General features: G+C 47.6%; 5 protein-coding genes across 9 annotated transcripts; 3 read left to right on the forward strand and 2 right to left on the reverse strand.

Moving 5' to 3' along the window:
- The first annotated feature begins 7,633 nt into the window (after positions 1-7,633).
- On the forward strand, positions 7,634-19,098 carry ANP32E (acidic nuclear phosphoprotein 32 family member E). The gene is made up of 7 exons (XM_028709262.2): positions 7,634-7,949; positions 11,541-11,690; positions 12,610-12,732; positions 14,393-14,558; positions 15,225-15,397; positions 16,861-16,915; positions 18,431-19,098. Exons 1-7 carry the CDS (start codon positions 7,896-7,898, stop codon positions 18,496-18,498), a joined length of 789 nt encoding a protein of 262 aa, XP_028565095.2. The 5' UTR covers positions 7,634-7,895; the 3' UTR covers positions 18,499-19,098.
- Positions 19,099-24,560: 5,462 nt separating this feature from the next.
- Positions 24,561-31,476, forward strand: LOC114586899 (uncharacterized). Its single transcript, XM_077920684.1, has 6 exons — positions 24,561-24,645; positions 25,265-25,284; positions 26,606-26,677; positions 27,271-27,361; positions 30,406-30,527; positions 31,358-31,476. The coding sequence occupies exons 1-6, from the start codon at positions 24,579-24,581 to the stop codon at positions 31,421-31,423; spliced, it is 438 nt and encodes a 145-aa protein (XP_077776810.1). The 5' UTR covers positions 24,561-24,578; the 3' UTR covers positions 31,424-31,476.
- Positions 31,477-62,590: 31,114 nt separating this feature from the next.
- PLEKHO1 (pleckstrin homology domain containing O1) lies at positions 62,591-87,961 on the reverse strand. The gene is made up of 6 exons (XM_028709168.2): positions 87,570-87,961; positions 86,358-86,504; positions 71,126-71,266; positions 69,599-69,703; positions 65,132-65,233; positions 62,591-63,632 (listed from the first exon to the last, which is right to left on the reverse strand). The coding sequence occupies exons 1-6, from the start codon at positions 87,597-87,599 to the stop codon at positions 62,859-62,861; spliced, it is 1,299 nt and encodes a 432-aa protein (XP_028565001.2). The 5' UTR covers positions 87,600-87,961; the 3' UTR covers positions 62,591-62,858.
- An 8,988-nt stretch (positions 87,962-96,949) lies between these two features.
- VPS45 (vacuolar protein sorting 45 homolog) lies at positions 96,950-162,630 on the reverse strand. Of its 3 annotated transcripts, none has more exons than XM_077920192.1 (15): positions 162,533-162,630; positions 138,560-138,694; positions 137,607-137,667; positions 135,186-135,265; positions 133,480-133,548; positions 131,609-131,746; positions 129,953-130,063; positions 128,032-128,166; positions 126,694-126,807; positions 125,152-125,319; positions 119,773-119,931; positions 117,386-117,493; positions 117,161-117,282; positions 108,310-108,441; positions 96,950-97,465 (listed from the first exon to the last, which is right to left on the reverse strand). In XM_077920192.1, exons 1-15 carry the CDS (start codon positions 162,620-162,622, stop codon positions 97,372-97,374), a joined length of 1,716 nt encoding a protein of 571 aa, XP_077776318.1. In that variant the 5' UTR covers positions 162,623-162,630; the 3' UTR covers positions 96,950-97,371. The 3 variants fall into 3 exon arrangements, with proteins under 3 accessions (XP_077776318.1, XP_028565000.2, XP_077776319.1); XM_028709167.2 differs by lacking the exon at positions 162,533-162,630 and adding an exon at positions 141,235-141,467; XM_077920193.1 differs by lacking the exons at positions 131,609-131,746; positions 162,533-162,630 and adding an exon at positions 141,235-141,468.
- Positions 162,631-163,721: 1,091 nt separating this feature from the next.
- OTUD7B (OTU deubiquitinase 7B) lies at positions 163,722-215,743 on the forward strand. 3 transcript variants are annotated; one of them, XM_028709212.2, is made up of 12 exons: positions 163,722-164,082; positions 195,257-195,407; positions 196,660-196,830; positions 198,749-198,994; positions 202,584-202,685; positions 204,106-204,233; positions 205,682-205,794; positions 208,160-208,287; positions 209,030-209,179; positions 209,826-209,940; positions 210,362-210,446; positions 211,181-215,743. In XM_028709212.2, exons 2-12 carry the CDS (start codon positions 195,323-195,325, stop codon positions 212,513-212,515), a joined length of 2,658 nt encoding a protein of 885 aa, XP_028565045.2. In that variant the 5' UTR covers positions 163,722-164,082; positions 195,257-195,322; the 3' UTR covers positions 212,516-215,743. The 3 variants fall into 3 exon arrangements, with proteins under 3 accessions (XP_028565045.2, XP_028565044.2, XP_077776316.1); XM_028709211.2 differs by lacking the exon at positions 163,722-164,082 and adding an exon at positions 167,472-167,602; XM_077920190.1 differs by lacking the exon at positions 163,722-164,082 and adding an exon at positions 172,466-173,705.
- Positions 215,744-229,180: the final 13,437 nt, after the last annotated feature.

Consider the following 229,180-nt stretch of genomic DNA (forward strand, 5'->3'; position numbering starts at 1 on the left):
TGATACTCAAACTCTTTGGCTTGGACTCCTTTCATTCTAAGTGTTTCTGATATTGGTTGGTGGGTCTTGCGGGGCTCTGTTAAAAAGCAACAACAAAGTAAATCTTCCCAAATCTGAAGACTGACCACCCCTGAGCTGAACTCCTGCACCAGTGATGAACGCAGAGCTTGCCTTCAAATTAGATGACCAGCCAAATAATGGAATTGTAGAGTTGGACGGGACAGCTCTAGCCCAGCCAGCTGCAATGCAGGAATCAGTCTCAACCTCTGCTTAAAAATCTCTAATATAGGAGAGTCCCCCATCTTTCAAGGACTTCTGTTCTGATCAGTTTCTTTCTGGCCTGTCAGAGCGTCACTACATGACCCCCGCCCCCCGGCCAAGAATGGTTAATTGTTTCCCTCAACAGGGAATGACATTCAAAACCAGAGCTTAAACAGCCCCAGACAAGATTCGGGATACCCGCGCGGCAAACCCGGAAGTATTTTACACTATGCGCACATGTGCAAAAGCGATCCTCAGGTTGCGGAAACTTCAGGATCCAACTGGACCTCTGGAACGAATCCCGTCCGCCACCGGAGGTACCACTGTACTTCCTTCGATATCTCTAAAAGGACACCTGTATTGCAGATCAATTAATTAGTTCATTGATCAGTCAACAGGTTCTAAGGATTCTCTAATTGATTGGTTTAAGGTAAAGGTACCCCTGCCCGTACGGGCCAGTCTTGACAGACTCTAGGGTTGTGCGCTCATCTCACTCTAGAGGCCGGGAGCCAGCGCTGTCCGCAGACACTTCCGGGTCACGTGGCCAGCATGACAAAGCTGCTCTGGCAAGCCAGCGCAGCACACGGAACGCCGTTTACCTTCTCGCTAGTAAGCGGTCCCTATTTACCTACTTGCACCCGGGGGTGCTTTCGAACTGCTAGGTTGGCAGGAGCAGGGACCGAGCAATGGGAGCTCACCCCGTCGCGGGGATTCGAACCGCCGACCATGCGATCGGCAAGTCCTAGGCGCTGAGATTTAACCCACAGCGCCACCCGCGTCCCATTGATTGGCTTACAGGCCTGTTAAAAAACATTTAAGACTACGGCTGCATTCCTAAGCATATTTACTTGGGAGTAAGCCCCTACAGAACACGAGTGGGACTTTCTTCTGCACAAATAAGCATTATGCAATTGGGCTGTGATTCTCCAGTTCCCTGACACCATAAAGTCCTATTACAGTGTACTGTATTACAGTAAATGTTTTGAAGTCTTTTGGTATTGGTGGCTTTATCGTGCCACCTTGTGGCGATTTGCTAAAAAAGCAGCCCCCAAACCTTCCAAGATTCTTTACAGCATATAGTTACAAAAGTCGGGTGCCTGCCCCTCTCTCTGCCAAGTGGTGGCAAGAGCCCATGGGTTCCCCAGGCACCCACGCAGGGTGTGTGTCCTTTTTTAGAACTGAAGTTGTCACGGCTTTAAGAAATATGGTTTATTCACTTATTTACAGCTTCAGTCTGCATGAAGGGAGTCCAGATCTTATGGCATGGTCATTTCAAGAGGAAGCAGCACAAGCAGTCTGCAGCCGGTCCCCTCCAAAGATGGATCTCTCTTCTTCTTCTTCCCAATAACCCTTGCTCCAAAATACACCCCATCACCTTGCCAACCCGTCTATTTACACCTCAGGGCAACAGGGAAGAAGTTCTCCTGTATTGTTAATGGCCCTCTATTGTTCTCTTGGGACGCGGATGGCGCTGTGGGTTAAACCACAGAGCCTAGGACTTGTCGATCAGAAGGGCAGCGGTTCGAATCCCCGCAATGGGGTGAGCTCCCGTTGCTCAATCCCTGCTCCTGCCCACCTAGCAGTTCGAAAGCACGTCAAAGTGCAAGTAGATAAATAGGTGGGAAGGTAAATGGTGTTTCCGTGCACTGCTCTGGTTCGCCAGAAGCGGCTTAGTCATGCTGGCCACATGACCCGGAAGCTGTACGCCGGCTCCCTTGGCCAATAAAGCGAGATGAGCGCCGCAACCCCAGAGTCGGTCACGACTGGACCTAATGGTCAGGGGTCCCTTTACCTTTACCTTATTGTTCTCTTGATAGCCATAGCTCTGCCAGGTTGGTTTGCATAAACCTGCCCAGGATTTCCCTGTCTGGCACAGCTCTGCAGTTTGTGTTTTGATCCATATCCCAATTAATAAAAATCCTAGCATTTATCCATTCCTAGTGTTTAGGGGGAACTCCCCCATCTATAGCAATATATAAAAAAGTGTTTCTAAGATCCTGATTGAAATGCATAAGCTTAAAAATAATTCAAAGGTTTCTGGAACATACCTTCAAACCCTCCCTGCTTCCTCGGAAGTTAGTTACTAATAAAAGGAAAATGCTACATACATATCCAGTGGTGTAGTGGTTTACAGAGTCATGCAGAGGGGTTGAAACCTATTACTGTTTCTGCACCAGGATTGCTGTCTCCAGAAACACAGAGCTGCCCAATCAGCACGAAAGGGAAGCCAATTGGAGCTGATCTGAGTAAAAGGTGAGACAGCCATTGAGGATCGGCTCCCGGGGTCACTCTGGAGAAGGACACCGAAGCAGAATTGTCCTGCGTGCTTCAAAGCTAAGCATCTAAGAACACGGAAAGGCGAAGGGGCTTCAGGAGAACAGGGTCAAGTACTGTTAAGGACAAGTGGAATTTACATAACAACTCAAGTCACTCAGGAACAAGATCATAGGAGCAATCCAAATCATTTATCCTAGTAGATCTAACTGAAAGGCAATGCCAGGAGATCTTCATTGATCATTGCAAAACAGCCCCAATTATGATCATTACATAATCATAAGGCGATTGCGTAATCTTGGAAAATTATATTGTTATATAATTTGCCTTCCAAGAGAAGTTATAGACAGGCTCCCTCCTTGTTGTCTTTCTGCCAGCCATTTCTATTCCAACAGGTATAGGGAACTGACTGTTTCTAAGGAAAGGACTGTGCAGTGGTGAAGCTGCATGCTCTGCTACCGGGGGCGGAGAGCAGGTGGGGGTGTGGCTGGCACGCCCCGGGGGCATGGCATGCCGCCTGCAGGGGTGTGGCGTGCATCGGGGGGTGTGGTACACCGCCCGCGAGGGCATGGCACGCGTTCTGGCAGCATGACGTACTGTCTGTGGGGGCGTGGCGCCTGTTAGGGGGGGTGCGCAGCGCGTGTCCAGGGGGGCTGCTGCGATGGCACCCTACTGGAATAGTGGTGCCAGGGGCAGTCCGCTCCCTCCGCACTCCCATTCCTCTGCCAGTGGGACTGTGGTGTTTTAATTGCAACTATCTGTATGTTTTAATAGATCTTCTATACACTGTGTGTGTGTGTGTGTGTGTGTGTGTGTGTGTGTGTGTGTTATAATTCTAATTAGTGTTTCATAGAACCATAGAATTGTACAGCTGGAAAGGACTCGTCACCTAGTACAACTCCCTACAATTCAGGAATCACATTTCAAGGTTCCGACAGGTGGGCATCTAACCTCTGCTTTTAAAATCCCCAATGTGAGTGGATTTGGCTGTGACTATCATGAAGGGATACTGTACAGTGGTACCTCAGGTTACAGACGCTTCAGGTTACAGACTCTGCTAACCCAGAAATAGTACCTCGGGTTAAGAACTTTGCTTCAGGATGAGAACAGAAATCGCGTGGCGGTGGCAGCGGCAGTAGGAGGCACCATTGATGGAATCTTTCAAGGAGTTGAAGCTATTGCAATGTGCTGGAAAGAACATTACCAACATCTCCTTAACCGCAACTCCCCCGTAGCTGCTGAGGTCCTCTCACAAATTCCACAAAAACAAGTTAGAGATGAGCTTGCAGTATCTCCAAATCTGGGAGAGTTGTGTACAGCCCTAAGCCAAAAAGAGATACTGAGACAGGATGCCCTGAATGCGTCCCTGAGGATGTTGTTACCTGGCCTGGAAGGGCCAAATACAGAGGAGAAGCTCAGGAGGAGGAGGAGAAGCAGCAGCGCTATCACACCTGAGACAACCAGGTCTGCTTTGTAGTTTTGGCAGTCTGTGCTGGAACCTGAATGAGGGAGAGAGAGAGGCAGGCGAATCAGGGATTTCTCCCATAGGCAAGGAATCCAGGACTTCCATTGCTCTATTGGTTTATTGCAGTTGTTTTTTATATATTGCAGTCCACCACCTAGATATTTTATACAAGTGGGTGGTGTTTTCAATACAGTGGTACCTCAGGTTACATACGCTTCAGGTTACATACGCTTCAGGTTACAGACTCCGCTAACCCAGAAATAGTGCTACAGGTTAAGAACTTTGCTTCAGGATGAGAACAGAAATCGTGCTCCGGCGGTGTGGCAGCAGCAGGAGGCCCCATTAACTAAAGTGGTGCTTCAGGTTAAGAACAGTTTCAGGTTAAGAATGGACCTCCAGAACAAATTAAGTTCTTAACCCGAGGTACCACTGTACTTCTGAATTTGCCCCTACACTACTATATGGGTGTGTTTGTGTGTAGGTCAGAAAAAATATGATACAGCCTGGGCCTTCTCCAGGACCAGACATCTTGGCCCCTATGATTGGCAGGGGAGACCTGGCAGGTGGTGCCGCCTTCGGAGGAAGCCTGCTTGCTGCTGCCTCGCGATGGGGCCTTTTCAGTGGTGGTTCCCCGGTTGTGGAATTGCTCTCCCTAACAAGGCGTGCCTCTCTTCCATCATCAACTTTCAGCAGGAATTTGAAAACATTCCTGTTTACCCTGGCATTTGGCAGCTGAAGAATACTCTTCCAGGCAACCCGAAATCATGGGACGGAAGCTTTTCAACCACTTTTAGATGTTTTGATGTGTAATTTTGGGGGGAACATTTTACCTGTTTTTGTTTCAAAATTGAGAGTGTCTGCTGCCCTGGGCTCCTTGAGGAGAGGAAGCATGGAGTAAATTCAATAACTGATAAACCCAACACGTAAAATTCCTAGCACCCTTAAAAAAAACAGTTTCCGGGATTTTTGAGGCAGGGGAGACGCACTTTAAATGTGGTGCAGTGCTGAAGAGTGTAGAACTTAGACTTGAGAGACCAGGGTTCACATCCCCATTTGGCCATGAAACTCACAGGTGTGACTTGGGGGGGGGGGAGAGACAGTCATTGCCTCTCAGCCTAAGGTATCCCATGAAATTGTGGGGATCAATGATTGGGGGAGAACCATGTACACACCACCCTGAGCTCCTTGGAGCAAAAGGTGTGTGTGGGGGGATGCATATAAAAGCCCCCAATAAATTTGTTCTGTTTTCCAAGTCTTTCTCCTCCTGTTTGACAGGGACCAAAAATTGTCTCCACAGCAAATTGTCACTGGAGAGAACTGTACACAAACATAGGTAAAGGTAAAGGTAAAGGGACCCCAGACAATTAGGTCCAGTTGTGACCGACTCTGGGGTTGCGCCGCTCATCTCGCTTTATTGGCCGAGGGAGCCGGCGTACAGCTTCCGGGTCATGTGGCCAGCAGGACTAAGCCGCTTCTGGTGAACTAGAGCAGCGCACGGAAATGCCGTTTACCTTCCCGGAGGAGCAGTACCTATTTATCTACTTGCATTTTGACATGCTTTCGAACTGCTGGGTTGGCAGGAGCAGGGACCGAACAACAGGAGCTCAAACCGTAGCGGGGATTTGAACCACCGACCTTCTGATCGGCAAGTCCTAGGCTCTGTGCTTTAACCCACAGCACCACCCGTGTCCCGTACACAAACATCCAAACTGCTTAAAAAATGGATAATAAACATGGCACAGCCCAGAGCAACTTTGACAGCAGAAATACTGTTCTTTGCGTGTCAAAGGAAAAGACAAGGTATTAAATCAGCAGTTCCCAAAGTGGGTGGTATAACACCCCTCCGGGGGTGGGCACTGAGAGGCAGTGGGATGGCAGTGGGGCATTGGAGGTGTAAAATTAGCCTTTGAAAAGCTGGTATCCATGCATCAAGTTCACCCATTTTTTTGAATTAACTAAACTATATTTGGTTTTAACTAGATTTTGACTAAAGAAGCAATTAATTGTCCCTGTTTTGAATTTTACTGGGTTTTTATCTTCCTTAGTGGGTCCTGCAAACCACTATAGCATGGGTACGCAAACAAGGGCCCGGATCCGGCCCAATCACCTTCTAATTCCAGCCCGCAGACGGTCCAGGAATCAGCGTGTCTTTACATGAGTAGAATGTATCCTTTTATTTAAAATGCATCTCTGGGTTATTTGTGGGGCATAGGAATTTGTTCGTATTTTTTTTCAAAATACAGTCTGGCCCTCCACAAGGTCTGAGGGGCAGTGGACTGGCCCCCTGCTGAAAACGTTTGCTGACGCCTGCACTATAGGGTCGGATAGACGACAGTGGGGTGAATTTATGGAACCCAAGGGGGCGACCGCCTCAAAACATTTGGGAACCACTGGATTAGGTCCATAATCCTTAATATAATATGATATAATAATATAACATCTTAAAAAGCAGACATCACCTTGCCAACAAAGGTCTGTATAGTTAAAGCTATGGTTTTCCCAGTAGTGATGTATGGAAGTGAGAGCTGGACCATAAAGAAGGCTGATCCCCGAAGAATTGATGCTTTTGAATTCTGGTGCTGGAGGAGACTCTTGAGAGTCCCATGGATTGCAAGAAGATCAAACCTCTCCATTCTTAAGGAAATCAGCCCTGAGTGCTCACTGGAAGGACAGATCCTGAAGCTGAGGCTCCAATACTCTGGCCACCTCATGAGAAGAGAAGACTCCCTGGAAAAGACCCTGATGTTTGGAAAGATGGAGGGCTCAAGGAGAAGGGGACGACAGAGGACGAGATGGTGGGACAGTGTTCTCGAAGCTACCAGCATGAGTTTGAGCAAACTGCGGGAGGCAGTGGAAGACAGGAGTGCCTGGCATCTCTGGTCCAGGGGGTCACGAAGAGTCGGACACAACTAAACGACTAAACAACTAACTCTCTCTCTCTATCTATATGTATATAGTGTGTATGTATATATACAGTATATGTATGTGTATATATATATATATATATATATATGTATATGTATATATGTATAGTGTGTGTGTGTGTAAACACACACACACACACACACACACACACACACACTGTATGTACTTATACATAGAGTAAAGCTCATGGAAGGAAGAAGGGAGAGGTCCTTGGAAGCGAGCCAGAGGCCTTGCGTGCAAAAAACAGCCAGGGCGACCTCTTAGGCCACTACAAGGCAGCGTGCCAGCCCGACGTCCGCTCCCCGCGCAGCTCTTGCAATGGCCGCAGCCCAGCCTCGCCGAACCCTGGGACCCCTCCCCGGGCCGCGCGTTGCTTCCAGCGCGCCAAAGGCGCACACAAAAGAAAACACAGCGCGGCGGCCTCAGGGGCAGGAGGAGGAATCGGGAAGGTTTCGATGGGCGCCTCGCCCAGCCACTGGCGGCCGCTTTCTCTCCGCTCGCGGCCAATCGGCTTTGGGGGGAGGTGCGCCCCGGCCTCTCCTCCCGCTGAGCTTGGAGAGCGCGCGCGCGCAAGGGCGACTGGCCGGGCGGAGGCGGGGCGTCTGCCAGGGGGCCCCATGCGCCGTGTCATGGAGGCTCAGTGTGCGAGCGGCCATTGAAGGGAAAGGAGCTGCGTGTTTCGCAGGAGGAGGAGGAGGAGGGATCGGGGGTGGGGGGGCTCTGGGCTGGGAGAGGAGCCGCGGCAGCAGCCTTAGCACCTGGGAGTTCCCAACTTTCATTTGCACCGGCTCCTTTGGGTTGATTTAGAGGAGGACGGGGCTCCTTCCTTTTTTATACATTGCCACCCCGTTTTGGGGGGTCCCTTCCTTTGGGTAATATTTTTTGTTTTGCGCTCCTCCCTCCACTTTTTTTTCTTTTTTTGGAGAGGGGCTTTTCCGAAGCAGGGCCGGCGCGCAAAGGCGGGAGGGCGATGGAGATGAAGAAGCGCATCAACCTGGAGATGAGGAACCGGGCGCCCGAGAAGGTGAGAACAAACTCCAAAATGAAAATTAAAAAAAAAAAATCCCTTAACCCTCCCCCCGCGGAATATCCCAAGCGGCTCTCCGCCTCCCCTTAATCCCTTTCTCTCTTTAAATGGTGGGTTTTCCTCCTCCACGCTGCCTTCTTGGCGAGGCGAAATCTCCATTGCGCTAAAAGTGCGCGATGATGGGCGCATTTGGAGAGGGCGCGTTGGACTCGATCGCGCTTATGTTTTTCGCCATGCTGGACTTCCTCTCCTTAAAGCCCGTTCTGCAAAAGGACAACTTGGGCTAATTTATCTCCTTTGGGGGGGGGGCTGCGTATCCGATCCAATGCAAAGTCTCCCCAAAGGCGAGGTTTTATTTTTCAAATGATGGCATCTGCTTGCTTTCGTGCTGGCGCTGGTTCCTTTCCACCCTCCCGGCGCTGCGCCTGGAAACCAGACCCCCATCTCCACCCGGTTTCTCTCTCTCTCTCTCTCTCTCTGCCCCTCTAAAACGGGGGTTTGCGTGGCGAGCTTAAGTAAATTTGCCAACCGTGATTGAAAGAGGACATGGGGGGGTTAACTCTTCCGCTCCTGGCGCCGCCTTCTCCCCATGATGGGCGCAAAAGGAAAAAGAAATAGAAATCTGGGTCATGCTTCGGTGCCATCTCTCCCCGCCCCAAAAGCGGTTAATTAAATATATATCGATGTACGTAACCGCCAAGCTAGGAGAGCGTGAATTCTCCCCCCCCCCCGGGCAACGCGTAAGAAAAGAAAGTATTTCCGAATTAAAAGTTTTCCTCCCTCGCTTTCTTTGCATTAGTTAACTGCTCTTCCGTCAAATCTAGGTCACGCGTCCCCTTTCGCCGACGGTGGGGAAAAGGATCGGGCTTTGGCTGGGTTGTGGCATTTTTTGCAAAACAAAACTAGGGAGGGCCCCCTTTGTTCTGTTAACACCCCGAGGAAATATTCAGGAGAGCCCTTCTGGGAACCCCCCCTTTAAACTTTTTTTTTTTAAAAAAATCTGTTGTTAGAAAGGGGGTATTTATTTATGCGAGTTTAACTTGGCTGCGTAGACTGCTTGCTTGATAAACAAGTCGCTGGGCTTACGCCGAATCCATCTTAGTCCAGCTACGCAGATGCTTTTGGGCTTTCCTGTAGCCTTGCACAAAAAAGCGATGGGGGAGGATTTTGATTTTTAAAAAAATGCTACCCGCGCCCTTTTTAAACGAGGCATTTTTGACGCACTGAGAAATGAAGCCTCGTCTTTATTTTTAATTATTCGTGTCTTGCCCAACCCTTTCCTCGGGTGCCGTTCTGCCCTGCTCTCGGAGAGAGAGCACATGGCTGGCGTCATATGCCCCCCCCCCCCCCGGCTCGCTTCCCTGTGCAAGCTCGCTCCCCTAATGGTTCCAGAAGATAAGGCGATTGCGTTGTGGCTGAGTCCCTTTTGCTCCGCGCTGGGGGTGGGTGGGTGGGGATGAGACAAAAGCGCCCGCCTTCTTTCCCTCCGCCCTCTCTCTAAAAGCTAAGGTTCATGGCAGGAGTTCGCAGAGAATCAGCCTTGCCAGAGAGGGAGGGAGAGAGGGAAGCTGGTAACTTCCTCCGCCCCACAATGTCTCTTCCGTGGAAGTGCTGGTGTCAAAAGAGTATTACAGGTATCGCTGCATGGCCTGGTTTGCTCCAAAGCTCACTCCCAGCCACAGAGAAAGCAACAAAGAGAACGGGATGTGGTGGCTGCCCCAAGCCATACATGTGCCCAAACTGGTTGCAAATATTTCCCCTTTTGTGCCTTCCGGTTCATAATGGATGGGGGCAGTCCTGGGTGTTACAGCCTCCCAAAAAGCTTGGCACAGAAGTCTCAGGTGTCTTCTTTGCAAGCTGCCTTTGGTTGGATATGGGGCTGGGGGAAACCTCCTGGGTATAGAGGCTGGGGCTAGTTTTTTAGATTTTCTCCTAGCTGCTTCCCACAAAATGTGTGTGGACTTTCTGAAGGGTTGCAGCGTTTGGGGCTTTTCGGTTTAGAGAAGAGGCAAGTAAGAGGCGACATGGTGGAATTGTATAGAATTATGCATAATGTTGAGGAAGTGGATAGGGAAAAGTTTTCCTCCCTATCATGTGGATACCCTGTGAAGGCTCGGGACAGATAAAAGCATGCACGTTTTGTGAACTGCCCTGAGATCTTGCGATGAAGGGCTGTGCATATATCTAATAAATAATAAAGTAAAAAGGATGTAGTTAAACTGTGGAACTCACTCCCACGGGAGGCAGTAATGGCCACCAGCACGGATGGCTTCAAATGAGGATTGGCAAGTTTTGGGAGAAGGATCAGGCTATGGGTGGCTATTAGCCATGCACAATCGGAGGCGGGGATGCTTCTGGAAGCCGCAGGAGGGGGGCAAAAGAGTGTTGCTTTTCCCACAGGCATCCGGTTGGCCATTGTGAGAACAGACTAGATGGGCCCCTGGCCTGATCCAGCAGTCTCTTATGAAATATGTCAAATTCAGTTGTTGTGAACAAAGATCACAATTTGCTTTCTGCCGGGGCTGGGCAGCGGTGGCCTGGCTAAACTTCAGTTATAATTCCACTGCCATGTGTTGTTTCAAAGAGCAGAGTCAACCCCCTTGTGGCCTTTTCCAATTCCCTGCTGCTCAACTCACGACTCTCTGGCTTCAGCAGATGTTCCTGCATTTAGGTCAGGACAAACACTTGCTCTGTCTCGCCCCTTTTGCAGTTGATTGGCAGCAGGGAAAGTCTTCCTTCCCTTCCTCCCTGCTCCTTACAGGTTAAGCCTTGAAGAGCTAGCAGCTCCTGTGGCATTTAGTAATGCAAAGCAACTCTACATTGTTGAGAGTACTGTAAAGACAAAAAGTAACCCAGGTGTTTTAAACTTGACTAAATTGTGCATTTCTGGTTTCTTGAAGAGGGGTGGGTGGGAATGAATCGGGCTTGTTCCAAAAATGTTGTTGCCTCTTTTCAGTACAGTGGAACCTCGGGTTGCGAACGTGATCTGTGCGGGAGGCATGTTCGCAACTCACTGTCTTCGCAACCCGCAGCGCCGTATCTCCGCACGTGCGTGATGCGATTCGGCGCTTATGCGCAAGCACCAAAACCCAGAAGTAACCCGTTCTGGTACTTCCGGGTTTTGGTGTGTCCGTAACCTGCAAATGTGCAACCCGCAGCGATAGCAACCCAAGATATGACTGTACGTAGTTTGAGTAGCACTCGTTGCATTTACTTTGGCTAAGTTTTATCCTTGAGTGGACCCACTGAAATTAGTGAACTTGACTCTTCGTGGAGGAGAGGGTTGTCAGTGGCTGCTAGTCATGAAGGCTATGCTTTGCCTCCAGTCAGGCAGAAATGTTTCTGAATACCAGGAGGAGAGAGCACTCTTGTGGTCAGGTCCTGTTCGTGGGTGAGTGGGATGTTGGACTAGGATGTGCCATAGGCCTGATCCAGAAGGCTCTTCTTTTGTTCTTAATTTCTTAGTTCAACAACTAACTTTGTTCTTAAAAGTTAGTTGAGCAACACCCATAATATCTGTTCGAATGTGACAGGGAGCATAGGTCGTCTTTCTTCAGCTTGAAGTTGACTTGTGTCCTGTTTTTGTAGGTGGCTGAGCTGGTTTTGGACAACTGCCGGTCTAGCAATGGCGAAATCGAAGGTCTGAATGACACATTTAAAGAGCTAGAGTTTCTCAGCATGGCCAATGTGGAGCTGTCATCACTCGCCAAGCTCCCCACTTTGACTAAGCTTCGAAAGGTGAGTATTGACCAGAATGCAACGATGAGTTAGTTCTGTTTGGCCAGTGGGTTGCAAGCGCATAGGATTAGCTCCCTAAATCCTTGGGTATATTTAGCCCATTCCTGTTGAGCTCAGTTAGCGACACTGCTTGCATAGCAGGAGTGCGGGTCCTGTCGGCTCGCCTATGAATTTAGGTCTCTCCAGGCCTGTTCTTGACACTATCCTAGCCTCCTTCAGTATAGTGCTGCTGGCTGCGGCTGGTGGGAGTTGTGGTCCAGGACATTTTGAGGACACTTGTGTTGCTCTCAATTGCATGTCTGTATTTTTGGGTGTTTTTCCATGCAATATCCTTTTAAACATGTTTGCACATGACTTTATTTTTCATTTATTTCATAGTAAAAAAATATTACAGCGGTTTACAGAAATTATCAATAGAAAAAAATAACAATAATTTAATACTTTTGAAAAGTTAAGAGCAATAGACTAAGTGCATATTGAAACTCGCAGCAGAGGCAACTGCCTGATAGCAATGGGAAGAGAGTTCCAAGGTTTAAAGGGATTAAATTTACCTTTATTGTTTCTTATATTCGTGTCCATTCAAAAAAAGCCCTGTGGAGGTGGGTTAAGCAGAGGAGCAACAACTTGCCCACTCAAGCAAGCTTCATGGCTGAGCAGAGATTGTTACGGTTAAGCTTGCAGGGAAGTGATTGTATACTTGTAGGTTAGGTGCAAACTTGGATAATGATGCGAGGAAGATTATTAGAACTGCTATTCTTTTCTGGCTCTGAAGAAGTCAAAATGCAATCAACCATCCTTAGATAGCATCTAAAAAAAAGGTTTGTTTAGATTCCTAGAGCTGCATGGTTTTACTAAAATACAGACATGGGAAAAGTTGGAAAACATCTGCCTAATCATATGATACTTTTCTGCACCATAGCTGGAACTGAGTGATAATCTAATTTCCGGAGGCCTGGAAGTCCTGGCAGAGAGATGTCCGAATCTCACATACCTAAATCTGAGTGGTAATAAAATCAAAGATCTCAGCACTGTGGAAGCCCTTGTAAGTATAAAGCGGTATTTATACAAATTAGTCCCGATTTCGTAGTTAGTCAGAAATCAGTGTTGCTGTGTCCACTGGAGCATACTCAAAACTGGCAGCTTTGCGTAGGATTGCAGTGTTTAGAAGCCTGGAATAATTTCACCCCAGCATCACTGGACAGGGTAACTAGATGGCATGACTGTATAATAGGTGATGGTAAATGTTTCTCTGCTTGTAACCAGGTATATAAAGGCACAAATCTCATAAGCTGAGTTTAAAGTACAATGCTAAAGGAAGTCGGCATAATTTATAAAGGACAGTCTAGATGTCTTTAGAGGTTCATATTCTGGACTGGAGATGGACAGATCAGCGTTCAGAAGGGTAGCTGCGACTATTTTGCACAGTTTGCATGGAGTGGTTAAATCAGTTTTTCCTCCATCAGACTGGAGCCTGGAACTTGTAACTCCACCTTTGTAGCAGAGCTCTTTTGCCAACAACTGTCTCCCTGCATGAATAAATTATTAAGAGTGCTGAAGGTGGCTCCCCATTTGTGGAATGCTCTCCCCAGGAAGGCTCTCCTGGCACCTTTGTTGCATACCTTTAGATGCCAGGCAAAAACATTCCGCTTCTCCCAGACCTTTAGCTAAGTAATCAATCTATGGCCTTTAAGCTGTGTAGGGGGTTTAATTGTGTTTGTTTGTTACTATAGTATGTATTTTTGTGTTTTCATATTGCAAACTGCCCTGTGATCCTCTTACGAAGGGCGGTGTAGAAATTTAATAAATAATGATGGTAAATGTTGTAAAAGTGTTCAAAACAGAGTTATCTACCCAGAATCATGACTTAAATATGTAAGGAAGTCTCTATATCTCTATTAAGGGACACGGGTGGCGCTGTGGGTAATAGCCTCAGTGCCTAGGGCTTGCCGATCGAAAGGTCGGCGGTTCGAATCCCCGCGGCGGGGTGAGCTCCCATTGTTCGGTCCCAGCGCCTGCCAACCTAGCAGTTCGAAAGCACCCCCGGGTGCAAGTAGATAAATAGGGACCGCTTACCAGCGGGAAGGTAAACGGCGTTTCCATGTGCTGCGCTGGCTCGCCAGATGCAGCTTTGTCACGCTGGCCACGTGACCCGGAAGTGTCTCCGGACAGCGCTGGCCCCCAGCCTCTTGAGTGAGATGGGCGCACAACCCTAGAGTCTGGCAAGACTGGCCCGTACGGGCAGGGGTACCTTTACCTTTACCTTATATCTCTATTATTATCTTTCCTACTGGGTTGTGGAAACCACTATTCTGATAAATGCCTTTTATAGAGTAGAGGGCACTGGGGGTGAGTTTATAGGTCCAAGGGGGCAGTGGCCAATTTTTGGGGGGGAACCACTGCTCTAGCTCAGTGGTAGGGTTACAGTTAGAAAATTCACTGATGTTTGCCTGCTTATGCTTGTAAGTCATGTCAGTTTGTGGAGTTATGGGGGGAGGGTATATAAAACAAAGCACAATCCAACCCACGCTTACTTGGAAGTAAGTTAATTAGGGCTAATTCCTAGATTGCATGTGTAATGTTACAGACTGGGCTACCAACATTTGTGCAGAGTTGGCAGGCCTAATAATGAAGCATCTAAAGGAGTCGTTAAAAGGTGTTTTCTGTTGACGTGGAAATCTAATGTGTCGTTCTATTCTTTTCAGCAAAATCTTAAGAATTTGAAGAGTCTTGATTTATTTAACTGTGAGATCACAAACCTGGAGGATTACAGAGAAAGCGTGTTTGACTTGCTCCAGCAAATTACGTATCTAGACGGGTTTGATCAGGAGGATAACGAGGCCCCCGACTCAGAAGATGAAGAGGATGAAGGTAACTCTTTGTAAACGTGTCTGGTGATCAGTTATTATCACCCTTTCTAGGGTGGATATCAAGTCACAGGCTTGGAGCAAATGGCATGTCAATTGTGTGGTTTAACATTCACTGTTCACACTATACTTTTTTATATATGTGCCAAAAAGACTTACAGTGCACCTAGCAGCAAAACGTAAATGTCACGTAAAGAATACATTTTGTTGTTTTTTAAAAAAATTGTTTGCTATATATAACGTCGTACGAGCCACTCATATATTCGGTTTTGTTCCTAGAATCGCTGTTCTAACATCTGGAAAAGAGCTAACATTTGATTGGATGTTGAACTGATCTATACATTCCCAAAAAATTGTACGTGTTATAGTCCTCCTGGGAATGCAGGTGGAGAATCACGTTTTGAAAGGTTGCCCTCCCCCCCCAAAAAAAACCACACACACATAGGGATGAAGGCTAAACGAAAATCCTCCTTGACACGATAGCACAGGTGGGGACGTTCTTGAGCCTCCAAGCCTGCAAACAGCTGCGATGCATTCAGAAGTAGTCATGTCCCAGGAGGACTGTACCATGTGCTTGTTTTTTGGGTCTGTGGGTTTGAACCTGTAAATTCTGTGTCAGAACTTGGAAGCACGTGCCATGTGCATCTCATTAGCGTTAGCTTTCCTTCAGATGGGGATGAAGATGAGGATGAAGAAGAAGAGGACAAAGCTGGTCCCCCAGGAGAATATGAAGAGAATGAGGAGGAAGACGACGATGGCTCAGACTTGGGGGAGGGTGAAGGTGAAGACGAGGAGGATGAGGAAGAAGTGGGCCTCTCGTACTTAATGAAAGAAGAGATTCAGGTAAATGTTATGCTCTTCCTCCCCTCTCAAGTTCCAAAACATTCAACCTAGATAATGGTGCATGCTGTGCAGAAAAGAGTATATTTTGTCCACGCCATGCTCCCATGGACAGCACAGAAAGCATGGAAATTGTATAAATGTGCCGGCGTATATATTGTTGAAGCAAAAGCTGTGGTTTGAGATCTTGGACTCTAGCCTATTTTGCGAGAGAATGCTGCTGATGGGTCTGTTCAAAATAAATCAACCAAGCTGCGAATGACAGAAGAGTAAAAGTAATGTTGCTAGGATTAGATCAGGGAACCTTAGGAAACAGGTAAAGATTCATCAGAGGAAGATGGGAATAAGGGCACAATCCCATGGCTGAGAAATCATCATTATAGAACTCAGGGACTGTTGTTTTGCATTAAAAATGTACCCACATCTGAAGATGTACTTTATAGATCCCAACAGAACCAGTGATTTCTTTATTGGGGGCTCAGTGCCACAAATGGTGTAGATGTGTGAAGGGAATATGAATCCCAGTGGGAAATGAAATGGCTGAGGACAAGTTAGTGAGAAGTCCCAAGAGTACAAATTGAGAACAAGAAAAGCAAATGAGCAGTGAAACACGAAGGCAAGATACTTACCGTAACTTGGTTCCGGCTATATGCCGCTGAGGTGCATGTCAAGGCAGGTCGAAGACACTGGCTATATTCTCCCTGTACAGCGGAGAAATCCTGCAATTCAGTAGCAAACAGTTTGTCCATTGCATGTTATTTTTGTAATTGGCTTCTCTAAATTGTAAAAATTTAAGAACGTAAGACGAGCCGGCTGGATCAGGCCAATGGCCTATCTAGTCTCTTCTGTTGTGAAGACAGATGCAAAGAATTCATTCAGCTTCTAGACAGATTCCTTGTCCTCCTTTACAACTCCTTTCACTCCCTTGTCAGCCAAGGGTCCAACTACCTAACTAGAGGATTTCCTGCTACTACTATATTTTAAAAACTTATTGGTATTTTTAATGTTTTTAGCAATGTTTTCCATTTTTATCCCTTGCTGTCTGCTTGCACTTCTTTTTTTTTTGGCCAAAGTTTGTGTTCCTTTTTGTTCTCTTCATTTGGACAAGACTTTGGTTTTTTGAAGGAAGCCTTCTTGCCTCTAATAGCTTCTTTGACTGCTTGATGCAGGCGTCTTCTTGGCCCTTGTGGTACCTTTCCTGACTTGTGATATACACCTCAGCTGAGTTTCTAATAGTGTGTTCTTAAACAACTCCCAAGCATTTTGGAATGAGTTGACCCTCTTGACTTAGCCGTTTTTGACTTTTGCCTTAGTTGAGCACAGAGAAATTTCGCGTTGCTTTTTATAGAATGCAACAGTCTGGGAATGCCATGTCTTGCAGCCTTATTAGAACGCGATAAGAGTATTGGTTTCACTTTATAACTCATACTGAACTTCTGAGACTATCAACTTGTTTCCCACTTAAGGATGAAGAAGATGATGATGATTACGTAGAGGAGAAGGAGAATGAAGAAGAGGAAGGTAAGTTTCATATTCAGTTGCATGTGAATAAAGTTACATTTGAATTCTTAAAACATCTGAAACTTCCTAATTTGGATCCAAAAGGTTCCTTTCCTCAGGCTTGAAAGGGGCCATCTGAACCCAACATAAGTTTAATTTATACTTGGTTGATGTAAATCAGAGGAGGGGAGCCTGTGGCCCTTCAGAAGTTGTGAGGTTGCAACTCCCATCATCATCATCCCAGGCCATTGGCTATGCTAGCTGATGGGAGCTGAGAACATCTGAAGGACCATAGGTTTGCCATCTCTGCCTTAAATAGCTGATAATTTTTTTGCAACCTATATTTAGGTTTTAAAAAGTTGCTACAGCTGGACTATATTTTTCTAAAGAGGTTGAAAGTTGGTGCAATCAAATGGAAGTGTTAAATTAGTGTTTTCATTGCTGTAACATCCAGCTTTCATTCTATAATTTTTCCACAACAGAAGGGGATTTCTGGGAGAGATTTTTCTGTGGTCCACTAGAAATAGCCTCCTTTTATTACTGAAGTGCTTATCTTCCTGTACAGCAAAAGACAAGAGCTGAAGTAGACTTCAAGACATGACTCATTAGCCACATAAGACATTGCCCTGAAGACATCATAGATTCTCCCGTTGTCTATCCAGATGATGCTGGAAAAACAGGAGTTGTGGGGTTGTTTGGTACCTGACAGGTCACCATACAGCCAATGTCACCCTTTTGAGGTTGTTTAGTTTTGTCTTGGGGTGTATCTACACTATAAACCAAAGCACCCAGGTTATTAGCTCACAAAATTTGGGGAATTAACTTGGGTGAGGGTTTCTAATGAAGAATTCTCAGCGGCCCTTAACCTCTGTTCCATGGGCTGCTTGGCGGGGGAACGACTAATACTGTAATTGATTCATTGCCTTTAGGAAAACATCTGATCTGTATTTTTTTATATACTTAAAATAGAAAGGTAATATGCCAGTTGTTCTGATACATTGAACAGTTGATGGCTCAGACTACGCATAATTTCTTCTTTCTGTTTAGCCAATTTCATGTCAAGGTATTTGTTTTGTGTTTGATAAACGAGGTGTAAGTGTCCAGAAGAGGTAGAAAAAAGGCAGTGTGTGTGTGTGACATGTTGTAGTGTGTTTAAAGGTAAAGGGAACCCTGACCATTAGGTCCAGTTGCGGATGACTTTGGGGTTCTTGCGCTCATCTCGCTTTACTGGCCGAGGGAGCCGGCATTTGTCCGCAGCCAGCTTCTGACCAGAGCAGCGCACGGAAACACCGTTTACCTTCCCGCTGGAGCGGTACCTATTTATCTACTTGCATTTTGACGTGCTTTCAAACTGCTGGGTTGGCAGGAGCTGAGACTGAGCAACAGGAGCTCACCCCGTCACGGGGATTTGAACTGCCGACCTTCTGATCAGCAAGCCCTAGGCTCTGTGGTTTAGACCACAGCGCCACCCATGTCCCTGTAGTGTGCTTAGCCTTAGCTTTAACATAAGTGAACATGTTCTTTTCCTTTTTGCAGCAGAAGGCGTCAGAGGGGAGAAGAGAAAACGTGCAGCAGAAGATGAGGGAGACGATGACGACGATTAAGTTGTAGGAAAAAAAATAGGACCAGATACAGTTTTTGTTGCAGGATACGCAATAGCGATATGCAGACTTGTATGTCTCCATGTATCCTAGGTATCCCTACAGAAGATATTAATGTGTTAACTTTTTATAGGAAGTGTGTTTTTACTATTTTTGCCCTTTTTATCATTCCAACTAAGACATAATAGCCCACTCTGGATCATGTGCAGAGAGAACACTGTTTCATCCCTTTTTAATCACTGAACCAGTTGTCTCCCCCCCCCCCACCTCCCCTAGAAACATTTTTCTCCAGATTTCCCCCCTATTTTTATGTGAGCATGCTGTTAGTTCTAGTAACAGTTAAAGCAAAACATTTAACTAATTTAATCCAGACTTTTAAAGATTGTACACCGAATTAAGATCCACTGCAGTGCGATAATCCAGCTTTTCCTTAGAGAGGCTTATATATGAGGTGAACCAAAGGCTGCATGAAGTCAAGAATTTGGATAATAACAATTGGCTTATTTTAAAAGGGCATCTGAAGAATGCACAAACAGGTGAAGTCTTTGCTCTTCTGCTTTCTCATACACTTTATACACACACACACCTTTCCATTTTTTTTTTTTTTTAATATGTAACTATGGAAAGCATGGGATCAGCTTTCTTGAGTCTAACTTTTTCCATAAGAAAGTAAGAAGAGACCTACAGAATCAGGCCCAAGGCCCATCCTGTTCCCGCTGTTGAGAAAAGACTCCCACAGGAGGCAGTGATGGCCACCAACCTGGATGGCTTTCAAAGAGCGTTAGACAAATTCACAGAAGATATAAAGCTCTGTCCTACCTCCACTGTTGGAGACAGAAGGCCTCTGTATGCCAGCTGTTGGGAATCACAAATGGGGAGAATGCTGTTCTGCTTGTGGGCTTCCCGTAGGCATTTGGTTCTCCACTGAACTGGACTCTGCTTTGGCCCGATTGAGCAGAGCTCTTTGGAAAAGGCGAGACCCAAAACGCTTAAGAGAGAAAACAAAACCAACATTTCATTCACACCCACACCAGAAACCTGGAAATGCTTACTTTAAAGTTCTTTCAAGATTGCCATTTCCTTTGTGTTATCTTTCTGATCATTCTAAGATGGAAACAGGATCCGTATTTCTGACGCAAATTCTAGACGCCTCCCCCCTCCCTTCGTTTTTATTTTTAAACCCTGAAGCTTTTCAGGCTTTCATTAAAATATATACATAGGAGAGGCACATTTCTTTATATGTCACCTTTCAAGGGAATAGTTGGCAGATAGACTAAGCCACATGGCGAGGCCTAGAGCACAACATTTAGGGTGGGGAGGGTGGTCAAGCCGCTTACTTCTGGGAAAGGGTCATTGAAATGCCTTGCTGTTTCCCTGCCCTCGGTGAAGCTAGCAGTGAGGTTGGCTGTTGTCAAAAGGTGTCCTGAAAAGGGCTGTGGTGGATCAACCTTGCAATTGTCTGTATGCTAACCTTAAGCTCATGATAGGCCTGCAGTTGCTTCCCTTAGAAGTGCAGGTCGTGCTGTGGGAAAACATTTGGGCAAGAAACCTTCAGAAATTTGTTCACCGCACCCTGTCAGCAAAGCAAAGACAATGAGCCTTGTGCTGGCAACAAAACTGGTTTTTATGGATCTTCTTCGCAGATTGCTTTTTAACAACAAAAAAACAGCAAACGGCATACTGGGCTCTTGAGAACTCCTGCAGTTCTTACTTAAACGATAGACTAACTTGGATTGTTAAATATTTTACCCAAATAGGAACACACAGCTGTATTCCAGAGATACTATTTTTTTATTATCTGTCCTGCTTAGGAGAAGCTGTCGCTAATGTGGTTTTAGATAAAAAGGGGTATTTTTACATAGATGGATGGGAGTTGCCCCTCCCCTTACTACAGTTGCCTGTGAATATAAATAACACATTAGACACACGTTCTGACATGTTTAGTATGTGACATTGGACTCTTAGGTTTTGATGACACTGCATTTGAGAAGCTCTGCGAAACAGTATTTCTCTCCCCCTGCCCCCCAGAAATATTCACAGCTAACTCTAAAGAGGCATTTGAACAGAAGGAAATGCAAAAAGGCATTTTAATAGGAAGACTTGGATTTTTAAAAAATGACTTAGCTGAAAGGACTTGGTAAAGCTTTATTCCAATCCTGTTACATTTGTGTATGAATGAATCTTAGAAACTTTTAAAAAGCGTATACTGTTGTCCTGCTGGTTCTGTGTTTAAAAGCAGTTACTTTGTATTCATTCAGATTCCCCCTCACCTTTCCGTATACCCTTTTGTTTTTAATTTAGTTAGGCTCGGCAAATAATAAAACCCTTCCATTACAAAGAGAGTATTTAAATGTTGGGTCTGGCTTGTACTAATCCATTGCACATGTAAGGTTTTCTGGCTATAGTACTATCTGAGCTGTGATTGACACCACAGAACTACTGAGCAGCCATCTTAACCCAGTTCATCTCAATGGGAGTAGATTTCCTTATGCAAGAAATCTGCCTTCTGCTCCAGGTTCATATTTTAAAATTAGTGGTTGAGGGATCTCTCAAGTGTGCATCAAACTCCTGCACTGGTTCAAAAAAATGAATGGACGAATCAGTGATTTTTAGAAGATTCCCCCCCCCCCCGCAAGTTACCTTCAATGAATGACTACTAGTAGTCTGTATTTGACCATTTAAAAGGCTGAAAGGTGGTTTTGTGTGTTGTTGTTTTTTACAGAGGAGTAATATGAAACCAAGCACACCAGCATGGTTATACATAGTATGTTTTTCAATAGTTTTACATCTTCTCTAAGGATCTTTTATGTAGTAAATGTAACAACCAGCTAACTACATTGCCACAGTTTTGAGTTGTCAGCTTTAGTGTGTGAGCAAAATAGAACTTTTTCTTCTTTTTAAAACAGGGGTGGGGGGTGAGTATTACAGAGCCTCTGGATACCTTTTTTTTTTTGCTTGGTGGGTTCTTTAATGAAAATACGTAAGGGTGGGTTTTATATTTTGTAGCAATTTTGTCCTATTTGGATGCTCTTTATATGGCAGTATGTATATAGTGTGTTCGATTCCTTTTCAAATTCTAAAGAGAGAGAGAAAAGACTCAAACTTGGAGGTAATTGGTTTTTGTGCAACTGTGTTTTGGGAGGGGGAGAAAAAGCCATGACAGTGTTAAATAAAGCAAATACCTACAGCACACTTCTGACGGATTTTAGTTGTAACAGAATGTGAGTGTTCCTCCTGCCCTCCCCCCCCCCCCCAGTGTGATGTAAATTTTAAATTAAAGATTTTCAATCTGAAAACGTGATGATTTGTTATTGGGGGGGGGGGAGGTCTGAACTTCTTGGAAGTAAAATTACTGTTTTGAAAACTTGGAACAGAGGTGTGTATCAATCCTTATTTGAGAACTTTCGTATATACCCCAGAGGGCCCAGATCTGTTGGGGTTTACCATAGTTACTTAGCCTGCAAACCCCTATAAAAGTATTGTGATGCTCTCTACTCCAATCGCTGGCAACTCCAGGTAGGGCTGGGGAAAAGATTTGTTTCCGAGAACATGGAATATGCTGCCAGCTACTGCAGGCAATACTAGATGGACTCAGTGCAAGGCAGCTTCCTATAAATTTGGAGACCTGGAGTGCAAGAGATCCCACCACTGCTTTGGCTAGTTTGCCCTATTGCCAACATGCTATTGTAGTACAGTGGTACCTCGGGTTACATACGCTTCAGGTTACAGACTCCGCTAACCCAGAAATAGTGCTTCAGGTTAAGAACTTTGCTTCAGGATGAGTACAGAAATCGTGCTCCAGTGGCACGGCGGCAGCAGGAGGCCCCATTAGCTAAAGTGGTGCTTCAGGTTAACAGTTTCAGGTTAAGTACGGACCTCCGGAACGAATTAAGTACTTAACCCGAGGTACCACTGTAATCAAGATTCCTTATATTAAGCCAATATCTACCCACGCATATACTAAGCCCACTTGATTTTGCCCTCTTAATGTGGTGAGCACCGTTCTGGTCTTTGAAGAGCCCAGTCCTACTTACCTTCAGTCTAATACAGGGGTCAGCCAACTTCCAGCAGGGGGCCGGTCCACTGTCCCTCAGACCTTGTGGGGGGCCGGACTATATTTTTTTGGGGGAAATTACGAATGAATTCCTATGCCCCAGAAATAACCCAGACATGCATTTTAAAAGGACACATTCTACTCATGTAAAAACCCGTAAAAACCGTCCATGGGCTGGATTTAGAAGGCGATTGATTGGGCCAGATCTGGCCCCCGGGCCTTAGTTTGCCTAAGGTAAAGGGACCCCTGACCATTAGGTCCAGTCGTGACCGACTCTGGGGTTGCAGCGCTCATCTCGCTTTATTGGCTGAGGGAGCCAGCGTACAGCTTCCGGGTCATGTGGCCAGCAGGACTAAGCCGCTTCTGGCAAACCAGAGCAGCACACGCAAACGCCATTTACCTTCCCGCCGGAGCGGTACCTATTGATCTACTTGCACTTTGACGTGCTTTCGAACTGCTAGGTGGCAGGAGCAGGGACCGAGCAATGGGAGCTCACCCCGTCACGGGGATTCGAACCGCCAACCTTCTGATTGGCAAGCCCTAGGCTCTGTGGTTTAACCCACAGCGCCACCCGCGTCCCTTGCTTAGTTTGCCCACCCATGGTCTAATACATAGCCCAGTTCCTTCAACTTTTCCTCACAGGGCTGGCTTTCCAAACCCCTGAACCAGCAGCCCTAATTTGTCTATATACATACTCAGAAATGGCCACTGGGAAATAAATATAAAGGGTGTGGTAATGTATTGAGAAGACTATAGAAAATACCACACACAAGGATCACAGAAAAGCAGTCTACAAGAAAAAAATTGTGAGTGTAACTTGGCACTCCTGTCAAGATATCTAAAAAGGTTTGCAGATCACCTTGGCCAGTGCAGGTCATTTTGCAATGGCAAATACCCTAGTTTCTGGAATCCTTGTCAGCTCCCCTAATCATACACAACATGTGTTTATTTTGACTGAAGTGAAAAGAAATACTGGGAGAGATTTCCCCCAAGATATTTCCTTCTGCAGAGGAAATATTTGGCGCCATTAAGAGTCATTGCAGGGCTGTCGAAACCACTCTCATAGTGAACTACACTGCAAAGTTGTCTGCCATCCAAGCCCATCAAGCTGGAATGGAAAGATAATGGATTGCAATCTTATTTTTGTAATACTGCATTGAAAAACTCGCAATGCAAGAGAATTGCATACAAAACACGAGCAGAGTTTCATTTCCCCCACGCATTTCTACGGGCAGCCTCCACTTCCGCCCTGGGAATGGGGCATTTCAAAATGGCAGAGGGAAACCGGAAGCTCCGCGGTCAAGACTCCCTCAGAGAAGGCGGGAAGAAGACGGCGGCGGCGACGACCGACAGAACACAAACAAACGCCGCTTCTCGCTCGGGGTTTCCCTCGGAGCAACCGCAGGGGTCGCGCGTCGCCGGGGATTGGCTGGCGCTTGTCGCAGTCTCCCTTTCCCTCCCGCCCCCTGTCCAATCCGAGCCTCGAGCGGCGCAGCCGGCTGTTGGCGGGGGAGGGAAGAGGCGTTGGAGGCTTCGAAGTGGCGCGCGAGGGAGAGCTAGCTTTTCCCGCGCATTTCCAACCGTCGTTACCTCAGGTGCGCTCGGGTTTTGTGGTTTTTTTACCTCAGAATGGTCCCCTCGCCTGCCAGCCTCTTGAAGCAATTGCGGTTAACGGATGCCAGAAGGGGCGTTAGACACTTCTTTAAACAAGCAAAGCACCGCCTATTTATTACTACTGCGTGTTTTCCCCCCTAAGTACTGCTACATAAAAATGAGCTTTTAGCCCAGACCACTGAATAGGCGATCCTTCCATCCTGACTGAAAATAACTCCCTTTTTGATTGGGGCTTAAAACTAATCCTTACACACGTTTCAATTTTTGCTTTTTAAAAAAATAGATCAGTATAAGGAAACACACATTTCTAAGGAATTTGGATCCCTCATTAAAATGTTAACCTTTCATCTTTTCCCCTTGCCTTTTAAAGGTTCCTACTATACCTCTCTCATTCTTCTCACCTGTTTTGAGGATTATGGCCACTAGGGAGACATTCGTCTTTGTCTTTTTCATGTTAATTTCTCCTTTTTACCCCATTTCAGGTAAGGTTTTGCGCAGGCAAGTATCTTTCACCGAGGTAGAAGTAGTTCATTAAGGGGAATAAATAACCTGCCAAGTGATGCAATTTAGTCATGAGTCACCCAGCTGTGAATAAATCACTGTTTCTCACTGTGAAAGAGAAAATTATGTGTGCGGGTTGACTAACCAGCCAAAACAAAATTATTTCAAAAAAACCCCACATTCTCGATATATTTAAATTAAGCTTGGAACCCTAAACATGTTTGTGACTGAGTTAAGTTGAATTGACATTCTGAGTTATGTACATCGAATTGCTCTGCAATCTGTGCTAAACTTTGGATCATACCCCTAATTTGCAAAAAAATAATCTGTGAGAGTGCAGAATGAAAATAGCAAGATATATTCAAAGATTTGAAGACTAAATGGTACATTCTCAGAGCAACTGTTTAAAGTTGGCGTACCTGTAATAAAATCAAAATGTCAACTGTTCAGCTGTCATCTATTTCATGTCAACCCTTCTTAAAAGGATGATGATTCTGCTTTGATTCTTTAATCGATTCTATATGAAGAAGTGTGTAAAGTCATCTTTCTTGCCATTGCCTTGTTAAATCGTGCAACTCTCCCCGTTTTTCCTTTCCTTAGGTAACTCGGTAAGATATCAGGTAAAAACCTCTTTCCTGTTCCTAGAAAGCAACAAGTTAAAGGAGTTGTTTATTTTTTATGTGAGCGGGGGGTGAGATTGGAGAAATAAAAATTAGGAGCGCTCCATATTCCACTTGGAAGGGATCCAGAATGCCTGAGGAGCTAAGCTTAGACAAGATGTAATTTGTAGGATCTTTTGGAGACAAATCCACCCCAAAAAGCTAGGCTTTCCAACAAGCCTGGCATTAGAAATCCGAAAGGCTCTTGGGCCTCCATGATGCATTATTTCCAGGGCTGCTGGTTGGGGCCCAATTTCATCTTGGCATCCTGGACCGGCTACCTGGCTTGCTGAACTTCCCTCATCCTCAGAGATGGCATCATGTGCCATTTGGGCTGCCTTTGTTCATCCTCTTGTTTGAGGCCATTTCAGTCACTATCCTTCAGGGTGTTCAAGATGAGTCGTTTGGGAGTGGCTGCCAGGACCATATAACAGGCATGTCCAAAGTCTGTTTCAGGGGCCTAATCCAGCCCGCCGGTCAGTTTAATCCGGCCCCGGTGGCAGTTTATTTCCTGGGGTAAAACCCTAACAAAACCTCAACAACTCCAATCCTAAAAGAAGCTCCGCAACTCCGACCCTAAAAGAAGCTCAACAGCTCTAATCCTAAAATAAAGCTCAACAACTTTGGGGTAAAATCATTAAAAAAGCTCAATAACTTCAATCCAGGTCAACAACTTTGGTTGGCCCTTTGGTCGGCCCCCGTGGCCCTTCACTTCATCAAATCTGGCCCTCTTTGAAAAAAGTTTGGACACCACTGCCACATAACATCGGTCCTGGAAGACTTGCCTTGGCTCCCAGTACGTTTCCGAGCACAATTCAAAGTGTTGGTGCTGACCTTGAAAGCCCTAAAGGGCCTCGGTCCAGTATACCTGAAGGAGCGTCTCCACCCCCATCGTTCAGCCCAGACACGGAGGTCCAGCACCGAGGGCCTTCTGGCGGTTCCCTCCCTGCGAGGTTGCAGGGAACAAAACAGCGGGCCTTCTCGGTGGTGGCGCCCGCCCTGTGGAACGCCCTCCCATCAGATGTCAAGGGGATAAACAACTATCTGACTTTTGGAAGACACCGAAGTTTTTAATGCTTGACTTTTTATTATTTTTTTATACGTGCTGGGAGCCGCCCAGAGTGACCGGGAAAAAACAGCTAGATGGGCGGGGTATAAATAATAAATTAATGTTTGATGTTTTATCTTTTTTTAAGTGGTTGGGGAAACCCAGCCAGATGTGCAGGGAATGTTATTATTATTAGTAGTAGTAGTATTATCTTTTTGATTGCTGCTCCCTCAGAAGATCAAGGATTATCTAGTGTACCTCTGCCAGCTGTATGAGAAGATCTTGACACTTTGGTTATCAACTAAAGTTAAGATAATAGGCAACACCATCCTTAAAATGTCTTTATTTCTTTTTTTGTTAATTGGCTTTATGGATGGCATTTCTCTATGGTTATCAGCTGCTTTGAACTGTTAGGAAAGCGGAGAATACATCTCTGAAAATCATTTTCAGCAAATTAAACAGCTACAAGAGGTTGTAACACTCCTATTCCAATTGTTTGGAGCAGTGCCTCTGATGCCTGAGATCACATCTTTTACGAGATACTGGCCTAGCAACAAGTATTATGACCTTGCATTGGTGTACCTATTGGTTCATTCTGTCCTACATGTTATCACCCCACCAACCTTACAACTGGACCGTAAGTAAATATGTCCATGTTGAAATTTGCCAAGACATCATGGTGACCTGATGTTTTAAGTAATTATGAAGTTGCTTATGATAAAAAAATTGTGAATTTTATTTTGTATCAGCCTTGGTCAGTAATGTACACAGATCTCTGAATTTAAGAAAGCATTTAGCATTTATGAGCCAGCAAACATATACTGTCAAAAGTTTTTAGCAATGTAAACACAGTATTTTACAAGTCCCTTTTATTGTGGTGTTTTGTTTGCTTGTTTAAGGCTAGAGTTAAACAAATGGATAAGTTTACCAGCGAATCCATGAAGGCACAAGAAACTCAACCTGATATTATCATCATCCAAAAGGAATCAGGTATTATCACCACCACAGATGTGCTTATAAATTATTGGTCAGCATTTCCCAAATAACAGTAATATGCTGAATATATGTATGTAGACTTCCAGCTATATATTTATGCTGGATGTGGCTGAAAACATAACACACGTGAACAAGGTATTTGTTAGAAGCCTTGGGAATTTTTAAAAGGAACTTGCTAGTCCCTATGGTAATTGAGACATTGCTGAACCTAACATTGCTGAACCAGTGTCTTCACTAATACTTCCCAAATGTATTGACTGCAGGCATAGCTAAGAGATTACAGTGGTACCCCGCAAGACGAACGCCTCGCGAGACGAAAAACTCGCAAAACGAAAGGTTTTTTCGTTTTCGAGTTGCCTCGCAAGACGAATTTCCCTATGGGCTTGCTTCGCAAAACGAAGCTTGCCCCGGGGACAGCGGGTCTTCTCTTTTGAAGCAAGGGGCGGCGGGGAGATCGCTTCTCCCCACCGCCCCTTGCTTCAAAAGAGGTCCGGGGGCAGCGGGAAGCGCTTCCCGCTGCCCCCGGACCTCTTTTGAAGCAAGCGGCTGCGCTTCTCTACGCAGCCGCTTGCTTCAAAAGAGGTCCCGGACCTCTTTTGAAGCAAGCGGCTGCGGGGAGATCGCTTTTCTCCGCAGCCGCTTCCTTCAAAAGAGGTCCCGGACCCCTTTTGAAGCAAGCGGCTGCGGGGAGATCGCTTTTCTCCGCAGCCGCTTCCTTCAAAAGAGGTCCCGGACCCCTTTTGAAGCAAGCGGCTGCGGGGAGATCGCTTTTCTCCGCAGCCGCTTCTTTCAAAAGAGGTCCCGGACCCCTTTTGAAGCAAGCGGCTGCGGGGAGATCGCTTTTCTCCGCAGCCGCTTGCTTCAAAAGAGGTCCCGGACCCCTTTTGAAGCAAGCGGCTGCGGGGAGATCGCTTTTCTCCGCAACCGCTTCCTTCAAAAGAGGTCCCGGACCCCTTTTGAAGCAAGCGGCTGCGGGGAGATCGCTTTTCTCCGCAGCCGCTTGCTTCAAAAGAGGTCCCGGACCCCTTTTGAAGCAAGCGGCTGCGGGGAGATCGCTTTTCTCCGCAGCCGCTTCCTTCAAAAGAGGTCCCGGACCCCTTTTGAAGCAAGCGGCTGCGGGGAGATCGCTTCTCTACGCAGCCGCTTGCTTCAAAAGAGGTCCCGGACCTCTTTTGAAGCAAGCGGCTGCGGGGAGATCGCTTTTCTCCGCAGCCGCTTCCTTCAAAAGAGGTCCCGGACCCCTTTTGAAGCAAGCGGCTGCGGGGAGATCGCTTTTCTCCGCAACCGCTTCCTTCAAAAGAGGTCCCGGACCTCTTTTGAAGCAAGCGGCTGCGGGGAGATCGCTTCTCTCCGCAGCCGCTTCCTTCAAAAGAGGTCCCAGACCCCTTTTGAAGCAAGCGGCTGCGGGGAGATCGCTTCTCTCCGCAGCCGCTTGCTTCAAAAGAGGTCCAGGGAACACCTGCCCCAGCCGCCCTGCTTCGGAACGCTGCTCCGAAGCGGGGCTGTGGGGCGGGAACCTCTCCCCCCGACGCCGGGCATCGGAACGATGCCCCGATGCCAGGCGGTGGGGCGGGAACCTCGCACCCTGCCGCCGGGCATCGGAACGAGGTCCTGGACCTCTTCTGAAGGCAGGCGGTGGCAAAAGTCTTTGCTCCCCCCGCCTGCCTTCCCGGGACAGCGGAGACTTCTCCGCTGCCCCTGGCGATCTTAAAATGCTGGCGGGCGGGAGCGAAGCGTTTGCTGCCGACCCCCAGCATTTTAAAATCTCCCCGGGGCAGCGGAGACTTCGCTCCCGCCCGCCAGCATTTTAAAATCGCCCCGGGACAGCAGGGGCTTTTAAAATGCTGGCGGTCGGCAGCAAAGACCTCCTGTCCCCGGAGCTTGCAGGGCGGGAGGTGGGAAGAAGGGCTTTTCTTCCCACCGCCAGCCTTCAGAACAGCCTTCTGAAGGCTGGCAGTGGGAAAAAAGCCCTTGTCCCCCCCCCCCCCCAGCCTTCAGAAGAGGTCGGGGGACAGACTGTCCCCGGACCTGGTCTGAAGGCGGTTTCCCTAGGAACGCATTAATTGATTTTCAATGCATTCCTATGGGAAACCGTGCATCGCAAGACGAAAAACTCGCAAGACGAAGAGAATTGCGGAACGAATTAATTTCGTCTTGCGAGGCACCACTGTATATTTCTAGAGTATAGCTTTAGCATTGCAGTTGTATTCCTGCAGACACAGAAAACCTTTTTGTGTGATAACGAAGCAAAGTTGCAAGTGAAGAGAATCTCCACTGTCCCTAGTCCACATGAAATGTAGTGTTTCTGGAGCAGGTGTGATAGTGATGAGGTAGATTAGAAGAAGGTGGTACAACACCACCAGAGGAGGAATATCAGGAGAGGGGTACCTTAAATGACTTGTTTGGCAAGAAACTGGGCATATGTGGGTAGCAGGAACAGAGAATGAAGGTTTCGGAGGAAGAGCTGTGTTCCAAGAGGGATTATGGTACTCCAGGCTAGAACATTCATTGGCATGCAGCGTCCACACAAATAATATAAAGGTTACAAGGTTACAAAAGAGTAAGTAACCCCATTGAACTTTGTTGGACTTCTATTATATTAAAAGGTGCATGATAAACATCTCGTTATCATGGGAGAAGTTTGCTTTTACCAAAATGTTCCATTACACTTTTAACCCAGGGGTTCCAAAACGGGTCTGTGAGCTTCATTCAGGTAGTCTTCTGCTTGTATAATGAATATTAATACTGATTTTTAATTGTATATTTATTGTATATTTTGTTTCTTGTATTACAAAGCAATAAAAATACAATTAAAAATCATATAGCACTGAGCAAAACACAATACATTTCCTACAACAGGCAGAAAAATCATTAAGTGGTCCACCAGGACCCTCAGCAATTTTCAGATAGTCCGTGGAGAAAAGAGTTCAGGAACCACTGCTTTAAGCCATTGCTGCTTTCATTCAGTTGCTTTTAAAGTAGGATTCAGAGTAATATGTCCTTAGAAACAGGCTTTTGTTCACATTAATTTCTTTCAGTAGAGGCACCATTTGGATCATATACCCCCCAGGCTGTTCAAGAATCAAATGAAGTGGTGTCAAAAATTCTTAGCGATTTGCAGCCCAGCAAACCAGTGCTTTGGAAGCAGTTAATGTGGCAGGTAAATCATGATATAAAGAGCTTGTTCGCATTGGAGCTTACTACGTGTTTATAGCTGTTTTGTGTTCTCATTTAATTTGTGTAGTACACATGATGTTACCCTCAAACACCAGTCTCATCGCTGTCTCCTGTAAATTCGAGTTTACCCAATTCAGGCATAATACAATAAACTGCAGGAAATTGGGCTTCAAACTACTCCACTAGGGGCGGCAGACAGTTTTGGTGGGTGAGTGGGTCAGTCACTTTCTGCCACACCCGTTTCAACACCTGTGACTTCCTCGGTTCTTTTGTTTCTTTTTTGGCCGTGCTCGCCACTATTTGTGGTGTGCTTCTGGATAGAGAAGCATGGCCTTGCAACACACACACACACACACACACACACACACACACTTCTTTGGATCCCTCAGATTTGAACAAAACAAAAAAACTGCAGAAATGTGCATTGAGAATTTACCATTGCCTAACTGCTTTTGCACACTTACTGGGTGGGGAATTTTATTTTTAAGTTGTATGCCACCATCTGTGAACATGCCCTGTTAGTAGTTAATTGGCATAAGAGAATCGACCAATTAGAAGGCAAGGAGAAACACAAAAGGGAGGCCTGCTGGTATGAACTACTCCAGTCTAATAAAATACAGGGGTTGACAACTAAATAAAATCACATGTGGGCAGGCCAAAAATGAGGAGAAATGATCACATACAGAACTGGGATTGATTGGGCTCTTTTATATGCCATTTCCCCTGTTGAGCTTCAAGCTCTGCCCCTATGTGAGAAGGAGTACTAGAGACCCTAGAGCCTGACTTGAGGCTTTGTTCCATATTTTCCCACAGGGAGAAATAGGAGACAGGGGTCTCAGTTTCTATCTTTCCAGTGATCTAACAAGCATAGTGGCCTAGGAGGTGCAGAGTATGTGTCTGAGCTATTTTTAATACAATCTTTCAAACTTAAGCATTTATGGATGTTTTACTCAAGTCATGGTTGGCATTTTGCAGAGGAAGAAGCGTTGGACACATAACAAAAGGGGGGAAAAACCTTCCAATAAAAGAAGGGGAAGATTTAGAAAGCATTTGGAAAGAAGTCCAAAACCAAGGTTTGCAGACAGACAGGACTGGATTCCCAGAAGGTTCAAAAGGCAAGAATGTAGGATCAGAAACATACAGAATAGCGAAGACAAAATTCAGAAAGCCATGGAGCAGAAAGAAATTCTTAGATGTGTAAGAAGTACCTATGTTGTTGAGAAGGAATCTAAATCACAGGCAACTTCCACACATTCCAATGAACGTAAAAGAAGAAAAGCCAATGAAGTCATCACTTACAATGTCAAGGAAGGACAACTCTTAGGACTAAAGGGAAGAAGAACAAGAAGAAGAAGATCAACATACCCAGAGAAGCCACACTTGGTTTCTTCAAAACCCTTTGATAGCTATAGTTCTTCCTACAGTTTGTCTTCTTATTTTACCCCAAGTAGCTCTCAGAGTACATTATCAAGAAGAATGAAGAGAAACGTTTCCAGTTTTCATAAAAAAGAAGGTAGTTTTGAGGATACATTATTGATCAACTCAAAGGAACAGAAAATGAGAGAGAGAGAAATGGGAGCAGTTCCAAAGAAAAGAGAAGCCAGAGAAACACAGTCGGTCAGAAATGTAAGTCTTAAACTGAAAACCTTAAAATCTCAAGAGAAATTATCTAACATGGTAGACCGTCTGTCAGACCCATCCAATAACATGTCAAAAGATGAAAAACTCACCTACATGCATGAACTCCTAGATGAATTAAAGTTATTCATTAAGCTGTTGGAGCAGCAAATACTACTACAGTCACTAAATAACATTGTTTATTCAACCACAGTTTCTGGCTCGCAAAAGTAGAGAGCTCTAATATTGCTGAATTTAAAAACATGTTGCTATTTTGTTACATAAAAATCCTGATAATACGTTCAGTAATTTTATTTTGGCTTAATTAGTCTTTAAATCATAATGTTGGTTTATAGCTCATATGAGAAAAAGTTTTTGGATAAACGACTGAAAAAATACTAAAATAATTCCTAATAAATGACATTACTCTGGAAAATGCTCCTTGTAAGAAAGATGCACCATGACAGTAGTCATAGGAGAAGGAATAATAAATTTGTAGAGTTGGAAGATACCCAAGAGGTCATCTAGTACAAATCACTGCAATGCAGAAATCTCAACTAGATCATCCATGACAGATGGCCATCCAATCTCTGCTTAAAATCATCCAAGGAGTCCACAACCTCCTGAGGGATACTGTTCCACTGACAAACAGCTCTTACCCAGAAAGTTCTCCCTGATGTTTAGTTGGAATCTCCTTTATGTAACTTGGGTCCTACCCTTTAAAGTGGGAGAAAACAAGCTTACTCCATCTTCAGTGTGGTTAGCCCTTTAGATATTTGAAGATGGCTATCATATCTCCTCTCAGTCTCCTCTTTTCCAGGCTAAACGTACCCAGCTCCTTCAACCATTCCTCATAAGGCTTAGTTTACAGACTCTTGATCATCTTGCTCACCCTTCTCTGCACACATTCGAGCTTGTCAACATCCTTTTTAAATTGTGGTACCCAGAACTTGATCAGGACACTAGACTTTTGTTAATGCAGCCCAGAATTGCATAAGCATTGTTGTTGTTGTTTTGCTTCTGTATCACACTGTTGACTCATGTTCAGCTTGTAGTTTACTGAGATCCTTCTCACATGTACTACTGGCAAGCTATGTGTCCCCCACCTTTTATTTGTGCAGCTGGAATCATAACATTCCTGACTTCAAATGCACCAAATCACTTGGAACTCAGAGATACAACATGAAAGTGGGTGGGTGTAATCACCATTAATATGAAACAAGGCAAAATCCTTTAAGTCTCATTCCAGCTAGGCCAATTTCAGTTTCAGAGGAAACTCACAACAGTTGTTTTTTTTTAAAGGCTCTTACTTGTCCTTAAATACGCTTTCATAATTTCATACAGTACTTTTAAAAGTACTGCCTTTACATCTTATGGTGTCAACTATGGTTTGGGAATTTTTTTTGTCACACTTGTGTTTCTACATGAAACGGGTTTGGGGGAGGAAAATGAGCCTTCAGCCTGAATGATGAAAGAATAATTCCTCTTTCGTACGTTGCATGTTAACTCTTCAAAGTGCTTAAGGAGAAGTTGCATGTCTCTCTGATCTGCAGAACCCACTTTGACTCCTGAAGTGTTACTATAACATATTAAGTAAGAGATGATAAACATCTGAATGTTTATTCAAAGTTCTTTATCATCTGTATATATTTATTTAGCCACAGCTATTTACTTTATGGACTTCTTCATGGCAAACCCTTTTTAGAAATCTAGTATATGTTGAGGATAAATAAGTGGTTATAAAACAAGCAGTAGGGGGCAGTAAAAACACAGAAGTTACAGCACAGAGGAGTGTTTGAGATACGTTTCAGAAGGCAGATGGTCCAAATAGTGACCAGTTTTTATGGAAAGTGCATCTTAACAGAGATAGTAGCAGTTGTGGAAAAAGGCAGTAGAGTGTTCCTAGTGAAACTATTTTAATTAATGTCAAGGGCGGGCTCAAAGAGTAATGAAAGCAAATTCCCAACTGTCTCTGTCAGTAATGATATCTGAGGCTCAAAAGCCAAATGGCGGTCAGTTTCCACAGGATGCATTTCAGTTACATAGTTATACTACCATATGCCTTGCCCTGCGTGACGTTAGATTGTCCCTGGTTTTTTGCCTGATACGGACACCTTGTTAAAATATTATGAATGTGATTCGCTAGCACTGCCATGCTTCCTGTTTTCAGCTGCTTCTCCAGGGAAGTTCAAACAGTACTGAGGGCTCAGGGCTGGGGTGTCCTTGATCCCTTTACTTTTTATGATGCCTCCTGAGCTACTGTTTTAAAAGACTATAGTGGGGCAATATGATATAGTTGAAATGGTGGGAGGGGGGCAGGAAGCCCAAGGTAAAGCTTGTGGATTCTTCCTCTCCCCATAACACAAGTAAATGAACACAATATATGTTGGTCAGTGAATAGCCTTCAACAAGAAAGAGACTTGGGAAGGGATCCTTGGTATGAAAACCACGATGTCACAAGGATGTCCCTATTTCCATATGCGGAACATCAGGTTTTGCGTTTACAATACTATCGTGCTTAACGTAATTCTTCTAAAATTCCATTTTTATAAAAATATGAGAGCTGCCTTTCCTGGGGATAGAATAGTGGCTTCTATTGCCTATAGACTCTAGGTCCTAGAGCAGACATTGCCATGCTGCCTAGGGCTCATGGGAGTTGGAGGCCAGCAACATCTGAAGGGTGCCTTGGTAATATACTGCCCTGTACAAGGCCAGCATTTGACCCCCTCCTCAAGCCCTCTTGGCACTGGCTTAAGCCAGGTGAGAAGCGCCCTCCTCAGCTGCTCACCCAGTACTGTGACCTCGCTTAAATATAAAGGTAAAGGATCACTGACAGTTAAGTCCAGTCACAGACGACTCGGGGGTTGCGGCACTCATCTTGCTTTACAGGCCGAGGGAGCCAGTGTTTGCCCGCCCGCAGACAGTTTTTCTGGCTCATGTGGCCAGCATGACTAAGTCGCTTCTGGCGCAACGGAACACTGAAACCAGAGCAGCGCATGGAAATGTCATTTACCTTCCCACTGGAGCGGTAGCTATTTATCTACTTGCACGTTTTGGCGTGCTTTCGAACTGCTGGGACCGAGCAACGGGAGCTCACCCCGTCACGGGAATTCGAACCACCAACCTTCTGATTGGCAAGCCCAAGAGGCTCTGTGGTTTAGACCACAGCACCACCTGCATCCCTTGCGACATCGCTTAAAAGGTAAGGGTATTACGTTGCCCTAAATCAGCCTCTGGCACTTGGTTAGCAAAGGCTTATGAGGGAGTCCATAAGTTTTTCTAAATGTGTTTCTTGAATTCAGGAAGATGACATAACATGTCATAGAATGGGTTTCTCTTCCAACTGTGTCAAAGACCCCTCCACGCCACTGAGCGAGACAATGCACCTATTGGCCTCCACAGATCAGCCCATACAAGTGCCACAAAGATTAAGTGTAAAAGCCATTTACACTTAGGGCCCTCATATCTACGGGACCGCCTCTCCTGGTATGCCCCGCAGAGGACTTTAAAGTCCATGAATAACCATAGTTTAGAGGTCCCGGGTCCTAAGGAAGTCAGACTATCCTCCACCAGGGCCAGGGCCTTTTCCAGTGATGGCTCCGACCTGGTGGAATGCTCTGTCCTGTGATACTAGGGCCGTCCAGGATTTAACTTTCCGTCGGGCCTGTAAGAGCTATTTCGCCTGGCCTTTAATTTGAATTCAGCCTGATCTTTTATTTCCCTTCTCTTCCCTCCACCTCCCCTTTTATGAAGATCACCTGCTCTGAGACCCCACAGCTAATTCTCCCCTGGCCTCCTAGCTGGCCCAAGTAGGACCAATTCAGCCAGCTAGCCCTGGAGATTATCTAATTGATTTTTGATTTTTGAGTTTCATTGTTATTCATATTTTTATACTGTATTTTATGCTGCTTTTATAATTAAGTGTTTTAAAGTGTTTTAAATTTGTTGTTAGCTGCCCTGAGCCTGGTTTTTGAACCGGGAAGCGTGGGGTATAAATAAAAATTTATTATTATTTATTATTATGGAGCAACAGTGCAAGATGCACTAATCAACACTGGCCAAACCGCAAGCCACAAGTTCATCACCCCTGCCCTATTGTCTTTCCCTTGGCACAATAAATCAACAAAAGTTCATAGGCGCTGACTAGATGGTGTGTTGGTATTCCGGCTTCCAGTCAAAGAGGAAAGAGTTAGGAGCTTACAGTCCATACCTCCGTAAAGAGGCCAGCTTCAGAATGTCAGTGGCTGATAACAGAAGTTGCAGCACTGAGCAGCTGTGTCTGAAAGCCAGCCCGGAGCACTTCTCAATTCTTCAGTTAAGAACCGGTATAGTTCAGGAGTTGGAGCCAAGGATATGAGCTGCTGCTTAAGAGCTCTTTGGTGACAAAGCAAGGTCATAAGGCTACACTTATAGTCCAGTGGCACAGAGACCATTCACATGTGTAGTAGCATTTGAGCCAAGAAATCAGTATCATTTAAACTCTTCTGCCTTGAATGAATAGCATGTTTTCAATATTGTTAGATGTGCAGAATCAAAAATACTATTCAGCAAGGGACAGCTGTAAGAAATGCTTAAGGGTTTGTGTTGTTGGGGTTTTTTTTGGGGGGGGGGAGTTGCACATGGACTTGCTCCAACTTCCTCTCTTCTCACCAGCTGAGAGGTTAGTGGCTGTAAATCACTCCCTTAGAAAATAAGTGGGGCAGTGTCCAGTGGCTGAAAGCCATCACTTCACCCATCAGCCTGGAGGGCCTTTTGCCACTTTGTCTGGTATGTGATGGCCTTGTAAAAAAGAGTGTTTCAAAAATGTACATTCTCTCCAACAAAAAGATGCCTTTTCTGGCATGAAGCACTATGGTATCCTTAAGAGGCCTTGGCCTGGCTGTTTAATCTGATATGTCATTCAATCTCTACATTATGGTCGGTGCCTAGTATCCAGTCAAAAGGAGCTCAAGGCAGTTAACAAATCCAAACATCATGCCATTATTAAAATATGTAATGATCCCCATTCTGACATCGCGTCATAAAAGCAAAATATCAACGTAAAAAGCCACAACCTGAACAACAAACTCCAAAAGCTACCACCAGAACTAAATCATCAAAAAGAAACAAGAAAAGGGGAAATGACCAGCCAAATGACATTTTTGCACTGTTATGTTTTCACTACCTGCCTAAAACAGGACAACGATGAGGCTTGCTTGACACATTGACTGGCAAGGCATTCCAGGCAATGGGCACCACCCACTCATATAGAAAAGTCCCTAGTCTCTGAAAACATACCTACAACAGCTGATCAATCCATGTGACCAATTAACTGAGAAGACAGGACTGAGTTTTATACAGCATATTTATATAGAGGCTGTAAATATTTTTTTTTAAAAATGACACTCAAAACCCTGGAAGTCAGTTCCACCAATATGCCAACATGCAACCTGCAATTTTCCATTTCGTAGAAGAAGAGCTACAGTATTGTGCGTGTTTATGGCTCCAGTGTTAACATTGCTCATGTGAATGGCTCTTGTGCAAGCAGGGCTTTTTCTTTTAGTCAGCAAACCACATTTCTTTGGAAAGGAAACAATTGTGGAACATCCAGTGAAACTGAATTCATAGAAAATTGGCCTGCGATGGGGAGGTTCAGAGCTGACAGAAGAACTTCATGTAATTCACCAATTGCCTTCCCAGGTTGTGTGCTTGTGAAGCAGCTTAGAAACTAGCATATTCTTGACACATAATAGCGAACAAATCTATTTCCTGTACACCCCCTCACAATAATCTCTATAGTAAGAAACATTGCAACAAAGTTGGAGAATGTCAGAGAGCTATGCCCTTCACACCAAGAAGCCTCTTATTCCCCAATCCCAGTAAGGTACCAGCAGATTGTTGGTGCTCAGTGGTGCTTTGCATTATCTGGGGGCTAAACCAGCCCCACTTGAAATTATGCCCCAATAACATCTCTGAATCAGCGCAATCTATTTGCTGGTGTTACTAATAGAATTGAAACACACAGCTGCCATTTTAAGGGACCAAAATGCATTTAGTAACTCCTTTCATTTGTCCACATCTGCTGTTTTCTGTGGGAGTACAAAAAGGAGAAAAAATAGTTTCCCCAGTTTTTTTAAAATACATTTTTAATAGATTGTAGCGAGGAGGTCTGTCTGTGTGCGGTGTGTTCGTAATACCAACAAACTCTTATTGGATAAGAAGGGCCAGTCCAGTTTCCCACTCACTTAGCCTTAAGAGAGTAGCTGCAAGCGTAGGCTCAGGGTTAAAATTAGACATTGCATTAATACCTGCCTACTACTAGTTGGCCATTTGCTTGCACCATATGTCCTCCTCCCATTTCTAATTGTACTATACAATGCAAGTGGTGTGTGTGAGAGAGAAGCGGTGGGGGGAAGTGTGTGAGAGAGAGGACAGCTGAATACGATCAAAGCTAATCCAAATTGATCCAGCCCAGCTCCAATTATCTAACTGACCTTCATAAGAAGCTGCTTTTCTGTGCTACCAATACATCAGGTGCTGGAAATTATTCTGATTTCAAGATACCAGTGTACATATTTGATTTCATGTAAAAAAATTCACTTAAATTCAGCTGAAAATGTATGCAAACTTGAAATTTCTACTCAAGAATCCTGGGAACTGCAGTTTAGCAACTATTCCCTTAACAAACTACAACTCCCAGGGTTCTTGGTGGATGGATGTGCTTTAAGTGTATGGCATGTATGCAGCATTGGTATATATAAAACTAGCATGGGGGATACAGTATGCTTGATATGTATTTAATAAATGCATACCTCGCCTATTTCAATATAGAAGTCACAGCAATCTACAATAATAAAATAGCCAGACAATATATAAAACATAGATCAACACTACACAAAACAGTAAGCGTGGAAAAAAGCTGAGCCAATAAATCGAATATCAAAACCAGCAATTAGCACACACAAATGGAAAACAGCACTACTAACATTAGATGCAAAAAAGGGGATAGAAAATATTCACAGAATTGTAGAGTTGGAAGTAACCCAAATGGTCATCTAGTCCAACCCCCTGCAATGCAGGAATCACAGCTAAAGAATCCCTAACAGATGGTCATCCAACCTCTGCTTAAAAACCTCCAATGAAGAAGAGTCCACCACACAAAGTAGTCCGAACAGTGCTATTAACATCCCAATTGTAACCAAACATATGAAGATTGTATGTTGCATGCTACCTCAATGTGTGAGCAGTCTTTCTAACTATCAGACAGTTGAGGAAGGCCCACCCATTTGCCCTCTGGTTCCCTTAAGGACCCATACTTAGCAGGCCATTACCAAACTGGCCTGGCTATTCCAAGATTTAGATAGGGGGTGGCGGCCCAGGCATTAGAAGGGTCTCGGCCTACTGCTTCCGCCCCTCTCCACAAACTCAACAATATACAGAGCTTGCTTGGAAGGACTTTCCACAAGGTGGATCCCACCACTAAGAAGGCTGTTACCCAAATAAAAAAAAGCAATAACTGATCCGAGGGTGGATCTACACACGGGGAAAATGCTCTAAGTCAGAAATTAAATTGTTATAATGAAAGAGAAAAAAATCCTATGTAAAACCACATAGAAAAGTTTCCTGCTCTATAGCACCATCTGGTGCTGCATGTTATATAACACATTCAAAACACTGTTTTTTGACTAATGTAGTCAAAGCTGGACCATAAAGAAGACTGATAGCCAAAGAATTGATGCTTTTGAATTATGGTGCTGGATAAAACTCTTGAGAGTCCCATGGACTGCAAGAAGATCAAACCTATCCATTCTGAAGGAAATCAGCCCTGAGTGCTCACTGGAAGGACAGATCCTGAAGCTGAGGCTCCAATACTTTGGCCACCTCAGGAGAAGAGAAGACTCCCTGGAAAAGACCCTGATGTTGGGGAAGATGGAGGGCACAAGGAGAAGGGGATGACAGAGGACAAGATGGTTGGACAGTGTTCTCGAAGCTACCAACACGAGTTTGACCAAACCACGGGAGGCAGTGGAAGACAGGAGTGCCTGGCGTGCTCTGATCCATGGGGTCACGAAGAATCAGGCATGAATAAACGACTAAACAACAACAAAGTCAAAATGTAGCCGAGTTCCTGGAATCATTTGTAGGGCCAGGTCACAGAGATTCATTGGCCTATGTGTGAGGACAGAACTGAGCTGGCCCTGAAGAGGCTAAGCCTCTTAGTCCTTCACATGATAGTCTTGAGTAGCTCTGCTGCATCAGAGGTATGAGCATACAAACCACAGTTTCGTGGTTCAAGGCCCAAGTCCTGATGGATACCAAACGCCATATCATAAGCAAACATGTGCCATATAGGGTAGTTAGATGCAACAGAAGGCACTGGCAGGGTTCCTGCAAATTTAATATTAGCTACGTCTGTTGAAATTCCCTATTCAGCCCAACTGTTAAAGGTTCGGGAGCCCTATCTTGCATATTACAGCCCTCTCTCTCACACACAGATCTTGTTCCATTGCAAGCTCCAGCACCGAGTGAGAACATTATCTGGAGTTTACTATCTGCCTTCTGTTTGCTGAGATGTGCTTGAAAGCCCAGAAGACGCTACACTGCCTTTTCATGAAGCACAAACTTAACAGTCTCTTTTCTCCCCCAGTTCCAAGCAAGACTGATTCACGTCTTTGGATTTCATGAGAAAAAGCATCTCTTTATTTCTGTCTGTAGTGACCAAGCAGAATGAGTGCTTCTTGTTTTCCTAGAGACACTGCTGATACGCATTTGCCAGAGGCTATTTGTTTGCTGTTGGTGGTAGGTCATGCCTCCCCATGAAAACAAAGAAGCAATGTGTTTTCTACCCTGCACTTCAGTTGAGCTTGATAATAGGAATTATGGCGTGTAACAATAATTTGCCAGACAGCTGATTTCTCCTTGACATTCAAAACTTGGGAACAGTTGCATCATTCCCTGCGCAAGCCTGGCTGGAATGGAGAAAGAACAACTGTTGAACTAAAACCAATGGCAAGATCTTTGTGGGCTGCCTAGAAAATATAATCAACCTTGCAGATCCTTCTCATCCCTTGTCTTCTGGAATCTACCAGGTCAGAACAGCACCTTAATGAATGTACAATGTGGTTTTTTGTTCAAGAAACACACAGAAATTGATTTACAGTAGTAGTTAAAAAGCCTAGGGGGAAATGTGAACATCACAAACATGGCTAGAGAATAAGAGAATAAACTGTGTGCAGCCAATATATTTTGCAAGTGAGAACAACCCAAGATGAGACAGTCAAATCAGCCATGATAAAATGGGCACAAGATATTGGATACAACATTATAACTTGTTGCTTAAATGGAACACCCAAGATGAGACAGTCAAATCAGCCATGATAAAATGGGCACAAGATATTGGATACAACATTATGTTTGAAGACTGGGAAAGGTTATGGACCACCGGCATGAAATTTACGGCATGTAGTGCCTTAAAAGAAAATATTATGAAAATGATGTACAGGTGGTACATGACCCCAGTCAAACTTGCAAAGATATATCATTTGTCCGATAATAAATGTTGGAAATGTAAGGAGGCTGAAGGAACATTCTTTCACCTCTGGTGGACATGCCCGAGGGTGAAGGCTTTTTGGGAAATGATTTATAACGAGTTGAAAAAGGTATTTAAGTATACCTTTCATAAGAAACCAGAAGCCTTCCTCCTGGGCATTGTGGGCCAGAGAGTGCTAAAGAAAGATAGAACTTTCTTTTTATATGCAACTACAGCAGCAAGAATTCTTATAGCCAAATACTGGAAGGCACAGGAGTTACCCACACTGGAAGAATGGCATACGCAACTGATGGACTACATGGAATTGGCTGAAATGACCGGCAGAATCCGAGACCTGGGAGAAGAGGCAGTGGAAGAGGACTGGAAAAAATTTAAGGACTATTTACAAAAACATTTTAAGTTATATGAATGTTGAGAATTTGCTAAGCTTTGAGAAAAACATGCTTCAGTATTGAGATTCGGAAATGATTGAAACTAAGTTATGTCTGAGAAAAGTTCAACTTTTAGAGTAAATAATTAGATGAAAATACAAAAACACATGAAACAAGGTTTTAATTTGCTGTTGATTTTTATTGTAAAGAATGCAGGGATGGAGGATGTGGGGAAGTCCAGTTGATGTTGAAAAAAGGTTTGAAAAAGTGAATTTTCTTTTCTTGTTTTTTGACTTTGAAAAAAAAAAAAAGCTTTTGTTGTGTTATTGACGATGTATCGATGTTGTACTTTGACCCTGGAAAACAAAGCAATAAAAAATATTTAAAAAAAATAATAATTGAGGATCTTGCCCTTTTCCTTTCAGAGAAACCCAACTGCTGAAGGAAAATTCACATTTAGTTTCATGGGCTTAATTAACTAGTATGGTTGTGGGTTTTGGTGGGTTAGTCTGGATGAAGAATTTGAGTCACTTCAAATTCTTGGGATCCTGTATCTGTGTGGGATCTAAAGCAAGATCTGTTGAGATGTTAATTCTGTGAGCCCCTCCATCTTATGCTCTGGTTGTACATCTGTGTTTTTTAATTCTGGTGCTGGAGGAGACTCTTGAGAGTCCCATGGACTGCAAGAAGATCAAACCTATCCATTCTGAAGGAAATCAGCCCTGAGTGCTCACTGGAAGGACAGATCCTGAAGCTGAGGCTCCAATACTTTGGCCACCTCATGAGAAGAGAAGACTCCCTGGAAAAGACCCTGATGTTGGGAAAGATGGAGGGCGCAAGGAGAAGGGGACGACAGAGGACGAGATGGTGGGACAGTGTTCTCGAAGCTACCAGCATGAGTTTGACTAAACTGGGGGAGGCAGTGGAAGACAGGAGTGCCTGGCATGATCTGGACCATGGGGTCACGAAGAGTCGGACACGACTAAACAACAACAACATCTGTGTAAATAAAACCATATATCCTAAAGACACCAAGGTCTCCACTGACCTTCATTTCAAGGAAACCAAAGCTGGGTAAGTGCCTAGAACCCCTAGAATCTCTCACCACTCAGAGATTGGATTGGCGTGTAACAATAATTTGCCAGACAGCTGATTTCTCCTTGACATTCAAAACTTGGGAACAGTTGCATCATTCCCTGCGCAAGCCTGGCTGGAATGGAGAAAGAACAACTGTTGAACTAAAACCAATGGCAAGATCTTTGTGGGCTGCCTAGAAAATATAATCAACCTTGCAGATCCTTCTCATCCCTTGTCTTCTGGAATCTACCAGGTCAGAACAGCACCTTAATGAATGTACAATGTGGTTTTTTGTTCAAGAAACACACAGAAATTGATTTACAGTAGTAGTTAAAAAGCCTAGGGGGAAATGTGAACATCACAAACATGGCTAGAGAATAAGAGAATAAACTGTGTGCAGCCAATATATTTTGCAAGTGAGAACAACCCAATGACAAACCTTTCCAAAAGGCAAAATTATGCATCCCCTAGTTGGGGAAATCGCTGAATATTTATAGCTTAGGGAATCTCTGGTTTTGATTGAGATTTATTCATGTTCTTTACTCTCATGAGTATGTGGAGGAGTATAATGATATTAACAGATGAAAAGATGCTCTTATCTCTTTATTTTTAAAAAAACAAGCGGTGGGGGGAGTATAACACTCCTGGGGAAGTTAGCGGGATGTGGAAACTACGCTAGAGTAGCAACTATGCAAATACCAAAAAAAATTGCCCTAATTAAACGTATGAATTTTCAAAGCGATTCCAGGGGCATGCTCTCGATTTAATATCTCCAAATCCTTAACAGCAGAAATAACAAAAAACGTGGTGGTGGTTTGCCTTTTAAGTAAGTAAGTTGCAACCTGCAACCTGATTAGAAAGTGAGAAGTGCAAAGCTTTGACTCCCAAAAGAAAAGAAAAATAAACTTCAGAACTGCGAAGTTTAGACTTGTTCAAAGTACCATGGCCAGTTCCCACCACAGCAGTTTTAAGAAGGGTGCTAATAAATCAGAAGGGGCCCGGGGGGGTTGAAGGAAACCGGACAGTTGCACCACTGGTAATGCGAAACATGTAGCGGATTGTGACAAGCAGTCACAGAAACCCCAGTTCTGGTGCCCTCTGATTCACCTTCTTGATTATGATTCGGGATAGCAAATAACAGTAGCCTGCAGGGAGCTTGATTTGGCCAGGGACTGTCAGTTGCTGATCCCTCAAACATGAAATGGGAGGCGGAAACAGAATGGAGCCAGGGAGACAGACTAGAACAGAAGCAGGATACTGTTGTGGGTTTGGAGTGTGTGGGGGGGGGGTCAGTCTGGGTGATTGCCCTGAGCCCCTTTTAGTTCTTGGGGTCCTGCCCCCAGTGAGGGTTAGAATCTAATAGAGGTTTCTATCGCCGAACTAGTCAGACAAGTTTCTTTGTAAGACAGTGACCTTAGCTGGCTACTTAGCTGTATCTTTTGCAACCTACCTCATTCTTTTGGGATGCTGATGAGGATACTTAAATGGTGCTACCCTCTAGCCCTTTCTCCATTTCCACTCCCAACTAGCTTCTAGGTAGGAGAACAAAAGCCAGTGGGGCATGTGTGAACTGAGCTGGAAGCAGGCTGGAAGCCGGAGACACAGAGACATGCTTGATCTGTGCGGGATCCAAAGCTCTTACTAATGGAGCAGCAAGATTTGTTGGGGTGTTAATGCTGTGAGTCACTCTGTCTTGTTCTCAGGGTGTGGGTGTGTGTCTGGAGTCTCACATCACTCAGAGATATTGGTGGCATGTAATGGTACATTAGGGGGGCAGGGAAAAAAGACTAACAGTCATAACTGCATGAACTTGGAGAAGCAAATCAAACTTCCACCAACGGATTTATTAAATAAACATGATTCCTGCATGGCAGGGGGTTGGGCTAGATGACTCTTTGGGTCCCTTTAAACTCTACAGTTCTATGATTATATGAAAAATATTTATGTTTGAACTGACTCAGCAGCATAGATGCGACAGAGAGCCTGCCCTTTACTTGATACAGGCAATCTGGGTAGGAACACTCAAATTACCATATTCATAATCCGAACATGAAATAATAACATGTATTATCCTTCAAAGCTTCTTTATCCACTAACCCATTGACCCAGTTGTTAGTGAACTGGATTTTTCTGCGCGCACACACCATTCCCAGCTCCTCTCCCGCCTTCCTCCCTTCGCAACTCTGAACAGCTTCCTGTCTCTGCATCGCTACTGATTCATCTAAGCGAAATTATGGGCTGTTTTCATTTCACCACTGTTTTTGCCTTGCAAAACATCATCATTGTGTGTGTGCATTTTGAGTGTTCCTGCAACTTCCTCTTTCAGGCTGATGGGGGGGGGGGGGTCCACATGCTCTTCTACTCCTTGCTTGCTAGCTGCAGGTAACCAGCACTTTGTAACATCCTCTCTGCAAAGCTCACTTCAGCACCCAAACCTTAGTTTGATACCCAAGACTTGTTCCACTGCAGGCAGTTGGACAGTTCCATCTTACCTGGATCGCTGGATGAGAAGCCATCCTGCTCAGAAATCAGGACTGAGCCACCTACTCCACCCCACTCCCAGCTGATTCACTGTGGAGAGAGATTCATAGTGGCATTTGGAAATACATCTATCCTTGGCAGAATAAAGGGGTATTGATGGGATACCCCCCTCCCTTCACTCTCAGTGACATTCCATTTCCAGTAACAGCCAGAAATGTTTCCATGCTTTTATATTATCTCTCTGCACATACCAGGGACCGCAGAAAGTCTGTCCGGAGTGGTGCAGCAATAAAAATGCTAGCACATTTGCAAAGCTAAGCAGGGTCTGGTATGGGAGAACCACATGTTGAGATTCTTGCATTTCAGGGGGTAGGACTACAGTAGATGACCCTCGGGGTCCCTTTCAACTCTACGTATCTATGAGTCCTCTGAACTGGTGCAGGCAGAGGTTAGGAGGTTAGCATCAGCGACTACTATCTGTGATGACTATATTCTGCCTCCACCATTAGAGGTATCATGCCTCTGAATGCCTGTTGCTGGGAATTGCAGGAGTACAGAGTTCTGTGGTGCTGAGGTCCTGCTTGTGGGCTTCCCATTGTGGCACATTGTGGATCAGGCCAATGGCCCATCTAGTCCATCATCCTGTGGCCAGCCAAATGCCTATGAGAAACCCACAAGCTGGACCTGAGTGTAAGAGCGCTCTCATAAGAGCAGAGCGCATTTCGTTGGCCACTGAGAGAAAAAGATGCTGGACTAGATGGGACCATTGGCCTGATCCCACAGGCTCATCTTACATTCTCAAAGTCTTCTATCTGGGCCTGGGCCAACTTTGGCCTGCTTAAACTTCAAATAAGGAAAAAGCGTCAGGATGCTTATGTTGCTTATTTCAATTCTTTTACATCGCCTTGGAGTGAGCAATGAGGTTGGCTGTAGCTGGGACCCAGATTTCACAGCCAGATTCCGCGGACGGCTGTGCTCCACTTTCTCTTGGCTGCTGCACCGCGATGGAAGGCAAAGCACGTGCCCCGGCTGCTATCAGCGGGAAGCCGTGCAGCGCGATGGAGGAGCAGATGGGAAGGCCCGGCTGTCTCGCTGGGAGCAAGGAACAAGCAGCCGAGCAAAGCTGCGGAAACTCCTTGGTCGGAGGTTTAAAAGAAGAGGCAGGATAACAGGATCAAACGTTTGCCAGAGACAGTTTTAGGTCTAGCTAATCTCATGCTGAACTTTGTGATCCCTCCATAGCTCAAAGCGTGCTGCTTAAACCTAGCTGCAAAAAAGAAGACAGAAAGCATAGAATATTGCTAAATGAAGACAGTACGGATGTAGCTCTCCCTGGTCCCCTGTCTCTCCTGAATGCAGCAGGGTCAGTAGAGTTGCCAGGTCAGGAGCATCCCAGAGCCTGAGAGTTCAGGGCCCAAACCTGAGACATGGAGCGCCCTCTGGTGATGTCATGGGCTGACATCCAGTGATGCCGTGGGGGCAGGCCCTGGAGACGGAGGTTAATTGGGAGGAGCAGAGGAGGGCAGATCCCTCTCCAAAGTGTATTTGCTATAACTTGCAGGCAGCACCTGCTGGGCTGAATTTTGCAACCTGCATGCACAGTCTTCTTTTTTTATATATATTTATACATCCTCTCATTGCCTTGAAGCCCTTTTGAACAGTAGTGTGAGATAAGTGCAGTGGTGGTAGGGCAAGGCAAGTAAAAGAGCATTGGTGTTAGTTGCAAGACTGGCTGTGAAGGGACAGAAACACCCTCCCCCTATGCCCCCATCAGAAGCTGTCTCCAGAAGAAAGGATCTAGAGAGGGTAGGCACTCAGAGCCACTCTTCACCCGTTGCATTAAAGAAGTCCACAAGGTCTTTGACTTCTTAGCTAAATGGACAGAATCTGGAATGCCTAACGTGAGCCGCAGAAGATGTCACTGTTTTAAGCTTTATCCCAGGCATACTTTGAATGAGAATTGTCTGGTAGCAAGGAACATAAGGAAAGCCTGTTGGATTAGGCCAATGGCGTATCTAGCCCAGTATCCTGTTTGCACAGTGGCCAATCAGATGCCTATTGTGGGAATCCCCCAGCAAGATTTGAGCACAAATCTCCCCTCCTATGGCTTCATGTGGTATTTGGAAGCATTGCTACCTCCAACTATGGAGGCAGAGCAAAACCAGCATGGCTTGTAGCCACCAATAGCCCTGTCCTCCCTGAATTTGTCCAGTCCTCTTCTAAATCCACCAAGATTAGTGGCCGTCACTGTTTCCTGCAAGAGCGAGTTCCACCGTTTAACTCTGCTACAATGAAGTCCTTTCTTTTATCTGTCCCGAATCATCCAGCATTCAGCTTCAGCCCCGGCCTAAGCAGCGTTATTTCTTACAGAATTAAAGCCGGCCGTCTCGTTCGTTTTACTTTTTAAAAGAAGAACTATGGGAATTTAGGGGGAGAAAAGGTGGCCTTCGCAAATATGGAGCTAGCAAAAATGCAGAGAAGTACAGGTGTCTGCTCTGAGGAGGAGGAGGAAGCTGGATAAGGAGGATGGCAGAGCACATTTGAAGCCATCTGTCAGCTTCTAATTATCTAAATGGCAGGGCTTCCTGAGCCCCTTTTGCTGAAATCAAAGCTGAGGTCAGGGGGTTGCGGGGAGGCGGAGAGGCTGTGCACATTAGCAGCTTAAGATGCAGTGAGGTCGTTCCCCACCGCTGCTGCTGCATTTCAAATGGCATTTTCATGTTGGCGTATGCATCAGTTGTGTTGCGTGTGTTTCCTTGTTGCCCACCGTCTGTCCACGCACAAGTGGGCAGAGAGATCATAGGATCACAGCATCATAGAGTTGGGAGGGTCGTCTAGTCCAGCCCCCTGCAATGCAGGAGTCACAGCTAAAGAATCCCAGACAGGTGGCCTTCCAAGGTTAAAAACCTCCAAGGAAGGAGAGTCCACCGCCTTCCAAGGGAGTCCATCCTGTTGCCGAACATAAAGTTATTCCTAAAGTTTAGTCAGAATCTCCTTTTTTGTCATTTGGATCCATTCGTTTGGGTCCTACCCTCCGGAGCAGGGGAAAACAAGCTCGCTCCATCTTCTATGAGATATCTCTTTAGATGTCTAAGGTTTGTGTTCTCAAATCGGATTGAAGCTGGTTTGCAGGGGTGGGGGAGGGCACACACCAAAACACAGTGTGGATCGTGGGTAGGCAAACTAAGGCCCGGGAGCCAGATCCGGCCCAATCGCCTTCTAAATCCGGCCCGCGGATGGTCTGGGAATCAGTGGGTTTTACATGAGTAGAATGTGTCCTTTCATTTAAAATGCATCTCTGGGTTATTTGTGGGGCATAGGAATTCATTCTTTTTTCTCCCCCCCCCCCAAATATAGTCTGGCCCCCCACAAGGTCTGAGCAACAGTAGCCCCCTGCTGAAAAAGTTTGCTGACCCCTGGTGTGGATTGTGTCGTGTGAAAGCAGATTCAAATGGGAGAGTGCTGGAGGAGGGAGTAATGTGTACCCAGTGGCCGTAGTCATGCTAATAGTAGAACCACTAAAATTAGGGTTGTCATATGTCCTCTTTTCCCAGGACAACATCCTCTTTTCATGGGTAGATTTGTCATAGTGATCCATAGCTAACAGCAGAAGTTGGCAAATGTGCCCTCTTTTTTGCTCTTCAAAATATGGCAACCCTATTACCAAGTCCAATTGAGTGTGGCGGATCTACTGAACATTAGTCTGGATCCAGTCCATTCTTACAAAAATAAAAATAAAGCACCAGTCCTTTATTTTGAGTTCTCAGCAGGGCTAAGAAAGTTCCCTGCCTCTTTCAACCAGTCTGGTGGTCGAGACATTACTTCCAGAATGAAGCAAAACAAGCAACACCAAAATAAAATAAATCGGAGAAAGAAGTTCATTGGTGGGGTGGGGGTGGATAAAAGAGTTATTATATTTATTTTTTATTCTGCCCTCCATCAGAAACTATCAGAGGAGGCCAGTCATAGTCAATTAACAAATAACCCCAGATGAATAGACAACAATATTCCAGTGAAATCTTACAAACCACCCAGACCCCAGCAAGTCCAGACAGCTGACATTTGGGAGGTTTTTTTTTTGACTGGCGTATGTTGCTGACCTTATCAAGCCTCCTCAGACGGGAATTTTGTCGAAGCGGAAGCAGGCAAATGACAAGATTTCTTTGTTGCTTTCTCTGACCCAAGAGAAGCCGGAAAGGGTAGAAGGAGGACAGAAACAGGGTTCTTCGTGGCGTATATTAATCTCTGAAGAATCTCCATTAAAAAAAATTTTTTTAATGGGTTGGATGCTCTAGGACAGGGTCAGGGGAACTTGTTCAACAGGTTAATCAAGGCTCTCTTTTAACTGATCAGATTTGCACCCAGGGTGATTGTCTCCCTGTACTGGATGGAGGTCCCCTTTGCACACACATCCAGACTGTTGGGGTTTGGCCAACACCAGAAGGCATGCCATTGAGACAGCATAACCACTTCTCGTTGGAAGGTATCTAAGACTTCTGCACTGGAGAAGCAAACCAGACTTGGGTCCGGTCAGGGCCTGGATAGTGGCTTTATGGGAATCTCATGCACGCGGCCTTGAATTCCACAAAGGAAAGCCAGAAATGGGTCTACAAGATATGTAATCACCTACATCGCTACAGATATGAATGTTGTGACTGTGTTTCCTTCTTCATACTTTGAGAAGGTGATCTTGCTGTGGATGGTTGCTTCTGTAGAACCCTAAGAACACAAGAAGAGCCTGTTGCTGGATCAGGCCACTGGCCCATCTAGTCCAGCATCCATTTCTCACAGTCACCAACCAGATGCCATGCGAAGCTCGCAAGCAGGATTCAAGGACCAGAGGACTCCCCCTCCCTGAAGTTTCCATCAACTGGTATCCAGAAGCATTTCTGTCTCTGTGGACGCAGACCATAGCCATTGTTCATTATGCATTAATTTTGATTTTGCAACCTTGGGTAGAGTTTGCTAGAACAGCCACTGGCAAGTTTCTCTACCTGCTTTGTCCCACTCCCTTCCTAAGGGGGGGGGCAGGTATTGTTTGTGGCTCTTTTGTACTTTATTCTTGGGCATTGTTTACATGTCTATTGACATGAGATGTTCGTTTGCCCTATTGATATTGTTGTTGTTTAGTCGTTTAGTCGTGTCCGCCTCTTCGTGACCCCCTGGACCAGAGCACGCCAGGTACTCCTGTCTTCCACTGCCTCCCGCAGTTTGGTCAGACTCATGTTCATAGCTTCGAGAACACTGTCCAACCATCTCGTCCTCTGTCGTCCCCTTCTCCTTGTGCCCTCCATCTTCCCCAACATCAGGGTCTTTTCCAGGGAGTCTTCTCTTCTCATGAGGTGGCCAAAGTATTGGAGCCTTAGCTTCAGGATCTGTCCTTAGCGTGGCTTTTTGCTGTAGCTCTGTTTTGCAATTGTTCGTGCATTATCTTGGAATGTCGTTATATTTTATGCTGTGTGTTGTTCTGAGCCGCTTCGAACATGGCTCTGCCACAGGGAAGCGGCATGCAAATAAACTCACCATGCCGATGACCATTTTTACTTTATTCCAAGACCACCACTATTTTTTAAATTTATTTTTTGGTTTTGTTTTTGGCAGTGCCAAGACACCTGTGTTACCAGTCCCAGAGGCCGCTGTTGCTACTGGGGATCTCCAAAACACTGCCTGGCACACAGTGGAGACTGGAGAGAGAGGAATATTGTTTTGCTCTGTCCTTGTTTTTATGAGGAGTGAAGAAGGCAGGCAGCAGGCAGGGGAGAACAGAAGTTCTGCTTCATTTGGCCTCTAATAAGATTAGTGTCTGTTCTGCCGATCAGGTGACCAGGAGCTATCTGTGTGTGTGTGTGTGTGTGTGTGTGTGTGTGTGTGTGTGTGTGTACAGAGAGCTGCACACATGTGGTGCACTAGGGTTTCCTGGCTCCTACTTCTCCTTATATGGTGTGAAGCTTAAGGAAGCTGCCGATTGGCTGGTCCAGCAGACACCCCAGAGGTAGCAAGAAAGGGGGTGACAACAAGGAAAGAAGAGAGAAGGAGCAATCGAGGGTCTTGAATGGCAGATGACAAGGAATCTGGGTGCATCACATGCTCTGGGAAAAAAACCCACAACAACCTAAAATGTGTCAAGCAAATTGCAGCTGTTTATAGAGAGCACGATGCCTCTCTATCATTGCAACTCTCAGCAAGGCTGCACACTGGCTGTTTCTGATGCCAGTAAGGAAAGTGAGCCAAATCTAAACTGCTCTGCACCAGGTCCCCCTCACCACCGCCATCTCCACCTCCCCCTTTCCTAAATGTGACGGTACTGTGGATGTCGTACAATGAACCACCGCCGGAATGTCCGCCGTATCTCTGCTGCACTGCCGGGTGCCTCCGTTACATAATGGAATAAAATGCAACCCGTTGTTAGCAAATCAAAAACGACGGAGCCGTGCGAAGAGACAATGCAAGCGTCTCCTACCAGGAACGGCTGTCTCTTGTCACGCCGATGAGGTGGCCGAGCCTGTGGGGAGGTTTATCAATGCTCTTGGCAGAGAGAATTGAGAGAGCATTGCCAGAGGCAAACACATATGTGTGGTGCTGTCCCATTGTTGGCCTGCTGTTAGGGCGCCGCACTCGGCGCTGCAGAAGGCGCATTTCCAAGGTGATGGAGGCAGAATGACATTTATGACACCCGGGACGGCTGGCAAAACGTTCAAGCAGCTGGGTTGACTGCCCTATGAGGAAAAGCTGCAACTTTTTGAGAAAAGGCACAAAAGAGGAGACCTTCTCATACAACACTACCATTCGTGGAAGCTGAATGTTGGAAGATAAAAAAAAGTCCTTCTTCACTCAGCGCATTGTTAAACTATGGAACTCCCTTCCACAAGAGGCAGTGGTGATTCTGAATACCAGTTTCTGGAAACCGCAGGAGGAGAGAGTTGCCCCTGTGTTCAGATCGTGCTTGCTGGTTTCCCATTGGGGCATCCGAACGGCAACTGTGATAACAGGATGCTGAACCAGTTGGGAGAGCCAGGCTCTGTTTATGTTTGTACTGTAGCAAGGGACGCGAGTGGTGCTGTGGGTTAAACCACAGAGCCTAGGACTTGCCGATCAGAAGGTCAGCGGTTCGAATCCCCGCGACGGGGTGAGCTCCCAATGCTCGGTCCCTGCTCCTCCCAACCTAGCAGTTCAAAAGCATGTCAAAGTGCAAGTAGATAAATAGGTACCGCTCCGGGGGGAAGGTAAACAGCGTTTCTGTGCGCTGCTCTAGTTCGCCAGAAGCGGCTTTGTCATGCTGGCCACATGACCCGGAAGCTGTACGCCGGCTCCCTCGGCCAATAAAGCGAGATGAGTGCCACAACCCCAGAGTCGGCCACAACTGGACCTAATGGTCAGGGGTCCCTTTACCTTTCCCTTTTTACCACTGTAGCACTAAAACTCACAAGCATCCAATGAAGGTGGATGTTGCGAGACCCAGGATGGGCAAAAGAAAGATGGGAATGTACCAAGTATTCTTTAAATGCTTCCACACATTTTAAGAAAATGTGGTTCTAGGTTGCACTGGAGCCTTTTGCCTCCATATGCTAGATTTCTACCTGCAGATGTGCGTGCTTAATGGAAAATATTTCAAGGATGTGTTCCCGCATGTCTGAATCGGTCCTGCTGCAGAAAGGCAGTACCAGCTAATTCTGTTGGACATGTGGCTTAGCTCTTAGACTTTTAAATCTGCTTCTGTTTAAACACATTAATGAACAGCAATACTTCAGAAAGGAGTTTAAAACAAGCACAACCCCAAATTCCAACTCAACACCTGCAAAGAAAGGAAAAGGACACGCCTTTAAAAACATTCAGTGTTTTTATTCTTATCTTCATCACAGCCTTAAATATCAAAGGAGAGCTGCAGCAGGCTGGAGCAACACGGCATATACAAAGAACCGGGAGGGCTTTAAAAAAGATTTCACAATAAAAATCAGTGCAGAGTTAGGCTTACTTTGAGAGAGGAAAGGCAGGCATTGAGAACTGGCAGGGGGAGAAATGCACAAACGGCAAAGAGAAAGAGGAAATAGACAAAACAAATGTACAAACCTAGTTTGTGCTTAACACCAGGCAATGGCTTGTTTGGCAAACCATGGTTTGTCTCACAGATGATTCAACAAACCACAGTGTTCCAAACTTTGGTTTGTTTCCTTGCCACTCTTGCTTTGTTCCTTAGTAGCTTGGCAAGCTTCTGGGGCGATGTGGTGAAAACAAGCTATGGTTAAGGAGGGGAGGCCTGGTTGACTCGTAACATTACCCTGTAGTTAGAACAAACCAAGGTTCATCAGTCAACAACAAACCTTGGTTTGCCAACAGTGAATGAAGCACAGTGAAACCGTTGGGCAGGGCTGAAGCAAAACACTAAGCCATGGTTTCACCAGCGGTTTAATAAATCATGGCTTTGCATTATGGGCAATCAAAGCCATTTGCCGGATCAGGGTTTGTTTGTTTTTGCACTTTTGCCAAACACATATCCCCGAGCTGGAGGAGAAGGAGACACAGAAAAGAGAAAACTCAAAGAAAGTGGGGGCTTTTTTAGTTTACTCAACGCAGAACATGATGAAGAGGAGACATGATAGAGGCTTACAAAATCATGGATGCTGGGGAGGGAGACAAATATCCCCGCCCTGGAGAAGATACCCTGCAAAAGTAATTAGCAGTAAGTACAGGGCAAACAAAAGAAAATGTGGTTCGAGTCAAGGCCTGAACAGCTTGTAGAACTGACTTCTGCAAAAATGCAGTGATGGCTGCTAGCATCGATGCCTCCCCCCCCCCTTTTTTTTTTTTTTTTAAGGATCAAGAAATTTGTGTGGGACAGGCAGCTATCAGCAGCAACAGTTAAGAACAGAGCTTCCACATTCGGGAGCAGAATACCTGTGACGAAGGGCCTGAAAACAGGAAGTGGATATGCTCACCATCCTAACCTGGCTGCTTGTGAGCCTGCAGAAGGCCTTGGCGGAAGCAGAAAGCTTGCACAATAAAGAGAGACTGAATCCCAACAATGCAATTATTGCATCCTTAGGCTGTGTACACACCGCCAGCATTAGGGAGAACTATTCCTGACAATAAGAGCTGTTTTACAGTAGAATGGGCAACCTCGGAAGATGCTGGACTCTCCTTTATGGGAGATTTTTAAACAAAGGTTGGGTGGCCATCTGTCAGGGGTTCTTTAGCTGTGATCCCTGCATTGCAGCAGGGGGTTGGTCTAGATGACCCCAGGGGGTCCCTTCCAACTCATTCTATGTTTCTATGATAAAATCACAGCCCGGTCATTATTTTCTTAATAAGGACTAAAGCCGAGTTTTGTAAAATAATAATAATAATAATTTGTTATTTGTACCTTGCCCATCTGACTGGGTTACCCCAGCCATTCTGGGCAGCTTCCAATGTATATGAAATGCACAAAATGTTTAACATTTAAAAACTTCCCAATAGAGATGGATTGTGGATAACACTCTGCAAACAGCGCTCCCAGAACCAGTGGTGGAAGAGCGCTGGGTGTAGATCGAGGTGTGTACACAGCCTTAGCTTACACATTTCACCACCCCCCCCCCCCGCCCGCAAGGAAACCTTGGGAGCAGGCTTGCGCCATTAAGCGCTTAATTGCAGAAAGGGACCCCGTTTGCCAAAACTTCTCTTCTCTGCAAATGCCCCTCCTCCTCGCCTCCCTGCAGCCGTTCCATTTACTGGCAAGTTTCTTTCTTTGCTCAGAGGCCTTTCTGCAGAGCTGCAGTAAAAAGAGTTTCTCACACGGCTCACCACAGACCCGTTTTTTAAGGGCAGAGGAGGACAAAAGGCCAACCGTTTGCTTCTTGGCGCCGGGAGCTGAGATTCCGCGCCAGTTTTGCTCGAGAAGAAAAGCCCCAGCTTAATCACATATGGGGTTTAATACACTCGTACGTGCAAAGCTCTTGTGGAAACCTCGCAGAGAAAAAAAGAGAGAGAGAATCTCTGCCCGGAATGAGAGGGCTCAAGAAACAATATACGTATATATATATATAGATATTTAAAGAGAAGGAAGGAAAACTTAAGATTTTATTGGGTGGTTTGCATAGTGTTTTTCTTTTTTAAAAAAAAAGCTGGCTTTGTAGCATCCACAGAACTTTCGGAAAAGCAGAAAAGCAAACATCAGCAACAGGTAGTCGGAACTCTTCGCTGTCCCACGTGGATATTTTTCAGAAGGACAAGGCCATAGATTTCGTAGCTCTGAGGGTGGAAGGAGCACAGAGCATTGTCTTGTCCGCACAAACATTTGTCCCCATCTAAGACTGCCTGCAGAAAGCAGCACAGGAGGGAATCACACGAAAGGGAACGCGTACAGGGGACAGGGCGTGTTGCAGTGCATGCGTTGCTCGGCTTTTGGGATGCGGCGTTTTGAATTGTTTCTCCCACGTGCAGGAGTCATGCACAGATGCATCGCGTCCGGAGTCCAGCCACGCCAAACATGCAGGATGCGGGCTTGGAATTGGGGTGGCTGCGCATGTTCCCCACTTCCTGGGAGCGCCACAAGCTTGATGCTCCCCCCTTCTTTCCTGCAGCCCCCCACACCACACCACCCCCAAGATTGGCTCCTCCATCCTGCTTTTGGATTGGCTAGGACTCCTACTTAAGTTCTTCCAAGGGGCAGCTGGTTGCAGCCAACTAATTGCTACTCAGAGTAAATGCACCAAAATCAAGGGGCTGACCTGAGAAAAGCTTGCTGGATCAGGCCAATGGCCCTACTAGTCCAGCATCCTGATCCCATGGCGGCCAACCAAATTCCCTTTTTTAGGGTTGCCATATTTCAAAAAGTGAAAATCCGGATACCTTCCGCCCCCAATTGAAATCAATTTTGGATTCAAGCACAACTGGGATTCAGAAGCATTGCTGGGCATAGTAGCCATAGTAGTTATCGATAGCCTTCTCCGCCATGAATTTGCCCAGTTCTCTTTTAAAGGCATCCAATCTGGTGGATGTAAGTTAGCAATGACCCTTGGTTTAAATAGGTCTACTCTGAGCCGGATTTAGTTGGGACACAATCCTCTTTGGGGATTTGCCTCCCATCCTTTCCGGCCTTCTTCCCCCTCACCCTTGATCTCCCCTGACACATATTTCAGCTTTTGCCTACTTTAATTACAAGTAAGCCGCCACCGATCCACCCCAGCTGTGGGTCCACACTGAGAAGGGTTGCTGTATTGGACTAGCCATGCATTTGATGGGGAGCCTTTAAGCCCTTATAAAGCTGACGCCACAATACATTTGCTCATTGCTAAAAGGACGTGCTGTTGTTTCAGCTACCACGGACTAGCGTAGCTAACCCCACCTGGAGTTGTGTTTTAACAGTTGTTAGCTCGGACCACACATACACACACAACACACGTAACACACACAAAATAAATAGGAGAAATGGAATGGAATACGACCGACGGGCCTCTCCCCCTCCTCCAATCTGGAATGAAATCTCTGGAACTGTAATAAAAACTAGGAAATTCTGCACTCTGCCACCCCCCGAGTTTATGAGGGCATGAAGAAACCAAATGTTGAAATAAAAAGCAATGAGTAGAGAAAGGACCCATTTTGTATGTCTTGGGAAGAAAAGAGAAAATGTTTAATCTGTGGTTCTTGGGAATGCACCCTTCCCCCTAAATTTCAGGGTCTAAATCAAGCCCCAAACCAGAACATTCCTCACCACTTTGAGTCTTCCTTTGATCACCACAGTTGCTTGAACGTTACAAAGATGGTCAAAGGGTTCAGCGATCCCCACAGGATTGAGGAAGCAACTCTGAAGGGCTGAGAGGACTTGGTGCTTGTGGGAACTGAAGCAGAGTTAGAGATTTCCACCCAGTAAGTCAACCTGGACTGGAAGAAGGTGACCGTTCTGGACACCACATTTTAAGAAGGATATTGACAAGCTGGAACGTGTGCAGAGGAGGGCAACCAAGATGATCAAGGGTCTGGAAACCAAGCCTAATGAGGAACAGTTGAGGGGGATGTTTAGCCTGAAGAAGAGAAGACTAAGAAGTGAGATGATGGCTGTCTTCCAATATTTGAAGGGCCATCACATGGAAGATGCAGCAAGCTTCTTTTGTACTGCTCCAGAGGGGATGGACCTGAGCAAATGGATCCAAATGAAAAGAGATTCTGACTAAACTCGAGCTTTCTGATTGTAAGAGCTGCTTGACAGTGGAGTGGACTTTCTCAGAAGGTGGTGGACACTCCTTCATTGGAGGTCAATAAGCAGAGGCTGGATCCAGGCCACTTGGTCTTAGCGGCTCAAGGGATGGAGCTGCCCTGTGTACATTTGAGCATTCTTTGCCACTAGTTAATTTCATTTAATTAGCCAGAACGGCAAGGAACGACGGCACTTTCCTGACTGGCGTGTTTACCGACAAACATGCCACTCTTGCCATATAATTGGTGGGGAGAGAAGAGATGAGGCTGTATGCATTCGGCAGCAAAGATCCCTTTCGGATAATTTGCAATATTGCGGGAGGGGGTTGGGGGCAGAGGTGTGAGCTAGCGGCACTCACTGCAACCTCAGTCTCAAAGCTGAAGAACTGGTAGCTGTCATTCTGCACAGCCGCTGCTAAGAGAGCATTGCATTCATTGCCTGATGCTCACGCCAATAAAACAGGCTTAGGAACTTAGGGAGCTGCTAGGCCATGGGGGCCAATCTGTACCAGTACTGTCTGCACTGACTGGCAGCAGCTCTTCAGAGTTGCAGGGCAGGACATATTCCCAGCCCTACCTGGAGATGCCACACAAAGTGTGTGTCCTGCCACTCAGCTGCGGCCCTTCCCTAAAAATAAAGCAAGTTTCTAGTCCTCATGGCTCTGAACACTGACACGGGGAAATCGAAAGCTGCTTCATATACAGAGAGTCAGGCCCTTGGTCTGTCTGGCACGTTATTATCTGCATTGAATGTCAGCAGCAATCCAGGATTTGGGGCACAGAGCCCTTTCCCAGCCCTAGCAGCAGATGCTAGCAGGATTTGAACACAAGACTTTATCCATGAAAGCCAGATGCTTTGCCACTGAGCTGCAAGACCCGCCATCAACACAATGGAAAGGGTTGAGGGGGAAGCCATCAAGAGATGATCAATGCTCTAGAAGGCTGAAATCTCCTGAGGAATGACTGGATGTCGCATGTGCTGAGAAGATAGAAGGGTCCAGATGGTCATCTAGACCAACCCCTGTTATGCAGAAGGAGATGACAGCGAATACCACACTGGCTGTTTTCAAATATTTAAAAGGGACGAAAGAAAGGAAGATTGCTCATCCTGGATTCTGAGAATCAGGTTTTCTTCCCTCCCACCCACCCACCCCCAAAAAAGCAATTGTGTTTAAATGACAAGAAGCTTAAGAACTTAATGCTCAGGAATGAAGGCCAATGCGAAGGATGTGGCGGAATCTCTTTGCTTGGCGGCTTTTCAAAGATGATTGGGCAAGCATCAGCCTGGGATGCTTTCGGTAGATCGGCTATCCTGCTTCTGAGGACAAATCTGGACAGCCCACTGGCTCCACTCCAAGCATTCGGTCGTAAATCCTCTAACATGTCCAACCAGAATTTGCTGGTCAAAAAAGATAAGAGAGGTGTTTTGCGTTTTTTTGCACCCGCTTTGATTCAGTATGACAGTCACAGTGCTCACAAGGGGAGCTGAGGAGATCAGCACTACCTTAAGACTTTATTCAGCAGGCCCATTGAAATTAATGCACATGACTACAGTAACTTGGGCCCCTTTCTTAGCAAAAACAAAGAAAGCTGATGCTATTCTAGGCTGCATCAACAGAAGTGTAAAGGAAGTAATAGTACCACTAGATTCTGCCTTGGTCAGGCCACACCTGGAATACTGTGTCCAGTTCTGGGCGCCACAGTTTAAGAAGAATATTGACAAGCTGGGACATATGCAGAGGTGACCAAGATGATCAAGGGTCTGGAAACCAAGCCTTATGAGGAACGGTTGAAGGAGCTGGGTAGGTTTAGCTTAGAAAAGAGGAGACTGGAGGAAGATATGCTAGATGTCTTCAAATGTTTCAAGGGCTGACACATGGAAGATGGAGCAAGCTTGTTTGTTCCTGCTCCGGAGAGTAGGACTTGAACCAATGGATTCAAGTTAAAAGAAAGGAGATTCTGACCAAATTAGTTCTTCCTAATATTTCCTAAACAAACTTTCTCAATAAATCGAATAAGTTTCTGAAGGAAAGAGCTGTTCAGCAGTGGAATCCCCTCGGAAGGCAGTGATGGATTTTAAGCAGAGGTTGGATCCCTGTCAGGGATTATTGAGCTGTGATTCCTGCATTGTAGCAAGGGGTTGGACTAGATGACCCTCCGGGTCCCTTCCAACTCACCAATTCTATGATTAATGCATACACAACCTTAGACGGCCAGGATCGACACACCCAGGGCTGCACGTAAGGAGGAAGGCCAGCCGGTGGATGCTGGTTGAAGACAGACCAGGACATCAGCAAAGCAGTGTCCTGTGTGCCCTGATGGAGCAGTTTCCACTGCTTGGCCATGTGGGGATTCCGCCCCACAAGTCTGAAGGGACAGCGCTGCCGGGAGAGTAATAAGGCCTCCTCTTATCTAATTACGCAAAGCAGAGAAAGCTGAGCTGGTCTGGTTACCAAGAGCAAGATGAGGACACGTGAGATAAGGGTCTGTGGCTGGTGTCAGTTTCCCAGGCTCAGTTCTCTGGCATCATTGAGGAGGACGGCCACCTGGTCTGGTGCAAGGTTGGTCCCTAACAGAAGAAGGTGAGAAGAGCCTGCTGGATCAGGCCAATGGCCCATCCAGCCCAGCACCCTCTTCTCACAGTGGTCAACCAGTTGGGAAACCCACAAGCAGGATTTGAGCATAAGAGCCCTCTCTCCTCCTGCAGTTTCCAGAAACTGGTACTGAGAAGCCTTGGTACTGAGAGCATAGCCAATTGCGGCTAGTAGTAATCAACAGTTTTGAATTCTGGTGCTGGATGAGACTCCTGAGAGTCCCATGGACTGCAAGAAGATCAAACCTCTCCATTCTGAAGGAAATCAGCCCTGAGTGCTCCCTGGAAGGACAGATCCTGAAGCTGAGGCTCCAAGACTTTGGCCACCTCATGAGAAGAGAAGACTCCCTGGAAAAGACCCTGATGTTAGGAAAGACGGAGGGCACAAGGAGAAGGGGACGACAGAGGACGAGATGGTGGGACAGTGTTCTCGAAGCTACCAGCATGAGTTTGACCAAACCATAGCTGTCAACTTTTTCCTTTTTTGAAGGAGAATTCCCTTATTCCGAATAGGATTCCTCGCAAGAAAAGGGGAAAGTTCACAGCTATGGACCAAACTGCGGGAGGCAGTGGAAGACAGGAGGGCCTGGCGTGCTCTGGTCCAGGGGGTCACGAAGAGTCAGACACGACTAAACGACTAAATAGCAACACCACCAGGCTGTCTGAAAGAGAAAACAGACCTGCTGTTTATGCCAGTCCCCTGGCCCTTCAATCAACCTGTCTGCTGATTTTCTGAGAGCGGAAAGGCTGTAGTTCAGTGGCAGAGCGGCTTCTGCCTTGCATGCCCAAGGTCACAGGTTCAATCCCCAAGGGCATCTTCAGATCGGGCTGGGAGAGAACCCTCTCTGAAATCCTGGAAAGCCACTCCTAGTACGTGTAAACAAAACTCAGCTAGATGGAACAATTGTCTGAAATAAAGCAGCTTCCCAGGTTCCAGAAGGGCTAAGGGAACAAGGCCTCCAGGCCTGGCAGACCCTTCAAACAAGTCCTTGACTATTTGCATAGCCTTGACCGTGGTGGCCCCAGTGAGGAAGCCCATGTAGAAGCAAACCGGGTTTGCGATCCATTGAGCAGTAGAGAGAGAGGGCCCCAACGAACTGAGACCTACTCTTGAGCTCCTTCGTATCTGTTTTGCACCAGTATCACTGAAGGGAAGACAAAGCAAAGAGGAAACAAAACTCTCTGCTCTTGGAAGAGAGGAGAGAGGACTTGGTGTTGGTTACCAGAAATGATTGGGGCCCTTTTGCACATTGAAACATATCCTTGAAGCCATGCAAGAAACTAACATCATGAGAAGGGCAGAATCTGCCTACAGGCCTCTTGCAACGTGAGAACTCTGATGAAGGATCCCAGATCTCGTGAGTCACAGCTTTTCTTGCAAACTGAGTCACGTGCTTTGCTAACTCGTGAGCTGCACTTGACTGTACAAAGCAGCTTTTAGGAAGGCTGCGTGGGACGTCTGTATGAACAGGCCAATCGGCAACATCAATGTGTGTTGTTGTTGTTTAGCATGACTCATGAATGTGTACCCAAAAACTCTGTTGCCGGTCATGTAGAACTTAAAAGACAACCAGAATTCCACCAGAGAGCAAGAACAGTCAGATAAAAGTTTTAAGAACTGGGGTGCAATTCAATCTGACGTTGTGCTCAAGCATTGTGAATTGATTTGGTTTGGAAACATCAGGAAAACTTAGATGATGTTTCTGCATAGTTTAAGGCCGCCTTTGTGGCAGGGTTTTGGGCGCAGGCCAAGGTGGGCACTGTGGGCAAAGGAATGACCGCCCAAATAGCAGAGTGGCGCGGAGTGAGAGCCCGAAGAGCAGATATTGTAGAGCGAGAGAGATTTGGATGTGGAGGGACTAGTAGAGAATTAAATCTGCTGTTTTGTGGGAAGAAACCCACATCCTGGGCCCCAAAGTCAATCTAAATCTCCAGGGACTTCTGGGGAACTGGAGAAAGCTACTGGGATGCTCTCATTTGCTCCATCCTCTCTGCGCTCAGGTTGAGGACGTCAACAGTTTCTATTTGGAAGCCTTCTCTGGAAAGAAATTATTGTACCAGATTCTGTGCCCTGCCACCAAACTGCAATAAAAATTAAGCCCTCCTGCCACAAACCTAGAATCCTTTATCCTCTTTGAAAAAGAGGCTCGATATTGTTTTAGAGCGAGAGAAAGCTGAGGAAAACAAAGCCCCCCAAAATAAATTTAAAATCATGGATACAAACTGATTTATTGGAATGTGTTTGTCTGGGGCTGGAGAAGGGGAAAGGGAGGGGGGATGATAGGGGGCAAAAGAAGGGCAGCAAATCAAACTGGTGAGAAATTAGGATTGGATGAGAACAGGCACCTCGTCAGCATCAAACACTGTAAATAATAATAGTGGTAATAAAAAGGTACATACCAACCCTTTTGACCCTCTTCCTAGCCGCCCTAAACACCCTGTCCTTCCCGCCTAAGAGGGCCCAAAACGGGCCTCCATTCACATCATACTTTTCCTGTACTGGGATTGCGCGTTCTGTTTGGATTTGGGGTCTGAGAGCTGCAGTTCGAGCTGCTTGTACAGGCCCCTCAGTTCTTGAACCTCCTGCAGCACTTTCTGAGCCTGCCTCCAGTTGGACGAGGCCTCCCCAAGCAGCCGCTCCGTCTCCTGCAAGATGGCCTCCGAGTCCAACTTGGAAGAAGACGAGGAGGAGGAGGGAGAGGAGGCGATGGTGGTGGCAGAAGCGGGGTCCTTGGCCTTCCGTTTCCCCTCGGCGTAGCCCCTCACCTCCGCCAGCAGTTCCTGGGTCTTTTCAAGTTTCAACGCAACGAGTTCCTGGATTCGACCCAGCTGCTCTGGCCCAGCCGAGGCCAGCTGCTCCTCCAGCCCTTTCCGCAGCACCGCCCGGTGCGCCGAAGAAGAGTCCCGGCACGACAGGATCTCCTCCATAGAGGCACATTTGTTTTTCTCCAGGTGGGAGAGCTTCTTCGGGACCTGAGGGGTGTACATGGTACCCTTCTCAAAGGAGTCGGTGCGCTGAGAGAACTTGTCCCAAGACGCCACCTCCCGCCTCGGGAGGCTGTTCGTCCGGCTTTTCTCCGCGGGCTTCACGTTCTCGGAATCCGAACGCCGCCGCCCGGCCGAGAGGTGGGCCGCCGATTTGTCCAGGTCCACCCGGAAGCTCTCCTCGCAGGTGCCGGGGTCTTCCGGGGAAGCGTCCTCCTCCTGGATCAAATCGAGGGTCAACATTCCGTCGGACGTTGAGGTAGATGCCTACAGAGGTCGTGGGGCAGGAAGAGAGAGAGAGGGAGATAAGGGCTACGTGTTTTGAGAATTATTTTGGAGCGTCGTGCCTGTAGGCATCACAAATCAACCCACAGATACAACAGTGCAGTCGCATCTTACGCAGGGGTCACGTTCCTGGGATAGCACGTAATCACAAAAGCACATGGACACACCCCCATCCAAGCACCCCTAGTCTTCTAGAGCTGGCGTGCCAAAATAACCCCTCTGCAGCAAGGCACAGAGCTTCAATGCTCTTTTTGTGCCAGGTAACCCAATACCAAGGGACGCGGGTGGCGCTGTGGGTAAAAGCCTCAGCGCCTAGGGCTTGCCGATCGAAAGGTCGGCGGTTCGAATCCCCGCGGCGGGGTGCGCTCCTGTCGTTCGGTCCCAGCGCCTGCCAACCTAGCAGTTTGAAAGCACCCCCGGGTGCAAGTAGATAAATAGGGACCGCTTACTGGCGGGAAGGTAAACGGCGTTTCTGTGTGCTGCACTGGCTCGCCAGATGCAGCTTTGTCACGCTGGCCACATGACCCGGAAGTGTCTTCGGACAGCGCTGGCCCCCGGCCTATAGAGTGAGATGGGCGCACAACCCTAGAGTCTGTCAAGACTGGCCCATACGGGCAGGGGTACCTTTAACCCAATACCAAGGACAGAAATGAAGAATTTGGCTCTGGTCCATAGTTGCTACTTCCTATGCCCAATGAATCAGTCAACTTTTGCATGTGTATAAACAAGACAAAACATGCATGCTTATGCCATCTGACACACACACACAAACAAACAGGGATAGAATACAAACATAAGCAGAGCCTGTTGCTGGATCAGGCCAGTGGCCCATCTAGTCCAGCATCCTGTTTTCGCAGTGGCCAACCAGATACCTCAATGGGAAACTTGCAGCCAGGACCTGAACACAACTACATCTCCAGCAATTGTCATCTGATGCGCACTTAATTTGCGCAGTTTCAGAAATAAGTGTTTGAAGTCCAGCTTGTTCGAATTCTGCAAGTTAAAAGCAAGCGACACAGAGAGATTGAAAGCTCTTTTTGCGCCGGGTTTTCCTGGCGTGAAAAGACTGTTTGAGCTCTCTGCCTTGCTTGGGCAAGCCCCACTCAGCGCGCGGGCTCCGGGATGCTCTCATGAGTTCCCGTGAGATCTTGCGTGAGCATCTGTAACCTGGAGCCGGTGTGCCAAGTGGGCCTTGCCTGGCAAATGAGACAGAGAGCTTGAAAGCTTTTTCCATGCTGCGTTTTGCGGGAAGCTTTTGAGCTCTCTGCCTTGCTTGGGGAGCGAGACTTGCAAAATGTGCTAGTTCCAGGAGTCTAGATATGCTCACACGGGGCGGTTTGAAAATCTGCCTTTTTGTGTGTGCATCGAACCCTTGGAACCGAACCCCTGCATAAGATGAGATTGTACTGCACGTATATATTTCCCGTGTCCAGTTCTGAGTGTGCGCCGTTAACGGAAGCGGGAAATCCGCCTTAACGTACCACAGCCATCAAATGCCCCCTGGTCGGCGGCCGCCTGGAGTGCTGGATCTTGGCCCTGTCGCGAGTCGGGTGGGCAAGGTAGCTCTCCTCCTCCACGGTCACCTGAAATGCAACACAAGAACACCCACCATCAGTTTGTCACGACGACAGGCCAGCGCGGTGGATCGCGGTGAATAATTTATCCCTCTCGTTTTGGCTCCCTGCAAGGGGCTGATCCGTCAGCTTAGCCTGGAACTCTGCGGCATATTCATTACTCGCAACAATTAGCTGGAATCTCTTTCGGGGTCGAAAACGGCTCAACTACTGCCTGGCGGAGGCTCCAGAATTTGCAGGGCTGCAAGTCCTCTGGAGAGACAGGCACTGCTCAGAAGTGTGTTGCCGGCCAACGTTCCAGGCATGAAGGTGCAAGCGCACTTTGGTCAAAGCTGAGCATCATTCTGCTAAACCTGTTGGGCCAAGGGCAGTCAGAACTTTCCAGGATTGGAACCCATTCTGCAATGTCAGTTGGCGCATGCAAAGTGGATTCAAGCGCTCTGTCACCCTAGTGCAGAAGAAGAAGAAGAAGAAGAAGAAGAAGAAGAAGAAGAAGAAGAAGAAGAGGAGGAGGAGGAGAAGGAGGAGGAGGAGTTTGGATTTGATATCCCGCCTTTCACTCCCTTTAAGGAGTCTCAAAGTGGCTAACATTCTCCTTTCCCTTCCTCCCCCACAACAAACACTCTGTGAGGTGAGTGGGGCTGAGAGACTTCAAAGAATTGTGGCTGGCCCAAGGTCACCCAGCAGCTGCATGTGGAGGAGCGGAGACGCGAACCCGGTTCCCCAGATTACGAGACTAATTCCCTAGCAAGGGCCAAGTTCCCTTCCAGGCAGCTGTCTTGAGGGACCACATTCTAGAAGTAGACAAGGCCAGTGGGGAAACAGGACAGACACGGGAATGTAACATTTTTCTTTTCTACAGTGGGCTAGTTTCTACACACAAACACCCCTCTGTCATCCATCCATAGCCAGGGCCTTTTCAACACTGGCTCCGGTGGAACGCTTTGTCTCATGAGACCAGGGCCCTGCAGGATCTGAGTTCTTTCTGCAGGGCCTGTAAGACAGAGTTGTTCCGCCTGGCCTTTGGCTTGGAATCAACTTGATCCCCTTCCCCTCTATCCTTTTTCCTTTCTCCTTCTGTGATGGAACTCCTATTTGGGGACTTCCCTGGCTTTTTTCTGGCCCACGTAGGACCAGTCTGGATAGTTGGCCTTGGTGAAGATTTGACGTTTTCATCCCCAAAAAGTTTTTGATTTGAGTTTCTACTGAAATGAGGCTGCATTTTGATGTTGTATTTTAATCTTGTTTTTAAGTTTTATTTTAATCAATTGTTTTATACCTGGTGTTAGCCGCCCCGAGCCTGGTCTTGGCTGGGGAGGGTGGGGTATAAATTATTATTATTATTATTATTATTATTATTATTATTATTATTATTATTATTATCAGGCAAGCGGACAGCATGACCAGGGATCAAGGACAGGAAAAAGCATTCAATGGGGGTGCAAAACAGCTGGTGAGGGGTGTGGCCTGGGCACAGAGGTGTACCTAGGGGTTGGTGAAACCAGTCCCCGCCAGGGGCTCAAAAGCCACCTATCTGACTATGGATCATATGATGTATTTGTGTGGGGAGATCACCGCTGCTGTCGCACGGAGATCAAACACAGGAGAAGCTTCCCAACCTTCTCGCACCGTGGCACAAAGACGTACAATTTTTCCTGCCCTTCCTCCCTGCCCTCATTCCAGATGTTTCAAGCAATTGGGTCGCGTGAAATGTAGTAATTTCTAATGTGGCTATTTGCCTAGGGCGCCAGAGACCTTGGTTACACCTCTGCCTGGGAGGAGAATTTGCAAGGCTACATTTGGCCCCCAGGCCTAAGGTTCCCGACCTCAGCCAACCCCAGAGCAAATTCCAAGGGCTGGAGGTAATAGATTTAAGGACAACGATAATAATTAGCCCACTCTTCACCCTAAGGTCCGAGGGTGAGGTGCAGCAATTAAAATGCAATGGTAAAAACAGTTTAAAATAACAATCACAAGATAAGGTGGGTTTTAAAAAAACATGCACCCTGAGTGCTAAAAGCCTGAGCAAAGAGGTACATCTTTAGCATCCTCTGGAAGGTGTACAATGAAGGTGGCGGGCACATCTCTGCAGGGAGGATGTTCCACAGCTTAGGGGCCACCACAGGGAAGGCCCCCATCCCCTGAGCCTCTGCAACAACCAAGAGGGCGCCCTCTGCCCATCTCAGCACCCAAGAGGGTCTGTAGGGAAAGAGGCGACCATTGTCCCATAGTTTAACAATGCACCATGTGGATAAATCTCTTCTTTGGTCTTGCTGCTTCTGATTCAGGCCAAAGGGAGCCTACTTAGTCCAGCATCCTATCCTCCCAGTGGCCGACCAGGTGCCCCAACTGGAAACCAGCAAGTGGGATCTGAGCGCAAGAGTAACACTCTCTCCATCCTGGGCGTCGCGGCAACCGGCATTCAGAAGCATCTCTGCCTCTGACCCCGGGGATTATTACGGATCAAAAGGCAGAACCGCAACCCCAGCCTTTAAATAAAAGCAAGAAATTCTCACCGTGGCTGCCCCTCAGCCTTCCCCTAAATTTAGCAGCGAGGAAGCGGCACTCTCGATTCTGCCCTGCTCTGCAGATGCAGAATGAGTCACGAGCCCACAAAGGCAGAGCGATCAAAAAAGAGAGACAGATGGCCCCGGCGATATCGGAGACAGCAGACTGTAGTCTTGGTTCTTCTTTCTTCCTTCCTATTTTTTTCTTTAAAAGGGTTCCTTAATTCAATCGCACTGTTTAAAACTCCGAGCAGAGGCAGCTCACGTTACAGTGGGTGGGAGGATGGCTGGAAAGGGAAAGGGGGGCAACCGGTGGAGAAACAAAAGGGATCTTGGAGGCAGTGGGGGGGGTCTCAAAAGCTTCGCTGTGGGAGACTACAACCTGGCAGAGGCCCCTTTGTTTCGCCTGCCATAAGCGCAATGTTTTCCTCTTCCCTCCCAGTCCAGTTTCCCTTGCGTGCTGTGGTTTTGTTTGCTTTTAGATTGTGCGGAAAGGAATTCTTGTTTTGACTGTACATTAAGCTGCTCTGGGGGCCTTTGGGGGGGGGGCTGAAAAGAAGGGTACAAATGCTCTGAATGAATGAATGAATGAATGAATGAATGAATGAATACAAACAATGTCCATTTCTCATTGTTCCTGGGAGGAGGAACAATTAAGTAAGTACCGTATTTTTCCGTGTTTAACTAGGTTTCCCCCCTAAAAAATAATGTCATTAAATTAGGGGGCATCTTATACACAGATACATCTCCCCCCGTTTTCTTAAATCTGAGTCCCCAAAAATAGGGGGCATCTTATACATGGGGGCGTCTTATAGACGGAAAAATACTGTAGGTAATTTTACGAGCCAAGCAACCAATAGGTTATTAATCAACTCATTGCTGTGCTCATAAAAACAACTCCAAGGCAACTTCAAAGGGCAACCCCTTGAACAGGTTGGTGGGCGCAAGACCCACATCGTAGGAACAGACTCTGCCTTATGCAGAGTCAGGCGGTTGGGGTCCACCTGGCTCAGTACAGTCAACACTGACTGGCAGCAACCCTCCAGGGTTTCGTAAAGGGGGGACATTCTGAACCCTAGGTGGAGATTCCATCAAGGATCAAACCTGGGATCTCTTACATGCATAACAGGTTCTCTGCTGCTGTGCTATGGTCCTCCGCTTCAAAATAAAGACTCTAGTCCTCATGATTCTGAACCAAAGGGCCGGTTTAAATAGGAACATGCCTTGCCCCAGATCAGAGTATTGGCCTGTCTAGTCCTACCCAAAAAAGTAAAAAAAAGAAAAGAAAAAAGGAGAGACATCACCTTGCCAACAAAGGTCCAAATAGTAAAAGCTATGGTTTTCCCAGTAGTGATGTATGGAAGTGAGAGCTGGACCATCAAGAAGGCTGATGCTTTTGAATTCTGGTGCTGGAGGAGACTCTTGAGAGTCCCATGGACTGCAAGAAGATCAAACCGATCCATTCTGAAGGAAATCAGCCCTGAATGCTCACTGGAAGGACAGATCCTGAAGCTGAGGCTCCAAAACATTGGCCACCTCCTGAGAAGAGAAGACTCCCTGGAAAAGACCCTGATGTTGGGAAAGATGGAGGGCACAAGGAGAAGGGGACGAGAGAGGACGAGATGGTTGGATAGTGTTCTCAAAGCTACCAGCATGAGTCTGACCAAACTGCGGGAGGCAGTGGAAGACAGGAGTGCCTGGCGTGCTCTGGTCCAGGGGGTCACGAAGAGTCGGACACGACTAAACAACTAAACAACAGCAACAACAGTCCTAGCCAGAAGATGCCTTCTGGCACTGAACCTGGGACCACCTTCATGCAAAGCAGATTCTCTGTCCGTGAACACCTCATTCCCCGAAGGTTACTTGCCTCGTCCAAGATGCGGTTCTTGGCCCGAGTTATCGCAGAGTTGAGAGCGTTGATCCAGGACTCCTTTTCTTCAGGACTCACAGCCAGGAAGACAAGGTTAGGTGCCTAGGAGAGAAGGAACGCACATCAGCTGCGGATGTCACGCCGTCAACAAACCCATCCTAAGGCAAAGGAAGATGGCGTCCATCTACGTCAGACGGACCAGCGCCTAACAGCTTTTTAGTGGAAGAGAGAGTCCCTAACAATGCATGGAAATACAAAACCTTCTTACAACTCGGTTGGCTTTTTGAAGCACCCAGGTGACAGCCTGGTTCTGGAAAGCATTAGCTCTGCTACGGCAGGCCAGTTCCCTCACACCTCCTTTCCCCTCACCTGTCACCTGGGGGCAGCCATTCCATCAGAAGAGATGGGAATCAGAAGGCCTCTTCCATCAGGACAACTGTTTGGAAATCTGTGCCTGAGTTTTGATTTTTCCTCTTCCCTCCTTGTTCGTTTCCCCTTGTGTGCCATTCTTGTTTACTTTATAAACCTGTGCAGGTAAGGACTGTAAGGTTGTCATTTTTTTTTTTAATTGTCGCTAAGCCTTTCCTGGGGCCTTTTTGGCCGAGCGGGGCATGAATTCTCAAACTAAAATAAATAGTAATGCAAAACCATGGTGTCTGAGAGAGGATCACTTAAACCTTGCTTTATTACATCCCTTCCTTGTCTCCCATTAAAGGAGATGCAAGCCAAGAAGACCCATTCTTCACTCGTGGCTCTATAGCTTCTGAGCAGTGACAAAGTCCTGGTTTCCTAGGGTGCATTTACTATCCCAGGACTGGGGAGTCTGCAAAGCCTCAAGGTGTCACTGGAATCCAATTCCCCTAACTGCTGACCACTGGCCATCCTGGCTGGTCTGGCTCCTTCAACCTTGTGGGATGGGTTACCTTACGCCTACAGGAGGTGAAGCTGCAAAAAAATTATAACCCCCATTGTCAACACAAACTCCCCAGCAAATCTGGAGAGGTGGAAGCAGCTATTCTTATGCGTTGCGCTTTTATTGTGATACACGCCGGATTTTTATTGGAAACTCCTTTTTACAGAAACTCCCCAGGCGATCAGGTGAATTTTATGCTTTTTAAAACTCCTCTCAGATCGGGGATGCATCCATCTCTTCTAAGCTGGGAGCTAAATACTGCGCTGCAGCAAGTAAAACTCACCGGGGATTAATATTAACGAACTTACGGCTTTATTTTCTGTGCTTGGCATTCTATAGTATGCTTCAGTTATTAGTCATTGTATTGTTATGGCTCTCTGTCTTGTTTTGTCTGGTACTAGCTTATAGATTTTAAAATACTGGCCGTTGACTGTAATAAAGAGACTGGCTGATGACGGACCATTGGCCACCTTGGCTGGGGGCTGATGGGAGTTGGAGTCCAAGGATGCTGGAAGGACCATCCTTTTCCTGCCACATCCTGCAGCAGGGAGTTCCATAGTTTAGCCAGCAGCCAGGAATCCCTCTGGGTGGGGGCGATAGGGAAGACCTACTGTGTTCCCAGGCTCCTTGGAGTGGGCGAGCGAGAACTTGCTGTAGTTCTTTTTGCTTCTGCTTTTTGATTTCCTGAGCTCTTCGCATTTCTCGTAATCGTTCAAGTCAAACACTTCCTGAATGTTTTTCTCGTCTTTCACCTGCAGGCAGGGAATAACAAACACGTACACAGAGGGACACAAGTTCAGTGAGAGTCTTTCATTTGCGATTGATTGCTGGTTCTGTCTCTATACACTACAAACCCTCAACTGTTTTAACTATCCCGGCTTAACGCAACAAAATCAGACACTGGAGGATTCTGACGGAAGCAAAATGGCCAATGTTGACTTATTTGTCCTGTCTACGTGATGGGAATCAACCCAGCAAATATTGATTGACATTTGCTGCTGCTGCTTTCAGTCCGCAGACAATACGTAATTGATTATGGTTGCTGCCACCACACATTTAAATTGCATCCAGCATTCATGAGTCGTGACGTCAGTAACTTGCGTAAATGGCATTTGTAACTTGCGTAAATAATCAAGTCGATTGCGTTGCATAGGAAGAAGAATAAGTTAGCATTTGGTGGAAACCGAGATGCAGCAGAATGAAAACAGCGTTGATTGCGATGAAAGCAGATTAGAATGGGAATCATCACTGCCTTCTGACTTCCCCAGCCACAAAGCATTCTGGGAACTGTAGTTCCCACAGGGAGGCTAAGGCTCCTGGTCCCCACTGCAGTTCAACAGCTGACTGCACCCGTTTGGATGGTGGGTGTAAGAGGTTTGCACCCTGGAGATGAAGAGGCAGAGCGACTCCTCCATCTGCTCACGGCCCTCTCTGCTCGCTAGGTGGGATCCCAGCCAAAAAGGGTTGCCAGCTTTTCAGCTTCCCACTGCAGCTGTGTCAAAGCCAGACTATCCTCCACAAGAGCCAGGGTCTTTTCAGTGACGGCTCCGACCTGGTGGAATACTCTGTCCCATGAGACTAGGGCCCTGCAGGACTTGATCTCCTTCTGCAGGGCCTGTAAGACAGAACTATTCAGCCTGGCTTTCAATTTGAATTAGCCTGATCCTCTATTCCCTTTTCTCTTTCCTCTTCTATGAAGAAACCCTTTCTGGGACCCCACATTTAAATTCTTCCCTGGTCTCCTTGCTGGCCCTAGTAGGACTAACTTGGCCAGTTAGCACTGGCGATCGTTCGATGTCTACTGACTGGGGTTTCCCCCCCTCCCCCCCAAAAAAATGACCCCTGAATTTTTGAATTTTATTGATACTGATGCTGCATTTTATGTTGTATTCTGTGCGGTTTTACGCTGTTTTTAAGTCACATTTTAATCAGTGTTTTATGTTTGCTGTTAGCTGCCCTGAGCCTGGTTTTTAAACTGGGAAGGGCGGGGTATAAATAAAAAATTATTATTATTTATTATTAATTGGAAAGCGTTACTTTTATCTCCATAGCTGGGGAAGCCACACCTGCAGATTTCTGCAGGATACGCTGTTGTTGCGAAAAGTACAACCGCCAGGCCAGGTGGACAAACATTTCCTTAAAATAAATAAATAAAATTTTCAGGTTTTACAGGTGGAAAAGCATTTCCTGGTTATTTAGAAGCCATATGGTGAACGCACTACCACCTTTGGCAATGCCTCTCTTGGCGGCAAATCCCATAAGTTAACCATGCGTGCAGCTGCTTTTAAAAGCGCAAATGACTACTACTAATAATAATACCTGGGAAGCGGGTGGCGCTGTGGGTTAAACCACAGGGCCTAGGACTTGCCAATCAGAAGGTTGGCGGTTCGAATCCCCGCGACGGGGTGAGCTCCCGTTGCTCGGTCCCTGCTCCTGCCCACCTAGCAGTTCGAAAGCACGTCAAAGTGCAAGTAGATAAATAGGTACCATTCCAGCGGGAAGGTAAACGGCATTTCCGTGCGCTGCTCTGGTTCGCCAGAAGCGGCTTAGTCATGCTGGCCACATGACTTGGAAGCTGTACGCCGGCTCCCTTGGCCAGTAAAGCGAGATGAGCGCCGCAACCCCAGAGTCGGCCACGACTGGACCCAATGGTCAGGGGCCCCTTTACCTTTACCTTACTACTACTAATAATAATAATAGTAATAATAGTGTTTGGGGTACTGACTGCAAATGACACCCCACTAACCAGAACAAGGGATTCATTTACCGGAGACTTCCCAATGGAACGAATGGAAGTTGCAGGAGAGAAAGCGCATTCACAGGCAACTTGGGTTTGGTCCCAAAGGTTACGCACAGAGGCAACATCCAGGTATAGCCAGAATTCCCTTTGGACTTGCCCCATGGCTAGCCAGCTATAAGGGAGCCAGTGAGCAGTAGGCTCAGATGTGAGAGGAAGCTAGAAACTCAAAGCAGACCTAGTGCAAAAAGAGCTTTTAAGCTATTGGTCTTTGCTTCCAAGTTTTGGTCTTTCTGGGCAAGTCCCTCCCAGGGCATCCTCTGAGTGGCTCACCTTTTGCCAGGGGTGCGGTAGGCAGTGGCGGACATTTCAGGTCTCAAATTTCAGCAGCACCCGGTGCAATGCCAAAATTTGGTGCCCCCGCCTTTTGCGCCCCATTCTAAATCACAGTTGTGGCATCCCCTGCAGCTTCCCCAAGGCTTCGTGCCCAGTGCGACCAAATCGGTTGCGCTCCCTTAAATTCGCGTCTGGCGTTGGGGATGCTCCCGCGAGAGGTCGCTGGGCAACCTGACTTCCTGCGAGAACTTGAGAGCTCTTTGTTGCGGCTTCCACTCGCCTCTGATTCCCGCCAGCTCGCCTTCACAGCGTACGGTTGAAAATCTATTAGGGTGCCCAAACTTTTTTCAAAGAGGGCCAGATTTGATGAAGTGAACATGCGTGAGGGCCGACCAAGGTTTTTAGGATTGTTGAGATATTTTTACAACTTTACCCCAAAGTTGAGTTATTTTTAGGATTTTACCCCAGGACATACAGTGGTACCTCGGGTTACATACACTTCAGGTTACATATGCTTCAGGTTACATACGCTTCAGGTTACAGACTCCGCTAACCATGAAATAGTACCTCGGGTTAAGAACTTTGCTTCAGGATGAGAACAGAAATCGTGCTCTGGCGGCGCGGCAGCAGTAGGAGGCCCCATTAGCTAAAGTGGTGCTTCAGGTTAAGAACAGTTTCAGGTTAAGAACGGACCTTTGGAACGAATTAAGTTCTTAACCCGAGGTACCATTGTATACTGCCACAGTGGGGCTGGATTAAATTGATTAAATGGACTTTGGACATGACTGCTGTATGTGAACCGCACCTACAATTCAGGTTTACTGCATTCCTATGGACGTGTACATATGGAAGATACTTCTTTGTTTTAAGCCGTCCAGCACTCGGAAATATCGTGGGGCTGGGTGCCCGAAAAGCCACAAAAGCAAAATGCGAAATTAAAAACGACACGGATATCTTAAATCCATCTGCGAAAGTCAGCTTTGAGGAGGGGATGAGCACGCCTACAGTTTAGCAGAAGGAAAACCAACATCGCTGCGCTATTATCTGGCACATTTTGGAAGCGGGCAAGAACAAAAAGTCAAATGGGAGGGGGGCAGGATGAGCGCCGTCTATTTTTAACTGGGCCAGAATCTCTGCTGTGTGCCAGGCAGGACAGCTCCCTTTAAGCCGCCCGAGACCCGCAGTCAACGCAGGATTTGCGACACGTGAAATAAAACCACCGCCTTCGCTCCTAAAGCTTTTTGTCCCCAGAGAAGAGATTAGCCCAAAAGGGAATTAAACCCCGGCACAGAAGAGCGTGGACCCACGTTGGGCTTGAACCCGGCGGTCAGGCTTCCCTTTCCGTCCTGCGATCCATTTCCAAACGGACACATTCGCTGCGCATGGGGGGAAAAACAACAACAGCATACCAGCCAGATCTCAGCCTAATGCCAAGTTAGCAGCTCACTTCTCTGTGAATCTGTCTAATCCTCTATTAAAGCCTTCTAGGCTGACGTCCGTCACTGCCTGCTGCGGCAAGAAGTTCCAAAGTTTAATTCTGCGCTGCAGGAAGAAATCCACCCTGAATCTCGCAACATTCAGCTTCCTTAGATTTCCACAAGTTCTAGTGTAACGAAAGAGAGAGAGAGAGAGAGAGAGAGAGAGCGGGGAAAACTCTTCTGTGTCTGCTTTCTCCATGCCAGGCAGAATTTTATAAACGTGTTGGCTCTTATTTGCCTTTTCTCTAAGCTAAAAATCAAATCCCAAAAGCTACTAACCTCTGGTAGCGTTCCTAAAGCTAGCAAGGCCCTCCTGACTAGTGGGAGGCGTCCCAAAACAAGTGTGTCCGCACCACGAGGGAACGATCGCACTATCGCACTGCTCCCAACATCCTCCAAAACCACAGGGATTTGGGAGAGAAAAAAGAGCAAGGGCAGAGGCAGCTTAATGGAGCACCATGTTCATTCCAACTAGGGAGCCGTAAATAAATGCAATTTTCTCCATTGCAGAACAGAGGGGACGGCAATATCGATTGCCGCTCACGTCAGGTTGACCTAACACAGCTCATGCTCAACTCTCGCAAATCAATTTGGGGGAAGGGGAAGGGCATGTCATGCGTGCCTCTGTGAGCACATGGGCAGCTCGGCTGGGCTATCGCAGCGCAAAAATCTATGCCCATGAGCTGGCGATCAGAGCAGTTTTTAGGAAGCAGAGGGGAAAGAGTCCTTGGGGAAGGTTTACCACGCCTGGGGTCACGGGGAAAGGAATGGGAATTGCCAATATCGTAATGCCACGATACCGATCAGTGGTGCGGCCGAATTTGAAATATTGTGCACCGTTCCGGTCGCCTCAGCTCAGAAAGGGTACTGAAGAGCTGGAAAAGGTTCAGGAAAGGGGATGGAGAGACTTCCCTACGACAAAATGTTGCGGAGTTTGGTCGTTCTTAGTTTAGAGAATCGGCGAGTAAGAGGCAAAATGATAGAAGTTTATAAAATCATGCGTATCATGGAGATAGCAGACAGAGAAAAATTTTCCACCCTCTCTCATAACAGTGGAATTCAGGGATATCTAGTGAAGCTGAAAGTTGGAAAATTCAGGACAGATAAAAAGGACTTCTTGAAACTGCGGAACTCCCTCCCACAGCAGCCAGCAGTGGCCACCAACTTGAATGGCTTTGGAGTAGACAAATTCACAGAGATTTCCCCACGTCATCCGTGCTCTTTCCAGATCTGTAAACAGGACATCAGAAGCTGAACCAGACACTATCAGTCCATCTAGCCCGATCTGGAGATGTCTTTGGGGATTGAACCCAGGACTACAGAGCTACATCCATAAAAGAAATAAAGTAAGAATCTAGTCCTCATGGTCATTGTTACCATTGGTCATTAACTTACAGACAAGCCAGAACGGCTTGTGAATGAGCGGCCGGTTTGAACAAGAACCTAAGATGCCACCTTCTGCAGAGTCAAGACTATGGGTCCATCAGGGTCAGTATTACCCACACTGACCGGCAGTGATGCTCCAAACTTAACGCCGGGTGGGGGGGGGGGAATCTGCTAAGAGCTAGTGCATTAAGTAAACGGATGGAACAATTTTAACATTGGATTAAAATTTAAAGCAAAAAGCTTGTGCGTGCCTGCAGGGATCTGGCAACCTTCCGTCTTGGAGGGGTGTGTGTGTTTGTGTGTGGTTGTGTGAGCTTCCGCCCCAGGAGCAGCGGAGGCCATGGCTGAAAGTGCCCCCCCTCGCTCTCTTTCACACACATCAATAAACACAGACTTTCGCTCTCCAGGGGCATCGATCTGCGCACCTTCTCCAAGGCTCGTATCAAATGCATTTTAGCACGCTATCGGAATTAATTACAAGAGGTGAAGTCGGGTGGCGGGCAAGGATCAACGCTCTTCACCCGCCCCCCCAGAAAACAATAAGCGGCATTTTGAGGACATGTGAAGCTGAGGTCTAGATTTTGGGGGTGGGGTGGGGGCTTTTAGGACCAAAGGGAAAACAGAAACAGGCTGTCTCTCAAGTCTAGGGTCTTGGGCCAATCCACCGCCCCCCCCCCCCAGCAACTAGAAGGTGGTGGTGGGTATATAGGGGCAGTGTTGTGTAGTGGTTAGAGTGTCAGACTAGGACCTGGAAGAGACCAGGGTTCAAATCCTGCCACTCAGCCATGGAGGTCACCAGGGGTGCACTTGGGGACCAGTCCCTCCTTCTCAGCCTAGCCTCCCTCACAAGGTTGTTGTGGGAATAAGCAGAGGGAGAACTATGCCTGACACCTTGAGCTCCCTAGAGAAAAAAGGTGGGATAGAATTGCAATAACCTGTATGTAAATAAATGGAATTCACCATCCTGCAAACTGGACGGAATTTGCCGTATTTACAGTATTGCAATTGGCTGCTGGCTTAAATGGCTCTTAAGTCAGATTAGACAAATTCATTGCTTTACCAACTGCACTGGCTCCCGGTGGAGTACAGGGTCAGGTTTAAGGTGCTGGTTTTGACCTTTAAAGCCCTACGCGGCCTAGGACCCTCGTACCTACGGGACCCCCTCTCCTGGTATGCCGTGCAGAGGACCTAAAGGTCCACAAACGACAACACTTTTGAGGTCCCAAGCCACAAGGAGGTTAGATTGGTCTCAACTAGGGCCAGGGCCTTTTCAGTACTGGCCCCGACTTGGTGGAACGCTCTGTCCCAAGAGACCAGGGCCCTGCAGGACTTGACATCTTGCCGCAGGGCCTGCAAGACAGAGCTGTTCCGCCTGACCTTTGTTTTGGACTCAGTCTGACCTTTATGTCCCCCCCCCCCTTTATGGTTTTGATCTATGGGCTACTTTTAAAACGAGGCTGCATTTAAAATTGCATTTTAACCTGTATTTTAAATTGGTTTTTTTTCCTATTATGTTTTTACTGTAATTTTACTGGTGTTAGCCGCCCTGAGCCAGGCTCTGGCTGGGGAGGGCAGGGTATAAATAAATTTATTATTATTATTATTATTATTATTATTATTATTATTATTATTATTATTATTATTAGCAGGGAAGGAGACCTAACAATGGCTGTTAGCCCTGCTGTCTAAATGGAACTCCAGGTTCAGGGGCAGTCTACCTCTGTTGCCTTCGTTCCTTTCCCCATTGACACCCGTTGATACTGGACTGGAGAAATATTTTATCTGATCCAGCAGGGCTCTTACGTTCTTCCACTTTCCTTTCCTTCCTTTCTTTTAAGTGGGAGAGGTCAGGAATAAAAAGAGTCGATTTCTAACCCTTAGGGGTTCGAAGGTAGACTTTTACAATATTCCGGCAGTGCCTGGCATAATCTCAGACGACAAAGAATCACAGGGCTGGGAGGCCCTCAAAGGCTCATCTAGTCCAACCCTGCAGGACTGCAGGAATCTTTTTGCCCAACGTGGGGTTCGAACCCACAACCCTGTGGTTCAGAGGCTCTACGGACTGAGCCAACCAGGAAGAGAGTTTCATAGCAGAAGGAATTAAGCAAAAAAAATCACCAGCCACGTGAAGTTGCTTCGTGTGTGTGACTCACGCAGGGTCACAGACCCAGCTTTTCTTAGTGCAAGGATTTGGGTTGCCTGGGCAAATAATTTCGGAAATATTTTTAGCATGGAGAACACCCAGTTGTTTACAGCCTGAATCCTGGGAGGATGAGAGGAAAGCTCAGAATCAGCAAAGGAGGCTGAACGCCATGGCTGCAGTTGGAGGGCCAGCGACAAACAGAGAAGGCCAGAGAATCGTTGACTTTTTTAGAGTTGGAAGGGAGACAGAGGGTCATCTAGACCAACCCGCTACAACACTGAGGCCCAGGCAGCAAGGGACGCCTAACCCAAGGTTATCTCGCAAACCCTGGTTGGCTAGGTCCCTCCCAGTCAAGTCCTCCTGAAAGAACTTCAGGACTCAATATTCTGCCATTGATAGATGGGGAACATCCTCCCAGTTCAGTCTGGATCCTTCAGCTCAGACCAGTCCATCAAGAACACACAAACACCTTACAGATGATCAAGATTTAATATATATATTTACCTGCCACTATATCTGAATATAGGCGCTGTGGGTAAAACCTCAGCGCCTAGGACTTGCCGATCACACGGTCGGCGGTTCGAATCCCCGCGGCAGGGTGCGCTCCCGTCGTTCGGTCCCAGCGCCTGCCAACCTAGCAGTTCGAAAGCACCCCCGGGTGCAAGTAGATAAATAGGGACCGCTTACCAGCGGGAAGGTAAACGGCATTTCCGTGTGCGGCTCTGGCTCGCCAGAGCAGCTTCGTCATGCTGGCCACGTGACCCGGAAGTGTCTCCGGACAGCGCTGGCCCCCGGCCTCTAGAGTGAGATGAGCGCACAACCCTAGAGTCTGTCAAGCCTGGCCCGTACGGGCAGGGGTACCTTTACCTTTACCTTTTTACTTAATATATATTTTTAATTGCCACTATATCTGAATTGTCTCTGTTATACCCAATTGCAATTCAACATATTCCTGTTGTGTTTTATGATTTTCCTGATATTGTAAGTGAGCCGGAACTGGTCTGTGAGCGTAATAATAAAATTCATTCATATTCTACTCATCATGGAAACAGAAAACTGTCTTTGCACGCAGAAGGTCCCGACTTCAGTTCCTGAAAGGCTGGGAGGTACGTCCTTCCTGAAACCTTGGGAGAGTGACTGCTGCCAGCCAGTGTAGGCAGTATTAAGCTTGATGGACCAGTGGCATTCAATACAAGAAGGCTCTTAGAGATGCCCCCAAAATAACACCAGGTGTAAAAGAGGCAGCTCAGTTGACTGGGAGAGAACATTGGTTGCCCTGCCTGCTGGCACCACAAAACTCGACTTCCACAACTCTTAACCGCCTTACGGGACCGCCTCTCCTGGTACGCCCCGCGGAGAACCTTACGGTCCACAAACAATAATACTTTGGAGGTCCTCAAGGAGGTTAGACTGGCCTCGACCAGGGCCAGGGCCTTTTCAGCCCTGGCCCCGGTCTGGTGGAACGCTCTGTCACAAGAAACCAGGGCCCTGCAGGAATTGACATCTTTCCGCGGGGCCTGAAAGACAGAGCTGTTCCCCCAGGCCTTTGGTCAGGGTTCAGTCTGACCCCCTTCGTTCTATGGGACACTGTATGTAAGTGGCCTCTTTGGCTATTTCTATCGGCCCATATGGGACCAGCATGAGTGGCTGGGCCTGGTGCACTTTTAATTCCTTACCCCTACGGTTATGATTCGTGGGTTCCCACTTAATTTTATTTTAAATGTGATTCGAATTGTGTTTTAAACTAATGGTTTGATTTTGTGTTTTTAATGTATTGTATATTTGGTGGTAGGGGACGCGGGTGGCGCTGTGGGTAAAAGCCTCAGCGCCTAGGGCTTGCCGATCGAAAGGTCGGCAGTTCGAATCCCTGCGGCGGGGTGGGCTCCTGTCGCTCGGTCCCAGCGCCTGCCAACCTAGCAGTTCGAAAGCACCCCTAAGTGCAAGTAGATAAATAGGGACCGCTTACTAGCGGGAAGGTAAACGGCGTTTCCGTGTGCTGTGCTGGCTTGCCAGATGCAGCTTGTCTCGCTGGCCACGTGACCCGGAAGTGTCTCCGGACAACGCTGGCCCCCGGCCTCTAGAGTGAGATGGGCGCACAACCCTAGAGTCTGTCAAGACTGGCCCATACGGGCAGGGGTACCTTTACCTTTACCTATATTTGGTGGTAGCTGCCCTGAGCCAATAAAAATTATTATTATTATTATTATTATTATTATTATTATTATTATTATTACAGTGGACCCTCGGGTTGCGAACATGATCCGTGCAGGAAGCACGTCCGCAACTCGCAGCATCTGCAGCCCGCAGCGCCACGTCTGCGCACGCGCCGGTTGCGATTCGGCACTTCTGCGCATGCGCAAATCGCGATTTAGTGCTTATGCGCAAGCGCCGAAACCCAGAAGTAATCCGTTCCGGTATTTCCGGGTTTGGTGCGGTGCGCAACCCGAAATCTCGCAACCTGAAGCATCTGTAACCCCTGAGGTATGACTGTATTATTATTATTATTATTATTATTATTATTATTATTATTATTAACCTAGCCAGATGAGGGATGGATGAGGGAGTTGGGGATGTTTAGCCCAGATAAAAGGAGACTGAGAGGAGATATGACGGCTGTCTTCAAATATCAAAGCTGACACCCAGAGGATGAAGCAAGCTTGTTTTCTCCTGCTCTGGAGGGTAGAACCCGAACCAACCGATTCAAATTACAAGAAAGGAGAGCCCAACAAAACACATTAGGTAACCGCTTCTGATGGCAAGAGCTGTTCGAGGGTGGAACGGACTCCCTCAGAAGGCAATGGACTCTACTTCATGGGAGATTTATAAGCAGAATTTGGATGCCCGTCTGCCAGGGATTCTTGAGGGCATTGCAGGGGGTTGATCTAGATCTGCGGTTCTCAACCTGTGGGTCCCCAGATGTTGTTGGACTACAACTCCCATCATCCCTGAGCTCTGCCCTTGCTAGCTAGGGGTGATGGGAGTTGTAGTTCAACAACATCTCGGGTCCCACAGGTTGAGAAAGGCTGATATACTTGATCCTTGGCGGTGCCTTCCAGTTCTAGGACAGCAAATGATCCGCCCCCCCCCCCCAAAGAATCCTGGCAGCTGCAGTTTGTGAAGGTTGCTGGGAACTGTAGCTCAATGAGGGATAAACTACAGTTCCCATCCGTCTTTGGTGCCACCGGGGCGCCTTTTAAATTGCACAGCGTGCAACGCAGCCTTAAGGCGCAGCGGATCCCAAACGAGCCCCTTCCTCCAAGCCCTTCGCCCCCACCTGCGCCCTCCTACCCATCGAGCGAGCCAAACACCCACCCTGGAGATCGGGTGTCTCCGTAACCGGATCGCCCCATTCTCTGCCTTTCTGCCTAGCCACCTCTCTGCATTTCTAATGCCTTAGTTTCCTGCCTCCAAAGCGCCCGGTCAGTTTCATGGTAATTAAAACGCCCGCTCTTCCGAAAGCCTGTTTCTGAGAACCCTCTTCCCGCGAAAAGCCTTTTGTGGGGGGGGGGGGCGACTTTTCAGTTTACAGGAAAAGTGGGTAAGCGAAGACGTGAAAGAAGTTGACCAAGTTATGCTGAGAAAAGTTTCCCTTCCCTCTCCCATAATGCTAGAATTCGGGTGGGGGGGTGTCTAACGAGGATGATTCAGGACAGGCAAAACCAAGTCCTTCTTCTGTTGAACTGTGGAATAATAATAATAATAATAATAATAATAATAATAATAATAATAATAATAATTTATTATTTATACCCCGCCCATCTGGCTGGGCTTCCCCAGCCACTCTGGGCAGCTTCCAAAAAAAATATTAAAATACTGTAATACATCAAACATTAAAAGCTTCCCTAAACAGGGCTGCCTTCAGATGCCTTCTAAAAGTCTGGTAGTTGTTTATCTCTTTGACATCTGGTGGGAGGGCGTTCCACAGGGAGGGCGCCACCACCGAGAAGGCCCTCTGCCTGGTTCCCTGTAACTTGGCTTCTCTCAGTGAGGGAACCGCCAGAAGGCCCTCAGAGCTGTAACTCAGTGTCCAGGTAGAACGATGGGGGTGGAGACGCTCCTTCAGGTATACAGGACCGAGGCCATTTAGGGCTTTCAAGGTCAGCACCAACACTTTGAATTGTGCTCGGAAATGTACTGGGAGCCAATGTAGGTCTTTCAAGACCGGTGATATGTGGAACTCACTGCCACAGGATGCAGTGATGGCCACCAGCTTGGATGGATTTAAAAGAGGAAGATTCGTGGAAGAAGGGAAGGTTCTGTCAATGGCTACACTCTGCCCCCACAACTGAAGGCGGTGATAATTCTGAATACCAGTGGCTGGGAAGCGCAGGAAGGGAATCGTTGCTGGGCTCCGTCTCCCAGCATAACCAATGAACAGGAGTCAGGGTCCAGAAAGATCTGAATTGCATTGCAAGGGTCCTTTCCGACTCTATGAGTCTCTATAAACAGCCTCAGTCCAGTATACCTGAAGGAGCGTCTCCACCCCCATCGTTCTGCCCGGACGCTGAGGTCCAGCGCCGAGGGCCTTCTGGCGGTTCCCTCACTGCAAGAAGCAAAGCTACAGGGAACCAGGCAGAGGGCCTTCTCGGTGGTGGCACCCGCCCTGTGGAACGCCCTCCCATCAGATGTCAAGGAAATAAACAACTACCTGACATTCAGAAGACATCTTAAGGCAGCCCTATTTAGGGAAGTTTTTAATGTGTGACATTTTAGTGTATTTTTGGTCTCTGTGGAAGCCGCCCAGAGTGGCTGGGGAAACCCAGCCAGATGGGCGGGGTACAAATAATAAATTATTATTATGATGATGAAGGTTGCTCGTTTCCTCAGTGCCCCTGCCTTAGGGGCAGTCCACTGTTCCGTTTGTCTCGGGAACTGAGGACAGGAAAACGCAAACCCGCTCTTTCCTTCCCTTCTCAAGATTGTGTAAAGCCAGGAATACGATAGACATTGGCGGGATGGTGCAATGGGGTGTCCCATTAACTCCCCACCCACCCCACACATTTCAGGTTCCCAGGGCTTCCTGAGGAACAAATCCTATCTGACCACAAGGGTGGGGAAAGCAGATTTATAAAAACAGGTCCTCATACAGAACTAATTTCAAACCTTCTTTGCAACCCACGTGGACTGCAGAAATCTTTCCACAGAAATCTCTCTCCTGTCATGGGGACTAGGAACTCTCCCTGCTTTAAGGCGTCACCCCCCAGGTGACCCAATGTCTGTTTACATCCATTCGCGGCCCCCTCCCCCCTCCCCGGGTTCTTCTCTCGCTGCTATCCTGCACATCCTAACCCCGACCTCTTAATTCTGAATGCAAGCTGATGGGGGCAGGGACCCGACCTTTTCGCACAAGTGGAAAAAGCACCATCTGCCCTGCACGATGCTACAAAAAAAACCCCACACACACACCTCAAAGTGAAAAAAGAAGGAAGAACAAATGCATAAAAGTTTGGCTTCCTGCTGCTATGGCAAACTGAGGCTCACAAAGAGTCAGGCCAGAAGGCCGGATGTGCAAAATAGGTTTAAACCACATCACCTCTTATTAGAAACGAGACCCTCGTAGTCTCCAGCTGTGTGCAAAGTGCTTTTTTTGTCTCTCACCACCAAGAAATTGCTGCCGTTTCCTGTCCACCTGAAAATTAGGAGCTCAGGGTGCAACTTCCAAGCAATTTCTTTGGAATAAGGACATGCACTGTGGAACTCCCTGCCTATTGATAGCAGGTCTTTTTTCCTCTTTTTTTTTTTTTTTTTGCACACACCTGCTGAAAGCATTTTTGATTAGACAAAGAATCTAAAGCAATATCCGGCCGGCGCCAGTTTTAATCTGTTTTTACTCTATTGCTATTTTAACTTTTCAAAAGTCTTAAACTGTTGCTGGTTCTTCCCGACAACCTGTGAGATTTGTTTCCCCCCGCAATCGAGCGGCGCATAAATTTTAAGAAAGAATTTCTTTAGCCCTAGGATTTTTTTTTCCCGAACGGGTCACGGCGATGGTGGAAATATGAGGGCACAGGAAAGAGCGTCAGGCACATCGACGCCAATGCAGCCAAGTTAATGCTCGCTCAGGTTAATAGTCCACAAAGGATGAAGGTTTTAACAAGGCTAAGGGAGAGATTTCCACTTAGGGGGCCTGCGATGTGTCACACATCTTTGCATTTAACCTGCCCTTTGTCTCACAGCCGGCCTGCCAAGCAGGAAAGGATGTCGCAGGAGGAAGCAAGCCTCAAAATCGAGATGCAAATTTTCAGGAAAGGATGGCTGACAATGCAGAACTCTACAGAAATACAGGAAGTTCTCAGACCTCTGGTCCATCTGGTTCAGTATTGTCTACACTGACCGGCAGCAACTCTCCAGGGCCTCAGGGCCTCTCCCATCCCTACCCAGAGATGCTGCCAGCAGGGATTGAACCTAGAGCCTTCACCACCGAACTCCGGCAAACAATGTTCCCGACACCCGGGATGGAAAACCCATAATGGCGCCCATTGCTCTGGCCAAGTAGCCAGGGGAGCACCATCACAGGAACACACAGCAAGTGCTGAGCTGCAAAGGCCTTCCGTTTAAATCAAAGCAAGATTCCAGTCCTCAAGAACACAAAGGAAGGACTAGCAAATAAGAAGGCAGGAACTTGCCATTCCAGAAGTCAGGCCGTCAGTCTATCTAGCCCAGTACTGCCCACACTGACAGGCAGTGGCTCTCTTCCTGGGCACTGAGTCTGGGACCTCCTTCATTTCTTCTCTAAGAAGAAAGCAAGGCGCTAGTCCTCATGGATCTGAATAAAGGGCCGGTTAATGGAAGAACCTAAAAAGCCATAGTAATACAAGTGAGGCCATTGGTCCCTCTATCTCAGTATTGTCTACTCTGACCAGCAGCTCCAGGGTTTTGAGATGGGGGTCTACCTGGAGATTGAGCCTGCGACTTTCTGCATGGAGGGCAAATGTTCCCAGCCTCAGCTGCGGCCCTCTCTAAGCTGTCTTACGCTGACTGTCTGTGTCCATTAAGCTAAGTATTGTCTGCACTGACAGGCAGCACCTCTCCCAGGTTCCGGAACTTCCCAGCCTGACCCGGAGATGCCGGGAATGAACCCAGGACCTTCTGCGTGAAAAGCGGCTGCTGGGTCCCTCGGCCAGGAGGCCACCAGTCCCCACTCCCCAACAGCTGTGAAGACACCAAAGGGTTTTTGAACCCCTTTCCCTGCCGCCAGGGGTGCCAACCTGAATAGATCATTGGGGGGCCCAGGTAAGCCCCACATAATCGATTCCAAGACACCACATCGCATGCACACCATTTGAATGGCAATACCCATCCACTTAGGGGGCAGCCCCCTCAAATGTTTATTGGGGGGCAAAGGGATCTCAGCCCCTAGGAGTTGGCTCCTTTGCTTGCTTGCTGCTGCTGCTGGTGCGCAAGTGACCCCTCTCAACATTCATCACCTTTGACCCCACATCCTGGGAACGAGCTGCCACATTTCCCACAAGGGCCCTGGGCCTGTGTCCTTCGGGGGCAACCCTATAGCGCCTGCCGCGCTTCCACGGACTTCAAAAATTGCTGCCCCTTTTCAACTTGCAAAATCTAGGTCTCAGGCCAGGCCCCAGCCAGTGGTCTCTCCTCCTCCCTCCACCACCCCCCCAATTTCCTGTTTTGGAGCTCCGGCTCTGAGGGTGGGGGGCGTGGGAAACGGTTGCCATCTCTCTCTGGGGTGGGGGAGCAGGGCTGCCCTCCAAGGAGATTCCAAGAGAGAGAGAGAGAGAGAGAGAGAGAGACCCTACCTCCTTCTCCGAGATGTACAGCTGGTCCCCTTTCAGAACCACGTAGCGGTTTTTCCAGATCTCCCGGAAAATGCCTCTGCCACAGAATTTCCGGACCCAGCCCACCTTCTCCAGCAGAGTGGCTTGCTGGTTCCCATCCTGGTGACCCTGGAAGGAGAAGCCAAAGAGAGAGAAAGAGAGAGAGAATTGGAAACTGTGATGGAATGTCTTTTATTTCAAGCCTCTCCAACCTGCATCCTTCCTTCCCGGAGACTGCAGGATAGGGCCCCTCTATCGCTGCAGAGTCCGCTGGCAATCTTTTCTGAGCCGCTGTCCTCCCTTGAAAGTGTGCAGTTATTATTATTATTTTTAAACTAACTAACAAAACAATCCCAATTCTAACGGTCCCTCTCTTTCTCTGTGTGTGAGAGAGAGATGATGATGATGATGCACAAATCAATAAACAATTTTTTTTTCAAACCCTCTGGCACCCCACCACCACCCCACACCGCCTCCACATCCATTATGTAAGAAAACAGACTGTGTCAATCTGTTCCCCTGCCCACTCTGCGTTTTCACTTTTTTTCCTTAAAAAAAAAATTAATAATCATCACAATTTTCGTGTTTTCCCTGCTTTCTCGCCCTTTGAAAACGCGGAGCATAACAACATAATATTAACGGTCCTAATAATGATAATATTCGCACGAGGCCCCGTTTCTAAGAGCAAATGTGGGGCTACAGAATTGGATGTTTTCAAATGGATCTCTCTCTCCCCCCCCCCCCCGCCTTTCTAACCACGGTAAACAGTCTTAAATCTGGAGAATAGGGACCCTGCCTTGTTTCTGTAAGGGTGGTGGGTTTCCCTGTTGTTTCAAATACTCCCGGAATTAATGCAAAAAAACAAACGAACACAAAACAGCCCCCACCCCCAAACCCACAGTTTTAATAATAAACACTTGGCAATCCAGCTTCTGTACCAGTTTAAAGGACCCAGTAATTGGGAGCTGCTGGGGAGAGATAGGAGGCAATTGAATTGTTGGAGGAAGGGGGCCGAATCGAAGGGCATCGAGACGATATTTACAACAACAGCAACAAAATAATCAATAATCCAGAAAAAAACGCTCTGACACCCCAGCTTTCCCCCTCCCACCGCGCGCCCCTCCAACCTCACAGAAACTGGACAATGACCCTTCTGCTTTCGGGGGGTCTTCAGAAAGCGGGCTGCCAACTCACCCGCTTGGTAGAATTGGTTTTTTTCATCATTCCTCGGGGGGGTGGCCGTCAGGAAAAAGGGGGTGGGGGGAGGAAGAGGGGTGGGGGAGGAGAAGAAAGAAAGAAAGGAGAGGGAGAGAGGGAAAAAATCAGAATCGACGCTGGTCTCCTGGAGACGAGCAAGCAGCTGAAGGCTTGGGCTGGCTGTTTCGCAGGAGGGGAAAAAAATAAATGGCTCTCCCCCCCTTTTTTTTCCTCCCTCCCTCCCTCTTTATTTCCTGGTTGTCTTCCTCCTTCCTCCCTCCTGCTCCTCTTTCTTCTCAGAGGGAGCGCAAGAGACCTCCGGTGGCATGGACCTCTTTGCGATGCGCGCACATCCCTACTGAGAGAGAGAGAGAGAGGCGCCCCCTCCCTCCCTCTCTCCCTCCCTCTTTGCCTCGCCTGCTCCTTCCTTCCTCCTCCCTCCTCCTCCCCCCTTTCTCTCCTGTGGGCAGGCGCTGGGAGAAAGGGGTGAGTCGGGGCTCCACAGCCCCATCTATAGCCAGACGTGCGCCACGGTGCCAAGAGGCGAGGCGAGGCGTCCTTTGTTCCAGGAGGAGCGTGGGATGGGATGTGGGGGGCGGAGATGGACGGGGTGGGGGGGGGGAGAGAAGGCGCTCAGCCCCCCAGGAGAAGGGGCTGCAGGGGGGTCCCCGACGCGAGTAGGAACTCCTGCTCAGAGTAGACCTCCCGGGGGAGATTGATTTGCTTCGTGACATGGTGCGTATTTTGAAAACAAGCAAGCAAACCAAAAACCCAGCCAAGCACCAAGCGGTTTGCAAAAAAATGGTCAGCGAAAGGAACTTTTTCAAAACATTCAAACAATAAAATGGAAACGGACAGAGGGCACCGTCGGCTCGGCTCTGTTCTTTTCAATAGGGCTACTCTTGAGTCAAAATGAGTTGATACCAAGAGTGCTTTTTTCAGGGCACGGATACCCCTAAACATTGTGTGAATCTTTGTACTTTTGTCCATTGACTGTATTTCTTTCCCCCGATTTGAACTATAAAATGGGGATTTTCTTGAGTCAAAAGGAGAGTACCCCTAAACATTTTTTTAAGAAAAAAAAGCACTGCCGGTAGTAGTAATAATAAACGAAACGTTGCACTGACAGGACCTGAATCACCAATGTCAAATACAAGGGAATGCTAAGAATAATTTATTGTGTTTGTATTGCCTGGAGACTGCCTTGATTTTCCTCCACACAAGTATTTTATAGATAAATAAACTTAATGATAATAATTGTAAAATGTGTTGTATTAACAGGACCGTCCAAAGAATTGCAAATGTCAAATACCAGGGAATGATGATGATGATGATATGAATAATAAGCATTGCATTAAGAGGACTGGTCCAAGAAACTGCAAATGTGAAATCCAATGGCTGAATGAGATATTTAAGAGTTACTGAGGATATCAGGTTTCTTTCTTTTTAAAATGCTAACGCCCCAAGTGTCTAGTTCTCATCATCTCAAATATGTGCTTAAATATGCACAGCGAACACCTGGTGGAATCGCAGGAGCTGGAGAAGTTGTTGAGTAAGAGCTCCTGCGTTTGGGGCTTGAGAACTTTGTTGCCCCTCCTCACCAATGGCGGAAGCAGAATAAATTATGCAAAGTCAGGGAAATTATGCACAGCTGCCCAATCTGCATGATTAATGCAGGCGGCAGCCTTAAAGGGTCACCTTGGCACCAAAGTCTGCACACTCGCAGGCCTCCCTCTCCCTCCTCCTTCACGGCCAGAGGCTCAGGGAACCCCAGAAATGGGGGGCAACTGCGGGGAAGCAGATTTTGGCTATAACCACTAGGAGAGACTCCCTAAAGGTGAGAGCTGATCACTGGCGGAGCAGAGACTGCCTCTGGGGTCAGTGGCTTTGCTTTTTGCCAGAGGGATGTAAAAGGACAGGCCTGGAAGGTCAGGTTGCAAGATCCCGACCCTGAGAGAAAGTGGGGTTGAGATGGATGACCTCTAGGGTGCCTCCCGTGTCTAAGGTTCTAAATTCCCTCCTAGAACACTTATAGGGCACTCTAACCTTTCCTCCTTCAGTTCCTCCTTCAAGCTTCATCTTTCCATTGAACATTTAAGTCTGTTGATTCCATTCTAAACTAAATGACATTTGGCCCAGATTTGTCCTGTTATCCTTTCCTGCCCTCTGTTGAAACTCTCTTTTTCCAGGAGTTTAGATTGTAGGTTCCTAGAGGGCGGGGACCTGCTCTCTCGTTCTCTTTCTTTTTTTAAAAAAAAACTTTGGAAAATGCCCTACTTGCCGCCGCCGCCACTACTTAAATAAATAAAACCAACTCCTGGCACATTTAAATAACAGCTCTTTTAATTGTGCATTCAGGAATATTTGCACTCATGACTGAGATTGAGCCCAACTGAAGCTGGGAATTGTAGCGTTAGAATTGTTGTGGGCAGTTATGTTGTTGTTGTTTAGTCGTTTAGTTGTGTCCGACTCTTCGTGACCCCCTGGACCAGAGCACGCCAGGCCCTCCTGTCTTCCACTGCCTCCCGCAGTTTGGTCAAACTCATGCTGGTAGCTTCGAGAACACTGTCCCACCACCTCGTCCTCTGTCGTCCACTTCTCCTTGTGCCCTCCATCTTTCCCAACATCCGGGTCTTTTCCAGGGAGTCTTCTCTTCTCATGAGGTGGCCAAAGTCTTGGAGCCTCAGCTTCAGGATCTGTCCTTCCAGTGAGCACTCAGGGCTGATTTCCTTTAGAATGGAGAGGTCTGATCTTCTTGCAGTCCATGGGACTCTCAAGAGTCTCCTCCAGCACCAGAATTCAAAAGCATCCATTCTTCAGCGATCAGCCTTCTTTATGGTCCAGCTCTCACCTCCATACATCACTACTGGGAAAACCAGAGCTGTAACTATACGGACCTTTGTTGGCAAGGTGATGTCTCTACTTTTTAAGATGCTGTGGGCAGTTACACGTCATCCCAACTTTCGATCTTTGCTCGCACCTACAAAGACAAGGATGCTGTGGCGTCTGCCATTGGGGCATTCCCCAGAATTTCCTGGTGCTATCCTGAAACTTTTCATACCACAAATGTTTTTTTTTTATTTAAAAAATTGCCCTATTTTTGTCGCTCCATAGCACAAGAGTGCTGTTTCAGATGGCAATAATGTGGTTATCTTAGAAGGGTGGAGAAGCATCTCAGAACAACCGATGAAGCAGAATGGAAGATTCAGGACACATAAAATACGGTCCTTCTTCACGCAGCGCCGCGTTAAACTGCGGAACTCCTTGCCACAGGAAACAGTGGTGGGTGGCAATCTGGATGGACTGGACAAATTCAGGGAGGAAGAGAAGAGTGGGCTATATCAGTTACTATTAGTCACGGCAGTTCTGTTCTGTCTCCTTCGATGGGGCAAGAATGCTTCTCAACACCAGTTGCAAGAAAACACAAGAAGGGAGAGGGCTCTGGACTCCAGCGAAACTATACCAGAAGAAAATAACAAGTGCAGACAACTGCTGGAGATGTGGGAGTAAAAAGACGAACTTCGTACATATGATTATTAACTGCCTGATGATAAGATCATTTTGGCGTGAGGTGAGGGTATTTATAGTAAGAGTAATAAAAAGAAATTGTTATTTAGGGGAATTGAATTGAATTCTAAATTATATTCCAGAAACGTGGGAGATTTCAAGGGGTCCAAAAAATATATGGATGTACAGTGCTATATTAGAAGCAAAAAAACCTTGTTTTGATGAATTGGAAGAGCCGCAAAAAGATTCCATTGAGCACATGGATTGATAATATGGACAGATAAGCTACATACGAACGAATTGCATGTCGACGCAAATTAAGAATGGATGAATCTGGAATGAATATTTAAGCGATAAGGCGAATAGTGGTGGGAGGAGAGAGGGGTGGGGAAATACTGTTAAAAAGGTGCTGCCATTGGTATATCAGTGTATTTAAATCTGAATTGTCAAATTGTGTTGTTATTGTTATTACGGTTTTTGTTGTAGTGTCTTTTGCGGTTGTTGTTTGTATCGAAAAAAATGATTAATTTTTTTAAAAAAAGAAGGCTCTTCCTAGGTTCTTAATGATGTGGACGACAGCAGGAAGAGCTTTCTGACGGTCTGATTGGAACAGACTCCCAGGAGACGTTGTGGATTCTACTTCCTTGGAGGTTTTTAAGCAGAGGCTGGGTGGCCATCAGCCATGTTTGATCTAGCAAAGATTCTTGCACTGCAGGGGTTGGACTAGATGACCGCTGGGGACCCCTTGCGACTCCACAATTCTACAAGCCGTGCGTAAATTCACCAGAAACACACAATTATTGTATCAATGACATATTTCAAAATACACTGGGTGGGGGGACGGACCCACACCAGTCTGGTAGGGTCCCTATATCTACACACACACACACACACACACACACACAGAGAGAGAGAGAGAGAGAGAGAGAGAGAGAGAGCGGTAACTCTGTGTACCAAGTCAAGATCAATGGTCACTCCTGGGGAGGCTTCAGTCTCTGAATCTCTTCCCCTCCCCTAATACTAATAAATTATCTGCAAAAGTCCCACTGTAACCACCATTGATAAAACTAACCAGCTCTTTATCAGAAGGCAATTCGGACAACATCAAAGCCGATTCAGGACCCTATAAGGGTGAAAGGGTGTTGATGGAAAGAGACGTAAAGAATGGCAGACGAAATTAATGGACTATGCAGAATTGGACAAAATGACTGGAAGGATTCGAAACCTGCGGGGCCAGAGATTTACAGAATATTGGAAGAAGTATATGAGTTATTTGAAGAGCAACTGTAACCAGCAAATCACGCTAGTAGGACTACAATAAATTTTGTAAGGAGAAATATACAAAGTGTTACAAAGTCGAAAAAGATAGAGATGTTGGTTATGAGTTTGAATCGTAATAGGGGAAATAAGAAAGGCATACTAAGAGCTTAGATTGGAAAATCTTCAGACAGGACTGATGGAAGTAAAAAAAAATGAATAAGATGTAAAAGTATGTTTAATTACTGTTGAAAATGCTATGTTAAAAAACTAATAAAAATTTATATATAAAAAAGAAAAGGAAAGAGATGTAAAGAAGACAGGAGGGGAGAAAATCATTTAAATACCCGATGCATTCTGAGCCCAATGGAAGATGTTCAGAGGCAGAGGTCAGGTCCGGATCCGGCTACTGCCCTGATGCAGGGGCTGAGTGCAAGACACGCCGACATAGGAAACTGCCTCTTGCCAAGTCAGAGACTTGATCCACCAAGCTCAGTGTTGTCTACACTGGCTGGCAGCAGCTTTCGGGGGTTCAGGTGGGGCATTCCCAGTCCTGCCTGGAGTTGCCTTCTGGGATTGAGCCAGGGGCTGTTCTGCAGGCAGAGCAGGTGCTTTTCCCACTGAGCTATGCGGCCCCCCAAATTAAGCAGGATTCTAGTCCTCATGGTTCCGAATTAAAGGGCTGGTTCAAAGAGGAAGCTGCCTTCTACAGAGTCAGCTGCCCGTTGCTCCCTTTGGGCCAATGTTGCCTGCACTGACTGGCAGTGGATTTCAAGGCAGGGGCTCTTTTCTGCTTGGTGATTGAACTCAGGACCTTCTGTGTGCAAATGAGATGCTCCATCGCTGAATTATGGAGTATCGCTCTGTCCAAATTCTGCTCCTTTAGCATCTGACTTGAGGTTTCGGCGAGCATTGCCACTGCAACCCGAAGCTTATGTAATAAACAAAAATCTGCCCTTATTCCCTTATGGGGGACACAAGAGCTCTTATAGAGTCCTTTGTAGGTTCTCCATCGGTCAGAGAAAATAACAGAGGCCAACCAGAGAATATTGAGAAGCAAAGCAACTCGCAAAGCCTGATCTTTATTGAACTGCTGTGACAGGGTGCTCCCCTCACATGCAGGAAAGGAGGAGGACCCATAACCCAGGTGCGCCCGCCCTTATATAGACATTGTAAATTGCTCGCCTTGGAGTCCATGACCACCCCCACAAACATCATACCTACATTACAGAAAGGGTGGTCTACAGCAGAAATCTGAGTGCGTTGTTTACCTCCTGTCTGGCAAGTTACCTGTTAATGCTCACTTGATTGGATACCCTGGGGAGCCTGGCCAGTCTTTTGTAATGATAAATACTTAGTTACTGAGCCTATTATCACCCTATTCATACACAAACATACCCTTCAGACAGGATTTGTGAAGGAAAAGACAATGGGGAGAGGCTTTTCCATTTTCCTTTAACTTTGCAGAGAAAACATTTGGGAGTCAAAAATGGTTCCAGGGCTGTTTTCCTGTGCTGCTTCAGACATGTGGTTTATATATTTATGTACGTGTTTGCTTGGTACATTGATGAACATTTATAAGACCTTAATTTTTTTTATTTCACTAACTTCCACACTCCCAGGGACTAGAAACTTGGTTCCTTTCCCCACTAACGAAAGTGGAGGTTCTCAGGACGCTACCGCCCATCCAACCCCCCAACTGCTGTTCTTTTTTGCACCGTCACAGAACATGCAAAGCCCCAGATATGGCCGGAATTATCTGGTTCTTTCAACAACAAAACAAGACCGAGCGTCTCACAAAGTTGCATTGTGTGTGTGGCAAAATCTCGCAGCCTTGGACCCGGCCTGGGAACGTTCCCTCTCCGAGGGGCCACGGAACAATGAACAGGAGGGAAAATAAACAGCAAAGCAAGGAGTCTTGTTTGCATTTTGCTACACACCAAGGAAGTCTCACTAAATCCAAAGAGTCAGGCTGCAAAAAGCGACCTTGAAATTCCTGGTGGGTGTGTTGCATGGCGAATGGAAGGCAGAGAGATGTTCCCTATCTAAAGCCGTTATTATCTGCCTCTGTTCTTCTGTCCTGGAACATCCTATTCACACACGCTGCGTCCCCATGTTGCAGTTTCGTTCTCCGATTCTCCGGATAATCACCGGTTACCAAAATATCTTTTGCTCGAGTCAAGCCAGTCTCTCTCTCTCTCTCCCTGCTGGCCTGCGGGGTTGCAAATTTCGCTGGTGCTATCATCTACTCGCATCTGTCTCTTGACACCCTGCTTCTACCCACCCCCACAAAACTAGCAGGCAAAAGAAAAAGGGTTTTAATTGCGGCATCCTGGTAACTGCTCTGTTCACCTCCCTGCTCCCGGTCTTTGGTGCTCAAGATTGCTTGGGCAAAGAGGTCGAATTTAGGCCCTTGGATATGGGTCCCGCTCGAAGCATAAGATCTTGGTCTGGGGGGGTCATTAGGACTTGCCGATCAGAAGGTTGGCGGTTCAAATCCCCGTGATGGGGTGAGCTCCCGTTGCTCGGTCCCTGCTCCTGCCAACCTAGCAGTTCGAAAGCACCTCAAAGTGCAAGTAGATAAATAGGTACCACTCTGGCGGGAAGGTAAACGGTGTTTCCGTGCGCTGCTCTGGTTCCCCAGAAGCGGCTTAGTCATGCTGGCCACATGACCCGGAAGCTGTACGCCGGCTCCCTCGGCCAGTAAAGCGAGATGAGCGCCGCAACCCCACAGTAGGTCACGACTGGACCTAATGGTCAGGGGTCCCTTTACCTTTACACTTCCTCTGAAGGATCAGGTTCTTAACTTGGGGGTCCTCCTGGATCCTTCGCTGTCGCTCGAGGCTCAAGTGGCCTCAGTGGCCCAGAGTGCCTTCCATCAGCTTCGGCTGGTGGCCCAGGTACACCTCTATCTGGATAGGGATAGCCTAGCTATTGTTGTCTATGCTCTAGTAACTAAGGTTAAATTACTGCAATGCGTTCTACGTAGGGCTGCCTCTGAAGACTGTTCGGAAACTTCAGCTGGTGCAGAATTCAGCAGCTGGGTTGATCACTGTTTGAGCATATTACACCAATACTGGTCCATCTGCACTGGCTACCAATTAGTTTCTGGGCCCAATTCAAAGTGACGGTTTTGACCTATAAAGCCTTAAATGGCTCAGGACCGCAATACCTCAAGGACCGCCTCTTTCCGTATGAACCTACCCAGACCCTGAGATCACCTTCTGAGGCCTTCCTTCATGTGACTCCTCCTTGAGAAGTCCAGAGGGTGGAAACACGAGAACGGGGCCTTCTCTGCAGTGGCTCCCTGCCTGTGGAATGCTCTCCCCAGGGACGTTCGCCTGGCAAATTCATTATGCACCAGGCAAAAACGTTCCTTTTTAACCAGGCTTTTGATCCGATATACATCCTATGCCCTTTTAAAATGTGTTTGTTTGTTCTGAGAGTCGCCCTGAGACCCCCAGGTATAGGGCGGTGTATAAATTCAATTAATAATAATAATAATAACCATTGATAGCTCTTTCCCCCTCCGCAAATTTGCCTAATCCTCTTTTAAAGCCTTGTTAAGCTGGCGGCCATTGCTGCCTCCTGTGGCAGAGAGTTCCACAGTTTAACTCTGCGTAGTATGAAGGAGGACTTTCTGTTTTCTATCCCGTCCACCTGCTCTGGTGCTATGACCGCACTCAAGCGAATGGCCTCGGCTCCGACTACCCCTCCCTCCTTAGATGAAAGCAAACGAAATAAGCAGCTACGCAGGGGACGCCCGCTGTATCTTCGCCCAAGGCTCCTTGATAAGGCGGATTCGAAAGCGGGGCCGCAGCTATCAATGACTGCGGTCGCCAAGGACAATGGAAAGCCCCAACCTTTGACCTGGCCTGGCCAGATGAGTCCGCGAGGGAAGCCGCTCGCCTCTGAATAAGACCCGTAGCCGGGAACGACAGGAGAGATGCTCTCGCACTCAGGTCCTGCTGGGGGGGGGGGTCTTCCCGATGAGGCATCGGGGGGGGCACCGTGGGAACAGGGTGCTGGCCTGGGTGGGCCTGATTGCAACTCCCATCAGCCCCAGCAACCGTCACGGTCAATGGTCAGGGAGAACAATGGGATAAGAGTCCAGAAACATCTGGAGGAGCCCCAAAGGGTGTCCCCACCCTCTCTAAAACACCAGACCCCCCCTCTTCCCTGCAAGTCTGGTGCTGGTAAAGCCAAGGTTGCAGGTTCGGTTCCCATTCGGAACAGCTACGCATTCCAGCATCGCAGGGGGGTGGACTAGATCATGGGTAGGCAAACTAAGGCCCAGGGGGCCGGATCCGGCCCAATCACCTTCTAAATCCGGCCCGCGGACTGTCTGGATATCAGTGTGTTTTTACATGAGTAGAATGTGCCTTTTTATTTAAAATGCATCTCTGGGTTATTTGTGGGGCATAGGAATTCGTTCTCCCCCCCCCTTCAAAATACAGTCCGGCCCCCCACAAGGTCCGAGGGACAGTGGACCGGCCCCCTGCTGAAAAAGTTTGCTGACCCCTGGACAAGATGACCACAGGGTCCCAGCTGTGATTCCATGATCTTATCTACTCCTCTGTCGAAAGCAGGAAAAAAACCAGCAACGCTCTCTGCTAGAAGAATCGCAACTTCCTTTTATTGGGGCCATTTTTCTCGGGGGGGGGGGTGGGTTATCCCGGGGCACAGCGGGGGGGGGGGGAGGTAAATGAGTTTGGAAAACAGGCAAACAACTCTCGTGCAATGTGAGAGCTGGGGGGATGGAAAGAGAACGAAGCTGACGAGAGGGACGGTCCTTTCTTTTCTCCTTAAGATCTCGATCGAGCCTTTTGGGATGGGGGGAAAGGACCCCATGGTTTGGTCCTGTGAGGAGAGAGCGTGCCTGCCCCATACTTTTCGGCAACAGGGAAGTATTGTCTGCTAAAGTGCTTTTCTGAAGTTTCAAGCGCCAGGTGGGTGAGTTCGTGGGTGTCAACGGGCAACAGATGCTGAGTAGCCTGGAACGGTCGGTCAGTTGGAAATGACGAAAAAGAGGCCATCAGTTCAGCCTCCTGGATGCTGCCCTCGCCGGCCCCTGGGAGCTGTCCGCGCCTCGTCCGCGGAAACCGGAAGCCGAGACCTCTTCTAGGAAGCTGGAAAGAGAAGAGGGAAACAGCAGCAGAAGATTAAAGGAAGGCGTCCCAATGAGTTGGCGATTGCGGTCAACTAGCAAGCGCAGAAAGGTTTCCCAGCTCTGCAGCTCTGTAATGTTTTATATACTGTGGCTTGCCGTTTTATGGATTATAGTTTAGATATTATTTATCGTAACTGGATTTCTGTTTAACTTTTATATGTTGATATTATTATTTTATACTATTCTAACGATTGTGGAATGTTACTTTTTTGATGTAGGCTGCCTATTTTAAAGTTATGTTTTATTATCACGTTTTTGTATTGCATTAGATTGTTATAAGATGTACATTTTTTGTTTCTTCAGCTTGTAAATCGCCTTGAGTATTATAAGATAGAAAGATGGTATACAAATTAAAAATGATGATTAATGATGATGCAGGAACTCACAGGGTTTTCTCCATGCCAGAATAACTTGGCTGAGCTTGGATGTGATTCTTAGCTCTCTCTCTCTTTTCAATTTTTTAAATTAATTTTCCAAGTTTATAACAGGTATGACATACAAAAAAGAAAAAAAAGAAAGAAAAGAAAAAGAAAGAGAAAAAAGAACATACAAATAAACGCATAATCCCTCTAAAATCCAATTTGCTTTTCATTGTTAACTAACTTCCTCAAATCCCCCCTAACTGAATTCCATTGTATCCCCTCCTAACAGTTTTCCAATCTCTTCTCTCTAACAAAATTTACTTTTTCAAATTACTTTCTGAGCTTCTTTTCATAATTCCTCCCATAATGTTTTACAGTTTAATCATGTCCTATTCTGAAGCCAAATTGGTAAATTCAAGTAGCTTCTCCTCGTCATATGTTACAATATTTAATTAAATAATCTTTAAATTTCTTCCATTGTTCTTGGTGTTCCTCTTCTTTCTGATTGCGGATTCTACCATTCTCTCTCTTTTGAGGGGGGGAGGAGAGAGAAGCAACCTTGCCCCCCCCTTTGGGCAAGCAAAACGTTTCAGTCCACAGCGCCTAAATCTCTAATAATCTCTTGGCGGCCACCCCGAGAGATGGAGGAGGTCTGAATCGCCCTGAAGTGAGGCAACTCTGTCAGGTCTCACGGGTTGCTCTGTGGTGTCTCCAAACCCCCCCCCCGCCAAACCCCCCTCCCCTTTCAGCATCCCTCCAGAAAGACACGTCCTCCGAGCATCCCACTTCGATTTAATTAATCCTTGTCGCACAGCGAAGCGGCTGGCTGTGTTTTCATGAGCTGCCCACGTACAGAGCAGGCGCTGAAATACTGGAGAAACTCAAACACACCATAGGATCAAAGCTGCTCCTTCTCCCACAAAGCACTCACACTTTCCCCTTCTGGTGAAAAGGAGTGTCGTTTCTCCCGGCGCCCTATCCTACAAGTGTAAAAGGTGCGTTTCCTAAAATAGCAAGAAGAACCCGCCAAAACAGGCCAATGGCCCCATCTAGTCCAACACCCTGTTCTCACAGCGGCCCCCCAGAAACTGAGGATCTCGATAGACCGCCTCTGGAGCTGGAGGCTCCATAAGAACGCCGGAAGAGCCTGGGCTGCAGGATCAGGCCAAAGGGGGGCCATCTAGTCCAGCATCCTTTTCTCACAGGGGCCACTCAGATGCCCCGGTGTGAAACCCGCAAGCGGGATCCGAGGGATTCCAGTGGCAGTGAGTTCCACAGTTTAACTACGGGCTACTTAAAAATCTGTCCGAAACCATCCAACGTTCAGCTTCGCTAGAGTCCCAGTATTAGGAGAGGGGGAATTTTCTCTGTCTGCTTTCCCCAAACCATGCATAGTTTTATAAACATCTGTCATGTCCCCTTTGACTCGCCTTTCCCCTAAACTGAAAAGTCGCGCCTCCGATTTGGATAACGGCATTAACGATATTGGCAGTTTTATTTCCATTTCCTTCTTTTTTAAAAATTTTTAAAATTGATTTTAACGGATATAACATATAAAACATACAAAAGAGAGAACATTACAATACTAAGAGAGAAAAAACAAAAGAAAACAAAAATAAAAACACATATTCCTTCTGAAGTTCATTTTAAATTCCATTAACTGACTTCCTTGAATGCTCCCTAACTGAATTTCATGGTATCACCTTGTAACAGTTCTCCAAAACCATCTTTCTACTGCAATTTACTCCTTCAATTAACTATCTTCATCTCTTTTCTTATTGACTTAAATCCATATTACTATACAACATTCTTATTCTAATCCTAGCCCTATTTGATACTTTCAAGTACCTTCTAATTATCTTATATTACAATATTTAGCTAGATAATCTTTAAATTTCTTCCAATCTTCTTGATGCTCCTCTTCTTTCTGATTGTGGATTCTTCCAGTCAGGTCGGCCAGCTCCAAGAACTCCAACATCTTCATCTGCCATTTTTCTTGTTGTTGTTGCTGCTCTTTAGTCGTTTAGTCATGTCCGCCTCTTCGTGACCCCCTGGACCAGAGCACGCCAGGCACTTTTGTCTTCCACTGCCTCCCGCAGTTTGGTCAGACTCATGCTGGTAGCTTCGAGAACACTGTCCCACCATCTCATCCCCTGTCGTCCCCTTCTCCTTGTGCCCTCCATCTTTCCAAACATCAGGGTCTTTTCCAAGGAGTCTTCTCTTCTCATGAGGTGGCCAAAGTCTTGGAGCCTCAGCTTCACGATCTGTCCTTCCAGTGAGCACTCAGGGCTGATTTCCTTAAGAATGGATGCGTTTGATCTTCTTGCAGTCCATGGGACTCTCAAGAGTCTCCTCCAGCACCAGAATTCAAAAGCATCAATTCTTTGGCGATCAGCCTTCTTTATGGTCCAGCTCTCACTTCCATACATCACTACTGGGAAAACCATAGCTTTAACTATACGGACCTTTGTTGGCAAGGTGATGTCTCTGCCATTTTTCTATCATTGTTATTTCTTGAGATTTCTAATTTCTAGCTAGTAGCAGTCTTCCTGCTGTAGTGGCATACAAAAAATAATCTAACATCTTTTTATTTCCACTTCCTTTTCTGTCCTGGGATTTGCCTTTTCCACGGCTGCCACGCACCGGCTGGGCATCCTCTTCCCACTCCCGTCCTCTCTCAATCACAAAGCCAGGAAACGCCTTTTGCTCTCCTGTTTCCACCGAGCCGGTGAGGAAAAGTTCTCCCGTGCCTGAGATGCGTCATGAGATGACGTGGGGGCCACAACCTTTGGCCCCTGGAGAAGGAAAGCCCCTGCGCTTGTCTGGCCGCCGGCCTGCCACAACAAGCCTCGGACGCTTGACCCGGGTCAGCAGGAAAACAGCCGGCTTTTTCACTGACGCCCAGCGCCCAGGACAGGCTTGTGGCGCCAGAAGGAATTTGGCCTTGCAAAGGGGGTGTCAGTGCCGTTTCACACAACCTGGACGCCAGCAATTCAAGACACGCTTCTGTCCACAGTGGTGCAAGCAACAACACTCTCCTCTAGGGCGGGCTAGAAACTGTGGCATGTCTGAAGCGTTTCGCGTCCACCAGAGACTTTTTAAAGCCCACATTTTGTGCTTAAGGAAGAATCAGTGTTTCCAGTCTTCTACTGAAAGGACTTTTGGTTTAAAAGTAGGCAAATGGTAAGGATGGCCAAGGAACAGTCTTGGGTTATGTTCAGACTTAACATGCTCCCGCCCCCAGTAAGAATTTACTGGCGTGTATCCCTCCTCCTCCAAAATTTGCTTCTGAATCTAAAGAGGTGGATCAGGCCCAAAAGGGGTCTGTCTAGCCCAGCCTCCTGGTCTAGGTAAAGGTACAGGTAAAGGGACCCCTGACCATTAGGTCCAGTCGTGGCCGACTCTGGGGTTGCAGCGCTCATCTCGCTTTACTGGCCAAGGGAGCCGGCGTACAGCTTCCAGGTCATGTGGCCAGCATGACTAAGCTGCTTCTGGTGAACCAGAGCAGTGCACGGAAACACTGTTTACCTTCCCGCCGGAGCGGTACCTATTTATCTACTTGCACTATGACGTTTTTTCGAACTGCTAGGTTGGCAGGAGCAGGGACTGAGCAACGGGAGCTCACCCCATTGCAGGGATTCGAACCGCTGACCTCCTGATCAGCAAGTCCTAGGCTCTGTGGTTTAACCCACAGCACCACCCGCGTCCCGGCCTCCTGGTCTACCAGTGGCCAAATAACCCTAATAACTATTATTATTACCCTACCCATCTGGCTGGGTTTCCCCAGCCACTCTGGGAGGCTTCTAGCACATATAAAAAACAGATAATAAAAAGTCAAGCATTAACAATTTCCCTGAACAGGGCTGCCTGTTGTGTAGGGATGTGCAGGGATGTCAGTTGTGTAGTTATTTATCTCCTTGACATCTGATGAAAGGACGTTCCACAGGGCGGGTGCCACCACCGAGAAGGCCCTCTGCCTGGTTCCCTGTAACCTCACTTCTCGCAGTAACCTCACTTCTCGCAGCTAGGGAACCGCCAGAAAGCGCTTGGCACAGGACCTCTGTGTCCGGGCTGGATGATGGGGGTGGAAACGCTCCTTCAGGTATACTGGGCTGAGGCCATTTAGGGCTTTCAAGGTCAGCACCAACACTTTGAATTGTGCTCGGAAATGTACTGGGAGCCAATGTAGGTATTTCAGGACCAGTGTTATATGGGGTTAGATAAGCTGTCTCTGAATATGGAGGTATTGGGCCAAAGGAAGCCCATTCAGTCCAGCCTCCTGTTCTCCCAGTGGCTAAATACCCCATAGAGCCAAATAAATAAATAAATAAATTATTATTATTATTAATAATAATAATAATAATAATAATAATAATAATAATAATAATTTATTTGTACCCTGCCCATCTGGCTGGGTTTCCCCAGCCACTCTGGGCGGCTTCCAACAAAGACTAAAAATACACTAAGAATCGAGATAGACTGCTCTGGCCCTGGAGGTTCCATCAGAGCAGAAGAAGATCCCTGCTGAATCAGACCTGAAAGCGGGGCCATCTTGTCTCTTGTAGGTCGCGAATCTATACATACACAAACAGAAACACACACACGCACATATATAGAGACACACAGAGAGAGCAGCAACAGAAGCTGCTAACATATGCGCCTCCACGGATGCTTACTGAAACAGTGTGGTTACACGGAGTTACTCTCTGCCAAAATGACTCATCCCTTGCAAGTGCTACAGGGCTGATGGATCCGACCCCCCAAGCAGCATATCGGCCAGGGATTGAACGGCAGAGGCGACGCTGCAAGATGAAAGGGAAGGAGGAGGAGGAGGAGAAGGGGGACAAAGGCCTTGCAGAAAATGTCTATTTGCACACCCAACCCGGTAATGGATCCTAAAAAGTACAGACGCACCTGCTGAGGCTTGCAGGGTAGGGGAGAATTAAAGATCACCTGGTCTGCAAGTTATCTCGTGTTGTTGCAGAAGACAGGGACTCTGGCCTGTTATTTATTTTATCATCATCATCACCACCAAACCTTTTATTGTCATCACATACAAGCAACGGGTTACTTCCGGGTTTCAGCGGTCACGCATGCGCAGAAGCACTAAATCGTGCTTTGCCCATGCGCAGAAGCACCGAATCGTAACCTGTGCATGCGCAGACGTGGGTTGTGAACGCTACAGGTTGCGAATGTGCATCCCACACGGATCATGTTTGAACCCGAGTGTCCACTGTATGTTTGTTTGCTAGACTGTATGCTGCTTAAGAGATTCGTTTGCAATATTCAGCAGGGGACGGGCACACACACACACACACACACACACACACACACACACACAAGCATTTAAATAAATACATTGCTATATGAAGCACAAAGTATTTTGTCCACCATTGCTGGACCCATCAGTCGGTGTTTTTAGTCAATTGGTATTTAAAAGGCACTCGCGAGAAGGGGGGATGGTTGCTAGATGGGAAAGGAAGCGGGTTTTATCCCTCTAACTGGGTAAGTGGGTCAACCCCCAGATTAGTTGCTGCAGACTCTGGCTCACCCTAAAAACCGCCCACCCTCTACGGCTGACGCTTCCTCTACACGGGAAAACAGAGTAAGCAAACGGGACCTCTCTCGGAGATTTGCCTGGCCTCCTCTCCAGCCTCGAAGCTATAAAAAGACTCCTGGAATTGCAGAATTGGAACGGAACCCCCAAAGGTCATCCAGTCCAACCCTATGCAATGCAGGAATCGCAGCCAAATAATCCCTGGCAGGTGGCTGCCCAAGCTCTGTTTAAAAATCTCCCATGAAGGAGGGAGATGTCTGCCATTGGGGGTTGAACCCAGGACCTTCTGCGTGCCAAGCAGGTGTTCTGCCACTGAGCTACAGCTCTGCCCTTTTTTTTTTTAAAAAAAGAGGAAGCCGCTAGTCCTCATTGTTTAGATTTAGACAGGAATGTTTAATCATGCTTTCAAGCAGAAGGCGCCTTCAGCGAGAAGGCTGTCCTCTGTAAAACTGGATTTATATCCTGAACGGTGGGTTTAAGTAATTGTAATAAAATAAAACAGCACAAGCCCCCCTTGCAAGATCCTTTTCTGCCAGGCGAAAAGGAGGCAGGCAGCTGTGGCTTCCCTAGAAAACAGTGGGGAGGAGAGGAGAGTCTTCCAAGGAGAGAGTCGCGTTCGTGCAGTAAATAGAATTAGATATGACCAGTGGGGGAGAGAGAGAGAAAGCGAAGGACTGTAATTATATCTTAAACGCTCACAGGATCTCCCATTAATACCCTGCCTGTCATTACTGCTCATTATGCTGCAGAAAAGAACCAGATGGGGTCCCTTTAGAAATGGGTTCATTTTCTCCCCAAACGGACCTAATCCTCGATGTGAGTCCATCATTAAGCGGGCAGATGTGGGTGGGGGTCTCCCTTCTCTCCCACTCCCTCTGCAAGTTATGTGGGGAGCAGGGGCGGAGGCGGCTGGCAACTCAGTGGGACTGATGAGTCAGAAGGGAGGGAGCCCGACAGGAGGTGGAGCCAGAGGCAATGAGAGGCGGAGCCAGAGGCAATGAGAGGCGGAGCCAGAGGCAACGAGAGGCGGAGCCACAGGCAATGAGAGGCGGAGCCAGAGGCAATGGGAGGCGGAGCCACAGGCAACAAGAGGCGGAGCCAAAGGCAACAAGAGGAGAAAAATGGGCACAAGATATTGGGCACAACATTATGTTTGAAGACTGGGAAAGGTTATGGACCACCGGTATGAAATTCACGGCATGTACTGCCTTGAAAGAAAACATTATGAAAATGATATACAGGTGGTACATGACCCCAGTCAAACTCGCAAAGATTTATCATCTGTCTGATAATAAATGTTGGAAATGTAAGGAAGCTGAAGGTACATTCTTTCACCTCTGGTGGACATGCCCGAAGGTGAAGGCTTTTTGGGAAATGATATATAATGAGTTGAAAAAGGTATTTAAGTATACCTTTCACAAGAAACCAGAAGCCTTCCTCCTGGGCATTGTGGGCCAGAGAGTGTTAAAGAAGGATAGAACGTTTTTCTTATACGCAACCACTGCAGCAAGAATCCTTATAGCTAAATACTGGAAGGCACAGGAGCTACCCACGCTGGAAGAGTGGCATACGCAACTGATGGACTACATGGAATTGGCCGAAATGACTGGCAGAATCCGGGACCTGGGAGAAGAGGCAGTGGAAGAGGACTGGAAAAAATTTAAGAACTATTTACAAAAGCATTATAAGTTATATGAATGTTGAGAATTTGCTAAGTTATTGGAAAAATATGCTTCAGTATGGAGATTTGAAAATGGGGGAAATTAAGTTATGACTGTGAAAAGTTTAAAATTTAGAGTAATGTCCCTATTCTTGGGGAGGGAGGATGGAAAGAAGTTAGCTAATAATAAGCACTCTAAATCTAAAATATAATTAGACGAAAGCACAAAAACACATGAAATAAGGTATCAATTTGCTGAAATTTTATTTTTTACAAAGAATGCAGGGTGGGGGGGATGTGGGGAAGTCCAGAGGATCATGAAAAATGTTTGAAAATGTGAATCTTCTGTTTTTTATTTTTTTTTTCTTATTTGGTAAAACCGCTTTTGTTTAGTTATTGATGATGTATTTGACCCTGGAAAAAGCAATAAAAAATATTTAAAAAAAAAAAAACAAAGGCAACAAGAGGAGGAGCCACAGGCAACAAGAGGCGGAGCCAAAGGCAACAAGAGGAGGAGCCACAGGCAATGAGAGGTGGAGCCAGAGGCAACAAGAGGAGGAGCCAGAGGCAACGAGAGGCGGAGCTAAAGGCAACGAGGGGGGGAGCCAGAGGCAACAAGAGGAGGAGCCAGAGCCAATGAGAGGAGGAGCCACAGGCAATGAGAGACTGAGTCAATGGCAACAAGAGGAGGAGCCAGAGGCAACGAGGGGAACAGCCACAGGCAATGAGAGGCAGAGCCAGAGCCAACCAGAGGCGGAGCCAGAGGCAACGAGAGGAGGAGCTACAGGCAATGAGAGGAGGAGTCAGTGTCAACGAGAGGTAGAGCCAACTCATTCTAGATTTGCCCCCATTTTCCTCCTCCTCCTCCTCCTCCTCCTCCTCCTCCTCCTCCTCTTTGCTGAGTTCTACAGGTGTAAGGCTCTGTACAGAGCTAAGTACATTTAGGTACCCTGGATTCTGTATCTTCTAAATAAAAAAACCCAGTGACTCGTTTTCTTAATAAAATTTCCCTTGCAGCCGTTGATCATCTCTATTGCTCACTCTCACGGGGAGCCTAGTTTATGGTTGGGGATCTTAGTCTTATTTATCCATTGCTTTGCATAAAATATTTGCAAATCGCTTGGGCATGCTCAAAGTCCATTATAGTGAAATATCTGTGGGATTTAATAGACGGGCCCCTCTCCAGACATTTTAACCCTCTCCCCCAATTTTCCCCTTACAGTCATTTTCCTGCAGTGCTTCATTTCTAAACAAATAAGAAAACCTCCCCAGTTTTTCCTTTAGCTTAAATGGGATAGTCTTGACTCTGTTGCTAGTCCTACTCAAGAGTAGTCCCATTGACATTAATGGACATGACTTGGGCCACCTGCTCCAGCAGGTCTCCTCTGAGCATAACTGTGGAGTACAGTTACTGTGGCTAGTAGCCTTCTCCTCCTCCATGAATTTGCCCAATCCTCTTTTTTTAAAAAAGCCACCCAAGTTTATGTGTCCTGTGGCAAGGAGTTCCACAGTTTAACTCTGTTTCAGGAAGGAGGACTTCCTTTTATGTATCCTGAATCTCCCAACATTCAGCTTCACTGCTTCCCCGCAAGTTCTGGTTTTAGCAAAAAGGAAACAAAAAGCCCTTTCTCCCTTCGCTTTCTCCATGCCCTGCATCATTTTATAAACGGCTTATATTTTGTCGCCTCTTCCTCGCCTTTTCTCCAAACTGAAAAGCCCCAAACGCTGCCATCTCTCCTTGCAGGAGCGTGGCTCCTTCTCTTTGATCGTTCGGGTTCCCTTTCTCCAAACTTTTCCCAGCTTTTCGATCTCCCTTTTCAGGTGGGGCAACCAGAACGGCACGTGGTATTCCATGCGCGGCCGAAACCATCGGTTTGTATAACAGCGTTATGGATACTCGGCTCGATGGGTCTCGGGAAAATTTGGAAACACAGGAAGCTGCCTCCCGTGGAGTCAAACCATCGGTCCCATCTTCCCTGGACCTTTCCAAACTGGGAGGTGGGACGCAGGGTCCAGAAGTTGTCAGTCTCTCGATTCCCATCCTCCTTCCTGTCTGCTGTCCATTGCTGTCTGCTGGGAGCAGAAGTCTGACCATTTCCGGGGCAGGGGCTCTAGACTGCACCCCCAACCACTACTCCCGGGCTAAACAAGTCAACTCAATAATTTGTGGAGTGGGGATGTGTGTGTGTGTGAGAGATAAATAAAAGATCTGGAGATGGTGGGTGGAGGGGCACCCCAGCTAATTTCATCAGGATTTTCAGAGCAAAATGTGGGTTAATACAGACTTGCCTTTGTAACCCACTTTCGGGGAGATATTTAAGTCTGGGGTCCGGTCAGAGGGCTGTCTCTGCAACGGGCGTCTTGCTTGAGAGAAAAACTCTCGCTGCCTCTCCTGCCCACACCCCTGGTAGGCAGCATAGTTTCTTATTTGTGGCTTAGGGCCCTCGTATTTACGGGACCGCCTCTCCTGGTATGCCCCGCAGAGGACCTTAAGGTCCATGAACAACCATAGTTTAGAGGTCCCAGGCCCTAAGGAAGTCAGACTATCCTCCACCAGGGCCAGGGTCTTCTCAGTGGTGGCTCCGACCTGGTGGAATGCTCTGCCCCATGAGACTAGGGCCCTGCAGGATTTAACCTCCTTCCGTCGGGCCTGTAAGACAGAGCTATTCCGCCTGGCCTTTAATTTGAATTCAGCCTGATCTTTTATTTCCCTCCCCCTCCCCTTTTATGAAGATCACCTGCTAATTCTCCCCTGGCCTCCAAGCTGGCCCAAGTAGGACCAATTCAGCCAGCTAGCCCTGGGGATTATCTAATGCTTATTTCCCCTAAATTGATTTTTGAATTTTATTGTTAGTCATGTTTTTATACTGTATTTTATGCTGCTTTTTATAATTGTTTTAAATTTGTTGTTAGCCGCCCTGAGCCCGGTTTTTGAACCAGGAAGGGCAGGGTATAAATAAATAAATAAATTATTATTATTATTATTATTATTATTATTATTATTATTATTATTATTATTATTTTATTTATTATTTCGAGAACAAGAAACCTTCTGGGTGCCGCGATGATGTGTAAGGCTGTTAGCTGAAGAAAATAGGCAGGACTAAGTGAGGCCCATGCATTTCCATAGGTCTACTCCGAGCAAGACCCAGTTGAATGCCGGGTGCCCGTCACCCGCCAGGAACTGCTGCCCCCCCCCAGGTGGGGCTTGGGGTACTGCTCACCTCTTTGTGTTGTGGATGGTGGTACCGCCCAGCACAATCCGGACCCCGGGGGTCGTGCGGTTCAAGTTGTAAACGGTCAGTGCCTCCTCGTACGTGGCTCCTCCAATCATGAACACAATGATGTCTTGAGGCCTGTGACGGAGAGAGGAAGAGAGAGAGTCATTTCTGGAGGCAATTCAGAGCGCTAATTCTAACGTTTTAAGGACCAAAAAAATCCAGAAGGATGAGTCCAGCTGGAGTCCAGCAACGTTTAGATCAGGGTTTCGCAAAACTTGGGTCTCCAGCTGCCTTTGGACTACAAATCCCATCACCCACTGTTCCTGCTTGCTATGGATGATGGGAGTTGTAGTCTTGGGCAAACCCTGGCCCAAACGGTACCAGGTTGAGGAAGCCTGCCTGAAATGGCTTTTGGGGTCCAGAATACCTTCCCACCAGACCAGCCTGCCCACCTCCCCATTAAGCGGGGAGACCATCGTCTGACCCGCAATGATAAACCGTGGTTTGCTCAAAAAACAGTGAGCTAACGGACAGCAATTCCACAGATGATCAAACACACCATGGTTTGTTTTTCCAAAGACAAACCCTTGGAAAGCTTGGCAGGTGTCAGGAACAGGGAGGCCAAACAAACCACAGTGAAGAGTGTCAAGGTTATGCAAAACACCAAGCGTACAGCCAAACCTATGGAAGATTAATATTATAATTGTGTTTAGGGGGTATTGTTTGGTTGTTTTTGTTTTAACTATTTATTTGTGCTTTTGCCTGGGGTTTTTTTAACCTTGTGAACCGCCCTGAGATTGCATGCTGAAGGGCCGTATCTAATAAATCAATAAAGCAAACCAAGGTTTCGTAGGCCAACAGCAAACCATGGTTTCAGGTGGCTGCTTGCTGCCAGTTAAACAAACCACTGTTAAGCTACTGGGTAGGATTTGGCCAATCAAGCCAACCACGGTTTGACAAATCATGGCTTGATAAACCACAGCTTAGTTGTTATGTAGGCAAACGAATATGCATCCCAGCTTCTGGAGAAAGTGGAGATTATCTGGGAAAAGAAACTAGTGTTGCTTTTCATCCGGTGGTTTCAATTTAGAGTGGCAATTTGGGTATATTTCGCAGGTGACGCTTTGGATACGTTAGCTGAGATTCCTGCATAGCAGCGGGGTGGACTGGATGACCCCCAGGTTCCCTTCCAACTCTACAATAGTATGATCAAAACAGGATGTGAAAGGAGCAGAGGGGTGAGAGCATTTGCGTAGGTAAGAGGAAGCCGAAAGGCTTCCAGAAAATGGGGAGAGCTGTGAAGCAGAGATATTTGGAAACAGCAAAGTGATCGGCAAGTGGTCAGAAGTTCACAAAGACTAATAATAATAATAATAATAATAATAATAATAATATATTGCCCATCTGGCTGGGTTTCCCCAGGCACTCTTATATGGGACCATTGGGTCCATCTATCTCAGTATTGACTACACTCAATACTCAATACTCAATTGACTATACTCAATACTCAATACTGCAATACTTGGCAGCAACTCTCCAGGGCTTCAGGTGGGGGGCTTGCCTAGCCTGACCTGGAGATGCATCGCAGCGGGTTGGACTAGATGACCCCCCGGTGTCCCTTTCAACTCCAGGATCCTATGGGGACTGAATTTGGGATTTCCAGGTGTGCCAAGCAGGTGCTTTGCCCCTGAGTTGCAGCCCGAACTGGCTAAAAATGCAGAGTGCGTGTGTCCAGTCTGCGCTCCCCGCCTTGACCTCTTGCCTCTCCCAGTTTCCCAGCATCGCAGTTACCGTATTTTTCGCTCCATAAGACACACTTTTTTCCTCCTAAAAAGTAGGGGGAAATGTCTGTGCGTCTTATGGAGTGAATGCCTGTGAACGGCAGCGGAATCCCGCTGCAGTCGCGAGCGGTGGATCCATGGCTCCCCTTCCTTCCGTCTTCCGTGGCTCGCTTTAAAGCAGCAAAGCGCTTACACAAGAGGAGGCTGCTGGGGTTCCTGTGTCAGGTCCGTCCAGGGACGTGCTGCCTCCCCGCTCATCGCTCCTTGAGCGCGCACACTAAAGAAACATACATCTCCTGTCCCTCTCACTCTCATTCTGATATACCGGTAGTTTATTAAATAGTTTAGTACAACGTTTGATTCAGAATATTTCCCCCCCGTTTTCCTCCTCTAAAAACTAGGTGCGTCTTATGGCCAGATGTGTCTTATGGAGCGAAAATAAGGTATGTCTCCACCTTTTACTCTGAGCAAGGCTAGCGCTGGAGGCAACCCACAACGCGATGGAAGAGTCTGACATCTTCTTCCCCCTACAAATAGGGGCTGCCTTGTCCCAGAAAGGAAAGGTAAAGGGACCCTTGACCGTTAGGTCCAGTCACGGACGACTCTGGGGTTGTGGCGCTCATCTCCCTTTATTGGCCAAGGGAGCCGGCGTACAGCTTCCGGGTCATGTGGCCAGCATGACTAAGCCGCTTCTGGCGAACCAGAGGAGCGCACGGAAATGCCGTTTACCTTCCCACCAAAGCGGTACCTATTTATCTACTTGCACTTGGATGTGCTTTCGAACTGCTAGGTTGGCAGGAGCTGGGACCGAACAACGGGAGCTCACCCCGCCACAGGGATTCAAACCGCCGACCTTCTGATCGGCAAGTCCTAGGCTCTGTGGTTTAACCGACAGCGCCAACCGTGTCCCTTAGAAAGGGAAGGAGAAGGTGTCAAATACTTTCTCCCCTCCCTCCACCCCTTGGAAATACAGATGAGAGTGCCCCCGCCCTGGGCCTGCTCAGATCCCCAAGAACTGGGGCAACCGGATCCAGTGACAGAGAGAGAGAGAGAGGGACAGATGCTTGGTTTTTTTGTTTAATAATTAAAAGGAAAAACCCGTCCCCCAAGCTGTCTCTTGTAACTGATGAAGTCCACCAGCTTTCAAAGGATGAGGGAGCTAGATTAGATGGTCAGACCTCGGCCCCCCTCCACCGCAATATAGGTCCGCACCCCCTAAACACACACACACACACACACACACACACACACACACACACAGGGTTTTGTTACAGCTCATATCACAAGAATGCTTACTCACTGGGGACCAGGAGGATGAAGGGAGAATGAAATCCAAACATGGACACCCCCTTAAAAACCCCACACCTCTTTCATGCTCCTGTTCCACACAGGTTAGCAACTTCAGCCCATTCAAAGATTCAGGCCCAGAGCCCTGAATCGCACAGCACCGTTTGCAAAGATCACTTGACAGAGGTAAGAGATGCAAATTTGAACGTCGCGAGCCCTTCCTCAATGTCCACATCTGAACCACACATCTCCCGGGTTGGTTCTCCAGATGCATTTTGAACCCCATTTTTGGATTGGAGCTTTCTCGTCCCTTGCAAATTTTCCCTATCTGCTTTTAAAGCGGTTCAAGCGGGTGGCCACCGCTGCCTCCTGTGGCAGTGAGTTCCGCAGTTTAAGGGTGGGATGCAAACTGAATAAACAACAACAAAACAACAACAACAACAATAATGCACACAGATTGCAGAATGCGGGTTTCCTTTCACAGCAGGCTTTGAAAATCCCTTTTTAAAAGCAGAGGGACCCCAGCGCACAGGCCTTTTCCGCTATCGAACGCTGGTTCCTGGGCCGTTGCCAGAGACTTGCCGTAAACCAGTCACTGAGACCAACCCGGGATCAGATCGTTCCTCTATCCCTCCCCGCCCACGGAAGATTAAGAAGTCCCGCAGTGAACGGACAGGCTGTTCTGGCCAAAGGTCAGCATTGGAAACAATACAAAAAGGCGGCTGTGAATCTCCTAAGGCGCTACTTTAAGAATAAAATGCAATATAACTAGGACATTCCCAATTTCTCACGGCAGAGGAGATGCTTACACGGGTGTCGAAAAGCACCAGAATATTAACCTTTTTCTCCATCCTAGGCTTCATCAGTAGAACATGCTCATATGTAATATTACAGGATGGTGGATCTTATAGTTGCAAGATCCACTATCCTGTGATATTACATATGAGCCTGTTCTACTGATGAAGCCTAGGATGGCAAAACAAGGCTAATATTCCGGAAAACCTTGTCTTAGACTCTGTGGAACTGTAAGAAACCTTCATGTGGATTATTGGACTCTATGAACAGACAGGTGGAATAGACATTTATACATGTATGGACCTTATGCATGAACTGACTAGAGAATGAACTGATCCACTGGGTCTTCTGCTTTTTCCGTTGAAATCTACAATTTGACACAATGAATATTATACAGTGGTACCTCGGGTTAAGTACTTAATTCGTTCCGGAGGTTCGTTCTTAACCTGAAACGGTTCTTAACCTGAAGCACCACTTTAGCTAATGGGGCCTCCTGCTGCCGCCGCACGATTTCTGTTCTCATCCTGAAGCAAAGTTCTTAACCTGAAGCACTATTTCTGGGTTAGCAGAGTCTGTAACCTGAAGCATATGTAACCTGTAGCGTATGTAACCTGAGGTACCACAGTACCTCATTTATTCAAAAGTACAGCTGGTTAGTTGTTTATAAACTTTGGAAAATCAATAAAACTTTTGATTAAAAAAATAATTGCGAGGAGGAGCCAATTTCTGAAGTGAAATTTGTACTCAAATTCCATTAATTAGCCAATAATAATAATAATATTTTCTTATCGTCATATCAAAATAAATTGTTGCTGCTGTTGATTTATTATCAAAAGTACAGCTGGTTACGTCTTGTGTGTTTATATAGAAAGTAAACACAGACACGTGATGTAACAATCACACAACCAGCAATGGAGGAGTGGAATGCTAACAGGTGGGGCTGCACCAGAGATCTTAACCTTTGTGTCAAGTGGGCTTCCTGCACACACAGCTCTCTGTCCCGATAGCTCGCAGTTGGTAGAGCATGAGCTTCTTCATCTCAGGGCCATGGTGTGATGGCCTGGGAATCGGATTCAGAGGCTGAACCTGAGGAATCCCAGCCTGCACAGGAGTCCCCGCCTCCAGAACCAGCTGAGCCAGGGCTGGGGCCTGAGCCTGAAGGGTCCTCACCTGTGCCGGATCCTCAGGTGCAGGCACCAGCTGAGTCTGCTCTGGCTCCAGAGGTGATTGAGGACCCATTGCCTGCAGGTGCTCCACTCTCAGCCCCGTCAGGGGAAGCTGAGGTTGCCTCTGGGTCCGGTAACCCTCCAGCCTCTCCTGAGCTGCAGAGGCTCAGGGCAGAGAGGTGGAGGGAACTAAGTTCTCGCAGGAGGAGTGCTCGCCTCCAGGCCAGGAGAGGTGAGTCACCTGTGGACCGGGGCCGCCATATGCCTCAGGGCAGATAAAAGCCAGCCAGCCCAAGACCCAGGTTGCGGGAGCAACGTTGTTGGTACCTGGTTCCTGCCTGCACCCTGTCCTGCTCTCCTGCCAGAGTTCCTGACTCCTCCCGACTTGGACCCAGCTACAGCTTTGACGGACAGCCTCCATACTGCACCATTGACCTCGGACTGGACTCGGACCTCGCCTCTCGGTTAGCCCCCAGGATCAGCACACATGGGTTCGAGTTCTACACTGGGCAAAAGATTCCTGCATTGCGAAGGGGTTGGGCCAGATGGCCTTTGTGTCCCCTTCCGACTCGTTTGATTCTATGATCCGGGAAGACGAGAAGCATTGTGAAAGCTGAAGGACTATGGGAGGGTGCCTGCAAAACATGTGGCCGGGGGGAAATCTGGATTTGACCCCCTTAAAGTGGGATTCCTTATCCATAGTTCGAAAAGAACACAGCTCCCCCCGCCCTCAAAATGAGGTTCAGGAAAAAGGGAGAAGGGTCTGTGGTTCTGTAGTACAGAACTCTGATGCATCTGATGAGAGTTTTAATAAAAATAAAAAATTCCCCGGGGCAAGGTGGAGCATTTTGTCATGAATGGTGTCCACGCTTCGCAGCTCCGCTGACAGCTTCATGGCCCATTCGTCATTCCAGTTACCAACAAGGAAAAGGAGTTATGAGCTCACAAGAGGCAAACTACGGATCGTTTGGGGCCTGCCAGTAAAAGTTCTCGAATTATCTTTGGGTAGGGGAAGGGGAGGCGGGTGGTCACACACAGCGCCCCTCTGGAAAAATATTAATGGCGGGTTTTCAGCTCCTTCCGAGCCAGACAGAAAGGTCCCTTTCTGCAAGTTTGTCTGACAGATAAGAAAAGGACAGCGTCGTAAATTTTGAGACAGGCCTGCTTTTTCCAGGAGCAAGACGCAAGGCTAATCCGCGGGGATCTTCTCCTTTATCAGACCTGTCTGGAATCCAAATTGATTCATTCCCCCCCCCCCCCATCCCAGCCTTCAATCCTCAGTTTCAGTAACTTTCCACCCTCCCAGCAGCTCTCGGCACCCTTAATTTTAGTACGTATTTTGTGTGTTTTTATATTGTTCATTTTCTGTTGTGAGCCACCCTGAGATTTACGGGCAAAGGGTGGCCCAAAGATGGAAAGAAGATAAAGTCCCGACCAGAGACGAATGGCTGGTGAAGACGATGGACTACGCCATGGGTAGGCAAACTAAGGCCCGGGGGCCGGATCCGGCCCAATCGCCTTCTCAATCCAGCCCGCAGACAGTCCAGGAATCAGCGTATTTTTACATGAGTAGAATGTGTCCTTTTATTTCAAATGCATCTCTGGGTTATTTGTGGGGCATAGGAATTCGTTCATCCCCCCAAAAAAATTATAGTCCGGCCCCCCACAAGGCCTGAGGGACAGTGGACCGGCCCCCTGCTGAAAAGGTTTGCTGACCCCTGGACTACGCCGTAATGGCAAAAATGATGGGGAAAATCAGAAACTAGGAAGTGATGAACTTTAAAAAGTAATGAGAAAAAATTATAATGTATCTAAGAGAACACTGTAAACACCTACAAACTTTGGCAGGATTTGAATAAAGTTTTAAGTTCTTTGTATCAATCCAGTATATTTTCTTTTAATTGTTGAATGATCCTGTGTACATTGCGGCAGCGTTTGGCTATGTGCAATAAAACTGACTGACTGACCCTGGGGTCCCTTCCGACTTTACGATCTTATGAAACCCAAGGAGGAGGAATGATCCATCTGTGTGTTCCCTCGTCCCTGCCGATCCTGCTTGGACAGGAGATCGTGCCAAGCAAGCTGAGAGAAGGGATGGGAATTACTTCCCAGCGTGACCCGATGTCTGTGGTGGAAAAAAGTCTCCCACGCCCTTCCTGTTATCAGTTATCTCCACGAGGACAGCGGGACAGAGCCAGAAGCGAAACTGCACAAACACACGCCGTTGCTTTTGCGTAAGTCCCGAAATCCGATCAATGCACCTGCCCCACCCCGGGAAAAAACCACAAGGGCACCCGATGACAGACACAACCAATGACCCCATCAGCAGCTTATGCTCTGCTGCTAGGAATGCTGGACAACCCCACTCTTTGGGGGGGGGGGGGGAAGGCACTTTAAAAAGTAAACACACTTGCAGAATTCTGTTTCCCATCGGGGAAGCCTTCTCCAAGCTCTGCGTTCTCCAGAATTGGAGGCACTGCTCAACAGATAGAAATTAACCGATCAAAGGCCTAGGGGCTGTCTCCAAAGTTTTTGGCACTGGGTTCCGTCTGTCTCGAGAGACAATGGAGCGCACCTCCGGGGATGCAGCCAAACCGCAATGTTGGCAGCCCCAAAGTGACTTCCCTGGGGCGCAAGCCTGGGCAGGGTGTCTGGAGGTCCTGGGCTGCCCAGATAACAAGCCCCCCCCCCTCTCAGGCTCGCTGCTGTGGTCCAAAGGAAAGCAGAGCACCAGCTTGTCGGAAGGAGGAGTTCAAGGCACCATCCAACAGTCTTAGGGACTCTGATCCGGATTTGTGTAAGGTTTACTCCTGAGCTTTTGCATCTCCCGGATATATCCCCACAAGGCAGTGGAGATTTAGGACCAGTTTTCCTTCTCCTAGGTGGGCTGCCTTCCGAACCCCACCTGCCCCTCCCTTCCCTCTGCAACACTGAAATTGAAATACTTTATTGTCACTTGCACAACTTGTATACAGTGAGCTTACACAAGCACCCCCCACTCAGCTCTCTTAGTCTTAATTCCCCTCGTTTACTGACGCACACCCACCAAACCCGAAAGTCAGTTGCCCTGTTGTTATCTTTTCATTCAGCAGCCTAACAGCCCACAGATAGAAGCTGTTCTTTACCCTGTTGGTGCGAAGAATGTGGAAATAAAAGAAATAAGATTGCATTCGACACCTTGCCAGGGAAGGTGGTGCCTTATGGGCGCTTAGGAGAAGCAGAATGAAAAAAGACAGGCAAACCCTCTGCTCTGAAAATTTGATGGGGAGGTTAGTTTTACGAGGCTCATGCAAATAAACGAATGCAAATCCTAGCAGCCTTCCGCCCCCATTCCGTTTGAACTCTGACGGGGATCGCAGTTTGTGGAGAGTACGGAAAACAAAACAAAAAAACCACAGCGCAGGTCGCAAGCGAGGAAAACCAGCGCCAAGTCGGTTTGTAAGCCAGCTGCTCAGGGGAGCAGGGAATTTAAGGCAGCAATTCAATCGGAGAGATGGAAAGCTTTCGGCCGTAGGGAGGCGTTCGCCACAAAATATATACTGTCTTCTAAAAGTCAGATCGTTGTTTATTTCCTTAACATCTGATGGGAGGCTGTTCCAGAGGGAGGGCGCCACCACCGAGAAGGCCCTCTGCCTTGCTCCCTGTAACTTGGCTTCTCGCAGCAAGGGAACCACCAGAAGGCCCTCGGTGCCGGACCTCAGGACTGCAATCTTACTTTCTTTTTTAGCAGCTCACTGGTCTATAGATCACCTGGCTTCTGCATGGTCCCAGATCCAGCCCCCGAAGGCATCCCCAGCTAGGAGAGACCACGCCTGCCACCCTTACCTGTCGCGGAGGGTGCTGGGGCCAAGGTAGGGGTACTGGTTGTCTTTTAGTTTGCCCTTGATCAGCTGGTCAAGAGTCTCGTGCAGCAACGGCTGGTGTTGGGTGTAGACATTCTCAACGCCCTATTTGAAGAAGGAAACACAAGAGGGAAAAGTGAATGCTCTCTCCGGGCTCTGCGAGGTGGCAGAAATAAAAACCATGGTTATCCGGAAGAATGGCCCCCACCTTTAGTCCTTTCAGGAACTGCTTGGTGATGGCGACAGCATCTTTGGAGTTGAAGAGGTCGCTCCCACGAACGCGCTTGCCTCCATATTCTACAACGGCCGACACCAGCTGAGCCGGGAGAGAAAGAGCAAAGCATGAGAGGAGCCTGCCGGACCCAACCAGGCCAGCATCCTGGTCTCACAGTGGCTGACCGGATGCCCCAATTGGAAACCAACAAGCAGAATTCAAGCACAAGAGTCCTCTCCTGTGGCTTCCAGAAATTTGGATTCAGAAGCATTGCTGTGGAGAGCAGTTCTGCTGGCTAGGAGCCCTCGACAGCCCTCTTCCTCCTCCCTGAATGTGTCCATCCCTTGACTTTCAAAGCCGTCTGGGTTAGCGGCCCACCCTGCGTCCTGTGGCAGGGAGTTCCATGGTTTAACCAGCCACACCCAGCAGAAACGTGGAAGCCACTAACTAGACAAACTAGACAAGAGACTAGATGGGCCCACTTTCAGGTCTGATTCAGCAGGGATCTTCTTCTGCTCTGATGGAACCTCCAGGGTCAGGGGCAGTCTATCTCGATTCCTAGGTTCTCAGGGGTATTTAGCCACTGGGAGAACAGGAGGCTGGACTGGAAGGGCATCCTTTGGCCCAATACCTCCAGATTCAGAGACAGCCTATCTAACACTGGCCCTGAAATACCTACATTGGCTCCCAGCACAATTCGAAGTGTTGGTGCTGACCTTTAAAGCACCTTACTGGCCTCGGTCCGGTAGACCTGAAGGAGTGTCTCCGCCTCCATCATTCTGCCCAGACACTGAGGTCCAGCTCCAAGGGCCTTCTGGCGGTTCCGTCATTGTGAGAAGCAAAGCTACAGGGAACCAGGCAGAGGGCCTTCTCAGTGGTGGCACCCACCCTGTGGAACGCCCTCCCATCAGATGTCAAAGAGATAAACAACTATCTGACGTCTTCTAAAAGGCAGCCCTGTTTAGGGAAGTTTTTAACGACTGATGTTTTAATGTACTTTTAACCTTTGTTGGAAGAGTGGCTGGGGAAACCCAGCCAGATGGGCGGGGTATAAATAATTCTTCTTATTATTATTACCTATTACCATCAGTGGTTTTTTACTGGGGGGACACAGGGGGATGCACACCCTTAAACATTTTGTGAATCTAACGAGAGAAGAAACTAAAAATTTTTTTAAAAATAGTTTCTTCTCTAGCATGATGAATTGTCACAGTTCCGTCGCTATCCCCAACGGCGGCCTCAATTCCTGTCACGGTGTTTCCTGAGTCTCAGACAGAAGCGAGCGTTTAATGTGTGAAGTAGGAGTTGGAATCTAGCACGGCGATTGGTCATTTTCATTGTATTTACTAGATTTATTCCCCCCGATTTGAACTATAAAATGGTGATTTTCTGGAGTCAAAATGAGAGCACCCCTAAACATTTTTTTTAAAGAAAAAAGCACTGATTATTATTAATATTAATCTTTTTCCCCTCCCCCCCACCTTTATTGTGTTTAAATGATAACAAAAGATTTGTATGTATGATACTTCAAAAAAGCACAAAAATATGCCCATCTGTTCCTATACAGTTCATTTCATCATACATTCTTGTTTTACTACCTATGACTTCCCGTCAACCCCAATGTATTCCTCATTGCTATTTTCCAGTAGTACAAATAATAGCTTTGTTATGTTTTGGTTATCCGAAAATTTCTTAGATCTTTTATATCCTTTTACTTTGTTTTTTGTTGTTGTCATAGACAGAAATCATTCAAATGCTTACTATTATTATTATTATTAATCAAGTTTGTACACCACCCTTCATCGGAAAGATTCCAGGGCGGTTGACAACAGAAAATACAAAACGAAGTAAGAAAAGATAATAAGTTAGATAAAAATTGGAAATATTTTGGTTTAAGAATGATATTGGAAAGCTGTTACACATAGATGGAGGGAGGGAATGGAGGAAGTCAACCAATATGTAAATAAGCATGGATCTTTAAAGGATTAATTTTGTTCTTATTGTTTATTTCTTGTATGGTGGTGGATAAGATGTGTATTGTACTGTTTTCATTTTTTTGGATGTATTTTCTATTCCTCCCCCTCCCCCCTTTCTTTCTTTTTGTGTTATTTGTTTGGCTATGTGGTATAATCGTGGAAAACTTAATAATTTTTTTTTGAAAAAACAAAAATAAAAAACAAAACAAAACGAGAATAAAAAGGCCCCCCCGAAGTAAGTACAAAATAATAAAACCTAAATGAGAATGCAAAACAGTGAAGCGAAAACAAAGCAATAACCCACGATTGAAGCAGTATCGTAACAATGTATGGACCCACCCCACAGCCTTTGCTGCCTAAGGGCAGGTTCTCCCTCCCCCCGGAGGGCTCAGCACCCCTACCCACCTTCCGGTGCTTCTCGGAGACCCCTCGGTTCCTCAGCTCTGTCATGAGTCCCGGGAGGCTGTTGCTGCTGTGTCTCTCGTAGTGAAGGGCATACAGCATCACCAGGCGGGTGGCATCCAGCTCGCTCACTTTGGGGTTCTGCAAGAGCCGGCGGATGTTCTGCAGCAGGAGAGATGGGGCGTTTTTTGGGGGGATGACAATGACAGGGCATCCTGTCTACCAGCTCCATCTGGTATGCAGGCTGAGACCCTAACTGCCCGCAAACTGTCTCGCCAGAGTGGTGCAGGCTCTGGTTATCTCTCGCTTGGACTACAGTGGTACCTCGGGTTACAGACGCTTCAGGTTATAGACTCCGCTAACCCAGAAATAGTACCTCAGGTTAAGAACTTTGCTTCAGGATGAGAACAGAAATCACGTGGTGGCAGTGGGAGGCCCCATTAGCTAAAGTGGTACTTCAGGTTAAGAACAGTTTCAGGTTAATCCGGAACGGATTACGGTAAATTCTTAACCCGAGGTACCACTGTAATGCAATGCGCTCTGCGTGGGGCTACCTTTGAAGGTGACCTGGAAACTGCAACTAATCCAGAATGTGGCAGCCAGACTGGTGACTGGGAGCAGCTGCCGAGACCACATAACACTGGTCTTGAAAGACCTACATTGGCTCCCAGTACGTTTCTGAGCACAATTCAAAGTGTTGGTGCTGACCTTTAAAGCCCTAAACGGCCTCGGCCCAGTATACCTGAAGGAGCGTCTCCACCCCCATCATTCTGCCCGGACACTGATGTCCAGCTCTGAGGGCCTTCTGGTGGTTCCCTCACTGCGAGAAGCCAAGTTACAGGGAACCAGGCAGAGGGCCTTTTCGGTGGTGGCACCCATCCTATGGAACACCCTCCCACCAGATGCCAATGAAAAAACAACTATTTGACTTTTAGAAGACATCTGAAGGCAGCCCTGTTTAGGGAAGTAATGACTGATGTTTTAATTTATTTTTAATATTTTGTTGGAAGCCGCCCAGAGTGGCTGGGGAACCCCAGCCAGATGGGCAGGGTATAAATAATAAATTTTTATTATTACCCTGCAGATTTGTGTCTAGATAACACAGTGAATGAAACCCAGTGTTAGCTCTGCTCAGAGTTTAAGCATGGAAATGAATGGGCTTAGATCTAACGTCAGGAAGGTGCCTTGGTTGGGAAAGGCCGACTTACATGCTCCACATAAACCATCCTTATGGGATGGTTTCCTTCCCTTTCAAAGCCATCAGAGGCCTTGCTTCTCAAACGTTTTCGGCCACAGAGATGGCCTGAAAATCAGCAAGGTGAACCGCCGGCCACTTGGGAGAGCAACCTCTTGCAATGGACTGTGCTGGATTCTCAACTGTAATTTCATTGCTTGTTTCATTTCCTGCCTTGCATCTTGCTCATACTACAATCTGAATTTCGTATTTATTATTATTACATTAAATTTGTGTACCGCCTTCCATCTGCAGATTTTGGGGGTGGTTCACAGGCTCAGGGTACTCTTAAGTCCAAGTCTTTTCTCGACGCAAGGATCTCCAGCTGAATTGGGAGGGCTGGCTTGGGAGCCTTCTTGCAGAAGGCTGCCTCTGAGTTCGTGCAGAGTGCATTCCCCCCTCCCCACTGCCAAGGACATTCCCCCATCTTATCTACGGAGGCATTTCTGAGCCCCATAGCAGCTTGAGAAATTCAGCTTAAAGTTCAGAAAAGAGAGTTTCCCTGTGGTCGGAAGCTGAGATCCATGCAGAAGTGTCTGCCCCGATGGCATCTAACCCCATCCGTTTCAACCTCCCTTCCCATCTAGACCCCTGGAGGCGCCGGAAGATCCCTCGTAAAAAGGGCTGCATTGTTAACAGCCGACAACCCTAATTCATCCCCACTGATGTGGTGTCAGCTGGCGGGGTCAGTCTATGAATTCTACGGGTTACGGAGGAAACAGACGTCCCATCTAAGCTCCGGAGGCAGACAGACGATTCCTTGTGAAGCTTTTCCCCCCGAAATAAAATTAGAAAGTATCTCCACTGGCCCAAAGAAATTCTTTATATAAAAGCAGCATTTTTCTGAAAGATCCCAGGATTTAGGGCACTGGGTGGGGGAGAGGATCCAGAGAAGGAGAATCTTTAAGAACACAGAACGGAACCCCGATTATTTCTTCTTTTCGCTTTTTAGCCCTGGTCATTTCTGAGCTTTTGAAAGCTGAGAACGCGCCCGTCAACTGAAAAGCAGGTTAGATATCGTCAAAAGCACTCCCAACATTATTGGAGTCTGAAAGACTGGAAGATTAGACACAAACAGAAACACACGAGCATATCCGGTTCACAGGGAACACTAAACCGTGGTTTGTTTCGTTTGGAATGGTGAAGCCAGCCTAGAACTGTGGTTTGTTTTAATGGCATAAAGGCAATCTATACGGAACAGAGAGCAAAACTGATAATAAACAATGTAACTACAGAAGATATAAAGATATCTAAAGGAACAAGGCAAGGTTGTCCACTATCACCATTGTTATTTATAACGGTTCTGGAAGTTTTTCTAAACGTAATCAGACATAATAATCAAATAAAAGGGGTAAAAGTGGGGCTAAATGAGTATAAAGTTAAAGCCTTTGCTGATGATTTGGTAATGACCATGGAAGAACCATTAGAAAGTGTAAAAGAGGTTTTGGAAGAGATGGAACAATTTGGAAAGCTGGCAGGATTTAGATTGAATAAAAATAAGACGAAAATGATTGCAAAAAATATGGAGCAAGACTTGATCGAATTAATGCAGCAACAAACTGAGATAGAGGTGGTGAAAAAGGTGAAATATTTGGGAATTTGGTTAACACCTAAGAACATAGACTTATACCAAAATAACTACATCCCGGTTTGGAAGGGAATAAAAAAGGATCTGGAGGTGTGGGCCAGAATGAAACTATCATTCTGGGGAAGAATATCCACGGTAAAAATGACGGTGCTACCAAAGATGCTATTTTTATTTCAGACTATACCTATACTAAAGGGTATAGGAATTTTTAAAGAATGGCAAAAAGTGATTTCAAGATATATCTGGCAGGGAAAGAAGCCGAGAATAAAATTCAAGTTATTGACAGATGTTAAAGAAAGAGGTGGCTTCGCCCTGCCAGATATGAGATTGTACTATGAGGCAGCATGTTTATGCTGGGTAAAAGAATGGATAAAGTTAGAAAATAATGAACTATTAGATCTTGAAGGTTTCGATAACAGATTTGGTTGGCACGCTTACCTTTGGTGTGAGAAAAGGAGGGTTCATAAAGGATTTGGAAACCACATCTTCAAGGGTTCATTGATAGAGGTGTGGGAAAGATATAAAAATATATTGGAACCAAAAGTCCCGCACTGGCTGTCCCCGTTGGAGGTAATGAGTGTTAAAAAAATAAATATGAGGAAAAAATGGGGTACATACAGTGAATTGGTGACTAAAGAAGGAGGGAAATGGAGACTGAAGCCATACAAACAAATTAAAGAGTATATATATGATTGGCTGCACTACCGTCAGGTTAATGAAATAATTAAAAAAGATTTGAAGGAAAAAGGTTATGTAGAAAAGGAATCGACCTTCCAAAAGGATATAATAAACAATGAATATAAAACTCTGTCAAAAATGTATAAGATATTGCTGGAATGGCATACTATGGACGAAGAGGTTAAATCGGTAATGATAAAATGGGCAATGGATTTTGGGTATAATATCCAACTTGAGGAATGGGAAAAATTGTGGAAAGAGAATATAAAATTTACGGCATGTACGTTGTTGAAAGAGAATGTAATGAAAATGTTTTACAGATGGTACATGACTCCGGTAAAATTAGCAAAGATGTATAAAGTTGATAACAGATGTTGGAAATGTAAAGATAAAGAAGGGACGTTCTTTCATCAGTGGTGGGAATGCAAAAAAGTTAAAAGTTTCTGGGAAATGATATATAATGAGATGAAAAAAATGTTGAGATATACTTTTGTGAAAAAAAATGGAAGCTTTTCTTTTAGGAATGATAGGAAAGGACGTAAGAAGAAAGGACTTTAAACTTTTCCAATATGCTGTAACGGCAGCCAGAATTCTGTTGGCCCAAAAGTGGAAACAAGAAGAGATACCGACGACAGAAGAATGGAGACTAAAACTGATAGACTATGCGGAATTAGATAAACTAACTGGAAAAATTAGGTATACAAAAGACCAAAAGTTCATCGAGGACTGGGGAAAACTGGTTGATTATCTGGAAAATACATGTGGTATAAACACAACGTTAGTGGTTTTTCAAGAGGCACTGTAAAAGGTAAATAAGTATTGTTTATCAAAAATAATGGGACTAAGGAGAAATAATGGCAATATAAAAAAGGGAATGCGTATTAGAGATAAGAAATCGGATGACTCTCAAAGACGCTGAAGGAAGTTCAAAACAGAGATAATTTGTTGTATTTGCGTTAAAATGTATAATTGGTTGAAATATAATAAAAAATTTATTATAAAAAAAAGAACTGTGGTTTGTTTTCTGCCAGCAAGCCATGATCCGAAGTCAGGGTTTGGTTTTGGGTCTATAAACCAAAAAGAATCTGTTAACATCTCTGAGCTGGGCTGGGAAAATCAGATGCATTCTAATGCTTCCGCGGCATGGGATCACATTCACCCGGTGCTATACCAGCTGCACTGGCTCCCGGTGGAGTACAGGGTCAGGTTTAAGGTGCTGGTTTTAACCTTTAAAGCCCTATACGGCCTAGGACCCTCGAACCTATGGGAATGCCTCTCCTGGTATGTCCCACGGAGGACCTTACGGTCTTCAAACAAAAACGTCTTGGAGATACCGGGCCACAGGGAAGTTAGGCTGGCCTCAACCAGAGCCAGGGCCTTTTCAGTACTGGCCCCGACTTGGTGGAACGCTCTGTCACAAGAGACTAGGGCCCTGTGGGACTTGACAACTTTCCGCAGGGCCTGCAAGACAGAGCTGTTCCACCAGGCCTTTGGCCAAGTCACAGTCTGTAATCCTCATCGCACTCTAGCCCAATGGTTGCCATTAATTTGATTCTGAATTGATTTTAGAATGCTGTGTTACAGTTATACCTCGGGTTAAATATGCTTTGGGATATGCGGGTTGCGTTCGCTTCAGGATGCGAACAGGGCTCTGGAACGGATTCTGTTCGAATCCAGAGGTACCACTGTACTTTTATTGTTGTTAGCCGCTCTGAGTCCAGCTTTGGCTGGGGAGAGCGGGATATAAATAAATTATTATTATTATTATTATTATTATTATTATTATTATTATTATTATTATTATTATAACGTACAGTGCGCCAAGAGGGGATTTATTTATTTAGGGTTTTGGAGAAGGCTCCAGGCTCAGGGCTTGGGGTACCTGCAAAGCGCTGGAGTGATCGTTCTGGCAGGCGAGCTCCTGCTCCACCTCCGAAGCCTCCAGCAAGTTCCTCTCGCTCACCAGCCGGGACAGCTCCCCCACCACCGTGACGTGCTTGGAAACCGTGCCAGACATCTTCTTGAACTGAGGGTAGTTCTCCACAAAGGCCTGAAGGATGGAGAGGAAGGGGAGAGGACATCTCAGAGCCCGGCTGCTGAATCACGTTTCCTCAACTTAGCTCAAGGTGGCACCCAAAGTTCTCCCTGTTTTATCCTGCTAAGAACCCTGTGAGGTAAAGGTAAAGGGACCCCTGGCCATTAGGTCCAGTTGCGGAAGACTCTGGGGTTGCGGTGCTCATCTCGCTTTACTGGCCGAGGGAGCCGGCGTACAGCTTCCGGGTCATGTGGCCAGCATGACTAAGCCGCTTCTGGCGAACCAGAGCAGCGCACGGAAAGGCCGTTTACCTTCCCACCAGAGTGGTACCTATTTATCTACTTGCACTGGTGTGCTTTTGAACTGCTAGGTTGGCAGGAGCAGGGACCAAGCAACGGGAACTCACCCCATCACAGGGATTCGAACCGCCGACCTTCTGATCGGCAAGTCCTAGGCTCTGTGGTTTAACCCACAGCACCATGATCAGGCTAAAAGGCAGGGATCAGCAAACTTTTCAGCAGGGGCCAGTCCACTGTCCCTCAAACCTTGTGGGGGGCCAGACTATATTTTGAAAAAAAATAAAAATGAACTAATTCCTATGCCCCAGAGATGCATTTTAAATAAAGGGACACATTCTACTCATGTAAAAACACGCCGATTCCTGGACCGTCCGTGGGCCGGATTGAGAAGGTGATTGGGCCGCATCCGGCCCCCAGGTCTTAAGTTTGCATACCCACGCTAAAAGGCAATGATTGGCCCCGAGTCAAGCTTCACGGCTGTGTGGGGATTTGAACCCAGGTCTCCTCCAGGTCCCAGTCCAAAACTGTTTTTTTAAATAAAAATTTTATTGGTTTTACATGAATTTATACATAATAATTTTAACCATTCCAAAACATAAAAATAAAAAGGTTCTTTTGAAACCTTCGGACCTCTTCCCCTCCCTCTATGGGTTCCATTTCCAAAAAAATAAAAATAAAAATTATCTTTCTTTTTTCTGCATTTTTTACCGTTATCCATCTGTGGTATAATCGTAGTTACCATTTCACATTACAAGTGTCATTGTATCCCTGCCAATGATTTTAACTGCCTACAGTGGTCTTTTAAGTATATTATAAAAAATTATTCCAATCTTTTAAGAATACTTGAGCTTCATGGTTTCTGATCTTTCCCGTCAGTCTCGCCATTTCTGCATATTCCATTAACTTGGTCTGCCATTTCCCCCGGACCAAAAGTCTTGCAAGCTCCCTGCTCCTGGGCAAGTGTTTGCTGATGGCCCTTCCCTAGAATGCTGTATTATTTTATTGTTGTTAGCCGCTCTGAGCCAGATTTCGGCTGGGGAGGGTGGGATATAAATAAAATTTTATTATTATCATTACTATTCCAAGCTACCTTCATGTCTGCGATGGATTCCAGTTTCTGCTGCTCCTTAGGCTTCCTCCGCTGGAAGTCTTCCATCAGGTTCTTGATGTTGCTTCCGATTTCCGCAAAGTTTAGGTACATGTTCTGCAAACAAGAAAAAGCAGCGGATCGAAGGAAATGTCAGGGGGGTCTGGATGTTGCTAGAAGAAGCCAAAGGGGGCCCCAGCATCTCGTCCAGCATCCTATAGGGCCGTCCCCAAAAGACTTCTTTTTAATGGTTTGTATTTGATTTTACAAATATAAATTTATAACCATACCAAATACACATCCATATAAAGAGATTGCTCTGAATCTCGGGACTTCTCCCCCATCACCTCCATGGGTCCTATTGTCAAGATTTTCAACTGCATATTATTTCATAATCTGTATTTTATATCTACAGTGGTACCTCGGTCCTCAAACTTAACCCGTTCCGGAAGTCCGTTCCAAAACCAAAGTGTTCCTAAACCAAGGCGCACTTTCCCATAGAAAGTAATGCAAAGTGGATTAATCCGTTCCGGACTTTTAAAAACAACCCCCAAAACAACAATTTAACATGAATTTTACTATCTAACGAGATCGTTGATCCATAAAATGAAAGCAATAGACAATGTACTGCAGTCACACAATCAATCAATCAGTAACTGGACTGGGTCGCACACAGTCACAAAAACAAAAGGGCCGCAAAAACAAAAATAAATAGCAAAACCAGACAGACCTCAGAGTAACACTCAAAACGGAAGTGTGGCACTCAAAACGGAGCACGTTTGGCTTCCGAAAAAAGTTCGCAAAGTGGAACACTTACTTCTGGCTTTGCAGTGTTTGGGTTCCAAGTTGTTTGAGTACCAAGGTGTTTGAGAACCAAGGTACCACTGTATCCATATTGTCCATAGTATTTGCTCCATTACAAGTGAGATTAAAATCCTGCTAATGTTTTCATCTGCTTACAGTGGTCTCCTAAATAAATTATAATTTTTTCACCATTCTTTATTGAATTTCTTGTCTTCTTGGCCCCTGAGCTTTCCAGTCAGTTTTGCTATTTCGGCATAGTCTTAACAGCTTGGTTTGCCATCCCTCTCTGACAGGGACTCTTTCTTCCTTCCATCTCTGGGCTAATAGCATTTATGCTGCTGTTGTTGCATACATAAAGAGTCTTTTCTGTTCCTTTGGGATATCAGTACCTATAATTCCTAACAAAAAGACTTCTGGGTTTTGTTTTGTTTTAAACAAAAGTTATTTAAAACATTTTTTTCAGTTCGTTATATATCATTTCCCAGAAAGCCTACATGACCACCACATGTGATAAAAGGTACATTCCAAAAGACTTACGTTGGCGTAAAACTCGTCGTTCTCGGCCGACAAGACCACCTCCCGGAGGTCCTTACTTATGCCCGGGACTCGCGAGAGATCGATGCGGTTGTTGTTAATCCCAAGCAGCTCATGAACCATTGCCTGATATGTCCACTACGCAGAGAGGAAAAGAGAGTCAGAAGAGTAAACAGAAGCAAGAAAAGTTCCAAAATTTGGAAAAGGATCATTGGGACTTTCGCAGGCATCTCTAAACATCTCCATCTGAAACCCCGGGGAGCTGCTGCCTGTCGGGTGTGCGTGCAGAAGCCAGGCCCTGTGACCAAGACTGGGGCCTTCCTAAGTTTGTTCTGGAGAGGCAAGGCACGGCCGCACAGGTGAGGCCAATTGGTAACTCACTGCACCTGGTGGCAAGAGCCGGGAAGGGATATAAGGTCAGCATTTCCCTTCAGCTCTTTGCCACAGCAACACATCCCCTGCCTTGTTGTGTTTGACTCCTTGCTTCTTGATCCTCAGACCCCTGACTTCGTGCCTCCTTGCTTCTTGATCCTCGGACCCCTGACTTCGTGACTCCTTGCTTCTTGACCCTCGGACCCCTGACTTCGTGACTCCTTGCTTCTTGATCCTCGGACCCCTGACTTCGTGACTCCTTGCTTCTTGACCCTCGGACCCCTGACTTCGTGACTCCTTGCTTCTTGATCCTCGGACCCCTGACTTCGTGACTCCCAGCTCTCTGACCCTCGGACTCTTGGCTTCCCGACTCCTGGCTTCTGGACCCCTGTTCCTGCTCCCACCCCACCATCTTCCCCCCGGTCCTGACGTCCCCAGCTGGGACTTGGATCGCCCGTGAACCGGACCATGACACTGCCAGCCAGTGTAGGCAATGATGACCTAGATGGACCAGTGGCGCTTGGTTTAGTGTTTGGGCGGGCCAGCAATAAATCACACCGAGTAGGTGAACTCTTTATCAGAAAAAACAAGGTGTGCTCAGGAGTGCCAGGCCAATAAGCAGTAGGTCTTGCCCCTATGAGCAAGGCCGTCTTTACCATATGGGTCACTGGGGTGCAAAGATCCGCCCAGCGCCCCCAAATTTAGTTAATTTTGCGTGCACGACACCATTGAGAATGACAAGCGGCAGCGTTGAGTCTGAGAAGCGCCACCATTGTGAATGACAAGCGCCGCCGCTGGCGCAGCGTGTCTTTGGTAAATGAGCACACAACGTCGAAAGTCCTTTAGTGACATTTCGGTATTATCTGGGTATATATGTATTTTGTTTTTCTAGCTTGATCAAAATTATTTATTATTTCATAACCGGTAGATAAGAGCTTTGGCGGCTTGAGCGGCAGGCACCAGGTGCCCCCCAAAATTCAGCGCCCGGGTGCCCTGCACCCCTTCCACCCCTGGGTAAAGACGGCCCTGCCTATGTGATAAATAAGGCAATGATATGTACAATTTTACAATATGCAGAGGATAATATGTGCAAAGAAACCAGAGAGAGGAGCTGAGGTGGAGGGGATAAAGGGGGGGGAATGTAAATGGTTATATTGATTGGTAATTTTTTAAAATTGTTCAATAAAAATATATTTAAAAAAAGACGGCCCTGTCTGTGAGGCAGTTGTGGGGACTAAGTCCCATCCTCTCCGGAGTTTTTCCCAAGCAATCTGAGACTATGCCGGCACACCTGCCTTTGCTCCTCCCGTTTCATGCCTCTTCTGGTCTTGGGAGGCCAGGAGGGAGGGGAGCTTGCTGCAGCAGGAGGGGGAGACACCTGTGCCTCTTATCTCTGCCTCTTGGCCTCCCACCTCCGGACTGCTCTTTGCCACAGACTCTCCGCTGGCTAAGATCTGTTACCTCTCTGGCTTCCGACACCTCCTCCTCCTCCCAGGTAGAAGGCAGACCCACAGATTCCCATTTAAAGACAAGGCGACAGGGAGGCTCTCACCTGGTTCAGGAGCGGAGTGATGGCGTCATCCGAGCGGTCCAGGAGCAGCAGCAACGGAGGGACTTCGGTGCGACGGAAGTCAAAAAGCTCATACTCTTTCGTAATCACTTGCTGTTTGGAGGGGAGGAAAGGAATAGGCTAGTCAGGTAGTTAAGGTGTGAAAAGGTCCTGTGCACAGGGATTGCAAACTTAGTTTTTCTACCCTGACACTGGAAGGCAAAAAAGACTCGCCTGTGACCTTTTTTGGCTGAGTGGGAGAGCAATTGCTTGTCCTGCAGCTTCAGTCTCCAGGGGCCTCTCCAGTTAGGCCCCTGCCTGAAATCTAGAAAGCTACTGCTGCCAGCCAGCAGTAGTACTAAATTCGTTCCGGAGGTCTGTTCTTAACCTGAAACTGTTCTTAACCTGAAGCACCACTTTAGCTAATGGGGCCTCCTGCTGCCGCTGGAGCACGATTTCTGTTCTCATCCTGAAGCAAAGTTCTTAACCTGAGGTACTATTTCTGGGTTAGTGGAGTCTGTAACCTGAAGCGTCTGTAACCCGAGGTACCACTGTACTAAGCTAGATGGGCCCCAAGTTCAAATAAAACAGTTTTTTTGTTTTAATAAACATATAACCCAAAAAACTAAATAGAGCAAGCACATAAAAACGAAACCAAACCGAACCAAGGTTGGCACGGGATCATATAGTCAACAGAAGAAATGATAAAGCTGGTTATCCAGATATTTCCAGTAAGATAACAGACAGGTAAGTGCAAGGTGCCGTCCTGAGAAACGAGAGAGCAAAAAGTGTGGCGCTCGTGACTTGCAAGATCTAGAGAAACACAACAGCTGAGAAACCTCCAGAGGCACAAGGACTGCTGAGAATAAAAAGCTGTGTGTTACATCAAGAAACATTTCCAACCAATCAGATCAGGGCTTTCCAAACTTTTCATGTTGACGACACACTTTTTAGACACGCATCACTTTGTGACACGGTAATTCAGTTTTACTAGCAAACCAGAGGTTAAACTAACCCCTTTCCAGCCCCGGGAGGAGGGTGGGGCGAGTTTGTGTGACACAACACACCTGCCCACTGCTTCCGACACACAAAACACGTCACGATACACAGTTTGGAAAGCTCTGAATTAGATGTTAAAGGTATAGGTGAAGGGACCCCTGACCATTATGTCCAGTCGTGGACAACTCTGGAGTTGCGGCGCTCATTTTGCTTTACTGACCAAAGGAGCCGGGTTACAGCTTCTGGGTCATGTGGCCATCATGACTAAGCCGCTTCTGGCGAACCAGAGCAGCGCACGGAAAAGCCGTTTACCTTCCCGCTGGAGTGGTACCTATTTACCTACTTGCACTGGTGTGCTTTCAAACTGCTAGGTTGGCAGGAGCAGGGCCCGAGCAACAGGAGCTCACCCTGTCGCGGGGATTCGAACCGCCGACCTTCTGATCGGCAAGCCCTAGGCTCTGTGGTTTAACCCACAGCACCACCTGCGTCCCAAATTAGATGTTACTTATCCCTTATCTCTTGAGAGACTTGTGGAAGAGGCAAAGGGTGTTTTACGATTTATCACAAGCACTTTGTTGAGCACTGCCCTGATGTTCTCTTTAAAAAATAATAATCCATTAGGCAGTGTCATACAAATACTTTTACTAAATAGGAACGAACCTTGACGCACTCTGCCAGCCTCTTGGCTGGTTCAGAAGAGAGCTGGTAGCGGATCATGGGACATTTCTTCAGGGACAGGAGCAGAGCGGTCAAGCCTTGGGTGGTCCTGGAGAGCTGAGCCTGGTCCCAGCTGTGGCCCTAAAAAAATATGGCGAATATGAGAGCCGAGCAAGGCCTGTTTGGTTTTATTTCATTTATTACATTTGCACACTGCAAAAGATCACGGAGTGTTAATGGAACATCATGATGTATTAGTGATGTAGTATGGGGGGTTGTAACATGGGGATTAGCAGCTAATAATAAAAATAAAAATAAAAATAATAATAATAATAATAATAATAATAATAATAATAATAATAATAATAATATATTATTTATACCCCGCCCATCTGGCTGGGCTTCCCCAGCCACTCTGGGCGGCTTCCAAAAGAATATTAAAATACTGTGATACATCAAACATTAAAAGCTTCCCTAAACAGGGCTGCCTTCAGATGTCTTCTAAAAGTCTGGTAGTTGTTGTTCCCTTTGACATCTGGTGGGAGGGCGTTCCACAGGGCGGGCGCCACTACCGAGAAGGCCCTCTGCCTGGTTCCCTGTAGCTTTGCTTCTCGCAATGAGGGAACCGCCAGAAGGCCCTCAGCGCTGGACCTCAGCGTCCGGGCTGAACGATGGGGGTGGAGACGCTCCTTCAGGTATATTGGACCGAGGCCATTTAGGGCTTTAAAGGTCAGCACCAACACTTTGAATTGTGCTCGGAAACGTACTGGGAGCCAATGTAGGTCTTTCAAGACCGGTGTTATATGGTCTCAGCGGCCGCTCCCAGTCACCAGTCTGGCTGCTGCGTTCTGGATTAGTTGTAGTTTCCGGGTCACCTTCAAAGGTAGCCCCACGTAGAGCGCATTGCAGTAGTCCAAGCGGGAGATAACCAGAGCATGCACCACTCTGGCTAGGCAGTCCACAAGCAGATAGGGTCTCAGCCTAATAAAAGTTTGGGTGCTCTTTTGTTCAGGGCTTCCATCTTGTTCCACCTTGTAAAGACCAATAAAGACCAAGCCTACTGGCTGCTGTTTTGCTCTGGTATTCCTGGCTGGTGTCCTTGTTTTTTGTCCAAGGGAGCCCTCTGATTTCTCCATTGACAGGGGAAGTTCACGACATAAAAATATGCAACGAAAGCGGCCGGCAGCCTGCTTAGGCGATGCTCTGGGAGCACCTACAGAATCGTAGAGGTAAAGGTAAAGGACCCCTGGACAGTTCAGTCCAGTCAAAGGTGACTATGGGGTTGCAACACTCATCTCGCTTTCAGGCCGAGGGAGCCGGTGTTTGTTCACAGACAGCTTTTCTGGGTCAGGTGGCCAGCGTGACTAAACCACTTCTGGCGCAATGGGACACCATGACGAAAACCAGAGTACATGGAAACGCCGTTTACCTTCCTGCCACAGTGGTACCTATTTATCTACTTGCACTGGTGTGCTTTCGAACTGCTAGGTTGGCAGGAACTGGGACAGAGCAACGGGAGCTCACCACCGTCGTGGGGATTCGAACCGCCAACCTTCTAATCGGCAAGCCCAAGAGGCTCAGTGGTTTAGACCACAGCGCCACCCGCGTCAGGAGGGACCCCAGGGTCATCTTGTCCAACCCCCTGCAATGTACCCATGACAGGACAGCCACCCAACCTCTTGCACTCTGCTACAACAAAACATCTCGCCTAGTCTGCTGCTAGGTGACTTTCGACACCTCCATCTGCACCAGATATTTGACGCAGCTATCGCACCCCTTTGGACAGCCACGGCTTCTCCTGAAGAATCTGGGAACCGGCGCTGAAAGTTGTGAGGAGGCCTGGAAGTTACCAGGATTCCTCTCACACCACCTACCTGACAGCAGACAGAGATGTTGAGAGAGAACACGTGCGGGTTCACGGCGATGTAGTCTCCGTAGAATTCCTGCCAGGCGAGAAGCGGGAGAGACTCAGTGTCACGGCGATGCCTGAGAAGCTACCGTATTTTCCCCTCTATAGGACGCACTTTCCCCCCTCCAAAAATTAAGGGGAAATGTGTGTGTGTCCTATGGAGCGAATGCAGGCTCCTTGGCTTCAGTGATAGCCGCCTGAAGCCTTTGGAGCGCAGCACGAGTTCCTGCTGCGTTCCGGAGGCTTCAGGTTCCTTTCGCTGAAGCCAGGAGAGTCTGGTCTTTGAGGCTGGCGGTGGGGGAAAGCAGCACTTCCCCCCACCACCAACCCCACAAGCTCGGGGGGCAGCGGGAAGGCGGGGCGCCGCCTTCCCCTTGCTCCCCAACATGGTCTTTGAGGCTTTTCCCCATGGAGGGAGAAGCGACTGACTGGCCGTGTCAGTCCCTTCTCCCTCCTCGTAGAAAAGCCCGCAGGAGCCGTGCGCTCCTTAAAGGGTGCGGGGCTCCTGTGGGCTTTTGTGGGAGATGGGGGAATTCCCCCACCTCCTGCAAAAGCACGCAAAAGCCATGCGCTCTTTAAAGGGTGTGCGGCTTCTGCTGGCTTTTCTCCAAGGTGGGGGAATTCCAGAATGCTCCCAGAGCTGGGGGGGGGGGGAATCATATTTCCCCCCTTGATTTCCCCCTCGGAAAACCAGGTGCGCCCTATGGAGCGAAAAATACGGCATTTAACGCTGGTGACCAGGCCTGGTGTCAACGTGTGGCAAAGTGAGGTTGAGTATAAAGCAGGGGCAGGAGTGGTCACTGCTTTGAGGAGAACAGGATTGCCTGCCTCATGGACCGTGAAGAGTTGGGCAAGGAGAGACGCTCAAGGGCCTGGGGGCTGCGATAAATCGTTGCACCAAATTATACTGCAACAGCACCAGTCCGCCTCACCATCTCCAAAGCAGCAGGGAGCCTTTCCTCTTTTTTATAATATTTTATTAAGTTTTCCATATTACAATATATAAGCACTTCCTCATTTTTCACCCTATTTTTGCTTGTACAGTCATACCTTGGGTTGCAGACGCTTCAGGTAGCGGTTTTTTGGGTTGCGGACCGCCGAAACCTGGAAGTACCGGAACAGGTTACTTCCGGGTTTCGGCGGCCATGCATGCGCAGAAGCGCTAAATCGCACTTTGCGCATGCGCAGAAGTGCCGAATCGCAACCCGCGCGTGCGCAGATGTCGGTTGCGAACACTGCGGGTTGTGAACGTGCATCCCACACGGATCACGTTCGCAATCCGAGCGTCCACTGTATGAAGCTCCTGCAGCCAATCAGAAGCCAAGTCAGACATTCGGGTTCCAAAAGAACGTTCACAAACCGGAACACTCACTTCCAGTTTTGCAGCGTTCGGGAGCCAAAACATTCGACTCGCAAGGCGTTCGGGACCCAAGGTGCGACTATATATATTTAAATAAGATGAATAAATGAGCAAATTAAGTTACTTAGGATGCGCAGAAGATGTTAAAAATAAATTTAAGGAGCCGCTGAAAGAGAGGGAAGGAAGCCAAGTTTAGAAATGTTGATATGATTTTAAAGTGGAATGTATAAACCTGAAAAGTATAAATAAAATGTTTAAAAAAGGAAGCCAAGAGACTTCCGGGACTTGTGGCTCGTTGACCGTAGACGTACCTGGACTTCTGCCACAACTTCCTGCTCGTCGGCTTCGGCCAGAGACTTGACGTTGCTCTTGCTGATGACGTTGCTGAAATCTGGAAGGAGGCAGGGAGACAAAGGCAGCAGGATAAGCGACAGGTGGAAGGAGGAAACAACGGTCGCTGGGTGGAATGTGGGTCTCTTCCACAGTGGGCCCTACCCACTCCCCCCCCCCCAATTTTTTTATTCATTTTATAACACAAATAAACAACACAAACAGAAAAACAAACAATACAGTGGTACCTTGGGTTACATACGCTTCAGGTTACATACGCTTTCTGCTGACCCAGAAATAGTACCTTGGGTTAAGAACTTTGCTTCAGGATGAGAACAGAAATTGCAGCAGTGGCAGCAGAAGGCCCCATTAGCTAAAGTGGTGCTTCAGGTTAAGAACAGTTTCAGGTTAAGTATGGACCTCCGGAACGAATTAAGTACTTAACCTGAGGTACCACTGTACAAACAAATTCTTGTCTTATCCTTATTTTTTCTAAACATTGTTAGGTGAGCTTCCCCAAGTCCCCCCATCTGATTTTCATTTTACCTCATCTTTAGGAGTTTACATATATCATAATTTTTAACCATTTTCTATCACACTTTTACCATAATAATCTTCACATTTTATCCTTTACAAATAATACTATTTTAAAATACACTGTCTTCTAACCCTACATCCTGTATCCACTTCCGAAGCTATTCTAAGATTTAAAGATTAACATATTTTTTTCAGATATTCTTTAAACTTCTTCCAATCTTCTTCCAAAGTCTCTTCTCTCTGGTTTCGGAGTCTCCCAGTCAGTTCAGCAAGTTCCATATAGTCCATGGGCCCTATTCACTCTTCACTTTCTCCCCATCGAAGTCTTCCAGGAGCAAGGAACAAAAGCAGCCTTAGGCTGCAAACCAAGCAGCTGTTGTGCTCCATCGGGGCAATTGCGCAAGCCGAGGATGACCTCTAGAGGCCTGTCTGGGTCAGCTCACGCCATCCCAAAATAACCGAACATTTGTGGTTAATGCAGCTATCAATGAGAATCGCTTATTTTTAAAAGATGCGGCGTTCTCTCAAAGGAGAGGTCCAAGGCAGCTAACGCATGCATGAAAAAGAACCACTTGATGAATCATTGTACAGTGGTACCTCGGGTTAATCACCTCCTGGCAAATAGAAGGGGAAGAAATGGAGGCAGTGAGAGATTTTACTTTCCTGGGCTCCCTGATCACTGCAGATGGTGACAGCAGCCACGAAATTAAAAGATGCCTGCTTCTTAGGAGAAAGGCGATGGCAAACCTAGACAGCATCTTAAAAAGCAGAGACATCACCTTGCCAACAAAGATCCATATAGTTAAAGCTATGGTTTTCCCAGTAGTGATGTGTGGAAGTGAGAGCTGGACCATAAAGAAGGCTGATCGCCGAAGAATGGATGCTTTTGAATTCTGGTGCTGGAGGAGACTCTTGAGAGTCCCATGGACTGCAAGAAGATCAGACCTCTCCATTCTGAAGGAAATCAGCCCTGAGTGCTCACTGGAAGGACAGATCCTGAAGTTGAGGCTCCAAGACTTTGGCCACCTCATGAGAAGAGAAGACTCCTGGAAAAGACCCTGATGTTGGGAAAGATGGAGGGCACAAGGAGAAGGGGACGACAGAGATGGTTGAATAGTGTTCTCGAAGCTACCAGCCTGAGTTTGACCAAACTGCGGGAGGCAGTGGAAGACAGGAGTGCCTGGCGTGCTCTGGTCCAGGGGGTCACAAAGAGTCGGACACAACTAAACTACTAAACAACAACAACAAAAACCTTGGGTTAAGTACTCAATTCGTTCCGGGGGTCCGTACTTAAGCTCAAACTATTCTTAACCTGAAGCACCACTTTAGCTAATGGAGCCTCCTGCTGCTGCCGCGCCACTGGAGCACGATTTCTGTTCTCATCCTGAAATGAAGCAAAGTTCTTAACCTGAAGCACTATTTCTGGGTTAGCGGAGTCTGTAACTTGGAGCGTATGTAACCTGAAGCATATTAACCTGAGGTACCACTGTATTTTAATATTCTGCTGGAAGCCGCCCAAAGTGGCTGGGGAAACTCAGCCAGATGGGCGGGGTACACATAATAAATTATTATTATTATTTTGAAACATGTCAGGGGAGAATTTATTTTTTATTTTTTGCATTTCTATGACACCTTCTTCTCCATGCAGCTCAAGGTGATGCTCCCCCCACTTCTCATGCAATCGCCACAACAGCCCTGTGAGGCAAGTTGGGCTGAGAGACGGCAGGACCTGGCCCAAGGGGACACCCAGGGAACTTCATGACCAAGTGGGGGGATTTGAACCCGAGTCTCTCCCAGGTCCAGCTCTAACCACTACGCTGTGCTGTTAGGAAAACGCAACACACCTAGAGGCTTTCCATACTTACAAATAAAATAGGTGCTGTATTTCGGACGTCGCAGCTCCTGGATGAGGTAATCCACGTTTTCCTGAAAAGACAACCCATCCAGAAACCACAGTGAGGTGAGAAATTAAGTCCTTAAACCAGTTACGGAAAGCAAAGTATTTCATCTCACTCCTGGTAATTTTCAAGTTGTTTCCTATAGCTATATATTTGATTGTCGTCGCCTGCCCTTAGGGTTTGAAACAGGGTGGATAAAAATCAACGTTTTTTAAAAAATATATACCAAAAAATCAATTTTTTTTTTGGATTTATATTGGATTTTTAAATAAAATGCTTTTGGAGGAAAAATCTTTCTAAAGATAGATTAAGTTACATTATAGTCCAAAGGCTAATCAATAGGAAATGAGGATTTAAGTTTTTCATGTATGCTAAAACTCAGTCCAAGTTTTTTTTTTTTTGTAATCGTTTAACCACATCAGTTAACAAACATGGATACATATGCTATAACGTTATTGTTTTAGTTAAATAAATTGTTATTAAGGAAGTGATTATTTTTCTCCTTCCAATAAAGTACAGCAGGAAAGCTGTCCAAATATAAACAGTTATCTTATTAAACCTCACAATAATTTCATAATTATCTGTCAATGTATTTCTAATAGTACAGCCAAATCAGTAATTTTTGATATAACCGTAAAAACTACTCTGAAAATTTATTATTCAAAAAATGAAACCACCTGGTTGTGAATATTAAGATTATACCAGCAAGAATGAGTCTTTCTGTAAAAAGAAAAGAAAAGATCTAAATCAAGTCTTACTGACTAGTGATTTAAACCAAATCCACTCTGGTGTGAAATCAATAAACATGCAAGCTCCCAGGGCCCTGCATGGCCGGTGGGGAGAGGTGAGCCCAGAACATCTGGATGGCTCCCCCAGATGTTCCCCACCTCTGGCACAGGCTCCCTTTTGCCCTGTCTCACCTTGGTGGGTCTCAAGAAGCAGATGGCCTTCAGGTGCTTCATGTTCTCCCGATTGGCTGAATCGATGCGCTCAAAGAGGTACACCTCCTTCTGCAGGATCTCAGACTGCGTGTACACCATGCTCACGATACTGGTCTGCCAGAAGGGTGGATAAAAATCAATTGTTGTTTTTTTTTATAAAAAAAATAAAAATCAGATTTTTTTTTTTAAACCGATTTTTTTAAAATTTAAATTGGATTTTTACAATAAAATGCTTTTGGAGGAAAAATCTTTCTAAAGATAGCTTTCTATTTCAGTTACACTATTGTCATCAGGAAATAAGGATTTTTTTAAAAAAAAATTCATCTGTGCTAAAACTCAGTCTAAGTTTTTTTTTTTTAAAAAAAACCCTGTTGAACCACATCACATAACAAACATGGATAAGGTAAAGGTAAAGGTAAAGGTACCCCTGCCCGTACAGGCCAGTCGTGTCCGACTCTAGGGTTGTGCGCCCATCTCACTCAAGAGGCCGGGGGCCAGCGCTGTCCGGAGACACTTCCGGGTCACGTGGCCAGCGTGACAAAGCTGCTCTGGCGAGCCAGAGCCGCACATGGAAACGCCGTTTACCTTCCCGCTATAAAGCGGTACTTATTTATCTACTTGCACTTAGGGGTGCTTTCAAACTGCTAGGTGGGCAGGAGCTAGGACCGAAAGATGGGAGCTCACCCCGCTGCGGGGATTCGAACCGCCGACCATACGATCGGCAAGTCCTAGGCACTGAGGTTTTACCCACAGCGCCACCCGCGTCCCTACAAACATGGATACATATGCAATAATGTTATTGTTTTAGTTAAATAAATTACTTAAATTGTTCACATGACGTGACATTAAATTGTTACATTAAATTGTTTACATTCTACTCATGTAAAAACACACTGATTTAAAATTGAACTGTTTACATTCTACTCATGTAAAAACACACTGATTCCCGGACCGTCCGCAGACCAGATTTAGAAGGCGATTGGGCCGATTCCGGCCCAATAGCCTTCTAAATCCGGCCTGTAAACGGGCCCGGGAATCAGTGCGTTTTATTTGTTGGGCCTGCCTAGTGTTTTTACATGAGTAGAATGTGTGCTTTTATTTAAAATGCATCTCTGGGTTATTTGTGGGGCATAGGAATTCATTCTCCCCCCCAAAAAAAAGATAGTTCAGCCCCCCCACAAGAGGTCCAGCTCCGAGGGCCTTCTGGCGGTTCCCTCACTGAGAGAAGCAAAGTTACAGGGAACCAGGCAGAGGGCCTTCTTGGTGGTGGCTTCCACCCTGTGGAACGCCCTCCCACCAGATGTCAAGGAAATAAACAACTATCTGACTTTTAGAAGACATCTGAAAGCAGCCCTGTTTAGGGAAGCTTTTAATATTTGATGAATTATTGCATTTTAATCTTTTGTTGGAAGCTGCTCAGAGTGGCTGGGGAAACCCAGCCAGATGGGTGGGGTAAAATAATTTATTACTTTATTAATTATTATTATTATTATTATTATTAGGAGAAGGTCTTCCACTGAAGGACTCTGATGTTGCAGGACTCAAACTCCCACCGTGTCAGGCTTGCTGGGAGTCCAGGACCATCTAGGGGGCCATGGAGACACAAAGGAGGGGATGTGGTCCATTAGAGCAGGGAATCTTCAAATCACAAAACTGCGGAGTTGCAAGGTACCCCCCCACACACACACAAAGGCCATCAAGTCCAACGCCCCTGCATTTAGTGGAAAGAAAGATCCCACACACATTGTGCCCAATTGAAATGAGGAAACACAACAGTCAGAGCTGGAAATCAGCTTAATAATAATAATAATTTGTTATTTATACCCCGCCCATCTGGCTGGGTTTCCCCAGCCACTCTGGGTGGCTTCCAACCAAATATTAAAAACAATACAGAGTCAAACATTAAAAACTTCCCTAAACAGGGCTGCCTTCAGTTGTCTTTTAAAAGTAAAATAGTTGTTTTTCTCTTTGACATCTGATGGGAGGGCGTTCCACAGGGTGGGTGCCACCACCGAAAAAGCCCTCTGTCTGGTTCCCTGTAACCTCACTTCACGCAGGGAGGGAACCGCCAGGCAGCCCTCGGAGCTGGACCTCAGTGTCCGGGCAGAACGATGGAGATGGGGATGCTCCTTCAGGTATACAGGACCGAGGCCGTACACCGTAAGTGGGATGTTGCAAGCCTGCAGACATCACTTTGAGCAAAGCCCCAACCAACAGCTGCAACACAGAATCACCGGAGAACTTTGCCTGTCACCCTGAATTCCATCCAGACGGTCCTGGGTTCGAATTCCAGTGGCATCTCCTCCCTGAGACTCTGGCCAGCCACTGCCAGCCAGTGTAGACATCACTAAGCCCCCATGGGCCAATGATTTCAGTACAAGCCACCCTCACCTGCTCAAATCAGTCTATTTAGAACCCCCTTGAGGACTGGAATCTTGATTTCAGTTTTAGGGGACGGGCTGGCTCTGAATGCCAGAGAGCCCCCGTTTTTCATGCAAAATATCCCCGGCTCCATCCCTGAAGGGCTGGGAATTACCCCTGCCCTGAAACCCCTGGAGAGCCGCTGCTGCTGCCAGCCCGTGCTGGCAACACTGGTCTGGATGGAGCAAGGGTACCTGGCGCGTTCCTGCGTTCCTCCCTCCCCCTGAGCTCACCGTCTCTTTGTCCATCAGAAGCACCTTCATGCCTGTTCCGCTTTCCTCGATCATCTTCGCGATGTACTGCTTGACTGCAAAGACCACGTTCATTTTCCCTCCCGGTGCAAACCCCTTAATGTTTTGCAAAGAAATGCAACTAAACAGGATCCCCCTTTTTTTCCTTCCTTGCACCAAGCCTGGAAGAGCTACCCAATTTCTCTTCCTCTCTCTCTTGGCTCTTGCAATCCTGGGAGCTGTAGTTCTCCAGCTGACTCGGTTGCAGCTGCAAGCAGAGGGAGACTACATCTCCCAGAAGCCTCCGCGCCGCCGCCGCCGCCTCCCGGGCTGACATTGCAAGGCTGGGTTTGCAAAGGAGCAAATCTCATTCCGTGATTCCGCAGCGCGCCGACAGGGGGCGCTTTCAGACCGGAGGAGTCGCTGAGCGAGTTTGCTTTTCTTTCTCGGGAGTATTGATGCTTTTGAATTCTGGTGCTGGAGGAGACTCTTGAGAGTCCCATGGACTGCAAGAAGATCAAATCTATCCATTCTGAAGGAAATCAGTGCTCACTGGAAGGACAGATCCTGAAGCTGAGGCTCCAATACTCTGGCCGCCTCATGAGAAGAGAAGACTCCCTGGAAAAGACCCTGATGTTGGGAAAGATGGATGGCACAAGGAGAAGGGGACGACAGAGGATGAGATGGTGGGACAGTGTTCGCGAAGCTACCAGCATGAGTTTGACCAAACTGTGGAAGACAGGAGTGCCTGGCGTGCTCTGGTCCAGGAGGTCACAAAGAGTCGGACACAACTAAACGACTAAACAACAACAAATGCTATGCTCCCAAGCAAAATAAAGGGGGGGAGGAAGTATGCTATGCTCAGGGACGCGGGTGGCGCTGTGGGTTAAACCACAGAGCCTAGGACTTGCTGATCAGAAGGTCGGCGGTTCGAATCCCCGCAACGGGGTGAGCTCCTGCTTCTCGGTCCCTGCTCCTGCCAACCTAGCGGCTCGAAAGCACGTCAAAGTGCAAGTAGATAAATAGATACCACTCCGGCGGGAGGGTAAACAGTGTTTCCGTGCGCTGCTCTGGTTCGCCAGAAGCGGCTTAGTCATGCTGGCCACATGACCCGGAAGCTGTACGCCGGTTCCCTTGGCCAATAAAGAGAGATGAGCGCCGCAACCCCAGAGTCGGCCACGACTGGACCTAATGGTCAGGGGTCCCTTTACCTTTACCTTAAGAACACTAGGGTTTCAGGACTCAGACAGCTTGATCCTCAGCTACCACCTGCAACACCTGGGACGCAGGTGGCGTTGTGGGTTAAACCACAGAGCCTAGGACCTGCCAATCAGAAGGTTGACAGTTCGAATCCCCGCAACGGGGTGAGCTCCCGCTTCTCGGTCCCTGCTCCTGCCAACCTAGCAGCTCGAAAGCACGTCAAAGTGCAAATAGATAAATAGGTACCACTCTGGCGGGAAGGTAAACGGCGTTTCCGTGCGCTGCTCTGGTTCGCCAGAAGTGGCTTAGTCATGCTGGCCTCATGACCCAGAAGCTGTACACCGGCTCCCTCGGCCAATAAAGCGAGATGAGCGCCGCAACCCCAGAGTCGGCCACGACTGGACCTAATGGTCAGGGGTCCCTTTGCCTTTATGCTATGCTCAGCAATGCATCTGAATGCCACTCGCTGGAAACACGAGGAGAGGAGGCTTGGGTCTTGGGTTCGGATCCTGACCATGGGCTTCCCGTGGGGGCATTTGGTTGACCGCTGTGAGGACAGGATGCGGGGACTAGATGAGCCCCCTTTGGCCTGATCCTTACCTCCTTATGCACGGGAAATAAGTACTTTTCTTCCCGGGAGGGAAACCCCACTGAACAGGGAGAGACCAGGGCCGGATTTAGGATTGATGAGGCCCTTGGATACTGAAGGTAATGGGGCCCTTTATATGTCCAGCTGTCCTTTGTCAACAACAAATTGTCCTTTTTTGTGCTGAATATATGCTGTATGGTAATTTATGGATCTAATAGGTATCTCAAGCCATTTGCACATGTTGCCATGAAACCAGTCCATGCAGAATGTGTTGTTGTTGTTGTTTAGTCGTGTCCGCCTCTTCGTGACCCCCTGGACCAGAGCACGCCAGGCCCTCCTGTCTTCCACTGCCTCCTGCAGTTTGGTCAGACTCATGCTGGTAGCTTCGAGAACACTGTCCCACCATCTCGTCCTCTGTCGTCCCCTTCTCCTTTCGCCCTCCATCTTTCCCAACATCAGGGTCTTTTCCAGGGAGTCTTCTCTTCTCATGAGGTGGCCAAAGTCTTGGAGCCTCAGCTTCAGGATCTGTCCTTCCAGTGAGCACTCAGGGCTGATTTCCTTCAGAATGGAGAGGTCTGATTTTCTTGCAGTCCATGGGACTCTCAAGAGGTACTCATATTAGTACCACTGAAATCAATGCCCACGACGGGCAACTTAGGTCCATTAATTTCAATGGGTATACGCCAAGCAGAACTTAGTTCACTGCAAGCTGAACAGTTTCATCCTGGCGTAAAAAGCTCAGCTATAGACAGGCGGAGATTGTTCATTGTTTAAGATCGGGAGGACGGCAAACTTTTAAAACCGCGAGATAGCATTGTCCTCCAACCCCCCACCCCCAAAGATGTCTGAAGCTGCAGACAGACGTCCCCGTCGGATTAAACGCCACCTTGGGCAGATCCCAAAAATAAGCGAGTGACGTCACCGGGGCACGACAGGGCGTCTTACTCCTTCTGCAGCACGGTTTGTGTCTCCGGGACTCAACTGCACGCCTCATTCTTGTGACCCTACAGAAATAAACAGTGGCTGAGAGCAGACAGGGGTCTCTCTCCCCCCAAATCCCCCTGCTTGGTGGCTGGCAAGTTGCTCGGCTTGAATGCTGCCTTCGAGAAACTGCCTTCTTGCTAGAGTCCTAATCTAACATTTTGGGATTAGGTGCTATTCCTGGCACGGCGGGACTGAATTAAAAGAAAGGAAGAAAGAAAGGCGGCTTGTGCGTAATAAACCCAAGCCACCTTCACTTCCCCACCGCTATTTATAGGTTTGCGTGGTTTCATGGATAAATCCTGCCCTCCTGTGCCACTGGAGCAACTCTTGTTTATCTTGCGATGGGCAAACTGTACACAGTACAGTAGTTCCCTCCTGGGTCTTGCGGGGTTTTTACACAGCCGCTGTTTTTATTTTTTTCCCAAGCTGCCACGATGGAACTCACTGCTGCAGGAGGCCAGCAGCTTGGACGGCATCAGAAAGAGAACTGGACAAATACAGTGGTACCTCAGGTTACAGACGCTTCAGGTTACAGACTCCGCTAACCCAGAAATAGTGCTTCAGGTTAAGAACTTTGCTTCAGGATGAGAACAGAAATCGTGCTCCAGTGGCCCAGCAGCAGCAGGAGGCCCCATTAGCTAAAGTGGTGCTTCAGGTTAAGAACAGTTTCAGGTTATGTACAGACCTCCGGAATGAATTAAGTACTTAACCTGAGGTACCACTATGTCTAAGACATCCTGAAAAGCTCCTTCTTCCTTCTACTGGCTTTTTTATGTCACCTCTAAATTTTTCGCATTATCTTTGTCCATTTTGTATATTGTTCTTCTTCTTCCATCTTTGTCCATACAGTGTCTGTATACAAATAAATCTTTCTGTACATACAAATCTTGTTGTCTGTCTATATTCATTTACAAATACTGTTAATTACAGATTGCATTTTACATTTTAATTTATATTTTCATTAATGTCCATTAAAATTTCTTTTTATTTTCCCATTATGAGGTTTATTTCCATTCTACTGATTTCACTATTTCACCTTATCCTATATATGACATGTGGGACGCGGGTGGCGCTGTGGGTTAAACCACAGAGCCTAGGACTTGCCAATCAGAAGGTTGGCGGTTCGAATCCTCGCGACGGGGTGAGCTCCCGTTGCTCGGTCCCAGCTCCTGCCAACCTAGCAGCACGTCAAAGTGCAAGCAGATAAATAGAGACCACTCTGGCAGGAAGGTAAACGGCGTTTCCATGCGCTGCTCTGGTTCGCCAGAAGCGGCTTAGTCCTGCTGGCCACATGACCCAGAAGTTGTACGCCGGCTCCCTCGGCCAATAAAGCAGATGAGCGCCGCAACCCCAGAGTCAGCCACTACTGGACCTAATGGTCAGGGGTCCCTTTACCTTTATATATGACATCATTTTTTTCCCATTTGGATAGCTCAGTTAGAGCATATGCTGGTAACGCCAAGGTTGACGGTTTGATCCCTGTATGGAATTTGCAGAGGGTTGGACTAGATGACCCTCAGGGTGCACCAGTTCTGTGATCCTATGAAATTCATGGAGGATAAAGGCTATCGATGGCTCCCTGCCACAATGGCTGTGTTCTGCCTCCACGGTCAGAGGCAGCGATGCCCCTGGATCCCAGTTGCTTGGAATTGCAGGAAAAGAGAGGGATCTTGTGTTCGAATCCTGCTTGCGGGTTTCCCACAGGCATCTGGTTGGCCTCTGCGAGAACAGGGTGCTTGACTAGAGGGGCTGCAGCACTCTTCCTTTGTTGTTTAGTCTTTTAGTCGTGTCCGCCTCTTTGTGGCCCCCTGGACCAGAGCACGCCAGGCACTCCTGTCTTCCACTGCCTCCCGCAGTTTGGTCAAACAAACTCATGCTGGTAGCTTTGAGAACACTGTCCCACCATCTCGTCCTCTGTCGTCCCCTTCTCCTTGTGCCCTCCATCTTTCCCAACATCAGGGTCTTTTCCAGGGAGTCTTCTCTTCTCATGAGGTGGCCAAAGTCTTGGAGCCCCAGCTTCACGATCTGTCCTTCCAGTGAGCACTCAGGGCTGATTTCCTTCAGAATGGATTGGTTTGATCTTGCAGTCCATGGGACTCTTGAGAGTCTCCTCCAGCACCATAATTCAAAAGCATCAATTCTTCGGCGATCAGCCTTCTTTATGGTCCAGCTCTCCCTTCCATACATCACTACTGGGAAAACCAGAGCTTTAACTATACGGACCTTTGCTGGCAAGGTGATGTCTCTGCTTTTAAAGATGCTGTCTAGGTTTGTCATTGCTTTTCTCCCAAGAATCAGGCGTCTTTTAATTTCGTGACTGCTGTCTCTTCTTACATACTTCTAAAAATATCACATTCGTTCCCCCCAGGTGTGAGAGTTTTAGTACAGTAAATCAGCTCCAAATTGCCGCATGAATCTTGCTCTGTTAGATTCAACCCCAGCATAATGGCAAACGGCTGCTAGGAAAAAGTGTCTCCCTGAGACCATATATTTGAAAACCCTGTCGCTAACAATGCTATAAAGGAAACATTTACAAGGAAACAAGGCAGCAATTAAAACGACGAGCCCTTTCCGGATACGATTAAAGCGTTTTAAATCACACTAGGCTCCCTGGGGTGGGGGGTGGGGACACCGACAAAATGCAATTATGGACCAGATTAACACACTGCTTATAAGGCAGTGGACACCAGCTTGTTGCACTTCCAGTGATTCACGGGTGCATTGGGCTCAGAAGCAAACTTTGGGGTGGGTGGGAAATGTGGTTCCTTTGGGACTTTTTGTGTAAAAAGGAAAATGAATTAATCTGAGACATTGGGATTGGAAGATTGGGAAAACATTGCCTAGCAGAAAGTAATCAGCTGGGTGTCATTCTAGAGAGAATATTTTGAATAATTTCTTTTACGCAACGGACAGGACAATCCTTTCCCCCCCCCCCACTCCCTCTTCTCTTCTCTTCTTTTCCTCCGGTTTCCTTTTCTTCAGTATTCTCCGGAAGCTGTATAATGTATAATTGTGCCTTTATAAAAAATAATAATATTTTTTTATTTATACCCCGCCCTTCCCGGGCTCAGGGCGGCTAACAACAAATTTAAAACACTTAAAAACCACTTAATTATAAAAGCAGCATAAAATACAGTTTAAAAACATGAATAACAATAAAAATCAAAAATCAATTAGATAATCCCCAGGGAATGCTTTGTGAGAGGCATTCGGCAATCCCCAAGATTATTCGAGGGAAAGCCAGGTGCTTTAAATGCGATGTTAAAATGTGCAGTGCGGATGTGACGCATGGATTTAACCATGCAATGGATGCCCTACATGTAGTAAAATTGCGTAATAGTGAGCATGGGTTGCCCAAGGGCTGAACAGGTGCTTGGAGGCAATAATGGGCTGGACAAGAGATTCATTCAAGGAGAAGAGGGCTATCGATGGCTACTAACCAACTGGAGGCAGCAACACTTCTGAATATCAGTGGCGGCAAACTGCAGGATCGGAGAGGGCTTCCGCGCTTGAATCCACAGGAATCTGGTTGGCCACTGCGGGAACAGGATGCTGGACTAGATCAGGGGTCAGCAGACTTTTTCAGCAGGGGGCCAGTCCACTGTCCCTCAGACCTTGTGGGGGCCGGACTATATTTTGAAGAAAAAAAAGAACAAATTCCTATGCCCCACAAATAACCCAGAGATGCATTTTAAATAAAAGGACACATTCTACGCATGTAAAAACATGCTGATTCCCAGACCGCCCACGGGCTGGATTGGGAAGGCGATTCAGCCGGATCATGCCCCCGGGCCTTAGTTTGCCTACTCATGGGCTAGAAGTGGTTCTCAACCTGTGGGTCCCCAGATGTTGTTGGACTACAACTCCCATCATCCCTGAGCTGTGGCCTTGCTAGCTAGGGGTGATGGGAGTTGTAGTTCAACAACATCTGGGGACCCACAGGTTGAGAAACATAGCTGTCAACTTTCAGATTTGAAATTAAGGGATCAGCAGCCTCACCTGTCCCGGGGACAGTCTACGGGATATCTAACAATCCGGGATAGCAGCGGGAAATGGCGCTGGAATAAGGGAATTTCCCACAAAAAAAGGGAAGGTTGACAGCTATGGTTCAGAAAGCCTGAGCTAAGATGGACTTCCTTTGGTCTGAGCCAGCAATGCCTGATGTTCTTAAGTGTCCGGCTCAGTATAAAGCAGTTTCCGCTCATTCCTGCGGCTCCAACCAGCAGCCTCAGGCTAGGAATTCTGACTTTGGCTGCAAAAAGGAAGCACAGAGGCTTCTCTGCAAATCAGCGCTGGTGTGACTATCTCTCCCCTCCCCAAATTCGGTCTTATGAAAGGCCATCCCACTCCAAGCCCCTCTGCTGTCCGATTCCACAAGCAGCTGGGACAAGATCAGCACCGGCCCCTACAAAAGGCCTCGCTTCAACCCCTCCTTGAGCATCTTCGCGTATCGGGCGGCCATCTGTTCGCGTGTGTTTATCCCCTTTCACTTATCCTCTTTATCGCACTCCTTCCCTTGTGGTGACTTGTGGCCACCGGCGAACTCACGTGATCTACCCATCAGTCACTGGCTGTCTCGATTCCGGGCTGGGATCATAATCTCCCTTTGTTGAGCTGACACAGAGCATCGGGGGACAAAACTGTAGCATCCTCTTGCCTTGAGACAGTAAATATCCCTACAAAGCCACCTGCCTTTGGGCCTGAGGAGGAATTGAGCTCGCTCTCCCTGACGTTACGAAGCTGTTTTCTCCCAGACGGACCCAGATATACCTTGAGATTCTCCCAAGGGCAGAATCTGGACCTTCTGTACGCAAAGCAGGTGCTCTCCTGCTAGCCCTCATGGTTCTAAATTCCTCGGGTACAAACACAATGGTCATTTTGCGCAAGAAAATGCAACAGGTTTTTAAGCATGGAGCAGGGAGACTGGAGTGGGACGCGGGTGGCGCTGTGGGTTAAACCACAGAGCCTAGGACTTGCTGATCAGAAGGTTGGCGGTTCAAATCCCCGCAACGGGGTGAGTTCCCGTTGCTCGGTCCCTGCTCCTGCCAACCTAGCAGTTCGAAAGCACGTCAAAGTGCAAGTAGATAAATAGGTACCGCTCCGGCGGGAAGGTAAACTGCGTTTCCGTGTGTTGCTCTGGTTTGCCAGAAGCGGCTTAGTCCTGCTGGCCACATGACCCGGAAGCTGTACGCCAGCTCCCTCGGCCAATAAAGCGAGATGAGTGCCGCAACCCCAGAGTCGGTCACGACTGGACCTAATGGTCAGGGGTCTTTTTTTTAAAAAAAAGGGGACTGGAAGACAGCTACAGCCTGTATGACCCCTTTTAATAATAATAATAATAATAATAATAATAATAATAATAATAATAATAATAATAATAATTTATTATTTATTATTTATACCCCGCCCATCTGGCTGGGTTTCCCCAGTCACTCTGGGCGGCTTCCAACCAAATATTAAAAACAAAACAGCATCAGACATTAAAAACTTCCCTAAACAGGGCCGCCTTCAGTTGTCTTTTAAAAGTAAAACAGTTGCTTATTGCCTTGACATCTGGTGGGAGGGTGTTCCACAGGGCGGGTGCCACCACTGAGAAGGCCCGCTGCCTGGTTCCCTGTAACTTGGCTTCTCGCAGTGAGGGAACCGCCAGAAGGCCCTTGGAGCTGGACCTCAGTGTCCGGGCTGAACGATGGGGGTGGAGACGCTCCTTCAGGTATACTGGACCAAGGCTGTTTAGGGCTTGAAAGGTCAGCACCAACACTTTAAATTGTGCTCAGAAACTGGGCTCTGACAGCGACTGGCCCCAAATCACCCCGTGAACTTGATGGTGATACGGAAGGAACAGGGGGGGGTACCCATCCTTCCCCACCGCTCCCTGAAGGGGTTCGAGGCCGGCTGGGCACTGCAGGGGCCCCCGCACCATTGCATAGGCACCACACTGTACCCCTGCCTTGTAAATAAAAGGCTCTCTTTCCTGTCTTCACGCGGGCGGAATAAGCCCCATCTTTCCTATGCCTTTCTCCCGCCCTATTCCTAACGTGAGTGTATCCATTCTTGCTACAATGTGTCCATTTTGTTTCGCTTTTGATCACCAATACGGAATAGGTCAGAAAGCATAGAAAACCTTTGGAAATTGATATAAAATCAACCATAACTCCGATTTCCTAGCTCTTGGTGTCATTCAACTCAGCTCCCTTTGGACTCCATGATGCCACCCCGACCTCCATAATCCCTGAAGCGACAGGTCACGTACACAGGAACTTCTTAATCCTGTCAGATCGTCCTGCCAAACCCTTCCTCCCGGCAATGCCAGGTGGCAGACGATGCATATCACTGTCCCATTGTCATGCCACCACCGGTACTCAAGAAATGTTTATTTATGTATATCCCTCACTCTGCACATTCCCCCTCCCTTATCTCAAATGTAAATCAATGTAACCCCACCTCTCTGTAAACATATTCATGACGTGTGTAATATATTCATGATGCAACCCGTGAAACCCAACCTTCTCATTGTGTATTCATGACGTTTCTTGCACTGTATTCTGGGACATGGAGGGAGTTTCAAAAGTTTAGGTCGCCCCATTCTCGGGGTTCAATCTCGCCTTGAACCTGTTGCGCAATAAACTTGGATCTTCTGCTGCTTGCTCCTGTCTCCGGCTGAGCTCATTTTCCTCCGCAGGGACCCACGGACTTAGTCCGATGAGCTGGGTGGCAGAGCAGCCTCGCACCCAGATTTTGCCGTAACAGATGGCGCCCGAACGTGGGGCTTGCGGTTCTCCCGAGCTGCTGACTGGGGGCCCCGAAATCTTCAGCCGGCTCCGGGCCATTTTGCCTGGGAAGATCCTTTTGGACCCCCAGCCATCTCCCGGGCGGTAATCAAAAGCCCTAGGAGTTCAGCCGGGGAGCAAAGAGGGATCCAGCCGGCTTATTCATCGATCCCGGGATCATCATAGAAGACACGTGAGTATAAGGAAAAGGAAAATCCAGTGCACTGGTGGGAAGGGGGTGGAAGTCTCCTGGCAACTGAATTCTCTGCCCTCCTCTCTATCGCTCTTTCTCGCCTGTCTCTTGGTCCAATTGGTGAGAGAGACCGTGGACTGCTGCTCGACCCAAAAGGGGGGTTCTGAGCTCTATCTCTTTCTCCTCTCAAACCCTCCAGTCAGCCGCACCAATTGAGAGTCCGAAAGTAAGACGGAGAGACCCGGCTTGGAAAGACAGCCGACTCTCCGCAACGGGCATCTCAGTTGAAAGCAAGGGGTTGGAGTTCTCTTTCCGAACTTCCCGAGCGCCCTTACGGAGGGGGCAGGAAGGGGTCTTGCTTTCTATCCCAATCCCAGCCGCACTGGTCGGAGCCACGTAACACGTGTATCGTGCGTGAGCCCGCTTCCAAAAGCAAGGGGGATTTTCAGTTCGAAGTTCTATCCAGGGATCACCCGATCTGGCACCGCACGGCACGGGCGTCCAGTAGGGCCCCTTTTCCTGAGATTGGGACGATAGATAAGGAGGTTGCCAGGAGGGATAGCCCAGGAGGAATTGGGCAGGATTTGGCAGAGTGGAAAGGAACCCCAGGATTTGGAATAGGAAATAAGGAAAGGAATAGAGGAAACTAGATAGATAGAGCTCGCTAAAACCCATTAGGAAGTTGCCAAGCAACAAGAGATAGGAAACCCTAAATAAACCCCTGTACAAGTTACCCAAATCCAAATCAACCCCTCTCTTTCTCCCTTCTCTATCCCCCCCCCAAAAAAGCAACAACAACGCATGCATATATAAAAGGGTACCCAGTCAACTAAGCATTGTGAGCCCTGCCAGTTTGGTTAACTGGTTGTGTTTGAAGAGGCAAGGAGGCTCTTAAAACCATGTGGGACCTTCCTACTAATTTCACTTAATGAAGCTAAAGGAAGCGGCCCAACTCCTTGCAATAACCAACTGAAGGATGAGAATATATATGTTTACATGTTGTCTGTTATGTGTGTTGTCTGTTAATACATATATGTAGAATATGTATGTTTACATGTTGTCTGTTATGTGTGTTGTCTGTTCCTTCTGTCTTTGACAGACTACCTTTCTTAAGTGTGCATAGTTTAAACTGCAAGCTTGCTTCGAAATTTTAAATCTAAGGAAGCCATGCTGGACCTTATCAGTCCTAAATAATACAAAATGAGAATGAGGGGTGCAAATGTTTACCCCACCTCTTGCTTTGCCGCAACTTTTGAGATTGTGAGTCTACAGTCTATTTTGGAATGTGAAGTTAACCTAATGTTTCTGCTGCAAAAGCCTAGTTGAGCACAATTGCTCTCAAGCTAAAATGCAGTATTTCATTAAGCATATGACTGACAATATGGTGTTCTTTCTAAGAAAATATCTGAGTCCATTTTTAACTTTGATTTGGTTGGACATAAGAGTTGGACAGAAGAGTTATTGTAAGGCTCCTGATATCAGTCTCTATAAGATTTCCTAGCCTCTTTTCTTAGAAAATGCCCCCCCCTGTTTCATTCTGTCTCTTTCAGGTTTTTTCTTCTTCTTTTCTTCTCCTTCTTACTTCTGTGCCAGGTAAATTTACTCCCGAGTAAGCTTCCTTTAAAGGAAACTGCAAAGGGGGGGGGCATAGATTAGGTTTACTATTCCTCTGCAAATTCAGATTAGGCTTACTATTCCTCTGCAAATTCAGGAAAAATTGTCACTTTTGTATTCCCTTTAAATCAAATCTATGGCTGTTTTAACTATGCTTTATAAGAGATCCTCTCCCTATCTTAAGAAAATGTTCACTTCAATCTTTCTTTAAAGATAATTTGTCTAGGAACTTGCACGTCTAAGGAAGTAAACTCAAACTAATCTAAGGAAATAAACTCAAACTAATCTCAAGATCTGCTAAAGGGTTCTGTATAAAGTTGGGAATTTTTATTTTCCTCTTCCTTAGTACATGATAGGAGCACTGATTGTGCTCTCTTCCCCAGTAGTGCCTGTGTACATAAGTATGTGTGTGTAGTACAAATCTTGCTGTGAAATCTTGCTGTGAACCCTTTATTTTGGAGGGTTGGACTAGATGACCCCAGGGTCCCTTTCAACTCTCCCAATTTGTGGCTGTGTGGAAGGACATGTGTCTGCAAGCATTGCAGGGTAATTCTTAAATTCTGGTGTGGTGATGGAGTTGAAATTCAGCCTAGCTTTGCTCTTTAGTTTTAAAAAGGTGAGAGGTGAAGCTGTGATGTTTTGAAGCACAACTGGTAGTACCAAGCATTTGAGTGATTACAGTGTTTATCATTTTGTTTATCATTTTGTCTACTATTTGAAAATCAGACAAATACACATAGGCCTTGACCAATCCTGTAAATAAAGGGGCAGGAAAATTTTTGTCTGCAAATGGTAAGGCCGAAAACTTAGAATGTTAAAAAATAAAAAAATAAAAAAATAAATAAAAATCCTATGAATTCTGATTCTCTGGCCATTTTTTCCCCAGATATAAGGGCGCGGCATTGTTCCACGAATGGCCAGAGGGATATTAGCCCTTTCCTGTACATAAAGGAAGCAGTCGCTTTGCTTGGGCTGAAATTGCTAGCTTTTGTTGGTGAATACTTCAATTGCTGAGTTTCTCTCTTTTGTTTAAATCTAACCCTCTTTTAAAATCTACTCCTTACCCTTCCCTTATTCAAATTCTAATTTTGCCCAAAGATGCAACATTTCAATAGTATAAAAGGTTTGCTGAGACATGAACTCCACACATGCACAGAGACTAGATCAGCAAAAAAAAAAAAAAAAAAAAAAAAGGAGAGAGAGAGAGAGGAAGGAGGGGGAAACTGTGGGGGGGGGGGGAGGAGGTTTATGTAAAACTTAGAACCATTGAGAGAAATCACCCTTAATGTGTCCCAAGTTTGAAATCTTAAACATGCCAAATTCTTTTCACAGGTAAATATCAAAGAATTCCACCCCTCAATGGGATTTAAATCACAGACTTTGTTTGTGTGCATTTTAGGAACAGCATTTCCTGACAGGCTTCTCACATGAAATAATTTTCCCTTTTAACAGGATATGTGAACCCCGATAACAAAGTGTTTGTCCCTTTTTCTCCCACAACAACTTTCTTTCTGTTCTGTGAAATCCCTGCTGTATTAACTTTCTTTCTGTTCTGTGAAATCCCTACTATATTAGTGACTTCCATCTCTTCGTGGCTTTGACACTTTTAAAGTTACAAATAATCTGTTTCCATTTATTTAATCCGTTTTTCCATGATGTCTATGAAATTAACCGAAGCATAACCAAACATTGTTTGTGGAATGGTATTTGTTTACCTTTTGCCTGAGCATTCCTTATTAATTCTGTCATTTTGGCTAGTTCAAGGTACTTGCACAACTTTAAATTGCCATTAATTCATTTTCCAGTATTTTGCTATTAACATTCTAGCCGATGTTGTCACATCAAGAAACACTCTTTTATTTTCATTGTTACTTCAGATTTCTTAAAATTCTGTGTCTTAGCATTTATTTATTTTGGTTCCTCATAGGTCAATGTGTGTGTGTGTGTGTGTGTTTTATTATTATTTTAACTGTGTCTTTTAAGTCCACCCTGCCCTTACAGGATATCACTTCTACAAGTGTGTTATTACAGATCCCATGAAAAGCTTCGCCACCACAACAGAAGACACCAAAGTTTCAAAGTGGCCACAGCTATCTCTTTCAAAGGATATAGACTGCCGGAGGAGTGGGGCTGACAAACAGGGGAGGAGTTGAATTGCAAGGACATTTTTTTGACTTTTATATTCAACTGATATTTAATTAGTTTGTTGTGTATTATGTGTTATTATGTAGGAATGTTGAAGTGTGTCTGATTATGTGTTATCTCCACAAAAGAAAAATTTCTGTGTACATACATAACTATGAACAGCAGAAGGATATGGCTTACACCCCAAGTCTTCATGGAGGACTCCCATATATTACAATGCTTTCCAATAGAGCAGACTATACTTAGATCAAGTCAACTGATGATCATATTTCCTTGTCCCACCTGGCACTCTGAAGAGTGCCAACCTTCCCTACCCATTTATTTACGCATTCAATGTTTTTCTAGATATGAAGTTCCCAGATTTTACTATTTCTTTCTTTCTGTTCCAGAAAACTATTTCAAATCTTTTCTATGATTTCCCTGCATCTCTTGCAGATTCAGTACGGTCTTCAAGTAGCAATTGTTCTGCATTTATTTACTTATTAATCTTGGTTTTCATCTACAGCTGCGAAATTAATCTATCAGATAGATTTGAAGCAACACTCCTTATTATTATTTGAGATGTTTTGATTAGGATGCCAGATGAAATTGTGTGTAGATCATGTCCCAAATTTTATTTATTTATTTGAGGACACGACTACCATACGTAATATTATTATTGATAACAAGAAAATTGTATATGCCTTGATGTAGCAAGAATGGTCCCTTATAGAGTTAAATTGACTCATTTGGACAAATGCCCCCTTAGGAATGGCTTTGGTTTTAACATATTGGTTTTGAAAAGTTGAGAACCATGGGGCAAGATAAATTCAAATTGGACTCTACCGGAATTGGGCACGTGTATCCAGGCTGCAACTAGTTTTTGGTCCTTTAAGAGCAAGTGGACAACTTTCCATGAGGGTGAGACCAGAGCCTGCAATAATGAAAACCCCATAGAAAGACCAAGGCGAAGACATATCTCTCATGATGTGTCCAAGCCTGGTCAGCTATGGTGGTTGCCAGGCGACATGGTTAAATGAAAGCCCTGAGGGGATTCAGCAGGATGTGTTACTGTACCACTATGCCGGTGTGAGACCACAGAAGAGCTAGCTTGGCACCTGAAAACACAAAAACGGTGGGGCTAAAAAGCAAACTGCATTTTTTTTCAGTCAGTAGTGGACCTTCCTGCTAAATGTAAAGCATACACCACTATTGAAAGTGTTTGAAAGAGCTAGGGTGCCACAAGTAATTTTATTCGTCCGTGTTGTTCCCTCTTTTGCTGCCCACCCTCCTCCTTTTCCATTAGAGCCTATTCCCACTCACAGGGCACCCCTACATTCACCGAGATTTAGGGTGCGGAGAAAAGATTTGCAAGTTCTTGCAGAACTTTAATGCAAATCTATCTCCGAATGGGGGACTGATACGGAAGGAACAGGGGGGGGTACCCATCCTTCCCCACCGCTCCCTGAAGGGGTTCGAGGCCGGCTGGGCACTGCAGGGGCCCCCGCACCATTGCATAGGCACCACACTGTACCCCTGCCTTGTAAATAAAAGGCTCTCTTTCCTGTCTTCACGCGGGCGGAATAAGCCCCATCTTTCCTATGCCTTTCTCCCGCCCTATTCCTAACGTGAGTGTATCCATTCTTGCTACAATGTGTCCATTTTGTTTCGCTTTTGATCACCAATACGGAATAGGTCAGAAAGCATAGAAAACCTTTGGAAATTGATATAAAATCAACCATAACTCCGATTTCCTAGCTCTTGGTGTCATTCAACTCAGCTCCCTTTGGACTCCATGATGCCACCCCGACCTCCATAATCCCTGAAGCGACAGGTCACGTACACAGGAACTTCTTAATCCTGTCAGATCGTCCTGCCAAACCCTTCCTCCCGGCAATGCCAGGTGGCAGACGATGCATATCACTGTCCCATTGTCATGCCACCACCGGTACTCAAGAAATGTTTATTTATGTATATCCCTCACTCTGCACATTCCCCCTCCCTTATCTCAAATGTAAATCAATGTAACCCCACCTCTCTGTAAACATATTCATGACGTGTGTAATATATTCATGATGCAACCCGTGAAACCCAACCTTCTCATTGTGTATTCATGACGTTTCTTGCACTGTATTCTGGGACATGGAGGGAGTTTCAAAAGTTTAGGTCGCCCCATTCTCGGGGTTCAATCTCGCCTTGAACCTGTTGCGCAATAAACTTGGATCTTCTGCTGCTTGCTCCTGTCTCCGGCTGAGCTCATTTTCCTCCGCAGGGACCCACGGACTTAGTCCGATGAGCTGGGTGGCAGAGCAGCCTCGCACCCAGATTTTGCCGTAACAATGGGTAAACTGCTTTGAGAGCAGAGAAGGCTCCTCAATCTCCGGCATCTCCAGAAATATCCCCCAATTCTGAAAACCCAGAGAAGCACTGCCAGTCAGCCAGACAATGCTGGGTAGCTGAACCTCAATGGCCTGCTTTGGTATAATGCAGTTTCCTATGTTCCAACTTAAATTTACCCTTTATGCAATGCCATGAGGACTGGAATCTTGCTCGTCCTTTTAGGTAAAGGGTTTGTCGCTCAAGGTGGGACATCCCCTGATGGGTCTGGGAATGTCACCTGCCTGCAGGTCCAGATTTAGGTTTGATGAGGCTTTAAGCTACTGAAGGTAATGGGGCCCTTTAATGTCCAGCTGTCCTTTGTCAACAACAAATTGCGGCTGTTTTTTTGTGTTGAATATATGCTATATGGTCATTTATGGACCTCATAGGTATCTAAAGCCATTTGCACATCACAAAATATGTATTTCTCAAAGTAATTGATATAGAAATGAGCAAACCAGTGATATTTTAGGGAGCAGGCTAGCAGGCGGGGCCCATGACTTACATCATAGGAGCCTACAAAACACAAAACACTGTTGCTGTATGTAGGTTTTATTTTATTTGTTTTTTATCTTATATTTTGCAAATGTACATCCAGTTTTTTTTTTCTTTTTGGGGGGGGGGCCCAAGAGAGTGGGTCCCTAAGCTAGAGCTTGTTTAGCTTATATGTAAATCCAGCACTGCCTTCCTGAAACCTTGGGAAAGAAGATGGAAGAAACTTCGTTGGCTGGATGGTTGTCATTACACGTGGCCGTCACTCACAGAGAGGGGGGACAGTGCACTGCAACATTTCGCTAGACAGCTGAATCTGCCTTTGTCCCAGCCGAGGTGTGTAGCTTTGTCCAAAATGCCTCTCTGACCATTTAAGCATGAAAGAACGTATTACATTTGTATGAAGGGCTCACCCACCACCCTTGTCAGTGTGTGTGGAATCAGCTGACTGGTCAAGTTATGCTGAATTCGGATGTTTTCAGTTAAAAAAAAAATGAACAGTTTAAATGCACTTTAGAATACACAAGTGCTTCCCCAAAATGGGCAGCCCTGCCCCCTTGGGGGTTGGATTACCTAGGTGGGCACTAAGGACCAAGGGAACAGCAAGAGATGATAATGATGTTGTTGTTGCTGCTGCTGTTATTTTCAGGTAGGTAGCCATGTTGGTCTGACGCAGTCAAAATAAAACAATTTGTTTGTCCAGTAGCACCTTAGAGACCAAGCTTTTGTGTGCATGCACACTTCTTCAGATACCTCCAGATATTCTTCAGGTATTTGAAGAAGTGTGCATGCACACTAAAGATTATGTTGTTGTTGTTGTTTAGTCGTTTAGTCGTGTCCAACTCTTCGTGACCCCATGGACCAGAGCGCGCCAGGCACTCCTGTCCTCCACTGCCTCCCGCAGTTTGGTCAGACTCATGCTGGTAACCTCGAAAACACTATCCAACCATCTCGTCCTCTGTCGCCCCCTTCTCCTTGTGCCCTCCATCTTTCCCAGCATCAGTGTCTTCTCCAGGGAGTCTTCTCTTCTCATGAGGTGGCCAAAGTACTGGAGCCTCAGCTTCACGATCTGTCCTTCCAGTGAGCACTCAGGGCTGATTTCCTTAAGAATGGATGCGTTTGATCTTCTTGCAGTCCACGGGACTCTCAAGAGTCTCCTCCAGCACCAGAATTCAAAAGCATCAATTCTTTGGCGATCAGCCTTCTTTATGGTCCAGCTCTCACTTCCATACATCCCTACTGGGAAAACCATGGCTTTAACTATATGACTAAAGATTATACCCAGAACAAACTTAGAATAGAATCATAGAATCATAGAATCATAGAGTTGGAAGAGACCACAAGGGCCATCGAGTCCAACCCCCTGCCAAGCAGGAAACACCATCAGAGCACTCCTGACATATGGTTGTCAAGCCTCTGCTTAGGCATTAATAATACTAATGCCTTAGAGACCAACTTAGTTGGTCTCTAAGGCATTAGTATTATTCTTATCAGATTTATTAGATTTATATACCATCCTTCAAACGATCACAGGGCGGTTCACAAGATGAAATACAAGATAAAAGCAGAAATAAATAGTTAAAGCAGATTTCATACTCCTGCTAAGTGACTTTGAAACAGGCATTGATGTAGGAGTGGGCAGAAACTAGCCTAGTCGTCTTGCTAAATGACCCTCAGACGTTGAAAAAGCTGGTATCACTTGATCAAGTTCATCCGTTTTGCTGAATTGATTAAACTAAGTAGTTTTAATTGGATCTGGAATAAGTGTGCAATTAATGGTTACTGTTTGGAATTCTTAGTGCGTCGTGAAAACTGCTTTTCTGAGTAACTGCTTTTTATAGGATAGGATAGGATAGGATAGGATAGGATAGGATAGGATAGGATAGGGTGCACTGGGGGTGAGTTTAGGGGACCAAGGGGACGGTGGACAAAAAAGTTTAGGATCCACTGCTTGAGGTGCTTTTGGAAAAGCGTCTTGTCAACGTACCTGCTCTCCCCCCTCCAGCCCAAACAGAATGCAAACCACTCTGTTTCCTATTGATTTGTATAAAACAGCAGACCAGCCTTGCAAACAAGACTTCCTCTCACCCCACCCGAATTGCACAAACATTGCAGCAGAGTGGAGAAGCCACGGCGTTTAATATTTTGTATAAAAAGCCAAGGAAACAAAACTCAAGCCCGTCTCATCGGGGGACCGGACTCGCGAAGCACAGAGCTCTCTTTCATTGCTGGACTTTTCTGTGTCCCCAGAAATGATAAACAATCCTTTTGTCTGGGACATAAACAACGGCTGGGGGAGAACAAAGCCGGTGATTCACTTTGCGGGTCAGCTGAGGCGCCCATGTGACCGCTCCCACCCTAGCTTCCTGCTCCCACTGAAGTGGGGCTGATGCCGACCAAAGCAGAGAGGTCCCTTCGGAGAGCGAGGGTTCGCTCTGAAGGCTCTCCAGGGGGCTTAGCCTGGGGATCAGGACGGATTGGTCAGTGCCAGGAACGTCCTGGATACGGGGAAGCAATGGGCCTTCCCATCCCCCCTGGAGAAGTGCAACCAGGACACCTTACATGTCCATTATGCATTGATTAATTGCAATTATTTTTAAATGGGGTAGGGCTGTCAGGTTACAGCATCCTGGAGGGGAAGGCTATGTAGGTGGAGACTGCAGGAAGGGAGAGAGTACTCTTGCACTCAGGTACTTCTTGGGGTACCAACTGGGAGGCCGCTGTGAGAACAGGATGCGGGACTACCGTATTTTTCGCTCCACGGGGCGCACTGGACCATAGGGTGCACCTAGTTTTTAGGGGGGGGGGGGATAAAGAAAAAATTTAGGCTGGCCCATGAGCTGACCACGTTGTTCCAAACCAACACAGGACCAGGTGCTCAAAAACAACACGGCCCTTACCTGGCCAAGGAAGTCGAAATAGCCTATAAACTTGGAAACGAAAGCTATACCCATGCAGTGGAACATACAACTTTAAGACAATCACTTTATAAAATAGATATTGTAAAGAGTGGCCAGTGGTTATGTCTCCCTTCACAATGCAGCTTGGCCAACTAACGTGTGTAAACGCATCGTTTGGCGGTGATACCAAACACGCTGGGTTATTTCCAGACCAATGGTCCACATGCCCTAAAGCGGGATAAAATATACAGCTTACCCTGGGCATGTGTCTCTTCCATGACCACATCTCCCAGGCAGGGCTGGGAATGTCTCCTGCCTGAAACTCTGCTACCAGTCAGTGTAGACAGTACTGAACTAGATGGATCCATGCTCTGACTCAATATAAAGCAGTTTCCTAGGGCTATGTGTTGGAGGAGAGGGAGCCGAGGATCCAAGCGTTCTTGTTTCGTCTGTACAGTGGTACCTCAGGTTAAGTACTTAATTCGTTCCGGAGGTCCGTTCTTAACCTGAAACTGTTCTTAACCTGAAGCCCCACTTTAGCTAATGGGGCCTCCTGCTGCTGTCACGCTGCCGGAGCACGATTTCTGTTCTCATCCTGAAGCAAAGTTCTTAACCTGAAGCACTATTTCTGGGTTAGCGGAGTCTGTAACCTGCAGCGTATGTAACCTGAGGTACCACTGTATATTTCTTTGAAATAACCCACCGCGTCTTCGGCTGCGGGTCTTTGAATGCCACAAAAACAGAACCCCGAACGTGATGGGCGATTCCGCCACAGATGTCATGGGAGGCTTTAGGCGTGCAGAGAATCCAGAGCATTCCTGGCTTTTATCATCTAATCCCCGCGGCTGGAGGACCAGCCGGCAGAATGGCCTCGTCTGCCCGGGGCGTATTGATTTCTTCCCCTGCTGCCGACTTTCTATAATGGCTCAGAGGAGGCCCTCTGAGGCTAGCCAGGATTTATCACTCTGGCGCTGAGCAGGAAAGGGAGAGATCACTTGCTCCCAGGGGGAGCGGGCAGGCCTGCCGAAAGCACCAGCCCCCAAAACACTTCCACCTTCCTCTACGCTTTCCCTACGACTCCTCAAAACGACCTGCTTATTGAGCATTCATTCTTACTTGTTTGCACAAAGCTTACGCAGTGGTTAGACTGTGTCTGGTCTTTGTTTTTCCCCCTGTTCGGCTTGCAGGATGTTCCCATTAGTCATTCATCCCACACTTTCATTCTGCTCCACTTTCCTAACCCCAGAAAGTCTGGCTTTCTTTTTTTTAAAGTGCATCTGTTGGCAATATGGCAGAAGTGGCCATCCTTAGGCCCTGGAGCTGGATGTGGCCTTCCAGGTTTCTCTCGGGACTCCTCCCAGCTACCCCCCTTTCCCCAGCCCCACCTGCCCGGTTTTTCACCCTCCTTGAGCATTTCTGTCTCGCTGAATTGTTTCACTGAACTCTGATGATGCCCCTTTGCTTGCCTGGGTGGGGGATAGAGAGGGGTGTTCGAGCGTAGAGACTAGCTCACTGCAGAAAGGTAAAATTAGAATCCGTTGCTCCACCAACTTTTTGCCTCTGGCTCCACTCACTGCTGGGAATGTGTTACACTAAGGTGATAGAGTGCTTTTATCTGCTTCAATTACACAAACCTACATTCCCAGAGGGACGCGGGTGGCGCTGTGGGTTAAACCACAGAGCCTAGGACTTGCCAATCAGAAGGTCGGCGGTTCGAATCCCCACGACGGGGTGAGCTCCCATTGCTCAGTCCCTGATCCTGCCAACCTAGCAGTTCGAAAGCACATCGAAGTGCAAGTAGATAAATAGGTACCGCTCCGGCGGGAAGGTAAACGGCGTTTCCGTGCACTGCTCTGGTTTGCCAGAAGCGGCTTAGTCATGCTGGCCACATGACCCGAAAGCTGTCTGTGGACAAATGCTGGCTCCCTCGGCCTATAGAGCGAGATGAGAGCACAACCCCAGAGTCGGTCACGACTGGACCTAATGGTCAGGGGTCCCTTTACCTTTACCTTACATTTCCAGAACATGCTTGAATCCCTCCTGCAACCATCCTGACCTCCTGGAGGAGACCCAAAAACACTTGACCTTCTGCAGCAGCTCGCCAAGTGTTTTTCGGCAAAAGGGTTGCCACAGCATGAAATGTCATCGCTGGTCCTGTTGGGAGAATCAACACAGAAGATGCAGGACTCGGGAACAGAGAAAAGAGCTCATCAGGCTAGCCCATGAGGGCAAATGGGGCACTTTCCCATTGCGAGGAGGGAGCCGGCAATAAACCACACAGTGCAAGTTGGAGTTGCAAAACCACAATCTGCACGGGAATGTAGGGCCTAATGCGCACAGCAACTCATCTCTGGGAAGGCTTACCCCCTGAAGGAGTTGCTGAGACCGAAGATCCCCACAGCTAAGTCCCCTCCTCTCCAGGGTTTTTTAAAAGCAATCTGAGACTGCGCCTGCATGCTGCCCACCTCTCCTCTGCCCTTTTCACGCCTCTTCTGGTTCTGGGAGACAAACAGGGAGGGGAACTTGTGGCAGCAGGAGGGGGAGACAGTGAAGGTGGAGCATAGTCATTGCGGCTGGCAGCCAGTTTTGCAGTTGGTGTAGCATAGTGTCTAAGAAGAGTAAGCTGGGAACCAGGAAGCTGTTGGTTCAAATCTCACCAAGCAACTCTTGTTTGAGAGCCAGTGGTTAGAGAGTTGGACCTAGGAGATCAAGGTTCGAATGCCCCCCTCTCAGTCACTGGGTGACAATCATTGCCTCTCAACCCAACCTACCTCACAGGGTTGTTGTGGGATTAAACGAGGATGGGGAGAACCATGCATGTATGCTACCTTGAGCTCCTTGGGGGAAAAGGTGGGATAGGAATGCAATAAAGAAATAAGATATAGGATTGCTTTTCTGGGTATTTGGGGCACCGACGTAACTACGCAGAGGCTAACATGAGCCTTCAAGAGCCCCCAAGAACGAAAGAGCCCCCAGCAAATCTGAGCAAACCCTGTAGGGCTTCAAACCCAGAGGCTGGAGGAGCAATCTCAAATTCCAGCACGGCTGGCTCCAGGCCCCGCGACTTTCCTTTAAGAAGCTTCATCCATCCTCCTTGCCTTTGGAAAAGATAACGCAAACGCCACAAGCTGACCCCTGTGCATAGTCCGCATGCTTTGCCTGTCAACGCTCCTGGCAGCCCACGACCAGGAGAATGCAAAGCACCCGTCCGCCCTTGGACCGTACGGGACGCGCCGTCCCGCTCCTTACAGGGGGCCCAAGTGCCAGAGGGCTGCCCACAGGCCCATTGTTCCCTGGAGCCTGGAGCTTCAGCTGTTGTTGGCAGCAACAAGTATCTGATGATTTCACAGCAGCAGAGGCAAATTCCCTTGGTCAATAAGACTAGCGAGCCTTTCAAGACAGAGCGAGGGGGTAATAAAGCCAGAGGCCGCTGCCTCTGCAGCGTTCCATCGCAATCCTGACGATCCGTCAAAGGGATTCTCTAGAAAGTGTCCAAGTTTATTCTTTATAGGGAACAGTGAGACGGCAACCCAAAACTCCCCAGTCCTGGAAATCTCTCTCTGGAGAGCCACCAAAGTCTGGGCCTGTTCATTTTCTGGAAGTGAAGTAAGTGGGGGGTTTTCTATTTCATGATGTTTTGCATTCCTGGGCAAGATTTAAGTTGCACATGTATGTTGATAACCTGCACTTCTTTCCTAGTGAGAGTATTATATGCATATTGTTTCCTAGCTCCATATATTTGCAAGTCCCTTTTTTATGTCTCTCTATGGCTGTAAGGTACCCAAGTTTTCAATAATTATCTGGTGTTAAATAAGCCCTGGAATAGGTCAATATGGGCAGCACTTTAAAGTCCTCCTAGACAGTGAGATTTGGCTAGAAGGGGCTCTTTTAAATTTAGTGTTTAACGTATGAACTGAATGTAAAGCTGGGGGAAAGAAAAGCCCCAAGTCATAAAAAGAAGCTTGAAAAATACTTTCTGGAGTGTTGGGTGAGAGGCTTGCTACCAAAAAGTAAGCAAGCTATTGCTAAAAACATCAAGAAGTCCACACTGACAATTTTTGTCATGTCAACTCAAGGAAATAGTTCCGCAGTAAGTACCCTAAAGTCACAGGATATTAAATTTAGCTTTGAGATAGACTCCACCTAACATTCTTGGGCATGATGCTTCCAGGATAAAGGCTGACCCAGACACCAAGAGCTTGTTAGGCTTATTGAAGAAGAAAACCATATCAATTTTTAATTGTTATTGTTATTTTTAATCTGTTATTTATTGCATAAGCGAACTCAAGCTGGCTCATGTACCCCTCCTCCCCATTTTATTCTAACAACTCTGTGAGGAACGCTAGGCTGAGAGGCTGTGACTGGCCCAAGGTCACCCAGTCACCTTCATGGGCGAGTGGAGATTTGAACCTGGATCTCCCAGGTCCTAGTCCAACACTCTAACCACTACACAGCAGTGTAACAACAGCATTAGCCAGCTTGCAACCTAGCCCTCTGACGAGAATCAGGGTATCTCAAAAAACTAAATGGAGGTGTAGTCTGCATTGCTGGGTTTGGAATTTGCACCACTGGGTCCAGTCTATATCCTTGCGTTCCATACACTGTTAGCTGTACTGCTATGGAGATAACATGAAAAAGAGATATTACATGCATTGCTTTGCCGTTCACAGCAAAATTAGTCTTGCAGTGCTTCAAAGACTAGGGTCCAAGCTTACCTGTGAGTAGGCCTCACCTTGAACTTAAGGCACCACCTCTTTGTCATTTTGGCACCAACTGAAGATCTCCCTTTTCCAGCAAGCCTTTTAAGCAGAGATATTTCCCAGTCTTGCATCTGTACTGGAATTGTTTTAAAAGATGCTTTCGGATGTTTGTATCACCCGTCTGCCTGCTGCCCTGGGTTCCTTGGGAAGAGGGGGATATGTGTTGTTGTTGTTGATGATGATGATTATCAAACTGGCATAGGATTGCACTGTAACAAATTTATGGTATAAGGCTGCTTTCGTTAATCAGAGGGTTGGCAAAATCCCTCCACCAGGGATGGGGAACACCTTGTGGCCCCTCAAGATGTTGTTGGACTCTCAATTTCATTGTCATTCCTGTCCACTGATCATACTGACTGGATCTGCTGGAAGGTGGGAGTTCAGCAGCAGAAATAGTGGCAACGAAACGCAAAATTCAGAGTGAATGGTCATTGCGCTAATTAATGGGTAGGCAAACTAAGGCCCGGGGACCAGATCCAGCCCAATCACCTTCTAAATCTGGCCTCAGACGGTCCGGGAATCAGCATGTTTTTACATGAGTAGAATGTGTTCTTTTATTTAAAATGCATCTCTGGGTTATTTGTGGGGCCTGCCTGGTGTTTTTACATGAGTAGAATGTGTCCTTTTATTTAAAATGCACCTCTGGGTTATTTGTGGAGCATAGGAATTTGTTAATTCCCCCTCCTCCCCCAAAATACAATCCGGCCCCCAACAAGGTCTGAGGGACAGTGGACCAGCCCCCTGCTGAAAAAGTTTGCTGTCCCCTGGGCTAATTTGTCAACCTGATGCCCCGTGTACTTTGTTGGGACTCCCACCAGCCCAGCCAGGGTTGAGTCAGTGGTGATGAGAGTTAAGAGTCCAACAACATCTGGAGGGCACCAGGTTGGGGAAGGCTTTGACTGACATGTCATGGGTTGTCAGGTTCTTTTGCATTTTATTAACTGTTCTCTCACTCTCTCTACACCCACGCTTCAACAATACACAGCTGCCCACGCAGGTTAACATTCCCTACCTCTGACGGAACAGATGCCATTCCACGGAATCTGATGTCCGTCAACAACATTGCGTGGGTCTAAGATGCCACAAGGCTCTTCTTTGATTTTGCACTGGAAGTATAATGAAAATACGAAAGAAATATGTCATTTACATTATGTCATTTCTTATATAATTTATTATTTTCACAGCCAAACCCTCAACTATAGAACAGATATATATATATATATATATATATATATATATATATATATATATATATATATTTCTGTGTATAAGACTGTTTCCCCCCCTAAAAAATAATGTCAAAAATTAGGGGGCGTCTTATACATGGATAAATCTCCCCACATTTTCTTAAATCTGAGTCCCCCAAAACAGGGGGCATCTTATACATGGGAAAGTCATATAGATGGAAAAATACGGGGTGTGTATGTGTATATGTATGTGTGTATGTGTATAATATAAATAAATAAATATAAACACTTATTTATTGTTGACATTTCAGAGCCAACCAAGCCCTCAAAAATATAATAATTTTATTAGGCGCTTTTCATGGCAAAGCCCTCAATAATTTGGCATTTTTTTAAAGGGATAAGCCCTCATAGAACAGTAGTAATATCTGTGAAACGTGAGGTTTTTTTAATCAGTCGCTTTCCGGTCAAGCCATCAGAGAAAAAGGATAATAATGCATTTTTTTAAAGCCGCAGGAGGGGGAAAGTGACGAGGCCGAGGCGACTCCCTCCTATCCCTCCCCCGCCCCTCCGTGTGGGCGTGGCCGAGGGGGACACGTGAACATCTCCCCTCGGTGGGCGTGGCCCCCTTCCCAGCCCAGCCCGCCCATTGGCTCGCCCTAACAACGGCGACCGGCTGAGGGCGGGGGAGCGAAAGGGAAAGGAAGCCGCCGCCGTCCCCGCTTTAAACGCCTCCGGGCGGAAAACGCAGCCTACGCGCTCGGGTTCCGGAGCGAAGGCGGGGGGCGCGCGAGAGCGGCGGGACGCTCCGGAGTGGCGCACACGCGCAGAAAGCGACTGAGAGAGAAGCGACTGAGGGAAAGAAAGAAAGAGAGAGAGAGAGAGAGAGAGAAAGGCACATATCTCCACACACCCGCCTGACTTTTTTAAATTTTGTAACTGAATTTCGCAGCGTTTAATCCCCCCCGCCCGCGCTTTCTTCCGTCTCCGGCGGCTGAGGAGACCCGTGAGGGGACCGTAGGGCGGCCTGGGCTGAGTCTCCGCCCTTCGTCCTCCCTCGGCCGGTTGGGGGGGGGGACGAGGTTCCCTCAAAAGAAGACTTTCCACACCTTCCCCCTCAGAGCCGGCGGCGGCCCTGCGAGAGGAGTTTGGGGATGGCGGCGGCGGCGGACGACGACAAGGGTAAGCGGCGCTCGCCTCAGACTGAGGGCGGCCGAGGGGAGACGAGCGCCCTCCCTCTCCCCCTCAGAACTTTCTCGCGCGCTCTGGCCACGCCCCTTCCGAACCCCCGCCCCCCCTCGCGAACGCGGCCCCCTCCCCTCCCCCCATCGCTCTCAATATCACGCCACACCTGGCGCCCCTCCCCTTCGGAACGCCCGAGGGAACGGTCGCTCTCGCCACGCCCACCGCCCGCCCCTCCCTCGGGATCGCTCGCGGCCACGCCCCCTCGTAGAACGGTTTCGTTGCTCCTCCCTTTTTTCCGGAGTTGACAACCCGGGGATCTTTCTCTTGGCCCCTCCCCTTTAAAATAGAGGGGCGGGGTTCTATCTTGCTCCGCCCACTCTCTTGCTCCCCTACCTCTCTACCTGTTCCATCTCCCTAAGGCGGTGGTGGCCAAACTTTTTTCAAAGAGGGCCGGATTTGATGAAGTGAAGGGCCGACCAAAGTTATTAAACTTTTTTAAGGATTGAAGTTGTTGAGGGGTTTTTTTTTTAGGATTTTACCCCAGGAAATAAACTGCCAAAGGGGCCGGATTAGGCCCCCAAAACAGACTTTGGACAGGCCTGCCTTAAAGTTATCTGGGCGTTGTTACTTTTATTGTTAATTCTCAACCTCTGTGGCTCCTCCCATTTGTGCTGGCTCCTCCCTCAATCTCCCATAGCCCCTCCCCTTTAGAACCTTTGGGCTCCCTTAACTCCGCCCCAATTTCATAAAGCTCTGCCTTCCTGTGTGATCTTGTTCCGCCCCCATATGAGCTACCCTAAAGCTTCATCCTCTTGCCCCAGGTAGCTCCTCATCCCCACTCCTGCTTTCCCCATCCTCTCTCCCAGCAGTGCTCTCCATTCCCTTTCCTGTGCCCCTCTTAATTCAATCTTCTCTCTCCTTCTTCCACCTTAGAAGCCCCCACCCCAAACTCATGGTTTCTTAGCTTGAAGAACCACCCAGCCTTCCTGATCTATTGGGTCCCGCAGCCTTCAAGGTCTGCGTACGCCATGTGGCCTTTTCTCAAAACTTTCCTGCATGGTTTTTATCTTAGTCACTTTCATTGATTTCTACCATTGATTATCTATCGCTTAATGACAACGGTCTCCAAGTGCTTGTCAATAAAAATGGGTTAAAATAATGAAATGAGAGCTCAGTTTAAATGCCTGCTGGAAGAAAACAAAGTTTGGAAGTTCAGCAGGGAAGGGGGCCTTTCTGACCTCAACTGGAAGGGAGTTCCATAAAATTGGTTCTTGAAATTCTCTCCCTCCCTAGATCCTTCCTCTTCCTCCTCCTCCTGGCTTAAACCCTGCAGCCTTGATTCTCTGCCCCTCTTTGGGATCCTTCTGGGTACCCCTGCCCCCACAGCCCCCCCCTTTCCCATCATCCTTCTGCCTTGCAGCTTTGCCTCTCTTGTGGACACATCCTTGTTTTTGCCTTTTTTGTCACCCCTTCGGTCGCAAATCTCCTTTGTTTTCACTCTTACTGGAGAAGCCGGTGTTGTGGTAACCTCTAAACACTTGTCCTCAACCCCCTGGGGCGCTTCTTAACTTCCCTTGTTCATAAAGGCTTGGCTTGGCGCCTCGAGCTTTGATGCAAGATTTAATTTGTGCCTTTAATTGGCGGCACTGAAAACTTTCCCTTTCAGACCGGCCCACGGTGATGATGAGAAGGGAGGCTGCGATGGGGAGGTGGCTCCCCACTCCCCTCTTTCAGGATTGCGTTTTAGCCGAGGTCGGAGGAGAGAGTGTTCGTGGGCGGGTGGGTTTTCTGCTCTTGGTTCAGCGACACCTTTTTCCCGACGGTGTGCGATAAAAGATATAAAAAAAGCCATTGCAATTGTTCTCGTGACGCCGGACTAGCGCTAAGTTAATATTTATCAAGCTGCTCTCTAACTGTAAGCGCCGGGAATGCGCATCAGATGTTTTTGTGATCCCGGGCCAGACCTGTTGACTTGGAAATTGCAGCGCAAACAGAAATGTTAGCAGTTGCTAATGACAGAGGGCCTGTGTCATCCCCATATATTTGTAATTGATAGGGGTAGCCGGAGCCCACGTTAAGGCATTCCTGGCCTGGTGTCTTTGCTCCTCTGCACTAACTCGCCACTGGTGTGCTTTGTACATTATTAGGAAGTGCCGTCTCTGTTATCTGGTGCCTGGAATGCCGGGTTTTGGATAGCGGAGAGCAGCCTGATCAAATTGCCCCGCCCCTGAGCTACAGAAAGCCTGGGGGAAGCCCCATCTCTGAGCTCGGAGGAGGGACGTGCATTTTAAGGACCACGACTTGATAGTAGAGCATCGGCTTTGCATGCAGAATGTTGCAGGTTAAACATAAGAACAGCCTGCTGGATCAGGCCATCTAGTCCAGCATCCTGTTCTCACAGGTGCCACCAGATGCCTGTGCGAAAAACCCAAAGGCAGGATCCGAACCCAAGAGCCCTCTCCCCTCCAGTGGGTTCCAGCAACAGGTATTCAGAAGCACTGCTTTCTCCACATACGGAGGCAGAGCAAAGTCAGTGTGGGTAGTAGCCATTGATGACCCTGTCCTCTGCCAATTTGTCCATACAAGTTAGTGGCCATCACTGCCTCCTGTGGGAGCAATTCTATAGTTTAAATCTTCTGCATGAAGGAGGACTTCCTTCTATCTGCCCTGAATCTTCCAGCATTCAATCCTGGGTATCTTTAGGTAGGGCTTGGTGAGAGGCCTCATTTGGCGAGAGAACCTACACTGGCTCCCAGTACGTTTCCAAGCACAATTCAAAGTGTTGGTGCTGACCTTGAAAGCCCTAAACGGCCTCGGTCCAGTAGACCTGAAGGAGCGTCTCCACCTCCATCGTTCTGCCCGGAGACTGAGGTCCAGCGCCGAGGGCCTTCTGGTGGTTCCCTCACTGCGAGAAGCCAAGTTACAGGGAACCAGGCAGAGGGCCTTCTCGGTAGTGGCACCCGCCCTGTGGGACGCCCCCCCACCAGATGTCAAAGACAACAACAACTACCAGACTTTGAGAAGACATCTGAAGGCAGCCCTGTTTAGGGAGGCTTTTAATGTTTGATGTATTACGGTATTTTAATATTCTGTTGGAAGCCTCCCAGAGTGGCTGGAGAAACCCAGCCAGATGGGCTGGGTATAAATAATAAATTATTATTATTATTATTTCAAAACCCCGGGGAGCGCCGGCCAAATGCGGAGCTCGATGGACCAAGGGACTGACTCTGTATATGGCCGCTTCCTGTGGTCTTCCCTATCTGTTGGATCTAAAGTGGAAAGAGAGACGTTTGGACATCCAAACTCATGGACATCCAGTGAAGCTGAATGCTGGGAGATTCAGGGCGGATAAAAGAAAGGACTTAATCATGCACAGCATCGTTAAACTCTGGAACTCCCTCCCACAGCAGGCAGTGATGGCCACCAACTTGGATGGCTTCAAAGGAAGATTGGGCAAATTTCATGGAGGGGGAGAGGGCTGCTGAGGGCTTCTAGCCACAATGGCTGTGCTCTGCCTCCATGGCCAGAGGCCGCAATGCTTCTGAATATCAGTGGCTGGAAACTAGAGGACTCTTGTACTCTTGTACTGGTTTTCTGGAAGAGGCATCTGTTTGGCCACTGTGAGAACAGGATGCTGGGCTAGGTGAACCCCATTGGCCTGATCCAGCGCCAGGGCTTTTATGCTTTTAAGCTTCCAGCCATGGGGAGTTACACAACATGGTCCTTTCCTGAACGCACCTTTGGTGTCGTGCATAAGCTCCTTTCTAGGTGCTGTTTGCAATTTAGCATTGTACAGTGGTACCTTGGGTTAAGAACTTAATTCGTTCCGAAGGTCCGTTCTTAACCTGAAACTGTTCTTAACCTGAAGCACCACTTTAGCAAATGGGGCCTCCTGCTGCCGCCGTGCCGCTGCTGCGCGATTTCTGTTCTTATCCTGAAGCAAAGTTCTTAACCCGAGGTACTATTTCTGGGTTAGCGGAGTCTGAAACCTGAAGCGTCTGTAACCTGAAGCGTCTGTAACCCAAGGTACAACTGTAGTGGTAAAAGGCTCACATGGCTGATCCTACACCGTGTGTGTGTGTGTGGATCTAGTTGTTGCCATTCCTTAAACGTTGGTTCTGACCTTACTTTCCTGTGTTTGAGATGTGAATCCCTACGCAAGCGAAAACATCAGAAGGAAGGCGCCAGTCGCCGAGGTAGAAAACATTTTCTGAACCCACAGCTGTTCCTGACTCTGGGTGCACGCTTGCAGAGGTGGATGTCACTGTGCCAGTTGCTAAAGTGTTGGTCCTGGGAGACTGGGGTTCAAATCTCCAGCCAGCCAGAAAGCTCACCTTTGACCGGTTATGGTCTCTTTCTCTGCATAACCGGCTGCTCTGGGTTGTTGTGAATATAATATGGGGAAGTGCAGGAAAACCAGGGGTGGAGAGTCTCAGGCAGTGCAATCCTCTAGGCCTCCTTATTGCCTTTGTAACTCTCCAGGTCTTACATACCCTCCATGGACACACCCCAATTTTTTTACCTGGCTTATACTCTGATAGTGCTTTTTTGACTCCTGGGATGGAATATAGAGAGGTGTGTATGAGTTCCTGCAGACAAAGGTAAAATTCACATTCACTACTCCACCCAGTTTTGTTTCTCGTCACCTACCACCATCATGTGGCCCTAGGCAGGATGCCCCAGAGGATAATTCGGCCCTCAGAGATGCTTTTGCAGGCATGGTTTGGCTGGCTGTTCCCCAGGTTGCAGGGTCTTGAAGTATGCACGTGTTTTGGGGGCGTGATGTGCGGGCAAGTAGGGTCTTGTCCCCTGTGGGTCTTGTCCCCTGTGGGTCTTGTCCCCTGTGGGTTTTGATTTGGCTTCTTGCAAAGGCCAGGTGGTTTGTTTGTTTTTTACCAGCTCTTCTCTGTGACCTTGGCTAGCTACTGCATTTGGGCAAATGTCTCCCTTGGGCATTCAATTAAAAAAAATATGTCCGCAGTTGAGCAGGTTTATGCAGGAGATGCATTTGTTCCGGTTCTGCTGATGTGCAGAACGTGGCCTCTCGCAGGACTGGGTGGGGAAGGGCTGAAGATCAGTGGTAAAGTCATTGTAGAGCAGCTGCCAGTCAGTGTAGACAGTACTGAGCTAGATGGGCCAAGGGTCTGACTGATAGAAGGCAGTCTATTTATGCCAGCTTTTCATTCACAACCATGAGGACTGGAATCTTGACTATTATTTTAAAGGGAAGGTCCAGAGTTCAGTGGCTGAGTGCCCGTTTGCAAACAGAAGGCCCTGGTTCAATCCCACTTAGGTCTGGGAATGCCCCCTTGCCTGAAACCCTTGAGAGCTACTGCCAACCCGTGCAGACAGTATTGAGGTAGATCTGTATTAGTCTGCTTTGTATGTTTTAACATACTGTGGGAGCAGGAATAGCTTCATGCTTCTCTGTCTCCCCCACAATTTCCAGCAGCAGAAGTGGAAATACAGTGGTACCTCGGGTTAAGAACTTAATTCGTTCTGGAGGTCCATACTTAAGCTGAAACTGTTCTTAACCTGAGGTACCACTATAGCTAATGGGGCCTCCCACTGCCGCCGCCGAACGATTTCTGTTCTCATCCTGAAGCAAAGTTCTTAACCCGAGGTACTATTTATGGGTTAGCGGAGTCTGTAACCTGAAGCGTCTGTAACCTGAAGCGTCTGTAACCCAAGGTGCCACTGTAATTGAAGCAACTTCACGATGAGATGGCTGGGCCTTCCTAGGTGCTGGATGGCAGTTCTTAAAAGCTCCCCACTGGCAGGGAATGCATCCTCACCTTCTGCCGCGATAAGTCCACGGACTTTGATTCTGATGGATGTGACTAACCTGGAGTGATGCAATCTCAGGGCTTGGCTGGCGAGATTTCTGTGCCTTCGGCAGGTAAGTGCCTGCCACAGCCAAGCCCTGTTCCTCCGCGAGGGACGTCCCCGTGCGAAACAAAGCCTGTGACCTTAGCTCCAGAGAACCAGCAGCTCCTCTGCTGCATATCAGGGCTAGATTGTCCCAAGAGGGTAGGGCCCGAACTGAGGGACTTATCGAGAAAGGAGATTCCAGCTGAACATTAGGAAGCACTTCTGGACGGTAAGAGCTGTTCAAAAGAAGGTGGTGGACTCCTCCTCCATTGGTCCATCTAGCTCAGTACTGTCTACACTGATTGGCAGAGGCCTCCCGTGTGTGACACAGGTGTTCTGCCACTGAGTCACAGCCCTTTCTGTTTAAATGAGCCCTTTATACAAAACCATGAGGACTTTTTCTAGGGAACCAGAGGAAGCTTCCTTTATACTGAGCCACACCTTTGGGCGATCTAGCTTCGTATTTCCTACTATGCTGAGAGGCAATGGTTTTGCGGCATTTCTGATAGCGGGGGCGCCCCCAGGAACTGAGCCCTGGTGCCTTCTGCATGCCAAGCAAGTGCCCTGCCACTGAGCTACCACCCTTCCTCTTGGCTCCATTGGGTAGGCTCTGCTCAGCATCCCTTTACGGAACCTGACTTTTTCTATCAGGGTACCTGTTTTGTTTTGACCAAACTGCGGGAGGCAGTGGAAGACAGGAGTGCCTGGCGTGCTCTGGTCCATGGGGTCACGAAGAGTCGGACACGACTAAAGGACTAAACAACAACAACAACCTGCTTTGTGGAATGCCCTTCCTGCTAGGGTTTGCAAGACTTAATTGCAGGTGGTCTTCCATTCCCTGAGTAAAAAATGTGGGGTTATTTACTTATTGATTACCGTATTTTTCGCTCTATAAGACGCACCAGACCACAAGACGCACTTAGTTTTTGGAGGAGGACAACAAGAAAAAAAGTATTCTGAATCTCAGAAGCCAGAACAGCAAGAGGGATCGCTGCACAGTGAAAGCAGCAATCCCTCTTGCTGTTCTGGCTTCTGGGATAGCTGCGCAGCCTGCATTCGCTCCATAAGACGCACACCCATTTCCTCTTACTTTTTAGGAGGGAAAAAGTGAGTCTTATAGAGCAAAAAATACGGTGTTTGTTAGATCTGGCAGTCACTTGTTACTAAAGGGTCTCCATATTTATAAACATAAATATATTTTATTGATATTATTGCACCTTTCCTCCAGCAAGCTCAAGGCGGCAAAATTCTCCTCCCCACCCCATTTTATCCTCACAATAACCCTATGGGGTAGGTTAGGTTGAGAGTGAGCAGTGTTTGAAATCAGCCCAGGTGCATTTTGTGACTGGTGCGGGCCCAGTTGTGGCCACATGGCGATCTCTGGATTCCAGGTTGGCAACCGGGAGAAGCAAAATGTCACAGAAGGACCTGAAATATTTTCTTTGAAGCTTGAGTTAGTTTTATTCTGGATTGTTCTATTTGATTTTTTTTAACGTGTTGTAAATTGCTTTGAGATTTGTTCTTTAAAATATAAAGCGATATAGAAATAATAATAATAATAATACCATCAGGGGGAATGGTGCCTAGACATTCCATTGTGGTGACTGCAACTTAGGTTTAAGGTGCCGTTTGGTGATTAGATTATATATCTGAGTTGCTACGCCTGGAGTGAATGACTGGCCAAAGGTCACTCTGTGAGTTTCATGGCAGAGTGGGGATTGGAACCCAGGTCTCTCCCTCGTCTCTCTCAGGTCCTCCTAGACCAATACTCCCACTAGACCACATTGGCTCTCCAGATAAGCACATTATAACATTGGAACATTGATTCAAAAGCACCTGCAATTCATACAAAAAATACAAAACAACTTCCTGTCCTCCCCATATAGCAACTACAGGAAGCTTCGGCTGTTACCGAGACTGAAAAGCGTCCTTCCTGGATATGCTTTAAACGACTCTGGCACTTGTAGTTAGGAAGGTTTGCCAGGTATTTCATCAGGGATTTTACTGATGTTTGATTTGGTATGTGTTTTAATTCACTTGATGGGCCGCTCAGTAGCCAAGAGGGTGGCTTATAAGCGCCAATATGTCTGTGGTTGTGCTGCTGAGGTATAGCTGTGTGTGTGGTAGTTGAATATTGTTCAGTGGCTCGGGGAGCCTGCCCCATCAGTCTTTTTCAGGCCAGGTCGGGCGTCCGTCAATGCGTTTTTACTGATGAGTAAGATTGGCAATTGCAAGGAACTTAATTCAGCAGCGCAGTTAAAGCAATATACCACATTAAAGCAAGCCCAGGGGAAAGAGTGATGGAGGTTTAAAAGAGCAGTTGAAGTTACTGCCCCTGCCCACCAGTGGAATCTCTGCCCTTTTCTGTTTAATAATAAATATATGTACTGTATATATGTTGTGCAATTTTCCAGGGCTGGTATCAGCCTGCGGCATCCTTGGGGACAGAGGCAGGGCTTCAGTGCTTTGGCAAAGTGTTGGCAGGCAGGTAGACTGCCAGCTTCTCTTCTACCACGTGGGCCTGGGATGTAAGAAGAGCCTGCTGGATCAGGCCAAAGGCCCACCGAGTCCAGCATCCTGTTCTCATAGTGGCCAACCAGATGCCTCTTCCAAAAAACCAGCAAGCACGATCTGAGCACAAGAGCGCTCTCCCCTCCTGCGGTTTACAGCACCTGGTGTTGGGGTATGTCGCTGCCTCCAACTGCAGAGGTAGAGCATAGCCACCATGGCCAGTAGCCATCTCCTCTGTGAATGTGGCTAACCCTCTCTTAAAGCCATCCTACTTGGTGGCTATCACTGCCTCCTGATGGAAGGAGTTCCATAGTTTAACTGTGTCTCTTTGGGAGTATATTGTATTTAATTATGAGGTATCAGAGTTTTGATGGGGTATCAGAGAAAAGCAATGACAAACCTAGACAGCATCTTAAAAAGCAGAGACATCACCTTGCTGACAAAGGTCCATATAGGTAAAGCTATGGTTTTTCAGTAGTGATGTATGGAAGTGAGAGCTGGACCATAAAGAAGGCTGATTGCCGAAGAATGGATGCTTTTGAATTCTGGTCCTGGAGGAGACTCTTGAGAGTCCCATGGACTGCAAGAAGATCAAACGCATCCATTCTGAAGGAAATCAGCCCTGAGTGCTCACTGGAAGGACAGATCCTGAAGCTGAGGCTGCAATACTTGCCCACCTCATGAGAAGAGAAGACTCCCTGGAAAAGATCCTGATGTTGGGGAAGATGGAGGGCACAAGGAGAAGGGGACGACAGAGGATGAGATGGGTGGACAGTGTTCTCGAAGCTACCAGCATGAGTTTGACCAAACTGCTGGAGGCAGTGGAAGACCCCCATGGGGTCACAAAGAGTCGGACACGACTAAACAATAACAACAACAATAATCTTTTAGGGGGCTAACCAGGCTGGGATAGCAGGCTTGTTGCTTTCTGAATGTCGTAGATTTTCAATTTCGTTGTTCTGTATTGGACAATGACAGTAAAGATGATCGTATTGTATCGTGTTGCGTGTTGCTGTCGGGGCTCATACCAACTGGAGCCGCGCCACCCCATTATTGGTTGTATGGCATCAAAAATGGCTTCAACCTTGCAATAAAAGCATAAAGTGGATGCAGGAGGCCCAATGGTCAGAGTCGCTAAAGGAGTCATATCGGTCAGGTGATCAGTAGAGGTGATGTCGCAAGCCATAGCACATGGCCTTTCACGATGCACATCCAATCATCCTTCACGATCCAGTCATGGTCGCCAAGGAGTAGAAGAACCATAGAATCCTAAAGTTGGAAGGTACCCCAAAGGTCATCTGGTCCAAGCCGTGGCGATACAGGAATTGCAGCTAACGAATCCCCAAAAGGATTTAAACCTCTGTTTAAAAAGCTTCCAGAAAGGAGAGTCTGCCACCTTTCCAGGTAGTTTGTTCCACCGTCAAAAGAACTCAGAAACTTTGCCAGCTGTATCCGTTGGTTTGGGTCCTAACCTTCAAGGGTGCAAAGAAGAGGGGCTATGCGAAGAGAAGACTTTCGGTAACTCAAAGAGGGGTGTGTGTAAAAGAGTTTGCATGGAGCAGATTAAATTAATTCCGTGAAGAACCTCCATGCGGAGGTGAGCAAATAAGCATGAATGAACTGGTGTTTACAAATGGCTGAAACACGTGGCTGTCTGTCTGTTGAATGTGTTGTTTGGAACATACGGTACTTCCTTGAATGTCGTCATCCTCTCTCCCCCCCCTTCCTTTTCGAAGCAAACCTCTTGCAATCTTTCCACGCTGCCTTCCATGTGATTCTGGCGTGGAGGGAGGAAGCCCCGTTGAACTCAACAGACCTTCCTCTTGCCGCAACAGGCTATATAGGGTTGAGCTGCCAAGCTTCTGTCCTCCTCCTGGCAACACCTGAGCTGGTGTTTTTTAAAAAAACCTCTAAGACTTCCATGCCAGGATGTTGGTAGCTGCCTTCAGTTTGGCGTTCTGTCTCACCGTATTCACGTTTCAAGCTCCTGCTGTATTTGGTTTCCGTGAGCCTCGAGCCGCAATATTAATTTTCTGGTAGTAGGAAGATGAGAACGTACAAAGCTGCTTTCCCACCGGGTTGGATCGTCGGCCTGTCTTAACTCCACGTTTTCTGAGGTGGCTCTTCAAGGTTTGGGGCAGGGTGCCGCCCCCACTACTACCTGGCGATGCCCGTGGGGATTGAGCCTGCGACCCATTTCGTTGAAGGTAGGTCCTCTGCCCCTGAGTTTACAGCTTTCACTGGGGTTACTTGAGACCTTGAGTCCCTGACAGGGACCAGAAAGTCCAGGAACATGCCTTAAGATCTCGGTCTTCGTGGTTCTGAGTAAAAAAGCTGATTGAAAGGAGCGTAGAGAGTTTCCTTCTGCTGACTCGGACCCATGGGTATGTCTAGCTCAGTGTTGCCTACACGAGCAGGCAGCTGCTCTCCAGGATTTCAAGCAGGTGTCCAAGCCAGCAGGGACTGAACGTGGGTCCCACCTCCTCATGCGAAGCAGATGCTCTGCCACTGAGCTGTGGCTCTTCACCCTAAAATGAAGCAAGATTCTAGTCCTCATGAATTGAAGGCTGATTTTGTAGGAGCATTGGAAGCTGAGCTGCGGACCTTCCCTAAGAAGAGACTGTCTCTGGGGACTTGGAGAAATGAGACCCAACTCCTCCAATCCCCTTTTCTTTTTGCTATGCGGTGGAAGGTGGGGGTTGCCACAAACCTGTGGAGGAATGAGCCCAGAATACTACCCTCTCCTTTCTCCCTGAAAGCAGCTACAGCTGTAGGTATCTTCCAGATGCCATCTAGATCTTCCTAGACTGCATCTTCCCTTGCCATCCCTGAGGATTGATTGATTGCATTAATATCCCACTGTTTTGTCCATGGAGCTCAAGGCAGCTTTCACGGTTCTCCCCCACCCTCATTTAATCTCCACAACAACCCTGCGAGATAGGTTAGGCTGAGAAAGACAGTGGCTGGTCGTAGGTCATGCCCAGTGGGCTTCATGGCAGAGTGGGGATTCAAACCCTAGTCTCCCAGGTCCTAGTCCCGCACTCAAACCACTACGCAACCCCTGGATCCTTGGCCACGCTAGTTCCCGGGGCTGCTGGGAGTCCAGAACATATGGAAGGCCCTGCATCAGCTACCTGAGTCCTAGTTCTCCCTTCTCGGCAGTGTTAGAAACTTAGATATATAAGATAGGCGCCAAATGGCTCCTTAAGCCAGGGTTGCAGTCTCCAAAACGGAATGCCTAGTTGCCATTTCGGGCCAGACGGCTCGAAAGTCGTATTTTTCAGTGCGGCTTTTTGGTTTCCTGAAATTCATTCTAACTTAAGGTTACCAGATTTTTTTCAATGAATCTTTCAACTTCAGTAGGAATGATAGGATTTTGTCAGGGGACTGGTTTGGAAATCCGGGGACTGTCCCCGGGAAACAGGGACGTCTGGTAACCTTATTCTAACTGTGCGGGTGAAATATAATGGATAGAATTCTACAGGATGTGTTGCTCATGTGTGAATACAGTCCAGATCCAACGGTCCCCAGGTATGCACCTCCAGATGGTGGAGACGCCAGGTGCTATCCTGGCCATTGGGCATCTTCACTTGGTCACAATGCATTTTAAATAAAAGGACACATTCTAAAAGGTAAAGGGACCCCTGACCATTAGGTCCAATCGTGGCCGACTCTGGGGTTGCGGCGCTCATCTCGCTTTATTGGCCAAGGGAGCCGGCATACAGCTTCTGAGTCATGTGGCCAGCATGACTAAGCCGCTTCTGGTAAACCAGAGCACGCACGGAAACGCTGTTTACCTTCCCGCCAGAGCGGTACCTATTTATCTACTTGCACTTCGATGTGCTTTCGAACTGCTAGGTTGGCAGGATCAGGGACCGAGCAAAGGGAGCTCACCCCGTCGTGGGGATTCAAACTGCCAACCTTCTGATCGGCAAGACCTAGGCTCTGTGGTTTAACCCACAGCGCCACCCACTTCCCAAGTGGCCGGTAGCCCAGTGCAAAATGCGCCTGGCGAATTGTGAGCGCTGCTTCTTGATCAGTGAGCTTGATCAGCAGAATTCCCCCCCGCCCCCAATCTGCTGTGATCTGGCAGGGAGTTTTTTGGGGGAATTCTGTGCATGTGATTGTAAAGGAGAGAGCGGAGACTCGTAGTCCTCCTGAGCTGGAGAAATGGTTGCCTTATGGGAGCGGCCTCCTCTGTGCTCAGGAATGTGGGATAGCGAAAGGGTGCGTCAGGCGACCTCCTTCCCCATGCCAGGAAGATGCTGAGAAGAGGGTGAAGCAAACTGAGGCGGGGAAAACATCCAGCTTTGCAGCTAAGCCCACAAGGAGTTGTTGGTCCTCCCAAAGTCTTATAAACAGGGCAGTGAACTTTCCCAGCGCTTTGTTTTCCTCCAGGAAAGCTTCCACAAAAGCAACAGTGAATCTATGCTAATGTCTATTGCAAATAAATATGCAGGTTGGCAATTTCAAAAGGTTCTCAGCTTTGCTTCCTAAATATGTTTCCTAATAACAAAAACACTGCAGAGGTTCGCGTGGGAAGTCACGAAACAATGTGACTATTAAATTTGAAGTCAGTTTGTAATAATTTGGAAATTCAACAAAATTACATTGTATATATAAAAACAACAGCTTAATTTGTTGCCTCAATAGTGAGCTGGGTTCAAGGTCTTTGTACAGTGGTACCTTGGTTCTCAAACGCCTTGGTACTCAAACAACTTGGAACCCAAACACTGCAAACCCGGAAGTAAGGGTTCCACTTTGCGAACTTTTTTCGGAGGCTTGAACGTGCTCCATTTTGACAGTTACGCTTTTGATTTGAATGCCACACTTCCGTTTTGAGTATTACGCTGAGGTCTGTCTGTTTTTGCTATTTTGCCTTTTCGTTTTTGCGGCGCTTTTTTCGTTTTTGCGACTGCGTGGAACCCAGTCCAGTTTCTGATGATTGATTGATTGATTGTGTGACTGAAGTACTTTGTTGCTTTCATTTTATGGAGCAATGGTCTCATTAGATAGTGAAATTAATGTTAATTGCTCTTTTAGGGGTTGTTTTTAAAAGGCTGGGACAGTTTAATCCATTTGCATTACTTTCTATGGGAAAGCACACCTTGGTTTTGGAATGCTTTGGTTTTGGAACGGACTTCCGGAACGGATTAAGTTTGAGAACCAAGGTACCACTGTATTAATTTGCCAGACCTTGACCAGCTAAGGTCCAGGGGTGGCCTGAACCCTTCTATCCCAGCTTGACCTCTGAGATCAGGGACGGCCAACTCCTAAGAGACTGCAATCTACTCACAGAATAAAAAACTGGCTGTGATCTACCCTTTTTTTTGGGGGGGGGGTTCAGGTCAAAGTTGTTGAGGCTTTTTTAGGGAGAAAGGGGGAAAGTCGCTCACCGCTAAGGAAAGGTAGCCAGCGATCGACCGCGATCTACGAAAACCTCCTGGGGATCTACCAGTAGATCACGGTCGACCTGTTGGAGATTCCTGCCTGAGAACATCTGCAGGAGCATTCGGTCATTCCCTCAGTTGGCCTTTGGAGTCTTTGGCACTGTCCTGTGGAACGCTCTGCCACTAGACATTCGGCAGATGCCTTCTGCTTCAGCATTTTAAACTCCTGCTGAAAGCTTTTCTGCCAGGCAGTTAAGAGCATGTCCTTCCACAATGGCAAATTGACGTCTTAGGACTTCCCATAATAGGCATCTGCTTGGCTTCTGCGGGACACAGGGTGCTAAACTTTGGCTTGATCCAGAATGGAAGCTTTTTGTATGACCTCCCTCACCCCGCAGAGGTGAGTCTTCATCATATGGAGAATGTTGACTGCTGAAGACAGACTCACTCCTTTGCCCTGGCTTTTGACATTTGAGGTGCATAGTTTTAAGTCCCACCTTATTTCTGTGCTTGTACACTACTTCACAGGGATTCGAATCACTGACCTTCCCATCGGCAAGCCCTTAAGTACAAAATTTGCTAACCTTCGGCCCTCCTGTTGCTTCTGAACTGCATCTCTCTTTTCAATATTTTAATGGTTGTAAGCTGCCCTGGGACCTTGGGGCAAAGGGTGGGAAATTATTATTTTTAAAAAAAGAAATTATTATCGTTATCATTATCACTATTACGGTTTTCTTTTATGCCTGCAAGTTCTTTCCCCTTTTTGGGTTTACCGTCAGTAATGCCACCTTGAATTTCTATTTTGCAATTGTAAGATGACCAACTTCTCCCCTCTTCCTTTTTGTGATACATAGTTTGGGCTATTTTGGACACACACAGAAGCCCCGACTCTTGGGTATATGCGTCACTTGTTCTAAGTATGACACAGATAATAAATGTCATTGAGTAGTGATTTGGAGGTGGGGGAGGGGCATGGAGGGGGGGGAATACACTCTGCTTTTGCTGCCGCCTCCGCCCTGTATGGTGTCATGAAACGTGACTTATGAATCGTAGCAACAGGCAGATTTATATGGAATTGTATCAGCGTAACTTTTTTTATATTTTGGTGCTGAGTTTAAGGCAGCTGGAATTCTGCACATATGCCTCCTTGCACCCTGGAAAATCTTACTCGATGGAAAGAAATCCTTGTGCTTTAAAAATCTCTTTGCATGTGTGTGAAACCGGCAGGGTTGCTGATGAGAAACTGCACGTATTTCTTTATTGCAGTGGACGACCACAGCACCCCTTTCTTGCTTGGCCCAACAAGGAATGCTAGCAGTAAAAGGCAGAGGTCCCTAAATTTTTTCGGGGCCACACACACCCTAAAAAGCATTCTTCCGAGCAGCAATTTGCATGACCCACAATGGAAGATAACAACATTCAAAACAGAAACGCTTATTTGCTCGTTTATTCAAAATCCAGTTAAAATATTTAATTTACTTACCGTACTTTTCCGTGTATAAGACTAGGGGGGTTTTATACTTTAAAATTATGTGAAAAACTGTGGGTCGTCTTATACATGGGGCAATCTCCCCCCTATTTTCTTAAATTGGAGTCCCTAAAAATAGGGGGCGTCTTATACACGAAAAAATATGGTAATTCAGCAAAAATGGATAAATGGTTCCAGTGATGCCTGCTTTTCAAAGTCTGATAATAATAATAATAATAAAGAATAACAACAATAATTTGCACCTCCAGTGCGCCGCTGCTGTCCCCTATGCCTCTTAGGTAAAGGTAAAGGGACCCTTGACCATTAGGTCCAGTCGTGACCGACTCTGGGGTTGCGGCGCTCATCTCGCTTTATTGGCCGAGGGAACCGGCGTACAGCTTCCAGGTCATGTGGCCAGCATGACTAAGCCACTTCTGGCGAACCAGAGCAGCGCACGGAAACACCGTTTACCTTCCCGCCAGAGTGGTACCTATTTATCTACTTGCACTTTGACGTGCTTTCAAACTGCTAGGTTGGCAGGAGCAGGGACCGAGCAACGGGAGCTCACCCCGTCGCGGGGATTTGAACTGCCAACCTTCTGATTGGCAAGTCCTAGGCTCTGTGGTTTAATCCACAGCGCCACCCGCTTCCCTAAGCACCCCTCTTAGCACCCCCCAAAAAGTGTAGTGGCATAAGTTGTAATGTTAGCTCTTCACTAAATGGTCTACGCAGAACTGGAACGGGTGAGGTGCAGACAGAAGCCCCCCTCTGCAGCATTCGTAAAGTGAATGTGGGCGTAGGCATTTGACGCAGCCGGTCTCCTTATACAGAGTCAGACCCTCCCATCTGTCAGGCCATTATCATCAATGCTGACAGGTGGGACGTTCGTAGCCCCCTCTGGAGGCACCAGGGACTGAACTTTCTGCTTGCAAAGGAGACGCCCTGCCAATGAGCCACAGCCCTTCCCTTTAAGGACATAGGAAGTTGCCTTACACTGAGTCAGATCCCCACTCTTATCCTTCTCGGTATGGTCTTCACTGACTGGCAGCAGCTCTCCTGGTTTTCGAGCAGGGGGGCAACTCTCAGCCCTGCCTGGAGCTGCTTGGGAACTGAACCCAGGACCCTCTTCAAGCAAAGCGCATGCTCTGCCACTGAAATACAGCTGCTCCCTTTTTTAAAAAACGAACTAAGATTCTAGTCCCCATGGTTCTGAAGAAAGGGCCGATTTAAACAGGAACAGAGGTCCCTGCCTTATTCCATGTCACACCCTTGATCCATTTAGCACAGTATTTTCTGCACTGAATTGGCTCTCCAGATTTTCGGTCGGGGAACAGTCCCAGCCCCACCTGCAGCCGCCGGACATTGACCTCCTGTATTCAAAGCACATGCTCAGCCGCTGAGCTTTCTGCCCTTCCCCTGCAGAAGGTTAACAATCATCTACGTGTAATCCTGGAAATATTCTTTCCAGCCTCGGCTACATTAAGTCATACTTGCTTGGCCCTGCCTCATGCCTGAGGAATGACTCGTCACTGCTGCCTCAGTGTCCCTGTCTTTTAAAAAGGAGACATGGACGCAGGACACCCTCGCTGATTCCTCGTTAATCTAGGAGACTTGGTGCAATTAGCCCTGATGAGGTATTTGACAAAACACGATGGCCCTGTGAGCTAGGGATTCTGCCTCTCCCGCCTTCGCCATATGACAAAGCACCTTGAAGACCTGACTAAATGGAGCTATTTATAAGCAGGGTGTCTGCAACCTGTGAATTTGAGCGCCTGCGAGTTCCTGAGCCTGAACGCGGGAGGGCCTTGCTGCATGCAGCCTTGGAGCCGTGTTTGCTTCAGTGATGTGCCACGGGGGCTGGCGGAAGGGGCTGTTTGGGAGAGCGAAAACCCTGTAGCTATAAAGCCAGAGCAGGCGACCTCTCCCCTTTTGCATCCTGGCATGGTACAGCCCCAGCAGACCGTACCACGTGACACATCTGACTTATTACAGCCAAGTTACAGGGAACCAGGCAGAGGGCCTTCTCGGTAGTGGCACCCACCCTATGGAACGCCCTCCCACCAGATGTCAAAGAGAAGAACAACTACCAGACTTTTAGAAGACATCTGAAGGCAGCCCTCTTTAGGGAAGCTTTTAATGTTTAACAGACTACTGTATTTTAATATTCTGTTGGAAGCCGCCCAGAGTGGCTGGGAAAACCCAGCCAGATGGGCGGGGTATAAATAATAAATTGTTGTTGTTGTTTCATAGAGTCACAGAATTGTAGAGTTGCAAGGGACCCCGAGGGTCATCTAGTCCAAGGGTCAGCAAACTTTTTCAGCAGGGGGCCGGTCCACTGTCCTCCAGAACTTGTGGGGGCCGGACTATATTTTGAAGGGGGGGGGGAATGAATGATTTTCACCCGTCCGCAAAGAGGCCTGAGGATGCTTCGCTTTACTTGTCCCAGTTGTCGTCCCAATAGCTGCGGTTGGGCTTCAGCCAGCCAGCCAGGTGCCATGGTGGGATAGGAGGCTGTGTTGGCTGGCGAAGCCAGAAGCAGTAGCCCCGGCGGAGGAACCGTGGGCAGAGGTAGGGGAACTGGGGCGTCGCCAGAGCTTTTACCCACTACCTGCTGCTGCTTCCTGAGAGGCACCGCGGAGAAGAAGGCAGAGCCGCCCACCAACTTTCAACGACCCGCCTGAACGCCATGGGAGGAATGAAGGAGGGAGGGGGGCGGCAACGAAGAAAGCGCACAAGGAAGCAGTGCGGAAATGGGGCGCGAAGAAGGAAGGAAGGAAGGAAGGAAGGAAGGAAGGAAGGGCGGACTGAGGGAGGAGGAGCAGGAGGAAAACGCAGCAGCAGCCGCCGGTATCATGCGCCCCTTCACAGCACCGCCCTGCTGAGGCAGGCAAGCCAACTCCCGCCATCGACGGGGCCCTGCGTGGGACAAGATTGCTCCGTCTCTGAGGAGAAAAGCACCGCCGTGTGAGGGAGAGGGAAAGAACGCACACTGGCGATCCACATGGCGATTCCCGGTCCGTCCGTGGGCCAAATCTAGAAGGCAGTTGGGCCTGATCTGGCCCACGGGCCTTAGGTTGCCAACCCATGATCTAGTCCAACCCCCTGCAATGCAGAAATGGTAGCTAAAGAATTCCTGGTTTGTTTGGCTCTAATTTGAACAGAGGAAAGGAGGAGAAACGTGGGATGTAATAATGAAGACTTGGTGGAGGCAGTTGTACCTGGCTGTCATTTTCAGGTCCAAAAGGAAGGCAAAACTATGACCTTGGATCAAATCTTATTTCTGCCAACCTTGGAAGGCTACACAATCTTTTGGTCTCGGTCTTGGCATTGAGCCCTGGGGGTGATAATTCTGGCCTACCTGTCAAGGATGATGTAAGGATGATGAGGTAAGCTACAGGAGGTGCTTTGAAAGCACTGCGTAATTTCTAATTTTTAAAATTAGTGCAAGGTTCAAGGTCCTTGTATTAATTTGCAAGGCCTGAACAATTTAGGTCCAGCTTGGTGACTTCCTGGACCCTGGTTCCCCGAGTCGGTGAGGCACATTTGGCAACAATAAGAAGCCGAGCCTTTGGCGCCATTGGCCCAATCCTGTGGAACACTCTGCCACTAGATATTTAGCAGTCGCCTTCTGTGCCAACTTCTCAATGCCTGCAGAAAACTTCCCAAATTCTGCCAGATCTTCGTAAGCGATTAAGAGCACATCTTTCCACAACAGTTAACTGATGTCTGATTGTGTCTTGTCAGCCCAAGATGACGCTGTGGTTTTTCGAGGAAGTAGTCAAGCACATGTCAAGGAAAATATTACTGGTGCCTACTTGCGCTTCCCCTCCCTGCCTTTGATCACCCTGAATAAAGTGGATTTGTTGGGTCCTTTTCTCAAGAGGCCAGGCTCAACCCTTCCATTGATTCGAGGCCAATCCTCCAGAAGGCTGGCTTCCTAAATTCTCTCTCCTGTTCTCCCCCCTCCGGTCTCCTCGGAGGCTACCTATTTTGACTTGAACTTGAGTTTCCTATGGTATGTGCCGCAGTGCTCATTTTCAAAAGCCTCCAGTGTCGTCTGGAGCAGATTATCTCGAAAGGTTGAAGTCCTTGGGCCACCATATGGTTGAGTTTAAAATAATGGATTTGGAGGAGATAGGCTGAAGGTTCGTTGTGTGTACAGATGGGAATTGTGTGTGAGAGAGGGAGAAACTTCAGAATGTGGCTTGTGGAGGAAGCAGCTGAAGTATTGCTGAGGATTTCGTTTTTTTAAAGAGACAATTGCGAGCCCTTGTGGCTATTGAGAGGAAATTGTGGGTGGAGAGTTCCAGGATTATATGTCTTCTGGTTACAGGATCGGTTTATCCACCCACCCCGTAAAGGACGCTGCAGCCACAGCTTGGTGTGTCCTCCTAAGATGCAGCAGCAGGGAGGGCCACAGTTTGATTCTGTACTCTTGAGAAGAGAGAGCAGAACATGTTTCCTGTAGGATGCTTGGATTAACTGGCGAGGAAACAGGGGCAAGAGTTTGGCACTGATGCTCAGAGGAAGAAGACTTCCCAACCCAACTTCAGTCAGGGTTGAATTTGAATTGTGAGACCTCCCTCTCGGCTCCCGGTGCCTTCAGCTTTGTGTGTGTTTTCTGCATTTATATCCCACATTCTTTCCTCTAAGCAGCAAGGAGGAATACATAGTTCTTCCCTCCACCACATTATATCCTCACAACTACCCTGTAAGGTAGGCCAAGCCAAGAGTAAGCTCCATGGCTGAGTGGAGATTCGAACCTGACGTCCCAGGCCCTAGTCCAGCCCTCTAACCCAGGCATAGGCAAACTCCGGCCCTCCAGATCTTTGGGACTACAATTCCCATCACCCCTAGCTAACAGGACCAGTGGTCAGGGATGGTGGGAATTGTAGTCCCAAACGTCTGGAGGTGCGGAGTTTGCCTATGCCTGCTCTAACCACTATGCCACACTGGCTCTATGTGTGTGGATCCAGAGAGGGGGGAGGGAATTGACACATGCTTTTCAAGGTCCGACGTAATGTCAAGGTGCGCCAGCTTTCAAACGCATCTGCTAGGTATTAAATAGGCTCACTGCATGCCATTTGCTCGATCGGCTGACTCGGATCATGTCCCCTTCCTCGGACATGATCGATCTGGTCGTTCCCCGTGCTGTAGGCTTTTCCGTCTACTCGTTGGGTCTCTGGAGGAGTCTCTGCTTCACACAGAGACTCCTTTCTGATGAGGCAGCGTGCTCAGAAGTTCGGTGCAGAAGTGCTCAGAACACAGACTCGGCCAGAAACACAGAGCAGGAAGCTCCTTCTGAAGCAGAATTGCTCAAAGCCCAGGCAGGCTTGTGTAGGGAGATCCGGTCCTTCAGACAGTTTGGGACACAAGCCATATAGTATATACTTATAGCAACAATTCCCAGAGTGTGTGGCACTACTTTCTTTGGTGTTTGTGTGTGATTCTCTAGGAAGCTTGCCCATTTTCTTCAATTAGTTAAATATTTTTAATTGGATATTGTGTGCAATTGATAATTACTACTTTGAATTTTATTGTTACTAACTTCGTTGGTGGGTCATATTCTGAATAATGCTTTTCATAGGGTAGTGGGCTTTGGGGGAGAGTTTATAGAGCCAAGGGAGCAGTGTTAGAAACTCAGATATATAAGTCAGGGGCCAGATGGCTCGAAAGTCGCATTTTTCAATGCAACTTTTTGGTTCCTCAAATTCATTCTGATTGTGCAGATAAAATATTGTTGTTGTTTAGTCATTTAGTCGTGTCCGACTCTTCGTGACCCCCTGGACCAGAGCAAGCCAGGCCCTCCTGTCTTCCACTGCCTCCCGCAGTTTGGTCAAACTCATGCTGGTAGCTTTGAGAACACTGTCCCACTATCTCGTCCTCTGTCATCCCCTTCTCCTTGGGCCCTCCATCTTTCCCAACATCAGGGTCTTCTCTTCTCATGAGGTGGCCAAAGTCTTGGAGCCTCGGCTTCAGGATCTGTCCTTCCAGGGAGCACTCAGGGCTGATTTCCTTCAGAATGGATAGGTTTGATCTTCTTGCAGTCCATGGGACTCTCAAGATAAAATATAGCAGACCGAATTCTACAGGATGTGTTGCTGGTGTGCAAAAACAGTCAAGATCCAAGGATCTCTAAGCGTGCGTCTCCAGATGGTGGAGACGTCCGCCGCCATCCTGGCGCCCAGGCATCTTCACTTGGTTGCAAGTCACGGATAGCCAGGTGCAAAATGCTCTGCAAGGGAGTGATGGCTTGAAAAGGTTTGGAAACCACAGGTGTATATAGCATCTTGCAAAAATACCTACCAGCCTATTAGCATGGCTCAATAAAAGCCTGCCACTGGTAGCTCACCGCTCGTTCGGACAAGAGACCCGCAGCTAGGACATGGCAGGGCAATGTGCGTGTCCGAGTGGATTTTCTTTGCTTCCAGGCTGTGCTTGCTGGCATGGAGCTTGTGGTTTGCACCCTCCTTGCGCCCTGCTGAGTCACTGGGAGAGCTTTGTTTGCATCCCGCTGATTGTGAGTGACAGGGCTATCTTTACCAACGATGCTGTCATGTTGGCTTGGCCGCTCAAGGCAAGCAGATTCCTCCCGGGGCATAAGCGGCGGGAGAACCTTGGCTGAAACCATTTTGGCCAAGTCATGTTGTGACATAAGAAGCTGCCTCCTAGTGAGACAGACTCTCAGTCCATCTAGTGCAGTATTGCCTACACTGACTGGCAGCCGCAGCTCTCCAGGAATTCAGGCAGGGGACATTCAAGACCTTGCTTAGAGATTCTGTCGGGGATCGAAACTGGGGCTTTCTGCAAAGCAGAAGCGTCTTCATTGAGCTACCCCTAAAAGTAAAGTCAAGGTTCTAGTCCTCATGTTTCTGAATAAAGGGCTGAATTAAATAGGATTTTTTTTAACAATACAGTATTCATTAGCATAGAAAGGTTCCATATTCGAAGTCAGACCATTGAGGTCCAGCTGGCTCAGTATCGTCATGCCTCGGTTGTAAATATTAAGATTATACCCGCAAGAATGAGTCTTTCTGTTTAAAAAAAAGAAAAAAAGATTTAAACCAAGTCTTACTGACTAGTAGGGGACGCGGGTGGCACTGTGGGTTAAACCACAGAGCCTAGGACTTCCCGATCAGAAGGTCGGCGGTTCGAATCCCCGCGACGGGGTGAGCTCCCGTTGCTTGATCCCTGCTCCTGCCAACCTAGCAGTTCGAAAGCACGTCAAAGTGCAAGTAGATAAATAGGTACCACTCCAACGGGAAGGTAAATGGCATTTCCGTGCGCTGCTCTGGTTCGCCAGAAGCGGCTCAGTCATGCTGGCCACATGACCCGGAAGCTGTACGCTGGCTCCCTCGGCCAATAAAGCGAGATGAGCGCCACAACCCCAGAGTCAGCCACGACTGGATCTAATGGTCAGGGGTCCCTTTACCTTTACTGACTAGTGATTTAAATCGTGATTTAAATAGATTTGATTTAAATCAAATCCACCCTGATTTAACGTCGAAAGAGAAGTGCAAATTATTGGATTGCTCAGTTGGTTAGAGCGTGGTGTTGATAACGCCAAGGTTGGGACTGCTGTGTATTCCTGTGTTGCAGGGGGTTTGACCAGGTGATCCTCAGGGTCCCTTCCAATCGTATGATTCTGTGATCCTGCTTGGTACGATTCCCTCTGAAAAAGAGGTATAATGGAGAAAATGGCACATAATATGGGATTTTGATAAAGGCTAGAACCTCCAGACATTTTGTCGACAAAATTGCTCTGACTTGGACGCTGCAGTTGATACAGGTCCGGTGGGCGTAACTTTGGCCTCTTGCTTGTCCTGTGTTAATGGATGCTTTCCAATTTGTGCCGCCCAAGGATGTGGGCAGGATCCTTGGGAAATGTGAGAGCCGCCACATGTGCGCTTGATCCTTTCCCTTCCTGGCTCATCCAAAGGGCGAGTGAAGGCCAAAAAATATAATCCAGAAACAATGTAAATGTTCAAATGATTATTTATGTAGACAGAGATTAAATGTAAGGTATCGGTTGTATTTAGAATAGATTTATGAAAGATTTAGAAAACTTATTGATTAGAATATTTGTGTGAGATTGTATGGGAAAAATACGGAATAACAGATACAGTCTTGCTTAAAATGTGTATAGGAAGTGCAGTGTAAGCGATGGAAGTCGATCAATGAAATTTTATTATTGAGATATTTGTAGAATAAATTTGGAAGAAATTCTTGCAACTTTTCTTCTTCTTTTTCTCTTTCTTTTTTCTTTTCTTCCTTTTTTCTCTTTTGTTCTTTTTTTATTTATGTGTGCTTATCTGAAATATATATGTATGTATGTATTTGCAATATTTTGCTTATATTTTCTAATAATTATGTTAAATTATAAATTATGTTTTTAAAAAAGGGGGGCGAGCGGGGGGGCTGGCAGAGGGGGGCGAAGGGAGTGGTTGGTGCCTCCTTACAACAAGACGGGATTCCAGGGCACCTAAAGGAGGCAGTTAAAAAACCTCTGTTGAAAAAGCCCTTCCTGAATCTCACAGCATTGGATAGTTATCAGCCAGTTTCCAACATCCCATTTCGGGGCAAGGAATTGAAGCGTGTGGTGGCATCTCGGCTCCAGTGCTTTTCTGGAGGAGAAAGATTCTCGAGACCCATGTCCATCCGGCTTCAGGCCTGGCTGGGACAGAAATGGCTTTGGTCACCTTGGTGGGTGACTTATGTTGGGAACTGGACAGGAGGAAGGTGACTCTGTTCTGCTGGACCTCTGGTATCCTTCAGGGCCGCCTGGCTGGGATGGGACTTGGAGGCACTGTTTTACAGTGGGCTCTGTTCCTTCTTGCCGAGGTGAACCCAGAAGGCTCATAATTCTCTGTATGGATTAAGCAGAGTTTATATAGTTTGCATTCTATCAGTGTTTACTTGTATTTTAATGGTCAATTTTTCTATATCCTTGTTTTTATCTGTAAGCCTTCTTGAGTCCCATCAGGGAAAATGGTGGAGTACAATTAAATGCAATAATAATAATTATAATGGATTTGGCATTTTTTAATAATTTTTAAATAAATAAAGCAAAACTATCATTGTCAAGATGACCTTTGTCATGACATGAACTTGGCAAATCTGGAACTAGACTTCATAATCCAAGAACGCTGGTATTCTTTTCTTTGTTATTTTTTTTTCAAGTACATTTTTATTATTTTCTTTAAATATTCTTTTCCCAACAATTCTTATTATCACAATATATTCCCTTTGACTCTGCCGAGTCTTGACTTCCCTCCCTCCCTACAGTATATTTATCACATTCTTATCATTATTCTTATATCTCTACTATTTTACATTGAAGGTATTATTCCAGTCCTGGTAGTGTCTTTAAGTTTCTACAGTTCTCCTTTAAGTATTCAATAAATTTACTCCAATTGTTCTTGTATCTCTGGTCCTCTTGGTCCCAGATCCGCCCTGTCAATTTGGCAAGTTCCGCAAATTCTGTCATCTTCATCTCCTGGATGGTTGGTATATCTTGTGTTTTCCATTTTTGGGCCGGGAGGGTTCTTCCAGCGGCTGTGGCATACATAAACCGATTCTGATCTTTTGTTTTAATCTCCCTTTTTCTTTGTTATTTTAACCCATGTGCAACTGTACTCATTCTACGAACCCATTTCATAATTTTGTTTTTCGTATTTTCATTTTCACCCGACATCTCTGTTCTCGGTACGTTATAAAATGAAAATTTTTTTAAGAAGAAGAAAAAGTTTACCAAGAAGGGAAGAAGAGGTCCGCCTCACCATTTGCCGAAAGCTGTATAAAGAAAGGGCCTGACGCACTTCTCTGGGGAGGGAGTCCCACAATTTAGGGGCCGCCATGTTGTTGTTGTTTAGTCGTTTAGTCGTGTCCGCCTCTTCATGACCCCCTGGACCAGAGCACGCCAGGCCCTCCTGTCTTCCACTGCCTCCCACAGTTTGGTCAAACTCATGCTGGTAGCTTCTATGACACTGTCCAACCATCTCGTCCTCTGTCGTCCCCTTCTCCTTGTGCCCTCCATCTTTCCCAACATCAGGGTCTTTTCCAGGGAGTCTTCTCTTCTCATGAGGTGGCCAAAGTACTGGAACCTCAGCTTCAGGATCTGTCCTTCCAGTGAGCACTCAGGGCTGATTTCCTTCAGAATGGAGAGGTTTGATCTTCTTGCAGGCCGCCATAGAGAAGCCTGAATATGAGATTCCTGCATTGCATGGGGTTGGGACTGCATAGCCCTCGTGGTTCCTTCCAACTCTGCAAGTTTATGATTCCACGGCCCGCCTTTCCTGCCCTGCAGCCCCCGTCCCCAAAGGCGTTTGCTGGAAATCTCCGAGCGGCGGCAGCTGTGGAAACACTTGGGGAGCTGCCATCTGCAGGCCTCGCAGACCATTTTTGCCACATAATTTATAGTTTTGCTTTTCTGGGAAAACAAGAGTGGCGATGCAGCATCCGTCCTCCCTGGGTGTGTCTGGAGCGCTCCCTCTCCCTTGTTTGAATTGGCTTCTCCTGGAGCTGGTTTTCTGGAGAGCCTTCAGATAATCCTGACAGCCTTCTTCCCACACGAGGGAAACCAGAGTTCAAGGCTGCCCAGCCTCTGTTTCTGCCAAACAGACAAACAAACAAGCAAACAAACAAACAAACAAACAAACAGACAGACAGACAAGAGTGCTAATTTGCAACTGCTGTTTTGCAGCAGCTGTCTGAAGACCTCTGCTTTTGCGACTGCTGCGGGGAACCTGCGGTTTTCCAGATGTTGCTGGACTCTCCAGCCCCCCGCTCTCTCGTCCTTAACCAGCCAGCCAGCAGGCTTATCCCATATAAAAAGCATTATCCAGAAGAGTGGTTTGCATGACCCGCTAAGAAAGAGAATACAGTGGTACCTCGGGTTACAAACACTTTGGGTTACAAACTCCACTAACACTTAGGTAGTACCTTGGGTTGAGAACTTTGGCCCAGGATGAGAACAGAAATCGCGCACCGGTGGCGCCAGCAGGAGGCCCCATTAGCAAAAACATGCCTCAGGTTAAGAACGGTTTCGGGTTAAGAACGGACCTCCGGAACGAATTAAGTTCGTAAGCCGAGGTACCACTGTAACGCGGTGATATTCAGAACTAGAAATTGCATTCAAAATCCAGTTAAAACTACTGTATTTTTTGCTCTATAAGACTTACTTTTTCCCTCCTAAAAAGTAAGGGGAAATGTGTGTGCGTCTTATGGAGCGAATGCAGGCTGTGCAGCTATCCCAGAAGCCAGAACAGTGAGAGGGATTGCTGCTTTCACTGCGCAGCGATCCCTCTCGCTATTCTGGCTTCTGAGATTCAGAATATTTTTTTCCTTGTTTTCCACCTCCAAAAACTAGGTGCGTCTTGTGGTCTGGTGCGTCTTATAGAGTGAAAAATACGGTATTTAGTTTAATTAGTTCCACAAAACTGATGAAACTGAGCCAGGGATTCCAGATTTGCTGATAATTGGGTGGTTATTTATGCTGCCCTGCCGCCCCCTTGATGCTTAATGCTCCCTCTGGGAATCCCACCGCCCCCCCCCCCCAAGGTGAGGTACTCCCCACTTAGGGAGCCCCTGGTCTAAACCCCCTCCCTCTCCCGGATGGGGCATGTGCTGACCCAAAGCCCCTTTGGTAGCGGGAGAGCCCATTCTGCCTTCACTTTCTGTGGGGGGGGGGCAGGGGGAGGCTCGTGCAGAGAGTGGACGAAAGCATTGCCGATGGACCTTTGGCTGGATTTGGGGTGGGGGGCTGGCTGCCCGCTGGAGACCCTGCCCTTTTGAGCAGTGTGGCGGCCAAAGATTCATTGTAGCACATTACACGAATGGAGATTCCGACGAAGCGCCAGGGAGAACTTTCTGCGGGGAAGAGCTGTGGGCCAGTGGAATGGGTGACACCTCGGAAGATGGTGGACTCTCCTTCACGGGAGGTTTTTAAACAGTTTGGATCGTCCGTCTGTCAGGGATGTTTGGACTAGTAGACCCTTGGGGTCCCTTCCAATTCCACGATTCTGTGTCATAGCTGTTGGCTAGGGTTTTGCTAAAGGTGACATCTATATGCTTGTAACACCCGATTTATTTGTTTGTTTCCAGCACTGACCTGTTGCGCTTCCTTGTTTCATTTGGACACATCTTTATGTTGTGTGGGGCGTCCTTTTCCTTTCCTAAGTACATCGGAGGGGGTTGGTCTGGATGACCCTTTGGGTCCCTTCCAGCTCCACAGTTCTGTGATTCTGCAAATGCAAAGCATAGTTTCCCTCCATGCGGCTCTGACCTGTTTAGGCACCTTCCGGGTATTTTACAAATGCCTTAAAATGACCAATAGAGAGATTTCTAGTTGCCCACCCAAGCTTTTCAGACAACCTGTAAATCTGGCCCTTCCTTGCCTCTTCCCTCCTCCAGACTGAAGCGGAAGCCCGGATCGATGTCCCACCCGTTCCCACCCACCCGCAAGGAATTCATGATCACATGACCCTGGATATGGATGTCGTCCTATCGGATTTTGTACGCTCAACAGGGGCAGAGCCAGGATTGGCAAGGGATCTTCTTGAAGGTGATGCCCTCCCCCTTTGGATTTCTGAAATTCTACTTCGTTTTCAGGACACGTTTTGCAAAGAGACTCGTATCTTAGAAAGAGAGAGCTCTCTGTGTTTGGCCAGAACCATGTGTCAAGGAAGTAAACACAAGAGTTCTCATTTCTCTGTTGGCACCAGGAAGTCTCTCCTTCTTGTTTTATGTTAAGAAGGACACCTGTGGGGTGGGGTGGGGCTTTTCTAGATAATAGGGGATACAATTTTGAGTGGGTGGCGGCGATGAGATATGTTGGGTGCTGCTTCTTGATAGAAGAGGGGGATTTGACAAGCATCGTTGAGGTGATGGGATGGCCGCCTTCGGACATCTGAAGGGCCGTCATCGTGGAAGGTGGAGCAAGCTCATGTCCTGCTGCTCCAGAGGCGAGGACCCAAACCAATGGATTCCAATTGTAAGAATGGAGATTCCAGCTGAACATTAGGAAGGAAGACCTTTCTGAGAGCAGGTGCTCTTTCTGAAGACAGCCCTGTTTAGGGAAGCTTTTAATGTTTAACAGACTATTGTATTTTAATATTCTGTTGGAAGCCGCCCAGAGTGGCTGGAGAAACCCAGCCCAATTGGTGGGGTATAAATAAATTATTATTATTATTATTATTATTATTATTATACAGTGGTGCCTCGCAAGACGAAAAGAATCCGTTCCGTGATTCTTTTCTTCTAGCGGTTTTTTCGTCTTGCGAAGCAACGGCTAAGCGGATTAGCGCTATTAGCGATTTAGCGCTATTAGCGGCTTAGCGGGCTTAGCGGCTAAGCTGTTAAAAGGCTATTAACAGCTTAGCCGCTTTGGAAAAGGGGGGGGGGGGAGCGGGGAAAAAATGGCGAGACTCGCAAGACGTTTTCGTCTTGCGAAGCAAGCCCATTGGGAACTTCGTCTTGCGAAGCGCATCGCAAACGGAAAACCCTTTCGTCTTGCGGGTTTTCCGTCTTGCGAGGCGTTCGTCTTGCGGGGCACCACTGTATAAGGTGGAGAGCTCTCCTTCATTGGAGGTTTTTCAACAGAGGTTAGATGGCATCTGTCGGGGATTCTTGAACGGTGATTCCTACATTGCAGGGGGTTGGATTAGATGACCGGGGCAGGCGGGGAGGCATCTCCCACCTCTACAGTTCTGTGATTCTAGGATCAGTGATTCGGAGAGGTGAGGGGACCTCTGCTTGGGGCTAGTTTGGCGGCTTTCCTTCTCTGAACCCTCTCCCTTCTCTTTCCTCTGGCGCAGGGAAAAACTGGGACCTGAGCGCCGCCCTGAGTGACTTTGAGCAGCTCCGGCAGGTGCACGCCGGGAACCTTCCCCATTCCTTCAATGAAGGCCGGGCCTTCAAGCACGTGGAAAAGGACGTGGCGTGGCCCCCACGGCCCCCACTCCAGCGCCAGGATGACATTGTGCAAGGTAGGAGGCGGCGGCGGCCTCGATCGTGGGTGTTTGCTTCACAGGGGAGGCGTGGCCCCTGTCCTCTTAAGCCCCTCATTCTCTGCTGCGGTTCTGATGAAGAGCTGCAGTTCAGTACTTAAGAGAGCGTCAGCATGGTTGCAGAAGGTTCCTGATTCAGTCCTCAATGGCTGCCAGTCAGAGTTGATTGTCCTGAGCTTGATGGACCCAAGAGTCCGGCTCCAGCAGTGACTCCACTTGCGAATAAGCCAGCTGTATGTGGCTTTGCGGTGCTGAAAACAACTAGAAGTGTGGTGGGTCTTGTCTAGCATCCTCTTCCCACAGTGGCCAGCCTGGGGGGGCGGGGCTGCAAGCAGGATTTGAGCCCAAGAGCCCTCTCTCCTCCTTGCAGTTTCCAGCAACTAGTATTCAGGAACATTGCTGCCTCTGACCGTGGAGGCAAAGCAGAGCCATTAATAGGCTCATCGTCCACGGGTTTGTACAGTCCTCTTTTAAAGACATCTAAGATAACCTCAGCGCCTAGGACTTGCCGATCGCATGGTTGGCGGTTCGAATCCCCGCAGCGGGGTGCGCTCCCGCTGCTCGGTCCCAGCGCCTGCCAACCTAGCAGTTCGAAAGCACCCCCGGGTGCAAGTAGATAAATAGGGACCGCTTACCAGCGGGAAGGTAAACGGTGTTTCTGTGTGCTGCGCTGGCTCGCCAGATGCAGCTTGTCACGCTGGCCACGTGACCCGGAAGTGTCTCCGGACAGCGCTGGCCCCCGGCCTCTTAAGTGAGATGGGCGCACAACCCTAGAGTCGGTCAAGACTGGCCCGTACGGGCAGGGGTACCTTCACCTTTACCTTTTAAGATGGTGCCCCGGATGCGGGTGGCACTGTGGGTTAAACCACAGAGCCTAGGACTTGCTGATCAGGAGGTTGGCGGTTTGAATCCCTGTGACGGGGTGAGCTCCCGTTGGTCGGTCCCTGCTCCTGCCAACCTTGCAGTTCGAAAGCACCTCAAAGTGCAAGTAGATAAATAGGTACCGCTCCGGCGGGAAGGTAAACGGCATTTCCGTGCGCTGCTCTGGTTCGCCAGAAGCGGCTTAGTCCTGCTGGCCACATGACCCGGAAGCTGTACGCCGGCTCCCTCGGCCAATAAAGCGAGATGAGCCCCAGAGTCGGCAACGACTGGACCTAATGGTCAGGGGTCCCTTTACCTTTAAGATGGTGCCCATCGCTGCCTCCTCTGGGAGGAGTCAGGTCTGTAGTTTAACCATGCAGTCCTGTCTTTTACCTTTCCTTCGTTAACATAGTTTCTGTTGTATGCTCCTGTTTATCCTGGCCTTTGGCGCCTGAGATATGTATGTTTTCAGGACCCAGCCCTATTCCCATGACTGTGATTTGTCTTAAACTCTTTCTAATATTTAATTTTTACCTGCTGTAAATTCTTCCGCCCCCATGGAGGGTGGGAATAAATTCAGTGCATCATAATACATGCAGGTCCCGCTTTCCAAACCCTCGCTGTATGAAAATCCACTTATCCAAACACAAACCTGGCTATGCACAACACAGATTCAAATATCCAAACGGCCGGAGCTGGCCCACTTCCTTCCTTCCTTCCTTGGAGTTAGCTGGTCGGTGGCAGCCATTTTCAGGCACGAACCACACAGGGAGGGAGAGAGATCGGAGAAATCAGTTTTTGCTTCGTTTCTCGTTTTGCTGGTTGGCTGCAGCCATTTTGGGGAGAAACCATGGAGGGAGCATCTGGGGGCAGGGCAGAGATCGAGCAAATCCCCAATTAGAAATGGTCCCACAGGGGATAATGGAGACCGTCGGCTCTCCATGTGAACACTCGACCTAGCGAACGGTTTCCTGGGAATGTGTTGCATTCGGAAAGCCTGCGTTGATGAAATAATGGCTCCCCTTTCTCTTTTCAGAGAAGCGCCTGTCTCGCGGCATCTCTCATGCCAGCTCCACCATCGTCTCCATGGCTCGCTCTCACGTCTCCAGCAACGGGGGCGGGGGCAGCGGCGGGGGGATCGGCGGCAGCGGGGAGCACCTCCCAGAGATGCCCATCTGCACCTTCCAGCTTCCCGACCTGACCGTCTACAACGAGGAGTTCCGGTGCTTCATCGAGCGCGATCTCATCGAGCAGTCGATGCTGGTGGCGCTGGAGCAGGCTGGTAAGCGCCCGTGACGTCAACGCCGCACCACGTCTGTTTTCTTGGGTGGCGGTTGCCCAGGACGTAAACTTCCCTGGGCGCCCTTTCCCCTCTGAAGACCAGGCTCAGCGCTAGAGCATGGGGAAGGATTGCCCAGCTGGCCTGGCCACAGAAACGATGAGGTGATGCCTGGAATTCTACTCAATATTGATCCAGAGCAGAACTCCAGCATATAGTTAGCAGGGTAAAAACTTCAACACGTTGCAGGATTCCCAATAAATAGACCAGAGGCAATTGGATTTCATCCAGCAGAGATTTACTGCTACTGAAGGCAAATAAGCATAATGGTCACAAATCCAATACCGGGTGGCACTGTGGTCTAAACCACTCAGCCTCTTGGGCTTGCTGATCAGAAGGTCGGCGGTTCGAATCCCCGCGACGGAGGGAGCTCCCATTGCTCTGTCCCAGCTCCTGCCCACCTAGCAGTTCGAAAGCACACCAGTGCAAGTAGATAAATAGGTACCGCTGTGGCGGGAAGGTAAACAGCATTTCCTTGCATTCTGGCACTCGTCACGGTCCTCCGTGCGCCAGCAGCGGTTTAGACATGCTAGCCACATGACCTGGAAAGCTGTCTGTGGACAAACGCTGGCGCCCTCGGCCTGAAAGCGAGATGAGCGCCGCAACCCCATAGTCACCTTTGACTGCACTTAACCATCCTTCACCTTCACCTTTACCTTTACCTTTACCTTCTATTATTTATTGATTACATTTATATAGCACTTTTTCCTCCCAGTGTGGTGTGGCTAGTTCTCCTCCTGTTCCCCACTTTAGCCTAACAACAGTCTTGTGAAGTAGGCTGAGAGGTGATGACTAGCCCCCAAAATCACACCCCGTGAGCTTCATGGCTGAGTGGGGATTCGAACCGTGATCTCCCAGATCCTAGTCCAATACCACACTGGCTCTTAATTCGTATATTTATATATATCCTATCATATATCGCAGAATTGCAGCCGTAGAGTCTTATCTGAATTGAAGGGAAGAACAGTCCATTGTTATAAATAAATAAATTGTCCCGATCCCTCCTTGCAGATAGCTGACACTTTAAATTTGGGGGGCGGGCGGGGTGGATGTTGGGAAATTGGACCACAAAACCTACTTTGTCACCCCTCCTGTGGCTCTCGGGTCGCACTTTCCTCACGTTCGCCCTATTAGCATCCACTGAAACCCCTCCTTTCAGGTTTAATTGTAGGTTGTTGTCGTTTTAAAGAGGTACCGTATTTTTCGCTCTATAACACGCAGATTTTTTCTCCTAAAAAGGAAGGGGAAATGTCTGTGCGTGTTATGCAGCGAATGTGTGGTCCCTGGAGCCGAAAAATGAGGCAAAAATCAAACCGCGCTTCAGGGAGAAGGGAGCTCCGTGAGAGAGGAAGTGGTGGCTTTCCTGCATTCTGCCTCAGGGTCTTACTGCCCACCCTGCTCTGTTTCGTTACTGTGTTTGCTCAAACGGAACAAAGAGCAGGGAAAGCCCCTCCCCTCCAGGCAAGTAGAGGGGAGAGCAGAGCGTCCCTCGTTCTATCCTCTCCCTGCTCCGGAGGGAACAATGTTTGTGAAGGGAAGAGAGATTACAGGTTCGGCTTAAAATTCTGATTTGACTTCCTGCTTTTTGTTTTTGGAGACACACAGCATTCAAATATGCTTTCTTCCATTTAAAAGGATGAAATCCTTAAACAGTGTTTTGCCTGTAAATTCATGCGATCTGGAAGATTACAGTGTCTGTACCTCTTAAGGGATGGCAAAGCTTAGGTTTCGCTGCTAAATAGTTCTTAATGCAGTTAAAATGCTTTCTTCTGTCATGCTGGTGGGAGGGAGAGGGAGGGAGAGAGAGCGCAGGCTGGCTGGCTTGTGTGGGTGGGTGGGGGAAAACTTTTGCCTTCCTTTCCTCACGTTATAGCCCTCCTGCATTCTTAGCCTTCTGTGTTTTTCCTTCCCTCCCCACTTAAAATGTGGTTACAAAGCATGGATCCACATGGATCCTCAGGATCTTTGCATTGGGTCACCCCAAATTCACCATCAGAGCACACAGCATGTCCATGGCTACAGCCTGCCCCCCCAAAATCACACACCCATTGTTGCCTGGGGCTGCAATGGTGCAAAAACGTGGTTACAAAGCATGGATCCACATGGATCCTCAGGATCTTTGCATTGGGTCAGCCAAAATTCACCATCAGAGCACATAGCATGTCCATGGCTACAGCCTGTCCCCCCCCCAAAAAAAAATCATGCACCCACTGTTGCCTGGGGCTGCAATGGTGCAAAAACGTGGTTACAAAGCATGGATCCACATGGATCCTCAGGATCTTTGCATTGGGTCAGCCAAAATTCACCATCAGAGCACATAGCATGTCCATGGCTACAGCCTGTCCCCCCCCCCCAAAAAAAAAATCATGCACCCACTGTTGCCTGGGGCTGCAATGGTGCAAAAACGTGGTTACAAAGCATGGATCCACATGGATCCTCAGGATCTTTGCATTGGGTCAGCCAAAATTCACCATCAGAGCACATAGCATGTCCATGGCTACAGCCTGTCCCCCCCAAAAAAAATCATGCACCCACTGTTGCCTGGGGCTGCAATGGTGCAAAAACGTGGTTAAAAAGTATGGGTCCACATGGATCCTCAGGATCTTTGCATTGGGTCAGCCAAAATTCACCATCAGAGCACATAGCATGTCCATGGCTACAGCCTGCCCCCCCAAAAAAATCACGCACCCACTGTTGCCTGGGGCTGCAATGGTGCAAAAACGTGGTTACAAAGCATGGATCCACAGGGATTCTCAGGATTTTTGCATTGGGTCACCCCAAATTCACCATCAGATCACATGTCTGTGGCCACAGCATGAAGCACAAAAATGATACGTCCACTGTTTCATTCAGAATATTTTTTCCCTTGTTTTCCTCCTCTAAAAACGATGTGCGTGTTATGGTCAGGTGCGTGTTATAGAGCGAAAAATACGGTATATCAGGAAAAACCGATCTTCAGCCAAGCCAGGCCCTGACCAGCCTGGAGACGCGTTCAGGCGGCTCCCTCGTTCCTTCTCCCCCGGGGACGTTTGAGAGGCCCTGCGAGGCAGAATATTTCCGCAAGGTGTGCCGTCCTCTGACATAACCTGCTGTTATTCCTTGGGAAGGCAGGGATGTGGGCCTGCTCCAACTCCCCGCCTCCAAATACTGTGCAGGCGTTTTGTCCTCTGAGTGGCAAGAAAGGGGGCGCAATCTCTGGAACCCTTTTTGCAGGTCCACAACTGTTCTGGCTTCCCCGCAGATGTGGTTTCATCTCTTCTGCTGTTCCATCCACCGATGGGGTTTGGTGCTCCTCAGACGTTTACCTTTCTTGATTTTACTGCCTTATCTCTTGTAAATTGCTTTGAGGATTTTTGTGAATTTTATGAAACAAACGAAACAAAAAACTGGTCTCCTGGTGCGTCAAATGTCTAGTGAACTGTGGCCGATGTTGGCGCGAGGCTTGTAGAAAGAGAGAGACTGGGCTTGAAAATGCCCAGAACCTCAAAAAGCACAAAATAACTGCTTCCTGTTTCTTCTCCTTTTTGACCAGGTCGTCTGAACTGGTGGGCCAATGTCGATCCCAGCTGCCAGCGGTTGCTCCCCTTAGCCACGACGGGTGATGGGAACTGCCTGCTCCATGCTGCATCACTAGGTAAGACCTCCCTGCCACCAATGCAGTGCATTTTAAAAGCCAGTGCAATGGGACACAGCGTCCCTGAGCCTTCCACAGAGCCCACAAAATATTTCAGTAAATATCCCCTGCAAAGCAATCCACGATGCACACAAGGCTCTTCTGCTTAAATCTCATCTGCCCAGGCTGAACCTTGCTTGCACACGCCATGCAGCAGCCATTTGTGCGATGCCACGCCCTCTTGGCGGCCATTTTGTGCCCGGCGCCCACGGCACCTTCCTCAAAATTCTAAAAGGTCATTGACTCCTGGCATAGAATGAGGTATCGAGAGGCCAATTCAGATTCCCTAATGCACAGCTTAACTGTGTGTGTTAGCATATCTATGAATGTTTATATGGACATGTAAGAATGTGTGTGCCTGTGTGTGTGTGTGTGTGTGTGTGTGTGTGTATGCAAATATTTATTTACATTACATGCTGTATATGTATAGATAGGCTCTATATCAGGCACCCCCAAACTTGGCCCTCCAGATGTTTTGGGACTACAATTCCCATCATTCCTGACCACTGGTCCTATTAGGGATGATGGGAGTTGTAGTCCCAAAACATCTGGAGGGCTGAGTTTGGGGATGCCTGCTATATATCATACCTATATACCAGGGCATAGTATACAACTGACAATTACCAGTATCGCCGTAAAGTTTCTGAAGGACGTTTGCCATCTTAACACAGAAAATGAATGTTTTCCAGGGACTCAGCTATACAGCTGCAAACAAAACATTTTACATGTGTTGTAAAGTGTAGTATGCAAATGTGACACTAGATGGCGGCAGTGAGCTATGCAAAAACCATTGCATTTTTCAAAACTTTTTTTTAAAAAAACCTTTTCACAGCGTTTTTTAAAATGTGTGTAGATTCCACCCAGTATTGTTTGTGCTTGATGCTTTGGGGAAATAATGTAGTGTTACATTTGTCCACCTATTTGTATTTTATGAATTTACAAGTCTTGAGACATCATTTTTTTTGGGGGGGGACCACAATGAATAAATATAAACCTACATATTTTCAAAAGAGAGCATTATGATGACAGCTAACATTTTCCGCAATTTTAGAGGGTAAAAGATTTCCCCCCTCATCTTATAAGGCATATGAAACGGAGAGAACAATTACAGCAACAGATGAAAATGATAAAAGATGGCAAACAAAAGTATGAAATAGGCAGGTGGAATGAGTGCAGTTGCATGTGGGTTAAAATATTAAAATTCCAGGTAAAGAACAGTTGCATTAAACATTTCCAGCATTATTGTTCCGTAATGCTTTTTTTGGGGGGGGGGGTGTTATTTATCCTCATGGAAGACAAGGGGTGGGTGGAATTAATGAATAGAAGGCTTAAGTACCACTTGTTTGGTTCTTTCTAAAATTTCTCTTTTTCCTCCCTCTAGGCATGTGGGGTTTTCACGACCGGGATCTGATGCTCCGCAAAGCCCTCTACGCCCTCATGGACAAAGGGGTGGAAAGGGAGGCCCTCAAGCGGCGGTGGAGGTGGCAGCAGACGCAGCAGAACAAAGAGGTGAGGCCTGATCCTGCAGGGCCCTTGGGGTTTCCTTACGACCAGCCTCCACTGGCACCCAGCACTTCCTTTGGGCTGAGGCTCAGCCCAGGATCTCTTTCCTATGTCTTGGAACATAGGGATGCCCACAAATCCCAAGCGGTTTTTTATGCCTTCCTTATTGTGGGAGAAAGTTCCCTGGGGGTGGGGGTGGTTCAGGACAGAGGTTTGCACCGAATCCCCAGTAGGCCAGACTCTATTCAGCAACACGTTACAGGCCAGAGTCTGCAAGAGTACAGTTGTACCTCGGAAGCCAAACAGAATCCGTTCCGGAAGTCCGTTCGACTTCCAAAACGTTCGGAAACCAAGGTGTGGCTTCCGATTGGCTGCAGGAAGCTCCTGCAGCCAATCAGAAGCCGCATCAGACATTCGGGCTCCATAGAACATTTGCAAACCGAAACACTCACTTCTGGGTTTGCGGCGTTCGGGATACAAGGTATGACTGTATTTCCATTATAACACACGCTACACAGGCAAAATGCACGTCATCTGAGCTGCTTTCTCTCCCCCCAACCACCACTTGCCACCCTGTCACCCCACCATATCTCACCCAAACACATTCCTTTGAAACCATTTGTTGTTGTTGTTTAGTCGTTTAGTCGTGTCTGACTCTTCGTGACTCTTCGATTGGGCAAACATCGCTGTTTGTGATGGGAAGTTAAAAGAGGAAGCCAGTGGTGTCTGTGTGTGTTTGTGAAATTGTTGTTGTGTTGTTTAGTCGTGTCCGACTCTTTGTGACCCCATGGGCCAGAGCACGCCAGGCACTCCTGTCTTCCATTGCCTCCCACAGTTTGGTCAAACTCATGCTGGTAGCTTTGAGAACACTGTCCCACCATCTCGTCCTCTGTCGTCCCCTTCTCCTTGTGCCCTCCATCTTTCCCAACAGCAGGGTCTTTTCCAGGGAGTCTTCTCTTCTCATGAGGTGGCCAAGTCTTGGAGCCTCAGCTTCAGGATCTGTCCTTCCAGTGAGCACTCAGGGCTGATTTCCTTCAGAATGGAGAGGTTTGATCTTCTTGCAGTCCATGGGACTCTTGAAACACTTACTCAATCCATTATTATTATTTTTTACTGGACGTGCAGAGCCCTCCTTGTACCTCACCTGATTTTTAACTCTTAACATTCCCCCTTAACTGGCTCTTACCAGTTTTGTGGCCAGGCGTACCTGACAGTAGCCTCGCCGATAAAGGCTAACCTAAGTTGCACCTCGTTTTCCAAGCGCCGGTTATGTCCACACCAGGCTAGCTTTAGCACCGGATCCTCTCTGAGCGTTCATGAAGCCCGGGACAGTTAACCTCCAGGAATGCCCCATGCCCTGCAAACATCTTGAAAGTATCCTTGCAGTGTGGCGAGAAGCCTTGATTTACATATTGGTTTTCCCTCTCTTCTTGCTTGTTTTCCCGCCACCTTAGTCTGGCCTCGTTTACACAGAAGAGGAATGGCAAAAGGAGTGGAACGAACTGATCAAGCTGGCTTCCAGCGAGCCACGCATGCACTACGGCACAAATGGAGGGAGCTGCGGAGGGTGAGTGGTATTTCCCTGCTCCCCACAGATCACACCCAAGATTGTTACACTGGGCTCTGCCCTTGAAGGCTCCCCAGAAACTTCAGGTGGTCCATAATGCAGGAGTGTCAAGTCAAATAACCTTTATTGGCATCACATAAGCAGGTGGCGCTGTGGGTTAAACCACAGAGCCTAGGACTTCCCAATCTGAAGGTTGGTGGTTCGAATCCCCACGACGGCTCAATCCCTGCTCCTGCCCACCTAGCAGTTTGAAAGCACGTCAAAGTGCAAGTAGATAAATAGGTACCGCTCCGGCGGGAAGGTAAATGGCGTTTCTGTGCGCTGCTCTGGTTCGCCAGAAGCGGCTTAGTCATGCTGGCCACATGACCCGGAAGCTGTACGCCGGCTCCCTCGGCCAATAAAGCGAGATGAGCGCTGCAACCCCAGAGTCGGTCACGACTGGACCTAATGGTCAGGGGTCCCTTTATCTTTACCTTAAGAACATTCAGAATACATTTAAAATAGATAGGCCAGTTCAATCTCGTCGCTACCCCAACGGCACGGTCACCCGCCAAAGGGCAGAAGAGGCGAGCAATCCGCCTCATCTCTGTGGGTTTCCAGCAAGGGCAGGATCCTGTAGTGTACTTCAGCGATAAAAAATCAAATAGAGGAACTTAGCTACTGTCTTGGTGAGCTCCTGGTCTCTCCCTTGTAATAAGAAGCGCATGACCTCCGTCGCTGGTTTCCATGTTGGAATACATAGATGGTCTAGAAACTGTTGGCGGAGATCATCATACATTTTGCATTTGAGGGCCATGTGAGCTGGAGTTTCCACCAGGTGGGCATCGCATGGGCAGATCCGATCTCCTTCTGCCAAACCCGCAAACCTACCCCAAAGGAGGTTAGAAGGATTAGAATTGAACCTAGCCAGCGAAAAAGCCCTTCTTTCTTGCGGATGAAACAAAAATTGTAAATAATTGAGATTAAATTCCGAGCAGGAATGGCTGTGAGGGCGATCTGGCTGTGACATCAGTCACCCCATTGATTGCCAGGGTTGATTTGGCTGTTCTGGCTGGGTAGGCGGGTGTCCCCTTCTTCCCTCAACTCTCCATGTGCGTCCCTCCCGAAGCTGTGCGCTCGGTGGAAGAGGACGACCATCCCAGATAGAAGGAGTGTACCCTTCTTCGGTCAAGGGTATACAATAGCTGCGCTCTCCTGCTAGAGCAGGAATGTGTCTGTCTTGCAAGAGCCACATTAACGTGGGAGTGGATGCCATGAAATCCTACTCAATAATGATCCAGAGTACATTCCAACGTATAGTTAGCAGAGTAGATCCCCCCCAAAATAGACCAGAGGCAATTGTATTTCATCCAGCAGAGCATTACTGCTACTGAAGGCAAATGAGCTTAATGGTCACAAATCCATTACATTCAGGATTGGCACTGTCCATAAGAAATCCGGTTGCAGCAGTGAAAAAAGAAGAAATGCAAACTGACAGTGGGAACTCGATGGACAACCGTTGTGAGGGTGATGACCTTTTGAGAGCCCTGCACGGCTCAGGTTGGGGAGGATGATGGGAGCTGGAGTCCAGCAACAACATCTGGAAGTCCACCTGCTTCCTCATGTCCATGGTTTACAGCCATACAGCAGTGGAGGCAAGCTCTAAATCAGTGTTTCTCACACTTAGGTCTCCAGTTGTTGGACTACAACTCCCATCATCCCTAGCTAGCAGGACCAGTGGTCAGGGATGATGGGGGTTGGAGTCCAACAACAGCTGGAGATTCAAGTTTAGGGAAACACTTCTCTAAACAGGATGTTTGAAATGCATTGGCATCTGGCATCGGGTCTCTAAAATCTGATCAGATCGCCTACACTTTGGAACTCCCTGCCTGTTGATATCAGGCAGGTTTCTTCACTGTACACTTTTCAGCATCTGCCGAGAACATTTTTCTTTAGACAAGCCTACTCAGGTGTTCAGAATTTAAACTTTTCAAAAGACTTAAATTGTTGTTTTTAATTGTTCTTAGCGATCATTTTGCTTTATTCCTTTTTTGTAAACCGCTTTGAGGGCTGTTACAATCAAGCACTGTGTAAATTTTATCACATAAATAAGTTAATGAGCAGAACAGCACTTCGGAGGCTGCTTGTTTAGAGTAGAGGTTGAGGGTGCCTGTGGCCTCTCAGACGTCCCTGTGGTCCAACTCTCATCATTTCCCCTGGCTGTTGGCCATGCCAGTGGCTGAGGCTCTCCAATCCGTGCTGCCCCCTTTCTGGTCTTCGCTCCCCATTTCCCCCAGCTGAAGCTGTTTGCATTTATGCTTGCTGCCAACCACTCCCGAATCAAAATGTCTGACAGTGCTCCCCTTTCTCCCCCGCCACCCCGCAGTGTGGAAGGCTCCGAGGAGCCCGTGTACGAGAGCCTGGAAGAGTTCCACGTCTTCGTCCTGGCCCACGTGCTCAAGAGGCCCATCGTGGTCGTGGCAGACACCATGCTGCGAGACTCTGGAGGGGAAGGTAGGAGCAGTGGCTGTGGAGCAAACGCAGAGGGCAGACATCTCCTCGCTCCACTGAAGAGGGAGGCTGGGCGGCGCTCAACTTCTTCCACAGGGGTGGGGGTCAAACCAGATTGGGAATGAGGGGATGGCTCCAGTTGCGTCCCGTACAATCCCTAATGAGGGACATACAGTGGTACCTCGCAAGACGAATGCCTCGCAAGACAAAAAACTCGCTAGACGAAAGGGTTTTTTGTTTTTTGAGCTGCTTCGCAAGACGGTTTTCCCTATGGGCTTGCTTCGCAAGACGGAAACGTCTTGCAAGTTTGTTTCCTTTTTCTTAACACCGTTAATACAGTTGCGACTTGACTTCGAGGAGCAACTCATAGAACGCGGTGTGGTAGCCTTTTTTTAGGCTTTTAAAGACTTTGGTGATTTTTGAAGCTTTTCCAAAACTTTCCCGACACCGTGCTTCGCAAGACGAAAAAAAAATCGCAAGATGACAAAACTCGCGGAACGAATTAATTTCGTCTTGCGAGGCACCACTGTATTGGAAGGAGGCAAGGCCCAGAGCAGGCACTCGTGCAGAGGGGCATCAGGCAGACGCTGCTGCCAAGGGTTGCTTTGAGTTCCCGCCAGTGTTGCAGTGGACTGAAAGTTAACTCTTGCAGCCCACAACTGAGGGTATTTCTGTATCATCAGCAGGGTACTCAGTTCCTTCTCACTTCTCTCTCTCTCTCTCTCTCTCTCTCTCTCTCTCTCAGCATTCGCTCCCATCCCCTTTGGCGGCATTTATCTGCCCTTGGAGGTCCCCGCCAACAAGTGCCACCGCTCTCCCCTGGTCCTAGCCTACGACCAGGCCCACTTCTCTGCCCTGGTATCCATGGAGCAGAAAGAACCTCCCAAGGAACAAGGTACGTGCAGAGGGGCAGCGCTTCTAAGCTTATGCCCGGCTGAGAAGGCGGAAGGATAAAAGTCTCCCTCCCTCTTGCACGACAGTGGAAGTCGTGGACATCCAGTGAAGCTGAATGTTGAGAGATTTTCCCACGCAGCACAGAGTTAAGCTGTGGAACTCACTGCCACAGGAAGATGGCCACCATTTGCCATCAAGTCTCAAGTTTGATGAGAGTGATAGGAAATCACTTCTCCAGCAAGTTATTTTAGCAACTCCTGTCATGTTGCCTCCTACCTTCCTTTCCTCTAAACCAGCGGTTCTCAACCTGTGGGTCCCCAGATGTTGTTGGACTACAACTCCCATCATCCCTGACCACTGGTCATGCTGGCTAGGAATGATGGGAGTTGTAGTCCAGCAACATCTGGGGACCCACACAGTCCCAAAAGCACAACCTTAACCTCAGCCGAGTCAGTAACTCCATCCCAGCCCCTGCCAACCTCCTTTTGAACCCGAGTCTCCCTCGAGCTGGATGGTGCTGGGTCTGCTTCTGAAAGGGGCGAGCTTCTCAGCCTTTGCCTGGCTGCCTCTCCCCTTTGCTTTCCTGCAGCCTCCCGGCTCTTGCCTTTCCCGGCCTCTGAAAGAGCTGTTCCTTTTTTCCTCCACAGCTGTGATCCCGCTCACCGACTCGGAGCACAAGCTGCTCCCAGTGCACTTTGCTGTGGACCCCGGGAAAGACTGGGAGTGGGGTAAGGACGACAACGACAATGTCCGGCTGGCCAGGTGAGTGGGAAGGGGTCGGTTTGGGGACAACAAAGGGGAGCCACTCGGGAGGTCGGAAGGACTCAGACAACACAGTCTGGGGAAGGCGTGGTCTCATCCAGGGTCTCATCCAGCAGGGCCTACGTTCTTAAGGGGTGAGCTTGTGCTGGGTGGGATGAGGAGGAGGATTGATCGGTGGAGGGGAGGGAGGTGGCAGGCGAGGAGAGTGGCTGCCTTTTTGAGGAAGGAGAGACAGCCATCTTGGAATCTGGAATTTAACTCCGGCCCGGAAGGTCTCCCGCTTTAATGGTTTCTGAGCGCCATGGTTTCAACTTGTGGGAGAAAGTGAGGTACTTGGGAGTGTTGAAGAGATCCTACAGGGAGTCTTCCAGCTCTGACTTTTGACTCTGCCTCGCGTCTTTCCCCCGTTGTTTTCGTCTAGTGTGACGCTCTCGCTGGAAGCCAAGCTACACCTACTGCACAGCTACATGAATGTAAAGTGGATCACGTTGCCTTGTGAAATGCAGGTAAGGGAAACTTCCTTCCAGTTTCCAAGGAGGGCAGGTGTCCTATAAACCGATTCCTGTTCTGCTCTGGCGTAGAGGGAACGCTAATAATAATAATAATAATTATTATTATTATTTTATTATTTATACCCCACCCATCTGGCTGGGCTTCCCCAGCCACTCTGGGCGGCTTCCAAAAAAATATTAAAATAATGTAATACATCAAACATTAAAAGCTTCCCTAAACAGGGCTGCCTTCAGATGTCTTCTAAAATTCTGGTGGTTGTTGTTCTCTTTGACATCTGGTGGGAGGGCGTTCCACAGGGCAGGTGCCACCACTGAGAAGGCCCTCTGCCTGGTTCCCTGTAACTTGGCTTCTCGCAGGGAGGGAACCGCCAGAAGGCCCTCGGCGCTGGACCTCAGTGTCCGGGCTGAACGATGGGGGTGGAGACGCTCCTTCAGATATACTGGACCGAGGCCCTTTAGGGCTTTCAAGGTCAGCACCAACACTTTGAATTGTGCTCGGAAACATACTGGGAGCCAATGTAGGCCTTTCAAGACCGGTGTTATACGGCCCCGGCGGCCGCTCCCAGTCACCAGTCTGGCTGCTGCGTTCTGGATTAGTTGTAGTTTCCGGGTCACCAAGGGCTAACAAGACCATCCCCCAAAAGAGGGCAAAGCAGACCCTTGCTAAGTCTGCCTCTCTCTCTCTCTCTCTCTCTCTCTCTCTCTCTCTCCTGCCCCACTTTCCCTAGGCGCCTCTCGCGCAGCCCGAGTCGCCAACTGCTTCCGCGGGGGACGATGCCCGGTCTGCGGCCGACTCGGGCGACTCGGACAAGGAGTCTGTCTGCAGCAGCTCTGCCAGCAACAGCGGAGGCAGTAAGAGCAGCAGCAAAGAGAAGGAGAAGACCAAGAAGGAGCGGGAGAAGGACAAGGAGAAGAAGCGGGCTGATTCGGTGGCCAACAAGCTCGGCAGCTTTGGTAAGACGCTGGGCAGCAAGCTGAAGAAGAACATGGGGGGCCTGATGCACAGCCGGACGATCAAGGGGGGCATCAGCAACGGGCAAGGGGGCGAGACCCTGGAGAAGAAGAAGAAGAAGGGCTCTGTCAAGGTGAGGAAGGGCAGCAAGGACGAGGCGCTGTCCAGCGACTCAGCCACTCCGCCCGAGAAGCCCTGCGCCGCGGGCAAGGCGGCTGCCGAGAAGCCGCCGGACGGCTGCAAGTACAGCAGCGACGTCCGGCTGAGTTTGAGCATCCTGCGGGCCGCCATGCAAGGGGAGCGGAAGTTCATCTTCGCCGGGCAGCTCAAGACCAGCCACCGGCACCCGTTCCAGGAGGAGATGATCCAGCGGTACCTCTCGGATGCCGAGGAGCGCTTTTCGGCGGAGCAGAAGCAGAAGGAGGCGGAGAGGAAGGCAGCCGCGGCGCTGGGCAGCAGCGGGACGGCGGCCAAGAGGCCGGACTCGGACGGCAACCCCCTCAAAGGCGAGGAGGGCTTGCTGGGCACGGCGTACCCTCCAGGGCTCCCTCCATACGGGCTCCAGAGCCCCGACCTGGCTGCCGTGGGGGCTAAGATGGCCGGCTTCCCCTCCAGCTACTCAGGGGTCTTCACCATCCCTCGCCCCTCCATGACGGGCGGCGTGGAGGGCTCCCACCCGCCCAGCTACCAAGAGAGCCGGAGGCAGCTTGCCGGCGGACCCTGCAGCCCCCTGCCGCCCTATGCCACCTTGCCCAGGCACTGCCCGCCGGGCCGCCCTCACCCGTACCAGACCAGCCCTTCCCACCTGGGCGGGCGCTTCTCTCCCACCGAGACGGACACGCCCCCCAGCTACGTGGGGGCAGACTGCGACCCTTCTCCCTGCCCGGGCCTGCCCGCCAACGGCTTCCGGGAGTACACGGAGGCGGGCGGCTGCTCTCCAAAAGGCGGCGAGCGCAGCAAAGCCCGACTGCTCTACAACCTCCAGCAGACGAAATGCAAACAGCCGAACTGCAGCTTTTACGGGCACCCGGAGACCGGGAACTACTGCTCCTGCTGCTACAAGGAGGAGCTGAAGCGAAAGGAAAGGGAGGCCTTGATACACAGGTTCTGAAGGGCCGGGCACCGGACTTCCTGGCCCCCCGGACCCACGCGATCTGTGGGCAATGCAATAACGCGTCCTCCCTTCCCCTCGCCCCTCCCTCCCCGCCTCGTCGAGGAGAAGGGCTGGCCGGTGTCAGAGGGGGCAGCAAGCTGCTGGTGGGGGGCGTGGGGCGGAAGGCGAGACCCCCCCCTCGCTTCCGGGGGGGGGGGAGCGTGGAGAGAGGGCAGCGAATGCTGTTGGAGAGCAGAGGGGATTGGCAAAGGGTTGGAGGAATCGGGAAGGTTTGAGTTTTGCAGGTCGGAAGCCGTCAAACCGAACAGATCTTCTAGACCAAAGCTTTGAATTCCAAGGGTAAAACATACATGGTTTTGAAAGGGGGGGCCTTTCTCTCTATCTGCCCCCGACGTGATTTTCCTTTTTTCATTTCAAAGGGATTAAACCCGCCATCCCTACATTTCCCCCCCAAGTTTGAAATCTTTTTTTCCTCTTTTTATTAAGTAATATTAACCAGCTTTTTTTGATTTTTTTATTTAAACATTTTTAGGTTTTTCTCCCACCCCTTAAAACATGGCTTTTTTTTTTAAGTCGGAAAAAGGACCTTTTCCCCCTTTCTCTTGAGTCTCAACACTCCTGTTAACCTCCGCTGTGTCCAGGTTCTGCCCCTCTCCTTCCCGCAATCCTCTCCGGTCTGTCGCAGCTAGCTTCGAAGCCTTTTTAGATGAGTTGGGCTTGAGATATTCTTTTTAAAAAGATATATTTTTTATTAAAACAAACAAACAAAAAAGACCCTCTCTTGTAGGGAGCTGCGGGTGGGGTGGGCGAAGGGAGGGAACCATCAAGTTGCAATACTGAGTGTGTGTGTGTGTGTGTGTGTGTGTGTGTGTGTGATTGAGAGAGAGTTTTTTACTGTGCAAAAAAGCAAAAAAACAAAACTCAAGCCTGTTCTTTAGATGGTCAGACCTACTTTGGGGGAGTGGGGTGGGAATAGAAACCAGAACTTGAATTGGTGGGGACTTTGTTAAGAGCAATAAACCTCTGCAAACAACTTGAAAACCGGGGGAGATGGGGCGAAAGAGAGTTATCTGGGCATCACTGTGGTTCGATTTCCACGGCCCCTCTGCAACGCCGGTTACACGTGTGTGTACAAATTCTCTTACCTGCAGAGAATCACTCCCTTCCCGCACGAGCTGTTTTCTTTTCTTTCGTTTTGTTTTTCTCCTAGACTACCTCTGTTCTGCTGAGTAGAAATAATCTGGCTCTCTTTTGCCGAGCCGATACTTTGACTGTGGGAATGACGAGTAAAAATACTAAAGAATTATAGATATATATTTTTAACAGGGCTCTACATTTGTGTTAGAGGGGAGGGGCGGGTAGCGGGCGGGAGGGATGTAAAAAACAGAAAACTAACTATACACTATATTTTTCTTGTTTTGGGGGGCGGGAGAGCGAAATGACCTCCCGTTTTCCCACAAATCCTGCCCTCCCCCCAAGCCCCTGGAAATCTATGGCGTTTTTAGAAAATTCCTTCCCCCCGCTACACCTACCGTCGCTGCTGCAATGCGAATGTTTATTTCCCCAGGGTCGGGAACGGCCTTGGCAACCTCCGCCTGACACGGGTTTGAGCGGGAGCCCGTGAAAAGCGAAGAACGGGGGGCCGTAAAGCGGGCAAGATCCAGTGGGGAGGTACATCTGACTCGCTGACGAGTCTCCGAAACTATGCAATTCTTTTTCCACTCCAAAGCTGCCAGGGTAGGACGAAGAGGGATAATGCAAGTGTACTTAAAAAATCAGAACGACTGGGCAAAAGACGAAACAAAACTCGGGTAGTTTTCTTAGCTCCTTTGCGCTGCCTTAACAGGGACGGGGCGGAGAAAGGGGTGGTTGTCTTCATAGCTTCGTTTAGAGTATGGGGCGAAAAGAACGAAGGTGCCCATACAGACCGCCGGGCTCAGCCTGTCGAGGGCTCGGCTGCCTCGTATGAAAGGGAAGTGGGATTTTGCGGTGAGGGTCCTCTTCTCACCCCATGTGGGACGGGGGCTCTGCCCTACCCGTCCCCTTCGCTACGGTGGTGTCCACCGGCAATTTCAAATCTTCACGGATTTCAGAGCGGATGGGGTATTTTCCCCCGGTCAGGGGTGGCTGCGTGGAGCTAGCAGAAGACTGGAGTGGGGGGCAATAGCAGATGAATTATTGGGGCGCGGGACTCCCTGTCTGCAGTTCCCCACTCCGATGGAAGAGGCAAAGGCCTGTGCAAAAATGAGGAGCCTTCGGCTTTCCGGACATGGCCGAACTACAACTCCCATCAGGGGCGGTGATGGGAGTCGTAGTTCAGCGGCACCTGCAAGGCCAAAAGATATCACTCCAGGGTCAGGAGAAGGATGGAGAGCCTTCATCCCTCCAGCTACCATAAGCCTCTGGCCCTCGGCTGTGCCAGCTGACGGGAATTGAGGGCCGCGGACATTCCTCCCTTTATTTCAGGGGGTAAACAATTTGGGTGCTTGTTCCTGGCGGGTCTAGCCTGCCTAGGGCGTGGGTGCCAAGCCAGGGCCTCTTCAGTGGAAACACCTGGAGAGAGAGAGAGAGACCACCCCAGGTAATTTTCGATGCCTGAAGCATCCTTTGCTAAACGACAAGAAACCCTTTGAAGGAAGGCCGCCTTGAGTTGTGCTCACAGCTCTATAACGCACATAGTTAAAATGAAAAGCATCGCTGCCTAGCTGGGAAGTAGCCAAATTTTATTTGCTCGTCACACGTGTGGGCTGTGTGTGTGTGTGTGTGTGTGTGTGTGTGTATACATGTTCTTTTCCACCCCCGAAAATATCTCCCAAGTACAGGCATAGGCAAACTTGGCCCTCCAGCTGTTTTGGGACTACAACTCCCATCATCCCTGACCACTGGTCCTGATAGCTACGGATGATGGGAGTTGTAGTCCCAAAACATCGGGAGGGCCGAGTTTGCCTTTGCCTGCCCAAGTATATTTTCCTGGGGCTTTTGGATGAAACGGTTGCATCTATTGTCATCTTTCTGCCCACTTTTGAGTGCTTTGGGGTTGGCCAGCGGGAGCATTCACTGTGGGTTGTGGTGGTTGTTTTCTGCAAAGTTTGATCTGTATTTAAAACGAAAACCCCTCTGAATGAATCAGGCCGTTAAAGGTGGATACGTGTATGTATGTAGTCTGAAAAAGAAGAATGGCGAGGTTGGAAGATTGGATCGTGGAAGGTTTTGCAGTCATTTGGGGGGGAAAACCACCCAAAAAGTCATTTTTTTCCCTTTTAATAGTAACCCATGTTTCCCATCTGCTAGAGTATCTTAAGGCCAAAGTTAGGATAATGTCCATTCATTTTCTTTTTGCGTTAGGACAGCATGGTTGGCACCCGCCCAAGTCCTTGCTTAGACCCTCTTGAAATTAATGGACCTAAACTAGTCGACACGGATGAATTTCTAGGGGGTCTACTCCGTCTAGGACTAACAAGTGGCTTACAGCCCTCCCCCCCCCCCCCAACTCACAAATTATAATTTCTTCAGATCTCGCCTCGATGGTTAGTCACTGGTCTCCTGTGTCTGGTCTTATTTCATTAGTAATATTATTTCTGCAATTAGGTTGTAGTACTTTTTAAAAAATCAAGGGGAGAAATGGACTTGAAGCATTTTTGAGTTTGCTTTTTCTAAAAAAAAAAAGTATTTTTCTTCTGTGAACACCAGAGTGCAAACTAACGCCCAAATTCCAAAGCCTTTCCCGCCTTAATGACGTCACGATGAATTCTAATTAATTAACTTTCATATTCTTGGGGGGACTCTGAATCAGTGTAGCTGTGTCTGACTGGCTTTAGTTTTTTAAAAAATAAATTTTTTTCTAATATTCCACCTTGTTTCCTTTATGGCGAACATCTCTTCCCACCCTAACCTCATTCTTCATTCCTTAAAAGGGGATATTTTAAAAAGACGTCTTATTTATTGAACTGATGCAAACCCCTTCTGTCCCCCCCCCCTAAAAACCCATTGCCTAGGCAGCTGAAAACTACAATGAAAATGTTTTATGGTACACTCCATCCCCCTTTTTACTTTTTAGAAAAGGCTAGGTTGCAAGAGGGAGAGTTAAGCAGTCTGAATTTCCAAGCACCTTTTCATTTCAGAAACATACGTTTTTTGTAGAAAGGTGAGGTTAGGGGTTTGTGTTTGTCTGTGTATGTTTGTAAGGGGCGCGAGAAGAATGGTATGTTTGATTGTGGTCCAGCCCCCTCTGGTGGTCAGGAGTGGTTCTGCCACACCTCGGCCACACGTTTCCCACTGGGTTTTTTTTGGGGGGGTGGGAGGATTGGGGTTGGAAATTAAAACAAAAACACAGTTTTGCACGCTTTCTTGTGCAAAGGAAGGAAACGGGGTGAACCCCAAGCTGTGGCTTTTGACATTTCTCATGCTAGGACATCCGCTGGACTGTCCCTCCCTTTCCGCCCCCCCCTCCCCAAATAGGTTAAAGCGGTTGGAATGAACCCAAGTACTGTCATTGCTCTAGAGGCATAAACGTTTGAAAAAAATATATAAATATATATATATAGAAATATGCACAACAATACATTTTGCACAGCAAAAAAAAAAAAAAAAGAGCCTCATTGGACAACGGTTTTTAGTTTCGTTTATTCTATGCGAGCTCATTAACTCTTAAGGTTCTGTCTCAGTTTCTTTCAATTTCCTTTTTTTTTCTTGGAGGGGAGGGGGAGATAGAATGACTGTGGGGTTTGTTTGTTTTTTGTTGTTGTTCCAAGGGATTAATTAAAAAAAAAAAAAAGTCCAGGGTATAACTTTAACCAGCTTGTAGAGTCTCCATAGAAAGGTTTCTCTTTTATGGGTTTTATTTTTCCTGCTAGTTGTCCGAGAAGTGACCTGAATTAATTCTCCCGTTGTTGTTGACAATAAAAAAAAACTATTTTTAAAGAAACCGCAACTTTATTTAAACTTATATCGGTGTGGGCAACTTTTTATTTACTTTGCACCTGCAGTGCCTTTACTGAACACTAGGGGTCGCTCGCTGTCCGGTCTCACTTAAAACAGTGTATAATTTCTGCTTGGCTTGTTTTTAATAAGTTGTGAATCAGCCCGGTGACTCATAGGGAGGGACGCTGGTGTGCACCAGAGGAGCCTCCGGGGCACAGAAAGAATCATAGAGTTGGAAGGGCCCATTAGAGTCATCTAGTCTGACCCCCTGCATTGCATTCAAGCACTCAGCATAGAAATCAGCCCTAGGGGTTTGCAGATGGCAGGGAGCCTCTTAATGAGCCTGCCCTGGGACAGCTCCCCAATATATTTTCCCAAAGGGACGCAGGTGGCGCTGTGGTCTAAACCACTGAGCCTCTTGGGCTTGCCGATCGGAAGGTCGGCGGTTCGAATCCCCGCGACGGGGTGAGCTCCCGTAGCTCGGTCCCAGTTCCTGCCAACCTAGCAGTTTAAAAGCACCATCCAGGGGGTTGTGTGGGTTTTGCTTTTTCGAATTAGGGTTATAGTCAAACAAGGGATGCGGGTGGCGCTGTGGTCTAAACCACTGAGCCTCCTGGGCTTGCTGATCAGAAGGTCGGCAGTTCGAATCTGCACTCTGTCCCAGCTCCTGCCTACCTAGCAGTTTGAAAGCACGCCAATGTAAGTAGATAAATAGGTACCACTTCGGTGGGAAGGTAAACAGCGTTTCCGTGCGCTCTGGTTTCCGTCACGGTGTTCCGTGCGCCAGAGCAGTTTAGTCCTGCTGGCCACACAACCCGGAAAGCTGTCTGTGGACATACACCGGCTCCCTCGGCCTGATAGCGAGATGAGCACCACAACCCCATAGTCACCTTTAACTGGACTTAGCCGTCCAGGGGTCCTTTACCTCTACCTTTTGACCTATAGTTTCCCACCAGAGGCCAAAGGTCAAGAGAGTGCACACACACACCCAATTCAATGTATGAAAGCTCCCTGGCCAGGCCAGGTATCTGAAGAAGTGTGCGTGCACACGAAAGCTCATACCAAGAACTAACTTAGTTGGTCTTTAAGGTGCTACTGGAAGAAAAAAAAAATTTGTTTTGTTTTGACTATGGCAGACCAACACGGCTACCTATCTGTAACTGGCCAGGCTGGTGACTGAACACTGCGATGGGTCTTCCCCTCCACCAGAGGGCAGTAGGCAGCTTGGGGGCATCCTTCGTACTGTGTCCCCTGGTAAGCTTACAGCTGCTCATTCTGCCCAATGGTAGGGCCTGCCTTCATAGAAACAGCAGGTGCCCGGTCATCGGATCAGGACCTTATACTAAGTTAGCACAGGGGTCCCGTATCTCAGGGTTGTATACAATGAGTAGTAGCTGCTCTCCAGGGTTTCAGAAATTCATCTTCCCAAGCCTGACCTGGAGGGGCCAGGGATTGAACCTCAGACCCTCTGCATGCCAAGCAGGTGTCCTACCCACCCAGCTGTGGTCCTTGTTTGCAGCAGGGCTTCGCTGCAACTCCATTTAGTGGGTCAGGCCCTCCGAATTTAGGAAGAAATGGAATGGGCTTTAAAATGGTCCGAGATTAAAGCGATCCAATCTGCCCATCCGCGGCTGCTTATTTTCCAGTTTCTGCTTTTGAGGGCTGGGAAACGCCTTTTTGGATCTGGATAGGCATGGTGGAAGCCCAAACCCAGTCCTGGGACGTGTTTTAAAGGTCAGAGACAAATGCCAGAACATCTGAATCATCTTAAAAGCAAGAGGAATCTTGGAATCCCATCACTGCAAGAATTAGACTGGTGTTTTTCAAACCCTCCGCTCAAATCCTCTAGGGCAGTGTTTCTTGGCCTTGGGTCCCCAGATGTTGATGGACTACAACTCCCATCACCCATGAACACTGGTCCTGCTAGCTATGGATGATGGGAGTTGTAGTCCAATAACAGCTGGGGGCCCGAGGTTGAGAAAGGCTGCTCTAGGGTTTGGCAAGAGATCGCTGCTTCAGAGCTGGACCTGCACAGATTATGATAACACAATTGGCCCAAACAGAAAGAGGGGGCAGGAATTTCAAGCCATTTGAGTCGTTTGAAGCAGACGAAAGGAACCTTTTTATTACTATTTTATTAACCTATTATTATTTGATTTATATACTGCCTTCACAAGATCTCGCAGTCAGTGACCACATTTCCTCCTAGACAACTTTCTGAGGGCCACGTACAAAAATAGAGCAATTAATAAAACTTTACCCTTGTACTTTCAGCTGATTCCTACACACACACACCCCTCTCTCTCTCTGTATCTGGAGATGGATCTTCCGACTTCCAGGACACTTTCCCAGCCAGGCAAAAACTGCTCTGGGTCCAAAGGGGGACCAGTGAGGAGAGGTCGAGAAGGCCACAGGTTCCCCACTTCTGATTTGAACACACACTGGTGTTTTTCCCTGTATCTTGTCCCCTGCTTTTCCACACCAAGAGACAAATGCAATCTTTGGTTACCTGCCTGGGACTTGAAACGCGTCTGCAGGAGGCCAAGGTCTTCTGTTGCTTGCTTTTCCCTGGGCTCTGGTTACACGGGAAGGAACATTTTGTTGTGTTCACATTGCAGAGGCCTCTCAATGTGAGATGGTTCCCCTCTTCAGGGAGGCCTCACCCCACATCAAGGGTAAGAAAACACCCTTGGCTTTTTGTGTCTCCCCCACTTTCCTGGTGTTCTCCAAATTAGACACACACACAAATATTGGGGTGTCTTCCTGCTCGTCCTGGCCTCATCCAGCTCACTAACTGGCAGTGTCTCTCTGTGGGTTCGAGCTGTGATTCCTTCGTTGTAGCGGGTTGGGCTAGATGACCCTGGGGTCCCTTCCAACCTACAATTTTGCGATGGAATTGAAGGAGGATGGGAACATTTTAAAGGGTCGGCTTTTCTTCTATTACCTTCCTGTGCAAGTGTAGCACCCTTCCCCAAGCAGAGATAGGTCTCTGGATTGAAATTAGGGTGCCTCTTTACAGATACGGTTTGGTATTTCACACACTGGTCCCATCACCTCCTGGCAAATAGAAGGGGAAGAAATGGAGGCAGTGAGCGATTTTACTTTCTTGGGCTCCATGATCACTGCAGATGGTGACAGCAGTCACAAAATTAAAAGATGCCTGCTTCTTGGGAGAAAAGCAATGACAAACCTAGATAGCATCTTAAAAAGCAGAGACATCACCTTGACAACAAAGGTCCTTATAGTTAAAGCTATGGTTTTCCCAGTAGTGATGTATGGAAGTGAGAGCTGGACCGCAAAGAAGGCTGATCGCCGAAGAATGGATGCTTTTGAATTCTGGTGCTGGAGGAGACTCTTGAGAGTCCCATGGACTGCAAGAAGATCAAACCTCTCCATTCTGAAGGAAATCAGCCCGGAGTGCTCACTGGAAGGACAGATCCTGAAGCTGAGGCTCCAAGACTTTGGCCACCTCATGAGAAGAGAAGACTCCCTGGAAAAGACCCTGATGTTGGGAAAGATGGAGGGCACAAGGAGAAGGGGACGACAGAGGACGAGATGGCTGGACAGTGTTCTCAAAGCTACCAGCATGAGTTTGACCAAACTGTGGGAGGCAGTGGAAGACAGGAGGGCCTGGCGTGCTCTGGTCCATGGGGTCATGAAGAGTCGGACACGACTAAACAACACAACAACAATTTCACACACACACACACCACTGGCTTCCGCTTTTAACTTCCCATCACAAACAGCGATGTTTGCCCAATCGGCTTTCTCCTCCCTGTCGCAGAAGACGTGAAGCTCACACCATTTGGCCGCTTCAAGCCAATTACGTGGCCTTAATCCCATAAAGTCTCTGTGATTTCTCATGACAGGTTGCCCTTTCGGTCAAGATCTAGGCTGTGTGCTTGTCCTTTTAATTCCTGTGATGGAGAGAGAAGGTGATGGAAGACTCTGATGGTTCCTAGCAGCCTTGTCTCGTACTCGTACTCGTGGATCGGAAATTCTAAGAAGCTCAAACAAACCTGCAGTTTTGAAATCAGTGCAGCTCTGAAAGGCTCGGTCCGCCATCTTGATTCGAAATGGCATCCAATTTTATCCCCCCCAAAATTAAATAGCTGAAAACCTGTTCCTTGATTTAAGGCTCCATCGTGCAAAATTAGGTGTTGACATCTTAAAGCGGTACTCAAATGCATAGTGGATAAACAACTTTACAAAATACAGGGTAGATAATCATAGAATTGTAGGGTTTGGAGGGATGCCAGTGGTCATCTAGTCCAGCCCTGAAATTGAGGAATCACAGCTGAAGAATCCCTGGCAGATGGCCATCCAACCTGTGTTTAAAAACCTCCAAAGAAGAGTCCACAACCTTCTGAGGTACTTGCTATGTTGTTTGTTGTGCTGTTTTATTTAAGGACAACTTTCCACAACCCCTTGTCAAATGAATCCCAGGTTTCATTAGAATACGTTTTTTACAAATTAATTTATCAAAATTTATCTACTGCCTAACCAAATAGAAACTCTTAAAAGGGTTTTTTGTTGTTTTAAACAAACAGCAACAACAACCCATAAAATATACATGCAACAGCCCTGGATAATTTTTGGAGGAAATCAGAGTTAGGAAATGTATCAGAAAATATATAAGAAATGCCCTGGCTTCTAGGTGAGACATGGGCTTCTCCCCTGTTTCCAGCAGTGGTCAGCTAGATCCCGTGGGTGGGGTGGGGTGGGGGTCCCAACGTGGACAGAAGGCACTGGCACTCCCCTGCTGCCTGTCCCCTGCCTTTGATGGTAGACTGCTTCTGAGTGGGGAGGCTCCACTTTGCCACTGGATTTTGCCTGGCTGCATTTAACTTGGAGTAGTAGAAGAACATTGGGATGTGGGTGGCACTGTGGGTTAAACCACAGAGCCTAGGACTTGCCGATCAGAAGGTCGGCAGTTCGAATCCCCGCGACGGGGTGAGCTCCCGTTGCTCGGTCCCTGCTCCTGCCAACCTAGCAGTTCGAAAGAACGTCAAAGTGCAAGTAGATAAATAGGTACCGCTCCGGTGGGAAGGTAAAAGGCGTTTCCGTGCGCTCCTCTGGTTTGCCAGAAGCGGCTTAGTCCTGCTGGCCACATGAACCGGAAGCTGTAGGCCGGCTCCCTCGGCCAATAAAGCGAGATGAGCGTCGCAACCCCAGAGTTGGTCACGACTGGACCTAATGGTCAGGAGTCCCTTTACCTTTTTTAGTAGAAGATCAAAGCATCCTGTCCTCACAGTGGCCAAACAGATCCCTGTTGTGGGAATCCCACAGGCAGGATCTGAGCACAAGATCCTTTCCTCCGGTTTGCAGCAACTGTGATTCAGAAGCACTTCTGTTTCCAACTGGGGAGATCAGAGCAGAGGCATCCTGGCTGGTAGCCATTGATCGCCCTCCTCCACAAACGCTCCCAACCCTCTTTCAAAGCCGTCTTTACTTCTGCGTAAAGAAGTCCTTTCTTTTATCTGTCCTGAATCTTCAACGTTCAACTTCGTAGGGTGTCAAGGAGTTCTTTTTAAAAAATATATAAAAATTATTAGTATTTTCCACACAACAACAACAACAACACAAAAAATATTGAAAAATAACAATACAGTGGTACCTCAGGTTAAGTACTTAATTCGTTCTGGAGGTCCGTTCTTAAGCGTCAAGGAGTTCTCTTTTTTTTAAATATAAATTTTATTAGTATTTTCCACACAACAACACAAAAAATATCGAAAAATAAAAATACAGTGGTACCTCGGGTTACATACTCTTCAGGTTACAGATTCCGCTAACCCAGAAATATTACCTTGGGTTAAGAACTTTGCTTCAGGATGAGAACAGAAATCGTGCTCCGGCGGTGCGGCAGCAGCAGGAGGCCCCATTAGCTAAAGTGGTGCTTCAGGTTAAGAACAGTTTCAGATTAAGAACAGACCTCTGGAATGAATTAAGTACGTAACCCGAGGTACCACCGTACACAAAATACCAAAATCGACGTCAAGGAGTTCTTAACATTAGAAGAGAAGGGCCAAAGCTTTTCTCTATCCACTCGGCATCATTCTATAAACGTCTGTCACCCATCAATGGAGCTGGATGAGTGACGCCTCTTTAATTCCAGCTCCCCGTGTGGCTAATTTTGGGGGCAACCCACGTTTCGCCATCGATTGGAGCCACGTGTTTAGCTTCCTCCTGCCCCAGATATATTTGTCTCCCATCCAAATGTACACAAGGGCTGTTCTCCCTTTGAGGGCGAGAAATTCCTTCCCAGCTGAAAAAATCTCTTTAACCTCCAAGGTTTTCCAACCTCCGGGCAAGCGGCTTTTCTGAGGGCTGGGGTCACCCCCCCCCCCAGCACTCTCTGTCCCCATGTTTCCTGCCTCTTCAAACAGATGACATCTCGATGCTTTATAGGAGCCAAGCTCTGCATTTCTCTTCTCTGCCTCCCGGCCGAAGGACTGAATCAACCAGTTGTTCTGGTTGCTGAGGAACGCTGAGATCCAGTTTCTCCCACTGAACCAGCCTCTGAGCCTGGAAATCTCACAGCCAGGCCAGGGGGCGAAGCAGGACTTGCCCCTGGCGTTGCAGTCCTCTAGAGTGGGCAACTGGAGTTGACGCCATACCTGAAGACTTCCTGGAGACACCAGATTGGCCATGGTGGAAAACAGGACTTGGGCAGCGATGGGCCTTCGCTCTGATCCAATGGGCTCTCCTTACTATCCATTTGCCATGGTCAGTTTTAGGGCTGGGCGAGTCCTGGGGTGGTCTGGCGAATCTTAAAAAAACGCAGAATAAACAAGTGAGAAACACTGGCCTGCGAGTGCTCCAGTTGGAGAACAGCCTTTACCAAAGGTGTCATGGGTTTTGAAGACACTCGAACTCAGGACGCAAGGGAGAAACGTGCTAAGAGGAAGGCATGCTTGGCCTTCCCTCGCCGTGATCAACTCCCGCCTGGAAACCTACATCCCCACTGTGGAAGGACGTGTAGATGCAGAATTGGCCTCCACAGTCACTTACAGACTCACTCTTAAAACTGTGTTTATGGAAGACAATCTTACTCGGCTACAAGGGATCACCAAAGAAGAAGAAGAAAGGTGTTATGACTCGGTACAATGCAGGTCCATGTTTAAACCCTTTTATCATAGCTGTCAACTGTCCCTTATTTGGCGGGAAAGTCCCTTATCCCAGCACCGTGTCCCCCTGCTGTCCCTTATCGATGATGTCCCTTAAATTTTCCGGGTTTCAAAGGAAGCAGCTCCTCTCGCTCCCTCCCTCCCTGCCGGCCGGCCAGGGAGGAGGGAGGCTCCAACTGTTTTGCTTGGCTGTGTTGCTCACCCAATAAGGAGTCTAAGAACAACTGGGGGGGGTGGAGCTTGCATGCCTTGTGCCGATCAAATTGGCCACGTTGCCTGGGGACTCGCCCTTGCTCAGCGCTTCCCAGCAGAGAGGTGACGGTGGTTTTCCTTGCTGCATCCCCTTTGCCGGGTTGCTGCGCTGTGGGAACCACCGCTTGAGGCTTCGTTTGGCTGCCGGCTGGGCTTTCTGCCTTTGGCTTGGAGGGGCTCAGAAGTTGAACATACCCTGTGCCCTGAAAATCCCTTATTTTGGCTGCTGGTCCCTTATTTTTGAGGCTGCTGGTCCCTTATTTTCAAATCTGTAAGTTGACAGCTATGTCTTTTATTCAGAACCATGAGGACTAGGATCTCACTTCCTTTTGAAGGCCTGCAGCTCAGTGGCCTTCCTGAGAGAGCTGCTGCCAGTCAGTGTAGCCAGTACTGCGCTCGGTGGGCCACTGCTCTGGCTCTGTTAAAGGTGTCATTTTCATGCCGCTGTGTTCCTAAGTTGCTAACGCTCTGGTAGAAAGGTTTCCCCCCCCCCCTTTGCTTTTGTTCCTCCTCATTGAACTCGAACCCGCAGCCCAGCTATTTTCCTTCCCGAAATGCCTCATTCCTGCCCCAGCTATTAAAAAAAAAACCCCACGCAGGGAGTGCTTTCTCTTACCCACTTTCACGGCGCACCTCATGTGCCCTCTGATAATGTCTTCTGCATGACAGAAGGCGCCCCGAGGCCCTGAGACGGGAGAAGCCATAAATAATAAAAACACAGAGCACAGTCTTTTTCTCCCCTGGTTTGGAGCTAAATTTGTCTTTTAAGAGGGTGGGGAGAAAGAGCAAATTTCCGCAAGGGAAGCTGGTGATTCACCCAGACGGTGCTTTCTTCTTTTTATGAGGGTCTGTCAGGCAATCTGGAAAGAAGAAGTTCGGAAGGACATTTCATTCTCTTTCTCTCGGGCAAAGGTGTAAAAGAGAGGGGTCGTGTGCTTGGATCCTGCTCAAGTCTTTCCCATTGGGCCACTGTGAGGACAGGATGAGCCCCCCCCCAGCCTGATATAACAGGTTCTTCTGCCCCTGTGGAACCTCCAGCTCCAAAGGCAGTCTATTTAGATTCCTAGGTTCATAGGGGCATTGAGCAAACATGATGGGCAAATCTGTCCATTTTAGATTCTCTCAGTTTCTTTTCTTTTTAAAAACAAGTTCTCCAGATTTCTGCAAGTTCTCCTGTCAGCCTGGATAGCTCAGGTGGTTAGAGCATGATGTTGAGAATGCCAGCGTTGTGGGTTCAATCCTGATACAGGGCAGCTGCATATTCGGTTGGAATAGATATCCTCAGGGTCTCTTCCAACTCTATGAGTTGCAATCTGCTTGGAATCCCTGCCCCTGAAAAAAGTCCTCATGATATTTCACCCACATTTTAGGGCGAGTTTCTCCTAAACCACACATTTTTTGCAAATCCATTTTCGCCCAGGTAAACTGCATTATCGTATCCTATTTTCCTTTTGCACAGACACACTCACACACCCTGGTGTGTGTGTTTTTGCATTGCAAAATGAAGAAACGTCCGCGTTTCAAAAGTTGGCTGTGTTTCCATCCACACTCCTGATTTCTGCCTTTATTTATATGAGAGGATGGGTGGATAGGCGATATCAGGGACATGTAGCTTTTTGCTTTGTTTATTTAGAGAATTTGTACCAGGCTCCTCAGCCAAAAGATGCCCCAAATTGCCGTACAAACAATCCATCTGAGCAAGACAGTCGCCGCCTGCAACACTATAATCTAAAAAGACAATGACACACAAAGAGGAAAGAGCACGCGGAGGGCAGAGGAGGAAAAAAGCAGATCTCATGAAGACCAGCTGGCATTGGAAGACTGGGTAGCTCAGTAGGTTAGTGTATGTTGCTGATAACAGCAATGTTGCAAGTTTGGTCCCCATAGGGAACAGCTGAGTATTCCTGCATTGCAGAACTTTCTTCCAGCTCTAGAATTCAATGATTTCAGGCAGAGCTGTATGGAATGAACCCTGATTCCCAACTCTCCCACTGATGCAGCCTGATGGATTGGGTGGTGCCTGACTGAGCAAATGAAGCAATAATAATTTATTTATACCCCGCCCATCTGGCTGGGCTTCCCCAGCCACTCTGGGCGGCTTCCAAAAAAATTATTAAAATACTGTAATACATCAAACATTAAAAGCTTCCCTAAACAGGGCTGCCTTCAGATGTCTTCTAAAAGTCTGGTAGTTGTTGTTCTCTTTGACATCTGGTGGGAGGGCGTTCCACAGGGCGGGCGCCACCACCGAGAAGGCCCTCTGCCTGGTTCCCTGTAACTTGGCTTCTCGCAATGAGGGAACAGCCAGAAGGCCCTCAGCGCTGGACCTCAGCGTCTGGGCAGAACGATGGAGGTGGAGACGTTCATTCAGATATACTGGGCTGAGGCCGTTTAGGGCTTTCAAGGTCAGCACCAACACTTTGAATTGTGCTCGGAAACGTACTGGGAGCCAATGTAGGTCTTTCAAGACCGGTGTTATGTGGTCTCGGCGGCCGCTCCCAGTCACCAGTCTGGCTGCTGCATTCTGGATTTGTTGTAGTTTCCGGGTCATCTTCAAAGGTAGCCCCAAAGGCTACCCAAAGGCTTCTCTCTCTCTCTCTCTCCAGTCAATGGAAAGAACCACTTTGCTGCATGTTCTGATATTTGACTCCATCCTGGGACTCCGCCAATCCCGTAAAAGTGGCCGAAGGTTTAAGAAGCAAGCTGCCGGTCCACATTTCATCATGCATTCCTCTCTCTCTCTCTCTTCCCCCACTTAATCCCTGGCGCTTTCCTTGATATCATGAAACCCTCCAGCCAGGGAGTGGTGGCTTCAGAGCCCTTTGCTTCTGTGTGTGAGGAGGAAAGAATCTCACTTGTCATGGGGCCTCCTTCGCAGCCTTGAGCGAACAGGTAGGCGGGGGCTGGCCTTAGGTCGTCCTCAGCGCCACCCAAATAAGCATCATGAGACCCGGCCTTTAGCGAAGGAAGGGCGCCCAAGAGAAGCATTCCTCCCTCCCTCCCTCCCTCTTCCTCGTGCAGCTGCAACACGACAGCCTTGCGGTGCTGCCAGCGGGCCTTACTCTCCGGGAGTTGCAGCTCTTCCACTTACTCTTGGGGCTCAGATGGATAGGGGGCCTGGCAGTGGGGTAATGAGATCCCAAGTCAGATGGCCAAATCGGCCAGGTCTCCTGGGCAGGCACCTGAAACACCGTTCTGCATCTGAGAGGTGACAGACCAGCTTAGAGAAATGGCAAGGCGAACAAAAACAACAACAGTTTCCCCAGCCACTCTGGGCGGCTTCCAACAAGGATTAAACAGTGGCGTAGCGTGGGTTGTCAGCACCCGGGGCAAGGCAAGTAATTTGCGCCCCCTAACCCATGGATTTGCGCCCCCTAACCCTAACCCCCAGATGTTGCGGCCGGTGCGGCCGGCCCCCCCTGCACCCCCCACGCTACGCCACTGGGATTAAAAATACATCAAAATGTGACACATTAAAAACTTCCCTGAACAGGGCTGCCTTCAGATGTCTTCTAAATGTCAGGTACAGTGGTACCTCAGGTTAAGTACTTAATTTGTTCCGGAGGTCCGTTCTTAACCTGAAACTGTTCTTAACCTGAAGCACCACTTTAGCTAATGGGGCCTCCTGCTGCCGCCGCGCCGCCGGAGCACGATTTCTGTTCTCATCCTGAAGCAAAGTTCTTAACCTGAAGCACTATTTCTGGGTTCGCGGAGTCTGTAACCTGAAGCATATGTAACCTGAAACATATGTAACTCCAGGTACCACTGTAGTTGTTTATCTCTTTGACATCTGGTGGGAGGGCGTTCCACAGGGTGGGTGCCACCACCGAGAAGGCCCTCTGCCTGGTTCCCTGTAGCTTTGCTTCTCGCAGGGAGGGAACCGCCAGACCCAAACGGGGGCCTTTCTTCACATGGCCCTCACCGGCACGCCCCTTTCCCGCAAAGCCCCAGAATTTCAGTTCCTTGGCCAGCTCCCCACCTCCAGAAGGCTGCCCCCCCCCCCGCCACTCAGCCACAGCCCGAAAAGCAGACCAGAGTGTGTGCATCAGCTAGTAGGCGCCAGACATCAAGGCTCATGGAACTATGGCACTTGCTCCTTCAGGAGGCAGCGACGGCCACCAACTTGGGTGGCTTCAAAAGAGGATCGCACAATTTCACGGGGGGCGAGAAAGCTATTGACAGCTACTAGACATGGTGGCTGTGCTCTACCACCACAACTGGGAGGGGAAAGTGCTTCCATATCCCAGTTGCAGGATACCACTGGTGGGATGTGTCCTCTTGGGCTGGTTTGCTGGTTCCCCACAGGCAACTGGTTTTCTGGACGCTGGACTAAATGGGCCACAGGCTCTTAGCATTCATTGAC

The sequence above is a fragment of the Podarcis muralis genome, chromosome 16, assembly GCF_964188315.1.
Source record: "Podarcis muralis chromosome 16, rPodMur119.hap1.1, whole genome shotgun sequence".
NCBI classification, from domain to species: Eukaryota; Metazoa; Chordata; class Lepidosauria; order Squamata; family Lacertidae; genus Podarcis; species Podarcis muralis.

Excerpts from the sequence above, each read along its gene's own strand:
- VPS45 (XM_028709167.2), bottom strand. The coding sequence starts at position 141,327 with ATGAACGTGGTCTTTGCAGTCAAGCAGTACATCGCGAAGATGATCGAG. Across the intron at positions 137,668-138,559 it reads GCTTCTTGAGACCCACCAAG|GAAAACGTGGATTACCTCAT; the intron begins GTGAGACAGGGC and ends TTGTCTTTTCAG. Across the intron at positions 133,549-135,185 it reads AAGTTGTGGCAGAAGTCCAG|GAATTCTACGGAGACTACAT; the intron begins GTACGTCTACGG and ends CTCGCCTGGCAG.
- OTUD7B (XM_028709212.2), top strand. The coding sequence starts at position 195,323 with ATGACCCTGGATATGGATGTCGTCCTATCGGATTTTGTACGCTCAACA. Across the intron at positions 202,686-204,105 it reads GCTCCATGCTGCATCACTAG|GCATGTGGGGTTTTCACGAC; the intron begins GTAAGACCTCCC and ends TCCTCCCTCTAG. Across the intron at positions 210,447-211,180 it reads CGTTGCCTTGTGAAATGCAG|GCGCCTCTCGCGCAGCCCGA; the intron begins GTAAGGGAAACT and ends CACTTTCCCTAG.
- ANP32E (XM_028709262.2), top strand. The coding sequence starts at position 7,896 with ATGGAGATGAAGAAGCGCATCAACCTGGAGATGAGGAACCGGGCGCCC. Across the intron at positions 11,691-12,609 it reads CTTTGACTAAGCTTCGAAAG|CTGGAACTGAGTGATAATCT; the intron begins GTGAGTATTGAC and ends TCTGCACCATAG. Across the intron at positions 12,733-14,392 it reads TCAGCACTGTGGAAGCCCTT|CAAAATCTTAAGAATTTGAA; the intron begins GTAAGTATAAAG and ends TATTCTTTTCAG.
- PLEKHO1 (XM_028709168.2), bottom strand. The coding sequence starts at position 87,599 with ATGATGAAAAAAACCAATTCTACCAAGCGG. Across the intron at positions 86,505-87,569 it reads AAACCAATTCTACCAAGCGG|GGTCACCAGGATGGGAACCA; the intron begins GTGAGTTGGCAG and ends TTCTCCTTCCAG. Across the intron at positions 69,704-71,125 it reads CCAAGGAGCCTGGGAACACA|GCACCTAACCTTGTCTTCCT; the intron begins GTAGGTCTTCCC and ends CTTCTCTCCTAG.
- LOC114586899 (XM_077920684.1), top strand. The coding sequence starts at position 24,579 with ATGGCCACTAGGGAGACATTCGTCTTTGTCTTTTTCATGTTAATTTCT. Across the intron at positions 25,285-26,605 it reads GTAACTCGGTAAGATATCAG|AAGATCAAGGATTATCTAGT; the intron begins GTAAAAACCTCT and ends CTGCTCCCTCAG. Across the intron at positions 26,678-27,270 it reads CACTTTGGTTATCAACTAAA|GCTAGAGTTAAACAAATGGA; the intron begins GTTAAGATAATA and ends TGCTTGTTTAAG.